Genomic DNA, 288358 nt, shown 5'->3' on the forward strand with positions numbered 1-288358 from the left:
CCCCTCCTTACCTGAAAGCTATGCCCTCTAGTATCTGACATTTCCACCATGGGAAAAAGACTATCTAACCTATCTATGCCTCTCTTAGTTTTATATACTTCTATCAGGTCAACCCTCAACATCCGATGATCCAGAGAAAACAATCCAAGTTTGTCCAACCCCTCCCTATAGGGAATACTCTCTAATCCAAGCAACATCCTGTTGAATGTCCTTTGCACCTACTCTAAAGCCTCCACATCCTTCCTGTAATGGGGCGACTCGAACTGCGCACAATACTACAAATGTGGCCCAACCAAAGTTTAACACAGCTGCAACATGACTTCTTGATTTTTATACTGAACACCCTGATCGATGAAGATAAGTATGCCATATGCCTTCTTTACCATCCTATCTATCTGTTTTGCCACTTTCAGGGAGCTATGGATTTGAACCCCAAGATCCTTCTATACATCAATACTCCCAAGGGTCTTGCCATTCACTGTATACTTTCCCTTTACAATTGATCTCCCAAAGTGGAACATTTCACACTTGTCTGGATGAAACTCCATCTGCCATTTCTCCACTCATATCTCCAACAGATCTGCATCTTGCTGTATCCTTTGACAATCTTCTTCACTATCCACAATACCACCAATCTTTGTGTTGTCTACAAATTTACTAATCCACCCATCTGCATTTTCATCCAAATCATTTATATATATCATAATCAGCAGAGGTCCCAGCACTGATCCCAGCAGAACACCATTGGTCACAGACCTCCAGTGAAAGAAATACCCCTCCACACTACCCTCTATCTTCTACGGCCAAGCCAATTTTGAATCCAATCTACCAAATCACCATGGATCCCATGTGTCTTAATCTTCCAGATTAGCCTACCATGAGAGATCTTGTCAAATGCCTTATTAAAATCCACATAGATAACAGAAACTACCCTACCCTCATCAATAATCCTTGCCACCTTCTCAGAAACTCAATCAAGTTTGTAAGGCATGACTTGCCCCTCACAAAACCATGCTGTTTATTGGAGGTATTTGTTTTAAAATAGTTTAGTACAATACTTAGTACCTTTACAAGCCTAACCCAAGATTGATTTAATGGGTGGGACCCAGACAAGAGCATGATTAGATCTGTCTCCTCTGGCTGAGTAATTTGCTGATGACCTTTATCAAAGTTTAAGAGTGAGTAATGGCCACCAAGACAACTTTCCAGAGGAGTATGTAAAACAGTGCTCGAGTAAAGAACTGGTAGCTGGCAAAACACTGGAACTTGGATTTTGCCTATTTTGGCATGCCGAAACAGTGTTCAATTCAGCACAAACTGCAAATCATGCCCACTCAAAATTGGTCAGAGGCAGTTTTGTAATTGCTTTTGGGTGTTTCACATCCAGGAAGTAGTGACCACACTCAATTCAGTGCAGCGGTCTAAGTGAGGCACATCCTCCCACAGCAGCCAGGCAACAGAACAACATATAATATGGTTCATGCGGAGGAAAGAGGGAGAGAACTCCATGGTTTTCAAGAAAATGAGAATTCCTGAACATGGAGCAGTGCAGCAAAAGCTTTCATGACCTCATAAGATGGATCAAGGTGCGCTTAACTAACACGCTGAAAATTTTGCTCTCTCATAAAGACACAGTTGTCCACACTCCTCTCTCTCTCTCACACACACACATGCACAAACTATTAATCCATTCACAACCCAACACACCTCTCCTCTTGTCACTCCATCCACACCCTAACACAACCCACCCAATCATACTCCAATCACATGCTTGCACCAATCCTCATATCATTGATATTCTGCCCCCACACAAGAGTTGAAGCCTCCAAAAGTAGATGAATAAAAAGATCCTTCACCTCTTCCACTTGGGCTGAGGCTAGGTGGAACAGGAGGGAAGCCATCTGTTTAGTGAGGTGGGGTGGGAGGGAGGGGCTCTCACATGAAGCAATTCAGCCATTTGGAGGAGACGATTTTCATCTCATGGGTAGAGGAGCAAACATACATGAGCAAGGTTGTACAAAACCTGTCTGGCATGGTTGCTAACTATGTTTCATTATGATCACTATATCATCTTTGAATTGAAGAACAGCAGACACTATCATTTGCACAGCCTCATCAACTTGAAAGAGTATTGGTGACACATCATCAATACAATTCCCTTCTCTTTTGACATTGCAGGGTATGAGGAGACACATCCTATCTTTCCCTCACTACAACAGACACCTTTGACTGCAGGTCTGGTAGCCTGGTCCACTTGTCTGGAGGTTGGAAATGTATTGTGGTCTGATGTTAGCCAATGTACTATTGCCCACCCAATATCCTGAAAGGTTGTCTGGTGTAAAGGTTCAGGATGTGGATGGCACTGAAGTCACAGTTCTCCACCCACCATGGCCTCTCAGAAAGTACTGTGGCCCATTCTGCAGAGCCAGTCATCCAGCTACTTCAGTTAGCCAGAGCCAGCAGTCTGAAACCAGCCTACCAGGGTAAGAGCATCTTCTGCGTCACGAAGAACATCTGTACAGACTCAGAGTGAAAGGGGGCCTCTTCTTAACGGCTAGATGGCAGCCCCAGAGGAGATGCTTAGCACTAGAATATCAAAACCCATCTTCAAGTTTGTCGATTTGGAAAGACACTGTGTTTAGTAATGGACAAAATCCTAAACTTTTATTTTTGGCATTATTTAATTTCACTTTATTATAAACAATTCTCAACATACTAGCACTATTCAAGTGCATTCTCATTTAGAGAACATAACATCTTTTAGTGTGCAGAGATATAACACATTGGGGTGTCAGCTGTTAGAATTGCTACAAGCCTTGCAATGCCTCATCTAGAAAGGATGCCAATGTAATGCATTTCATGCTCAAAATACTCTGGCTGCTGCTTGACAGTGACTGATACTTCCCCATTAAAAATGATGGGATCACCTTAGAACTGCTTATGATTGTGAAATAATTTGACTGATGCCTTAGCTCCCTTGTTACTCTAGCAATGAATGAGTATGACCTTCAATATGAGGTTGGTTACTAACTTGGGATTCATCTCCCTTTATTTGGTCGTACAATACTTATCCTGGCAATCTCTGAAGGAGGGCTAAAAGATATGAGCGAGGAGGTGTGGTGAAATGAAACATCCACTCTATGTTGTACAATCTCAAAGGAAGCCCTTTCATGCATGGGATTAAAAACAGCAGGAATAGCTGAAAGACTATTAGTATAAAGTGATTGCTTGTGCAGGGAAGTATTATACTACATTGATCAAATATTGTGAGCTGAGTGAAATATGATGCTGTTAACGCTGACATTTCATCACTTCTTCACCACTGTGAACCTTGATAGAGTTAATTGGTACAATGACATAAACAAACCTCATCTGAAGTTCCAAGATGGACTTCTCAAAGCTGAATGAGTGTGGACCTGGAAATTTACCCTGTCAATGCGACTCCCTATCCATTGCATGCCAATCTCACGAATATATTATGATATGTATTACCCTCAGCTGCATAGGGTACAACAGTGCAAGGTCACCCACTGCCCAATGTGTTCAAACCCTTGACCCAAAAATACACCTACAGATGCTGGTTCACCAATGAAATAGTATTTCATGCTGCAACTGGAGTTGTTTAAGTGAGATGTTATTCATCAGGAAATATCTGTTGTGGCAAAGCACTCACATAATATCATGGATTCCATTCATTGATGTGTTATGGTGTGCACAACAACATGTGAGGAATTTTTACATGTCACGTGGGGAATTCTGACTGATTATTCGTGGACTATGTTGGCGTTAATAGTTGGAGTGTGGAGAGCGCCTCTTGGTTTGATCTATGAAAAGCATCTCTCAATCGGGGGGTCCCATGTAGCCTGTGCAGACAATGTCCACCTCCACCAAGTTAGAAGATGAAGCTTTTGATGTTAAGGGTAGTCTTCATTATGCTGCTCCTCATGCTTCGGCTGCTCTTCAGGCCCTGCCTTATAGCTCTTAGACTCTGAGCGTCCTCACAATCTACCTTGTTATGATCTTGCACCTTGTTGTCTACCTGCAATGCACTTCCTCTGTAGCTGTGATACGTTACTCTATATTCTGTTATTGTTTTACCTTGTACTACCTCAATGCACTGTGTAATGAATTGATCTGTACGAATGGTATGCAAGACAGGTTTTTCACCATATCTCACAGTACTTGTGACAATAATAAACCAATTCCAATTCCTTTCTTCTTTCTCCAGCACTGGCTGCTGGCGGCAGTTGGCTAAGTTGTGCAGCAATGAGCACACTACAACTAAGTCTCCACCTGATTGGTGTGTCCTGCAAGGAGCTACCAGTCTGTGGAGACTGAGGGCACTTTCCTCTTCTATCCTGGTAGTGGTATGCATTGTAACAGTGCTCAGCTGTGAGGATTGGAGTTTGAATTAGATGAGCAACCACTGTAGTAGAGGATAGCCCTTGTATCCCAGAGCCCATCCCTGATACCACCGTAGTGGGCCGTATCTCAAATAACGATGAGTCGGAGTACAGGAAGGAGATAGAGAGCCTAGTGGAATGGTGTCATGACAATAACCTTTCCCTCAATGTCAGCAAAACAAAAGAGCTGGTCATTGACTTCAGGAAGGGGGGTGGTGCACATGCTCCTGTCTACATCAGTGGTGCTGAGGTTGAGAGGGTTGAGAGCTTCAAATTCCTAGGAGTGAGCATCACCAATAGACTCTCCTGCTCCAGCCACGTAGTCACCATGGCCAAGAAAGCTCACTAGCGCCTCTACTTTCTCAGAAGCTAAAGAAATTTGGCATGTCCCCTTTGACACTCACCAACTTTTATTGATGCACTATAAAAAGCATCCTATCTGGATGCATTACTGCTTGGTATGGCAACTGCTCTGCCCGGGACCGCAAGAAACTGCAGAGAGTTGTGGACACAGCTCAGCACATCATGGAAATCAGCCTCCCCTCCATGGGCTCTGTCTATACTTCTCGCTGCCTTGGTAAAGCAGCCAGCATAATCAAAGACCCCACCCACCCCAGACATTCTCCCTTCTGCCCTCTCCCATCGGGTAGAAGATACAAAAGCCTGAAAGCATGTACCACAAGGCTCAAGCACAGCTTCTATCCCGCCTCTTATAAGACTATTGAACGGTTCCCTTATACGATGAGATGGATTCCTGACCTCACAATCTACCTCGTTATGACCTTGCACCTTATTGTCTACCTGCATTGCACTTTCTCTGTAGCTGTGACACTTTATTCTGTGTTCTGTATTACCTCAATGCACAGTGTAATGAATTGATCTGTATGAATGATACACAAGACAAGTTTTCACTGTACCCCAGTACATGTGACAATAATAAACCAATTCTAATTCTCCCTCAGGATGGAGGAATTATGGGTGTGGCCAGGAAACATGGCAATGACATAAGTAAATTCTTCTCATGATTGACAACCAGCTGCACATTTAGGGTATGGAAACTCTTTCTGTTGATGAAATGGTCCTGGTTGTTAATCAGAGTCCTTATGGCACATAAGTACAGTCAAAGACTGCCTATAATCATGGGAAGTCTGACAGATCACCGTGCCTGAGATGCCAATCTCTCCTTAATGAAATCAAAAATGATGAATATATTCCTTTGTGAGCTCAGAAACTGGATGACTTTTCTTATGCTATGTCAAGCAGTACATTGAGAAATATGGCATCGATCTATCTGGAACGATCCAGTGGCCAGAGGTATCTCTATAATAAGATGCTTTGAAAACCTAATGTGAATACATTGGTCATCAGACTGGTCCAACTGGGACATGATGTCTCTGAAGGCAGTTTGGGGGTATGGTCTTTGCAGGTGGACAAGTCTTTGCTTCCTGCCCTCAAATCACTAACTCTTTCTAAAAGGTCTGCCATACCTAGCCTAAAGCCTCCCATATTAGAGTGCTGCCAGTGGTAGCTCAGGAGTTGTGTACTGAAAAAAATAACACTCCTTGTTGGTTGTAACATACTCTATGAATTTTGGAAGGAGCCTGGGAAATCTGCACTCAGAACTACTCAATCAGGTCTCCCATGTTAGCAATGTATCCCTTTAAGTTGCGAATAAAACAAGTATGTTGTTCACTGTCCTCCTAACTGGAGTGAGCCTGTTCCACAATGATCACTGGATCATTGAGCTCCAACCTACCTAGTGAGGGTAGAAATGTGTCGTCCATGACAAGTGATGTTATTATGTGTACACCTGATGCCAGAAAACTTATGGGCTACCACTGGGGGCTACCAATAAATGGTGAAAGATTGCAGCATGCTGTTGTGCAGAGAGACTTGAGAGTGTTTATGCATGAATCACAAAAGGTTGGTTTGCAGGTACAACAGGTTATAAATTTTAAATTTTTAAAATTTTTATTTACAGCATGGTAACAGGCCCTTCCGGCCCAATGAGTCCGCGCCGCCCATTTTAAACCCAAATTAACCTACCTGTACGTCTTTGCAATGTGGGAGGAAACCGGAGCACCCGGAGGAAACCCACGCAGACACAGGAGAACGTACAAACTCCTTACAGACAGCGACGGGAATCAAACCCCAATCGCTGGCGCTGTAATAGCCTCGCGCTAACCGCTACGCTACCGTGCCGGCCCATTCAGGAAGGCAAATGGAATGTTGGCCTTCATTGCTAGAGGGATTGAATTTAAGAGCAGGGAGATTATTTGCAACTGTACAGGGTACTAGTGAGGCTGCACCTGGAGTACTGCATGCACTTCTGGTCTCCTTACTTGAGGAGGTGCAGAGGAGGTTCACCAGGTTGATTCTGGAGATGAAGGGGTTAGCCTATGAGGAGAGATTGAGTCACTTGGGACTATATTCACTGGAATTCAGAAAAATGAGAGGGAATCTTATAGAAACATGGGCAGGCACGGTAGTGTAGTGGTTTGTGCAACACTATTACAGCGCCAGCAACCCGGGTTCAATTTCGGCCACTGTCTGTAAGGACTTTGTACGTTCTCCCCATACCTGTGCGGGTTTCCTCCGGGTGCTCCGGTTTCCTCCCACATTCCAAAGACGTACGGGTAAGGAAGTTGTGGGCATGCTATGTTGGTGCCGGAAGCGTGCGACACTTGCGGGCTGCCCTCAGAACACTCTACGCAAAAGATGCACTTCACTGTGTGTTTTGATGTACATGTGACTAATAAATATCTTATCTAATTATGAAAGGGATAGATAAGATAGAGGCAGGAAGTTACTTCCATTGGTAGGTGAGACTAGAACTAGGGGACATAGCCTCAGGATTCGGGGGAATAGATTTAGGACGGAGATGAGGAGAAACTGCTTTTCCTAGAGAGGAATCTGTGGAATTCTCTGCCCGGGGAAGCAGTAGAGACTACCTCATTAAATATATTTAAGACACAGTTAGGTAGATTTTGCACAGTAGGGTAATTAAGAGTTATGGGGAAGAAGCAGGTAGGTGGATCTGAGTCCATGGCCAGATCAGTCAAGACCTTATTGAATGGTGCAGCAGGCTCGACGGGCTAGATGGCCTACTCCTGCTCCTATTTCTTATGTTCTTATGCTTATTTATAGAAAGCAAAGTGATAATAAAGAGCCACTGATTTAGCCAAATTTGACTGATGGCATCAAACTGACTGCTGCATGGTCCAAGCTCCTGCCTGCCACAGATCTGTCCTTCAAAGGGATGACAAAACAAATCATTAGCCTAGACCTTTACAAAGATCCAACCCACATTTTCCCTCCCTGTCAATCAAAACCAACTCACTGTGATGCCAATCCCTTAAGATGTTTGAAGCTCACTGGGATGGTTTCATTCATTGATTTGTGTTATACAGTATGAATGATATGTAGATCCTTAGCGTCCTCAGCAACTAAAAGAGACAATCTGATCGTTATCACATGGCTTTGTGTGGGAGCTTGCTCTGTCCAAATTGGCAACTGCATTTCCCTACATCAGTGACAACACTTCAAAAGAGCACTTTATTGACTATGGGTTTGAGGTATGGAATTTAAATGCAAATTTTCTTTTATTTAACAAGAACTAGTGTCCCAAGATTGCCTGTATATTCAAGTAAGTCAGTGGCAAGTGACAAGGGCTTTCTGTTCAGCCTCAGGGTTTGCTACATTTTCATCGATATTAAGCAGGTAAAGGCACTCAATGCTTCATAGGGAATCTGAGAATAATGAAAACAGTGATTGCTGATGCTAAATCCAAAGCAAAAGTATCCTGTATAAAAGTGCTAAATGGCTCATATACATTTTGGTTAAGAACGGTTAATATGCATTTCATTCTAGGTACCTGAAAAAACAGAAAATTATAACACTCAGTTTTGATAGTTCAGTTCAAAACCGAGTAATATATTTGAAAAATCAGATTAATATCATTAATTACTGAATTCACATACCTGGAACAGTCTTTTAAGAACTCTCTATAATGGTTAAATCTAACCATAAAATTATTAATCGAGAAACACATTAGCCATAGACTGATGCTCACTCATGCCAAAATTACATATAATATCTGCATAGAACACTTATAGATTACTATAAAACTAATCAGTACATTGCATGACTGTCAGTACCTTTGTAAATCCAATACCAACTGTTCAGTTTTCTAATAATCTGCTGAAGTATTTTTTTAATAAATTTGGAAATATACCACAAGATGAAAAACATTACATAATTTTGAATGAAATATAATCATTTTCACTGCTTTGGTTAATACTGACTGTATAAATATTACAAATTAATATATCAAACACATCAATAACATTTTTCCTGAGGATCTGAAATGAACTGAAATGAAATAGTACAAAAGGAGTAATGAATGAAGACTATAAATGTCATTGATATGACACATAACATTTTCAATTGTACATTTGCAATCACAACGCGCTCCCTATTCAATTTTATTTTCATCCAAACGTTACTCACTTTTTTGCCAAATTTGTTGTTTTAGTCACCAGTCTGGACAATATGCATGGACTGAGAGCACAATAGGTATGATACTAGAGTTGTGAATACTTGAACCTGTGTGGGAATTGATAGATGGTTCTGTAAACTACAATAATGAAGAAAGATCATGTTGGGTAATAACATTTTAGTTCTCCTGAGTAATTTAAAATCAGGTAGGTTTCCAAACTGTGGGTTGTAACAGGATATTGTTGGACATTTGTGTGAAATTTACTGATAATGAATCTGTATTAATTTATAAACTCCACCGAGCTTTTGCAGAAAAGTTTTATCTTCAAATGTGATTAAAAAGTATTGCAGAAGATATGGTCTTTCAGTAGTGCTGTTTAAACGCTGTATAATCAAAGGCAGATTAACATTTTGGCTTATACTTTCATTGCATAGCAAACAATCTACAATCATTACATAGCATACATGGGAAGTAGAAGCAAAGGTTCGTCCACCTACTGTTGATGTCATTGCCTTGAAAGTTTAATTTATTAATAATCTGGTCTTTGAATTTTTCCCCAATATTCCACCTTTCTAAGGAGATCCACAAAGGTTCTTGACCAAGAATGATCAAAATCATTAACTCATAATGGCTAGCCATCCCAACTTTAAAGTGCATTGTCAAAACTTGTAGCTACCAAATATTTGAGAGAGCTGAGTTTTAATTAAATAGAATTTAATAGGATAACGAAGAAAAATCTGAGCAGGATGGCTCCTATGAGTTCTTGCTTCTCTGATAAACTGGCTCTTCTGCTCAGTCTGCTCCCACTGATAGATTGGCTGAAATCATAACTTCATTCTGTGGGGGGATGCTGGTAAACATTTTTACAATTAATGCTGAAATGCACATTGGAGTGATGCGTTGACATGAAATCTTCTCTGCATTTCACTTTGCCCTTTCTGATGGTTAAATGGAAATTTGTTTTTGTTCCAAATTCATATACATTGCGGTTTGAAGTTAGTTCAAACATGCTGATGCAATGCTGTGGAATTTCACACCTTCTAAAGACCACCTAAATAGTCTGCACTGCAGAACCCTGCTGGCACATTTGCTTTAGTGTGAAGATGGAAACTGTCCCAGTAACTATAATTACATCAAAATATCGAGATGTGTACAGCCATTTTTCTACTTTCCAAAGCTGTGCTGTCCCACCTACTCCCACCCCTTACAGCTTGGACCAGTGGACTGATATCAGAAAGAGATATTCACCCATCTGTGTTTCATTTTGCAACTTGAAGTCTTGCAGTTTCTCACAATAGATCAGATTGGGATAATCAACAACATTCTGGTGGTTCATCTAAATGTTAGGCAAAGGCTCTGTTCATTTGCAGATGTTTTATTCTACTGTTAAACTTTCTGGATTGGAAATGGCCTGTTCGAGGTGTTGGCTGTTGTGAACACTGATGAGTTGTAAGACTTGGCTGAATGGTGTTATTCTCACCTGAGTCAAAAGATTGTGCATTTAAGCCCTGCCACAAGATATCCAGTCTTTTCCAAATTCTTACAAGGATAAGGTTTACCATTTCCAGCATCGACCCTTGCAACGACCTAATCTCAACCTCACTGGCATTGGAACACGACTCACAAAACGTGCTATGAGTGTATGCTGATGTTATTTTGTTACAGATACAAAATTATTTTTGTCATAAGATGTTTTTAATATGCTTGATACTGAGTGGTTCTTGGAGACCAACTGGCAACTTACAATCTAGAAAGTTTACCAGTTCTTCTGTTTTGTATCCATAACAAAATAACATCAGCACACACATATATAGCAAGTTTTATAACATAGCTCATAGAAGACAGAGGGTGGTGGTAGATGGAGCATATTCTTCCTGGAGGTCGGTGACCAGTGGTGTTCTGCAGGGATCTGTTCTAGGACCCCTGCTCTTTGTGATTTTTGTAAATGACTTGGATGGGGATGTGGAAGGGTGGGTTAGTAAGTTTGCTGATGATACAAAGGTTGGTGGTGTTGTGGATAGAAGGTTGCTGTAGGTTACAGCAGGATATTGATAGAATGCAGACTTGGGCTGAGAAGCAGCAGATGGAATTCAACCCGGAAAAGTGTGAAGTGATACACCTTGGGAGATCGAATTTGAAGGCAGAATACAAGGTTAATGGCAGGACTCTTAGCAGTGTGGAGGAACAGAGGGATCTTGGGGTCCATGTCCATAGATCCCTCAAGGTTGCTGTGCAGGTCGATAGGGTTGTTAAGAAGGCGTATGGTGTGTTGGCCTTCATTAATCGGGGTATTGAGTTCAAGAGCCACGAGGTAACGTTGCAGCTCTATAGAACTCTGGTTTGACCACATTTGGAGTATTGTGTTCAGTTCTAGTCACCTCATTATAGGAAGGATGTGGAAGCTTTAGAGAGGGTGCAGAGGAGATTTACCAGGATGCTGCCTGCATTGGAGAGCATGTCTTATGAGGATAGGTTGAGTGAGCTGGGGCTTTTCTCTTTGGAGAGAAGGAGGATGAGAGGTGACTTGATAGAAGTGTACAAGATGATAAGCGGCATAGATTGAGTGGACAGTCAGAGACTTTTTCCCAGGGTGAAAATGGCAAACACGGGGGGACATAATTTTAAGGTGATTGGAGGAAGATATAAGGGGGGATGTCAGAGGTAAATTTTTTACACAGAGAGTGGTGGGTGCGTGGAACGTACTGCTGGCAGAGGTTGTGGGGGCAGATACATTAGGGACATTTAAGAAACTCTTAGATAGACACAGGAATGACAGAGAAATGGGGGCTGTGTGGGAGGGAAGGGTTAGATAGATCTTAGAGCAGGATAAAATGTCGGCACAACATCGTGGGCCGAAGGGCCTGCACTGTGCTGTAATGTTCTATGTTCTATAAGTAGTGAGCCAATGCCAGTGATTAGATCATTGCAAGGGTGGATGCTGAAAATGGTAAATGTTTTCCTTGAAAGAATTTGGAAAAAACTGGATACTTTGTGGCAGGGCTTAAATGCACAATCTTCTGACTCAGGTGAGAGTGACACCATTCAGCCAAGTCTGACAACAATCATCAACACCTCCATGCCTGACTGGCTTTAATGTGAATCCACCACTCCCTGCTAGGCAGGATTCTGCTGGTGCACATAAAAAGCTTTAGTCAACTTTTATCAAGCATTGAGCAACAGCAAATGCCACAAGAAATCTCCAAAATCCCCAGTCTTTCTAGCACCTGCAGAGCACTCAGGAGCATGATGAAATATGTGCCACTTGCCTGGACAAGTGCAGCTCCACTGGCACTCAAGAAGCTGGACATGATCCAGCTCATCCAAGACATTAAGCACTTACTTACTTTGCCAATGCACTGTGGCTTCAGTGAGCACTGTCTGCACTACAACTTGCCAAGGCTTCAGTAGCATCTGCAACCTTTATCATCTAAAAGGTAGAAGAAGCAGGAACGTGGGAACATCACCAAATCCAAACTCTCTGTGAAATAATATATACCAACCTAACCTTACTGCTTCTTCATCATCACTGGGTTAAAGTCTTGGACCACAGTATAGTGCCTAAAAGCGAATTGGAAATACCTTCAGTGGTTCAAGGCAACAGCTCACTTTCACTATTTTAAGGGCAATTAGGTTTTAGCGATAAAAGACATTCTTGCCAGTGATGACTAAATAGTTAAACGAATAAAAAACATTGTGAGATGTGTATTGAAATAGCAAAGCATTTCTCATCATTTCTCGAGGATCTAGTCAATTAGGATTTAATGTAATGAATACTTTGCATGTGTCTCAAACAGATTATAGAGTCATAGAGCAATACTGCGTGGATACAGGCCCTTCAGCCCAACCACTCCATGCTGACCACAGTGCCCAGCCAACTAGTCCCAATTTGCTGCGTTCAGCCCATATCCCTCCAAGCCCCGCCCCTTCATGTACCTATCCAAGTTCTTCTTACATGATTTCATGCACTCACCACCCTCTGAGTGAAAAAGTTGCCCCTCAGGTCCCTCTTAAATCTTTCCTCTCTCACCCTAAACCAATGCCTCTCAGTTTTAGACTCATCTTTCCTGCAGAAAAGACTGTTACCATCCACGTTATCTATGCCTTTCATAATTTTGAACACTTTGATAAGGTCGCCCCTCATTCTCCTATCTTCCAAGGAATGAAGACCTAGCCTGGCCAAACTCTCCCTATAACTCAGGCCTTCTAGTCCTGGCAACGTCCTCGTAAATTTTCTCTGCACTCTTTATATGGACTATTATCAGGTTGTAGATAGTGGATATCTCATGGCATTTGCTGTTGTTAAATGCTTGATAAAAGTTGACTAAAGCCTTTCATGTGCACCAGCAGAATCCTGTCGATTGAGAGTGGTGAATTCACATTACAGCCAGTCAAGCATGGAGGTGTTGATGGTTGCTGTGAACATTGATGAGTTGTCAGACTTGACTAAAAGGTGCCTCTCTCACCTGACTGTACATTTTGGCCTTGCTCTAGATTTTTAACTGTAAAGTTGAGGTTCATATTTCTCTGCGGTAGAGAGTAGTGCTCTGTTAGAGTTGGCATGTTCCAAGGAGGCATTAAAACTGGGCCCTAACTATACTCTTAGTTAGGTATAAAAGATTCTACCAAGACCACCAGATGAGATTCCCCAAGAGTCCTATGGAAAACTTTCCTCACCCACCAATTAAAGAAGAAAATCTGCACATTTACTTCATTGCTGTTGGGGCACTCTGATGCATACAGTTTGGCTTCTTTTCCTATGGTATAAGTAACTACACATTTAAAAGTATTTATTTGGCTGTAGAGATCTCCTGAGGTTGTGTAAGGTACAATATAAATGTAGGTTATTTCTTTCAAGAGAAGTCAATTTTAGTTTTAATTAAGCCCTTGACTTCTTTGGGCCAATAAGTACGATTATAGACCAGAGAGGAAGAAAAACAAACAAAAAATGCCCAGCCCTGTGGCAACAGTGACTAAGAACATTTATTTTCAATTTCAACATATGCTGCCCATTCATTGCAACTGAAGTGAGGTGCCAAAGGCTGCAAATCTCCCAGGTTCTTCTAATAGCTCCTGAAAGATTAATCTTCTGTTCCTGGAAACTCCAGGATACTCTTGGAAGGTTGGGAACCCACATTCCCTCACAATATTGTTGATCTTCAACACCCACTGAAGCGACCTGCCAGGCTACACAGCTGTAAAAATGAAGAGAACTGAAGGTTCAGCTTCGCCTTCTGGGAAACAAATGGGCAACATTACAGTTGTATTTACAGTGCCCACATTCAGTTAAAAAAAATAAAGAAAATGTGCAAGTTCCAGGTTTCTGATTGGTTAAATATATTTTAGTTATGCAATGAATTTTATGAAGGAAAATGATAAGGGAAATTGGTAAGAGGTAAATTATAATGGTTGGAAGGAGGATGTTATTTATTGATTGTAATATTGTGGTACTTGACTGCTGGGAAAGATCTGGGTAGAATGGAGGTTTTGAACTCTGAAAATATTGGGGATAGGTAGGAATCAGAGTTGTGGGATATAAAGATGGAATGTGGAGGTGGTTGAGGGTGGATGGCTGGGATATTTATGTATCTGGATGACGCTGGCATCCACAGGTGCTCTGGAAATACTAGTTCTGATTGTGGAATGGAGTTTAGGAATGTAGTGGAAACTCCATAAGCAAGAGAGTGGTTATCTGTGGAAAAAGGAGTTGTTGATAAGCACTGCTGCACAAAATGGGAAGCTAAAGAAAGTTGTAAGGGATTAGAGTGGGGTGTAAATACCAGCACAGGCCAATTTAGGTGAATGGCCTGTTTCTATGCTGTAAAGATTACTTAACATCATGTTAACTGTGTTTAAATTATAATTTTGTTTTTGAAACTGAATTATCACACCAAATGATTTTTTATGGCTAATGCATTTATCAAGCTTTCAGTTTATTGTATCTTTGCTAGATATCTCAATAACATGTGGTTGTGAATTCCACATCTTAACTTCTTTCTGGATGAAAAAGTTTATCCTGAATTCTTTTGTGACTACCTTATACTTATGGCCTCTAGTTCTCTCCTCCAAGTGCAAGTATCTTCTCCAAATCTTCCCTACCAAAGGTCTTTCATAATTCTCCCAACAGGATTATTATTTAGGAGTTTTGAAGTAATTCTAATTCATAAACTGGCTCTTTATCTCATTCCTATGTGAAACTTTGTCTTTCACAAACTTATTGCTCCTTTTGCCTCTGTATAAACAGTGACCAAACTTAGAGTAGAGATACATTTAGGTGATGAAATGTAAATCTTTCTTTCAAACATATTTGGAATGTGAGCTAGGATAACACAGATTTAAACATTACCTTCAAATTCTATCAAGTACATAAAACAGGGACAGCATCTCTGAGACGTTGTGATGGAGTCAAATCATTAGAGTCCAAAATTATAGGCCTCCTATCTGTTATTATAAAACACATTTATCATATGAAAATGATATAAAATATATTCTCTTCCAAGTAATAATAAAACTTGGCTAACTTATTTAGCAAACTTGCAAAAAAAATCTGAATTGTTCTCATATAGTGCCTGTAAATAAGAAGGCACCATGTTTGCTATCATGGAAACTAGTTTGAGAAACAAGTGTTAAACACACTTCATGCTGAAATAAATTACATTTCTGGTGTTCAGTACAATTCCATGCTACACTCTGTTAAGTAAGGGAGAGTCCAAAAGTTGGATGCTTATGAGGTTTTCATTGACACTGTGAAATGTTTTAACACTGCATTAGTAGTCCATTATTGGATGCCTCTAGTATTTTAAATAAACAGTAAATTTTATTACACTTATAATGTGTACTTAAACGAAAATCGTTATTCTATTTTTCTTTTCACTTCCACGACACAGATTCAATATCAGATCCTGAAAACAGAATTTTCATTTTCTTTTATTTCTGTGTAGTGATCCCATAAAAACACTTGGTTATTTTTTGAATGCTATACTTTATGTTTACAACACCAATTGTAATTTGAATTAAAAACAGAAAATGCTGAAACACTCAGCAGGTCAGGCAGCATCTGTGGAAAGAGAAACAGTTAATGTTTTGGGTCCGGAATCCTTCCTTGCCAGCACTTTCTGCACTTATTTTAGATTACCAGTATCTGTTGTTTGATTTTCTTCCACCAATGGTAATTGTAGCCTTATCCAGTGAGTGTTTGTTCCCAATTTTATTAAGTCCCAAACTGCTTCAAAACATCTTACTGTGTCATTACTGCTATTACTTCTTGTTTATGCACTTTTACTTGAAATAAATAAAATAACAAAGTCAGTATTATATGCTAAACCTGCAGTTCAGGTTTCACATTCTGGGTCACATTCTGAGCAGTGAAAGGGTTAATATTGCAGTTTCTGGTATGCCACAATTAAACAGAACCATTTTGTCTCCTTCCAAGGATGTTTACAAACTGAGAGCTTGTAATGAATTCCTGCTTTCACTCAGGAATGAAACTGAACTAAACGTGGATGCAAGTCAAAATATAATTCAGAAAGTGTTTAATTTATTCAGTCTATAAATACAGTACCTGTAATTAGTACTGTATTTACATTAGTGCAGTATGGGAGAGTACATTGATCTGGGACTTAATTCAGAAATTTTAGGTCAGTGGAAAGTACTAAATTCAATCCCTATCAAAAAGGAAAAGAATCCCTGCTTAGCAATTAGTTCATTTAAAACCACAGTTTCCTCCTCTGCTCTTTAAATTATTTCAGAAACACTGAACAGTTTACCGATTATATGACTAGGTGCAAAGACTTGTATAGAAAATGTAGAGGAACCAAACACAACAAAAGCTGTCAATGTTCAGGTCTAATGGCTTATTTCTAGAATTCATTAACCTTCATAATAATTTTTTTGTTCTGCTAAGTATGAAGTGTAAATGTCTCTTTGTAAAGAACTGATCATTACAGATTGAATTTGAAAAATTGCCTACATTTAGCATTCCACTTAATTATTTACAAATATTTAGTTTTAAAGCTAATATGAAATAAAAAATCAGTAAGCAAGTATTTTCTAGTTACAACAGGCAGTAAGTGAACTCAAGGATCACCAAACACAAAATCAGAGCTGTTACCAAGCATCTGAAGTCAAGCCAAAGGGCAAATCTAAAAGTGAAAAATTGAAAACACATATTAAGAAGAGCTTCTTCACACAAAGAGTGATGTGTTTGGTATAATCTGCTGGGCAGAGTGTAATGGAAAAAGCACTGAGGGCATTCAAACTGCAGCTGGTTCCTATAATGGTTAAGTTGAACTTCAATGGGCCAAAAGTGCTTTTCTCACCCTAACTTATGAACCACAGAGAGATTATGTTAACTTTTAATTTCTGTTATTCAATGCATTGAGATTCATGCAATGTTACCATATGCAGTTAGTGTGCTCTGATTGGTATGATGAATACCTGCATAGTAGAACACCCCATCTGCTGATAGCCATCTTGAAGGGTGAATGATGTTTGTATTGCACTTTGTTCATTAAGTAACTACCGGTCATTGTTTCCAGCAAACAAATCCAATGAATATGGAAACAAAAAAAAACTAATGTTGTTTCAAATCTGTTCACTGAATTAAAACTTACAAACATTCTAATCAGTTCATTCTTCTGTCTTCTGGCTTCATCTTTTCTCGAGCTCTGTCATTGGACTCCATTTGGAGTTCAACAGTGGAGCCCAGCCTTGCTAGGTTTCCTCAGCCGAGCTGGCATAGATCCGGGACCATGTTCATTTCATTGGGGATCCTCGGACTGTGCAAGAGGGAAGGCAAGTTTCTTCATCATTATTTTACGTCAATATAATTTTTTAATGACTTCAAAGTACTTTAATTTGCTTTCAATTAACATTTTTAAACTTTTCAATAATTTAAAAACTTTAGGCATTTACATTAATTTTAATAGTTTTTAAATGTTCCTGAATGCCAGATATATTAAGAACTATTTAAAAAAGCTTCTGTTGCCAGGAGCCAGAGCTCCGGTTCCAGCTTTAGCTTCTGTCGAAGACTATAAGACATTCTGAGAATGGGTCCTGGAGGCCTACTTGCCACCCTGTCCTTGCTGTCCAAGTTGAGGATTCAGAGGGCTGACGTATTTGGCTCTCCACATACAGACCAACTGAATTTGGGTGGATGAGGAAAATGGGTGAGGAGGCTAGGACAAGGGAAATCCATTGGGTTGTTTCCCCATTCACTTTTAAACATCAAATTTATAATTACCTAAAATATTTGAGCAATCATAACTTGGCTCAAGGCTAATGGCAGCTTGCGCCTGACTGAAATCTCATTATTCTTCCCAGCTCCTAAATCACACAAGCATTCATTGTGGTTCTATGACCAAATAACACTTTTGACTCACCTATTCTTCTGACATTTTCTCTTCATTTTGCTGCCTTACACTGGCTCCCCTGCCTGTTCTCCCTCAGATTCTCACTCTCTGCCACAACTCTCCAGCTCCACCTCAATTTCCTCACTGAGACAATCTACCTTCCTCTCTCCCCAATATCTGCATAAAGCATTTGTTCATTCCTAGTGATTTTAATCTTTGTTTCAATTCACCATTACCTTTCTCAGAATAGTTTGTAACAAGTTGCCCATCACATGAATGAATGAGAGGAAAATAGAGGGATATGGGCATTCTGTAGGTAGGAGGGATTAGCTATGTCAGCACAACACTGTGGGCCGAAGGGCCTGTTCTGTGTTGTACTGTTCTATGTTCTCCTCTTATTTTACTGCTTCCCTCATATGTTTTTCACACAAGATCTCTTACCTACATTCACATCCAGCCCCCTTACCATACAACATTACTTGGCTTCTCCACTCACTGAGATTTGATCACATATATAAAAAAAGTTGACCATTTCCTTGTATCCCTTGACATAAATCCTTCTATTCCCTTCCAGCACCACTTCCAATTCATCACTGGAAACCTTCCAACCACTCAGTTTCAAATTACAACCTGCCTAGTTTTTGACTCTCATTTGCCGCAATACTTTGGTTATCAATCTGCACAATCATACTTAATCACACCAGTGAAACGTCTGAAGTCTTCTGTTTGATTTTTCTTTTACAACCTGCTCCTGACTGGGCCACAGTGAGTAGTGTAGGTTCACACTCCACTGTCAAAGCTGAAGACCAAACAGAGTTATCAAGCAGAACAGAGGTAAATCTCTCCCTCTCTCCACTTCCAACTATGTCCTTGAACCCATCTCTCTTGCACCTTCGATTGCTAAATCTAACAACACATCAGGAGCTTGTGTACTTTGCCACTCACATTGGTTCAATCCATTAGCTACTTCTGCTTTCCCTTAGCCACCAAGTGAAATGTTGATCTCAGGATACCTGTACCATGACCCTTATTTTACATACCTTCTTAAATTCACACTTGTCTCCACTCATGTTCACTCAGGGCTCAAGTTGCATTTGACTGAACTTCTGCTTCTTTGACTCTCAAGATCACCAAATGCACCTTCTTGGCTCCTGTCCCAGCTGGCTTTGTAATGGCTTATTTTTTTATTTACTACTCTCATTCCCTTCAGAACAGACATTATAAGCTGTCACCTGAAAACCCACATTGAACAACTGTCCTTGAAAACAACTATACCTTCATAAACCTGTTCCAATTTCAAAATCCTTGAACATTTCGTTAATACAAGAGGCTTAGATTGGGCAGGGTTACTTCAGTGCATCCAAAAGGCACTCTTGAAACAGTATGTGGAGAGCCCACCTCGAGGAGAAAACATACTGGACCTGATTTTGGGAAATGAGCCAGGCCTAGTAGAGGGTGAACATTTTAGGAATAGTGACCACCACTCATCATGTTTTAAGTTAGTTATGAGCAAGGATAAAATCAGATCTTGTGGGAAGGTACTAAATTGGGGGAGGGAAAATTATGACAGGATAGGATAGGAGCTAAAAGGTGTTGGTTGGGAGCAGCTGCTGTCAGACAAGTCCACGTCTGACATGTGGGAGTTGTTTAAAGACCAGCTGATCAGAGATCCATATCAGTATGTTCTGGTAAGGAGTAAGAACAAGGATGGTAAGGTAAGGGAACCTTGGATGACCCGAGAGGTCCTAAATTTAGTCAGGAAGAAAAAGGAAGCATATGTAAGGCTTAGGAAGCTAAAATCAGACTGTAGAATATAAAGATAGCAGGCAGTGTTAAAGTAGGCAATTAGGAAGGCCAAAAGGGGTTGTGAAATGTTCTTAGTGAACAATATCAAGGAGTATTTTATACTCATATTAAGAAAAAGGGGATTACTAAGGAGAGAGTAGGTCCTCTCAAGGATAAAGGAGGGAATCTGTGCTTGGAGTCAGAGCAAGTGGCTGACGTACTAAATGAGTACTTTGTGTTGGTATTTACCGAGAAGGAGTTGGAGGATAGTGAAAGCAGAGTGGGGCATGCTAATGTGCTGGGACACTTTGAGATTAAGGAGGAGGTAGTACTGGGTCTTCTGAAAAGCATTAACATGGATAAGTCCACAGGGCCTGATGGCATATATCCCAGAATGGCATCTGAGGACATGGGGACCAGCTCCTGCAGTTTTACTGATGCCTGAAATCCCACCCTTCCACCACCAGATATGTTGCCACTTGTCCTGATGAACAGTTCCAGATCTGAAGCATTTACCTTTTCCTCTTTCCAGAGATGCTGCCTACCCTACTGAGTATTTCCAGAATTTTCTTTTTTTTGTTTTAGATTTCCAGGATCTTCAGTTTTTTAAAATTTTCTTTTACAACCTGTATTGTCAGATCATTTATGAGAAATGCCATTTCCTCCAGTCAAATGCCAGGAGGAGCAAAATCACCATCTTTTATATCCTTGCCCCAACTTCCAACCTCTCTTGAATCTCAGACTGAACCAACTGCTTGAGCTGTCAGTGTCAGGGAGTCATACAACACAGCAACAGGTCTTTCAGCCCATTACATCAATGCCAATCATCAAGTACCCACCTGTACTAACCCTATGATCCTATCAACCTGGTGTCCTATGAGCCCAAGAACTTCCAACCCTCCACCATCAATGACTGACCACTGCCCAACATAGCCAGCATCCACCCATTGAGAATTTCCATAAATAAATCCATCACTTTTAGACTTAACTACACCACTCCAAACCTCCAATTCTGTGAACTTAAAGCTTTCAAAAATATCTTCTATTTTTGACACCAAACTTACTCTCTAATCTCCTTGATAATCCATGCTTGCTCCCCACTCCAATTTAAGATTCTTTTTCTCCATATTTATATTGTCTTATCTCTCTATCCAGCCTCAGATCCTCTATTTGCCCCACCAGAACTCCCTATTTCTTTTCTCCTCAGTTCTTGTACATCTGCCCTTCTTTTTATCAACTTTGCCTTGTTCCAGACATCCACTCCCCTACACCCTTCCAGCCTGACCCTCACTTTTAAACAGTTCCTTAAAATCCAAGACGTGGCTATGCCCTTTGGTCGTCCAGCTAACCTTGGCGTCCTGCTTCTGTGCACTGTCTCCGTGAGTGCCTTTTTAAAGATCTGAAATAATGTGATGTAAAGATGTGGGGAAAAGAAATCTCAACCAGACCTTCACCAGGTTACACTTTGTTTTCTCTCACTTAACCTGAGTTTAACAACGAAATTTGACTGGTATTCCACGTTTTTTCTTACAGAAAACCCTCATGCAGCCCGATCGGCCTGCAACACATCGCTTCCAACTCATCAAAGTAGTTTTGCTCGTGATGGGTTCTGTCTTTCACTATTGTCCGGCCTCGGGCAAGCGGTGAGAAAATAGGGGGGCGGGGGTATTTGATTCTGAAAGCTTTTTGGAGGCAAAATATCAAAGTTTCCCAGGAGTCAGGATGCTGAGCAAAGGCTGACCTGGTTTAATACGAAAATTTCCGGCCTGAACTGGACACACTTTTGTGTTTGCCTTTTAAGACTCAACATTAGCTCACAACGGAACCATCACTAACACTAGCCGAGAAGGAAGATTTAACCTAACATCAGGAAACAGCCTGACAAGAACTATATAACGAAATAGAAAGAACGCCTGTCGCCCGCACCCACCCCACCCTCTTCCTGAGACAGGCTCCAGCGCTGCTCCGACTACCTAACCTTATTTCCGAACGCCGGCACCCAACCCATGCCCTTCGCCCATTGGCTCTTTCCACCCTCCACGCCTGCCACCTCGCACGACAGACAGGGAAAGCCGGCGGATGATTGGTCCGTCGAATCGTCCATCAATCAACTCAGGCTGCCAGGCAGCAAGTTGGGTTGCCTTGGCCCTTCGTGACGTCAATTGCAGGTGGGGAGAATTTAGTAGTGATCCGGAAATGTTTTTGGTCTAAACTGGACAAAAGCAGCAGCATAAGTTCAACAAAGCCCAAAGTATGAAGTAAGCAATTGATTATTTCCCTCTTCAACAAAATGCTGCTGGGATACACAGCAACCCGGCGCCACACTTGGTGAAAATACCAACCCCCGTGGCGCACACTCCCATTAGCTGTTTGCCTTTGACGTCTGAGCAGAGTGAAGGGTGCTGCGTGCCTCTGCGCGGTGCTTCGCCTGGGAGAAAAAAAAATAGATCCCGTGTTTCAAACACCGGCGAAGTCGTCCACGGGCTCCGAGGGTCGGTTGTTGGATGAGAGGTGCAACGATGGGGCTAGGGCGTTAAAACCCTAATGAAAGCTGGAGCCAGCATCTTGGTTGTAGGCATTTCCCGTGGTGGCGGAAGGATGCGAAGCGCTGCTGTTGTAAGAGAAGGGGCAGGTCTGTATGTGGGAGACTAAAAATAGCAACATTGTATCTTTTTTATACAATTATTCATTTCGCGGCTGATACAGTATCCTCTGACTGGTGAGTAAAAATAGCAACATTTCTGCTTCCCCCAGCCACCCAAATGTATCTGCCTGGCAGGGAAATCGGAGCATGTTTGGAGTGGATATTTGCCTTTCCTGCCCCAGAGTAATGACAGGCACCGCAGCATCAGAGCTTCGGGGGGCTGACTCTCTATAGAACAGCGGGAATAATTCCTCACAGTGCTTACCTACTGTATTTTTTTCTGTTTAATTTTTTTAAAAAAATATATAGGCAGGGGAATATCGTCCCACGTCCCCGCCCCTCTCCTTAGGCTCATTCTCTTGGTGATGTTACAGTGGGAATGAGTTCTGTTCTGTATTAACCCGGAAATATTCTGGCATGTTTGTCTAATTCCACCCCCCCCCCCCCCCCCCAACTCTTGAAGGATTTTTCTGACAGTTGAGGAGAAAGTGAATGGTGTGCGGCGAACACTCCAAGGTTTAAAAGTTTGGAACAGGATTGTCAGGGCCGCCGTCAAAGAGGCAGGAATCAGTAAGTTCAACCAAACTACTTTTTATTTACTGATTAAATATATTATTTTGGGGGGGGGAGGGGTGGGGGGAAAGAATGTTTACTCTGTATTTTCTTTAAAGCTGCACGCTTGATTTTTGGTGGACTGTTTCAGGATTGTGTGAATGTGCTCTTTCACATCCTCTATCTACGTGATCAGTAAATGGGCAGAATCGCTCTGTTGGCTGTCATGTATTCTTTAGGGAGACGCGAAAATTGCCCTGTTATGAAGTAATCCATCTAGTTTCCAAAACATTCAGTTACGCGTGCGAGTCGGACGTTCTCATTGAAGACATTAATTCAGTTAGTATTCAAAACGCAGCCTCTTAAATTCCCACATTACTTAATTGTAATTGGGCAGCGAGATGAATGTCCTCTACAACTTAATAGCTTGACGGTTCAGCTGAATGGTCATAGAGAATTTAATTTTATTGCGAAGTTCTCTTAACCAGACGTGAATAAGTTTATTTTGCCAATGATTTTTTTATGGAGCTACATTGTTGGTGTTCAGTTATGTTTAATTCCATAATGACTCCAGTATATTTGAACCTATATAATGCGTTAAAATCCATAAAAGGTTCATTTTTGTGCGCTATTAGCCGTATGCTAATTCTTCTGCGATCTCCTTGGTGTTCACGATTGTTGAAACAAGTTTCTTTTCATCTCTCAATGTAGCTTTATAAATAAAGCATTAATTGATATTTAAAAAAAATAGGCAGACTGATTGTTTTGGATTCTTGTTGGATGGTCTCGTGGTATTGCTTGTTAAAGGTCACGTTTGTTACATGATGTTTCACAGATTTGTTTTGTCATTTGTAATACAATATAATATTGTAAACTTAGTGATCAAAGTTAGTAAGATAGCTCCTTGACAGGCAATAATCTTAAGGCTTTATTTAAGAAATGGTTATTCAGTGATTGGGCTGAGTGTGGTATTAAATTACAGTGGAAATATCTGCTGCTCAAATAATATTTTTAGTGTGTACTTGGCTGGATACTATGTTAACAGTTTTAAAGCATTATACTATATAAACTAAATTTTTGCATTTTCTGACCCATTGTAAAATGCATTGCAATAAATGACTCTATTGTATTACATTAGTTATTTAAACATATAGCATGGAAAATTCACATTTATATGTTAGTGCTTGTACTTTCAGATTGTGGTGCCAAATTCTTTGAATTAAATGTTCCTGAAAACATTAAAAATGTGGTTTGTTTATTATCCATAAGAGTAATTTTTGCACTCATTTAAAATAAATCCAGAATATTGTTTCTCAAAGAGAAACAGCTAGTGATTTCTGCTCATGTACAGATCAATGAAAGGATTCTGTAAACATAAGGGTTTGATCAATGTAACTTGGTACAATAATATCCACATGCATCCTGTCCTGTAGGAAGTAATTGGCTTGGATTTCATAAGGAAGAATAGCAATTTGAAATGTGAAATACCACAGATAAAATTATTTTTTTTGTGTGATTTTTTTTTTCCGAAGTCACAAATATATGAAGAAGTTGTTGATGTGTGTTATCAGAACAGCAGATTATGCCAGTGGCCCATGACTGAAAGTTTGACATGGAATCGATCTACTAAACAAAAATTAAAATTGGGACCAATTGCAGCAGTATAAATGATTATAATTGTAGTTTTAAAGATACCAACCTTTGACAATCTTTTTTACTGTTTAATTTTCTTTTGTAGATCCAAGTAATTTTTTTTTCTTGATTGGTTTGGAATTGCTGTGACAACAGTAGGACATTTTCTTGGTGATTTTGAATCTCAATAGTGTAGTAACCGTTAACTGAATGCATTTTTGTATAAGTATTTAAACTTGGAAGTATTTTCTAAATAAAACATTTTATTCTAACTGGAAATATTCAGTAAATTGAAGTTGGGTTATGAATTTATCATTTTAGGAGATGGTACAATTTTGCTGAGTTGATGTTTGCTTCATCTGGAAGATTCAATTATTTTAAGTAGCATAATGACATTTAAGATCATATCAAGGAAGTTCAGCAGAATGTAAATCAGTATATATTATACTTTTCAAGCCAGCTCAAAATGTGGCTTCTATATTAAGTATATGGTCATAATGGCCAATGGCACCACCATAGGCATGGGGAAGTTCATATACTTGTAACACAGCATGCGTCTTTTATTGCACATCTTGGCAGTAGATTTAACTTTCTGCACCTGCATCTGGGGTTTCCGAATTATACATTGTGGTAAGATTTGTAGCTGCCAATTCCTGTCAGAATTCAGGCTCTTATCTACAACGAATTGATACTGACTTAAAACTGAGCTTTATTTTGGTCCCTGTACTGCATTAAGAGTTGCTGCAAAATAAAACGGCTGAAAAACACTGAGATTATTTCAAGTACATATCTACTTTTGTTGTTCATGGGACTTTCACATGGTTACAGCCTGAATACAAAGGTTTCACAATACATTACATTTCTTGAGAGGAAATACATCATGTTTGTTTTGATGGTTGTATATAATAGCACTTGTACCTTCTTTAATATCTTAAGTAATATGGCAAAATGAGGCTTCAAACAGCTTCTTAATTGGTTTTGTTGAGCTGCAAGGTTGACAGATTAAATCTTTTGAGATTTCTGTGAAATGTGATCACCGATTAAAATATAATATGGTGAGGAAGACTTTTTATTACTAAATAACAGACTTGTCTGTTCTGGTCAGAGTCTGATCCAAGCCAGGACCTCTACCACCCAGTGTTGTGGCATGATAGCTGTGAGACAGGCGGAAAGAGAGATCAGGGATTAAGAGTTTAATTGAAACAAGAAGTAAAGAATACTTTTTTGTTTGTTTTAAGAGGAAAACCAAGCTTGCTCTACAGCCAAAATGAAGTGTTGGGAGGAAACAGGAAAAGGAAGGACTAATTAAGGAACAGCTAACAAAAGTTAACCCAAGGATAAAGAAGGGTTGCGTCAGACAATGAGAGGAGGACTTTCCTGTTTGTTTTATTTAAGTGTATGTAAATTATAGTAAGGAGTTTTGTCCATTAATGGTATTGGAGAAATTTATGGATGAGGTAATGATGAGGTAATGATGGTTCAATCCTTTTCTGTTTTCAGTTTTAAGTGTAAATGGATTCTCACTGGCTGCCCAACATAAAATTATTGTAGAATTTGGAATGAAAGTTTATGGATTGTTATGGGATTATCACCTGCGTCATTTTCCTTAATCATACCAAAATACACGGGAGTGGGGAGAGATTTTCATCAGAATGTTTTAGAGTATGTTGACTACATTGTAACTTGTGGTGCTTTTAAATTCATAATCTCACATTGTTGCACCACTACTAGTGTCAGACTGTAAATGAGTAATGTTAAGTAATTTATAACAATCTCTTCAGTCCCAGCCCAAGAATGGAAAAACAAAATCTGTGATTATTATTGCTAGGCATGTTTTTATAGCTCAAGTGGACAAATTAAGAAACTTGGCAATTTTACCTTCACACTGTACTGAAAGCCTAGTGACAGACAACGTTGTACTGCTGTACTAAACAGCCATGTATTCTCATCTAGGCCTCTCTCTGGAACATACTTGACCAGTTAAACTAAATAAATTACTAATCTGTGGAAGTTGGGGTTCAAAAATGGCATTTTAAGTTGCATAATAGCATTAATGTAATAGCAGATTTCTCTGAAGACCATAAAAAGATCAGACTTAAAATTTTTAAATACAAGGCACATTTAGAGGAATCTGGTGGCTAAATTAAAAGTCTTGAACATATCACCCCACCCACAGCTATTTATTTCCTGTCCATTAACAGATAAACACTGTACAGCTACGCAGACCTTTTCTCATATGTTGCCCACTGTGGATCTTTGGTGTCTTGGCCTAAATTGTTTCTCAGTCACCACAACTTTTTAAAAAAAAAGTCTATTGGCTCATTTTCTGTTTATGGGAGATTGCTGTGTTCAATTGTCTGCTGCTTTTGCTTAAGTAACTATGGCAATTCATTAGTTGTGAGGCATGCTGAGATCTTCTCACAATGTGAATTCTTTGTTTCTGTTCTTGCTCACACCTCATTTCTCTGTAGATGACTATGGCTTAGTGTCAGAACAGCAAAGTGACGATTTTATCTTTAAGCTGGCAGTCAGTCCAGTACAGTTCTGGGGTTGGTTAGGAAGTCCTTGGCTTTGTGCTAAGGGACATGATGTAGGAGTTTCCATCAAGGGTTCTGTTGGAGGTGCTTGAGATTTGTTGGAGGTGGGATTGAGGTTGCAATTGAAAGGTGGGGGTCTAAATGGCCAGTGGGATGGGATCTGGAGTTGGGATTGCAAAAATGCCACATTTTAGTAATGGATGAAGTCCTTGCATCAGCTGGCAAGGAGAGGATTTTATTGAAAAATGTTATTACGTTGTGTGGACGCTTTTGTAAGTTCTTGTGTTGAAATCCCATTGATTAGTATTGATTTGAAGGTGCAGGAGAGTTCAGGATGCCATATTTCTGCATTGTTTTAGATGTGACTGGAATGTGGCCAAGTTCTACCACTACTGTCATTTCAATAAATTACCTTTCTAACAGGTAGGGTTATTGTAAATTATGGTAACTTTCTACATATAACCCAGTAATATTTTTGAAACAGATGCATGTTTTTGGAAAACCAATATACTGCAGAAAATATTGTATAATAAATTAGATTGTCAGTACTTTCTGATTGGGTATCATCGAGAGAAAACTTGAATGGTTACTTTAAGCATATTGACAATAACAATAAAATTACAATAGAATTCTTCAAAAGAGAGTGTGTGATCAGTGCATGTAATTACTGTTATTAAACAGAGTTGGAGGGAAGGATTCTGTTTGTCATTGTAGTCCAAAGATTTTACTTTTATCTAGATGTACCAAAATTCACAAACTTTCAGTTAAGTATATTTTCTTGAAGAATACAGTCTCAACCTCCTCTCAATGGCAGCACAGTGCACAGCTAGTAAGTTCAATCCTGACCTTTTTGCACGTTCTCTCTCTCTGACCATGTGGATTTCCTCTGGATGCTCCGGTTTCCTCCCATGTTTCAAAGGTTGGTAGGTTGATTGGCCACTGTAAATTATTTCCAGCCTGTATCTAAGTGGTAGAGTCTGGGGAGGTCAAGAAAATAGATTACAGGATAAATTAGTGGTTGGATGGGATTGCTCTGTGAGTTGGCATAGACTCTATGGGGTGCCCTGCCTCCTACATCTCGTGGAAATATGTACATTATGTTTACTGCAGGCCAGATTGTGCTTGACTATGCCCATGCTTCACGTTTATACCCCCTCTTCCGCTCCCACCCACTGGTCTATTCCCATGGTTGCAATTACCCTTTTGTGGCTGCACGACTGGAGGAGCAGTCTGCAAGCAGTGACTAGGCCATTGGTGGTGAATTCAGTGACTCCACCTCTTGGCCCCTTGGCTGCTCAAACTATCAAAGGCCTTTTCAACTGTTTTTGAATGTCTCATATAATCAGATACATTTAAAACTGATTGTAAACGTTTTGACATCTTTAAATATAGTTCAATTAGTTTCAACATCTTTAGATATAGTTCAATTATTATTTAAAAATAAATTACAAACACTTGCCTGTTTTTAAAAAAAAATTACATGAGTTTTAGCAGGGAGCTCTGGAGAGAAATGGCTGTAATGTAAATATCAGTGCATCTAGGTCTCTGCACCTATGTTACTGCATAGTGGAAATAGGAGTGCATGTCCAATTTCCCAGTCAGACCCTGGAGTTCAGGAACCATTGCATATCTTACTGATCTGATAGGTGTGAAGTAAACTGTTACTGCCCCCCGCTCCCTTAGCTTTACACCAGGTATATCTGGCATAGAGTGTGGGCCACCGACTTTATTAAAAGGATGTGTGTTTTTTAATTAATATTTTAAATTTACACAAGTTGAAAATGTTTCCGGTGTATCTATTTATTTTTAAATTAATTTTTAATTTGATTTTAGTAGCACGTTTTTGAACTGTTTAGAAACATGGAAAGGCCTCATGACAACTCGTGTCATCAGAAGGCCATCTGGGCTGTCTGGGGGAAGGGTCTTGGATTCCTCTGCCTGCATACTAGTCACGGCTTGCAGATTGCTCCGCCTCATGGAACAGCTGAGGCAGCAAGGCCAGTAGGACATTGGGAGCTGCAAAAGGAAAGTGTGACGCTGGGGATCCTGCAAGAGGCAGACACAAAGTACGGACTGGGTCCAATGCAATCTGGCCTTTTAATGTTAAAGTAAGCAAGCAAACCATTTACTTTTTGCAATTCAAATAAATGGGGACAAGTTATGCCCCAGATGTGACTACCATAAAGGTGAGGGGTCACGTACAAAGTGTATCTGGTCTCTCATCTCAGGATGATCTGGAAGTTCAGGGACAGCGAGGGAGGTCAAGTGTGCTGGCATTCAACCTCCACTGTGTTCTGTACTTCAGTGCCAAGGTGTGCAGACTCAGAATTCTTGAACAAAGTGACCCGTCTACTGGTGGGTTTCTGTCGGCAACCATAGTTACCTTTTATACTGTTGTTATCGGTGTAGCCACAGGAACTGGTGAGGATACTTCAGTCCGTTATTTCTTATCCAGTGTCTGGTGGTTAGCTTTACATAGTCTTCCACCAGTAGTAGAAAATATAGATGCACTTTAACCCACAGGAATCGGACAGTCCCCTCACTATAATTAGAACAAATGTTGTTGGTAGATTGCTAAAGTATTTAAGATATCTTTCAGGAGGTATACTTGATGTTCATCAATTTCAGGCACATGGGATTAACTGACTATCCCATCCTCACCTTGCAATGACACTGAATTTTCAAGATTCACCACAGCCTTTCATGTTTCTGTGGAAATGCAGAAGATTGTTGTTTACCTTTTATGTTGTTATCACATATATCTGTACTGAAATTACCATCTATGCCTGCGCTATTTGTGATTAATTATTACCTCAGAAACCCTCCCTCACTGTTCCTTGGAGCAGATGTAATAAGTTTCTTAGAGCTTAACATGCTCTGAATAGAGGTGACTTGCATCTTTCGATTGCCTTTGATAAAAGCAACAAAAGCTGGCACCTTTCAGTCTGTAGTATATTTGTTCATAAATTGAATGCTCAAAATCTTTGAATTTGTTTTCTGTGCATTTGATATGATTTGTAGTATATTTTTAATGATTCTAATAACTTTTTTTTGCCAAAGTTACGAGACCTAGCCCAGCAGCTTTTTGAATTCAATCTATTTGGCATTTGGACCTAGTTGACTTTTGCTTGGGGAATATCTTTTATTGTTCTTCCTTTGCTAGTTGAACATTGGGCTTTATGATAGAGGATATCTATTTTACAAATGTATGATCTTAGTTTCCTTTATACTGTAGTTATCAGCGTAGCCTATTCTGGAATATTTTAAGAATGTTTCAAATTTGCTTCTAATACCTCTCCATTTTTTTTGTGTAATTTCTTACTGCAAGTTATTCTCAAGGTGCCTGTATTCACATAAATGGGGATTTTTTTTGGATACTACAACTGTAATAGATACAAAAGGAGCAAGTGCTTATGTGGAATTTTTCTAATTAAGATTGACATTGAGGTTATTTTCATCCTTTTAACCAACATTCAAGATTAATTTTTCCTTTTGAATTAATTTTTCAATTATCTGAAATATTATGTTTATGGAATTCTTTGCTAATCTAAATGCTTTGTGAAACTGCATCTTGGTGGATAATGTCAGTGGGGCTTCTGCCACTTGTTAAAACCTGACTGCTTGAAGTCTTGAGAACCTTTCACTCAGCTGTGCTGAGAATTGTAATAGTCGCATGTGGAAGTAAAAGACAGCTATAAGGCTTAAGCCATTTTATATGACAATTGTGATGCTATTGTCAAGTAATGCTTTATATTAATTGAAAACAATGAATGGTTTCAGGACTGTGATGGAAAGGGGCAGTGGACATTGAAATTTAAATGGACAAGTAACAATATTCTGAGTATAAGAGCAGTTTAGAGGATGGTTATTTTGCAGCAAATGATTCATCATTTTACTCTGCAGAACCAATGTACTGTCCTCCAGAACAAGTCAGGGTGATGAAATACTCTTCACTTGCCTGGACGAGTGCAACTACAAAGATGCTTAAGCTTATCCAGGACGAGACTTGTGACCAATACACCATTGCAAACCTCTGCGTTCTCCACTGTGATGTGCTGTAGTCACTGTGTGTACCATCTAAAAGATGAGCTACAACAACTTGCCAAGGCTTCTCAAGCAGCACATCCTAAATCCATGACATCTACCATCTAGAAAAGCAAGTATGTTAGAAGCGTAGGACCCTGATAACTGCAAGTTTCCCTCGAAGTTGCACAACCTCGTGACTTAAAAATCTATTTCTGTTACTTCATTAGGTCAAAATAATGGCACCTCCTGCATAACATTTCATTGCAAGGACTTGCAGTCGTTCAAGAAAAGGTGGCTCTTCACCATGTTCTCAAATTGGGGATGGTCATTGAATCCTTTCTTCGCCAGCAGCTCTTCCTGCTAATTAGTTGAAGTAAACATTAGGTGACTAATAGATTACAAAAGGAATAAAACCTAAAATTATTCAGTGGTCACCAGATAAATATGTAATCTCTTGGGTATAATTGCCCATTCTTGTTCACTCTTGGCTAAACGGGCTCTTGTACTGTGACCCCATCCTCCACAAACATACTGAGTAAGGTTTTATTTTTCTGCATTTATTTCAGCACTAAGGCAGATGACAACCCCATTTTGGAGCAGAAGTTGCAGATGCTGGAAATCCAAAACAAAAACAGAAAATGACAGAACTGCATGGCTGTTCAGGCAGCACTCATGGATAGTGAAATGGCTGTTTTAACATAGAACACTACAGCACAACATTTATCCTGCTCTAAGATCTATCTAACCCTTCGCTTCCACATAGACAAATGAATGGTAGAAAAATAGGGGGCTATCTAAGAGTCTCTTAAATGTCCCTAATGTATCTGCCCCCACAACCTCCGCCGGCAGTGCGTTCCACGTACCCGCCACTCTCTGTGGTTTTTAAACAAAAACTTACCCCTGACATCCCCCTTATACCTTCCTCCAATCACCTTAAAATTATGTCCCCTCGTGTTAGCCTTTGTCACACTGGGAAAAAGTCTCTGACTGTCCACTCGATCTACACCCTGATGAAGAGTCTTTGATCTGAGATATTGATTTTGTTTTTCTCTCCCCAGATTCTGACTGACATGCTAAGTGCTTCCTGTATTTTCTGTTTTCATTTCTAACCCCTTTTTGTTTTTATTGAACAGTTTACAATAGCTTCATTTCCTATTCACCGCTTCAGTGACTACATTCCCTATTTGATAACGTTGTAGCCTATTGTGGTTTAAAAGGGCTATTTGAAATTGCAATTGGTGCTAATGTCAGGCCTGTGCTTGCCAGTGTAAGAACCACAAACAGGAGGAGCCCATTTCATTTCTTGTGTCTGCTCTGGTACTCTATAAGCTCACGGCTGATTTTTTTTTTACCTCGACATAATTTTCCTGCACTAATCCCATGTCACTTGATTCCTTTAATTTCTAAAAAATCTCTTGCCCTCTGTCTTGCATGTACTCAGCATGCGAGTCTTCGCAGCCCTCTTGGGTAGAGAATCTAAAGATTTACTAACCTTTGAAGAATTTTTCTTTTTTTTTTAAAAAAATTAAAAAAAAATTTATTTACAGCGTGGTAACAGGCCCTTCTGGCCCAAGGAGTCCGTGCCGCCCATTTTAAACCCCAAATTAACCTACCCGTACGTCTTTAGAATGTGGGAGGCACCCGGAGGAAACCCACACAGACAGGGGAGAACGTACAAACTCCTTACAGACAGCGATGGGAATCGAACCCCGATCGCTGGCGCTGTAATAGCGTCGCACTAACAGCTACGCTACCGTGCCGCCCATATTCTGTACTGAATGGGCAAAAAGGTCAGTGTGGATGTAGTGGGCTGAAGGGCCTGTTTTTGTGATGTACAACTCTGACTTTATGAATGGCTGTCCTCTTATTTTGTTGTCTATGACCCTGGTTCTAGACACCCCAGCCAAGGGAAACATCATCTGGGGATCAAGTAGACAGTAGGAGCAACTTGTAGCCACGACCTCCACAGTGCAGTTTTAACAGCATGGTACTGCCATTGATTACTCCTTTTAAAGGAGTTGGGCTGACCTCGGGATTGCTGATGCAGCCTGTACAGCCACTGTTAATTGCACAGGAAAATTGTTATCCTGGACCATGCTGCAACACTTCTCTTGGGTAGAAACTCACGTGGCCATAGGTTTTCTCAGAGGAACCTGAGACGGGGGTCCTGAGACTCAGTTCCTGTGGAGCCCATGCATTAATTTCTGACCAGCTTGTCTAGGATGAGTTTCAAAAGCTCCTTGTGTGATTTTCCACATCATTGTAAAATATTCTATTTGCAAAATGTATGACCTTATAATGTACTTTAAACATATGGTAGGAACTTCTGGTACAGAATTTTTTTTTGTTATTCAGGAATTGAACAATTGTTAATGAGCTGTGTTGAAAATGGTTGTGGCAGAGAAATTTTAAGCCTCAGCTGGCAGTCATGCCTTCTTTGTCTTTAGTGAAGTATTAAGTGCGCCGAATGCTTAGAGATACTTTATTAGGATTTATTTGGAAATTAATAATTAATTGGTACATCTACTTGGCATTAGCATTTGAACTGATAAGAAGAAACTTGTCTAACCTTTAATTCTAAATGAAGTTCATTTTTTTTTACAAGATTCCACTAATGTCTGGTGGGTAAGGGATTAGTAAAATCATGTTTCAGGTCTCATTCCATGTTTAGAGAACATTCAGACTTGGTATCGAACTGTTGAATGGAGAACTGGCTAATCCCTCTATGGAGTTTCATTTCCACTCCTCTACATCTTGGCACCATCACCACTTGTCACATGTAGGCCACATAGACACCATGACCAAGAAAGCTCACCAGTGCCTCAGGAGGCTAAAGAAATTTGGCATGTCCCCTTTGACACTCACCAATTTTTATTGATACGCTATAGAAAGCATTCTATCTGGATGCATCACAACTTGGTACAGCAGCTGGTCTGCTCATGACCACAAGAAACTGCAGAGAGTTGTGGAGACCGCTCGGCACATTACGGAAACCAGCCTCCAGTCCATGGACTCTGTCTATACTTCTCACTGCTTTAGTAAAGCAGCCAGCATAATCAAAGACCCCACCCACCCCAGACATTCTCTCTTCTCCCCTCTCTCATCAGGCAGAAGATACAAAAGCCTGAAGGTATGTACCACCAGGCTCAAGGGCAGCTTCTATCCCACTGTTATAAGACTATTGAATGGTCCCCTAGTCTGATCAGATGGACTCTTGACCTCACAATCTATCTTGTTATGACCTTCCACTTTATTGTCTACCTGCACTGCACTTTCTCTGTAGCTATGACACTTTATTCTGCATTCTCTATTTTACCTTGTACTACCTCAATGCACTGTGTAATGAATTGATCTGTATGAACTGTATGCAAGACAAGTTTTTCCACTGTACCTCAGTACAAGTGACAATAATAAACCAATTCCACTTCAATGACCCTCAATTGTTCCCTCTTTTTCAAAACAGTCAATATACAATTCTTGTCATGAGTAAAGATTTTCTCCTTTATGATATTTGTATTAAAATCATAATGTTGTTTAAATTAACGTGATTTCTTTAAACAACAAAGATAGGAGAAATCTTCACTTAAGGAATGCATATTGATGTTTATCTTTGTTGCATTTGCAAATGTGATCAAGTCAATCATAGCAAATGTTTTATTTAATAATTGCTTCCTTTGTGTTTAGATTGCAAATTCTGTATTTTTTTTCTTGTTGTGTGCTGTTACGATAATAATATTCTACAATCACAGTTTTGCATAAATTCTGAAGCATTTTTATGGGTCTTTATTTTGAATGTTAAATCATTGCTCATTAAATTTAGAGATTGTACTTGGACTCATCCTTTCAATATACAATCATCAACCTAGTTCTTATGGGTGGTAATGACTCCTACTGTCAAGGAGAGCAATCTAATTCATGCTTCTATTCAAGAGCTTGCTGATGAGGCTTAATGATGCTCATTGATTAGTTCTCTGCTCAATAAACCCAAGTGATGTCATACACACTTTTGGGCTGTACAAAGAGCTTGAGGAACCTTACTGAACTTTTACTATTAAAAGATGTGACAGTATTATTGCAAATAGTAATCTTGTTAATCTTCCGATGAGAGTTATCAATTAAATTGCTCTACCCTGAAAATCATTAATTTCGCATGCTGATTGAGATAACATAATTTAATGTTAATGTATCATTTGATAAATAGTGAGGGATGCAGCTGTCTCGGTCTGGTGCCTTTGGAAAAAGTTATTACCGTTTGTGGGTTTGGGAGAATCATTCTTATTATGCACTAAATCATAAATTCATGCAATTATGTAATGAATATACAACTCTCTTTTGCCTAAATTTCAACAAACCAGTTTAAGAGTTTACTCTTGCATTTGTTTCTTGGCTCAGTGCCTTAGAACCCATTGAAACATAAATCCTAGTATTAAAGTCATTCTGCTGTTGGGAAAGCTGGTTTGGCTTGCTGTCATTGAATTGTGTATTCTTTTTCTATGGAGTGTGAGTAAGGTGGTTTAGAGCTCTGGTTTTCTTTTGTGAGTTTGAATTTTTAGACCACCTGACAGCTATCACTGAAAATTCTAAAGTCTGACTTGGAGAGCATTAAAATGAGCAGAGAAAAATGTTGCCCTGTGAGTGAAGGGTTTGCCTGAAAGGCCCCACTGTGTGGACTTTTACAAGCTGTGACTTTGCTGATGCAGGTGAAATAGAAGAAGACAGCAATGGTTTCTCAGCTGTTCAACCACTAGTGAGCCATCAATATCTCTTCCTTCAGCTGTCACCATTTTTCAAACAGGAGTAAGGTGTCCACTGGGCCAGAGGCATTTGGTGATTTAGTCAGCCTCGTGATAGACCACAAACAGTTGGTTTGAGAGAGTCCATCATAGAACAGTTGTTTTCCAAGCCCTCGTGACTAGGAGGGTCGAGAGCTTCGGTGTATTTCGGATTTGCTTCTGATTATGTTCATGTAGGTAAAATAGTGTTTCTTTCAGGATTGTGTATGTTGATTAAAATACTAAAAAAAAATCTGGTGAGTGGCTTGTATAGTGATTCTTTTTTCAAAGAACATAATGCTAATGTAGGAAAATATACCACTGTACAGAATTCATTCTTTAACTACTAGTTTGTGTTAGTCATAGAAATGTGTTTTTCTTTGAGGTTTTATGACTGCTTTTATTTCCACTATGCATTTTCCTTGGCTGTACGTGACTTTGTTCCAGTGGGAAGAGTGAAGCTTTGAACAAGGTTCTGGAACTGCTACTGGGTCTTAACATTGGAATAAGATTTAAAAGAAATGATACATTTCGTGAATTTCGATGTCTTGAGAATAAGAGAGAGTGTTACTAATGCATCATCTGGTTTTCTCTTTCCAGCTGTTTTTCATTGCAAGTTATCAATAGCATCACAATTTACAAAAGAATGATGTAAATATAAGGCAAAAAAACAAACTGCTGGAGGAACTCAGTGGGTCACGCAGCATCTGTGGGGGAGGGGGAGAGGGGTGGGGGAGAAAATGTAAATATTTTTTCGGGTTAAGACCCTGTGTCAAGATTATAAAGATAAATGTTACTGGACATCTAAAACAGAATAGAAACCTTTTTATTCTTGGTGTGTTTTGACAACTGGTCATGAAATAATGGTATTATCTCTCTTTATTAGTTTTTCATGGCGGCGTTAAAACCTTTTATTTACTTGTACTGTGAGGCAGTTATCAGAGAGAGTTGAACATTATGCTTATTAAATTTACAAAATATATCTGAAGTTCAGGATGTGGAAGGAATAAAGAGAGAGAGGGGGAAGGATGTAGGAAAGGAATTTTTAATGAATTCCTATTTGGATTGCTTAAAATATTAGTCTCATTTTATTGTTGAAGCCAGATTATGAATTAAGAAAGAGCATTCACTCAGTTTTGTACGTTTGCTTTTCATTTCTTGCATTTCTTAAATGGAATTTTAATGTTGGTGGCTCGTTATTTCAAATCAGTTTAGCATTTGGCAGATTATATACTGCTTTTTAAAAAAATAAATACAGTGCAGCTTTTCATTTTTGTGGTTCATTTAGAGATACTTTTAACTTTTTTATTGCATTGTTTTGCAAGATAGCAATATTATTGTTCATGGCTCCAATTACAAGAAAGAATTTGTATTCTTATAACATCCTTTTAACATGGTAAATCGTTACAAAAGTGTTATCAAACAAGATCTGACACTGGGTCACATAAAGAGATATTGGAATAGATGACCAAGAGCCCAGCTGTTTTTGCAATTACAGTTTGGTAAAATGTTCTAACTTCTACCTTTTAAAAAGAAATACGAATTTAAATAATAATGCATTATAATAATTAGAAGAGGAACCTGGATAGATTGTACTTGACTGACATTTTAAAACTAATGTCATCATAACCACTTCATAAAGTGATAAAGTCAAAATATGTATTAACTTTTTTCAGAAAGCCGTGTTTAATTAAAGGACATGTTGTCTTTGGGATTTAATTGTAGATTAATTTGTGGTGTAGGTTTCGAAACATAGCACATTACATATTTTCTTTTAAATGTTGATATTCAAGGCAATGCTTTCTTCAATTTTTATGGAGGATTATTACATTGGAGTGAGTACTGAACTATCGGAAATGCATGATGTCCAAATGTTCCAAATAAAATTGTGCCTGGCCAAGCATTAAACATACTGCACAATCCAGATAAAACCTGGATAAAGATCAAACCAGCCAGCAGCGCAATGATAAATGAGTGAGTACTATCCTTGAGACACATGTAAAGTCACAGATATTCTGTAAATGAATACTGAGGCCCTCTGAAAGATTCATTTTGCAATCAAGGAATGCGGGAGAAAATGGTTTTAATCTCTTTCTATCTCATTCAAAATATTTTTCTTCTAATTGTTAGGCTGTTTCAATAGCTGTGAACTGAAGAAGAAACAGGTTATGCTGAACATATAATAAAGGTGTGACCTGTGAAAATGCAATTTCTTACACTGATATAGGGCACCATCGTCAATACTGTGAACTTTTCAAATCCTGTTTTGCCCAAGGCATTTTAATTAGTTCTGTTGGGTGAGGATGAGAGTTTGAAGGCAATTTGCTTTTGTTAACTAAGCCAGTATCTGGTTAATAGAGTGGGTCTGGAAATTCAAGTGTGCCCCCATTCCTCCTCCCCTCTAGTGAACTTTGGTTGCACATTTTTGGTATCACAAGTGTTGCTCGTCAGGTCCTGGGCTGGGTTTTGGTGAGCCTGTTTGGGGTGCATGTTGTATTCATGGCTGGGGTAGGTTGAAGGCATCAGTGCCCTATGGTATCCAGGGAGCCTTGTGCAGTGATTGGAGGAAGGAATCAGAACTTTGTTCAGTACTCATTTGGGGTGGAGCAGGGGAGGGGAAATAGTGAAATTTTAGAGTCTTTTGCTGGGTGGAGGTTTGGGGGAGAAGAGGACTTGAGTGACTGTGTCTTGAGTCGGATCAAGGTCTACTAAAACTAATGGCTGGAAAGTGGATGGTGGGTGGGAAGAAGGATCAGGGGCTTGTATCTTGAGAGGGAGAGAAGGGTTGGGTAGAATTAGCTGAGTACTGGAGCCAGGATTCTGGGCAGGGGTGATTGAAGTGGCAAAGGGAGAAATTTTTCTTTCGGAGATTTAGGTGAATAGCAAATAGGGGAATGGTGGATTACAAGATTGAGGTCTTGGGCCTGGATCTTGGGTGGTTGAGAGCTTCAGAGTGACATCAGTGAGTGCTACAGGGAGAGTGCAGAATGAATAAAGCAAGGGAATTGGCCAATCCATCAGTACTGGGAGGACCCAGTTGTCCAATGCACGTCCAGTGACGTTCACTCCCAGGACAATGCGGTCCTTCTTCTGCAATGCTCATAAAGGATTGTTGAACAGAAAATGCTCCAATCCTTTCAATTTCTGTATCTGGCTGCAATGGTGACTCATGTCTGGATGCCTGGTTACATTTCCAGTGATGCTCAAGGAGTTGGTTGCTACTCCATTTCACTTTGGTGGAGAGAGGGAGGGATTGATTTAATTTGTGTGACACTGAATGAAACAGTGCTGTGCAATTTAATTTCTAGGTGCTGTTTTAGAGTATTTCATTAATGATTTCTATTCAGCAGTCAGTGCATACTATTTTTAAAAATAGGAATGTAATTGGAATTAAAACTCTCTGGATTTCTTGCCAAACTGATGAATATTTTTTTTCCCCTATTTTAGTGCTCTTTTAGAAGACTAACATCTAAAGGACAGTCTTCTGTTAGTATTTTACTCCTTGAGATTCAACTTGTTTCCACAGTATTTACTGGTTCATTGACTTCTGAAGTGATTGAGCCTATTTATTTGTACAGTGGGCATCATGTATGGCACATTGTTTCAGCCTTTTTAAGATGATGTTATCATCACCCTGAATGGACTGAAGGCCACCGGATAGCATTGGGGAGATGGTTTGAATGCGACTACAGGGACACTTGTTAGTTCTTGTTCTTGTCTTTCATGCACTTCCTAAGTCTCAGTGCCTTTGTCCACTGCCCTCCGTGGCTGTGGTGGGGTTCAAACCACTGTCCATCTCCTTCTGGAATGTGTGTTTGCCATAAGGTCTGGAAAGAGATGAAATTAACTTTGCTGAAGTCCACTTATATCACACAAAAATGTGCTCCACTCAGAGGTGAAATTGGGCTGCTACAGTGTACTGGTAAGAGCCTGACCAAGCTATATTTATGGGTAAGCTGTTAGAAAGGATTCTAAGGGATAGGATCTATGAACACCTGGAGAATCATGGACTGATTAGGGACAGCCAGCATGGCTTTGTGAAGGGAAGATCTTGCCTCACAAGCCTGATAGAGTTCTTTGAGGAGGTGACGAGGAAGATTGATGAGGGTAGTGCGGTGGATATGGTCTATATGGATTTTAGTAAGGCGTTTGATAAGGTTCCTCATGGTAGGCTTCTTCAGAAGGTCAGAGGCCAAGGGATCCAGGGAAGCTTGGCTGTGTGGATTAGGAATTGGCTTGCTTGTAGAAAGCAGAGGGTTGTGGTGGAAGGAGTGCCCTCAGATTGGAGGGCAGTGACTAGTGGTGTCCCGCAGGGATCGGTTCTGGGACCTCTACTTTTTGTGATATTTATAGATGACTTAGATGAAGGGGTGGAAGGCTGGGTTAGTAAGTTTGCGGACGACACTAAGATCGGTGGTGTTGTGGATAGTGTGGAGGGCTGTCGGAACTTACAGAGGGATATTGATAGGATGCAGAGCTGGGCTGACAAGTGGCAGATGGAGTTCAATCCGGAGAAGTGTGAAGTGGTACTCTTTGGAAGGACAAACTCCAGGGCAGAGTACAAGGTAAATGGCAAGGTACTTGGCAGTGTAGAGGAGCAGAGGGATCTGGGGGTTCATATTCACAGTTCATTGAAAGTTGCCTCACAGGTGGATAGAGCAGTTAAGAAAGCCTATAGGACGTTAGCTTTCATAAATCGCGGGATTGAGTTTAAGAGCCGCGAAGTGATGATGCAGCTTTACAAAACTCTAGTTAGACCACACTTAGAGTACTGTGTTCAGTTTTGGTCGCCGCATTATAGGAAGGATGTGGAGGCGTTGGAGAGGGTGCAGAGGAGATTTACCAGGATGCTGCATGGATTAGAGTGTATGGAATATGAGCACAGGCTTAAGGTGCTAGGGCTTTATTCACTGGAAAGGAGGAGGATGAGAGGAGACATGATAGAGGTATATAAAGTATTGAGAGGAATAGATAGAGTAGACAGCCAGCGCCTCCTTCCCAGGGCACCAATGCTCAGGACGAGGGGGCATGGCTTTAAGGTTATGGGTGGGAGGTTCAGGGGAGATGTCAGGGGGAGGTTTTTCACCCAGAGAGTGGTTGGTGCATGGAATGCACTGCCTGGGGTGGTGGTGGAGGCAGATACATTGGACAGGTTCAAGAGTTTGTTGGATAGGCACATGGAGGGATGTGAGATAGAGGGATATGCGGGAGGAAAGGGTTAGATAGTGTGAGGGTGGTTTGATGGACGGCACAACATGGTGGGCCGAAGGGCCTGTTTTGTGTTGGATGGTTCTAAAACCATGATGGTAAGAAATTTACATGACTGTCCTGATTTTTTAAAATTAAGTTGCCCTCATACCAGCTTCACAGGCTTTTCCCAGGGATGCAAGCTGAAATGGACATCAGCTGCTGTTGGAAGATTATCAACTCAATGAAAGATGCCCTCTGATCTGCCCAAATCCTGCTGGTCTTCTGTTGGTTCTGTCCAGGACTGATTGTTGCAGACTGGCATATTTCAAGGCCTAGATATACATGCTGAAACATGCACTGAAGTTGGGTAGAACCACCGTATGGGACCATAAAGGAAGGTTACAGTTTAAACTCCTCCTGCCATTGCTCACTGGGAACTGGAACCTGTGTAAAAATTCCTTGAATATTAGGTCATGGAAATTATGTAAAAGGAAAATTTGATAACCTGCCATGAAGATTTGATTCTTGCATGTCAGTGGAATGCTCTATCTTGTCATGTTCAATAGTGCCATGTGAATGTATATTTGCAAATTTTATGAATAAGGTGAGAAGAAAAAAGTTTTATAATTGCAAAGGCTCTCAAATATGAGGCACAGTAACCCTAGTCAATTTGACAATGAGTAAGAAATGCCCAGTTACAGTTAAATCTTAGCCAACTGACTCTTGGGTCACAGGTGATAGTGATTGATGCTTATGCTGAGCATTTGGAAGGGTGGGCTATATTGGATATTCCTACAGCTTGGTGGGAGCACCTTCACCAGAAGGAGTGCAGTAATCCAAGAAGATGGCTCACCAAAACCTTCTCAAGGTCAATTAGGATTCAACAATAAATGCTTGCCTTGCCAGCAGGAGCTAACTTGTGGAATATTTTCCAATGCCTGGGAGCTTATTATTGTGGAGTATGTCTAGTGAGTTTGTTCTGAAGTTTGTGCAGAAGAACTATAGGGGGACAATGTTACTGGGACCCAAGAGAATACAATATGCTTGACAATAGGTATATAGAAGCATGCAATTGCAGTTTATTAGGCAGTTTATCTGGCATAGTATTCTACAACTGAATAATGCAATAGAAGGTAGGTATAGCATGAATGCATTGTCACTTCAAATGGAGCTGCAAATTTGGCAGGTAGGTTATCCTTGATTTGATTTTCTGGAGATGTAAGTTAAATGAGCCCATTAGGTGTTTATTTTTTTAGGCAGCACAGAGCAAAATTTTACCTTAAAATATGTGGCACTTCAAAAATGCCCAAGTGTTGCTTTTTGACAAATACTACTCAATTAGAGTCCATAACTTTGCTAAACAAACTTTAAAAGCAGTCCTTGCATTAAGTGCTAAGCAAATTTGAATAGTGGTAAATTTTTCAGTGCTTTTCTTTGGTATCTGTTGTGTGCTTGCTCATTCCTGACCTTTTGCTTATACTTTTGTGTTTTTCTCACAACCTTCTGTATTAGGTTTTCCTTAGCAATGTAATTGCATAGATTTTATTAATCTAGTGATATTCATTGATTTTTCCCTTTTTATTAAAATAATGGTGTTTTGGTGGGCAGAGTTTAGCACAATTGAGATTAAAACTGTTTTTCCGACCAGGTTCCTGTGTAATCTGCACTGTTAGGATTTTGTTTTGCAGTGAACAGAGTACAGTCTCTTTTACATTGAAGCAAAGTTTACTTAATTTTGGATTTAGGTTTTGTCCAAAGTTACCTTCCTGGTTCCTTGGTGAGTGATGAGGCAAGACCTGGGGTGTTAATCTATGTTAAATTTGTTGTTAATGTTGTCTTACTCCTCCTTCTGGCTAAGTTCCAAGTTACAAGCCAGCTTTTCTACTGATTTTCTTATCCATTGATTTCTTACCTTGTGTTGTAATGCTCTGCTCTCTGACCTCTCCCCTGGTCACAGCCTGCCCTCTTTAAGTTCCCTGAATCCTTTTTATAGTTCCTCTCTGCTCACTCTTCTTAGGTGGCCATCATACTCCTGTCTTGTAGAACTCTCATCCAATATCAACTTGATAGTCACCTTCAGATCTGCTCCATAATTTTGCTCTAACTCTGAAAACCATTATCTATTAACCTTCATTTGAAACATTTTGGAGGGAGTGTTTCTAATATGAGGAGTAGCGTGTGTATGTATATGTATATATATATATATATATATATATATATATTATATATATGTGTGTATATATTAAAAAAAAATATATATAATTGTTTTTCAGTGTATGTTGTTAGCCATTTTGTTCTGTGCTTTATGGTGTCATTTTTGAAAACAAAAAGTAGACTTTTTTGTCAGGAATACTTGATGTTTGTTTTGAACCTTGCATTGAAATGAAAACCAGTCATTCCTGCAGAATTCCACAAGATCACATTTTTTGGTCTGAATGGAATGGGAAAAGTGGATTAACCAAGGCAAGTACAAGGCAAGGCAAATAGAAATAAGGGAGTAATGGGCCTTAAAAATGTTAAATGGCAGTGGAAACTTAACTAATTGGCAATGACAGGAATACTGGAAAGCAATGATTCAATAACTCAAATTTTTTTTTGTACATGAATCATGGTATTTCTGCTTGCGTTTTGTATATTGTCTGTGAATTAGTGTTTCTACATGTGTTTTGGAGATTGTTTGCCCTGGTTTTTGTCTCCTTCATTGAAAGCAATAATCTTGGTGATGTGTGTAAAGGAGAAAAATATGTTGAAGTTTAGGCTTAAGTAGTTTTTCTGTCCTAAAATGAGACACTGAAGAGAGACAAGATTTCATTGGCATTATTTTCAGTTTTAGAGAGAAAAATAGTGGAAGATTGTGAAGAAAGGAATACATGTGCTTTTTAGTTGCATGAATTTTTGTCATCACATGGCAGTATCTCTTGTACATTCCTTGGAGAAAACTAAGTGTGCTGAGTGATAAGATATTTATTAGTCACATGTCCATTGAAACGCACAGTGAAATGCATCATCTTGCATTGCTGAGAATGTGCTGGGGGCAGCCTGCAAGTGTTGCCACTCTTCCAGCGCTGACGTAGCATGCCCATAGCTCCTAAACTGTACTACTTAGGAATGTGGGAAGAAACCCACACAGACATGGGGAGAATGTACAAACTCCTTACAGGCAGCGGCAGAATTGAACCTGGGTTGCTGGCGCAGTAATAGCATTATGCTAAACGCTACATGGGCATGGTTATGGGAGAGGAAGCAAGAAAGGGGAGGGAAGAGCTGAGCGTGCACTGGTGCAGAGCAGATTGTGCAAGAAATAGGGGTAACGAGGAGTTGTGTAGCAAGGGTTGTGCTAGATCATTAGTGAGAACATACACAGGAGATGGCAGATTTATAATGTTTGTTCATTCTTTGGAGTTGGATGTTTGAAGTAATGCCCAATTATTTAACAGCATCATGAACAAAATTAGAATTTTTTTAAAAAACAAAATTAAAAGTTATATTAATGGTTTAATTGTTTGGTTTGGGGGGAAGAATTGCTAGTGATAATTGGCACAGTGAAACTCTTTATGCTAATGGAATTGAAATGTACCTTTTTTTTACTGTTCAATAAGAGTATGGCAAGAATAGAAGTTCAAGTCAACAATTGATTAAGCAAAAAAAAGTAGAAATACGTGAAACCTAGAGAGATTAGTTACATCTTGCTGATTCCCTTTGGGATGCTGTCTTATTGTAACACTGGGGATAAAGCAATTGGGTTCTTCTAAACTACTTTGGAACTTTTGAGCTTGTATTAAAGTACATCCAAGACTTCCCTAGTACATCTTTGTTTTTGGCAGGATTTCCACCTCTTGGACTGCTTTGTTTTGCATTGCTTTGCCTTTTAAATACTTCTCCTGTCTAAGTCTTGAATGGATTTGACAGTCTTGGATTGTGAATTGCATTATAGACTGGCTGAGGTGACCCATAATTTAATTTTATTAGAAAAAGTAGAAAAAGGTACATTGATTTACATGGGATGCCTTGCACCCAGCATTTCTGATTATGCATTTTGACAGAAATTTAGTTTAATATTTGTCTGTCTTACAGTGCCTTACCCATATATGGGAGGCTGTTTACACATTCTCTGTTATTTCTATATGGAGATTAGCAGACCAGGGTGGTGACCCCTGAACCAATGACTAGGGCACCATCATTAGGTCAGTTATATTTTTTATTATTTGACTATGAAATAATTTGGAATTAAATAGCTATTTTAAAGTTGAAATATTTTTGTCGTCTTACAAAGAGAAATGGAAAAAGAGTGCATTTGCTTGAAGGTGTTTTTTTTAATGTATATCATCTTAGCAAATGTATTTAAGTTGCTAACCACTTCTAGCTTTACAAAAATTAAGCCTTTTTAATGGATTATAATGTTCTTGAGCACAATAATGCCATTTTCATGTTAGTTGTTTGCCACCTTTAACATTCTGCTTTCGTTTTCAGTAAGAGTATTTTTAACTGTCAATCTGTAAAGAATTCTTGTGCTTGAAATTCTGCTTCACTAGGATTGTCAACAAGTGTATCTTGTGACTTAAGATTTGTATTTGTGGTATAAGGTCATGCATCAAGTTATTTCCTACAGCTTGTCATAAGTTGTGGCTATGTGTTGATTTTTGCTTAATGGTTTTGCAGTATCCATTGCCAGCAATGGGTGCTGGGGAAGGTCTAAAACTGAGCACCTAGAATAACTTATTGAAGAAAATGTTGACGAGCATGACTTGCATTAATTGAAGGTCAACGTGAAATATTTAATGCTTGTTTTTTTACTATTGTCTCTACTGTATGGAAAATAGCAAATGGTCAGTTTAATGGACAGAATATTTGGGTGTGTGACAAAGTAGCAATGTGATTTACTAAACAAATGATGAAAACCAATGGGAAAATATTGGGAGGAAAACATCTAAGCAGATTGGTCTTATCGATGTACTGGGTGAATATGTAAACTTCATCAGCTATCATAATGTATTGTACATTGATGCTTTAGAGTCAGTCTGCCAATACTAATGATTTGCATTAACACCAGTGATCCTCTTGCCATAGAGTTGATTGGCTTTCTGCATTGTCAAATGAACATTAATGTTGTCTGATGTTAACTTCTCATGCTTGGTTGAGTCTTATCCAGTGACAGGGAAATAAATTATACAGCTATCTATTTTACCTTAATAATACAAGTACAAAGTGAAGAGGATTTCACTTACTATTAGACTACAAAAAGTGAATTATGACTCTAAGTATTCAGATTTGCATTAAAGCACAAGAAATTTGCATTGTGGAATATGATGAGTTCATTTTTGCATTGACAGAAACCAAGTTAAATCTTGCCCAGAATCTTGTATGTTTACCATATTCATTTCCTTTACTCCTTTCTATTTCTTTCAAAATAAAACCACAGCATTTAAAAACTGACAGTTCCTTTGTAGGAAAAATCAATCAATCCTGCAGACCAATAATATTCTCAATGGATTGTTGGAAGCTATTTATCCATGTAGTTTGCTAAGTATCAAGGAATTGAATGTGGACTGTCCTTGAATTGTTCATCTGTTAATGGATGGAAAACCATAAGCAATGCACCTGTGATTTCTTGATTATTTATGGCTGGCAGATGAGGCTCCCTGTTGTGATAGTGAGTTTGAAAAATTGGCTCTAGTTCTCTGTGTGCTTAGTACATGAAACTGCTCCAAGTTGAAGATTCTTAGTTCAATGAATATTTTCCAAAACAAATTTTTGATCTAAGCTGTGTGCCTAATTTCGTACATCATCTTGTGAAAGAGGTAATGCCTTTTCTTCCAGATAATCCGTTGCAACATTGTGGGCACCCTGCAGTGTCAGAAGTGCAGATAGAACGTTAAATCAAAGCTTTGTTTGCCCTTTCAGACAGACATGCAAGATCCTCTGTCATTTTACATATGAATTTTGCAAAACAAATGCATTTGCATGGGAAGATATCATGTCTATTCCATTTAAATGTGAAAGCTAATGATTTTATCTGTTGGTGTTTGTATGTTTGAACTGAATATTGTTCAGGCAGTGACCAAGATTTAAAGTGACAGCTAGTTTCTAATTAGACTTGTTTCTGAAACTCAACATTTGTTAATCGGGTTATCAAAATAATTAGGGAATGTGTATTTTTTTAAAAAAAATGTCAAAACTGATCCTAATTCACAAGCTCATCAAAAACCTTGCTGCCTCCATTCTAACTTGAACTTCAATGCATTTATATTCTTCTGTGGCCTTTTCCTGTCTCAGTAATTTCCTTCAGGACCACAAGGTTTGAAGACCTTTGCTGTTGTAAATTCTTGCCCATTAATTATTCTCAATTTTCACTGGTCTACCTTCTGCCAGCCAAGCTCTGGAATACTGGTCTCCGCTACTTCTCTCATTTTTAAGGCACTTTAAAACTTATCTTTCTAACCAAACTTTTGATTAGCTGCTTTAATATGCATTTAAGCAGCTCAAGGTTGTCAGTGTACCTGTGAAATATTGTGTGGGTGGGGGGGTTTGGGGTAGGGGTGTCTATCATTTTATGGTGCTGTAAAGATATGTGGTGTTATAAGCAGAATGTGATTGTGACTAAGCATGATCGATGTGCATGATGGTGCAGGAAGTAATAAATTGCTTAATGAGTTTGCAGCCAGAATATTACACAGAATGGTACAAAAATGTTGTTGAAACTGAATCAGTGAAATATGATCAGGTCAGTGATAACATTATTTACTGCCTTTTCACGTGCATGGTGTACAGGTCCTCCCTGTTTACGAACACCTGACCTATGTACAGCTCTTACATATGAGCAAGTGTTTGGGAGACCAGCGAGGTGGATTTGCTGGCAGCTTCTGCTGGGTGGGAACTCTGTGGCTGCCTTTCCAACTTGCAAACTGTTCAGGTTATGAACAGTTCGCAGGAACAGAACCTCGCTGTAACATGGGGAGGACCTGTACTTGGGATTAAACTCCCCACGTAGAGGCTGTGATTCTGTATTCACTTGATTTGAATGGTTGTAAAGTTCAAGTCCTATTCTACTACAGAGCAGAAAATCGAGGCTAACAGTTCAGTTCAGTACTGAGGGAATGCTATGTTGCTGGCAGTGGGAACCTCAAGAAGGAAAAGCAGATTGGCCAGTTATATTTGTAAGATCTGCTGTTTTCAAATTGGCATCTATCTTTGCCTGATTACTTGTTTTTTTTTCTTCAAATTTAATTCTGTTGTTAACTTAAGTGCTTTGAGGATGACCTAAGTACACAGTGCATCCATAAGTACACATTAAGTTCTGCTTTTAACTACTAACCCAGAAGTTACGTCACTTGATGCTGTTTATTTTGGTTCTTGGTGAATGACAATTTACATTATCGTGGGGTGAAGCACAATAATGACTGTTTTTTGTCATCCCAGAAATTTGACCAAGCAAGTCCCCTAGTAAGTTGCACTTGTATAGGATATCCATTGAATTTTGCCATTTCCCCCTGTATGCTCCTTTTCGAGTGTTTGGAAGGGGTTGCAGAGGAATTAGACTGGATTGTCCCAGAAGTAACCTCTATTGGGCATTGTCTTGTTCTCCACAAGACGAGATTAGAACTGCATCAAAATTTGATTAAGTGTTGGATTTGACCAGAACTGCACCTGCGTAAATTGTTAGCTGCTTTGGGAACACAAGAAAATAGGAGCAGAAGTAGGCCATTGTCTTTCCAGCCTTCTCCACCACTTAATATGATCATGGTTGATCTAGGCTGGCCTTTTCTGTGCCATTTCTCCATGCCCCTCTATTCCTCGATCCATCAAATATTTATCCACCTCCGCCTTGAGTACACCTAAAGATCCAGCTTCCACCACCTGCTGGGGGAGAGAATTCCAGAGATTTGTCATCCTTTGAGTAGAAAGTTCTACATACATGTGTTTTAAATGACTAGCCCCTTATCTTATAGTTATCTCTGCGTGTTTGAGACTCTCCCAATAGTGGTAACATCTTAACCTCTCCACTGTCAAGCTCCCTTAAGATCTTGTATGCTTAAATAAGGTCACCTCTCATTTCTTTAAACTCCAAAGAATACAGGCCTGAATTGGTCTCTCTTGATATGACAACTTGGTGTGAAAACTTCATTCTCCCTTTACTGTACTATTTGCTATTTATAGTCATCTCTTTAAAAAATACAAGGCAACATTGGTCATGGAGGCCTCTTTAAGATGGGAATAAAATTTACATCTTTGTTCTTCATTGCATTGATTTCATAATTTCCCAACCTGGATAAATCCTAAAACTATGTTCAGGCATTCTGTATTTTAAGGATTTTATTTAAATCAGGAAAGAATCTGAATGGGACCTCCATGAACAATTGGAAATTTTATTTACTAAGATGAATTGGGGAACCTACATCTATTCATTACTCCCTTCAACAATGATAAATTTGAACTTCTTGAAAGTTCAATGCAGGAAATGCAGGAACTTAAAACTCCGTGGATGGCAAACTTGGGCAGCAGGCCAGATGTTTACACCATCAACAAATCTGGCCTATTTTTGCATCTTCAGTGAGACAGCTGTTGTCCTGCCATGCTCAATTTGTTAACTGAATGAAAGACTTGATAATATTGAAGTGATTGTATTTTTTAACCTGAAGGCAAAGTAAGACATTGAAAATTAAGTTAAAATACTGTGATTTTTAAATTCATTCAGAATGAATATTTCAATGTTATAGAAGGGATGAAATATTTTAAAGCAAATGTAAGAAAAACTTATGAGAAAGTATGAGAAATACTTGAGAAAAAAAAATGAGAAAATATTTGTGGTTTCTTTTCAGTCGCCTTTGATAAAGTCTGATCCACAAACCTTTCTTCCCCAGAGTGCAAGGACATTGACCACTTCAGGCAAATCTGTTTTGAATATCAAAAAAAAATTAATAACTTTCATGTCAGTAAATGGTGTAAATGAGGAATAGGGGGACTTCTGTGGAAACATGACATTTAATTTACCCTCTTGCCCTGTTGCATTACATGCTGTTTAATTGGTGAGCATATGACTTGGTATTGAGCTGTTGGAATTGGTTTATTAGCAGAACATGTACCAAGGTACAGTGGAAAAACTTGTCTTGCATACAGTTCCTACAGATCAATTCATTCACAGTGCATTGAGGTAGTACAAGGTAAAACAATAACACAATGCAGAGTAAAGTGCGGTGCAGGTAGACAATAAGATGCAAGGTCATATTGAGGTAGATTGAGGTCAAGAGTCCATTTTATTGTAAGAAAACTATTCAGTAGTCTTAAAACAGTGGCATAGAAGCTGTTCTTGAATCTGGTGGTACATGCTTTCAGGCTTTTGTATCTTCTGCCCGATGTGAGAGAAGAGAAGAGAGAATGTCTGGGGTGGGTGGGGTCTTTGATTTTGCTGGCTGCTTTACTGAGGCAGCGAAGTATAGACAGTCTGTGGAGGGGAGGCTGGTTTCCGTGATGTGCTGAACTGTATCCACAACTCTCTGCATTTTCTTGTGGTCACAGGCAGAGCAGTTGCCAAACCAAGCCATGATGCATCCAGATGGTGTGCTTTCTGTGGTGCATGGATTAAAAATTGGTAAGGGTTGATGGGGACGTGCCGAACTTCTTTAGCCTCCTGAGGAAGTAGAGACGCTGGTGAGCTTTCTTGGCCATGGCGTTTGTGTGGTTGGACCATGACAGGTTATTGGTGATGTTCACTCCAAGGAACTTGAAGCTCTCAACCTCAGCACCACTGATGTAGACAGGAACATGTGCACCACCCCCCTTCCTGAAGCCAATGACCAGCTCTTTTGTTTTGCTGACATTGAGGGAAAGGTTGTTTTCATGACACCATGTCATTAAGCTCTCCATCTCCTTCCTGTATTCTGACTCATCATTATTTGAGATACGGCCCCCAACAGTGGTATCATCTACAAACTTTTAGATGGAGTTGGAGCAGAATCTAGCCATGCATTCATGAGTGTATAGGGAGTAGAGTAGGGAGCTGAGGATGTAGCCTTCTGGGGCACTAGTGTTGAGAATAATCATGGCAAAGATGTTGCTTTTTATCCTTACTGATTGCAGTCTGTTGGTCAGGAAGTCAACGATCCAGTTGCAAAGGGAGGTGTTGAGTCCCAGGTCTTGAAGTTTTGTGATGAGTTTGCTTGGAATTATAGTATTGAAGGCGGAGCTGTAGTCAATAAACAATAGTCTAACGTAGGTGCCAATCTTCTGCCAAACTTTTCTCTCTCCTCCACAAATGCCTAATTTCCATAATGAATCAGTGCTGTCTGCCTTTTGTGTGGCTTCTTGAGCCTCTTGGTATTTCTCTTTGGTAACGTACCAGAGACTGTAAGCAGAATGGTATGTGTTGTTGCATTCAAAGCAATATCTTGTTTTCCTTGTGTTGCTACAGTGAGAGGCTCAAATGTAGAGGTGGTGTATAAGAACATTCTTGGATAACTGCATTCCTTTACACTCCTCCTTTCTGTATCTTTTCTCTCCTCCCTTCCCTTAGGGAAATTAACTGATCCATAATAATTATTTTAAAAATTTAAATAGGGCCCATTAGATTTAATGATGTGCATTGTACAATGGTTGCACTCTAAATGTTACATAGCAGTTCCCAGGGATGTAAAGAAATTGACCTAATTCCACTTGGTCCACAAATCACACAATAATTCCACAAATCAAGGGAATGGTCAATGTGAGCAACTTAAATCGGTGAATAAGGTATTAAATCATAATAATTATATAATCAAATGGATTGTAAGAAGTTGCATCTTGTTGTAAAATAAATATGATACCCCACCTCTAAATATTCTCGTATCAAGGTTTGATCTTGATGTGCCTGGTTCTCTTTTCTTTAATGTGTTCAGCTTCATAGCAAAACACCACCTTGCATTGGTTTGCTACTGATGGATTTCCTTAGTGCTTTGCTAGTCCTGGCAGAAGTGTGGAACAAGTTAAGGTGGGTATGAATATATAGAGAAGGATCTGAACAAAGCTACACCTGTTAATTGAGCTTGTGACATGATGGCTGAGCTGGGGAGGGACAGATGGCTCAAGCTGCGCTGGTGATGTAATACAGTGGAATATTGAGTGTGTTCAAAGGTTTGAGCTGTGTAAGTGCAGCAATAAATGCTTACATATTTGCCCCATTAAAAATTATAACACTGAAGCTTTCTAATGCCTCCAACATAGACATACATCATCATTCTTTCAAGGCTGCAGAGTTTAAAAAAAATCTTTGAATTATTTTTTTCAAATAACAACATTCTAGGAATGTTTTCTCCACATGAACTGTTGTAGTTCACTACCATTATTTCAAGGTAAACTCAGGATGGACAATACATACCAGCCTTGCTAGGGATATTCCAGCATTGAATGGCAGATTCAAGTTTGTTTCCTATTTGGAATAATGGAATTTACTCTCTGCTGCATTTTCAATACTGTACTCCCCAGTAATATCAGAAATTCAAAGCTGCTGCTCCCCAAAATATATGTTGGGGAAATCAATTTCAGCCTTCTCTAGTTAAATATATTATCCATTCATGAGTAAAACATTATAATGACCCTTCTCCATATCACTTTGCATCACTTAAAAGATCTATCTAGACATTTCCTGTTGTAATTCACCTTTTGTAGCCCAGATATGAATATTGCTTGCAATCTGGTCAACAATGTGGTTCTGGATCCTTGTCATCCCCCTCTCTCCCCTCCCCTTACATTAAAAGTAAACAACCCAAGACTCTTGCCCCATCCGTCCTGCCCTAGCCTTGTGATTTATTTTATCCCCCCAACTGCTGATAATCTCTAGGCCTCCTGATTTTTTTTTTAATAGAATTACTCCCACTTATCCAACTTTTGGTATTTGATTGTTTGCCATCCCACACTTCCGTGTTCAAACCCCCCCCCCCCCCCCCCCCATGCATAGAACAAAAGTTGCCATGGAATGTTGCCCTACCATCAGCCCCCACTCTCCTTGTGCAATACCCACCCACCCTCACCAAATATTGGCTCCAACCCACCTACCCTTTTCACAGTTCCAATTGGGCCCATGTTCAACCTCCCAAGCCCAGATTTGAGTGAAGATGGCTGGCTGTTACATTTTCAGCTGTGAAAATGTGCAAAGCCTTAATCAGAACTGAAATTAGGTGCAATAGGTCGCCATAAGAACAATTGTTGCCCCAGCTCATCTGTGTCATTTCCAGAGCATGTTTTAAGGAGCATTATGATTTCTGGACTGTATTGTTCTTAAAGGAAAATGGAACTAATCATCCTAGCAAAAATATGTCTTCTGAAATATTAATTTTCTAGATGAATGATGGGGAAGTTGAGAAAACGGGCAACTTGCATTTCATAGCAAATGCTGTTAGGTTGGAAGTTCTGAGAATTTCATTCTTCAACCATGAAAGATTGTTGCATGGGAATACATTATTTATAATTATTCATGGGGTTAGTATGAAATTAGTTTGCATTTATGCATACTCAAACTTCTCAACATTGTGTTCTTTCGTTTTACATCACCTGTCAGTGTAGCTTAAGCCATTATTGATACTTCCAGCTAAGCCATCAAGCCACAATCTCAATTAGCAGGTGTAGAAAAGAATATTTCTCTCCAAACTGTTAATGCTCTCCACACCTGTCAACACGAGCAAAACACTAATGAAATCGGTCAGTAGCAAACCACTGATGGAAGGTGCTTCATTATGAAGCTGCAGTGCTGATTTGGCTACAGCAGATTCTGAAGTGTTAGCCCTTGGAAGTGAGGGAATTATTATTTGTTGTTTCTTTGTAGTAGTTGTACAATTTATAAATCACTTGCACACCAGAGTTCTCTACTTTGCACTTGACATTAACCAAATGAAGACTTATGAATATTATTTTCTTAAAGTTGTTTTTGTTTAGAAGTATTAATTCTGTGGCATATTCAGTCAAATACTGTACTCTCGATCCTCACTTATTTTGAAGGTCATAGAAATCTAGAAGGAATGATCATTTTAACTTATTGACTAGAGTTAAATTTTGCTCAGTTCACAAAATATACACAAATCCTGGTGTGTTATTTCAGCATCTTGTATGTCTATGTAGTTAAGTCACTGTATTTAGAAGTGTGCCCTGAAAGCTATTAATCTATCAAAAACAAATTCTGATATTTATTTTTGATTACTGTCTATTCAAATCAATGATTTTTCTGGATTATATGAGTAATTACAATCATCTTTGAGGATTAAGCAATAGGGAAATAGGTGAACAATGAACTTCACTAAGAAATTCAGTTCTATGATAGGCTAACCCCCCCATGCATGTAATTAAGTAAAACATGATCACCATTGTTTCCAGATTAATTTGGGCACTTCGGCTTTTCGGCCAGAAACTTCTGGGCATTAGTCACCTTTTGCAATCTGATTTTTCACATCTGGGGTATGCTGGGTGTTTCTCCATGCAATGCTCTTTTTGGAAGATTACAGAGGGACTTGAATCACATTGTCCTTGGGTGTGCTATTTTGTGGCCACTCCAGAGACTACTTGGCCTTCCCAGCATAGTGCCAAAAGTTTTCAAGAATGAGGGGAGGCCTTATTCTAATGTATAATATCCTATGGGGCTCTACAGGGCAGATGTTGAGATGTCTTCACAAGCGGAAGAGTCACGAACAAGCAGACAAGATAAGGGGCCAGTTATATAAAGCTGAAGTGCATAGAAATTTCTTTTCTCTGAGGCAGTGAATCCCTAGAATTCTCTGCCTCTGAGGGTGGTAGAGGGCAAATCGTTAGAAATATTTAAGGTGGAGATGGACAAATATTTGAAAGATGAAAGAATTGAGGGCCACAGGGAACTGGCACAGATGAAGAGGTTTGTATGGATCAGCCATGATCATATTGAATAGTGGGGCAGGCTTGAGTGGCTCTTATCTTCTTGTGTTCAGGTTGGATACTACCCATTTAACTCAATAACTTAAACTGACAGGCTGATCCTTGAATTCCCCCAGCCTCAAACAGACCATAGATGGTGCGACTGCCAGCCATCCTAAAACATACCTCTGAATGTAATATTAGGGTGCATGAGAATTTCTTGGCACTAGTCTTTGGTAATGAAATCCTTTTAAACTATATTTGCATAAATGCAAAGAGTGTTTGATTAAATAATCTGTTGCACCATGTTCTTTCTTTGCTAAAGTGATATGCCATTGGAGTTGCAATTTATATCCTGATTACATATAACTATGAAGAATCCCCTTTGGAAACCTGGCAGACCATTTAAAGCTTATTGAGGTCTGTGTGAGCAACAAAAGCATATCTGCTTTTCTTTCATTTTAAATCATTAACTGAAAATTTCCCTGGATGTGCCATCTAATCCCATATCTTATTTTGGTTATTACACACTTTTTCAAGCAGCTCTCTTTTTAAAAAAAAACAGGTTTAAAGAGGACACCAGTAGAAAAAGCACTCAATTTTCAGGAGTATTAGAACACCAAGATGCAGTGAAATTTTTTTGAAAATGTAACCATAAGTCCTAGTCTGTGGAATTCCCAAATTCTGGATTGCTGGCTTGAAGGCAACTCATTAATTTATCCCAGGCACCTCCTTCCAGAAAGGACCAAACATTTGCAAAGGGATGTGCTCTGCTGCACCCAAATGATGGTGATGTTCGAATTGATAGCGGGTACGAGGCAGTCATAACCTTTCCCCTCAATAAGAAGCTCCCATATAACTGTGGAGGAACCTGGAAGAGAAAAAATTTGTGGGGAAATTTTCTTTGTTGCAGTTTAAATTCCTATTCCAACTTTTTCTGAAGTAGATGTTTCTGTGTCAAAATACTAATTAATGGTGGATAACCTTCGAGGATTTTGAGCCTCCCTGACACTTGCTCTGTTGGTGGAACAGATGCTATTTTTATATAACATCCTCTAGTAATGCATTATGCTGCAGATGATTAACTGTACTGAAAATGTTGCTTGTAAAAGGCTTATGTTGTGGTTATTTGGACTTGGTTTATCGGTGGTAGATAAGTGGATTATTAACGAATGAAGACGAAGCCAAGTGAAATAAAATGAAATGAGGGAAGCTACAATGAAGAAATATAACAAAGAACAAAGGGCAGAGGTATTTTGGCAGTTGCATATTATTTCACAACAATGGAAAAATAACAACACCAGTCCAACCATACAGTCCAAATCCAGCCGTGCTAAAGAGGACTACCAGTGGAATCTGCCTCCTCTTTGCACTTGGCACTGAATTGGTTTTAAGCTTGGTGCTGTACCATATTGAGCCAGGTCCTTTAAAATTGTTTCTTTTCTGAAGAGTATTTTGGATATGTTCATATTTTGTACCCCAGGAGTCGAGGTGAAGAGCACATTCACTTTTTCCCGTCAGTGTGTCATGCGGCTTACGGCTAGCAAGGAGTGGAGCTGCAATACTCCAGCTGTAGCATTGGGCCAACAATCCAGAGTGTGAGGGTACAAATCCCACCATGTTAAGATGGGAATCTGAATTCAATTAATCTGGTAAATTGTAGACTCGTCTTACATAAAAATAATGTTCTCCAAGGAGGGATCTGTTGGCCTATCTGCTTTAGCCCACATGTGACTCAGTTGCTACGACACGACTTGTGAGAGGTAAAGATTCCCTTGCACATCAATGAGTAAGTGAAAGCACCAATGTCAGACGAATAGTGGAAGTGATGAAATTAAAGTTTAGAATAAATGAATAATTCAAATTAATATGGATAACTTTAATAATTGGGTCACTTTCTTGAATTGTATACCTGTTGATATTTTATGATGACTTAACAATTTGCACTATAGCAGTACTCTGTCAGAAGTTAAGCCTAGTTCATGACATGTGAACAAGTGTTTGGGAGACCAGTGGGATGGATGTGGATGGATTTGCTGGCTGCTGTAGGGCTGCAGGCATCTGCTAGGTGGGAACAGAGCATTTCCATATGTCTTCTCTCCCCACCCTCCCCTATCCGACGCCACAACAGTCGGGCTGGGTCAAGTCGAGCAGAGCTAGGAATGCTGAGCAGACTTGCTCACTGAGTCAGTGAGGCCGGCTGGTGGCCACTCTTCCCGCGTGTGCTCGCTCTCCTATTACAGCTGTTTCTGTGATCCCTTCCCACACACTGTTTTTGTTCATTTCTGACTTACGAATAGTTTGGGTTACAAATGGTTCTTGGGAGCAGAACTTTGTTGTAGCCTGTATGCAAAAAATGTAGTGGATCAAACAAACGGGATGATTTTTAATAGCGCATAACTATGCTAGCTTAGCCCAAACCATACTATTTTTAATTATTCTTTGTTAGTGGCAATTTTTGACAATGCCTGGAGTTCAAGCATCAGTCATACAACTGGGTGCTGAATCCCAAATAGGTGGGACGTGAATCTCTCAGTTGTTGACTTTGCTTTCAATCGGGTGAAATTTAGCAGTGGAAAGAGGAGTTGATATTTCCAGGAAGTTCAACTAACTGGAAGAAATCCATTGTTCTTTGAATGCCGTGGGGGCAGCGTGATCTACCTATGGCACACAAGCCTCAAAGAAAATTATTTCGATCATTCTCTTTGCAGTATGGGAAAGCATCCAGTGCGTGCTTATTTTAAATAGATCTTCTACTGTTGTTATCACTTGCCTTGAGTATGTTTCTGTATCAACTGGGGGATAAAATGAAAAGCACCAGTTGACTTCCTTTCCATGTGCTACTGACGGGTGGAAAGTGTTTGCTTCTACTTGTTTCCTCCTCAAACTCTTGGGGTCTGGGTGGGGAAGAAAACTGCTTATAATAGAGAAAAGTCGAAGTGTGCAGTGATCAGTCGGAACAGTGAGATTAGATTAGATAGCTCACATGGAAAAACAGACTACCTAATGAGCTGAATGGCAGATACTGTGTTAGAATGACCTGCGATAGGATAAATAGCTTTGCTATGATTAAATGATAAAGGTTCAGGCATCTGAAAGAAATCTTGTCAAATGATTCTGGCTGATATTTGTGAATTACATTATTCTGCACCACTTTCCGAGATCGTGTTTTTTTTCCCTCAGTAATTTTTGCATTCACATTCTCTATTTTTTTTCAAAAATGTGGGTTATGTTATGTAATCCTGTTAAAATCATTGCCGATAATCATCAACGCACCCAGTAAATGTAATTTTATTTTTCCTGCATAGAAAGGTCAGTTTATTAAAGTGTTGCTGAGACGATTCAATCCCTCTTTCTGTTGTGAATTATTGGCAAGCCTTCCAGATTACACGTGGATGACAATCCTAGTCTTTTGACTCTTTATGAAAGAAGTCTTATGATTTTAAATACTGAACTCTGAAGGGAAGATTAAGGATAATTGTGTGTTTGACCAGTAATTGTTGATTATTACCTTCAAAGATGATCGCCAAGTGGTATATGTGAAGAGTTGGCCAAGAACATTCTATTCATAGTGATGTTGTGGAAGTCTGATCCAGTCATGGTCAACTTTGGTTTCTGATTCTTTTGAAATCACCAGGGAAAATGTATATTTATTGGTGCAGGTGAATTAACATTTCTAATTTAAAATGTGTGACTATTTGTTCAGGCATCAGACCTGTGGTGAATTAAAAAAGGTAACTCTGAATATGTATTCCCATAAGCGCACCTCTTACTTACCATGAATTTGTGTGCCTTGACCAATACCAGATTATGGTAAATTCCACGTCTGTGTGTGTGTGTCACTGTGATCCCCTGGTCTTCAAGAAAATAATATTTATTCTACCAGATGTTAAATCAGATAATTAAACCATCTGATGATTTATTTCAGCAAAGAGCTAAGCACCAGTGCGGCAGGAAAAGAGTATACTTACAATAATGATGAACCTCATTACAGTCAGGGGAAAAAAAAATCACTCTTAGAATATGGTTACTGTTCACTTAGCCACGTTACCAGTTGCAGGTGCATTTTTCACCTCTGCTACCAATGTACAAAACTGTCTATGCTACAGCTTTAGGTTCCTTTTGAAGAAATACCGAAACATTGGGAACCTAAAGGTCGCTTTTCCAAAAATCGTGTTTGTTCACAAAAATACAACCATCTGCAGGGGGATATTTTTGATTAATGCAGTCCTTGCGTAGTTTTGCATTTTGGAAGCACTGATTTAATGCCGCCTCGTGGAATCCGATTTGGGTTTTTTCTTCAAACAAGACCACGTGTGAGATATTTTCCACTTGAGAGTTTGGTGATTAACTATAAAAAAACACTTGTCAAAAGTAAACTATTATATGACTATTTGATCATTTTTCAATCAGCAAGCAGTTCACTTTTAGTCAGTGATTCTAATAATATCAATGATGGTAAATCTGGATAGATTTCATCACAAATTAAAATTCGATATGTCAAGCTGGCACCTTGAATCACTGTAGTTGTTCTAGTGAAGATACTTCCACAGTACTGTGGATAGGAAACTTCCTAGATGAAGTGATGACAGCGAATTTGCCAAGTGTGAATTTGGAGGGGAATGTGTGGTTGGTGGTGTTCCTGTATGTGAATAAGATTTCCCATCTGGAAACCTTGCTATCACATTCATTTAGAGCTGGTGGCTGTAGGCTTTGTCGTAGCATTTTTTTTCCAAAAGTTGACTTGCACCTAACATGTGGTTGGGTCTTGTGGGCTTGGGTCAAGTGGTTAGGCTGTAGTTAACTGTTCAATAGGAGTGGTGCACCTGTAATGTTAATTGCTGTAAGTAAAAGATCTTAACCTAAAGTCTGTGAATTCCCGGAAAATAGACACTGAAAATTGAACTTATTTATATAAAACATAACATCTGACAAGAGACTGAATTGTAACATTCATTTATATGGTATGACATTGGATTGACTATTTTGAGTAATTTTTCTATCTTAAACACTTTCTTTGAAATAAAATGCAGTTTTTAATATAATGCAAGTGTTGGCAAAAAGACATGTTGGTTCATATGTACATTTATATAAAAGTTATCATAATCTGGTATTCTTAATATTTGCCAAATCAATGCATTGATATAATGCCATTGTATAGGATGATTTCACTTCAAATATTGTTAATTTCTGAATAGTTAAATTCTTTGTATTGACATACTTTAAATTTTCAATTTGTGTGTGTATATGAAGAACAATACAAAAGTAGATATATTTGGTGTGTTACTACATCAAGTCTGTAGAGTAGACATACGATCTCGCATTTGTGCCATGGAAAAATACTGATATCCAGCAGTAATATTCTTGGCACTGTAAGTGTTATTGGCTGTTGTAATTACTCTTGACATTTAGTTGATCCTGCTGGAAAGACTGCCTTGTCTTCTTTTGACTATTGTCTCCGTGGTTACTAACACATGGTAATTAGCATGATCTTTGGGCAGGGGCAAAGGTTAGTCATGCAAGTTTGTGCTTAGCAGAGTACAAGGAGTGAAACTGAGACAATAGCAATGGAATTTACAAGTTTAAGTTTTGTTTCCCTAGCTTTGTTTAGTAATAAAACAATAGTTGCCTTGCTTTATTGTGTACTGTTAATTGTGAAATGGAAATGATGCAGGTTAAAATTGTGCTTGTAATTTGGAGAATGAAAGATGTTGCAATTGAACTGAAATGTTTGCTGATTGGATTTCAGTGTTCAGTAATTGTATTGTTAGTTTTTAACCACAATATTCCCCTGAACACTTTGTCAAAACAAATTTGAATGCCAGAAAGTCAAGTACAGAACAGGCGATGGAAGTTGGTCTTGGTGAAACTGTAGTGACCCCACAGATGGCAGGCACCCATTATTTTAGCTTTTATTTTAGGTGGCACCATAGAACATAGAGAAAAACCTACAGCACAATTCAGGCCCTTTGGCCCACAAAGCTGTGCCGAACATTTCCCTATCATGAAAAATAAAATCAAGGCGGTCTTTCCTGCTTCTCTATTTTAGCATTTTATTTGTGCCAATTATTTCATTAGCATTTGGAGGTGGGTAACAAGTGAGTTTTTTGTGGGTTTTTTTTTGAGCAAGATGTTTGCTTGTCTCCACTAGTATGATATAAATGAGTAGTGTAACTGTGGTTTTCTGTTTGCAGAGGTTCACAAATACCATAGGGACTATGTATGTGCGTGCTGGGGTAGAGTTTCCATTTTGGCCATATTCAGCAATTCCAGTCACCCCATTGCATATTGCCGAGGCTGAAGTCTACCTTTTTTTTCTAATGAAGAGAATCCTTGATAGATTTAAGAGAAGCAACATACTGCTGTTTGATTCGTACAATTAAAATGTGCTGATCACAAATAACCGCAATTTCCCTTTGCCATGGGTAACCTGATTTTTAGTTAATGAAAACTTCTTTTTCAAAAATAGTGCAATTGTTTTTTTTGGTTAGATTGAGATAGTGTCCAAGTTAATGTTTTTAACTTGTTTTAACCTGTCGGTGCTCTTGTGACTACATACTTGTGCAAGGGCCTGCAATAAACCAATCTTCACAAAAACTGCCAACGGGGATTAACTCACGGTGGGGACAGGGTCTGTTTAATGATGGAACTTCTTCCTAGTCCAACATTTTTAAAACTAACACAATATTGCGGAAAATTGTGTCAGATTAAAATTCACCCTGACACAATGCTCTTTTCCCTTAACATCTATCTCCTCTAAACTCATTTTTGTATTATTTTCTATCTTTAGCATTTCTCCAACATTTGGTACATTCCTTATCATTGAAGAGGTAATTAAACTTTGTGACTGATTTAGCTTCAATTGATGCTTGGAAAATGCTTCCTTTCCTGATAATCCTTCAGGTGAAATGAACGAATTCTGTCATTTCTCCCTTTTTTGCCTCTGGTGCTGCTATATTTTAAAGTATTTTCAGACATGCTTACTTGTAAATTAAATACATTAAATTATACATTTGCAGTAAAAAGTAGTAAAAAGTGTTCAGTAGACTGGCATTAATTGATGGTAATTAAATATCCAAGGTTTCTGATTCATATTTAATTTGTAGTTGAACATAATCCTTTTTCTGTTCTTGGGGTAAGCACTGGTAACTTGAACTTGTGCTGTTTTGGGGTGTGGTTTCATCCACATAGCACTTGTGATCTGCTTGCAAACTAATTCTGCAGCTGGAAAGATGCACCTTTTTGGGTTTAAGTAAACTTCTTGCATTGTAGCATGCCTAATTCTCCTCCATCTATTCTCTCCCTCCAAGTTCTTTGTTGGAATTGCTCTTCTGCACCAGACTCTGAAATGAATGTATCCTCAACCTGCAAAATTCTTAACAGTGTAATCAGATTTTCAGGTGCAAGGGGAAAACCATTTTCCTACTTATTGCAAATTTTTGAATGTTGAAGAAAAAATCCTCACTGTGATCTGGTCAGCACCTTCTGTACATGTTCAAATGTGTAAATCACAAATAGTTGAAAAGCTTCTTGAACATTATGTACTGGGTTATGGGCCAAATGCTGGCAAATGGGAATAGCTTGGATGGGGCATTTTAGTTGGCATGGAGCAGTTGGGTCGAAAGGCCTGTTGCTGTGCTGTAAGACTCTGACTCTCTGACTACTCAATTTGAGCAGTTGAATGACCTTAAATGCAAACTTTGTTTCAAAGACAAAATATAACTGTATGCAGGTTGTCCCCAAGTTACTCAGGGTTTTGTTCCAGTGAATTGTTTGCAAATGATGCCTGTGGCCCTGCTGCAGCTGGCAAATCCATCCCACCAGTCTCCTAAAAGCTCGATCATATACATGGGCTGTACATAGGTGTTCGTAAGCTGAGGAGGACATGTACATTGATTTACATGGGATGCATCATGCAAAAAGAGACCATTCGATCCAGCCAGCCCATGCTGTCATTTGTCTTGCTAGGGCCACATTTCCTTACTAAACACATCAGGATAACCCTCTATTCGCTTCCACTTTCTGCCCAACCTCCGCTTAAGTACATCTATGCTCTTCACTTCAACTACTCCATGTGGTGGTGAGTTCTACATTCTTTCCACTATTGGTAAAGAAGTTTATTCTGAATACCCTGTTGGATTTCTTGGTGACTGTTTTACCTTCAAGGCCTCTAGATATGCTATTCCCCACCAATGGAAACATTCCCTTGGTTTTCTCTGTATGATAGCTTTAAAGATTGCTGTAGAGACACATCGCAACCTTTTTTGAAGAGTAGAGACTGATCTGATTTGTGTCCACTTCCACTTGTTTTAAATTCATATGCACCCAAATCAATCTATTTGGAATGTGACATGCCAAAATGAGGATAGCCTTGGGTAGATTGTCAGGTCCAACCTGATGTGATGCCCAAAGGAGAAAGCTTCTGGCCCAGCATTGGCGTTGTGGTACCTCAATTGGTGTTTCAATGTGGGTGACTTGCTGAAGTTCTTGAAAATTGATTTTCAAAGTGCTAATTGACACCAACATTACTTCAAAATGAGAGTTTCCAACATTTGACTACTTTTAAGTTCCAGGAAGTTTCTGGTTTGGTAGGTTGGCTAGTTCTTAAGTCTACATTGCTAATGTTATATGAATATAATTCCTTACACTTCCAGTATTACATTGAAGGATCATAAGTATAATATAAACTTTCATTGTTATTTTATCAGTATCTGCTCCAGCATCAAGGGTGGCTGCTCTAGAGCTGCTGCAGTGATCTGGGTTCAATTCTGACCTCTGGTGCTACCTGTGTGGAGTTCGCATGTTCTCCCTGTGACAGTATAGGTTTCCTCTGGATGCTCTGGTTTCCTCCCACACCCCAAAGATGTGCAGTTGGTAGGTTAATTGGTCACAGTAAGTTGCCCCTGGTGTGTAGGTGAATAGTAGCACCTGGAAGGAAATGTTGGAAGAATAAAATGGATTAAGGTAGGATTGGTGTGGAAGTGGGTTATTGACACAGTGGGCCAAAGGGCCTGTTTCCATGCTGTACCTCTGCCTGACTCCATATGCTGATCTGATTTAAACCGCCAGCATTCTGTTACTACCTTGCTTTAAGCTTTTGGAGATTCTGTTTTGGTAGGTCCAGGTATCTGGGCACTGTAGCTGGTAATTGGACATCCAGATGGCTTCTGCTGTGTACAGTCTTAGGCATGATGGTACCAACTCTTCCTTGGGGATTCAGATATAGAAGCATGACTGTCCACTTCCAGTAGCTCCTGTTACCCCTAGTTGTGTGCAAATCACATTGAACACTATATGGGTAACACCCACTGGAAGTATGTGGATTAAGTGGATCATGATATCATTTGGCACATAACACTGATATGACACAGCTGCCATTTAGGAGCTCAATATTTCAGTTGAAACCTTGTCTTAAGCATGCACAGATGAACACATGTCCACAGCAGGAAGGAACTCGCACCAGCAGTATTTAAAGGAATCCTCCCTTTTTTTTAAATAAAAGAGGTTACTTCAAATGCCAATTGCAATGTTTGTGTTTTATAGTTGTTTCAAGATGCAAAATTCTACTGGGAGTGACTGGTGCTGTTTTCTGGGTATTCAGGAAGTACTTTTTTTTCCCCTTGGCAAGGAAGAATGTGAGAAATGCAAGTGATTCTATTGGGGCAACTTCACTGAAACTGGTCCCCTGCTGTAGTCCCAGAACAGGGAAAAGCCATGACGGCAGTGTGAGCTTTCATTGTAGCACCGTTCTGCTTGGCCAGGACTTTACCCCTTTTCCATTTCAGCTACTGAAGAACAAAGTAAAGCTGAGATATGGGGGTGTGGGGGATGAGACGTTCTCGGGTATTCTGTCTGGTGCTTCCATATTGGAACTGCATATGAGGGGCCGTGATATGGAAAATAAGGATTACCTGTGGAGAAAATAAGGCAGAAAATGTTGAATACTTAACTGGTCAGGCAGCATTAGTGGATAGAGCTGACTAACCTGCTGAGCAGTTCCAGCATTTTCTGTTTTATTTCAGATTTCAATCATCGTCGTTATTTTGCTTTTTAACAATGAGGATACTGTCACCTTTGGAAATTTTTACCCCTGCTGTTGGTCACCACCTAGGCAATAGAAAGACCATCCCCTTCCTAGGAACACAGAGACATAGAAACATAGTACAGTGCAGGAACAGGCCCTTCAACCCACCAAGTCTGCACTAATCATGATGCTAAATTAAACTAATCCCATCTGCTTGATCCATAATCCCTCTCTTTCCTGCCTGTTCATATCTGACCATTTCATGTCCACTTCCATTTAGTTCCTGTCACATCCATTTGTTGGATACTGTGAGGGAAGTGTGTCAGTAACTTAAGTGCAATGTGCTTAAGTGTTGTGGCTCTCAGTCTTGTAGCTGACTGTATGTAGAATCTGAGAGATGTGGGTGTGAAGCTTGCCGTAGTGGAGCATATGACTGTTGGGACAGAGATTATCGGTGAAATGATGTGGGTTTGTTGAAATGAGCAGTGCCTAAATCATTTGGTAGCATAAGGCTTTTGAGGAAGCAAGTTCTGATCTTGCCAACTTATTTGAGGTCACTGAACCTTTTTGAGGCAGGTTCCTAGCACTGATCTCTAGATCTGACTGCATGTACAGCTTTTGGAGAAAATGCCTTCTGGCCCCCTATGGATAGGACATTTCTGATCTCCTGTACTGCCTCCACCGAGGCTGGTAGTATGGCATCTGAAAACCTTGAACCATGAAGGCTGTTCCCTTGTCTGTTACACTGGTTTCATGGTCGGCTTCTTTAATGAGATATTTGCCAGCACTTGCGGTAGTCAAAGTACACCTCCCTTTTATTGACAGGTGCCACTCTGAATTTTGCAATTCTCCAATACATCCAGACAATCCTATATCAGCATCGGATGCAGAAATCATTACAATCTGTATTTGTACTTAATATATCCTCACGATACAGAAAGCTATGCCAGCTCACAGAACAATCCTATTCCTTTGCTTATTTTCCCCGGAACCTATTCTCCCTACATTCCCATTGATTTCCCCTGAAGTTCTGCCACTCGCATAAACACAAGGAACAATATGCAGTGACCAATTAACCGACCAACTCTCGTATCTTAGCGATATTGGAGAAAACTGGAGCACCCATGGAAACTCTTGTGGGAGAATATGCAAACTCTACAGAGACGGCACTGGAAGACAGGATTGATCTCTGTTCTCTGGAGCTGTGAGGCAGCAGCTCTACTAGATGTACCCACTGTCACCCTGTAGGCAATGAAACTGGGCAGGAGTTACCCCTTCTACTCCACCAGCCTCCACATTCATTGTATAATCTTCCGTCATTTCTGTCACCATCACCAAGCATAGTTTTCTTCATCTACCCTGTTCAGCAATTCAAAATAACGGTTTTCTCTGAGATACCTGATCCACTTCTTAATTAATTCTTCCAGTGCCACCTTCCCATTGCAAGTGTATGAGGAATAATACGTGACATTATCTTGTCCCTTCTCATTGTCCAGAGAATTCTTTTTGGGTGAAATAGAGATTCTAAAATACTTTGAGATGTGAAAGGCATGGTATAAATGCACCATTAACTTGACAAATGACACCATTCCTGGCCCAACCAAATGGGGAAATTTTCTTGTGGGGTGAGATTCCTTATTTTGATTTATTTAGTTGTTTTTAAGGTAATATCTAAGTGGTGCTTATCACTGGGTCACAGCATCTTATTTTTACACACAATCATTTGTGATCCTGCAGATACAAAATTTGGTATACTTCAAATGGTGTATTTTTGAATATATGAGAAACAGGAGGAGAATTTTTTTTTAATGTATATTTGTAAGGAGCTTAGGAGTCGGTCATGTGCCTCAAACTGGTAGCATGCAACTTGGTACATCTTGCCAGGTTGACAGATTGAGTTTTGATGGATTTGACAGTGACAGATTGAGGGGTTCAAATAACATTGATAAACCACAAGAGGAAACCTCAAAAAGCTTATCAATATTATCTAAACCTGGAGTTGTGTTACTACCTGAAAACACATTCCTGTGTGTTGTATATGATGTACTCAGATGCACTGAAAAATTCTAAAAAACCTGTAGCAATATCAAACTATAACCTTAGGAATAATAGTGTTGTTCCTCAGCCTCTGTTTTGGTAATGGAGAAGGTTTTTTAGTTGGCTGAACTATTAGCAACATAAGAATAGAATAAATGTAGAACAATAGAAAATAGTTCCTCAAAACCATCCCAGTATCATGTCAGATGTATATCATTAACCATTGTTCAGAATCACTTGGCACCCTTAACAAAATTTTATTGATCTGCATTGTAAACATTTCAGATGACAAAGTGTAGTCTTTGATGGGGAGTCTTGGGTTTTGCTATGTGACTGACAACTAGGCATACATAAGCAAAGCATGTAAGCTAGATGTGTATTTGGGAGCCTGGACTGTTGTTCTGGAGTCACTGGTTCAAATCCCACCATAGCAACTGGGGAATTTAAATTTAAGAAATTAACTCTGTAATAAAAATAAAGTATCAATAATTGGGGCCATGAAATTACTGGATTGCCACAAAACTCCAATCTTTCAAGGAATGAAACCTGCCATTCTGGTCTGATGTGCAGTATTCCTGATCCACCTCTATGGTCAACTCTTAACTGTCCTCTGAAATGAATGAGCAAGCCACTTAATTCATGGAGGAATTATGAATGAACAATAAAAGGTGGCTTTGCCCAAGCATCCATGTTGTGTGCAAACATGAACATTTAAAAAGAATTTTTCTGTACCTTTTTGAAGTTTTAGGAAAATGTATAAACTTTTTGTTTCTGTAATAAATTGCAATTAAGTTGATAATGATAATTAAAGTCATCCATTGCTACCCACGTATTTACTATTCTGAGTTACCAGTGATGTCACACATTTGTATATTCTATTTTGTGGCCATAAATGGTATTGGTCAGCAGTCTGCAGCGTCCACATTGTAAAAGCTGCGTTCTTAAAGCCAAAATGGGAAAGAGAATTGAAGTACACGTTTTCATAAATGATTTTTCCTGCATAATGTTTGAGTTGTAGTAATTCTTGCAGTTATGCATTTTGAGAAGAACCTAATTTTTCAATGAGATTTGTGTTCCTCACAGAGATTATTTTTGAAAAGTGTAGATTAGCAAATTTAATTTTTTTTGCTGCAGCACGTCCAGGAATTTGCGTACAAATGATCACGTGCTTCCTAAATTGTTTTTGTTTGTCACATTACAAGGATATGCAATATTATAACTACTGTCAACTTGTTAGAAGATTTTTCCCTTCATTTTTAATACTGTTAATAATCACAATTTATAGTGCTAATTTGTACAATTTGTATTCTATTGTACTTGAATTTGTACGCTTAAACTCTGGGATTTATGCACCACTTGATCATGCATTCCATTTAATATATTTCACAGTAAATATAATTGCATTTTGGATAGTGATTCTCAGAAATGAAACTATTACTTCCCTTTGCCCTGTCTCTCAAACTGCTGCTTTGAACTGTAAATTGGCCTTTCATACAAGTGTAGGAATCCTGTTGTTAAACCATTTAATTTTCAGTTTACGTATCTTGGTATTTCTTGGATAAAGTAACTTATCAAGGCTTTCTTTAAAAAAAAAATAAGTGTGTGGATAGCAGACACACACTTCTTGTGGGTTAGGATGTGGAACTATTTGAAAGAAAATAGTGTGCAAGTTTTGTGATATCATTTTTGTGTTACAAAGGGGAAATACAGCACACTTTTATGGTATCCTGCAAGTTTTGGAAGGGATAAATGATTCTTTGAGAAAACAATGAGATATTTGCTCTGGGGAAGGGAGCCCTGGGTCTGTTATGGATTCAGTCCAGATCTGTCCATCTATTTGAACAAAGATTTGAACTTGCGTACTTGATTTGATATTCTCTCTCTTGTGCATCTAGGACGCTGTTGGGCACTTGAATATTCAAGATGGAGATTGACAGACCTTTAAACTGAAAGGGAATCGAGGGCTGTGGTCGGGGGGGGGGGGTGTAGAAAAGAGAAGGAAGTGATCGAGGCCTAACTTGGTTCAGCCATGACCTTATTGAGTGGCGGAGCAGCTGATTGGCCTGCTCCTGTTTCTTAAGTTATTATTCTAAAGAATCGTAGGTTGTGACCTTTCTGATCCATTTTCCGTTGTTAAGTGAGAAATATGCCTTGAGCACGTTGATGATATCTCGTGTGTGAATGGCAACGGGGAAATGACATTGTGCTGAGGTGAATTACCATCATTAAGGGAAGTGCCCAGTCTAGTTTCCCCAGTGAAAATAAAAAAAAATTCACCCATCTTCAGATGAAGATGGGATGATGAGGGCACATTAAAATCCCTTACTCTAGTTAGTTATTAAAATCAAAACTGATAATCAGGCACAGTTGGGACCTTTGTAGAGCCAGACTAACACATTTTCTGGACTACTGGATATTACTCCTATTAATACCCAAACTTTTATTTCACTTGTTTTACATGTTACGCAGTAGTATCTTACATTTTCCAGTGAACTCGGTGAGTGTGAAGGGAACAGGAAATATAAAAGCACACTGGGGCCCCTGCTCCAACCATAAACATACCCATATTCTTGATCTCACTAATGTTCTGGATCTCAACCCCCGGCTCTGGCTGCAGATCCCATTCACATCCTGGATTAATGAGTAAATCAGATGCTAAGCCGTCAGGATTTCCGAACAGGAAATCCAGGATGCTGGACTATCAGGGTTGTACTGTAGTTTGTACTCAGTTTTATTAAGAGTCAGAATTGATGTTTTACCTTGTATTGAATGGAACATTTCAGAGTATTTAAGTATTGAAGTCACTTTAATGATTATTTAATATACATTTTGATGTGCAGGATTTTAAATGTACCTTTGTCATCCCGTATTCATTTTAATAGAAATGTGGAACAAAAAATAAAACACAAGACAACCCTCTACCTGAATGTAATAAAATCTAATATTCTGATTTTTCTAGTGGGAACTAGTTCTGGCCTTTGCCTTCAGGTCAAAGAAAGAATGGTTATCATGGTAGTTCAATTGCTCAAGGTCTTTCTAATTACCTTCATCACTTGTTTTCTTTTAAAAAAAAGGAAATGTCCTTTGTTTTACTATCTAAAAAAAATAAAACCACAATTGCTTCATTTTACTTAATCCCAATCCAAATGGTATAATTATTTTTGACCTGAGGTGCACTAACAGCGAATGTGCAGTTAAGGACTATAGTTTCAAAAGGAAATAAGTTTTATGAAATGGAACATATATATTAAGGATGAATGACTAATTCAGCAAATAATTCCATGTGAATTAGCAGTATAGCCTTAGAGCAATTATGTTGTAAATAGATTATGGTGGGCAAATAGGTGCGTATCGGTTGTCAGCATGTCAGTTGTATTCTGTTTTATATAATGCCCATAATTTGCATATAATCAAATATGCTAAGAAATAGCAAATGAGTTTGCAAATAGCATACTTTGGATCGAAGTGTAAGGTACTGCTTATTAGAGCAGGAAATTGAACTTTTTCACATGATGGAATACAAAGTAACAAAAATAATGTGAATATAATTGTTGTTTGTTCATGATGTGCACAATCTGCACATCAAAATTTTATGTATATTAAATAATCATTAAAATGGCTCGGTCCAGGACTGCAAGAAACTGCAGAGAGTCGTGGACACAGCCCAGCGCATCACAGACACCAGCGTCCCCTCCTTGGACTCTGTCTTTACCTCTTGCTGTCTTGCTGAAGCAGCCAGCATAATCAAAAACCCGACCCACCTGGGTCATTCTCTCTTCTCTCCCATCGGGTAGAAGATACAGGAGCCTGAGGGCACATACCACCAGGGTCAAGGACAGCTTCTACCCCACTGTGATAAGACTATTGGACGGTTCCCTTATACGATGAGATGGACTATGACCTCACGATCTACCTTGTTGTGACCTTGCACCTTATTGCACTGCACTTTCTCTGTAGCTGTGACACTTTACTCTGTACTGTTATTGTTTTTACCTGTACTACATCAATACACTCTGTACTAACCCAATGTAACTGCACTGTGTAATGAATTGACCTGTACGATTGGTATGCAAGACAAGTTTTTCACTGTACCTCAGTACAAGTGACAATAATATACTAATACTTAAATAATCTGAATTATTCCATTCAATACAAGATAAAACATCAATTCTGACTCTTAATAAAGTTTGTTCATTGTTCCAGGCAGTGTGAACCTATAACAGCAGGAAATCATCTCCAGCATATTTGATTATAAATCAGCATTTTTTAATGTTTTCTAGATCGCTTGAGGAATGAGGGGAGAGATTTGAAAAGGAGACTCAAGGCGTTCAGGATTAATGTAATCTCAGTAGGAGAAAGGTTAGGACTGCCTAATCTAGAGCCTCTTGGATGATTGGATAAGGCCAAAAAAGGGAAGCTTATTTCAGACACTGAGAGTTTAACAGAGCAGAAAGCCTAAAAGAGTACAGAAAGCATGAGAGTGAAATTAAAAGGGAAACTAGGAAAACAATGAGAGGGTATGGGGGGGATAAAAACATTGGCAAGTAAAATCACCAAAATTCCAAAGTATCCTACAAATGTGACAAGGATAACTAGAGAAAGAATAGGGTCTTTTAGGAATCAAAATGATAACCTGCACATTTGAGGAGGATGACATGGGTAACGTTCTTAACTAATGTTTGCGATGGCTTTCGCAAATGAGGGTGGGGTGATGTTCATAATGTTGCTAAGGCAAGTGTGAAATATTGGACAGGATAAACATAGTAAAAGAGGAAGTATTAATGGGTTTATTATCTTTGGAAACAGAGCTGGGTGAAATATATCTGAGGCTTTAAAATAGCATGGGTGGAAACTGTGGAAGCTCTGACTACAATTTTTCAATCCTCTCTGGCATACATTGTACTAAGGGAAGGGGGGTTTAACCATGAAGTTACAGTTTACTTGTATAATGGATAGATTGTTGGAATTCATTGCGTACATCATTTATTTAAAAAGGCACAGATTAATCAGGGGCAGCCAGCATGGATTTGTTAAGTGAATATCATATCTGACTAACCTGATTACATTTTTTTGAGGAGGTAATAAGGAGGGTCAATGAAGGAAGTGAGTTTCATGTGGCCTATGCAGACTTTAACAACAGTTTTTATGAGCAGATGGGTCAAAAGTGTAAAGGTCCATATGATGCAGTGGATAGTAGCAAATTGGATCCAAAGTTAGGTAAGTGGCTGAAAGCAAAGGGTAATAGTTGAAGGGTGCTCTTGTGACGGGAAAACTGTTACTGATGGGGTTTGTCTGGGCTCAATTCTCAGTAATAGTATTAATAACTTAAACCTAAATGTAGGGGTTGTAACAAAGATGTTTGGAGGTAATAATACAAAAATTGGCAATGTGGTTGATAATGGGGGGGGGGGGGGGGGGGGGGCGGGGCAGAAAAAGACCTCGACTGCAGGGGATGTATATTTCGATGGTCAGGGCAGAAAATCCGCAAATTGAATTTAACCCAGAAATGCAATTGGGAAGGTGCGACAAGGCAAGGGAATATCCAAGATATTGAGTAGTAGGGTGGAACAGAAATGCATGTCCAAAGATCCTCAAAGGTAGCAGGACAGGTCAGTGTGGTGGCTTAAAAAAGAAATTATGGGTAGCTATCCTTTATTAGCTGAGGCATAGAATATATTAGCAGGGAGATAATATATTGTAATGTATACAACATTAGTAAGACCACGGCTTGAATACTGTGTGCAATTCTCTTTGTATTTCAGAAAATATATGACTGCAATGGAAAGTTAAAACGTTCTTGCAGATACGGGAAAATTTTTAATTTCGATGAAAGATTAGTTAAGCTACGATTGTTTTTGTAAGCAAAGGTGCTGAGGTGTATAAAATGACGAGGAGCCTCGATGGAGTAGATAAGAAGGAGCTCTTCCCTTTTGCAGATTTGAAGTAATTGGTAGAAGGATTAGAGAGATGAGGAAAAGCCTTTTCATTCCAAATATAATAATGGGCTGAAGCTCACTACCTGAAACAAAACTCTAAACGTATTTAAACAATGCTTTAGTTTCTACTTGAAGAACAGTGGCTCACAGGGCTACTGGCCAGATGCTGAAAGATGGGACCATACTGGAGAGCTCTTTCTTCGATAGTCATGGACTAAGTAACCTTATCTGTCATAAAAGTTCTATGATTGGAACTTTTGAATATTCGTGCATTGGCACGGGTTCAGAGAAGAGCAATATAAATTATTTTGGAATGCAGTAAAGCAAAGAGATTGACAGAGCTGCACTTCCACTGAAGAAGAGACTGAGAGAAGCCAAGATGAGGCAGCAGTAAACAGATTTGATTTCACTGAACACAGTTCTTTTTAAAAAAAAAACTAAAATGCGGAGTTAACTATCTCAATGGCTGGGTACTAAATGAACCTAAAAGCAGTTAGTGATGTGTCGGCAGACAGTAGGGCATGAGCGCGTGGAAGGGTGGAGTGTTGGTGGGAAAGGACTCAATGTGTATTTAGTTCAGAATGTGATTAAAGGTGGCATTACTGGATGCAATAGCATGATTACTGTTCAGGGGATGAATGATTTTTGAGGTGCATGGACAGGGCTGCCGGCTGAGTTGGAATGATAGAAGTGGGTTGGTGGGGGTGGAAAGGACAGGGCTGCACAACAATATTAAAGGTTGCTTTATTACCTTTGGGAATGAGTGTACTCAGTAAAATGTTCCATTGGGAGATTAAAATAAGTGGGATAGACTCTGTGACTTTGTCAGGGTGAAGTGTTTTGATTACGCATCAGAGTGAAAGTTACAATCTAATTTGGGAGTCCAGTTACAGTTTGACTTGTGGACATAGTAATGCTGAGAAGCATGTTGCTGCTTCACAAGATGTAATTCCAATCTGACAAGAGGCTGAATTTAAAATGTGCTTGGGTGATCGATTTTGATCTTCTCTCCAAATTCTAAGCTTGGTACTGAGCCTTTTGAATGCAGGTGCTGAAGTCCGTTCCCTTACAAGTAGCATTGTTTTGAGCAAGGGCAGAATTTTAGTAGCAGTGTCCCATGTTATAATTGAGCCTTGCTGGTTGCACTTCCTCAAATCTGTCGCTATTGCTCTTGGATTGCTAACACAACATGACAACAGCTGTGATCAGGTAGATTTTCATGCCTCATGACGGGGGAAAAAAATCAATAGCTGAAGGAAATTTTTTGTGTTTTATGTTTTCTCATGAACCAATGCCACATTTCAGATGATCTGGGCATCATCTTGAAAATACCATTAGTGTTTTTAAGTATAAACTCACAAGTATGTCTTGTGCCAAATTATGAATTTATTGAGAACTAATTTGCTGATGACTTCTATTAAGTTATAGATATTGGCGTAAATGAAATATAGCACTCATTTTTCTGCAGCACCTAAAGAAAAACAGTTGCCATTATACATCCAACGAAGGAAATATTATTTTCAGAGTACTGTTGGTTTCTTGAATTTATGTTAAAATTGTGGAACCTGACAAGAAAAACATCCTCCAATTCGTGTAACTGAAACCAGAGACTAGTTGGTTCTTGGAAATCCATTGAAGGTAGAATAAAATGTGAAAGAGAATTTTTGTGTGAACACCCTGGCAGGGTCACTTAATTGTAATGCTTTTGGACTTTGTAAAACCAGATGGTGTGTTAGTCCTGAATTTCAAATAGGATAACTTCAGCTTTACTGAAGAGGAGGTAGGGAAAGCAGAAATAGTGGTGTGCATAGTTTACCCTGGAGATCAGTGTAATTTTTAGCTGCCAAATATTCTATCTCCTTGAATAGCAATATTTACATTGATTTTGCAATATTGCTGGATTTTAACAAGTGATTTTTTTTTGGGAATAAGAAATTTAAATATAAAGCTTGCCCATGAATAAATCATCATAGTCAAGGTTGAAATGATTTGCTGAATTATGTATAACCATCAAAATCCCATAAGTCCAGCTGGAATCCAGGGTTTATTCATAAGTGGAATTCAAATTGTCGTGAAATAAAATAATGAATGTAATTGGGTTATCAGAGTACATCATTACTGAGGATGAATACTATTGATGAGATGTATTAAACTAGAGGGAATGTGTGGTAAGGCAATACTTTTTCCTTTTAAAAGCAGGAAGGTGGACAGTGGGGAAATTGGGATAGAATGGATTACTGGTGTGATACAACCAGACCGCTGCTTAAGCAAGAATGAAATGAAATAACATTTTGTTTCTAGCTATCAAGATTGAGGACAAATAGTAATCGACCAGATAAAGTTCTCTCTGATGGTTTGAAATAATGGTTATGCAAGTTCAGGATGGTTAAAGTGCTCCTGCTTGCTTTCTGAAAGAATAGAGAACAAAAAATGAATCTGAGCTAATGAACTGGTAATATCACCACAGGATAACAGTGACAGGTTGTCACAGTTGGGTATTAAATAACTATATTAATGGATAGCAGATCTGCATAAGAACTGGATTGAAGAAGCAAATAAGTAGCATGGAGCACAGCATGTCAACTGATGATCACTATTTTATGCCTTCATGGAAATCACGTATATGTGCTTCAGAGGTTTGGTAGAGACAGGAGTCACTGGAAGGGGTGGAACAGGGAATATGTGACAACTTGTAATATTGATTGCAATCTCTATGAAAGAAATTTGACTCTTCTGCATTATGTAATATAGATTGGAATATTTTCTTGGAAGGTCCTTTTGCCAATAGAACATTTTTGTGGGTCAACTAATGCTTTAATATCTGTCCCAAGATAATCAGACATCTAACTTAAACACATTGTAAAAGAAATTTAACCATTTATTGTTAAGTGACTGTGTCGGAATGAGAGTTGAGTTGCTTTACTTCCTGTGGATGACATCAGCATGTCATTCCATATAGTCCTCCAGTTTTCACAGGGATGCATAACCTGTTGCTTTGCTTCTGTTGTGGTACTTGCATTGAAATGAAGGTAGCTTGCTGGCCTAATTAGCAGAATCGGTAAGAAGGTCATGAGTGTGTTTGTACAGTTGCTGAGGTTGTTGGTTTAAGCCTTTCAGCAGATAATAATCTTCCTACTGGATGTCAAAAATAAAATCTGTTCAATTTGAATTAGTTTGATCCATGTACAAAACAAAACAGGGAAAAAAAATCAACATAAAACAAGGAAATATCCATGTGCTTACTTTTTAAAACCTATTCTTTTACATTAGTGTCACACTCCTATTGTAATTTAGCTACGACTGTAGTGGAAGCTTTTATTGATACTCCTATAAGTAGACGAAATGATCTGTGTAATCCCAGTGATCCATGGGTACATTTTGCTTAATCCCTTTTTTATTTTATTCCCTTCCTTGAATATTGTTGTGCCATGCTTGCTGAATTAACACTGGTAAAGCTTCGGCAAATTGAGAGAATGTCTAGGGGGAAAGGAAGATTTGCCTTTTCTCCTCCTCTTACAATGTTATGCCATATTTAAGCACTCACCACTGCAAGGTGCTGTGAGAGGACAGTGTAATTCCGCTTAGTCCTGATCACTTCATGTTGGGGAGGGTGCTGCTGCTCTCCAGGGAGTACAGAGAGAAGCACTCAAGTTTATTTCAAGTACTTCAAATCCTAATTATGAGAAAAAGTTTAAGAAAATTTGATTTGATCATCTTGGAAAGAAGAGATTGAGGTAACTAAACTGAACTTTTTTTTTAGAGATTTAAAGAGAATTAATTGATGCAAGCAACGTGTTTGGATCACAAATTGGAAAAACTGAGGAAATTCCAACAGAATACTTTTATTCAGATGGAAGTAAATTTATTAGAATAAACTGCCTTTTGAAGGCTATTGCATTAAATAACAATTTTAAACTTGCAGGGGCTGCAACACCATTGTTGATGAGAGAAGATTCTGATAGATGTGGTAACAGGAAGATTTGGATCATTCAAACAGAAATTGGCTCTTGGAGTCTAATGGCATTTATTTAGTTCCTATCAGTTATAATATAGCAATAAGTGATCTAAAGAAGGAAATTTAAATACAGAAACTGGTACTGTTTGATCATGTACTTGAATATTTGTTTTCAGAAAAACTTAAATTTTGAATAATATCTTTTAAAAGAAGTGTGGATGGAGAAGTCATGGCATTTCCCAAAAAATTGGGATTGTATATGATGGCAATTTGTCAAGCAGGATTGTTAAGTGATTAATCAGCTTATTGTTATGGCAGATTAAAAGAGAATAGGATGAAGAAAGATGTCCCGGTTTCTGGATGTGACTGAAGGTCAGCCTATTTCCCAGGGCCAGACAGCAAGTGAGCCAGTTTCAAGGACTTGTGAGCAGGGAGAGATGGAGCAAAAGAAATCTGGACTAAAGAATCCAGAGTTGATGCCTTTGAGTGAGGCAGTGATTATATCTGAAAATTGTATGAAAATCACAATCTTTTAAAGAGCTGGGGAAGTGAGGTGTAAATATTGGTATTGCTTTATTATTGTCACTTGTACTGAGGTACAGTGAAAAACGTGTTGCATATCGATCGTACAGGTCAATTCATTACACAGTGCAGTTATATTGAGTTAGTACAGAGTGCATTGTGGTAGTACAGGTAAAAACAGTAACAATACAGAATAAAGTGTCACAGCTACAGAGAAAGTGCAGTGCAATAAGGTGCAAGGTCAACTTGCATATTATACTTTTCATATTAAGAGTCTGCAGTTTCAAACTGAATGAAATATGCTTTAGAAATTCCATGTTTTCTGTGATTGAGTTCTGCGGTTTTTAAAAAAATTTTCAGCAAAACTCTCAAGATCCATTCTATTATGGGCAGAACAGCACACCACAGTTAGAACTTTTGTTGCATAGTTCCATTACCCTGGGTTTGATCCTGATCTCAGGTGCTGTCTGTGTGGAGTTTGCATGTTCTCTCCAAGCCTGGATATTCCCCAGGTGCTTATGTTTCCTCCACATCCTAAAGATGTGCTGGCAGGCACGGTAGTGTAGTGGTTAGTGTAGTGCTATTACAGTACATAGGTTCAATTCCCACTGCTGTCTGTAAGGAGTTTGTACGTTCTCCCCATGTCTGTGTGGGTTTCCTCCAGGTGCTCCGGTTTTCTCCCACATTTCAAAGACATATGGGTTAGGAAGTTTGGGCATGCTATGTTGGCGCCAGAAACGTGGTGACGCTTGTGGGCTGCCCCCAGAACACACTACGCAAAAGGTGCATTTCACTGTGTGTTTCGATGTACATGTGACTAAAAAAGATGCCTTACCTTAGGTTAATTGGCCACTGTAAAATGCTTGTGGTATAGGTAGGATCAGGAGAACAGGGAATTGATGGACGTGAGGGATAATGAGTTACAGGGAAATAAGTGGGAGAATGGGATTGATGAGAACTGTTTTTTTAAGCACTAGGGAGGGGAGGGGGAAAAGTACAATTAATGCACTGCACCTTTCTCATAAACCGTCCAGAATTTCAAATGTTTTGCTTTTCTCTCGTTATGTAGCAATTACACTTTATATACTGATGCTTTATTATTATTACTGCGAATGGCTGTACTGAGGTTTGCCTTAGAATCTTTCAAAATGACTGTCAGTGCTGATGACTCTCTAATTCCAGAGACTACATCTATTTGGGTAAATAATTAACAAGATGCTTTCACAAGAAGCAGTCAAGAATATTGTGGTATGCAGAGCTCTTAAATTCAAATAGCTGGCTGCTATAATCACTCTGGAGATGGCCCAAAACTTTAGCTCTTCTGGAGCCTGGTTCCAGGCTGTCTTCAGTAAAGATTAGAAAATTACCTTTCTCATGCTGTGAAGAGTTCTGAAGTTCTGATCTTGGCCACGTGCCACCAACAACTAAATTAAGGCCTGGAATTTCTCTAGAAGTTGTACTTAAGAAGTAGTACTTATTTGCATACCCATTCTGTCAGCTTTCCTTGGATTCTGACTAGAACATACTCAGATCTACAATAGGTAGAAAGTATTGAAATTATAGAGAACACACTGAACTGGCTCCAGATATTTCTTTAAGGAGCTACAATAGGGAAAGGTTTTGAATTCAGAAGGTGCTTTTACAGTTGCCATGAAAGACAGGACAAATATCTGTAAGGATAAAGGGGGGGGGGGGGGGGTGGAAATTAATGCTCAAAAATAATAATAAAAGACCAGAAAACTAATTTTTGTTTTCTGCTGCATTTCTACATCTGGTGTTAATTTGAACAGAACCTGAGTAAGCATGGCAACAGGAAATAAGAAGAAAGGTTCTGCACCTTGGAAATAGGGACATTATCACCAGTGGAGATGCATTTTGTGAAGGGATTGATAGACCACAGTAAAAGATTGAGATGGCGTAGTCTACTATACTATGTGATTTATGCCGAAAATTGGGATCATTTAGGTTGTACATTTGATTTATGACCCAATTACACATTTTTGTATGCATAAATACTCGAATTCCAGGGACACGTAAAAGTAAGTGATTGCATTCACTGAAAAGTAAGCTGCTATCAGAAAGTGATCCAATAAAATACATTTCCCAAGTGATGTTCAGTTGAGAGAAATAAAAGAACATGACATAAAATGTCATAAAGTGCTATTTGTTCCTATCAGTAAAAACATAATTGCTTAAATTAGCTATATCATTCAAATGTGGTTCTGAACTTTGTATCCATGAAATTATCAACCAAATTGTTACTGCCAACTTCTTTGCACAGTTTTTTTTTCAATACGGATTTTAGACTAAGCATTCAGCCTACCTGACCCTATTTTGCTGAGTTTCGGTCAGAAGGAGGATCTTCCCACAGTGCTTTTCCACCTTTTAGGCTGAAGATAAAAGTCATCAAATTGCTTTTAAAATGTGTTTACAGTTTCACAAAATGTAGGCAGGGACAGTTGGCTCAGAAATAGAAGCTGGTGTAAGTAACAAGTTGCTCTGTTTTATGGTGGAGCAGAATGGGGGAGAAATGCTGCACAGAACAGCTGGTCATATTCTTGAAGTACCACCAGCGGATTCATTTGAAGAGGTGTGCCATTCTAGGGAGAATTACTGCCCGTGGTATGCAGGCATTGGAATTGCTTTTGTCAGCAGCTGGTACCATACAAATGGTGTGGAGGGAAGGTCCCTCAGCACTCCCTACTTTTGTCAGCAAGTGCATTCATGCAGACTTGCTCTCCAAAATACTGGATGTTAAAGTGCTGACAGCAAGGAGAAATTGCGTTGGCAAAATGAAACAATACAAAAAGAGTTGGTTCATTTTTTTAAAAATATAAATTCAACTATTCCATGAAAAAAGTAGCCAAAAGGATACTGTTTTGTTACTTTTAGAAAGCCTTGCATTTATGTTGCTCCATTTACACTCTTTGCAGGTTCCAAAATGCTTAACTGTTAATGAAGCACTTTAAAATACGGTCACTGTTGTAATGTTGTAAACAGAAACCATCTTGTGCATGGCAAACTTCCAAAAAGAGTAATGCAATTTTTTTTTACTGGCATTGAATGAGGAATTAACATCTAGTTTCATTCTGAAATATAGATTTTACTGTGGGCATTTTCTCATGTATTTAAAGTACTCAGCTAAAGCACCAGCCACTATAAAAGATAGTGGACTTCTTTGACCACTGCACTTCTCTCTTTCTCTATTCCCCTCCTTTTTTTTCCATGATTTTCTACCAACTTGGTAGCAGCATCTCAAAACTTAGTTTCCTTGGATAAGCTGTTGGTGCCTATTTCTGCCTCACCATCACCTCTCCTGACCCCTAATTTGCCACTCGTTACAAAAATTTCCATCAATCAAATATTGGAAAGACCATAGCTATTATGTTTATTTTCCAACCCCTGCCCCTCCAATAAAGCTCCTTCCTCTGTTCATTGACTCCTTTCCAATCCAGAGTAATCGTTGAGAGGCTGAATCCAGTAGCTTGCACCCTTAGTGTCAAATTGAGCCTTGAAGCTCAGACCTCAGATTGATTACTACTAATAACACAGTGCTTCATGGAATCCCAGTTTTGAGCTACCAGCTCTATGTTGAATCCATTGGTAGGGTGATCTCAGTGGTGAAAGCAGGACTTAATTTCAACCAAGCTTGGGGGTGATCTCCATTTCTGGTACCATCTTGGACTGGTGTATCTGTGATAGGTTGCTTGATTATTGACAAGGTCAGTCCTCCAGGAATCAGCCAACTTGTTCGGGGGTGATGCTACCGTGCCACTGGGGTGATTAAATATTGAAGTTCCCTACCCACAATTTATTCCCTTCCCTTGTCAACCTTTGTGCCTCTTGGAGACAGTATTCAATTTGGTGAAGTATTGGTTCATTGGTATTGGTTTATTATTGTCACTTGTACTGAGGTACAGTGAAAAACTTGACTTGCATACCAATTGTACAGGTTGGTTCATTACACAGTGCAGTTACATTGAGTTGGTACAGAGTGCATTGATGTAGTACAGATAAAAAGAATAACAGTACAGAGTAAAGTGTCACAGCTGAGGGAATGTGATAAATGGTCATCAGGTGGCAGTGCCTGTGATTAATCTTTCTATACCTCTCGGCCTCTCCACATCTTGCTGTTCCAAGGTGCCCTTTAAGTTCTACTTTTCCCAAGGGTTTGACCATCTAAATTAATATCTTGTTGTGTGAGCCACTGTTGAATTTTGCTGACGTTGTTGTGAAACATCTTTTGGCAGGGGTGGGGGCGTTGTCTTCCGGTGTGCTAAAGGGACTATATAAATGCAGATTATTTTTGGTATTCTTGGCCATGTGTATTGGTTAAAATAAAAAGTGTACTATTATCACTTGATGAAGCCCACTTTTGTTCAGCTGGGAGTGAGTCTATTATTTATTAGTTAGATGCTCCTTTGGTTGAACTCGTGTAAAACATTAATATAGTCATAGGAAAAAAAAACAATTCAAGATAAATCATTAATATCGTGCCGCAGAATCTCAACTTGATGTCCCAAACATTTATATGCACATAAAATGCACTCATGCTTCCACCTAAAAGGTTTTGTTTCACAGATATTGCTCTTATGATGAATAATGGGGTTCCAGAGCAATATTCATGGTCAATAATATCTTAATTTATCAGGGAATAAAGACTTTGAATATAGCAGTAAACTAGCATTATTATTTGGCTGAATTAACAATAAAGAAACAAATTAACCAGGATCGGGGGAGAGAGGGAATATCAATTAGCATTACTCTTTTTCTTCAGCATTCCTCCAGGATTGAGGATGACTTGCTTCCGCTCTGGTTTTGTGGGTTCATAGGTGGCTAATGAGGACAATATGGGAACGGCAGGCTCTTCCACAGGGTGGGCAGATGGGTGCACTACTTCTGCCACTTATGCAGGGGTCCTCGTGTGTGGCCTATAGGTTCTCAATATCATGCCAAATGCTCCCTCTTTTCTTAGTGGTCCCAGGAGTCAGTGGTGGTGATGCATTTTTTCAAGGAAACTTTAAGCATATATTCAAATCTTTTCTTGATAACATCCTCCTATGACAAAACTTAGAATAATGTGTTTGTTTCAGGGATGTGGTGTTTAAAAAAAAAATTGATGCCCAGCCTTGTAAGAAGACTTTTTAGAGCCGATAGTTCAGCTTGGCTAAAGATAGAAATTTTAAGGAATATCTGGACAAAGGAGAGCTGGGAATTCATTCTGGGCCTTGAGGGAAGGAATTCTAGCTCTTGATGGCTGATGGCTGTCAGTGGTGGAGTGATTAAATTTCAGAATGATCAATTGAAGGAATGCAGAAATCAATGTTATTGGGCTGTAACATTTGCTTTGAAGTAGGGATCTCATTTATGATTCTACTCAGTGTAATTTTTTTTCATCTTTTAGGTGATGATTGATTTCTAGGCCTGTTGTTTCCAGATCTAAATGTTATAATTCTCAGCTTATTTTTTAAAAATCTATTTGGTTAATGTGGAAGCCACAACTGACTAAATTATTTAAAAACAAATGTATATATTTTTACTCATTAACTGATACCACACTTGTCTTTAATGCCTGCTAACATTGCCGTAGTTTCAATGGGTATTCTATAACTAAATACTGTTTGCTGCAAGTCAGTGGTAATGGACAGTTTTAATCAGTGCCACAACTGGTGATGCATTGAACTAGCAGGTGTTCCCAGGGGTCACTTTTTAATTGAGATGAAAGGCTGTAAAGTTACTGGATGCTTGCTGCCAAGATATTCTGTTCCATTAGATGCGATGAACAGTTGCTGTTGGCATAAATCTTGTGTATCTTCATAATATAGTGCTGTCTTCATTTATATTTCTTGAACATTTTTTCTTCTTTGTCACTGTATTGTTTAAACCAAATTTTGGATTTGTAAGAGTTGCTGCCACACAAATATGGATCAGTTGGGAAGGAAGATGATTGATGTTATGCCAGGTTGTATTTCTTTCTCGTGATATATTTGATCAACAACTCTGACATGTTGTAAGGTCTTAAGTTGTTTATTTGCACATAACTTGCTCTAAATTGCTTAGTTAACTGAACTAATTTATTCTTGTGTGTGTGTATGATCAGCTCTCAGTTGCCTTTGTGAAGAATTTACATTATAATTGAATGCAACACTAGAACAAATAAAAATTATTTATTAATTTACTTCTTGGGGGGGGGGGGGGGAGGAATGCCCAAACAATCAAATAATGTGTTTCTAACTCCGTGTCTATATATTTGATTGTGCCAAAATCAATATCCAGTTTAGAAAAAATCCTTTCCTTGTATTTTGTGTTCCCCTTCCAGCAATTTTGTCACTTGTATTTTATCCCCACACATACATTTTCTTTTAAAATGAGTGAGTGTAAAAATTGAACAGAGTATGCCCTATTTTTATTTCAAAACCTATTATTGTATGGTTTAAAATAAATTAATTTGAATTGAAAATCAACAAAATCACGAAGTAGAGAATAGGTGATAGCTAGGAATAATTATAAAGTCTTTAAATCTTTTGGACTGTTCTTGTACTAGTATGTGGAGAAGTATTATGTGGACCAAATCAAAACTATGTTTGTATTTTGTCCCTTGAGCTGATTAGAGTCACAATTGTATTTCTGTTTCAAGGCATTTAACTTTGAGCACCTTTTACATTGTGATTGGGTACTGGGGTATGTGTCAAGACTGCCAGTCTTCCAAATCTGGATTTGGGTCACATTGCCAGCCCCCCTGTGAGTGAGTGGCTAAAGGGAATTGCATTCCCAGGTTAGCCTTTTACATCTTGATGTGGACATGTGCATAAAATTATCTTGTCTGGTAAGATGATGATTGTTCATGATCCCATTATGCTATAGTTTATCAACATCACACAAATATGTTGCTGCAACCGCCCCATTGAGATCAGCAGCAGTAAAGTAGACCAAGTGAAAGTCAGTTCTTCATTGTTGCTGGTTATTAATAAATGTCTGTTCAACTTGCTTTGACTGAAGAAGCTGGTGAACAGTGAACAATAAGAGTACCCACTGATTTCTCTTCAGTGTTGTTTTTCAGCTCTTTGTTGCAAGTCTAATTAGCTATCCTTTCATATATGCACTTCTTATATGCATGTAGTGCATATTGAGAACGTCTAAAACACCGGGTGGAAATTTCAACTTTGGCAGGGTTGCACCAAATTGTCAGGAATCGAGAGGAAAATCAGACAAGGTTACAAGGGTTGGAAGATCCTGCACTGCTTGTGGTTACACTATGAGTTAGTATTTGATTGCAGTGTATTAATAATCAGTTTCACAGTTGCCATTCAGAAGCCTACTGATTTTTGTTTCAAATGATCATTAAGGTTCCAAAAAGTTCATGGATCAAGGTGAAGGCCAAACTGAACTCTGAATGGAATCTGCGGGGGCGTGAGGGTAGAACGTACACTGTTGTGTCAACAGTTCATGGTTTCGCCTCTCAGTTTAAACATTTGAGCTAAAACTCAAGTTACTGTCTTTTCAAAGCGGCATTAAGTTGAGGCTCAGTTTGTGCTGGCAGGCAGATATAATAGATTACATGTGACTACTTTGAAGAGCAGCAGAGTAGCAGTGGTGTCATCACCAATGTTTATCCCGTAATTAACATCTAGTTATTTCCAGCATCTGCACTTTTCTGCTTTTCATTTTCTGACTTGGACTTCTCCTTTTCCATTGCCGAGAAAAAACCCTGATGCTCAGCAGCTGTGATGTCATGAAGCATACTGAGCAGGTGCATTAAGTAATCTTCACATACAGCACACCAGGAAGGAAAGGGCACAAATCGAAATGCTCTAAATATTTTACAGGGTGCAAAGAAGGATTTGGACTGGACATACATGAATAAAGGAGAAGCTGAAATATCATAAAATTTGTTTTATTTAACCTAAAATTTATATCTGAGGGAATTATAAGCCACGTAAAGAAAATTACTTTTCTTTTGGAGCCAAGTTTGCTAAGCAGTAATTCTGACCTAGACCTTAAGGCACAAAACATATAATAGTTTTAGTTATTTTGTAATGAATCTGTTCCTTCAGTACTTTAAGTTCACATTAATTCACTTAATTTCCCTTGATTTTGGAAGGAGCATCCCCTACCCAACCAAAAGTCATTCTATTTTGTTAAAAATGTGCATGCATTTAATGTATCTCTTCAAAATAGTTAAAGTGTAAACAGCTGCAAAGCAGCATAGGCTGCAGAGATGGGGTGAATCACTAACCACAACTTCAGGAACTCTTCCTTAAAATATACAACCACAAAAATCCAGAAGTTGTCAGCTTAATGAAGTAATGATATTGAATGTTAATAGTTTTGCCATCATTACAATCACATTTACGTTGGTGTACATTGGCTCTTAGTCTACACTGATCCATTTTTTAAACTATCACCGTTACTTCAAATCCTCTTGTGCCTTTTTCCATGTTGCTTCCTCCAAAACTACCTTCAAATACTAACCTTTCGCATCCTCTGTTTTAATCATTCTACAATTGGTGATCATTCTTTCAGCAATCAAGGCGCCTGTCTACTTCTCTGTTCTTTATCCTCTTTCATCCTATTCCCTGAAACTTTTCACATTGTTCAATTTTTGTTTGATAATGCCTCGGTGAGATGTACCACATTGAAAGTGTTTCATAAATGAAAATTCTTATTCGTTTTTAGTGTGTGTAACTTGTTTATTGAAAGGCCACTGGCAACCAGGCATTTATAGATTAGGAAATGGATGTTGGAGAGAAAAGTGGTGAGGACCCTAAAACCAAATAAAAAAAAAATGTTATAAGGAGGATTAATTTCATTTGCTCCTTGTTTTTTTAAAAAAAATGACAATCTTCATTCAGCTGTTTGGCTTAAGATCGCGTGATGTATGCTGATGGAAACAAATGTTTGGAATATTGGTTAAAGAGTCTTGATGAAAGGTTGTTTCTCCTTGTAACTATCAATAATTTCAATATTCCACAGTCCTTCTTATTGATGGAATGTTGTCAACATTCACAGAAAACATTTGTATAAATAAATATCATGCAAAAATCGCCCATTAAAATGCACTTTTCATAAAAGGCAACAAAATTTTTTCCAATATATTTTCAATCAACTTTCTAACATTTAACTACCTTGTATCTTGATTCTATTTTTGCTTTACTGCCTCTGGTTGCATTTCATAGCCTCATTTTTTTTTCAAAAATGAAACTTCTCAAGCTTTCTCTCCTCTATCTTACATTTAATCTAAGCTCTGAATCCCCTTGATCGGGTCCTTCCAACCTCCAGCGAGAGTCTGTTTCTAGTTACTTTGTAACTACGGGTCCTTCCCAGGTTATGACAGGGTTCTGTTCCTGTGAACTGTCTGTAACCTGAACAGTACGTAAGTCAGAAATTGCGGTCATGAACTGAGTCCCCGCACGGCAGAAGGTGCCTGCAGCAGCCAGCAAATCCATCCTGCTGGTCTCCCAAATGGCCATTTGTGTATAAGGGCTGTACATAAGTCAGGCACTTGTAAACTGGGGAGGACCTGGATCTTTCATGATTTAAATATCCCTATCAAATTACCCTTGAATTTTCTCTGCTGTAATCTAACACCCCCAGTTATTTTCTAGTGTTTTTTTTTGATTGATAAAGGATTGATTTGAGGGAATACCAATCAATGTTACCCCAATACCTGTGTTATAGCCTTTTTATATGCTCTGCCTTTGGGATACTTCAATTTAGATTTGACTTGTTCTGTTGTTTATACGATTAAAAAGAGTCATGTAAGTTTCTTTAAGAAATCAGCATTATTTTTTTCAAATTTATACATCATCATTGTCTTTTTTTTATTCACACTAGGATTTGAAAGAGGAAATAAGCTGAGCAAATCCACAAGAAGGTAAAGAGAGAAGTCTGTACCATGAACTAGGACATTAAATACTGACAAAGCTACGATTCCACGCTGATATATATTGGAAAAAGGAAGTTGAAGATGGGGCGAAAAAAGATTCAGATTACAAGGATCATGGATGAGCGTAACAGACAGGTAAGAAAATCGGTTTTGGAAATGTGCGTAATAGGTTTCAGTATACCTTCAGACCTCGTCATCCACATTCATTTCCACATCGCACAACATCCTGACTTGAAAATGTATTGTTGCTATTACATCCTGGAACTCTGAAACTAATGCAAAACCCCTAAGGGTTGCAGGGGTTTATGAAGGTGTCTCACCAACACCATTTTGAGAGCATTTAAGGATGAGCAATAAGTGCTGGCCTTGTTAGCGTAGCTCCCATGCCATGAATGAATTAAAAAAAATGGAAACCCAATACTGCATTGGTGTATGTGGCTGTTAAATCATCAGAGGGTTCATGTTCATGTTTATGATGCCACCACACCTAGCAACCAGAGGAAATCTTTCCACTGATCCTTTAATAGTTGAAATTCAATATGTTGTGTGCCACTAATGGTGACTGGTGTTATGCCTTATTACTGTTGGTACTTGGAGTTACAGTCAAGCTGGCTGAATTCTGTTCCCATGTTCACAATCTTAATTCTGGTTTCTGAATTGGCCTCAAATTAGTTTTTAAAAAAAATCAAATTAATTGTTCAGATGTTTATCTGATTTATTGGCTAAATTCACTCATTTACCACTTCGCAAGTCAGTTTTTTTGCCATCTATTTTTTAACTGTATCCGTGAAATTATAACAAAAGTTTGTAGCTGATACCCATGTGCAAGGCTTTATGTTTTATAATAGAAAGCTGCCCATGGGAGGTGTACACCAATAGCCTGCAGTATAAACTCTAACTCCACTCATTGTGCCAGTGTACATTTTTGTACAAAAGCTAGGAACACATTCTTAAATATGGTGTGCAACAGTACATCAATACTCTTATTTCTCTATTGGAAAAAGAGTACAAATAACATGGAATTTTTATACCATTTTTTTTCTTTCCCTTGCCAGCATTCTATTATCAAGTTCTATGTGTTGGACCTTTAAGATTCAGAAATGAAAATCTAATACAAGTGTTGAAACAAAGAACCCAAAATGTGTCAGATTTTACTAAGTTTTAACCTTTCTGATGGTCACACTTTACACACTGCACCAAATTTGCACTCATTGAAATCAGTGCAGTCAGGTAGCAGATTAAACATGTCCTCTATTCATATGTGTCCCTTTTTCCTTTTTCTCTGATGACTTGCTGGTTGAAATTATATTCTTTGGTTCTTCCTCATTAGACCTTAGGTACTTCACATGCAATTCTACTCCTTCAGCTGAAAAAAAACTTTCTAAGCCTGGTAACATTAGTAGCTCTCTGCAGCCACTGAATCTGGCATTTCATGGATTTAAGTTTCATTGTTCTGTGTCGCTTTATTGCAGTATTGCAGGTGTACTACATTGTCTGAGATACAAACATTTAGGTGAAATGCTCTTTAAATCAGTTTGACAGTGCACTTGGGATGTTGTCCTTCTGCTATCAAAGCTGAGTGCAATCAATTTCAGAAGGATGCTAAATTACAAAAGGAAATTGGTAATTTGTTATGAGGGATTAAATTTAATTCACGAATGTGGGATTCTATTCAGGAGCTCAGAATTCTGAAGCTGGAGTCAAGTCTCTTTTTGAAATAAAGATGCGCTGAAATACATATGTTTCTATTTGCAGTTGATAGAATCAATTAGGATAACAGTCACAATGTTAATGATGTTCGATGTGATCTTGTGTTCTAATGCTAATCAGAAAATGAATACCAAATGCTGACTCTTCATTTGTAGTATGACCAGCTGTAAATAACTGTCACAAAGAAACAACTAAAACCTACAGAAAATGTTTGCCATTCTGAGCAAGCAGTGACTTTTGTGTATTGCACTGGCTTTTAAAGAGTGAAATTTTACTGCACACTTAGACTTTCCGCCAGAGAAACGTTCCTTATCTGTGTAGTGTTTTCATTGGGGGGGAGGGGGGGGAAGGTGTAAAAAGCATGCAAGTATGTTTTGAACATCGAACAGTACGGTACAAGAACAGGCCCTTCAGCCCACGATGTTGTGTCGAACTAGTGAAACTAATGATTCCTAATTACACCAAGCCATATTTCCCCATTCTCTGCATATTCATGCGCCTATCTGATTAGTCTCTTAAATGCCTCTGTCATATCTACCACCACCCCTGGCAGTGCATTTCAGGCACCTACCACTCTCTCTGTTTTTTTTTTAAAAATAACTTGCCTGCACATCTCCTTTGAACTTGCCCCCCTCACCTTAAATGCGTGCCCTCTAGTATTAGATATTATAACTCTAGGGAAAAAGATACCAGCTGTCTATCTGTGCCTTTCATAAACTTCTATCAGATACTTTAGTCTCTGAGCTCCAGAGAAAACAACCCTAGTTTTGCAGTCTCCTTGTAGCACCTGCCCTTTAATCCAGCAGAATCCTGATAAACCTTTACTGCACCCTCTCCGAAGCCTCTGCATTCTTCTATAATGAAGTGATCAGAATTGAATGCAATACTCCAGATCCAGCCTAACTAGTGTTTTATAAAGCTGCAGCATAAATGTTTTGGGTTGTTTTAGCAAAGATAATATGACAGGCTAAAATGGCACTTTCCTATTCTGTAAATTTATGCAGTTCTCTTCTGCCATGATTTTGTTTGAGATTTCCACACAGCTAAGGGTAACTAATCATATTGGGTGATTCTAGCTACTGACCCATTTGCACATAGTCATTAGAACAACTTTTTCTGCCATATAATCATTTTGAACCATATTTAAGCCTTAATTTTTCTTTTGATTTGACATGATAATAACCCTTGAATCTAAATCTGTGTCCACTCATGCTATGTAAAAGAGATCCCTAGCTGAAGTAAATGGTGCATTAGTTATCACATGCTGTTCACTTCTTGAAAGGGTTGGAATGTTTCTGACAGTAGTTTGATGTCACTGTACCACTGGCTTCAGTGAGATGCAAGGAAACTTTTGAGATTTAACTCTGTGTTCTAACCTGAATCTCCCCTCCTTCCCCGCCCCTCCTCCTCCTCCTCCTCCTCCCCCAAGAATGACTTGCTTTCACTCTGGCCAGTGGGGAGAGCAGGTGGATAATTTGTAAGGTGGTTCACACCATCTGCCTACCATGCAGAGTTTATGCTGCTTATATCATCCAAGTGCTCCTTTATCACTTTGAGCAGTCATGGGCCAGAGATTCCCAGAAGTCGGGAATGTTGCATTTCTTCAAGGAGGCTTGGAACACATCCTTGAATCTTTTCCTCTGTCCATTTTATAAGCTCTTGCCATTGGGATTCTGATGTCATGCTATTGCACTGTAAGACACTGATGTTGGTTTGTTTATTCTTCCAGTAAATTTGGAGGAATTTGCAGAGACAGTGTTGTGATTTTTTTTTCCCCTACTGCGTTGAGATGCCTGCTTATAGGTAGTCCAGGTCTCAGAGCACAGAGGAAGGGTGGGGATTGCAGCTGCCCCTTAGGCAATGAGATCTATGCCAATTCTGAAGTCTTGATCTTCATATTGGCCTCAATGTGGAAGCCACAACAGGTGCAAGGTGGAAGTAGGTTTAAAGGTATGAAGGACAAATTTAAAGGAATAAAACTAAAAAGACAAGCGGTTACATGTTTAAATAAGAATTCTGACAATAGTTTGAAGTTGATTAATGTTTTAAATAAGTATTTCAGTTTCTTCAAAGGCTGTTTAAGTGAAAAAAAATTAGTGCCTGGTTGACCCCAATAGTTGGTTTGGTAAACGTCATGGTGATACAGCGGCATAACTTTAAATAGGCAGTGGTATGGAAAGAAAGATACAAGGAGCAGATGATACAACTCTATACTTGGTGTTTGTTGACCTAAAGAAAACGTCAGCAGTTCCACATACTGATTGCTAGCCAAGTCTAGCTCTGTTCGCTAATGTGGGTGGGAAGGGACTGACAGTCTGCCTGGCATGTCTCCATTATTTTTCCTCTTTCTTAAAATAAGCAACTATAGGGGAATTCCCATTGGGAAATCCATTGACCTAATATTATGGCCATTCTAATAGGAAATCCAAATAATTGCTACAAATTAAGAAATAAAAAGGAAACAGTTAGAAATAGGTTCAGAACTGGGTGAGGTGCTGAATGAGCAGAAATTGGACTAATTCATAAATTGGTCAATAAATGGAGTAGAATGACCTGAAATTATACGTATTTCTCCTCTCTGAGAGAAAACAAATGTCTTCCAGACTAATATAATTTACCAATCAGTTTTGGCAAAAAAGATTGTGATAGTTGAACAGAGGAAGAGGAAGCCTTCACTTATGGCTTTTTTTGTTTTTTGAATATTATTACAAGAGGAAGAGATTTAGGGAAAAAATGAATGAATGAAATTTAAAAGAATATACTTTAAAGAGTTATTTAAAAATATACATTTTGGGTTACAGAATGACAGTGCTATCATGAAGTGCCATAACTAGTTGACACCACATCTTGACAATAACTGGATAAACTAGGATTAGGTTGGATCTTAAATTCAAATTCAAAGATTAGTATTATCAGACATGCAATGGTTTCCTGTGGGCTTCCACAGCAGCATACTTAAAACTCTTCATGCATACTCATTGGGTTGTGGGTGATTTGCCTACCAGTCTGGATAAACCATGTGATGTCTGTACAAATATAATTGTATCCATTACATTTTGTTATTCTTAGCATATTTTGAAGTTTTATTTATTGACTGGATTAATTGGCTTAATTCAGAAAGGATGTAGTCATGTAATTTTCCTGCAAACAATTTCTGGCCATCTGGCTCTGCAGACATGAAGGCAGAACTTTGTGCTGATCTGTCAAATTTTTTAAAAACTTTACTGTGAGGTTGCAGTTTGCACAGTTTTATGTCTATTTTAATCTGCAATTGTATAATGGTGGTAGAAAACTGCTTATTACAAAACCTTGGACCATCCCAATTCCAAATGGAGTTTGATGCCAGGCTTTGGGTGAATTGTAGAATTTGGTTAATCCCTGTATGTAAGTGAGTGGGGGGGGGGGGGATGAGAGGGGATATGGGGGTGGGGGGGGGGGAGAGATGGAAAATCATGTCAGATGCTTCGAGGTACATCTTGACCAGAAGTGCCTGGTTGAATTTCCAGAATTGTTTGATTAGACCTAGAAACAGTCATAATGATATTTCACTCTGGAGACTGTTTTCTGCATTTCTTGGCAACTTGTTTTCATTTTTTTTTTCAAAGCTCTTGTTGCTGTTTAAGTAAATGAGCCGTATTCTTATTCAAAAAAAAATCAACATGACCTAATGGAACATTTCAAAGTTTTGATAGAACTGGATAAACGTGATCAAGAAAAAATGTTTCTCAAAAGCTTGGAGCTTAACTTAATATTAGGAAATTAACAACTAATTAGATTGTGACAGATGGAACATTTCATACAAAATTTAATAGGCACATTAAATACTATAGATAAGGCTGTCCAATCAAAAAAATTGTCTGGTTCAGCTTGAATGAGAACTGTATATTTCTGTGGAAAGAGGTGACAATAGATATGTAATGGAAAAGGTTGAAATCTTTCATTACAGGAATGTTGGTTTGGAGTAATTACATTTGCTGCAGAATTTCTTGAGCTTTTCATATTTGTTTTAGATCATTTGTATATTTACGAATAATATATTTTTCCACTGATGTTATCCAAAACTGAATGGTAATACAATTTTAAATCAATTATTTTCATCTATAGGAATTCATATTGCTTTTAGAAGGCAGTACTTGAATTCTTAAGATTTCAAAATCAAACATAACTTCCTGTTTTCTATTTTTTCCTAATGCAGGTCACATTCACAAAGAGAAAATTTGGATTAATGAAGAAAGCCTATGAACTGAGTGTACTGTGTGACTGTGAGATAGCTTTGATAATATTCAACAGTTCAAACAAATTGTTTCAGTATGCTAGCACTGACATGGACAAAGTTCTACTCAAGTACACGGAGTATAATGAACCCCATGAAAGCAGAACCAATTCAGATATCGTTGAGGTAAGTATCATCTAGCTTTAATTCAAGTTTTGTGCAAGGCATTGATGATCTGTTTGAAAGATGTTTACATGTATCTGATGGTTTAAAAAAGGTTTATCATTATAGATAATTAATAAACTGTTCAACCATTATAAATATTATAGAATTGAAATTCAGATGCTCATTGGTCTTTTAGATATAATGTTACAGCCAGCTGAAGCTCCAGCTTCAGCAATAGTTTTGTAAACAATATGGCACAGTTAACACTGGAGCCAATATAAGTATTACTCTTCAAGGCTAAGCCCATTTTTCTTCTAATTGTAGCAAGTGGCGAAGTTTAGTTTGTTCACCTAGGCTTCCAATGGTGTTATATACTTGCTGGCCCATATACACTTCCCCTAAACATCATGAAGTTATGGCAACCGTTAAACAAAAGCATAAACTGTGACTTTGAAATGACTGGAGTGCTGTAATATTTGAATTCCAGAGTGTTGAGAACCTCGGGCAATGTTACAGAAGTTCTTCTTGAATGAATATAAACAGAGCACATGATGAGAAAATGCCTTATCGAGATGTGAAAAATGTAGGACTACAAGCCACTTAAGCTTACCAAGCAGTAAGATTGCAGCTGATCTGTGACCTGACTCCAGATACCCATCTTCGTGCTGTATATATACTAATACCTTTGGTCAACAATATCAATGTCTGATTCAAAATTAACACGTTGTTATTTATAAAAGAGAGTTCTGCATGCAAAGGTGCTAGAGGAAGCTTTAATATTTTGCCTTGGCTGAATCAATGGATATGAGTATCAGCTCTGCTTACCATCTTGGAAACCTCAATCAGACCACTTCTTTTTCTCCCAAATTCTAGAGAATACATTCTTTCTTGTGTAATCTCTCCCCGGAGTCCAGGTGTCATTCTGATAAATCTACACTACACTCTGTTCATTGCCAACATCCTTCCTAGGTTCAGGTGCCTAGAATAGTTGCAGTACTCCAATTGTGCTCAAATCAGGACTCTGCAGCATAACATCTACGAACTCGTAAGACTTCCGTCTCTTAGAACAGCAGGTCAGAATCCTGTTGGCCTTTTCAATTATTTTCTTCAACAATCTGTTACATTTTAATTATCTATGTACATGGACCTCCAAATCACTTGGATTTCACCAATCCTTGCTTCACGCCATTTATAAACTATAGTGTTCTCTCCTGCTTAGGTCCAAAGTGGATGACCTCTCATTTATCTCCATTCAATTTGCTAAAAGGAAAAGAAGGACTCCATTTGAATACTGCTTTTCATGGCCTCTAGTCATATGAAAGCACTTCATAGCCAATAAAGGACTATTGAAGTATTGTTGCTGTTTCACTGTCAGAAATGCAGCAACTGATTCATGCATACAGTTTACACAAGTATCAATGTAATAGAGAACAACTAATCCTCCCTTGAAAATAATGGGTTGCTTTACTCTCCTCAAAGGTATAGAGAGCACCTCAGTTTATCTTCTTTTGCACTGATGCATCAGTCCTGACTTTTAGTGCTCAAATAATTTTTGTAATTCAATGCTGCCATCAACACTTGGAACAATTCTGCCTCCATGCCATTAGCAGACTTTGGCTTTAAGTCTATAAATATGGTGAATGGTTGCAGCTCCAACACAGATCCTTGTAGAGCACCACAGATCACATCCTGTTCAAATAAGCAGATGTCTATTAAACCTTTATTTTGCTGCTCAGGCAATTTCTTTACCAGGTTAATAATTTGCCTTCAATTCCTTGAGCTTTAACTTTATAGATAAAAGTGGGAGAAATTTATCTTTGGCTGCTTGCACTAAATACATGAAAGAGTATTGACTACTGATTGTATTCATTGTAGTCATTGAATACATGGACATACGTATAAGCGTTCACTGATAACTCGCACACGTAAAGCACTAGGGAACACCTTTTTGCTGTCTCTTGTCTTCTGAAAATCTCTATATAACATCAATAAACATTTCCTTATTAATTTCTTGAGGTACCCCTTCAAACAATTAATTTAGGGTTGTCAGCCAAGGCCTGCCTTTCATGAATCTACACAAGCTCTCACCAATCTGTTGAAAATTTTCATGACACTCAATCACTGACTGATATAATATCTCACTAATTCCTGACTTGTTTCTCCTGGTTTCCATTGAGCTGCTGCTTTCACAGCACAAGAGACCCGGATTTAATCTTGACCTTGGGTGCTGTCTGTGTGGAGTTTGCGTGTTCTCCTTGTGACTGTGTGGGTTTCCTCAGGTTTACTTCCACATCCCAAAGACATGCAGGTCGTTAGATTAATTGGCCACTGTAAATTGCCCCCAGTTTGTAAGTGAGTGCTAGAATCTTGAGCATTGGGTGGGGGGTTGTAGAGGTGAGGTTGAAGATATTGTGGGGAGAATTTAAAAAAAAGATTAATGTAGGATTAGAATGAAATGGGTAGTTGGTCAGCGCAGACACAATGGGCTGAGGGGCCTGTTTCTATGTTGCATCTCTATGACTCTATAACATAAAAATAGAAAATAAATAATCTCACTTGTGTGTATCATTTTGTCTGCGTCTTTGCTCCTTGGGATAACCTCATGAAAAAGACCTGAAACCCTTCTGGAATGCTTTGAAAATTGATTTCCATTCTTGCTGTTGGTATTCTAAGTTTGATCATATCAATTTGCATCTCTAAGAGGAAACTTCAACAGTAAATAGAGTTATTGCGTCAAAGACAAATGTTTTGACTCTATGCAAGAAAGAATGTCGTTTTGAAATTCTAGGAGGAATGTATGACATTTTTATCTAGCATGTAATACATACAAAGAACAACTTGGTGCTATCACAATGTGAACTATGTAATTGGTTATCTGTTTAGAAGCAGAACTTGAAGGTTGAAAAATAACTTCCAGTGGTGCAGCTATTGTGTTTAAAATCAGGCCACCAAACCTGATTTGCTTGCATCAGTGTTATCTGCCGCCACCAGTTTCTAAAAATACATGGAAAACAAACAAACTGAGGACGCCAGTTCAGTAGTAAGCATCCACCAAAATTATTGGAAATGATGCACAGAAGGTTTATTCCTCAGTAGTCATTACTCTCATCCCCCTAGTTATTTAGTTGAATCAAAATAAGTATTTGGTGTAGAACATTGCAATTAAAAGAACAGTATGCCTTATTTTTCAATTATCTGGACTGTAATTCTACTGCATCCTCTTCCGTCCTGAGGATATTGGTTTTTATTTTTTTAATGTTTGTGTTTTTCTCCATTTTAAGTGTGTTTTTCCCACTTTATCAATGTACAATGGACTTTGCTCTAGTGAGATGGAAACCATTTTGCCCAGTTCCATCCAGTTTACTACATTAGTTTAGAAACAAGAAGTGAAAAACGGTAAGTTGTAGCAAATTCCTCATACTTGTTTGTCAATCCCTTTTGTGTTCTACCCAGCTCTTGGGTACTGGCTCCTAACCTTATAGCTAAAAATGTGAACATGACACGAGGTTTTTTTCCTACCCTAGCATAAATTGCATAATTTATCAAGCCCCTACTGTGTACACTTCTTTAAAAAAAAATGATTTGCAAGTAAATTTCCATATTCACAAAGTCCACTTCTTTCCATCTCTATAGCTGTAGATAGAGTGACAAATGTATTCTATTGGTACCAACTTAAAGCAGGTGCTTTTAAAATGAATATGAAAAAGATAAGACTTTGGAATTTTCCACTCTTGGCATTTTTATATAAGGAGGACTAAAGACATTTTATACCAGTGACTTGATAAACATTTTGGGCACACTCAAGAAACTATGTCAATCAATTTAGCCATCAAAGCCAACTAGATTGTAATGTCTGTTTAAAATTTTCGCATATTTAAAATGGATACATGAGTGCACTTATTCGGAATATCTCCTTTGTGGAAAAATATTTAGAGAAGTTGAGTCAAAAGTACTGACCATTGATTTTTTTCTTTTCAGTTGTTCTGTCTGTGTGCTTCATTAGTTTTAATTCTTTTGACAAATGTTCATGATTCCCATGGAAAAGTTGTTCTTAGGATCTTATATTAAAGATCATTATTGAAAAGAAAGAAAACTTGAGATTTGGAGATATTTCTGGAGACCAACGCTTGAAGATGTTCTTCAAAGATGCTTTTTTAAAATTCAAAACAAAACTGCAGATGCTGGAAATTTGAAATACAAACAGAAAATGCTGGAAACACTCAACAGATCAGGCAACATTCATAGATTGAGAAACACAGCCAATGTTTCAGGTTGAAGGTCCTTTATTAGAAATGGAAAAGAAAGAAAACAAGTTAATTTTAAGTTGCAGAGAAGGTAGGGGAGGGATGGATAGGACAAAGGGAATATCTCTGATAGGGTGAAGCCAGGATTGCTATGGTGATGAGCTCCTGATAAAGCCATCTGGTTGATGGATTAATAAGGGAAATGAGAGAAAACCAAGGGAAGTGTGAAAACCATGAAATGCAGGTCAAAGCTGTAAGAAATGCCCAGCAGCTAAGGCAGTGCTATGCTTCTCTGTACAGTTTTTTTTGTTGTAAGTGATTCTATAAATTTTTAAGTTTCTAGGGAGATCCTTTTTCAATGGAAAGAAATTGCAGTTACAACTAGAGCAGAATCACTTAGCAGCATGTATTGAACCTATGCAGAACTCTGCATTCTTTGTAGACACCGGTTCAACTTCCACATGTTTGCTGATCTGTGCCCAGCTTTCATCTCCTGGACTTTTCTTGATTGTCTGTCTGTGATAATGAGCCTAAATTTCCTGCAATTGAAATTGGGAACATTCAAAGCCATTATTTTCAATTCCTCTCAGGATCTGTGATCCCTTGTCACACAATCCATCTCCTTGGCTTATTGTTTAGGTTTGGACAAATTCTGCAACTTCATCGTCCTGTTTGAATCTTTGAACCTCTTATCAAATCTGTTACCATGACTGTTTATTTTCACTTTACTTCTCACTGCTCCAACTTAACTTCCTGAAAAACTATTATTGATATCTTTGTTGCTTCCTGAACATTTCCTTTGGGACTTTCTGATCTCTACTTTATGTAATTTCCTTATTAATGAGAATTATTTGAGCACATTTATCTAGTCCAGAGACACATCACCTTCACCTCAGTGATCCTAATGACTTCTTGTTCTTCAATGTATTGATTGTAAGATTCTTTGCTTTACACTGCCTTGCCTGCTCTGCAAGCAATTCCAGGGTAATATTTCCCTTATTCCTTCTTTAATATTAAACTTGTTATTATCTCCCCCACTGCTTTCATCTGTTTGGGACTACTGTGTGGAGCTTTCTCTCTTAAGCTTTATATTGCTCAAAAACCTTGTGTTTGTAATGAAATCTTCTGTCCCATTTTCAACCCACTCACATTTTTTTGTCAATTAGCAGTTGCAATATAAATACAAGTCGAAGTCTCAGTATTGCCAGAGAAATTTTCAAACGTTCACTTAGTGCTAGAGTAGCATCCAAAATCCAAGTGTAGCAAGACAGACAGCTCCACTACTGATGGTGGTTGTTGCTTCCCTGGTATTCATTGCACAGTAATTTTTTTGTACAACATGTAGTAGAATGGCAGAATCAAATGGCCTACTCCTGCTCCTAGTTCTTATGTTCTGATGCTGAATAGCCAACTATTATTTTGATAATTCATCACATTACAACTTCCAAGAATCTCAAAAAACAGGTTTTCTTAGCAACATGCCCTTTGACCCTTCCCTTCTCCTGCCCACTGCCAAATCAGAAAAATGAGACTCATAATATCATATTTAAAAAAAAAACAGAAAATTTTGGAAATACTGAACTGGGTAGGTAGCATCTGTGGAAAGACAAATTGACTTAATGTTTTAAGTCAAATACCCTTCATCATTTCAGGTTTCCAGTATCTGCTGTTTTTTTGACATTTTGAGGATAAAAATACCTGGTTTGCACTAATTTTCAATATGTCCTTTAACGTTTGTTCAAATACTCCTGGCTGTTGTGACTTGCCATATGTAAATCTGGATCTGCTCTCATCAAACCTCTAATGATATTTTTGTGCAGCATCCTTGCTGAGTTGCAAAATATACCAGTGAATATCATGGGCATGGTCATAACTGCTTCACAATTGATCTCTGGCAAAGAACCTCCTAACCACCTTTTGAAATCCAGACATTGGTTCAGATCTTCCACTTCAAAGCTGAAAGATTCACCAGGTGGCCTGAAACACCACCTTCCACTCCAGTTGAGTATTGGCTTTGGGAACACTCTTGCTGCCATGGGGTGACGCAAACCACCTCAGATTTTCCATCTTTTTGGCTGAGATAACTGTCACTGAATCTTTGCCAGGTTTGGTGCTCATTTGGTACTTGGAGAGGCCCTGCACAATATGGGTCTTGCTAATCAACAGGGAGCCAGCCAGGTGGAGAAAGATTGGGGGTCTGCATTCTGCTTGTTGGCAAGCAGATGATCCAGTCATTATTTAGCAGCATACCACTCATGTTCCTTTGTTGTAATGAGCCTACCCAGAGTTCATACTGATGTACAGTAAAGTGATTCTCATCCATATTTTCAGGAACGACTCTAGTTCAAGGTATTCTTTTTTTTAAATCATACTATGAAAGTTGCAAAATGATTTTAATAATGAATTTCCAATATTGGTGATATTATGGAAATTGGTTTGTTTTACTTGGAATAGGATAGCAAATGTCAATTAGCAATTGAAAACTTGCCCTAAATACATTATCATTACTGACAGTGTCTGACCAAAATTCACTTGATGAGATTCATCATTGTACTTAGGTTGCTTTATTTTTCTGGAATCTATCATCTGAGCACTTGGACAGCTGACAGGGAGAATTTGCATGGATTTGTGAAGAGCATATCATTTGTGACTCATCCAATTGAGAAAGGCAAATTGAATATTTTTGTAATATGAGAGATTAGGAACAAGAGGAGTTCATGTATACACATGACTAAAAGCTTGTGACATCCACAGCCCACAGGAATAATAGAAAACCTAATTAATATTGGCCTTCATCTCAAGGCAATTAGAATTCAGAAGTGAAGTTATGATCCTTTAGTTGTACAAGTCCTAGTCATTTGGTATACCACTATTAGTTTTGGGCACAAAGTCTCAAAAGAGAAATAGTGGCCTTGGGAGTGGTATAGTTCAGATGTACCAGAATAGCAGCTGAAATCAGAAGATGAGAATCATAAATCTATGAATTTAAAAGTCTAAGGATTAGGTTGTTTAAAGTGACAAAGGGAATTGGTAGGATATTTATAGGGACACTTTGTCCTCTGTTGGACGAATACAGAACAAGGTGGCATAATCTTAAAATTAGAATTTGGTTATTTAGGAGCAAAATCTGATAACACTTTGATTACACAAATGTAGTGGAAATCTGAAACTTGTGTTTCCAAAAACCATGGATTTTGGGTCAAGTGGGTTGGAATTTCAGGATTTGGAGTTGATAGATATTTAGTAAGATTATTGGAGGATTTCAGTCAATGGCTGGTATTGAAGCATAGAGGAACCGTGATATAAATGAATAGATTTTCAGGTTTAAAGAGCTATAGGCCATCCCTTTTGTGTATCTACATCAGTTTTGTTAGAGGTCAGAAAAAAATGAGATGGAGAGCTAGACATTTTCTTTTTGATATCAGAGCAGGCAAAATGAGGGGGAAGGGACTCTGCCAGAATTTTGCTTTTTATTTCTAAAAACAATGAAATGATTTTTTACTTTTTATTTAATTTCATATTTAGTCATCTAAGTCAACACAAACAACTTAAAGAACATTGAAGTGATTGTCCAGTGGTTGGAGAAAGGAAAGGGAAAGTGTGTGTTAAGAGGAGGCTAAACCTGTTTTTATTGTTAATTCAGATAAAGACCTTCCCTGTTTTCCTCCTTATTCCTTGGTTTCCCTGGGCCATAGAGCAGGTGTGACTTTTTGAAAGGGTGAGAAAACAATGTACTTCTAGGCATCAGTCTTTCAGCTAGTATCCACATTGTTTGGATAATTGTTCTCTTGTTGATCTTTATCTCCTGTGAGGAAGCACCTGACCTCTGCTTTGTATTTTCCATATAGCACAATGAGAAATCAGAAAATCATCAGGATGGGGGATCTCGAATGTGAAAGCCACATCCTGCCACTCTGTGGTATTATATGTAGGTGTTTCACAGTGCTGCATCATCTACTTCGCAAATTATATACATTTTTAATTACATTTAAGGTGTATTATATCCACATGCCTCCAAGGAGTAGTTGTACCACCTGCTCTACCCAGCTGTTTGCAGCTGTCTCCACCTCAGCTGGAGATGTGATAATGAGGCCAAAACATCTGTCCCAATGGCAAACAGAGATGCAAGACAGGTTTTAAATGGATGAGATTGTACAGCTGCAGCCTGATCTGCTCGTGTTTAAAATGGCAGCTCAGACCAGGGAGACTTCTGAAGTTTCCTTTTTCACTGGCTGGTTGATAATATTTTAAGATTCTTCTGCCACCTGTAGTGAAGGATTTGTTTTTTTCCTCACGAGTGCCCATATTGCAAGGTTGGTAGCTGTGTTGCCAAAAGGAGCTGCAGAACAAAGACCAGACGCTTCCTTGCATATGGGGAAAGCAAAGGCAGGGTCCCCCTCAGCCACTCATGTGGACTTTGTCGTGGATGACTTGCCTTCTAAACCAGGCTATTGTAAGTGGCACTTAAAATTCTAGAACACAGTACTTACAAAAGACACAACCTTTCAAAGAATTTAAGATGTCATCTTTCCTGAATTATGGAGAAAACAATTCAGTTGAAAGTGTGTGTAGTACAGATCTTGACTGGATACATATATGGTAGAATAAGTAACTCCTAACAATGTAGCTATAATGCATTAAGTTGTTAATTTTAAAACAGACTTTTATTGGAGTCTACATGCAAACTGTCTTTTGACAAACAGTGTTTTCCATGATAGCTGAGCACTGATGAGATATTATTCTGGGATTTATCTCCTTCCGTTCTCCTCTTCCAAAAATAGCAAGTGACAATAACGCAACACCCACATTTCTTCAGCAGATGAGTTGGAACATATTGTATACTGTGGGATGTCACTTACAATAGTTGTCAAAAGCTAGTCTTTGATAAAAGCTGTTTAGTTATTTGTTTAATTTATATGGAGATTTGACAAGCTTTTACTGGATGTTAAATGAACAAAATATTAAGATTTTGGTCTGGGGGGAAAAAGATAAATTATTACTTAAATTTAAGTAAAAGAGATAAATGTATTGTCCCTGGGCAAGATGCATGGGAGAAGTTGTGACTGTATGATGGTTTAGAATAGACAAAAGCAGATTGAGAGTCCATTATACATAATTCTTTCAATTCTTGGTTTCATTGAGGATGAAAGAAGTAAGGGAGGTGATCTGCAGACTCTTAGTGTTAAAGTTAACCCCCGTGGAGTCTACACATGAAAATCACAAACTAGGAAAAGTTCATCATACCTACCTTTGCCTGTCTAATCTATCATAGTACCTTGTGCAGAGCAGGGCTGTAATGAACAGTGCAGTTTTTCTGCACTGTGGATAAAGAGCAAAAATATGTGCATCTTACCTTGATATTTTATTGCTGATAATCAGCATTATGTCATCCGAAGGTACTTGAGGCAAATTTGGTTTAGTGGTTCTTTTGGTTTGTGACCAGTAATCTTTCTTAAAGACTTGATAAATATTTCTCTTTATAATATTTTAGTATGTTTATAAATGTGAAAGGCAGTTTGCAAAAATAGATCTGTTCATGTGTTAGGTTTGTTTAATTTTTTTTAAATTTTACTTCTTGACAATGATGAAGCAGATCAGAACTTTTCAATTCATTATTTCTTTTTTTTAAAAAATGTCTTTACTGGAATTAAACCTGATGCATGGTCTTGGATAAATATGCTCACTTAAAATTTAGTTTACACAATCAGTATACTGGATGTTGCTGATGAACTTCTGTTGAGGAGGTAACTAAGATAGCTTAAAAACCATGATTGAAGATTAAGTGGAGCCATTTTCCCTTGTTCTGAACATCCTAAAAAAAAATCAACCTGTAACTTTTCATCCAACCATTTTTTTCCCCCTGCTTTTGTAAATCTCTTACCTGTAGTATGTTTAATGTTAACCCTAGCTCCCAATCTCCATAGTTATTGCCTGACCTCCTGAGTGTTTCCAGTACTTTTTGTTTTAATGAATGGGGACAGCTCTTTGAGGAAGTGAACAAAATGTCTATGTTCATTTTTTGTAAGAAAGGGCAAGCAACAAGTTTACATAGAGCAAGCAGCAGGAGCTGTCACCTGCTAATATGCTTGTACAAGTCTAGTATTGCTTCATGCTGAAAGCCTTTTAAAATTATAGATCTATTATCACCAACAGAACTGCTTAAATGTAAGTGCCAGCAAGATTTTTTAAAGTTTGGGTAACGTTTTCCAAAGTCCAATTTGTCATTTGTTCAAATTACAGATAAAGTTGCTGAACTTTCAAATATCAAATACTGTGGCACATACAGTGCGATTTCAAGATATGAACAGACCTCTGTGGTCTCTTATTCTATAAATGTGAATGCACAAAATGGTGGCTAATGCAATTCTCAGAACTTTTAAGTTACCAGTTATTTTCTGTGTGTAGTTTTAAAATTTTTTTTATACACAAGTCACTTTAAAATGGTTTTTTTAAGTGTCCTTAATTTTGATGCTGGAAAGTTAAAACTACTTTATTACAGTGTCTGTGTAACCAATGCCTAATTGAATTTTCAGTTTCAGAATCTGTGAATCTTCTCTTCTGAGTAAATGAGGGTTTCTGTTACACATCTGTATTTCCCTGCTGCATGAGCATTTCATAATGCCTCAGTCAGTAAACTTGCAACTTTTAAATGACTTCTGCCATTTCCTTTGGCAATCCTGCAACTTTTCTGCCCTGGTTATGTTGCACCATGTGATCTTGTCTCTGGAGTCTTTTTGTGACTCCTGCATGTGGGTAGCCATGTTATACTGCCTGCTCACAAAGCTCTTGAACTGAATAGAGCTTCATGCATTCAAGCTTGAATACTGGAACATAGCTCAGTGCACTGTTTTCCAATGGCCATTGTCTTTTCTGTCATACAGAAGGAACTCTGAAGAAATTTCAAAGCAGCTTCATGATCTGTATGAATTCTATTTGAGTCTTATCATCAAGGATTACAAAGTTGATAGGTCTGCACAATTACTAAGACATAGAAAATGTTAGGCCATTGGGCATTGAGTAGGGCAGTTGTCCACCAATAATAATCTGAGATGTGAATAGCAAATTAGAACGATGTTTACATTTTGTTAAATTTTGTAATTGGAGGCACTGTGGGAGAGTATGTTGGCATGCAATGTTGTTATGTACAAACATATATACTGGCAATGATTCCTGTTTCAAAGTTGCAGAATATACTTTTGTCCCAGGACCATAGCATGGCCAGGCATGGTGAAGAGTCACTGAGACTGAAGCAATTCTATTACATCCTGTCAGTATTCTCTACTTTTGTCAAATGCTTCTCCCAGGTGTATTATACTGAAACAGATTGATATTTCACTCTGGGAGTACAAAGTAGACCACAAGGCAAATATCAACCTACGATTAATTACTCACTGCTGTCTTTTCACAGAAATTTACAAGTACTGTATCTATATTCATTATTTAGCACAACCCAAGTGCTGCTGATCCTGGCTCGAGTCCAAAGTACTTGGAGCTTCTTAACATTTAACCATTATTAAACTTCAAAGTGCTACGCTACGTCAAGAAAAATCAACATTTTACACATTTGATTGAGGGGTCTGTTGAGTAAAACAGTGTGCAGATTTTTTGAAATTGCTACGTAAGAAATTAGAGGGATCTATTTATTCTATTGTAGTTATATGTTTAAACCTAATTGAATTGATGATAATTAATATTCTGACACACTGACTTTTCAAACAAAAATATGGAGAAAGTCTGTGATTGACCACTCCTGTTCTACAATAAGAAAATTCCATGTTATCATTTTGAACACATGACTTGGAAAGTTACTATTCTCTAAACACGATTTAAGGAATTACTTATGATGGAAGAAATAAAGGCATGGCTTGAGTTCCGGTGTGAACAGCTTTACCCTTTAGCACAGGATACTGAGTTTTGCTTGTTGGTATCATCTATACACCAACACTGAGGCAGCAGCAGGAAGTAACAGATGCAAACTTTAAAGACAGATGGATTCAGCTTGCCACGGGAGGTTTGTTCTAACACTGCAGGTCAAACTGGTTTTAGAACATCTTTGACATTCTTTCAAGTATACACTAGCAGACTTAAAGAAGGTAGTCTTCATCCAAGGCCCTCCCAACACTGTTGAGCATTAAGTTTAGCATGTATTCTGTGATGGGCACACAGAGGAGGTTAGCATCGGTGATGTTTTTCAGCATTGCACATACCACTTTCAGATGACATTGGATGATGTGGAGCCATCTGTTAACCTTATTCCCATGCCTTGCAAAAGGCCCTAGGCGCATAGAACATAAGTTTGTTTATCTGTAGCCTTGGATGGTGTTCTGTGCTTCTAACCATTGGCATCATAACATATTAGAAGAAAACAGAATCATCAAAACTCAGTCAGAAAAGAAGCTAATAAAATGTTAATGCCATATGTAGCTGACTTCTACCTACTTTGTCACTGTATGTTGCTTGGACCTGGCTATTCAGTTTAGCCGATCAGGCTTCAGAACCCAATACTAATAGAAACCAATTGATAGAGATGTGGGAAGTCAAGAAACAAATTCTTGACTGGCAAATTATTCTTTTGCAGTTGGAATATCTTCTGCCAACCATTGGATCTTTGGCTGTCAGACATGGTTTAAACCTGCAGTATTTTTCAATGGGTTCCCTATCCATCATCTTGCAAGTTTACTGATCCAGTTGGTCTGATTGCTTGCTTGAGAAGCATCAATTACTAGCAGAAGATTTTATAGCCAGTGCCATGATTCCTACAAGCCTTTCCGGTAATAGAATAATTCATATTAGTTGGAAGAAATTAGCATAGTTGGTTTGTTTCCCTACTCATGGTATAGTTCCTTTCCATGAGTAAACCAATATCTGTTTGAATGGAGTGTTTCATTCAGTACCATTTTATGTGCATCATGAGTCAATTGTATTTCATGGTCTGCTGTGTTTTGTAGAATACCATTCCTTGCTATTCCAAACTGTGGAAGCATTCTGAAAATTAAATTACACTGGAATAGATATTAATCCCTGGACGATGGTGGCAAACATGCAATTTATTAGTGGCAATGTGTTATATTCTGCCTCTCAAATTCCATTCCCCTGACTCCAGTTTTGAACTGCTACAAAAAAGGGTGTTTACTACCACTGATGAATTTCTAGGCAAACGTGCCACTGTATATCGAAGATCTCATTTTGATCCTGTCCAGAATAATGTCATGTCTCAGAACTAAATGCTTATATTTTTGATAGAAAGATGAATTTTCTGTGGATAGGATGTCAGCTCACAAAATTTAATCTAATCAGTGTAATAATCATCTTCAAGTGGGTGTTAATATAGCACCCTTGAAGGATTTGTCCAACTCGGTTAAAAGTTGGAACAATTAGCATTCACATGTAGAGGGAGCTAGTGGTCATTTCTTGGTGAAATTACACCTTCACCTAAATTGAACTCAGAATGTTTGTGCACTGTTCAAGGTAGTGAGGCTGATGTTTACCTGGTGTCAGACACTCATCTATTAGAAACACTACTTGTGCACCACCCATTTCCTCCCTTACATAGGTTATACCCAACAGCTCCAGTTATGTCTTCTCCAACTTTTAGTTGCTGACATATTCATTCTGTTTGCCATTAGCATTTTCTCCAGGTGAGATCTGGTAGGATCTGCAGCTACGCCAGTAGCTGCCATACCAGTGTCATTTATCTCCATGGATCAAAGGATATGATTTGTCCTAAATAAAGCTGCATTTGAAAAGTGCTAATGTGTTCAAAAACATAAAAGTAAAGAAATCAAATTCTACAGAAGTCAAAAATCATAATATTTAGGTCTAAACATTAACATTTTAGTGCCTTTCCTATTTCACCGACTTGTATGTGTGTTTTGATGTTTCATTGTCTACTTTTTGGCTAGAGTCTGGCTATTAGAAGGCTGTTCCCTTGCACTTGGAGTCTGCACAAACTGGCCTTGGTGACCACAAGATATTAATGATGAAGGCTGTATCTTTGGGCATGATAAAGAAGTTTGCAGATGATGTAGAAAGTGGCTGTGTGGTTGACAGTGTTGGAGGAAAGCTTTAGACTGCAGGAAGAGAGAGATGATCTAGTCAGTTGGGCAGAAAAGTGGTAAAAAAATTTAATCCTGAGTACTGTGAAGTAATGCACTAGAGGGGGTGCACAAAGCAAATAAGGAATAAATAGGAAGATATTGCATGGTGTGGAGAACTGAAGGACCCTGGGAGTGTATGTTCATACAGGGTAAATGGTGGCAGGGCAGATAAGTAAAATAGCTGAAGAGGTATAGTGGTTGTTTTGTTTTGTTAATAGCTGAGGCATATAAAGTAAGAGCAGGGAGGCTATGCTAGAACTATATGTCAGCCTATTGGAGTTTTTTGAGGAAATCTCAGGTAGGGTGGATAAGGGAGAGGCTGTAGATGTTGTGTATTTAGACTTTCAAAAGGCCTTCAACAAGGTGCTGCACAAGAGGCTGATTAATAAGATGATGGAATCATGGAATTACAGGTAGGATATTGGAATTGGTGGAGCATTGGCTGGTAGGCAGAAAGCAAATGGTGGGAATAAAAGGATCTTGTTCTGGATGGCTACCGGTTACTAATGGTGTTCCTCAGGGGTCGTTGTTGGGGCCACTTCTTTTTACTTTGTACATTAATGATTTGGATGATGGAATAAATGGTTTTGTGGCTAAGTTTGCAGATGACACCAAGATAGGTGGAGGAGTAGGGAGTATTGAAGAAACAGGAAGGTTGCAGAGAGACCTAGAAAGTTTAGGAGAATGGGCAAATAAATGGCAGATGAGATTCAATGTTGAGAAATATGCTGCTGTACACTTTGGAAAAAGAAATAAACGGGCAGATTATTATCTAGAAGGGGAGAAAATTCAAAGTACTTAAGGGACTTGGGGGTACTCGTGCAGGATACCCTAAAGGTTAACCACCAGGTCGGATCGGCAGTAAGGTAAGCGAATGCTATGTTGGCATTCATTTCGAGAGGTATAGCGTATAAAAGTAGGGACGTGTTGATGAGGCTCTACGGGGCACTGATGAGGCCTCATTTGGAATACTGTGCAGTTTTGGGCCCCATATCTTAGGAAGGATGTATTGATGTTGGAGAGGGTTCAGAGGAGATTTATGAGGATGATTCCCGGAATGAAAGGGCTTACATATGATGAGCGTTTGTCGGCTCTTGGACTGTATGCACTGGAGTACAGGAGAATGAGAGGGGACCTCATAGAAACATTTAGAATGTTGAAGGGATTGGACAGTAGATGTAGCTATGCTGTTTCCCTTGGTGGGTGAGTCCAGGACCAGAGGGCACAATCTTAGAATTAGAGGGTACAGGTTTAAAACAGAGATGAGGAGAAATTTCTTTAGCCAGAGGGTAGTGAAATTATGGAATTCTTTGTCACATACAGCTGTGGAGGCCTGATCATTGGAGGCATTTAAGGAGGAGATAGGTCTCTAATTAGTCAAGGTATCAAGGGATATGGGGATAAGGCCAGAAATTGGGGCTAGATAGGAATAGTTTTTTTTCATGGAGCAGATTTGATGGGCTGAATGGCCTACTTATGCTCCCTTGTCTTGTGATCTTGTGAACACCAGGCCACAGCTTGAATACTCTGTACAGTTCTGGTCACACATTGCAAGAAAAAATGTTATTGCACTGAAGACCATGCAAAGAAGAACTCAGAAGATGTTGGCATGACTGGAAAATTGTAGCTTTTGGAAAAGATTGGATTAAAAAATGGATTGTTTTCTTTGGAACAGAGAGGCTGACTAGAGACTTGCAGCATCCAAAAACACAAGAGGCTTAGATAGATTAATCTTCAGCAGAGGGGTAACATAACCTCTGAACAGAGATTTAAAGTAATTGTTAGAAGGTTTAGAGGGGAGTTGCAGAAACATGTTTTACCCAAAGGGTGGTCATGGTCTGGAAATGCTCATCACATTTAAAGAGTAATTGGAATATGTACTTGCGGGGATACAGGCTTGGTGCTGGATGGTGGAATTAGGTTGGGTAGCTCTTCTTTGACTGGTAGTATATGAATGCTGGTAGTGTTCACTTGTAATCCAGAATTTATCAAATGCCTTTGCCCTTCAATCATTTGTCACACGCAGGACCGATACCAATGAATATTCTAGTTCAAAGCAGAAGTTGCAAATATGTAGTGCAGTTATTTCTCTAGAAGTAAATGCAGTGATTGCAAAGACACTTAAACCTATGCTTCATCTTTGACATCCCTACAGTAAAAACTTATTAACAGTGCAACTGCAATGTGTGAATAAGTCTCCTACCTTGATTAAAGCTTTAGAACTGAACCTGAGTGAATGTGAATGATATGATCACAGATTAATGTGTCTTGGTGATTGGGGAACCTGCCACTCCTCCAATCTACAAGAGAACATTTTAACATATTTAGAACACTTTGGCTGACATGACGCTTTTTCAATTTCATGTTGTGAAAATACTATAGATTAAAGATCTGTGAGGTTTGATTTTGGAGCACCATCTACCTTGATGCATAATTTTTATACATTGAACATTTCAAAAATGTTAGCACTTGCCATAATACTGGGATAAATTTCCTTCACGTTAAGGACGATCAGAATTAATCTAGAAACATTCCTAACAATATGAATTTCATTAAAGAAGGAATTGTTTTGCAACTCATGTCTACAAAAGAAGTGTCATTGGCAACAACAAATGTACTTTTGGACACCTGATTAAATTCAAAACAGTGAAACGATTTTAATCACCCAGATCTTCCAGCAAGTGGCCCAAACTCACTTGATGCATGCTCCCATAGCCAGCTCCTAGCTGGATTGGGTGTTAGCGTACAGCCTTCTACCTGACTCCCAGCTGATTGTACCTGGCCCAGTTGTATGAAGAGCCTTTCCAACCATGAGGGGCAAACCCCAACCTCAAATAGCTTTGAGCTGGTTAAGCCCTGCCCCAGGTTTATAGGCTGCAAGAGTTATCAAACTCAGTGAATGTTTGAGGTCTCTGAAATTTGCATTCTAAAATGCATAAAAATGACTAAGCCTTAAAGGCTAAAATTTTTTAATGTCAATAATAAGTTTTGGAATGTTAAAATACTTTTTAAAAACTCAAGAAAACAAAAGCATTTAAATCAATTTGATCAAGTCAAAAACTTAGGAAATTCACCCTTCAGCCTGCAGCCATTTCTTCTGCTAAAATTTCTTGCCAAGACCATTGGGCCATGGGTTAATTTGGACTAGGTGCAGAAGATGGTTTTCCCAGCTTAAGTGTGAAGAAATCTGGAGAAGTTGGCTGTCCCTTCATGGAATCCATTGACAGTGTGCACTTATCCTGAGGTTGGTGATCAGTTGTGCAAATATTCTGGACTACTTTGCTCTGGTGTCCAGAATTTCCACCTTGTCACATGGATAAAAAGCTGGTAGAATCAATGCCTTTTAGTGTAAAGAGTCTTGTTCCTCAGTTGTAGTACTGGCATATGATAGAGATTGACAGTATCAAAAGAATGCATGTGTGGATGCAAAACAGTGGTTTTTAAGAGTTGGTGTTCATAAAAGCATTGTGGAAGTAAATTTGCAAATGCATGGACACCAAGATATTTTTCTTTTGGCATCTATGCCATTCCAACTAACAAACTATTGAAGCATTTTTTCAATATCCACTTTAAAAGAATGGATTTGGAAAGTCAAAAAACATGTGGCTCTAATGGATATAACAGAAGTTTGTCAAGTAACAATTTTTCAATGCTGCTGTTCCAAATGTTTTGTCCTGAGAAAGCACAAGTATTTTGTTGTTTTTGAAGAATAATTGGACATCTTTCCAGAAAGATACAACTTCAGGAAACAATGGCTTATTATTCCTACTTGGTGATTCGAAGAGAAAATCTGGTGCTGCTTTCGTCAAATTATCCATGTACCAGCACCAGAATTTTTTTATTTGTGAGTTGTAAATGTCAGCAATCAATCCAAAATGCTTCAGCTAACCACATCAATGAGTATGCATAATGCCTTTGACTGTATTAACTTTAACATGGTTTTACTGATGCAGATGAGTGCAATTCATATCAGGAATGATAAAGAAATAATAAAAGCATTGATTTATGAACATACAAATTCAGGGAAGAGAAGGCCACTCAGCTCCTCAAGAATGCTCCTCCATTTAATAACATCACAGTTGGTCTCATTGTTACCTCAACTTCACATTACTGACTACACTCAGTAACCTTTCACTCCCTTGCTTGTGAAAAATTCATCTACCTCTGCCCTTAAATCTATTTAAAGAGTCTGCTTCCACCCTTTGTGGAAAAGAGTTCCAAAGACTTGGGGTCATCTGAGAGAAAAGAAATTGCCTGGTCTCTATTTTAAATGGAAAACCCTTTATTTTTAAACAATGGTCCTTATTTCTAGATTCTCCAGCCAGAGGAGCATCTTCTCCACATCCTCTCTGTCACAAACTCTCAGGATCTTGTGTTTCATGTTTTAATTGCCTCTCGCTCTTCTAAACTCCAGCAGATACAAGCCTAACTTGTTCAATCTTTCTTCATAACACAGCTTGCCCACTCCATGTATTAGTCTAGTAAACCTTCCCTGAATTGTTTCCTGTGCTTTCATATCCTTAAACAAGAAGACCATTACAGTACACAACAATGGTCCTGCCAATATCCTCTTGCAATGAACAGTAATGTTATACTAGCTTTTTATAAATTGTACACCAGGCACTTGGATCCCTCTGCATCTCAGAACTCTGAATGATATGCTTTATTTCTCCTGCTAAAATGGAGATTTTTCCACATTGTACTTCACTTACAAGATTCTTGCCGACTTAGTTATCTACATCCCTTTGTCATCTCCTTGTGTGCCCTTCACAACTTATTTTCTTGCTGATTTTGAAATTGACTTACAAAAGGAAAGAACGTAAATATCAAAATGTGCTAATACCCCAAGTGTACTACTCCACTGCTAGATAGATCTTGTATTAAATTGTCCACTGACTTCATAATAGATATTGGAATTAGATAATGTAAAATGTGTATGGCTTAAAAATAATACATTCTTCTACTTCTGTGTGGGGAAAACCGTTAAATAAATACACTTAAAGTGCCAAATCCATTCAGAAAATCTAACCAATCTCTCAAAACTCTCACACCTTCAATGTATACAAATATGTTATGAGAACGCAATAAAATAGGAGTAGGAGTAAGCCACCTGGCCTTTCCAGTCTGCTCCGCCATTCAATGTGATCGTGACTGATCTAACCCAGGCTTCAACTGCTCTCTGTGCCAGTTCCGCATAATCCTCTATTTCCCCAATCTTTCAACAAATTGTCCACTCCCCTTTAAATACCTTCAGTGATGTAGCCTCCACATCTCCCTGGGGTAAGCAATTCTAAGCATTAACCACCATTTGCAAGAAGAAATACCTGCATAGAGAAACAAAGGATTGTAGATGCTGGAATCTAGATGAGAAACACTGTGATGCTGGAGGAACTCAGCAGGCCAGGCACCATCCGTGGAGAAAAGCAGGTGGTCAAAGTTTTGGGTCAGGACCCTTCTTCAGGACTGAAGATAGAAAAAGGGGAAGCCCAATGTGTGAGGGAAAAGCAGAGCAGTGATAGGTGGACAAAAGAGGGGAGGCGGGGTGGGCACAAGGTGGTGCTGGGTAGATGCAGATAAGAAATGGTGATTGGCAGGTGTGGGGGGAGTGGAGAGAGCAGATCCACTGGGCTATGGGTCAAAGGTAAGGAGAGAAAAAAAGAGAGGCTAGGAAAGGGAAGAAAAGAAGAGGCATGGTTGGTTTGGGGAGGTGGGGATTATTTAAAGTGGGAGAATTCAACGCTCATGCCATTAGGCTGCAAGGTTCCAAGATGGAAAATTGAGGGGCTGTTCCTCAGTTTTTAATGGCTACCTCCTAATCTTGTAATTTTGTCCTCTTGAGTCTCTCCCATTAGTGGAAACATCTCAACATCTACCCTGTCATACCTTATAAGATCCTATTTGTTTAAATAAGATCACCCTTCATTCTTCTAAACTACAGATCTAACTATTTTTAGCTGTATGTGTATGACAACCAGGAATTAACCTAGTGAATCTCTTCTGGACACCTCCAGTGCCAGTATATCCATTTTAAAATAAGTGGCCCCAAACTGTACACAGTACTCCAGGTGCAGCCTCTCCAATACCCTGTACAATTGTAGCAATATTTCTCTATTGCCAGGGGTTTGGATTTCAAAATAAAAGACGATATGCCATTTATCTTCCTAATTACTTGCTGCACCTGCATGCTAGTTTTTGTGTATCATGCACAAGAACACCTGGATCCCTCTGCAGTTCACTCATTTGCAGTCTCCTTAGATAATTGTCTGCCTTTTAATTCCTCCTACTGAAGTGCATGAAATTAAACTGCATGTGACATCTTCATGCAACTTCATTTTAAAAACAGCGGAAAAATGATATCTTAAGGATCTTGCAATGTAATTGACTGCCATTTATATTTACAAAATATCTGTATTTTTTTCAAGAACTGATGTGCATTTGTGGGTCATAAATGCATAAATATTTTGAAGGTAAGTCATTACAATAGAATAGCCACGATAATTAAAACTGAGAATGTACTCAAATGCTGAGCTTTCTGTAAACCTGCAGTTACAATTCACATGATTCTTCAGAGCTTAATTTAATGTACCTGGATGATTCGGTACTTGTATAAATCCTGTGACAAGCTACGTAATTCCTTGTGAATAATTTTCAGCCAATGGATCCTCACTGCTCATCTCAAAGATAAATCCCGAATTATTCGAACTTTTATTACTACAAGAATTAAAGCTGAATAATAATCACTTCTGATTTTCATTAAAAGGACAATTAACTTGTGATCCTAATTCTTTTGCAATGTTTTGAATTCTTATGATTTGCACAATATCAATTATTATGCTTTTATTGCTAAAAAATATCTTGGTAATACACAGCAGGCCAGGCAGCATCATTGGAGAGAGAAACCTTTTCAGTTTTTATTTATGATTTCCAGCATCTGCAGTTTATTTTTTGCTTTTTGAAATATATTACTTATTGAAATGTAAAGATAATCACACAAATATGTAATCTTTGACTAGAGAACAGTTACTGTTAATTATCGCAGTTAAGTAACATCTAAATCAAAGCTTAAAATATGAATACATTTTATTTTTATTGTATTATTACACCTCATTAGTCCCTAGGTGTGTTGGATACATTATCTCTGTATCTTGAATTTCTAGGCCAATGAAATGTTTCCAAATATGAATAAGCATGTCACTGACCACTAATGGTACAGCAAAAACTGATACAGCAATAAAGAAGTTAGTTTATTGCCAGCTGGGTAATGCCACCATGCATTAGTACATAGGAGATAAATGCTTGATGCAATTGGAAATGAACCTGAGAATGTAGTATTTACGAATGTCATTAAAGCTGCCATTTCATATTTTGGTAATGAATGCAAATGGGACGCAGCTGCAATTACAAGCAAACCACATAAAACTTGATTGATGAATTATAGTCCTGAATGTGAAATGAATAAAGATTAGATTTGGGCAACTAATTGCTGAGCTCAGCAAAGGAATTTTAACTGAATATCTATTTTCCAAAAAATGCCCAATGAATATTTGGTAAAATTGCACATTGTGAAAGGCTTCAGCAAATAGTTGCAATAATATGATGTATTAGATTTGCAACATACAATACTACAGGTGCTTCTGGATTTATACTCGTAGCTGGTCATACTGATAGGCTGCTGTGAAGAGGCTGAGTAATGCCTCTGGATATTTGGGGAAAGTATGGCAAGGAGAGAGAGTTCCACTGGCCTTTTGGTCATTTTTGTGCAACCTTAGCTAGTCTGCCCTTTTGATAGTATATTGAATTTTCTCCCCCTTCTTAAGTCAACAACAATCTCCAATAGTTCACAAGATCACAAGACAGGACAAGAATAGTTGCACCAGTCTTGGTAATTTTCAAGACTTCAATGATTATTTCCTTATACATTGCCTCTAAAATGAAATAGTAATCAAAATTTTTTCATCTGATATGTGGCTCCTTTTTCTGATCTATTTAAATATATCTGCTCTGTTGGGTATGTCCAAGACTAAAATATTGCTGTCTTATCTGGAGAAGCTCGACCAATTCAAGGTTAGGATTCTAGGAACAAAATGCCTTTTGTCTATTGGACGTTTTCTCTTCCATCTCTGGATTTGCTGTTCCTTAAATTGATTTTGTTTTATTGCAAAGTGCTTATTCATCTAATCTCTTGGGGCCAGTGCTCTTCTGATTTCTTCACTTTATTCTAAAATTTAACTCTGCTATCAAATCTCTTCATAATAATATTCTCACTTTGTTTAAATTCAGATTCCTTGTATTGTTTCTTACTGTAATTAATTCTTTCCTATGAAAATGGGACAACTCTTTATCTCATTAAAATAACAATGACTTGCCTCTCCAAGTTGGTTTCAAAACCAATACTTTGGCTTCTCTTCCTAATCTGGTTCTATTGTTCTTTGTCTGGAGTGGTGGTGACTGGAACGGAGAGAAGATAGAGATGTGACAATAGAATTTCCATAAAACAGGTAAGAAGCAATAGGTTTAAGTTTGGGATTTGGGATTTGACAGTGCTGACCAGATGTGCTTTTGTACTTTTTTAAAGAAATAATTTATTGATCTGCAGTTTTAAAAATCCAAGCCACTGGTAACCCAGAGACAGATGCTTTGTTTTTCAGTGCTGTTGGTTATATCAAATTCCTTTCTGGGTTGGATGAGTTTGTCTTGGCTAGATTACTGTATGTGGTCTTATGAAGAGAAGAATGCTGACATCAAATCATTTCTCTTGCCTGAAAGTACTATTGACAATGAGTGAGGGGGAGGAAAAAAATACTTGTTTATTCCACCCTCCTCCCACTAAATTGCTTATTGGTAGATGAGATACCCTTGAAAGAGCAGTAGGCCTTTAAAAAAAAATATTTTTAAAAGGTGAAAATCACTCCTGTTATGGTATTGTAAATTTACTGTCTATCTTAAAAAGCAGTCTGAAAATCTGCATGTTTTTATTTGGCCACTTAATGACATTCATTGACTTGTTTGACACTGATTTATTTTAGTTCCCAAAATTAGCAGGTCAATGACATATATTTGCGTTCCTTATTGAATAGACTATTTTGAAACCCGAGATTCCACAGCTGACAATCATATAGAATTCGCAGTCAGTATTGAAGCAACCTTTGGTATGTGTTGCTGCTCTCAAAGAAATCTAGTGATCTTAGTTGTTTAGACTTCCCTGCTGCTGATGCCAGTTTCTGTTGAGTATTGGACCAAGAGGATCTCAGCTATTCAGATTAAAGAATTCTTACAGACAGCAAAACAGGAAGGAGAAGGGACTTAGGGACTTGAAGGGATTTAGGAGAGCTAGAAGGGGACATTTGAAGACCTTGGTGAGCAGAATTAAGGAAAGGCATTCTACATGTATGTGAAGAACAGGAGGGTGACTAGAGTGAGGGTAGGATCGCTTGGGGATAAAGGGGGAAAATGTGCCTGGAGGTGGGGGAGGTTGGGGAGGTCCTTAATGAATACTTTGCTTCAGTGTTCACTAGGGATAGGGACTTCGATGAATGTGACATCACTGTAGAACAGGCTAACGTGCTGGAGCATGTTGAGGTTAAGAAAGCTAGTGTTGGAGCTTCTGAAAAACATTAGGATACATAAGTCCCCGGGGCTGGACGTGATGTACCTCAGGTTACTACAGGAAGTGGAAGAGATTGCTGGGGCATTGATGATGATATTTACATTCTCCCTGGCTATGGGAGTGGTGCCAGAGGATTGGAGGATGGCAAATGTTGTTCCATGGTTCAAGAAAGGAAATGGGGATAATCCTGGGAATTATAGACCAGTGGGTCTTACGTCAGTGGTAGGCAAGCTATTGAAGAGGATTCTTAGGGACAGGATTTACGAGCATTTGGAGAAGCATAGTCTTATTAGGGACAGTCAGCATGGCTTTGTGAGGGGCAATTCATGCCTCATGAGCCTAATTTGAATTTTTTTGAGGAGCTGACATAACAAATTGAAGGTAGAGGGGTGGATGTCGTGTATATGGATTTTAGTAAGGTGTTTGACAAGGTTCCCCATGCTAGGAACCTTGGATTAGAGAACATGTCTTATGAGGAAAGGTTGAGCAAGCTAGGGCTTTTCTCTTTGGGGAGATGCAGGATGAGAGGCGACTTGATAGAGGTGTATAAAATTGAGGGGCATAGAGTGGACAGCCAGCACCTTTTCTGCAGGGTGGCAATAGTCAATACTAGAGGACATCAGTTTAAGATGACTAGAGGAAAGTTTAGGGGAGATGTCAGGTAGGTTTTTACACAGAGTGGTGGGTGCCTGGAATGCACTGCTGGAGGTGGTGGTAGAAGCTGATACAATAGGGACATTTAAGAGACTTAGGCAGATGGATGTAAGAAAAATGGAGGGTTATGAGCTGTGTGGGAGGAAAGGGTGAGATTGATCAGGGACTATTTTTATATAGGGTGGTACAACATCGTGGGCTGAAGGGCCTACACTGTACTATTCTATGTTCTCTGTTCTAAAAACACAATTCTAAAAAGTTTAAACTTAGTACTTGCCATCAAATACTGAAACACAGCACATCCACATGCATAAAAATAATATGTTTTAAATCAGTGAGCTCGTGCTGGTATTTACTTGGCAATTAGAACTCACTTAGACCTAATAACAAAGCCTAAATTTTTCCAGAATATTTCACAGTAAGTCTAGCTTACAAAATACTTACATATTCACATCAATTCAGTTGTGGTGTATGCCACAAACCAGTGAAGCCTGTGGAAAAGCACTGAATTACTGACAGCAAGTTTGGACTTCCGAATAAAAGCACAGAAAAACAATGCTATATCGTATGGTTCACGTGTATCTGAATATTATTTTGTATCCTTTATGATGGGTGAATAGTGTCTGGATTTTGGAGCCAGAGTGCTCTTGGAGCTTTCACAGTGTGTGCCCATATTTGTGTGGCAAAGATATTGCATGCATGTAGTAAATGGCTGGCACATTACTACACAATGTACAGTTCACAGGCCATGCATACACACTGGGTGTTTCCATTGGGACTGCCTCTGAGTGAAGAATGCCTATATTTATCACTCCCCTACAAGTTTACTTGCAGGCTGGGTACTTTATTAGGCATGCCCTTCAGAGTGTAACAGACCACGAAGATGAGCGGAGGATCTAAGAGTAGAACAACGTTCTGGAAGATCCTAAAGAAGGAGGGGTAGAAGCATTCTTTATAGAAGGTTGTATTTGACTAGGGGAACAATTCAACTCTCTACTTCTCAGGGGGGAACTGTGTTTGAGGCATATCCTCTCAAATGAGAACAATCTCAGAATTTGTCCAGCTGTAGCCTCTGAGCAGGAAGAGTACTGCCTTGCCAGTGGATATCGTGGTTAGTTTAGAAAAGAACCTTTATTTTACTCCTTTGTGTTTGGAGATGGAAATGCACGTAATACAGTGCAGTTTTCTGTCCACTATTTGTGAAGCATGGTCACTAATGGGCTGTATTAAAAGAGAGATGCACAGATTTCATGCTCTCTTGCCAGCGTCCAGCAGACAGTCAGGACACCTGGCTTTGATAGGATTACAGACTTTCTAATGTGGCAGAGTGGCTTTGACTGCTTGCACATTGCTTTGTAAACACTGCACATCAACTCTGTCTAATAGTAGAAGTTGAAAGGAATTTCAATCAATTGCTCCTTGTGTGAAGTGCTAGTGGATTAGGCTGATCACTGCTGGCATCTTGACATTGGTCTTAATGTCTTCATTCTATGGCGGTCTTCCACCACAGCTGCTTGTGACTCACCATGGCAATCCAAAAAGTGCTTGCTTGGCCACAAAGCTATCTCTGGGTGATGTGACTGATGGACTTGGGTGCAAAATCCGTGCACAGCATAAATACAAAGAAAATAGTGTGATGTACAAACTTGAATAGATTTCCTGAAACAAAGCTTCTGGTGACTGGAATGCCTGCAGGAGGTCTCTGCTATTAGGTGAAGTAGATGCCAAGAGATATAGTGACCTGCTGCTTGATGCACCTCGCCATCCTTGAAGCTGACACTATTGCACGTTGTGATATCTATCAATGTTTCCCAGGTCAGATTCACATATAAAGTGACTCTCAGCTTCTGCTCCAGGATAATTTGGGTGCATGCTAGATTTTAACAAAGTTGGTCATTTATGGTATTAGATCCTGATTTGATGTGGAGCCAATCAACAACAGATTTAGCCTAAACTAGCCATTGAATTTATTATAATAGGTAGGTAGCATTAACTTGGTATGCTACCTGCTATAGAGTCAACAGGCATAGATTGTTATTCTGGCATTGTTTTTAGGGCTGACTAGTCTTGGTTACACTGAGCAAATATAAATGTCATCTTTGTAAGTGTAATTAGTGGTATTATATTTTATAATATTTCTTTGTCCTATGCTTGCTTTGAGAAAATGGTGATTTATTCTTTGTTGACCTGATAATGAAATTTCTTTATGGGTAAAGGGGTGGTGAAAGGTTTCACTCAAACTTGTGTTTCTGTTGTATGGACTGACAGCCAGTTTAAAACAAATCCAACTGAGTCACAAATATTGGAATTTCACCCCTGCCCATCTGCCGCAGCCATCTTTTGAGACCTCTGGACATCACCATTCCAATGCTCTTCTGGCCATCCTCCTATCCTACAAAGAATACTGAGCTCTATATTCTAGTGCCAGTGTTGTAACCCTCAACAAACCATGCTCATTCATCATACACTTATTGATCTATGTCACATCTGAGTGCACCAGAGTCTCACTTAACGTTCAGGACCTCGTGGTCAAATGCCTCCATGGCATCAGCTCTCCCTTACTCTGCAACTTCTTCCAGTTCTTATGGTCACCAAGATGGTGGTACGTTTTGGAAAATTATTCCATTTTGCCATAGTATCAGTTCTGTAGTTTCTTCTCATTAGAATTGGACAGTTTTATTTTAATGCTTTGCATTGCTGCCTATGCCAACACCTTTCCTGGTGGGATTTTTAAAAATAGTACTGATATACCACACTGAAGTGTGAGATCCCCAGGAACATTCAGTTCATAAACAGATTCTTGCCAAGGCACACACTTCAGTAAAATGTGCAATTTAGCCAACTTAAAAATAGATGATTAAAATCAGTGTGTATTGCAGTTGGTGAAGCAGAGACCAGACATTTTTTTTGTACTGTAAAGTTAACTGCTCTTCATTGAACTTGATTTCATACATGGTCTTAAGATCTAAAATACAACTATTATTTAATTCAGTGGAGTTTCCTGTAGCTCATAAAGCACAGTTACTGATGTTTGAGGCATCAGGGTGCAGCAACTTCCAATCTTTGAAGTTCCGAAAATCATTGAATTAGTTGGCTTTTGCTGTTATTTTTGATTCAGTTATGTATCTAAGTCTCTGGGGTAGGAGAGTGTCCTGAGCTGGAATTGTTCTGCATTTGACATCCATTCAAAGATCAAAAATGGTGCAAATCAATTTAAGTGTGCAAGGTATAATTTGTAGTTAAATATAATTTAAACTCTCTTTCCTTGCTGACTTTTGATGGAACCTTTCCTTGATTTAATAAACAAGGAATTTTGGATTGTAAAATTAAACATGGAGATTTCCTAACCATGCCAAACAAGTCAGTAGTTGCCAGTTACAAGCTTGATGTGCTGGTAATTGTTATTATTCTTTGTATTTTTTTTAATTATTTCATTAGAAAGTTCATGTGGTTCACTAAACCAATTAGCTGAACAGTCATGGAAAGTCAATTAAGAAATAATCAGAATGGTTAATTCAATTGAAGAGTAGAAATTGTATCATAATTGAGAACTTTGAGCTGATTTATTTTCCCTTCATTTTTGTTTCGCTCTGTCCCAGTGGATTGACTTCTTCCATGTAATCCCTGGAATAGCTATTATTCTTCAGAGTCTTGGCAATGTGTCAGTGGATCATTAAAACAGGATCTGGGATCTTCCTGATTTGTGTGGATCAGCTGCTAAAGTATTCAGAAGGCTAAATTTTCTGTAGTTTTAAGACATAATGTAGAAAGTAAGTGATTTTCTTTTGTAAATAAATTACAGGAAACTCTTCTGGAACTATCAACACATTGGATGAGTCAATTCATGTTTACAAAAGGTGAAATTCTGTGAAGGATGGTGATCAGTAATTACTGTGAACATTTCTTCCTGTCTGGACAAATATACTGGAAGCTAGCCTTGCAATTGCAAGGCCAGAAATGTCAGCACAAGTAGCAAATGAAGCAGGCAGTTGAATTCAATTTGCCAATATGTTTGTGTTCATGTATTTTAGCTAAAATGCCAGAAGTAAAGCCTCTTGAAGAGAATCCTGTTCTTTCATTGAATCATGTTAATGAAGTACAAACATTTACCAATACAGTTGTTATTAACAAGTCTTGCAAATTACAATGAGAAGAAGTCAGTAGCTGATTTCTCGCTACATTTTGCACTGATTGTTAAAATAATGAGGGCTTCTGTGACAGCACCCTCTTTAAAAAAAACATGGCTGCCTAGCAGAGCCAGGGCAATGGCACTCCCTGCAAGTTCCATCCAGGTCGCTCTCTCTCTCGAGAAATCTTAAATGTCATCATTATTTTACTCTTACTGGGTGAAGATCCTGGAACTTCCCACCAAACAGTGTTGTGGGAGCATTTCACCACATGGACTGCTGCAGTTCAAGAAGGCAGCTCAGTTCTCAATGACACTTTTGCAAGGACATTAGGGCATTAATGGTCACCTTGCCTTGTGCTGCACGCTATAGACATGAGCCTTGATGTGTTTGGCATTGTGAATGACTATACTGTTTGATTTCTACCTTCTCTATCCCCCGTGACTGTTTTGGGGACACTACATGGCATTTCTTTGGTGACGGTACTATAAAGTGCCAACATGGTACTACACCTTTAGTTGTATTCCTTGTACTTCAGCCTCTGCATAAGCTACTAATGAATTTAAATGTCTGTAAAGCTTGTATGCTTTGTGGCCTTTTACCTTTCAAGTGTAATTGTCTCTTGTCTCTTTAAAAATTTCCTGAGCCAAGATTTTCCAGATACTTATTGTATTTTGCATTAAAATTCTGTAGGATGTGATAATGATCTAGTTCCATCTGATCGGTATGAAATGAGTTTTGCCAGGACCTGAAAATATACCTGGCATATCACGTCACCTGTTCTTGAGGAGTAACTTTTTTATTTTCACTATTTTATCTGTTTTTCCTGTTTATATATCTGTGTGACTTTAATTCTATTATAGAATTATGCATTATTAAAAATGAGACCAGTACTTATTTTGGCATATTTTCTGACCAGGAGATAAAAACTAATTAGAATAAATTAGGAAATTATTGACTTGGAGAGAAGTAAAACTAAAATTTTTTTTTTCGCGCCAGCAAATGTCAATAATGATAATGAAAGTAATCCAATTTATCTTGACATTAGAAATTGGGTCAGAATGTGCTGCATTTAAAACTTGAAACTTTTCCAAAGTCTTTTGTAAGTGGAAAGCAAGCAAAATTAAAATTGGAAATGCAGTCACAGCAGAACTTATAATGATTCCATGGATGCTGTAAGTTAGTTTCTAAGATAAAAATATGAAAGAAACAATTCTCTGATTTTTTTTTCTCTCTGGGGAATGACAACTGGCACTTGTGTTTCTCCAACAAGCTCTTCCTATCTGTACTATGTGACACATGACCAAATATTACAGATTACATGGAAAAACTCTGAATAGGGATTTTAATTGGAGATTGTGGAGAGAAAAATTAAGCATCTTGGCTCTTTCAAAATTTCTGTGCTAATTTACACTGCAGCAGGTAAGGACCCATCAGTAACCTCCCTTAGGCATGCATACTGTCTGTTGGGAATTATTCATTAGAAGAAAGAATAACTTGGTTGGTTTGCTTCAAAAGGGAATAGGGCATTGAAAAGGAAAGTTTGCAGGGCCCTTGGGAAAAGAGCAATGGAATTACACCATTTGGAAAGTTCACAGGCATATTAGACTGAATGGTTTCTGACTCTGCTGCAAGATTTTGTGTTTCATTTATGATTTGGAACTTCATCTATACTTATATAAAATACAAAGATTAATTGTGTCTTAAAATGCTCTCATCATAGCATTGTAAATTTGGAACATCAATTTTATACTAATAGGCATGTTCCGTAAGCATCTGTGTTTTGGCAGGAAGAAAACATTTTGAATACCAAACACACAGTGGATTGTTGCAGGCAAGGTTCCTCTATTTCTTCCTCTAACTTATTCAGTAAATGGTCATCAAGAGGAAGTCAGCTTTTAGGAAAATACATTTGGAAAAGGAAAATGAAATATACAAGCATGTTGCACCTTGGATACGACACTCCCAAGTTTCTCTGTCCAGCATAGGGAAAGACATAAAGCTTCTAATTAACAAGAAAAAGATGGTAATTAAAAGGGACGTTAAAATGTTCCTCTCAGCTGCACATCAGCACTGGAAATAGCTTACAGGCTGTAACAACATCACCTACAACGCTTTCTGTTTATGTAGTGTTTTTAACAAAGCACATTAGGATTGTTTATTGCTTCACTGGAGCATTATTCAAGAAAAAGATAATGCTGCTCCGTGTTAGGAGATGGCCTACTGGATAATCAACAACTTTGTCAAAGCTGCCAGCTTAAGAATGAGAGATTTTGGGAGATTTCATGCCAGATTTGCAGTAGTATGAATATCTTGGATGGTGAAAGGGTTGGAAAGATGGGGAAAGGACGCACCCATGAAGCAATTTAAAAAATAATGGCAAGAAGTTTAAAGGAACTCAAAGCCAGTTTTGGTTGGTGAACAGAAGGGTGATGAGGGGTCGAACTTGGCACGTGGCAAGATTAAAAGTAACAGAGGTTCAGGTAATTTCAAGTGTACAGAGAGTAAAGTGAGTGACGCCAATCAAGAGCTTGTGGGAAACAGGGAAGCAAGAAAGTGGATGAGGTTTTCAGCAGCAGACGGACTGAGGTAGGGTGGAGTCGGGTGCTGTTACAGGCATGGAAATAGGCAGTCATGGTGATTGGCATGGATATGAACTCCCATGTTTACCTCTGGATCAGATATGACACCAGGATTGCAAACAATCTAGTTCAGTTTTTGATGTTTGCCTGTGAGAGGGATGGAGTTGGTGGCTAGGGAACAGAGTTTGTGACATGGGTCAAAGATGTCTTATGTAATCAATATCCAATATTTATCCGAAGAAAATTTCTGCTTAACTAGTACACTAGTGAGCCTGTCCTTACAAACAAGCCTGAGTAGAAAATGCCTTGAGTAATCTACCAGAGCATATTTTCAGAACAAATTTGAACTCAAGATCTTCAGTATTAAGTGTTTATATATTATTAAGATGCATCTTGTAGGCATGGAATAGGATTAGAAAGGAAATGGTGTTTTGGAATTTAACAGCAATCTAAATTTGCTTGTGGTAGCTAGATTTTGAAGGTTCCTGCCTGATGCCATGTATGTTACTGTTGCTTTTAGTAGATTTCTCAGTTTTGGCTTCATACTATGCTTGTAGTTTTACAATGTTTTATTGGTTTGATTTTAAATAGTTCATTAGTTATTGAACAGCAAAACCTGTAGCTACTGGAAATCTGAACCAAAGTAAGTGCTCAGCAGGTCAGGCAACACCTGGGGAGAGAGAAATGGAGAATGTTTCAGGCCAATGACCATTTATTAGAATCCTTTATTAATAAGTCCTAACTTTGACCAGAAAAGCATGATCAGGTCATCCCTTCTGTTTTATAATGCGTGCATGGTCACTGAATGGTAAATTTTTAGAGACCATTCTTTGACAGTCCTGTGACACTGGTAAAGATAGAATTTGGAAAGGTTAGTTTAGATAATGTGACCCTTGTTGGGAGGGTGCGCTGTGAGGACTTTGTTTTGGGATCAATGCCCTCTAGTGGATAAATACAGAAAATAAAAATGGCTTCTTACACAAAGCACCACGTGTCTAAACTGCTGAATTGTGTGACTATGTTGAACAATTCCATTATGATACTTAAAAGTATAGAATGGTTTGTAATTCTAGAAATCCCTTTGGAATGATGTGAAGAACAAAGACTCGCTTTGTTAATTAGCATTGGATTGGTAGAGTAGACAAGTTGAATGCAGGCTGACTAGACACTGTGGTAAATGAGCTACTAGAAATGGAGTAAATAAAAGATTACACGAGCATCTGAGCATGTATTGTTCATTTCAAGTACATCATAAGGAAAGGGAGATTGCTAACTGCCCATACTGGTGGCACAGCTTGAAATTAATGTCATACGTTGTAGAACAATTTTGTTTTTCAAAAGAGGAGTTATTATTCTTGGCCTTCCTCTCCCTTTCCCACCCAAGTTCTCTCCCTCTCTCTCTAACCTCTTTTAAAAAGAACACTAGGCCTGATCAATAAGATTGTTAAAGGAATGTTGGAAGGTGGGTAAATGTTAGAATTACACATGCATACCAGAGGAATTGGTTGGAAACTAGGCTGATTAATGGATACAATATAGGTTCAGGTATAATTTATTGCTTATCAGTAGTTGCATATATTGTACCAAATTTTCATTATATTTGCCCCATGTTAGATTGTTGAATTGGCTGACTGAAGCAGTCTTTTAGCCCCCTGCAGCTGCACAAGGTAGTGTTATAAATATGCCACCTGTAGTGACCAAAATATTTACATGTAATTCTGAGCTCTTCACTCTGATGCAGTAAATCTTCTCAGGAAGTGTTAACGACACATAACTTTTCCTAGTTTATTTTTTTGATATTCAGTGAACCAGATAGATTTTGATCACTAGCTTATAAAATTTCCAATCTATTTTAATTAACTGAACTTAAATTTATCTGCTATGGAAAGATTTGAACTTCTGTTTCCAGATCATCGGTTTGGTACTCTGTATTACTAGTCCAGTAACATAACCATTATTCTCTGTACCAGGTGTTCAGTCAAAATAATGGCTCTTGTTTGTGATGGATGTTGTTGTGATCTCTTGATTCAGTCACTTCTTAATATCCTCTTTCGATGTGTTGCTGATTAAAATTGTAACCTAAATGGTTTAGACCAGCAGTTTGTTCAAACCAGCAATTCATTGCTGAGAATTTGTGCATGAATAGAGTAAATCTGTGGAATTTATTGTGAAAATATAGTAATTAACAGATACTGGGGGACTGGCTATGGTTGCAGATGAAGAGGTAGAAAGTATAGCTCAGTCGAAAACAAGGATTCCTAATCAACAAGATTGCACATGTAGGGAATTTACTCAGGAAAGCAAAAACATTACCTAATAATATGCAAAACATTACCTAATAATAATCTGGTCAATTTTCTGCATGGAACATTAGAATTGTACAGCACAGGAACAGGCCCCTCGGCCCATGACTTCTGTGCCAAGCATGATGCCAAATAAAACTAATTCCTTCTGCCTGCACATATAGAACATAAACGGCAGTATAGCATAGGAATAGGCCCTAAGCCTAAGTAGTGCAGAATAAAAAACTATTGAAGGGGATAACAGTGGATGCAGTGGTGGTAAAATTTCTAGGGATCAATGGTATTCATAAAAATAATGAAAGGACCTCAAGTCAAGTATGTGAAAGTTTCCTTAAAACTTGAAAATCTTTGGTGTTTGTCCATTATTTGTGACAGGCAGTAAATGTATTCAGGAAATGGTACAGATTAGTAAGGGATGCAATCTAGCTGAGATGCAGTCAAAAATATCAAGAGGACAAATATTTGCTTGGTCAGATAAACTGTAGTATGAAGGGTTGTATGGAGCAAAAAAATAGGGAATACAGGTACAGTATGTTTCGTGGTAAAGAAAAAAAATTAAGAACCCTAAGAGTTGTAGAAAAACTTATCCAACTAATGCTGAGTATCAGTCAACAAATGCAATAATGTTCTGACTTATACAGCCATTACACAAACTAAAGGGCATGGTGAATTTTTGTAGTACTCTGATAGATCTCATTTTTATCTGATTGAGTCCGTAGTTTGGTGATCTGATCACTGCAATGAGAGTGATCTTTGGGAGAGAGTGCTCACTTTGTCAGTAGAAGCTATCCTTTTCAAATTCATTTCCTTTCTATAGATTGCAGATCTATTTGGAGTATCAGTGGGTGATTTTCTCCCTCTGATACTCCATTGTGATTGAACTCCCAAGATGATCAAAATGGGGTCAATGGTACAACACACACATTAGCTTGAGTTTAGTGCAAATTTCCATCTTGGCAAAGGATTTGATGCTTACTTTCTTGAACCTGCTGATTGTCTGCCAGAGGAGGATATGAGGCCAACCAAAGGACCAGCAGCCGCATCAAGAGAGAAGAACAAGAGGTTCAAGCTGTCTGTGGATGTACACCTCCTCTTGACCTCCTCCACCAGGCCCTCCACTGCAAACCAAGAACCTCATGTGCCTTCTTTCCTAGGCTCTGAGCCACTAAAATATGCTGCTAAGTGTCTACCAGCCCACTCCACTGTTTTGGTAGAAATGGGTGCATGGAATGTACATATACAGTCTCTTGAAAATTTTGTCTAATCAGCACTAAACCTGCAGTGTTAGCACCTCTGCAAAATTTTAAATTAAGACCATAAGACATAGGAGCAGAATTAGGCCATTTGGCCTTTTGAGTCTGCTCTGACATCATGGCTGATTTATTTTTCCCTCTAAACCCCATTCTCCTGCCTTCTCCCCATAATCTTTGACACCCTTACTAATCAAGAACCTATCAACCTCTGCTTTAAATATACCCAATGACTTGGCCTCCACAGCTGTCTGTGGCGATGAATTCCACAGATTCACCACCCTCTGGCTAAAGAACCTCATCTCTGTTCTAAAGGGACATCCTTCTATTCGGAGGCTGTGCACTCTGGTCCTAGACTCTCCCACTACTGGAAACATCCTCTCCACGTCCAGTCTATCCAGGCCTTTCAATATTTGGTAGTTTTCAATGAGATCCTGCCCTCCCCCCCCCACCCCCCCCCCCCCAATCCTTCTAAACTCCAGCAAGTAAGAGGTCTAGAACCATCAAACACTCCTCATACATTAACCATTTCATTCCTGGGTTCATTCTTCTAAACCCCTTCCGGACCTTTTCCAAGGCCAGCACGTCCTACCTTAGATATGGGGCCCAAAACTGCTCACAATACTCCAAAGGTGGTCTGACCAATGCTTTATAAAGCCTCAGCATTACATCCTTGCTTTTATATTCTAGTCCTCTTGAAATGAATGCTAACATTGCATTTGCCTTCCTTCCTACTGACTCAACCTGCAAGTTAACCTTGAGGGAATCCTGCACTAGGAATGCCAAGTCCCTTTTGCACCTCTGATTTCTGAATTTGCTCCCTGTTTAGAAAATAGTTTACACGTTTGATCCTTCTACCAAAGTGCATGACCATACACTTCCCTACACTATTCCATCTGTCACTTCTTTGCCTATTCTCCCAACCCACCCAAATCCTCCAGCAGACTCCCTACTTCCTCAACACTACGTGCCCCTCCAACTGGCCTATAATTGCCTGTCTTTTGCCTCCCTCCCTTCTTAAAGAGTGGAGTGAAATTTGTGATTTTCCTTTTATATTATTGGCAAGCTTACCTTCATATTACATCTTTTCTCCCCTTATTGCTTTTTAGTTGCCTTCTGTTGATTTTTTAAAAGCTTCCCAATCCTCTAGTTTCCCACTACTTTTTGCAATATTGTATGCACTCTCTTTTGCTTTTATGCCGTCTTTGATTCCCCTTGTCAACCGTGGTTGTCTCGTCCTCCCTTTAGAATGCTGCTGCTTCTTTGGGATGAACTGATCCTGCATCTTCTGCACTACTCCCAGAAACTCCTGCCATTGCTGCTCTACCGTCATCCCTGCTAGGGTCCCCTTCCAATTAACTTTGGCCAGCTCCTCTCTCATGCCTCTGCAGTTACCTTTACTCAACTGTAATACCGATTTCATCCGATTTTAGCTTCTCCCTCTCAAACTGCAGTTCTATCATGTAATGATCACTGATATTATTGCCAAATTATGGTGATGTGCTTGAATCAACACACTGTGCTAAAATCAGATTTTCAAAAGGGTGTCTGTTACTGATTTACACCATTACACTGAAATAGCATCACATTTCGTTCCCAGCCACTACCCCTCCACTCCACGATGTTGTAATTAGTGGTGCTCTGCTCAATATGATTTGCCAAAAATCTCTTGAAGAATCATGAATACACTTACAGTATGTTTGACTAGTTTATCTAGTTTAAGGGTAGCAAAATGTATAGGCTAAAAAGAATGCAGTTTGTGATGGAGATGAGGAATTTCTTCAGAAATCTGGTTTTAAATACTTTAACCCAGAGAGGCAGCAGATCAAATGCACAAAAATATCTTTTTTGGGCATATCACAAACAGCATTTTTACTATTGATATGAAATTGGGAAGTATTTCAAGTTATGAATAAGAATGCAGGAGGACAGCTTAAAACAATAGCTTAGTGGTAGTTTAGAAGATCAAAGGGAAAATATTATTTTTTGGAATAACAAGTATAGCCAATATGGTTAGACCCTTAAAGTGAAAGGAGGCAAGTTCTGGGCCTAATACAGATGATGATAAATGTAATGGAAAAAGAAAATGGAATTCAGTGTTTTGTATATCGGAGCATTAGCATGAAGGGATGGTCTACAATTTGCACAATTCACTGGTCAGGTCAGTATTTAGGAAGTGGTACTATTCTCATCAGAGCTGAGCTTGCAAGCGTAGTGAAAGTTATATCCAGCAAATTGTATCCTCGGCTCTGATCCACAATCTGTGACTGCACCTTCCCTGCTGAGAAACCAGATTGTATTATAAACCAGGGATCATATTTCAGAGAGGGTATTAAAGTCATGGAAAGGAAGAATGGCGTGAAGAAATGAGTCTCTGTTCCACTGTAATAAAGATGGTTGTTTTTAAAAATTCTGAAAAATGTCAAGAGAGTAAATAGTAAGCTTTGCACTTGTCTGAGAATATGGCTATATGGGGTGGGAAGGAAGAGAACCTGTGGTAGGCTTCTGTAGAAAGATGCATCATTTTGGACGATAACATTTTGCTGCCTAAATTGGTGAATGGGAATTAGAAATGGGGAGATACATACCCTGAACATTTTTTAAAATGGATATCAGTAGATAGCTATAGATAGAGAAGTTGGAAGATGTACCCAAGTTTTTTGTTATTTTGCCTTGTCCATCTATATACTGGAGTACTGTGCACTTTGGGGAATTGTTAGCTCTACTAATGAACAATAATGGATTATATCTATGTCATTTCCTTAATTATATCCATACATTAATTAGATGAGGAAAAAAAGATAAAAGAAAGCATACACAGCAAAAAGTGGAATCATCTGGATGATTCTTTTAGAACACTGCTGGATAGAAAATGTTTGCAACGTAAATTGATTTACCCATTTCTACAGAAATGCACACAATCCATTTTGAATTTCTATATTAATCAAAAACCTGATTGGCTATCATTGACTATTAGCTTCCCTCTGAAACTCAATAAGAACCGACACAGATTGGTGTTTCCTCTGGCATGGATGCAAACTGAGGCCCAGACAAACCCCTTAAACATATTTGCTTGTGAGCAAAACCACTTTGTAGAACTAAACTTGGCTTTCAATTTTTTTCCCTGAAGGTTCACAGTAAATGGTGCTAAAAGCTTAAATTTATTATGCAGAGAATTGGAATAGCTTCACATGAAGAAAAATGTACTCTGAATACTTGCTTAAGCTTGCAGGAAAATGATAAAGGATTTTATTAAAGTTACAAAAGCTCATAAAGACCTTGAGGTGAATCAATGAATTAGACATTTTAAATCATTCCAAATTACCATCTGATCAGCTAAAAATGCCTTAATATTATAATCTGACTCCTTGCCGCTGAGTTTAGAAAATGAATAATGATTACTGAGTGCAAGTTTTGTTGAGAAACAAATCTGAACATCTCAATTGAGGCTGCTTTGCTTGACATTAGGAAAAATTGATGATACAATGCAATCTTTATAAAAACATGAAAGCAGTTCAATTTAGATCTATAAAGTGAAAGACAATTGGAATGATACCTGAAAGTTCTGTGCTGGGGTTGAAATGTGTGTGGAGTAAATGTACGTTTATCTGATTAGAACTTGATTTATTTACTTAGCTACTACAAATGATGTATTTAAAAAATCTATCATTTTAGAGTTACATAATCTCTCCTCTAATGTAAATGGCTATAATAAAAATGAAATATTGCAACTGTAGTAGCTAATGTCAGGAGAAACCAAGTTTATTTGAATTTTACTGTTTTTATTTGTTGATGGATTATCATTAAAATGTCATCATGGCGGCTTAATCAAAATTAACACCAATTAAGTGACTTACAAATCCTCAACAAGAAGCAAAACTGAGTAGTGGATGTTATTTAAATCTGACATTTAATATTTCAATCTATCCTTGATGGATAGAAGACTTTTGAATCAGTGATACATTCAGAATAGGTGGAATAAACATTCACTGAAAATAATTGTTCATAAAAGGAAAATACATTGAAAGCAGCTGTGACTCATAAACAACATGTTATCATGAATTAAAAAAAGGGTTGTATTACATTGTAACTTTCAAAACCCCAGGATATCCCTGAGTACTCTGGAGCCAATGAGTATAGCAGATATGGTAATATAAATTGCTAGTTTATTACCATGTATTCCATCATGTTAAAATCATATTTTGCTTTAAAGGTAGTCTTCCTTAAGGCATTTTCAGCTTTGTTCTTTAATTGTATCTGATTAAATGATCTGAAAAGATGTTAGGAAGCTGCACTAATTGTTGTTCAAATTATAATCATGTCAGTTTGCCTCCATTGAAAGTACCACTTCCTCATGAATGTGCATTTGAGCATGTCTTCAATTGTACAATGGATAGGTAAACTGACTGTGATTTTTCTAGCTGCAGTTGCTAGGAGTACTTACTTGCAACTTGATTTTCCATCTACCAGTAGCTTTCCTTTCCCAGAACAATCAAGTATTTACAATATATTCATTTTAGGGAGTAGTTTCCATAGCTGATTGTAATGCAGTTAGTTTCATAGCCCACGTGCTACCCATTTTTCCCCTCTCGGATTGTTCAACACTGCCTTTATCTCAGCAGGCAGTGAGAATGTGCTGCCTTGTGCACTCTGGTCTTATCATGCCTGAGGTTTTACCTTCAACAAGAGGAGTGTTTATGGTACTTGGGAGAAAAAAAAATTGAGCAATTTTAGTCTTTTTAATCATTTTTTTAAAAACTCCAATTAGTTACTGCCTTCTTGAAACACATTAGCTATAAAACAAAGACTTCTGCCCTAATATGTCTCTTATTATAAGTGTACAATTTAGATGAACTTTTTCAGCATGTGTAATTCTAAATTTTCCTTCCTCCTCCTCCTTTGGGAATAAAGTATGAAGGAAGAATATGACTCCTCTTCCCCAGTTGTGCATTCAGTTAAATCATTGAGCCTAAGTGGGATTCTTAATATTTTTTCTATTATTTTCTCACTTATCTCAATATCTTATGGTAGGTAAATCAAGTACTGATGATTTTTTAACAATAGTTCCATATGTGTAGGATTTCCCATAGTTTACAGGATTTCTGATTAAAATAGAGATAAGGACAAGGAATTCCTGAAATTGTCTGGCCTGCAGGATTTCCTGTGGAAAATAAAAGCAATAAAACTTTTATTCAGGCCACTGAGGATTGAAATTCACTCTCTAAGTCACAAAGGGGCTTCAGTGGTGTTGAGCATCTTGCCAGATGCACATGAAGACATTTGTCTTTTGGGCTAGGTAGATACTCTATTGTGTGAAAGGAGCTGTGAGAGATAGGGGTGCAATGACGACATAAAAATGGGTTAATTGGTAAATTGGTTTATTATTGTCACATGTACCGAGATACAGTGGAAACCTTTGTTTTTCATACCATCCATACAGATTATTTCATTACCACAATGCATTGAGGTAGTACAAGGGAAAACAATAACAGAATGAAGAATTAAATGTTACAGATTAGAGAAAATGCAGTGCAGGCAGACAATGAAGTGCAAGGTCATACCAAGGTAGACTGTGAGTTGTTTGCCAGATTACCTAGAATACTCAAAAGTAATGGAGTAATCTGGACTTCAGGGGAAAGTGTAAAATGAATGTCATTCAGCTGCCAGTTATATTTCTCTTCTGATTTTCTCTGTTTCTTTAATGCTAGAATTCTACATTTATCAGCTGGATTTAGACATAACATTCCAATGGCAGAAAGGCAGGGTCAGCAAAGCATGGTGCTTTAAATTATTGGCCCATTATGCAAAGGCCTGGACTATTGATCTGGAGGTATGTGTTCAGTTCAACTGCGGCAATTGAGGAATTTAATTTCAAGTAATTAAGCAAATTGGAAATAATAAAATAGTAAAACTGATAGAATATAAAAATAAAAAATAATAGAAAAAATAAAATAATAGTAAAAATAATAAAATAGTATCTCCAATGCTGCCTTTGAAACTGCCAAATTGTTGCCTAAACAAAACATTTCATTCACTATTGCAGTGAGTTTGGGGGTTGCAGGCTTGTTGACTCTTAACTGTCTTACAAAATAGTCCAACAAGCCACTTAATTAGGGATGGGAATAAATGCAGAGCTCTTCATTGTAGTCCAGGTCCCATAAATGAATAAATAAAAGACTGAAGCCCCTGGTACATCCTGAAGTACAGAAAAGAAGCTTGTTTTCCAAACTTAATGAGGTATTGATCCTCAGACAGTTGGGTATATTCCATTTTTTAGACCACTGGCTGACTCACATATGATAGTTATTTTATAATTTCAGATCCTTAGCTGTTGTAAATGAATTATTATTAAATAATTAATACCATTGAGGTACTTAGACTGAAGCAGTAGAGGTGACCTCAGGAACTGGACAATTAGAGTGTGATGATATATTTCAATGTGTTCAGAATTTTTTAATTTCTAAATTAAAACACTGTATTGGTGTTTATGTAAGTAGTAGTCAAAAATTATTTTTACTATTCTTCTTACAGTCTTATTATTTGTATTAGGATGTCCAATAGCTCATGTTTATTTATAATTCAGGGCATACATTTGACAAACAAAACTGGCTGCATGCAATACTCTCAGTTGTGGTAAGCTGGTTTGCTATTTTGCGAGGTACTATTTTCTTGATGTGTGGGGGATAAAACAATAGAATAATATAAGATTTCATTTAATAGAGGCATAATCAGAAAATCTACAATAGAATGTTGTGGGCATCTTGTAATGTGAATAATCCTAGAAAATCAATAAGGAAGCATACTTGTAGCACCACATTTATAACAAGGTGTTTATATCCGCTTTGCTTCAGATCAACTAGTCTTAATTAAAATAAAATATTGTATATGCCGTGTAGTAATCAGAAGAAATGTTTTATCTGTTACTACTTATCCTTTGGGGAAAACTATTTACAGATGCAGTATTTCCTGTCAAAGGGCATGCACCTTCATCTCTTTCTCCATTGTGCTTTGGCATGTCTCCTTGGGATAATTCCTCTTGCACTTTCCACCAGGTGCCCAGCCTGAACACCTCTGGCACCACTTAGACATCAGATTTTACAGTTGTCCTCTGTAGTTCCTGATTTGAGATTCTCCTGAGCCAGAAAATTCCCATGTTTTGCTTGGGCGTTAGGTTTGTGAGGACTGCTTGTGAGTTATTCTAATAACTTTCCAGCACCCTGAGGCACACAGTGACATACTGAATTATTGTAAAACACAGAAAGAAGAGTGAATATCCAAGCTTAACTTGAACACAGGAAATAGATTACAAAAATATTCAAGCTCTGTCAACTAATGGAGAGGATATCCAGAGAATATGCAAAAAAACAAGGAAGTGAAAACAGGACGTGGAATGATGAGTGACACTTTGATAAAGGATTTGAAACAGAAGCAGAGGAAGTAGTGGGTAAACAGAACATGAAGATCCTGTATATAATCACCAAATACTTGAGGTCAACTTGAAGCAAAACAGGCTAGCCTTTGAAGGGCAAGATGGCATACTAGTACCTAATGTGTGATGCAAGCTATGCAGAGTGCTTCTAGAACAGCTTAAACAAACCAGAGACAACAAAGAAACCTAATATTCAAAACACTGAAAATAACCTTGATGTCAACTTAGACTGCATGTGCATGAAACCAAAGTCAGGGAATCCATCAGAGCACTAGTTTGGAAAAGCACCTGGCAATAATGGTACAGTACCTGCTGGATGATGGTGAAAGCTGAATTGGAAGAAACACCCAATATCTATCACAAGACCTTCCAAATATATGGGATTTGGAAGACACTCAAAACAAATGGAAAGCTGGTAGCATTTTCAGAACATGTGAAGAGAACCATATACTGTATTTTTTTTTCTTTTGCATCTTCCTCAACAAGACCCAATTAAAGATAAATTTCTGCATTAATTCATAATTCTTATCTTGGCAAATAACTCCTTTACAATAGATACTTGCATCCATTTTAGAAGATGAGCAAGACTCAGAGTGGTGGAAGTTTGACCCCAATCATGTGTGCTAGGTTTAGTGATACATGCACAATCTAAAATGTGGTTCTGGTCAGATCCCCTAATGTTAAATTGCTAAAAGTGAAACCCCTATCATTTATAACCAATGAAATAAATATAGATAATACACATTGACTCAGACTGATTGGGCTGGATGGTGTTTTTCTTCTTTAAATTCTCTGGGGTATGAACTCTGGGGAAAACTCACCCCACAGTTTAGAAGGTTGTACCAAAGAAAAAATTACACTGTTAATGGACTTCACCTTAGTTGAGTAATGTTTTTTGTTTCAACAAGATAATTGCAAGGTGTGTTGTGCAAAGGTGAGTGCACTTGTTTTATCTAACTCTAACTCCTCATGAGTAATTGGAGATTAGGTTTACTTTGTTGATTATAAGATCATTTATTTTCTTCACATCTATCGTAATGATGCTGATACAATATAAGTAAGACACAACATAATGAGCCAGTTCTCTGCTTGTTGGCACTTTGTCCCGATGCACCGCTTTTATGCAAACTGGTAAGTGTGGACTTCCTTGAACAGTGGACCCAGTTGCTGCCACTGATCACGAGGTGCTGGGGCCACCCACAATCCCAGGGTTACCATAAGCTACACTTCACCTCCTAGGGAGGTCTTCCCTGGATGACCCATGTGCCACCAGCCCCTGCCAGTCCCCTGACCAACGGTGCTGTGCAAAATGCTGACTAAATTCCCAAGGATCAGTTCACCATCCCTTGATTTTAAGAGACCTGCTGGTACCTAGTAGTAGTAGTAGTAGTATTAATGAAAATTTAAAAGGATGCATTTTAACATAAAAACTTTTCTAAGGATGGCTTTAATTTACACATGGTTCACTAATTCCAGTGAGATGTACTCCTTTTTTTTATTGTGGGTATTCATTTCTTATTTCAACTGATGGCAAATAAATCTCTATCCACCTTGTAAAATTGATATTACAAATGACTCAAGCTAAAATATTAACCCTACACTGTCATCTGAGGAATATTATCGAAAAGTTTCAAACTTGTTTTGCTTAGTATGATGAAGGTTGTGAGTTGAAATCTCCTGATCCAATTTCCGTTGTTAAGTAATTAAAGTGAGCTACACACACTGATGTCACCATGTGTCCACAACAGGACTGGGAAGTGAAATCTGCATGAGAATGAATTGTGATAGGAAATGCCCTGCCCAATTTCCAGATGGGCAGAACTTCATGAGGAACCAGGCATAAGGACTTCAAAACAAGCACGGAATGCTTTTTATCTGTGATTTACGCATAGAGAAACACGCAGGTGTTTTCAGTTACCATGCACAAGTTCAATTTCAGTGCATGGAAACTAATGGGGTTTTACTACAAGAGCTTTTGTCTGAATGTGGAACAAAACAGTATGCTGTGTGGAGGCAAACAAGTTGCCAATTACATTTTAAATCGTATGCATTTGAAAAGTTTAATTGATTAGTTCTATTCCTGAACCGAGGAGGAGTGGACTATTTGCTACGATTAAGACTCTGGCATTGTATCATGAGGCTCCACCCTCAAATATCCTGACTGCCACTGATAGTTTGCAAATGCTTCTGAAATTCATTTAAAAATCACTCAAGTAGCTTTAATAATTCAAAGAACTGTAACAATGAATAAAAACATTAAATTCATAAAATAAGTAAAGCACTTCATATTTTACACATGGTTGGCAACTTTATTCAAAAGAACGGGCTGACTGTTCTTGCACCAGTTACCCTTGGCAAAGGGCTGAGTCCCAGACGTGAAATGCATCTGCTCTTGCAGAGTGCCGAATGGCAAGTCCGGTAGTGTAGTGGCGCATCAAGTGTGCAGTAGGAATAATTCCCAGCATTTTGTTAGTATGATTCAGCATTTTGTAGTGGATGTAATGATCAAAAAGAAATGAATGAAGGCAAAGGTTAAGAAGAACATGATCGCTGCAGGCAAGAAGCAGCTGTAAAGGCCACACTAGGAGTTAGGGGTCTCTAAATGAGTAGTAATTGCCCTGTAGATTAACTCAGATGCTTCCCTTGTTTTTCCTACCTTCATCAAGCTATTTGGGAAGATTGAATCAGGGAACTGACATGGGAGCCAAACCTAAAGAGGAAAATGTTCAGGATCAGATTTATTATCACTGACTGAGATGACATGAAATTTGTTGTTTTGCGGCAGCAGTATAGTGCAAAGACATAAAATGACTATAAATCACAAAAGTAGATAGTGCAAAAATAAAAGGAATAACAAGGTAGTGTTCATGGACCATTCAGAAGTTTGATGGTGGAGGGGAAGAGACTTTTCTGAATCGTTGAGTGTGGCTCTTGTACCATCTCCCCGATGGTAGTAATGTGAACAGGGCATGTCCCGGATGGTGAGGATCCTTAATGATGGATGCCACCTTCTTGAGGCACCGCCTCTTGAAGATGTCCTCGATAGTGTGGAGGGTTGTGCCCATGATGGATCTGGCTGAGTCTCCAACCCTCTGTAGCCTCTTGCGATCCTGCGCATTGTAGTATCCATAACAGGCTGTGATCCAAACCAGTCAGAATGTCCTCCACCATGCATCTATAGAAATTCTTCATTTAAAAACAGCAAATTATAAGCATTTTTGCCTTAACTTGGAAAACATCTTCAAATCGTCGAAAGGCATTAGTCTAGCAAGAGTTCAACATACTGATTTTTGTTTTTGATTAATTTTTTATTGGCCTAGTATGATATAAAGATATTACTGAAAAAAATATTGGGAGGCATCAGTGACCTCAAGGTAAATTTTATCAAAAGGCAGTCGACAGCATACACCAGATAGTGAAATTCAAAATAGACGTTTAAACAAAAGGTGCAGCGAAACTTTGCATAGAGCTTGGGATTTGGCAAGTATTTTGGTCAAGGATCTCTACTTAGCTAATTCATTCCATCTGGTGAGGGTACTTCTGCTGTTGGAAAGAATGTTCTAGGATAAATATTTAAGGGCAAATACTTTGCACTTGTAAGCATTATATTTTGAATATTAATGCTGGGTCTTCATTTCTTATTTCAACTGATGGCGAATAAATCTGTATTCACCTTGTCAAATGTATATTATGAATGGCTGAAACTAAAATATTAACTCTACACTGTCAACAGAGGAGGAATATTATTGAAGAATTTGCAAACTTGTGTTGATTAGCATAATGAATTAGGCTATAAAACTATTGTTAAAATAGTTTTGTTAGGTGATTGAATACTTGCAATGCAAGGCCTTTCATCATCTGGTGGATTTATGTTTTGGGTGATGTTTCAGTTTAACCGCTGGCCTTTTTATTGTGTACGATGTATAGTGATTGCTTGCTGGTCTGTTCTGTGTTGGTAGAGATTTGAAACTAATTCACCAATGAGGGTGATAAACACAGCCCAAAAGCCCTGTATAACAGTGCATTCCTTTAATACATTGTGTTTTCTGATCATGTAAAACTAGATTTGCATAATGCATTTAAAAATCAGATTTTCATAATGGATTTTAAAAACCGTAAGTATAGTTTAGAGGAAAATTTGATCTCTGCTGCATTTTAACTGAATGGAATATTCACGAGAGCTTTGGCATCAGGGGATGCCGAGTTGGATGTTCATTATTTCTTAGCATGCTGTGTACAGGGCATTGTAATTGTCATCAATTACATCTTTTGAAGCAAAATAGGCCTGTTGTTTATCTTTTGTAAGGAAGTATACAGATACAGTCTGACTAAAGATTGACATGTTGAAGTGTTAGTCTTGGCTCTGCTCTCCCTTACGTGGCAGTGACCCATTTTCCTCTGCACTGCCTTCACCAGACTTCCCATTAACCCATTTCTATCAAAATGGATGCACATAATCTCTCAATCCCATCCTTGTAATGGATGTATGAAATTCAGGTTGGAACTGGAGTGCTGGGCTGATCTTGTATTCCTGGCAACGGAGCAGTTGTATTTCATCACTTTGAAATATAGCAGGGTATAATAGTTGGGGCTAAAAAATGTAACAGTTTCTGATTTGTGATATTCCTATGAGTACACCGTCACAATTTATGAAGCCATCAACAGTTTGAGCTACTCTTTATAATTTTCTGCAGTGCAATCTATTATATTTATTCACTGTATTCATTCTATTTTATTTCTTTCCATTTAATATTTCTGGTCTTGAGCAGTTTGGTCTTGAAATGGGGTGCCAAGGATGTGGGTTGAGTGTGAAGCTGGAAGATGAGTGTAAGAAGCTTTGAAAGATTTTTATCTTCCTATTGCTTATGTCATTATCACTCAGTACCCCATGGTAATACAAGCCGTGACACATTATATTAATTTATTCACTGTTCTAAATCACTGCTGATTTTGGACTGCATAATATGCTTGCATATTCTTCTACATCAGAAGCCACAAAGCAAAAATGGTAACTTAAAAAAAAGTAGTACATAAGCCCTGGATCATTCTGAGTGTTGTACATACTGTTTGATTCGTTTTCATGGTGAAATTTGTATTTCAGTGTGATAATCCACAGGGAAAATAAACTGGGTTGACATTTTTTCATAAGCTGGCTGTTTTCCAAGTTAGGCTCATAGGCTGTGGTTTTTGCAAGACAGCAGCTGGCAGAAGGCACTGGGATAATCTTGCAAGTTATAGATCATACTAAAGTCTCAAATTGATGAGGAACCATATTCAGTGGGAGTATTATATAACAGAATTAATGATCATTGTGGATGTCCTGAAAGCTTTCATTTCATTCTCCTTAATTGTGCATTTTAATTTTCTAATACAAATTTTATGAGAAGGCTAGCAAGATAGTGTTGTATTCCAGTCTAGTATCATTCCAAATAGTATCAGCTGGGTAGAATGCTTTAATACTGTTGGGATTATGATGTAGTTCAGTTTTGCAAAACCACTAATTTAGCTTCAGTTTGTGACATGATATGAAATAAGACACACTTGATGGAATCATATGCCAGATTTTCAGTCCATCTTGCCCATACTGTTTCTTTGAGAACATTATTAAATTCGTCTCGCTACCCTATGCTTTCCCAATGGTCCTGCAAACAATTCCTTTTTAAATATTTATTCAATTTCTTTTTGTGAAAGTTGCTTCTGCTTCCACCATTTTCAGAAGGAGCATTCAAGATCAGAATAGCATGCGACATAGGAAAAAAAAAACCCTCATCTGATTCATTTGCTAATTGCCTAAAATTTATCCGCACTTGACTGCCAGTGGAAACAGATTCTCTTTTTTTTACTCTCAACATTTAAAAAAAATTTAAACACTTTATAAATTCCCTTATAACATTATCTGCTGTAAGGAGAACAAATAACTCAGAATTACCTAGTCTCATTAGTCTCCTGCTTGGTATCATTCTAATAAATTTCCTGTGCACCCTCTCCAGGGCCTTGTCATCCTCATGAAGTGTAGTGCCAAGAATTAGACAGAATATTGCAACTGAAGGATAACTGGTATTACAACGGTTAAGCCAAAACCTTGCACCTACATTCCGGACTCTTTACAATTGCACTGCAATTAAGTACATAGTTTAATATAGACATCAAAATGTTTACTATCTATTATTTGTTAAAGGTTATCAAATTCATAAGTGATGTTATTACCTTACTAAAGCTGGGGGATGGTGGGGGGTGGTAGATGTGGTGTGTATTAAGTTGCAATACATTGTCATTGTATTCATAAACTGACTCCATTTGCTGTCTTTTGAGATCCCATGCAGTATATCACAGGATTTGTCTGTGGAACTGGTGACCTAATACTTTCAGCATTATTATTAGATTAAAATAGATGTCTAGGGCTGATGGTTTATTCAAATTAAGTTCTTAGTTTTTGTAAATGAAAGAAGAACAGATTGATCATTGGAAAACATTAACTGACCTTCTTTGTTTCCTGGATGCAATATATATATATATTTAAAAAAAAACATAATTATAAGTAATTTAAAACTTCACCTTCAAGTAGCTAGGGTGCAAAGAACATGCTAGCTGGATCCTCTCATTGGCCACAACAATTTGGCTGCTATAATGCATGAAAAATGACTGTTTAAACATAAAATCTAGTACAAAGTTCAACTTCCATTTCAAATCAGCATTAGAAATAGATTAAGTTTGGTCGCTCTTTGGAGATGATGCACTTAAATGATTAGATTAGATTAGTTTCTTGTCATATACCCCAGGGTGCAATGAAATTTCTTGTTTGCAAAAAGCTCACAGAGTAAACAGTATGCATGATAATAAATACAACAATAAGTGTAACAATGAAGGTAAAACAACAGAATGGGGCAAAGATTATAGTGCAATCTGAAGTAGTGCAAAAAGAATACTAGTATGACGATAGCAGAATAATCGAGAAAGGTAGAGTTAAGAGTCCAAGAACGCGGCAGCACCACTGGGAAGAGGATGTGAAAGAGGTGATTGGTTCAGGAGTCTGATAGCAGTGGGGAAGAAGATGTTCCTAAGTCTGGACATCGAGGCTTTCAAGCTCCTGTATCTTCTCTCAGAAGGTAGAATAGAGTAAAGGGAATGGCCAGGGTGGAAGGTGTCCTTGATAATACTACCAGCCTTACTAAAGCAATGCACTATGAAGATGGTCTGGATGGAAGAAAGTGATGAGCCCATGATGGTCTAGGCTGTGTTTACTATTATCTGCAAGTTTGTTCAGTCAAGAGCAGAGCAGTTGCCATTTCCAGGCTGAGGTGCAACCCGTCAGAATGCTTTCTGTAGCGCTATTGCAGAAATCCTCATGGACGTGCCGAATCTTCTCAAACACCTGAATACGTTGATGCGCGTTCTTGATCACACCATCAGTGTGAGGGAACTAGGTGAGGTTACTGGTGATATGGGTGCCAAGGAACTTGAGGTCCTGACTGTGTGCAGTATTTATTTGACTGCTGCTGATAAAATCTGGGAAAATGTGACTTCGTCTGGCTCAAATGATGTTATGCACTGCCTGGTGAGTGCCTGCTCAATAGAGAGTGAAGATGGCCCACGTTTGTTCTTGGCTAATGGCAAGTTATCTGACCTGGGCACGGATGGATGTAGCACTTGGCTGCAGTTGCCCCTACACTGGGAGGAGGCAAACAGCCAGTATTTCCTTTGCTGAATTCTTTTGTTATTAACTTATGGGCCGTGGGTGTCTTTGGCAAGGCCACCATATATTGCATATTTTTGCCTAAGAGTGTGATGCTGAGCAAATTATTTGACAACTGAGTAGCTTGCTCGGCCATTTCAGGGACAGTTAAATGTCACCCACCCTTGCTAGGGTTCTTGAGAGAGAGAGAGAGAGAGATATATATATATATATATATATATATATATCATTACTTGACCAGATAGGAAGGTGGCAAGTCATTTTTTTTTCCAAATAACACACTACTTTAATGGCCACCATTACTCATGCCAATATTTTTCCCCAGAATTATTTCATTAATTGAATCAGGCCCAGTAGTGGGACCTAATCTCATTTCTACAGATCGTTACATCAGTGAATACTAGCAACGTAGCCATTATGATTCAAAAGTCCTCCTTCGTAATCCTTTTGGGTGGAGGATTTTGTTTGAGCATATGTGTAAGTAGGTCTTTGTTACATATGTCAACATGGTAAGGTTTCTAACTGCACTTCTGTGAAGCATGTTGGGATTTTGAAAGATGCAACATAAACATAAGTTGTTGTTGCTAATCCTGATGTCCCTTAGCACCTGAGGGTATGACATTGATCATGTTCTTCTGAAGTAACTCAGTTATGCATGATATAAAGGAATGAAATAATAAATAAAAATAGTACCAGCATAGAATATTTTGAGAAAGTAATTAGACTGATGATGCATCACTGACGTTAAAGTTTACTCCAGTAAGTTTACAAATACCCATGATCTTGACCAATGTTCTGGCTCACAAACCTTTCCCACATAAACTTGGAATGCAGTGAATTCCCCAAGATGTTGAAGCAGCTCTTTCCTATTTGTGCAAATTCAATTAATTACAGACATCCTTTAGTCTACGAAAAAATTTCTGCTTTTCAAAACCATTAGAATTATTATTTTATAGTAAATTCAGATTTACTGCAATGAGAAGGAAGCCACAGAGGATTTATTCTTTGTTAGTTTAATAACTTTAACCAAACAAGCTTGTGGAATTTAACCACTTTAAATAAGCTGCAAATTCAACGAGCAGCAGTCACGTCCTCTGTTTCCAAGCAAGCACAGCTCTTATCAAAGTGAAAATGCAGCCTCTGAGAAAATGGAGGTTGGTATCTCTCCCATACCCTCACTGGGCCTTGTTAACAGATTACAGCATTCCAGATGTACTCTTGTGTATAGAACAAGGCTTGTGCTATTGTGCTACTGACTAATGATAAAAAAGAACAGAATATTTCATGGCTTTGGGGCTGAAAGCCGAAGCTGAAATGAAGTGATAAGGTGACAGGACTTGCATATCAGAAAAGCGTCATGGCGTGTTATCTTTTAATGGAGTGCTGTTGCTTCAAGCTCCCTTGTGATGACAACAGCCCCTCTAGAGTCCAATCGAGCAACGGCTTCCAGAAACGGTAGCAGAAGCCTGTGTGCTGAGCGTTTTTCCCAGTGGAGGATGAATATTTGCTTTACTCATATCAATGCTGGGAACTGTCTGAGTTGGCAGCAGGAACAAGCTGGGCTCACACTTCATGACCTTCAGGGTACCAAATAACAGAACCATGTATGGCTATGGTGTGCAGAGTATCCTGCTGATTGGCTGGGAGGGAAGATCAAGGCCTTGAACGGCTGACAGGTGTTAGAAATGACAGCACCTGTTTACCATGTGCTAATTTAGTGATCCTGTACATTAGTGGATGTTTAGGCAGAGTTGGCATATAAAAGGCACAACGTATGCCAAGTTCTTTCAAAAACTGCAAACTTTCTGCTTTAGATTAAAAGCATTTCAAATCTCTCGACTATAATTCTGTCTGATCAAACAGTACATGATGATGACCACAATTGAATCAGCAGATGGCTTTTTAACTTATTGTATTGAAACGCATTTACTCTGGCTGCTTTGAACTTGACATGTCTGCTAGAAATAGGAGTCTTTAGTGAACCAAACAGATGGTGTGTGGAGCAATTTTGGTGATCTGCAAAAAGAAAAGATGGAAGTTGGGGGAAAAGCTTTGCAAAAAAATGTTCGGGCTGATTATGACCCTGAATCATGCAGTGAGATTCCACTAGCGTGGTTCCCTATAGCACTTGCCACGCCATTGCAGAGAGGAACAATTAAATGATGGTTGGCTTCTTACAGGTTAGCTATGTAGTTACCATATGAAAGTCTAGGTGAGAGTGAATGTTGGGGCAGAGGTTATTGTAGGGGTGGGTATTTGTCATCTGGTTGCCCACTCCAACCCTTCCATGATCATCTACGTACAAGACAAGATATCTTTATTAGTCACACGTACATCAAAACTCATAGTGAAATGCATCTTTTGCGTAGTGTTCTGGGGGCAGCCCGCAAGTGTTGCCATGCTTCCAGCGCCAACATAGCATGCCCACAACTTCCTAACCTGTACGTCTTTGGAATGTGGGAGGAAACCGGAGCACCCAGAGGAAACCCACGCAGACACGGGGAGAAGGTACAAATTCCTTACAGACAGCAGCTGGAATTGAACCCGCATCTCTGGCGCTGTAATAACGTTACGCTAACCACTACACTACTGTGCCTGCCCAGACGGGGCCACGGTGGGTTTAAAGGGAGCGGGAAACAGGGTCCCAGTGGGTTTGAAGAGAGTGCAGGCAAGGCTATCCTCAAGTGTCTACCCTCGCCCTACTGGTTACTGCCATTACCATAAGTGGCACCACTCAACCACAAGACGCAAGCTCGTCAGTTTCACAAAGACTGTTTAATGTGCAGTTTGTGTCTAAAAAGAAAAGAGCCATATCCTCCAATTTCTCAAATCTACAGAGAGAAGGTGGAGGTGATACTGTATGTGACTAAACTATCTTGGCATGGAGAAAATTGCAGGGTAAATCCCCACAATTTCTTGTCCACTAAAAAGTAAGGATGCAAAATCACCAAAGCATGCCTGAGGTTCTCCAATCAGGTTCTGCAGAGCAATGAGCTTTCCACTAATACTGTATATCCATAATATCACTCCCTGCATTCAAATACCAGAGTGAAATGGTATTCCTTTATTCCAACCATCCAAAGACCCCTTCCTCTTTCTTTGACCTCCTTTAAGTTTTATGTTTGATAGGGCAATTACATTTACCTGGCTCGCTGCCATCTGCCAATGGTAAATTCGCAATAAAGGCCTCATCAGCACTACATTAGTTGATCTTGGTTGCAATGCTATGGAAAACAACTTCCCAGTTCTTAGATTTATATGAGATATAGGCCATTATTTTCAACGTCCAATAGTCATTATTCATTTTCGGGTGTGGGTGCTGTCCATCACCTCCTCATGGCCATGTAGGGATGGACAGCACCCTTAGATGGCCCTACAATTTTCTTGAATCACTGCAGCCTGTGTATTGCAGAAACTCTAATAGTGCTACAGTATAGGGAGTTACTGGATTTTGACCCAGAAATAATAAAGGAATAATGATGGATGTTCCAAGTTTGATTGTTGTGCATCTTGAAAGGGAACCTGCAAGTGATGGTATTCCCACGTTGGTTGCTCTTGTCATTTTCTTGGTAGAGTTCCCATCTTTGGGAAGCATTGCTGAAGAAGCCTTAGTAAATTTTATAATTGTACACCCTGATGTCCCCAGTGGAGGAGGGAAAGGATGTTTAGGGTACATGTGGATAATTTTGGTATGGGTGGTGTTGAGTTTCTTGGGTATCTTTGGGGTCATTGCTAAACATTGACCACTCTGACTGGATTTGTGTCAAATGAAGATGAGATTTGTCTATGTTGTAATGGTGGCAATGATCAAAAGAAAAGCCAGCAATACTTTCTCTGCAGACTCACATGTGTGAAATGACTGCTTCAATGTGATATTTTTTTCCCAGTGAAAAATCACACATTAGTATGAATCACCTCCTGTAAAAAGAGTGAAAAATGATCAGAGAGGGAATGGAAAACTGAAATAAAAGTAAACAGATTTAATCTGATTAAACCAATATGAGTTGCTGAAAATGTGTGAATAGATACAGAATTAAGCTGGTGGAAAATGGTAATAATCCAGAAGGGGCTTTGTTTAGATTCAGTTTTGTGGCAGATTTATATAATTGGTGGAATGATGGGCTTGATTTCTGCTCCACTATCTTGCTTCACATCAGGAAGATAACAAGAAAGATAGGGGAAAAACAGAAATTGCCCCCCTACTACATCCCCATCCCTAATTCCATTTTTCTCTTTGTTCCTTCATGTGTGGGCATTGAGGAGCCTGATAATATGCCCATCTCCCTGTCCCTACCAATACTATGGTGGACCCAGGGAATGACAACTGTATTGCTGAGCAGCATGGGGGGGGAGGGGTGGAGTAGACATGGGGGAGAGGGAGGGAACATTGTCTGAGGGGTTCCTTAGGCAGGAATTTCCTCTCGTTTAAAGTGCCTCACCATTTCAGTGAGGTCTCACAGCTCTAATGGAGCTTTTTTTGGAAAATGGATATAAAATTATTAAAGCCTTTCTGCCCCCTTCCCCAAATTTTAAATGCTCTTCCTTTTCCTTTGTTTAGCACCACTTGAATTTTAGTGGTGGCTACCTTTTATGAAAATTCTGCCAGAATTTTTCCCTGTATAAATACCCAGCTTGCAACCAGGGCCAATGGGTCTACTTGGCAACAGCATCTGGGGAGTAATTGGAACCTCTTCCTTTTGAGAGGAGGGGGAATATCTTGGCCACAATCTGAAATTTCTGAACCTTGTGTTCCATTTGCTGAGCTGTTGATATAGACCAGGCTGGAGTTTATTACACGAGTCCACTCAGGATACTATGTGAAATCTTAAAACTTGTATCGAGCAGAAAAGAGCCTGAACTATTTTATAGTGACCGAAATATTTTAATATCCCATTAACTGTTCAAGGAATTTTATACCCTGCAATTCTTGATTATGGCCATAACAATAGATTGCTTTGATAATTAAAGGCAACCTTAATATCAAAGGAAATCTGAAAGCCCTGGAAAGACTGAGGACCTCCTAAATATAACAATTGTGAGTCGTATATAGGTCAGGCCAAGAAAGGATGATGGATTTTCCTCTACAAAGTACATTAGTGAATCAGGTGCATTTTTGCAAAAATCTGGAAGTTTCATGGTTACCATTAAGGATCTAGCTTTAATTAACTGAAATTAAATTTCTCATCTGCCAGGACAGGATTTGGCTGTGTCTTCATTTCAAAAGTCCAAGCCTATGGATACCAATTCGTTAACTTAACTACAATGCTAACATACTCAATTGGGAATTTGAGCAGGAGGTCACATCAAGTTTGCTTAGTTGACTGGAGGGAGGGAGGGAGTGGGTGGTGGTGTGGTAGAACACTCTTGCTTATCGTGACCCAAAGTTGTGCTGGAAGTGCACTTAGCTGCAGGATCCACCAATTCCTAGGCTTCCTGAACTCTAGGAAAGCCAGTCCATTGCTGTCAAATAGAAATCAATTTAACATCATTGAGCCATTTCTTCACAGTTGGTTACTCAACTTGGATAAACCAGAAGTTGGGATGTTTGTGATGTTTTTGTGACCATATTTCACACTTTTTCCTAGCTTAGCTCCCCTGTTAACCCTTATCTGCATGTCCTATTAGAGGGTGAGGGAGAGACTGATATTTAAAGAAAACACTCTGCCTGTGTGTTAGCAGTACTTCAATGACAATATTATTGTCTTCTGGCATTAAACTTTGTTGAAATTATGCCAGATGTAATGTTTTTGATACCTCTAGTCACATACTATAAGTGCATGAACACATTAAAGACAATCCTAGTCTAATGCCATTTCATTTTCAGTTGCATTATACCTTAAGAATAAAAGGTCCATGATAAATGAGTCTAAAACAGTTCAAGAATCAGTAAACAGGAAATTAGTTGGAAAGGAGGTCAGATAGATTCAAAACCACAAATAAAGTGCACTTCGTGTGCTGATATAAATAACAGTAATATGGACTGTACCTGGTAAAATAAAATTCAGAAAAGTCTGATACTATCTATTTTAAATGATAGCGCATGTTATCAGTAATAGTTGTGAGAAACTAAAATTCCAAGCTGAGCACTTTACTGCTAAGAATATTGGTTGCACTAACCTGCAATGGAACGCTCATTAGGAACAACAGGTTAGATATTTTTCAGCACACTATGCAGTTTAGAAGATCAGTATAAAATGAGTCACGAAAATGCAAAGAAACATTGCTTCTGCTATGTTTTAGTGTTAATTATGCTTCCTCTAAGGGTGAGTTCACACTCTGCAAATTTATTGTCTGTACAAAGCTTCACACCAGTGCTAATCTTGGAGTGTAAATTGGGTGCTGTGGTCCAAGCTGACTCTTAAGCAAAATAGATGAGCAACCTCCTCCAGGGAGTCTTACTGAGTTTCCTTCTGGTGTCAAATCAGCTCCTGATGCAAGAATCCAGAACATTTACACTCTAACTGTACTGTTGGTGTGAAGTCAAAGCACTTTGCACTAATTCTGCAGTTTGATTGTGACTGCAGCTTCTCATTGTAGAGTTAATTATGTAAGGTATGACTTTTTAAAAAAAAATTCCAAGCCACTTTGTTGCTTATCAAAATATGCTTTATATTATTGGATTAATACTACGGCAATGGGAAGTAAGAGTATTTAAGGCTAGAATAGCTATTGCTATAAGAGATATGTAAGAAATGTTAATAGCATTATCTAGCTAGAACATTGCAATGCTTTTTCTCTATTTGTGGTAGTTAGACTCTGAAATTCAAGAAACAATGAAAATTCCAGAAGCAGAATGAGAAGTCTTCAATACCATGTTACCATTCAGAATGTGAAAACAGCTAATCTTTTGCATGGCTTTCAGACAATAGATAAAATGAACCAAAAGAAACAAGTCTTCCAATACCTTCTGGCAATACAAGAGTAATGATTTTGTGGTATTAGATGGAAGTATTTTAGAGAAGTATGCATGTACCTTTCAGTTTTATCAGTATTTGAGGAGAAAGTATATATAAAAAAAGAGAATTTGCTATTCTAATGTTGCTTTCTTCCATATACTTCAGTTAATGATATGAAAGAAGTAAATACTGAGTCCTCTGAGTAAATCCTGAGTTTGCCTGTTCTGCTCCAAAGCTTGTTACTGAAGAGAATGTAACGTGGCCTGTGGTGAATCTTTCTTTAAGCTATTCTGCAGGAACCTGAACAGTCAGAGGGAAGGTACTCAAGTGCTTGATTCCAACTTCTGGTGTTTCCCCTTGGAGCCCATTGTGGCAGCTAGCCAAGAGTCAGTTAGTACAATGCTTCCAGCCAGTTGTTTTAGGCATGCTGGCAGAATATGAAGTGGTAATCATGGAGCTACTTTGTCATTGGAAGCTTGGTTGATATTTGCAGGCTCAAACACTGGCCCAATATTTATCAATATTAACCCATGAATGCCAGTTTCCATCTCAGACATGTATCTATAGCAAAATCTTGATTGAAGATCTGCCAAAATGTTGATTGAGGAAACTGCTGTTGGAATATAAATTAGCAGACCTTCTGTATCGGCAGTCTTGCCCAGCCATCTGCGCTACCAGATTAATTATGACTATCTTTGTCTTGATTGACAATAACACAAACTCTGGCCCTTAATGCTAACTTTTACTGTGTCACTTTGTCCTCTTCTCTGCCCGTTCAATCACAGTGGCTGTGATGTAGGACATGAGAGAAATCAAGTATTTAGATCTGGGAAATGTCTTGGAACTCACCAGAGGATATCAGAGCATCCAAATGAGGTTGGACATTTCATTACTGAGGCACACTTTGCTCGCTGGTTCAGAAGAGAACTGCTGGCATTCAGCCAATCCAGTAGAAGTTAATCCTGGACTAAGGTGAATCCACTAAATTGGATTTGCTAATTCACAGATGGTGCTGCATTTGTCCCTCCTCTCCATTCCGTGTGGAGTCAAGTGCTGGGATTTCCTTGCATTACATTGTGGAATCGTTAACCAATCTCCTCTGGTAGGCCGGCCCCAGGTATGATGTACAGCAGCAATAATAGGTATGGGGAAAATTGCTATTAATAATTTTGTTATTGTTAACAGTTTTGAATTATTTCTTGAAGTTATCATTTTTAAACAAGTTAGAGGCATTTAAAAAATTTTAAAATCAATTTCAGCTTTGACATAAGCCAATGTTTCACCCCAATTTAGCCAGTCAGGGGCATTGCAGAGGTGGGACCTCAGTAGTTTTCTGCTGGAGCTCCTGCCTCTATGACCATGCTGCATATCTCCAGGGTGAGGTGGGTCAGTGATATCAGTTTTCCTTATCTGGTCTGGATGAGTGTGGGTGCTTGGATGATGACTCTAGTCATTGGGCTGGATCCAGCATGAACCAACCCAACATTGGTAAATCTAGCTCCCGTATCGCAATCATAAGTCACACAAATCAAAGGCAAGATGCGCTGGTGGCAATATGCTCATCAAGAAAAATGTGGAGTGGATTTTCCATTTGGCACGTTAGATGAACTGGAACAATACACTGCAGGCTTTGCGCACGCTCGAGTGATGTGCAAGCTAGTTTTCCATTTCCTGCTTCATTACATAGTCATAATCAAATCCTTATTTGGAATTTGTCAGTCACATCAAGAACACTGTTCCGGCAGTGTGGTGCTTACTTAAATGGGTGCAATAATGTTTATAGTGAAAGAAGAAAAATAATGATTAGTTGAGCATCTTTATGGTAATATTGTGGTAGGCTCTAGACGCCATGATCAGATTAATCATGCCTTACAAAATATGGAAAGGTGAGTGTTTATGTGTATTATGGACAATAAAAAAAATAACTTTTCTGAAATTAAAGTAAGATTTGATGGATGATAAAATTTAACTAGCAACTGTAAGAATAAATATGGAATTGCATGTCATTTTCTGCTAAAAGACTTAAGCAGCCAGACATATTCCATTATTATTTTACAGTTATTTGGGTAAAAGATGAATAGTGAAGAGGGATTTTATATATATTTTAGAGGTCAAAAGTTTATAATAAATCACTGGTCCAAATGTTGATTTCCATAGGTTATTTGATTTCTAGTTGGCTTTCTATTAGATCTTTCACTATTTTTGAAGTTTCCATTGAACAACCTCATCCTTATTTTTCTCTATATTGTCTTCAACTCTTGACTTTATTTCCAATGAACTCATAGGCCAAATTGTACTCAATTTGGCCCACTGTCTGAACTTTTACCCAAGGCTCTCCCCATGTCTATAGAGTGTTACAGATGTGTAAGTCTAAACATTCTCTGTCTCCCTGCCCTGGAGTGGCTGGTGAGGCTTGGCAGTGTCTTAGCAGCAATTAGGCCTTAGTCAGTGTAGTTTGGTTATGATTTGCATTCCTAAATTAAATGTACTCTTGGTACCCAAGGCCTCTGGTAGTTCCTTATATGCAGTAACATCAATCACCTGTGTTATAGTACATCTGATATTTAGTTCCATTGATCACAATGTACCTGATTTAACTGATGGATGATGAATGAAGTTGTTCTCTTTGCCACCTGCCATAAATTCCGTTCTTTAACTTTTATCTCCATCCCTAACCCTGGGAACCATCTGATACTCTCCAAGACTATTTACAACCTCATTTGACTCCAAGATAAGCTTCTATCCATAAATCCACGCCAGAAATAAGGACATCTATTTTTTTTCTTTCTAAAATTAGTCCAGCGTGTCTGTTGTTGAAACCCTTATCCCTCCCTTTTCCTATTTCCTGATTTGACTATCCCAAAACATTGCTCTAAAGCCATTCACATTCTATGCTCCATAAGTTTGAGATCATTGAAAACTCCTTCTACCAATGTCCTATTTGTTCAACATCCCTGTCTTTGCTTGACCTACATAAGCTCAAACTTTAAAATTCTTATGCTTCTTTTCAAATTCCTCCATGGCCTTCCTCTCCCCATCACATCATTTCTTCTTGCCCTATAATTCTCCAAGAAATTACGCTCTTCAATTTGGCTCTTCTGAGCATCTTTGGTTTTAATCACTGTTCCCTCAGCTTTGGTTGTTCCCTCAGCTGTCGTGACCCTAATCTCTATTTCTTTTCCTAAATCTCTTCATATCTGTACTTCTCTTATCTCGTTGAGGTCCTCCTTACAATCTATCCTTATGACCAAGCTTTTGGTTGCTAGCCCTAATATTACTTTCGTTGCTTGGTGTCAAATTCTGTTTGCTAGCATCCCTGTGAAGATCTCAGGAAGGTATACATTCTTTATAAATATAAGTAGTTTAAATTGCTTATATTTCTCTACGACTAAAGGCAAACTTTTGCCATTTAAAAAAAAATTAAAGCAACTTCCATGATGTTTGTATAGTAGGATTATTATTTTCCTATAGTTCATAAACACTTAATACTCTAAATTACATTTATGTATCGTTACTTTTTTTGATGCAAACAATTGGCGTGTAACCACATTGTAATAGCCTGCATTATTTATGTAAGGTGTTTGTTTTGCTGTTGTCATGCTTATTTAGTCTAAAGAATGCTACTTTTGGGCTTCATTTCAGATTTGTGAAGATGTTCATTAAACCTCTGATGTATGACTAACCCATGCCCAATGATTGTAATACAGGCCATGCACCCATTTTGTGCTGCCTCCGCGTTGCAGCAATTCATTTGTACAACTGGCAGTTGCTGCATCTGTTAGCAGAAGGTCCAAAATTGCACCTTCCTTGCATCATCTAAAGCTTGGTTGCCTTAAAACTAGTTTACAGAAACTAGTTCACAGATTGATTTCGATGAGGACACCTTTTATTGAAGGGTGCACATTGATTCTCATTGAGTTTCATGTGAGAGAATTACTCCCAAAATAACCTGTGTAGATGGTGGCCTCCTGATGTCAATCCTTTCTCTCGCGCACTCTGTCTCTTTTTTTTCTCCTTTTCTCTCTTTTTCCCTTTCTCTCTTTCTTTCTCTATGTGTCTGTCTCTCTCTCTTCCATCCCCCACCACCACCACCAATTTAGGATTCAAACTGCATTGGAATATTTGTTCTGCTTCATGTACAAATATGTACAAAACATTTAGCAGTTAATCGTTTCCTCCATCTTCTCTTGGTCATGTTGTATTCTAGCAGGAATGCCTAGTAAAGTACCTCATATCTGAGAATAACTGGTTATGCAGAAGTTTTAAAGTCAGCAAAATAATCTTCAGCACCTGTCCTAGCACTTCCTGTAGGCTTTACAAACTTGCACGAACTATAACGTACTTACCATCTGTAGAATCATAGCAACAGCCAGAAGAAATCAACTAGCAACCAACTTGAAAGTGGTTGAGGATCCACTTAAATAGTATTGCCAGTGTTTCCCTCCTGATGCTTAATACCTGCTCAGTTAATTGAGAGTGTTAGCTGGAGCTCTAGAAGGGCATTGTTGGTATCACATCAGTCTTGCACATTGATTAATGTCATGATGTGCTTGCCCTTCAAACTTCTGATGGATGTACAAACTCACATGGAGTATGGGCTTTTATGTGGTACAAGTATGTGTCCACAATATGTACCAGTTTGGAGCCCTGCTGACTTGAGTGACACCCAAAATGTGGAAGCCATCAAGCATAATTTTGCACCCCAGTAAGCTTTGTGGTGGTGGGTGAGGGCATCATTACTTATTTATCTATCAGTAAACAGTTATTATCACAGCAGGTTTGTAGTTTTGTGTGAATTTTCCAATTGTATTTCAGACCTTAAGAAAGAAAGGACATAATGACTGTGATAGCCCAGACCCAGATGATTCTTTTGAGCACAGTCCGCTCATGGAGGACAAATACAGAAAGATTAATGAAGATAATGATGTAATGTTCAAGCGATATGGTGTAAGTACCTTCATCTGGTATTCTTTGTGTTGATTCTTTAAATCTGCTAGGCGCTTAACAAGAAAGAACACAGAGGCTGTGACAGTCCGGAGCCTGACTCCTCATACGTGCTCACCCCACACACAGAGGAAAAATATAAAAAAATAAATGAAGAGTTTGATAACATGATGAGGAATCACAAGCTCGCAGTAAGTAGATTTTGGCACGTGGTGCTCTTGCTTGAGAAGACTTTGATTTCCTTGCTACATGATTGCCTGCTCTATGACCGAAGAAGACTGCATGAAGACAACTGAACATAGTGAAGGAACACAAAGAATGACACCTAATTTACAAAACATGTACCTAATCTCATGGGCTGATTTAGAACTAACTTATTTAAGCCACCAAGAATCACCTTGTCATAGCTTGAAACTTCAGTTATTGCATGCCTTGAGCGTTATTATGACTTTCATCTAACAACTCATTATCACCCTGACATATAATAATGTGTGGTGTGTGAGTGAATTAATGGACAAAATAATTCGCATCAACATTTGCTCTTCGGACATGTGTGCACTAAGCTTGTTCCAAAGTTTTGTTAAGGTGTCGATATTGTACTTGACAGTGTGTGTGTTACGTTTTCACATTGGACTGACCATTTATAAAGTTCTGATGTTGAAATTGGAAAATTCTTACTGCCATTGATTAATTAGCTAACAAATAATTGTTTTAAGCAAATAATGAAAATGATTTGGCTTATTCAGCTGACTTACTCTGCAGAAATCATATTATTTAGTTTGAACCTATTTACTGGAAAGGAAATGTGAAACAAATACTAAATTTGACTTTTAGTGGACTTGGGAAAGTCAGAATTGTGGGCCTGTCAGAATTGTGGGCCTGTCCTTTGAATGTTTTGTACATGAAGCAGGACAAATATTCTAATGCAGTTTGATAAAGTTTGAATCCTAAATTGTAGGGGTGATATATTTTGGAGCCATTGTGTGTCATTGTTGTGCAGAGGTTGGGTAAGTTATATGGGAAAAATATATAATCACATGATTGAATAATTGATCTTTCTTTTGAGAATCTTGAGTGTAGTTTTATATATGCAGGATTTTTTTTCTATTTGACTTTTCTGTGTCAAATTTGGGTTACACCTAACTAGTCTCATAGAATCATTGAAGAATTATAACACAGGAGGAGGCCATTTTGCCCATTGAGTCTGTGCCAGTTGAAAAAATGAACTACCCATTCTGATCCCACCATCCAGCACCAGCGCTCAGCCTTTCAGGTCATGACTCTTTAAACAAACATTCAAGAACTGTTTAAATGTGTTAAGGTTTTCTGCCTCGACTCTCCTTACTTGCAGTGAGTTCTTGATGAACCGATGATAGGAAAATCCTTGCCTCTTCTCTAGTCCTTCTATCAATTCCTTTAAATCTGTGCCCCCAGGTTTTTGACCCCCTCTGCTAATGGAAAAAAGTATTTTCTATTTTCCTCTTTATACTCCTTAGTTAAGCTTCCCTCACCCTCATGTCCCAAACTAAAGAAAACAATGCTAGCTTATCCAATTTTTTCTGGCAACATCCATCTCAACCTCCAATACACACACTCTGCAGTCACATATTTCCTGTCATGTGGTGACCAGAACTCCACACAGCAGTCAGGTTGTGATCTAACTAGTGGAGTTACATAGTTTGAATAATCTACCTGCTCTTGTATTCTCTGCCTCAAAAAATAATGGAAAGTGTCCTGTATGCCTTTTTAACCACATTACTGATGTCCTACTGCCATTAAGGTTCTGTGAATGTGTTCTTCCACACCACTCTGTGTTCTCCCATATCTTTACTCATTCCCTTGCCCTGCTGCTCCTCCCCAGAAGCATTACCTCCTAGTGTTCTGGATTATTCTTTGCCCAATTGACAAGACCATCCATACCTTCCTACAGTCTAACCTCTCCTTCCCACTGTGAACCACACAGCCAATGCTTGCACCAATGCAGTGAACAATAAAGGAGCTTTTTTTTTAAGGATTTGTGAGTATAATTTCAAACTAAATCAGACCTAACATGACAATATGGTATCAGTTCCTTCTACATTTCCATATTTCCTAATGACGTAGAAGAAGGCTATTCAGCCCATCAAGTCTCATAAAGCAATCCCCTTCCCCAGTAATTTTTCCTGTAACCTATTCTCCTCATGAACCACAGTGGATCAGAGAGTAGACCCACTTACTTTGCAGCACAGGGGAGGAAACTAGGAATGCCCCAAATTTGCTCCTCAGCCTTTGCTGAGTTATGAATCCTTAGACACAGGTTATGGATTTAACATCATTCTCAGCATGTGTGGAAAAATTACTGTAAGGTTCTTAAATCCACTAACCATTCTTGGCTTGTGAATGAGGATGTGATTGGGTGCAGCTGTGAGAGCTGTTAGCACACCCTGCCTGGGTAGCATGTAAGGAATAAACAATTAGACCCAGGTGTTTGCCTGCAAAATTGTACCCCAGCATGACTCACTTTCTCAAGAGAAAGTGAGGGGAGATTTGTCATTGGTCACTAGCCTTAAACACATGGGGGAGCGTTGCCCACCGTACTCGCCTCCACACTTCAGTTTCATTGACAACCCATGGGCGGATGTGAGTAGAACCAGCAGGTGATGATCTTGAATGCATCCCCAAAGACTTCTCTCCTCCAGTATCTGAGGGCTGTGAGTGGAAATTACACCAATGACCTGCAGATGCTGAGCTACACTGATTTATAATGTCAAATTTCCGGATACATGTGGGTGGGTGTTTTCTGACTAGTAAATCTGTAATAAATTTTATTTTATATCAATCAACATGAAAAAGTACAACAAGAATGTCATCACAAAACATAATTTATAGCTCTAATTACATGAAGTTTAAACATGTTTTCTGGGTCAGTTTTTAAATGTTAGCTTCATGTTTCTGTTCATTTAAATGATCTGCAAGTGATTGCAGAATGAAAGCTAAAAACGTTACAAACTTAGTCCAATTCAAAACTTGAAAATTTTCACATCTGATAATTCACTTCTTTGCCTTTTGAATCTTTATTTGTATGTGTATTCTTAAAATCTACTGGGTTATTTTATAGTAGAATGGTCCAACACATGAATTTTGGAATTAGGAACTTGGAATCAGAATTGTAACTGCTTATAGGTTACTTCTAAACTGGAATTTAATATCCAATTCATATTTTTATGTCAAATTCTGTTAAGATCAAAGAAACTTACTGCATTTGATTTCTACCATAAAACAAATCAGGTCAAATAAAATTAAATGTGCAATGGGTCTTCATGCTTTTCCTTTGTAATGTCCATTATTCTGCTGCATTTGATGATTTGTAAATTTAATTTTTCCATGGATCCCTCCAAATTTTGCATTTAGAAACATCAATTTTGAATATGTGATATATGTCACTTATTAATAATCTTGCCACAGCACAATATGGATCTGGTTCTATTATTCCAGAATTCTTGTTTTATTATCTGACCTAGAATTTTAAAACAATGTTTACTATTTTTACTTTATCATTGTGTTGCTTGGGAAGTATGCTTAGCTGTAGTGTAAAGTTGCAATAATGTACTAGCATAAAAGCTAACCAATTCTTATGTGTTCTATTCATTTATGCTGATGCATAGTTTCATGATTCTGCCGGCTCTCAGAAGTTTAATTCAACTTTAGAGCATTACCTTTTTTGCACTGAACTGAGTTTACATAATCTGTTATCTTTGTGCTGATTGTACTTGGCAATAGATAACACCAAAACTGGAAAAAAAAATCGCTTCTAGCTCCTGAATCACATACACACCAAAAGGAAAATTAGAATTCTATATTTAACAAGCTTTGCAATTTTCTCAAAGATGTTTTAGGCATGAGTTATACAGAGTTCCTGATAAATAGATAGTACAGTATCTGTGATCTTTAATTTCTCCAGTATAAATTGTTACTCTTATCTCCACTACTTGGCTACCAGTGTTACATTAAATTATTCAATTACTTGAATTTGTAGGTTCCTTCCTCTTTGGATCAGTACTAAACAATTATTATTCAGTTTACATATTCTTATATTGTAAAATTGTCCAAAATAATTTTAAAGGAAGAAGTATCAGTAATTACAACTCTTCAATCCAATGCAGAAGATTACTTGTAGACTTCCAGCATTTTCATTGATGGTCCAGCTATTCATTAACCAGAGAAAATGGCAAACTCATGGGTTTGTTCCTACATTTGTTACACTTTGACATAAGAGCTCAGAAAATTGCCCTCTGTGTGAATGGATAGTCAATGTTAGTACCAGAATAGTGTCCTTTAACACCAAATTAAAGAGGTATGGAATAGCAACAATGTCCATTTATTAGCATATTTAAAGTAGCAAAGCACACTAGACACTGCAGAAATTGAACAAAACTAAAACTAAACTTCAGCTATCACAATTATTTTGGGGTACATTAAGGGTAATGGTCTTTGAAAGTCTGGACTACTGAATAGAATAACTTGCTCTTGTGTTCAAGGCTGTGCATTAATGCTTGACAAATGGTAGATTAGTACTGGCTGTACCATTTTAGGAAATGTGGATATATGGCTCTAAGAATTTAACACACATTACGTTGAATACTTCTATTCATGAAATTATTTCTGCAGATAACTAAAGTCAATTAATTGCAGTACTTTGAATTTATTTTATTGAAAATGTTTAACTGTGGAGTAATACAAATTTCTTTAATTTCTTTTTAGCCTGGTTTGCAACCTCAAAACTTTGCAATGCCAGTTGCAGTTCCTGTGAGCAACCCAAATACGTTAACTTACAGTCACCCAGGAAGCTCTCTTGTAACTCATTCATTGGTAACCACATCTATAACAGATACCAACATGCTTTCGCCACCCCAGGCTACACTGCCCAGAAATGTTATGTCACCAGGCGCCCCACAGAGACCTCCAAGCACTGGTAATGCAGGTACTTGTCTTTCCATTGTAATGATGCTGTGATGACTTAAGCAGAAAGGTTCTCGGTTAGCAAGATACTGTACGTTGGCGTGGACTTTTGTTGTGGGAGCTGTCAATTATATAAATGAGAAAGCCACCACAAATTGGAGTAACTTACTGACATTGAAATAACATTTAAATAATCTAAATGCCCCAGAGTAGTTTACATTTTTCCAAATAAAGCTATAGGGAAATTTTCCACTTGTGCACTTTCAGTTTGGGAGCCTTTTTGCTTTGGCAGCGCTTAGTAGAAGATTAGTAGTACACCACATGCAAATTTCCATCCATTGTGGTTGGTACGCCCCCGAATCTCAGATCTGGCATTTTAATCTTTCATCTTTTGCTGTTTAAGCTGAAGTTTTCAATTGATAAATTTGAAGACTCATAATAGCTGAAGTATAGGAAAAAAAAACACTTTGTTGTAAAAGCATCAGCAGGTATTGTAGGAATTTGAGGAAGTAATTCCCCTATTTTGTTCTTCAAATGAAAAAATTGAATTGAGGCAATATATGGAGCAGAAAAGACTGAACAAATTTATCAAAATAATTTGTTTGCAAAAACAGTTTGAATTCACACTGCAGTATTGGAGTATGCACATTTTTTATCAAATAACTTGACCTTGAATTTTATCAAAAGTCCGTTTGATTGGTTGCTGACTATGTTAAGAATTTGTACAGGGGAATTTGTCATTATTGCACGAGTTTTGGTCTCACTTGTATTTGGTACAATGCCTAATGCTGTTGCTCTTTCACTGAGGTTAGTTGGTAGCTCTGTCATTTCGGGATCAGAAGATTGTGGACTTGAGCCCCATTGCAGGTCTAAATGTAGAACTAAGGCAGTTGCTACATTTTCAGAGATGGGGTCTTTCAGATGTAGCATTAAACTTAAGAATGTGGACCCTGTCTAAAAGATCTGCTGGATGGGAAAGATCACGTGTAATCTAATGAACAACAGGTATTTCTCCATCAATCAGAACAGCAGATTTTTGGTCATTATTGGACTCTGTGCAGAAATCAGCTGGTATATCTGCTTCCTTCACTCCAATGCCTGGTGATCAAAAGCAATCCATTGACTGTTCAGCACCCTGAGAACCTTAAGTTTCTTTATAATTAAGCTTTGAGATTTAAAAATTGTAACTCCAGCTGTTTATGGCAGCTTAATATTAGTTTTAAATTGTTGAGTGATAAACGTTAATCAAATTCTTTGCAACATATGATGTTACATAATGCAGTTTGAAAAGTAAAAGATTACTTACTGACTATAACATGCACACTTGAATAGATAATCACCATGATATTTTGTGGAATAAGTTTCCTTCCCAAAGTGCAATTGAGTTAATTAATGGTGGTTACGTAAAAAATGTGAACAAGATATCAGCTATATGTTACAGTAACTAATGTATACCCATCTTGATGTACTGTATATCTGTAGTTTTCAAGTTAATAATGTGTAAATTTTATTCCAATGAATCATTTTATCCAGTTTTTAAATATTAGTCCATTCAAATGGTGTCTATTTAATAGGTAAACTTAAAGAAAACTAATCTAATTTTCAGAGAGAATTGATTTATGGTGAAAAAGCCATGCTCCTTGCTTTAAAGAAGTATATTATTTTGATGCTCCACCCAGAAGTACATTTCTAATCTATTTTATTGCTTCTAACTGCTGCCTTTGTTTTAAAATTGTAACTCTCTTCTGTTTTACTTTAGGTGGAATGATGGGTGATCTTGCAATGCCAAATGGTGCAGGCACCAGCCCTGTGGGTAAGCAAAAAAAATCTGTTCTTGACTTAATACTTAAGGCTTAGTTAAGCCTACAGCCACTGGAATCAGTAAGTTATTGTTATGGTGATCTCAGTGGTACAATAGTGTAAAATGGATGAGAGCAGATATAAAACTAGCTGCTGTCATCTTCTTTTCACTTCTGCGTAAAATTACTGTGGAATCTTCCTCATTCTTTTAACTCTACTTAGAAATCTGAGACTGGTAGCATCCTGCAGTGAATTAGTCACTGAGAAATTCTGCTTTTAATAAATTTATGACAATTTTGTCCGATGTATTTTGACCTACTTTTATGTTGTGGGGTTATGTTTTGGGGAGGGGTATAACCTACGAAATCGTACTGTAAGGGTTCCCATTGACAGAGGGGACACTTATTAATTTATCAGTGTCTTTTCAAACAAAAAATGGTAGGCCTATTTCAATATCACATATGTTGTACTTTATAATGAATCATTCCACTTTAGGTCTTGCATGGTAACTTCGTATGCAATATTTAATTTTGAATATCAGCCTACTGCAGTCACACATACAATAGCAATCCACTTCACCTACAACTACAAAATACACAAAACAACATATTTAAGTGGAAATTATAGAACTGGAAGGTAAAGCTTGTCAATGATGAAAACAAATGGCTTTAGCTTTGCCTAATTACATTTGTATTACAGCTTGGATCTTTTATTAAATTGATGTTATTCATTGATTCAGGAAGAGTTGTGCACAGAACTTGAATTGTTTCCAGAAGCTATACTTTTCAGCAACTTCTGTGTGAAATTCCATAACCTGGAAATTAACAGTTGCCCTACTTACAATAATCTCTTAACTGAATTCAATTTAATTTTGTGCTGTATTATCCCAAGCATTCACCAGTACTAGACATTAAATGCATAAAAGATTTAAAAGCCCAATTTTCAAGCTCCTTTACCCCTCCAAATTCCTTGTACATTTTGTCATGGGGAACAAAAAGGGCCGACATGTTGGTAGGACCTCAATGTTTAATTCTCTACAATAAATTCTCAAGTGTTGTGAAAGCCTGTTTCTGCATGTTGACAAGAATTGCAGGCCAGCATTTATTGCCCAACATTAATGGTGTTTTGAGAAGGTGGTGGTGAGCTGCTGCCATAAACTACCACCTTCCTGGTGCACCTACCCCCAAAGTGCTCTTGGACAGGGTATTCTAGGAATTAAACCCAGCAGTGATGAAGGACCGAGGATATATTTCCAACTCAGGATTTCTTATTTAAGTCAATAGCTGACCCCTTATCCTGGGAGAATGCCACCAGTCCAGGCAGAGGGAACAGCTTCATGGCATCTAACATTCAATCTCTCTCAGAATCTGGTACACCTGAATGAGGCCACCACTGGGGATGGTATATATATCCTCTCCAGGCAGTATGTCCATCTACAGAAGAGGATTTGACATATTCTATTTGGCATTGTGTGATCATTAAAGAAATAACAGCCATATTGTAAGGAACTATTCATGAAGGTTGGCACCTTTTGAGATGTGCGACAGATGGTGCAAGTTCTAAAATTAGACCATCTACAAAGCGACATTTAGCAGATCAGCAATGTTTAAGGATTGGCATTTGGAATGTAACATGTATATTTTGATTGCTTAGTGATTATTCTGTAATATCTGAGCAACATTCAATCTATTCTGCAGTGTTGACCCTGTTCTGCACTTTGCAAATGCCAAATAGTGAAAATCTTTAAGTTTTGCAATGCTAAATTTAACAAGTTTGAGTATTAAGTCTCAAATCTACAGTGGGCTTATTTTAAATGTTAGTTCAAGCCAACTTTGCAAAATGTAAATTAACCCACTTTGAAGTGTGAGTTTAGGTGGGAGGTAATGAGGATGAGGTCTGAGGGCACTGAAACAAAGGCAAGTGTATAGAATTTCCTTGCACTTATACCTAAGCATGACCAGATGGTCAAAAGTCTGAACCCAGCAACAAAACAGGGTATAATCAGAATTCGGAATGTGTTAAGCAGCTGCTTAAGACTGATGGTACGCTAACAAAAGTGGCACTGTCCATTGTGGCTTAGGTTGGAAGTTGTCAGGCTGTATCTTATTTCAGAAACTTAAACAAGTAAACTAGACCAATGCAGTACAGCGCTGTCGACGTTTTTTTAGGATCAGGATGTGTTCTTTGAGGGAATTGATAAACCAAGGTCCCCCCTGCTCTGTCAGGTGGAAGTACAAGATCCTGTGGGACCATTTTGAAAAAGAGCAAGAGACATCTCCCTGACCAATAATTATATTTTAATCAAATTTCAAAAACATATCTTCACTTTGCGGTTTATGAGATCCTGCTATGTACAAAGTGGCTGCCATGTTTCCTACAACTTCTTTATCAACTGTAAAGTACTTTGCGATGTCCTATAGTAAATCAACCATGCTAGCAATTTTTATGCCCTAATAACACCAGAATTAAATTTACAATGTAAAGAGGGTACGAGTCATTCTTGATTGGGTTTACCATTATTTCAAATAATTCTCTGCATACATTTATTATTACAAGGCAATATTGCTACTGGATAAATGTATCACGGTAAGTAATCAGAAGTACTTTCCTAAAGCTCTCAGCAACATTTGCTTTACTCAAATGTCAGTTTCAAATGTGTGTTGGATAAGATGGAGCCTTGTATTGATTGCAAGGCCAGTAATGTGTATACTGAGCAGAACTTCGAAACATCCAACAGGCATTTGCGCTATGTCATAGCATTCGGCTCCTGGTACACAATAACCTGCCAGCTAACTGTGCCTGTTGTATGCTGTGTGAAATAGAACAGCAGGTGCATATTAAGGATGAATCCTGGAACTGAGACCCCAGTGAGGCCCTGATGGATCATCAGCTGTTGTTTTTACCTTTCTCGTGAATGGGGAGGCAGATTTTGAAAAAGCTCAGTATGCCAGCAGGGATGTGAGTTTCACATTTCTGGCATGCTTCTGCTTGTTGCCAGTGCTGTTGGGAAATAGAACCTGTCTCAAGTTCTCATGGTTTAAAGGGAAAGCTTGTTGAGTAATATTTGGGTATCTTCATACATTGAAAAACCTGTAATTTCTGCAAAGTAGAACTCCTCTTCCTTAAAGCTAATGAACAATACATGTCCTTGAGCTCTTTATACACCTGAAATATGCATAAACCTCAATTCATTGCTATTTTGCATAATTTATGGATATATAATATTTAATATGGCAGGTGGTGTGAATATGTATGTTCAAGGCTGACACCCATATTGATAAAGGCTGCAGTAGCAGGGCTCCAGGATCCCTGCCTGAAGAGGACATAGTTCCTTTACACATGTATCATTAAGAACCTTAATAGTGCTCAAGGTCCCCCTTTCTGATGTAAACACAGCCAGTACTGGGATGGTTAACCAGGTCCATGTGAGCTTGAAAAACCACCCCCCTGAAGTTACCACCAAGAAAGCTGCATTTATTTTAATAAAGATTCTCCTTGCTGTTTTCAAGAGAGAGTAATACTGTTGCATCATTGCCTGGATTCCAATTACAGCTGTTCATATCGGCATGCTTGAAAGCATGCTGAAAGACTAAATGTCTGGAGGGGGATCTACAACAGAAACCCGAGAAGGGAACTGTTGGTCCTGATTGAAGAGAGCATGTCACTGGATCAACTTATCTAGTTGCCGCCTTGGAGAATAGTATATTTTTAGTAACGTACATAATGAAAGTATCAAACATTTCCCCTCTGCAACCATTGCTCCTCCATCTTACTGTACCCAAGTACACCTGTAGTTTGGCAGACTACTACTTTCCTGACTGGATCCAGCCACTGGAAGGTACAAACTCATTCAGCATATTTTCATGATTGAAATTTTGACTAAACTCATTGCTGATCTTATGCTGAATGAAGTCCCACAATAATCCCCTAACTAAGGCATCTTTGGTTGTGTCTTCCTGTAGAGAAGAATACATACGCCAGGATCCTCTTCATCGACGTCAGCTCAGCAATTAACACGATCGTTCCACAACAGCTGGTGGAAAAGCTGAGGCTGTTAGAGGTGGATACTGGCATTTGCAATTGGGTCCTCAATTTCCTGATGCAGCGGCAGCAGATAGTTAGAGTTGGCAGTCATACATCAGGAACCATCTCAGGGAGCACAGGCTCACCTCAAGGCTGCGTCCTGAGCCCTTTACTGTTTAGCCTGCTCACACACGACTGCATTGCTAGATTCAGCACCAACTACATCATTAAGTTCACTGATGACACAACAGTGGTGGGTCTCGTCAGTGACAATGATGAGTCTTCATATAGGATGGAGGTGGAGCAGCTAACAGTGTGGTGCAGATTCCACAATCTCGCCCTCAGTGTGGACAAAACAAAGGAGATGGTGATTGATTTCAGGAGGGCTGGCAAGCATGATCATACACTGCTGACTATTGATGGTGCTGCTGTGGAGAGGGTCAGCAACATTAAGTTCCTGGGGGTTCACCTAGTGTATGATCTGACCTCCACTATTAACACTGCAGCCATCATTAAAAAAGCCCAGCAGCGGCTTTACCCCCTCCGGAGACTCAGAAAGGCAGGCCTCCCTATTCCACACCTCGTCACTTTTTACAGGGGCACCACTGAAAGTATCCTGACCTACTGCCTCACCTCCTGGTTTGGTAGCTGCAAGGCCTACGAACAACAGCAGCTCAATAGGTTGGTGAAGACAGCTAGCAGGATCATTGGTGCCCCTCTCCCCTTTTTTGATGGAGATCTATCAGCAACGCTGCGCTCGCAGAGCTACGGCCATCATTAAAGACTTTCATCACCCTTCTCATGACCTATTTTCCCTCCTGCCCTTGGGGAAGAGATATAGGAGCATTTGCTCTAGATCTAGTAGGATGCTGAACAGTTTTTTCCCACAAGCAGTCAGGATCATAAATGGACTGTGTCCCCTTCCACTTCCGCCAACAGGCTCTCCCTCCTCACACACACGTACATACTCACATCAATACAGAAACAGTTTGATAGTTAGTTACCTGATACGTTGAACTTCATCTCGAGCTGAATAAGCACTTATTAATATATAAACGCACTTTTAACAGATATGAACATGTGGTGTTGATATGTTTTTAGTTTTGTTTTAGAGATGTTTTTATAGACTATTTTAGATATTTATCACTGTTCTTTTTGTTGCACTGATGAGCTGGTGAGAAACAGTATTTCGTTTTTTTTGTGTATGTAAATACTCAGAGAAATGACAATAAAGTAAATCTTGAATCTTGAGGTATGCTACTGCTTGTTGGCTAAATTTCCCTATGGCAGCTCTCAGATTGACCTATTGAAGGGGCTCCAATATTTTACTGTGTGTGAGAGATGTACACAGTAGGATTTATGGGCATTTGGAGTAGACAGGAGACAGGATTTATGGGCATTTGGAGAAGCATAGGCTGATTAGGGACAGTCAGTATGGCTTTGTGAGGGGCAGGTCGTGCCTTACGAGCCTGATTTGAATTCTTTGAGGATGTGACAAAGCACATTGATGAAGGTAGAGCAGTGGACGTGGTGTACATGGATTTTAGTAAGGCGTTTGATAAGGTTCCTCAGGGAAGGCTTATTCAGAAAGTCAGGAGGCATGGGATCCAGGGAAACTTGACTGTGTGGAATCCGAAATGGCTCGCTTATAGAAGACAGAGGGTGGTGGTAGATGGAGGGTTTTCTGCCTGAAGGTCGGTGACCAGTGGTGTTCCGCAGGGATCTGTTATGGAACCCCTGCTCTTTGAGATTTTTATAAATGACTTGGATGAGGATGTGGAAGGGTGGGTTAGTAAGTTTGCTGATGATACAAAGGTTGGTGGTGTTGTGGATAGTGTAAAAGGTTGCTGTAGATTACAACAGGATATTGATAGAATGCAGACCTGGGCTGAGAAGTGGCAGATGAAGTTCAACCTGGAAAAGTGTGAAGTGATACACTTCGGGAGATTGAATTTGAAGGCAGAATACAAAGTTAATGGCAGGACTCTTAGCAGTGTGGAGGAACAGAGGGATCTTGGGGTCCACATCCATAGATCTTTCAAGGTTGCATGCAGGTTGATAGGGTTGTTAAGAAGGCGTATGGTGTGTTGGTCTTCATTAGTCGGGGTATTGAGTTCAAGAGCCACGAGGTAATGTTGCAGCTCTATAGAACTCTGGTTAGACCACACTTGGAGTATTGTGTTCAGTTCTGGTCACCTCATTATAGGAAGGATGTGGAAGCTTTAGAGAGGGTGCAGAGGAGATTTACCAGGATGCTGCCTGCATTGGAGAGCATGCCTTATGAGGGTAGGTTGAGTGAGCTAGGGGTTTTCTCTTTGGAGAGAAGGACGATGAGAGGTGACTTGATAGAGGTGTACAAGATGATAAGAGGCATAGACTGAGTGGAGAGTCAGAAACTTTTTCCCAGTGCAACAGTGGCAAACACAAGGGGACATAATTTTAAGGTGATTGGAAGGAGGTATAGGGGGGATGTCAGAGGTAAATTTTTTACACACAGAGTGGTGTGTGCGTGGAACACACTGCCTGCAGAGGTTGTGGGGGCAGATACATTGGGGACATTTAGGAGACTCTTAGGCAGACACATGAATGATAGAGAAATGGGGCGCTATGTGGGAGGGAAGGGTTAGATAGATCTTAGAGCAGGATAAAATGTCGGCACAACATTGTGGGCCGAATGGCCTGCACTGTGCTCTAATGTTCTATGACAGGCCTTCCCTCTGATCTCCCACCATTGTAGAGATCACAGAGGAAATCAGTGAAGGAAGTGATGGTGTGAAGTGGATATGTGCTGGGAGGAAGAAGGGGCAGTTGGTGGGGTGATAGGTCAGATTGGGTCAATAAGTAATGGTGGGGGACAGAGAGAGGTGAGACATCATGGAGATGATGGTCAGGCATTGGAGGTTTAAGGGTTAGGTCAGTCAGATGGTGAGAAGCTTACAGACTCTCTGACAAGAAGCCCTGGTAGGATGAAGCCCTTTACCCCTATGTCTACAACCTGCTTCTCTGTTCTCACAGGTCTCATCTGTGTTGTAGAACTTTGTGCAAGTGACATCAAACTGTATTAATGCCCTTAATATCACTGCCCGGATAACATATCACACACACAGAAGAATCAGCAAAAATATGTGGCCATTGTTTCCATCTCTGCCCTCTAAATGGTCCTCTGAACTCAAATGTTTGGGCATTCCTGCTGTTAAACATTATTTCAGGTTAATTTAATGGCTGGATCAATAACCCTCTATGCAATGGTTTGCAAATAAGATTATCATCTGTCCAATTACTTCTTGCAACACTATGAGCATTTGGGAAAAAAATGTTGCTTGGCAGATTGCACCCATCTCTGACTTTTTTGTTTAATGGTTTTATAGCAATTTCTTTTAAATTTACAAGGCTGTTGAAAACTGCAAAGGAATCAATTTATACTGGAAACATGAATATTGTTAGTATGAAAAGATGTACACAATTTATATTGTCTATAAATAAAGGACTTATATAATACAATGAAATAGACAGAGCTACAACCATTGTTTAGATCACCTGGCTTAAATCATCGTTTCTGCAGCTTATTTAGAGGGACTGACAGAGATCAAGGAACATTTGCAAGCCAGATGGTTCTCCTGGTTGGAACTGAATCTAAGGCAAATGGCTTGCAAAAGAAGCCAGAATTAATTACACAAATGTAGAATTGTTGCAGGACATTTATAGTTGAAAGGATTTGCTGAAGCTTGATTTTTTTTTCAAATTGATAAGTATTCCTTTGACCCAAGGAACATTTACAATATGGGGATAATTATTTGAAATGCTGAATTTTGAAAAATTAAGCACCCTCCCTGTATAGACATTCTCTGAGATCGGCTGTGTTTTCAAACATGTATCTTGGGGGATGTGCTTTGCTGGCCAAAAGATCCAGCTGTTACAAACAGTGGATAGGATTTTGTTTTCATTCTGATTACAGAATATATGTTATCACTGTTTTCCGACCAGGTTAGTTCCAAAGGGAAGTCTTAAAGGCGTATATTCCCTCGTTTGAGTGAGTTTTTATCAAGTAGATATTATCACCTTTTTCCTCATGCTTCATTTCTGAATTTCCTAGCCTTAACCATACAGAAGAATTTGCATGTCTGGATTTTTGTAATTTCACAATTTATGCAAATTCACAAGATTCCAGGTGAATTATAGGTCCACTTGTTTGCACTATCACTCGTAAAATTGTACATAATGTGAGCAAAACACTTGAAAATACTATGTTCTAATCAGATACTATGTTCTATCATCATACTCTGATGGAAACAAGTCACATTTAAGAGGGAAGGTCACTGAAAATATTCCTGAGGTGTCTGGGTTTAAACATTTAATCTCCATGGCAGTAAACTCTCTAAAATCTAGGGGATGAATAATAAATAATAAAACTAACCAGCCATAGAAAATATCCTCCTGTCACTCTGATCAGCTACAAAAAGATCTCTTAGTATTCTTCTAATTGGATTGATGTTCCTTATTGCTCTTTCATTTATAATATATTGAAAACTGTTCATTTTGTTTGACAGGCCAGCAACTTAATTTATGAGAAGTTGACAAGGTGCTGGAGGAACTCAGTGGGAAGGTAACCAGTACAAAATGGTGAAGGGGAAGGGTGGAGGAAGAGTTAGCAAGTTCCACTCCTTCCCTTCATTTTTTTTATACTGGCCACCTCCCCTCTGTCTTTCAGTCCATTTGAAGGGTCTCAACCCGAAATGTTGATTGTCCATTTCCCTCCACAGAGCTGCCTGACCTGGTGAGTTCCTCCAGCATCTGGTTTGTTGCTCCAGATTTCATCACCTGCAGTCTCTTGTGTCTCCAACTTAATTTATGAATCTTGAAAAGGCAAAATCTTTTTTTTTCTCTTTATCTCTGTTGACTTCTGTGCCCTGTTTGAATGAAAACTATTGCCTACAGAACATCATCTACCATTCACAAAAGCAGCCAGCTGCTTGTTTGCTAAGATTCGTGTGATTCTCAGGTATCCATTGCCACTGTCCTGCTCCAAACCATTCCTGAAATCTAATGTTGTGACTTGAACTATCTGCAAACTGGTGGTCAACTCTTGGCATAGTCCTCACCCACTTCCTAACTCCTAGTCTTGGATTGCCTTTGGCTTCTACTTCATTTTCCATCTGAAGCCCCATCTCAGTTCCTACTTACTGGCCACGCCTTCCATACATGTCTCATCCTCTGTCCCAGTCCTAGTGCGTAGCATTAGTCTCCACCTAGATTCAGCTGTCTTCCAGTCAGCAAGCCTTTTCAACTCTCCTTTTATTCTAATTTTGTTCCAGCCCTCACTCAAAATTAAATCGGTGTAAAATCAAGTGTTGGTGATGTTAGTAATGCCTGCCCAAGACTTTCCAGTGTAGTGTGGCTCAGACCAGGACTCTGAGAACATGTTCATATAAAAACCATACTTGCCTTCAAAATCATTGATGATCCATACAGGCTCATCTGTGTTTATTTTTGATCCTGTTGAATGAATAATTCATGAGATAATTACCTGCTCTAGTTGCAGCTCATTCTCAGAATCTCATCATAATTACAACTTCAGCTCCCCTCTTTAGCAGCTGAGTTTTGTTTTCTCTGCACTGGAAGGTGATTATATGATTTGAAGGTCACAACCTGCACCTGGGTTGGCAGCTCACTGTCAGGTCACCACTGGTCAACTTTGGAGATGTATCTGAAAATATCTAGCTAAGTTCAACTAATTACTTGAGCTCTTGATAACATGTACAACTTTGAGAGCACTTTTTGTGTATCATTTCTTGATAATGGAGACAGATGAATCACTTATTTAAACTTCCTGTGACTGCAGAACTCAAGTACAGAATTTTCAAGTGAGGCTAGAGATGAAAAGAAATGGATCTTTTTTATTATTAAATACCACATTTGTGAAATAGTAAAAGCTGGGACAGTGGTGGAGGCAGGTACATTGGTCAAATTCAAGAGATTACTAGATAAGCATATGGAGGAATTTAACATAGAGGGATATGTGGGAGGAAGGGGTTAGATAGTCTTAGGCGAGGTTTAAAGGTCGGCACAACATTGTGGGCCAAAGGGCCTGTATTGTGCTGTACTGTTCTATGTTCAGTTAGCGTTAAAGCAGTTAATTTCTAATGAATAACTAAATTTAATCCAAGGAAGACAAAAGAGACTGCATATGCTGGAATCTGGAACAAAAACAGAATGCTGGAAGGACTCGGCAGGTTAAATGGCATCTGTGGAGGCAGAAGGTGTAACTCCATGCTTCAGGTTGAGAACCTGCATTAGGACTGAGAGGGAAGAGGAAACATTCCCAGTGTATAGGACAATGAGGGAGATTTCAGGGGGTGGGGGGTGCGAAGAGGCTGGTAAATGATGGGTGGAGCCAGATGGGGAGGGTTGATGGACTAATGGAGCCAGGTGGGGGAGAGGGTGGGTGGGACAGTGGCTGGGAGACGATGGGTGGAACCAGATGGAGACCAGTTGATGGGCAAATAGAACCAGGTAAGGGAGGGTGCAGGGCAGAAGTTAGCAGGTGATCGGTGAGACCGTGTAGGGAGGGGATGATTGGCAGATGGAAGAACCAAGTGGGGGGAAGGGTTGGATAGGAGAGGTGAACAAAGGGAACCAGGTGGGGGAGAGGGAGGGGTAGATAGGAGAGATTGACAAAGGGAGAAGAAAACTTGGTGGAACATTGGTGGTGTGGGTTACCTGAAATAAGATTAATCCTATTCTTATAAAGGGCAGGACTGACAGATATGATGGTTGATACATTTAAGGAAGAAACACTTTTTCTTCCTTAAATGCAACAACCATCATTGCCTAGAAGGTATGTTTGAAGTATAGTCACGGTTACAGGAAATGCAGCACCAAATTTATGCACTGCAATCATCTGCTAACTATGGTATAATAATGATTAGATCTGTTTGATTTTTGACTGTGGGATAAATGTTGGCCAAGTCAATGGGGAAGATTCCACGGATATCTTCAAAATGGGATCTTTTGTACTCGCATGGAGGGAAAAATGGAGTCCAAGTTTAAACCTTTATCATAGGTCATCTGCTATTAATTGGAGAACACACTGGTTATGTAGAATAACATCAGTGTCCAAATATTTTAATACAAACATTGTAATCATAAAGATCCAAAGACTGTAGGCAGGATGCTTCAATGGTTTGGAGGAGGTAGAAGTTTGTTTGGTGATGTGTAGATTGAGTAAGTGCTTAAATTACACAATTTAATTGGGTTCTCACACTTTGGGGGGGTGCTTCTTCACCTGCTTCATTGTTTAGATTCATGGAATCCTCCATGATTTGTTAAATATGACTAAAGGTAAACAAAGTTCACATGAAATAAGCAGTGATATCCTGGATTTTTAAAGATGAATGTATTTGTATAGCTTTATGTTCGGCCAATAGATTCCTGGAGATAGTTCTTAAGCATTTGTTTGAATTAGCAACATTTTTTTGGATTTATGTAGCATCTGTAATGTAGTAAAACAGGGCACGCAGTTTCACAGAGGTTGGAAAAGGTGGAGATGGGTTGGACGGCAGTGCAAGGAAAGCATGGTCAAGCGGATGTATTTTTAAGGATGAAAGGTTGATGGAGAAGATTTCAGAATGTGGGACATAACTGGATGAATGTACAGCACCAGTGAGGAATAATGATAAAAGTGATTCAGCAGAGTAAGTGGAATGCAGAGCTTGTTTCAAAAGAGAGGTTCGCAGGGCTGGAGGGAGATGGCAGGAGTGAGGGCCATGAACTAAAGCCCACCATTAACAACATGGATATTGCTCCAGCTTTGTGGACCAGATTGTGTTGGACTAAAAGCTAGGAGTTACTGCTCCATTTCAGATTGGGGCTATTTAAATCCCTTGGGAGATTTTAAAAAGCAATTGGAAAAATTGCCTGGTATAAGAAATTGCAGGCTGGATACTCAAAGGATCTGGCTTAACCTGTAGAATGATCTCTCCCTGGTTTCATGCCTAGTTGCTTCTTACAATGAATTAAAATTATAATTGGAGAAATTAAGAGTATTTTGTAAGAACTTTCTTTTCATTAAATTTTAAATATAGTAAGGCAGAAAGTAATTATTAAATCTAATTTTGTAGTGGTGTTACTCTTCATTGCAGCAGCTCAAGAATTTAATTTTAAAACTGGTCATTACACAAACAGAAATGTTGTCCCCTCTAACCAAAAGGTGAAATTTAACTTTCTTTATTTAAGTTAGTCCTGTATTTCCCGAGAAAGACAAATGAAATAGACTCAGTGGTTTTGCATAATACCTTACCAAAAAGCAGTTCTTTCTCTTTATCCTTGACACAGTAACCAAAATTGCTGACTGTGTCTTGGAGCTGGTGATGTTTACCAGGCAAAGAGGATTATGGTATCTTTTCTCCAATGATATTTTATTCCAATACCCACAAAACTAGGTTGTAAGTTGAACGAAAGGAAAAGAAAACATTATGTTCAATATCAATTTATTTAATTGGTTGACACTTAAGGAATTAGTTCAGAGACACAAGAGATTCTGCAGATGCTGGAATCTGCAGCAACACACACAAAATGCTGGAGGAACTCAGCAGGTCAGGCAACATTTATGGAGAGAAATATTTCTCTCCATAGATGCTGCTTGACCTGCTGAGTTCCTCCAGCACTTTGTGTGTTGCTGAGGAATTAGTTCCTCCTTTGGTGTAGCACACAACACCATCAGCAGATGGCACTAGAGTGCACTATACCCATTCGAAATGACTGCAGAACAAAGCAATGCAACTCGACATGACCGCTCGTTCATAACATTTGTGAAGTGAAACTCTGGATAATTTATTACTTAAAAATGTCTACTCATCTTAGATAAAACACCTTTGACTGTTGCATTAACCATGAAAATATTATGCAGTGTTTTAAAACTAAAGTGTTATAAGTGTGGTGACTCACCGTCTAGTCGGGCGAACCGGCTCGGCAGTCGGGTCGCGCGGCGTCGGAGTGACGAGGCCCAAGATGGCGGCGGGCCTCGTCTTTCCGAGCGACGGGGAGAACCCGCGCGCGGGGAAGTCCTGATGACGTAGGACTTACATCATTGCCGGTTGTTTTGGGCGGGAACATTCTCCCTTAAAGGGCCCGCGCAAGGCGGGAAAATAGACCAGTTCTGTTTGGCAATCCTCCAAGTAGAGTCTTGTTTTATTCCGCGGTAGCAACCGCTACATAAGGTACAATTATTACAATATCATTGATCAATAATCTGCAAAAGTAAAGCTTTTCTTTCTGACTGCAGCTAAGTTTATTGTGCCTATACATATAAAACAATGCCATTTTGATAAACTATTTTGTTACATTAATTATGGTGAATAACTTCTCAGGGCATAAAGGTCTTTTAATCAGCTAGTATGGAATCATATTTATTTCCTCTTTAGTGCACATTTTTTGTTTAGACCTAAAAGATCAGCATGTGTTGGAGGTTTTAGATTTCATGCTGTACTGTGTTATGCAGATATGGCTTACTATTAACAAGACCTGTATTTATCTTTTCAATCATCATATTCTTCACTTGGACACAACAGGATGCACAAGAACAGCAGATGCAAAATAATAGCTGTATAATGCTGATGTTTCCAGCTGATTTAATTCAAGAATTCACTTGTATAAACCAGTCTTGGTTGTGCTCTGATGTTATTCCCTACTCCTTTATTATTTTCATGTTAGTTACCACAGGTGCCAAGATCATAACACACAGTCACCAAAAACTGCCTGTGGTCACTTGCATTATTTCCACAAAAATTTACCCAAGTATGGAAAATGAAATTATTGTGTATTGATTTTGAACTAAAATGGCACAGGGTAAAAATTTGTACAGCAATAATCAATTACCTTTCCTCCTTCCAGATGCTGTTAACTTGAAGTGTGTAGTATGTTGGTATATAAGATTATAGATTATAGAAACTTTTCTCCATGGTAAGTGCCTGAGACCAGAAGACCTAGGTTTAAGGTGAGGAGTAAAAGGTTTAGAGGGGATCCAAGGAAGAATTTTTTCATCCAAGTGGTGGTTGAAGTCTAGAGTGCACAGTCTGAGAAAGTGGTGGACACAGGTATTCTCAACATTTAGGAAGCACCTGGACAAGTATTTGAATTTGCCAAGGCATAGTAGGCTTTGGACCAAGTGCTGGTAAATGGGATTTGAATAGATAGGTACTTAATGGTACATGTAGACATGGTGGGCCAAAGGGCCTGTTTCTGTGCTGTAAGGCTCTATGCTGAGAGTTGTGTCTACTCTTAAGCTGAAGCAGTAATCAACTGTTCAACACACAGAGCCATGATGTGGCAATCTGATCTGCCTGTTGCCTAAAGCAGACTGTCCGTTTTCTTCTGGGTCTTAGGACATGGCTCAGTCTGTTTAGACTGTTAATTAGTTGGTACATCAAACATGGATAAATTGGAATTAGAAGGTACATGGCCTGTTATTTAATGGGACAGTTAGGATAACAGAAATCTATTATGGTGAAAGAATTCCAGATTGCAGGATATTTACAGCGGGGGAAGACTATTTGGCCCATCTTAACTTTCAAATTCTCGCCTACAACAGTCCATCTGAATGTTTGCAGGAGGGTCTCTAAGTAGAAGAGATTTCTGGATCAGTTCTAAAATTACCTTTCACTAGTTCAAGTCATTGTCTTAGCTGATATCTGTAGCTGGATTTAAAATAGAATTTTGGATTAGTTCTTTTTGAATTCCCTGTTCACTTCTACCACGCCATGAGTCAATTTAAATAAAAAAAAGCCCAGTTCTCTTTGAATCTTCCTCGTAACTCGGAGCTCTGACACTGGGATGCGTCTTGTGATTCTTCTCTGTGTTACCTCCAAGCATTTGAACATGTGCTTTTTTCTCTGTAGCAGAGTTTGCTACAATGTTCAAGGTGTGGTCTAACCATCTGTCATCTTAGGCAGTCTTTTGGGATTGAGGATGACTTACATTCACTGCAGTTTCATAGGTACTGAGGCAGCTGAAGCCAGTGTGGGAGTTACAGACTGTTCTACTGATGGGGCAGGAGATGGAAGGTGGGCCAGGAAGATGGGTAGTTTGTGAGGTGGTCCAATCCTTCTGCCGCTTGTGCGCAGCCTCTGTGTGCTCCCAATACATGTCTTCAAGGTTGTCAATACCTCCAGAATGCTGCTTCTGCCTTAATTCTAAACACAAAAATGCAGTGCTTTGAGTGACATGGTAATTCTTCTCATCTCAATTCTGGCATTGAGTAGCGTATGCAATAGTTGATCCCAAACCAACATGATAAACATAACAAAGAGATCCTTGCTGCTCCATTAAGAATGAAAAGGGTTATATCAAATGACTAAACTGAGTCACAAATGTTATGAAAACACATTCAGGAATGCATTTTTTAAAAATATTTTTCTAAAATTGATTTCAGGAAATGGTTTTGTTAACCCTCGAGCTTCTCCTGGGCTACTGTGCTCCACTGGCGGGAATGGGTTGGGCAAAGTAATGCCCACAAAGTCTCCTCCCCCTCCAGGTGGAAATATTGGAATGAACAATCGCAAGCCAGACCTTCGTGTAGTAATCCCACCGACCAGCAAGGGCATGATGCCGCCTCTGGTGAGTCCTTTATATAACACTGCAATGTGCTTAGGTCAATGCAAGCATCGGTATGTATTATAACTGCTTTATTCGACAATCTTAGAACCTGTTAAAAGCGAACCTTGCCGAAAAGAATAGATGCACTGAATTTTGCTTATGTGTTCAGGGGAATGATTATGGTAAGCTAAAAGTACCCTGTTTAAAAATTACTAAGATATTAACAAAATCAAAGCTGCTACATACACTGATATAGTAAGAGTACCAGCCTACAAATATATAGCACCTTTCATACTGCAAAATGTCTTGATGCAAATCTTTGGGAGAGTGGCAATACTAAACTGAAAGGGTCAGAAATATTTTCGAGGATAATAAAAAGTAAAGAGATATTGGATGTGAAGGAAAGGGAGGTGGGCAGGGAGTGATTCTTCTGCTGACTCTGGTAAAATGGGCTGTAGCATAAATGCACAACAGTGTACAGTTTGTATGAGCAGGTCTATAATGTTGCACTGGTCTGACATAAACTTGACAGATAGTGAGATCCAGAATTCTGAAGCTATTTTAGTACAAAACCAGTGTAGAGCAGCAAAAGAAAAAATGACTGCTGTATAAAGTTTCCTCAAGGCTAAGGACACACAGTGGTACAGGAAATAGTATTGCTGCCTCAAATTCCAGTGACATGAATTCAGTCCTGACCTCTGGCATTATCAGTGTAGAGTCTGCACATTCTCCCTGTGCCTGCATGGGTTTCCCCAGGTACTCCTGTTTTCTCCACATGTCTCTAGGATGTGGGGTTAGTAGGTTAATTAGCCATGGTAAATCACCCTGAATTTGTAGGTGAGTGGTAGAATCTGGGGGTAGTTGTTGGGAATGTGGAGAGAATTAAATAGGAATGATGTAGGTTTAGTGTAATTGATGGTCAGCGTGAATCCATTGGCCAAGGGGCCTGTCTCCATTGCTGCATGACTCTGACATATCCAATACATCAGTGGCCTTATTTTCCTGAAGTTAGTGTAAGGTGTCACTGAGGACAGCTGTGACGAATACTAGTAGCACTGAGGGTAAGCTAAGGGCATGGACAGACTGATGTTCCAGGAGTGGTATCTTTGGCACTGTGTAGGTTGAAGAGAACAGAAATTGGACATTAAGATTCTCTGGAGGGTTGTTGAATCATTTTCTGAGGCTGAAAGTGTGAACCAGATTACATCCTTCCATCACGGTGAGGTTGATTCCCTGTGAGATTTGGTGTCAGCCAGTTAGCACAGTGACCATTCTGTGATCACGTAAGAGATGCAAGGTAGAGTTGGTGTCACAGATGGCCTTGTGTAAGCTGAACCCTTGTTTGAGAGTATCACTGAGAGGTGGCCAGTGCAAGTGGAATGAGTGGGGCTGAAGGTGAAACATGACAGAGGGAGAAGCTGTTGTAGGAAACTAATGAAATAGAAAAAGAAAGAAATGAAGAACTGACAGTAGTATTTTAGGTTGTACACTGAGAACCTAAAATATCTACCCAACCTCAATCCCATCGTTTCCTTTCAATATAACCACTGATCACTTCAAAATGGAAGCATAGAATTAACAAGAAATTATATATGTATAAGTGATTACCAGTTATGAGTAGTTCAGGATCATTTTCACCTAGTAACAGAGTATGTTTATTTTGTGTCTGGTTTCTGCAGTCAGAGGAGGATGAGTTGGATATGGTAAGTCTGAATTCAGCTTGGAATATTGTGTGTGCTTAAAAAAGGTCTCAACAGAAGCTTGAACTAATACTTATTTTCAGAAGATAATGGAGTTTTGTCAATTGCAGTACTGCATGCTTTTTTGCATTTGAAGAGGGAAGTAATTTTCTCGAAGGAGTTGGACTGTCCTTGTATTTTAGTTATTTCAAAAAAAATTCCATACCATTTTTTTTTGAAGCTACTGCTAATTTAAAAGCATGAAATCTTAGATTTGCACTCTTCGGTCCACTCTCCGGCTGCCAGGCTCTCTAGGCACTTGAGAGCTCGTGCAGTAGTGATCAACAACTGCTGTCACATTCCCCTCTCCCACTCAACTCCCAATCTCAGTAACTTTCATTTACTTAGCAGAACCACAAAGGTTTGATTACTTTCCAGATAATATGTTGCATCCTGCTTTGATGTGATGCATTGAAGTCTTTCTAATACCCAGTACCAATATCACTAAATTGTATCTCTTGAGAGTCCCAGCAGTTTAGTTGGAATCAGGAATTTAATTAATGTCAACTAAACATTAGTTTTAGAGTCGATTAAAAGTATTTCATTTCATTCAAATATTTTCAACCACTAATAGCCCAATACTCACTATGTAGTGGTATGCCATTGATCAGAACAGAGTTGTATATAATTTATAACTCTAAGGGCATGGAGGGCATAAAACTCAATGTTTTATTTTCCTTTGATATAAGAGTTATTGGTAAGCGTACGAGTATACCTTGCGTTAAAATGGTTCGTACTGTAATTTCTCTGCATGCTTTTGTGATGTTTCTTTAAATATAAAGATATTTGGTTTAAAGTCAATTGAGCTAATGCATGTTACAGAGAAGCATGTGTTTAATAACCAACAAATTGTTGTAGGTATTTTACTTAAATGTATATTTCTTCCTTAACCAATACATGCAATAGCTCTTTTCTATCATTTATTATTGTTTTAAAGCCATAATATTATAATCTTTTTAGATTATCTTCCTTTCTCTCCCCTCTATCCCCACTTTACCCTTTACTCCCCTCTGTTTTGGTACTTTATCTGTTTAGTAATTATTCACATAAACCTTGATGATAGGGGTTGCTCAGCCCCAACATTGGTACAGAAACCTGGGGTTAGAAATTTGTTCACACTATCCAAAAAAAAATGTAGTCCTCTTGAAAATCAGTTTAACCCAGAATAGAGCAATACTATGTGCAACTATGAGTGTCTTGGTGTCCATTGGGAGATGGGTCTCTTCATATTTTTTGGCCTTGCATTTTTTTTTCTTACTTGGTCTCAAAACAGCCAGCTTTTACTAATCCTGAAACTGTCATTTAAAGGGCCAGCACTAGAAATATATTCTTTGTCCTCATGGAGACACAAGACTGCAGATACTGGAATCTGGAGCAACACACAAAAAGCTGGAGGAACTCAGCGGGTCAGGCAGGATCTATGGAGGGAAATAGACAGTCAACTTCTTGGGTCGGGACCCTTCATCTGGACTCGAAGGGTCCAGATGAAGGGTTTCGACCTGAAATGTTGACTGTCCATATTCTTTGTCTTTGCTGAAATCTGGTTGGAACTTCCTGCGATCTTGTGTGCCTTGACTGATTTGCCTGTGGGGTTTCAAGGTCTGTCCAGTCTGATGTTGTCAATCTCTGCCACATCTTATAGTTTGCTGTACACTGTCACCATAACAGTGCAGATGAGGATAAATTCCTTTGGCTCACAGAAACAGGCAGAGTAGGAAGGGCATTTGTTGCATTGCAGACTTCCCAAATTGCAAGGAATTGGTGGCTGCACTCATGTCCCTATTGAGTCCTCTCTGGCAACTTCCTACCAGATAGCAGCCCTGAAGGATCTCCTGTAGCTTTGGGCACAAAGAACATACCTCCCTGCAAGCATTCTTCTGGTTCTTCTTACCCTCCTGGGAGCACTCTTCCAACCACCTGTCATCACTGCATCATCTATTCATTCAACAACCCTTCCCTGTCGCTCGAGGGGCATAGTGTTATGCTAATTTAAGAGCTTTCTGCAAAGATCTGTGCGTGTTGTGGCAACTGCTAGAACTGCAGCACATCAAAATGGAATGTTCATTGAAACCAATAGTAACACGTTCAGCAGGCGTTACACAGGGAAACCTGACAATACTGTCCTGTGACCTTGCAATTGAAGTTCATGCTCTATAAAGACTTTCACTAACGGTGTTTGAGTGACCCACAAAGCTGTTCTAGTGTGAAAGAAAACAAAAGGAGCAACTTCCAGTCCTTGCTGAACACAAACACTGGAGGTAATGATAACATCATGTTACCATCCAGCTCAAGGCCAGTTCACTTAGTATGAACTGGCAATCACATGTGGACCACTTAGTTTCATCAATTAGAGTGGGTGAGTGCACATTCATTAAAGTGCGAGCACAGGTTTTTCTCAATGCCTACAAAACTGAATTGGATGATGCATTTCCGTGTTGTTTCAAATGTTTGAGCTTGCTTCTATTTTATCTCACAGAAGCCTGCCAGAATAAAAATGTGTGCAAACCTATCTATGTGGAGTTGATTGAAAATTACAGTTGGCTTATTGATGAGGGTTCCAGAAAAGAGGGGCATAGTGTTTCATCATATGTCTTGTTATTAAAGCAATCCAAAACTATTCTTTCATTCCTGCTGTGTCCTTGTGATCCTGTATCATCCTGTTTCAAATATTTATCCACTATTAGGGTTGCTGCATGTTAGAACTGAAAATAAATTTAGCAATGAACTGAAGGGTGATGCATCAAAGATGTCCGACAGTTGGCTTCCATCTGAATGACGAAAGGTTTCCTCTTTTTATACTTCTCCATGTCACTCCATCTGGTGGCCTGTTTAGAGAACTGGCAAAATCAATGTGAGTGGGGCACGTGAGCCTGATTATCCAGTGAACTCTGGCAGCTTTCCCTTTTGAGCTCTAAGTGCTCAGCCTGTTTTAGCTCCTGTTAGATTGCATTGCATACCTCAGCAGAAGTGAAGGATTTCTAGTTTAATTTTTCCACAAATGGAGGAAACAAAACGTTAAAATATTAAGGCAACGCACACAAAATGCTGGAGGAACTCAACAGGTCAGGCAGCATCTATGCAGAGAAATAAACAGTCAACGTTTCGGGTTGAGACCCTTCATCAGGACTGGCCCCAGTTTTACCTCTTCCATGCACTTTTCAATTTGACAGCAGAAGCCTCCAGTACACATCATTTTAGGTAATGAATAACTTCGAATATTCTAAGTCTGGGCTGTTATTGGTTATAAAAATAGCTGCATTGTGCAAAATGTTAAATTTGGCTCTCACATTTGTGATTAATCTAGTTATCCCTGTGAATTAAGTGTATCAAAGGCATTTGGATCTCACTTTTTAAAAATGTACAGAATGGAAATAAATTATCTTTAATAATTCCACAACATCACACATTGAAAGATTCAGCTTCTGTAAAAGTGTTTATGTCGTGATTTTGTATGTGCTAGTGCTAATTAGCTTCATCTTTTATTTGTAGAATGTACAGAGGATAAGCAGTTCACAATCAACACAGGCTCTTGCAACTCCTGTCGTGTCTGTTACTACTCCAAGTCTACCATCACATGGGCTGTTGTATTCGACATACAACAATGGTAATCAAATTACATTAGCATTCATTATTATCTGTGCTGAAGCATGGCCATTAAAAATGTGTCCTTTGCTTACCCAATTTGTGAGAGTTAACATAAAGCAACATTTCTGAGTATGCAGCCCAGCTGTGGGAATGGAAGATTTTTGATTATGCTGCCTATTGACCTCATGTAGAGGGCAGCATGTAATGTGGTTCTGAGTCACATGACCAGTGAAATTTATTGTTTCATCTGGAGCTAGTGATGATGTTAGTGCAATGTAAATCAGGTGACCAAAAATAACTCAATTTGAAAAACAACAGAATAGCTTCAAGAGTAAATGAAAATCAAAACAAACTGCAGACACCAGAAATCTGAAATAAAAATAACTGAAACTAGTTGAAAAACTCAGCATGTCAGGCAGCATCTGTGGAAGAGAAACAACATTTCAGGCCTGAAACCCTTCAGAGCTGAGAGAAGTCGAGCATTATGACCAACTACTTCTGAAAAAATATATAATACGTAATGGAATAAAATATGATTGTATATTTCTTCTGGGGTAATGGGCTTAATGGATAAATCCAATTATTTGTAGCTATAGATCAATTACAGAGCCAATTAATAGTCATTTGTAATTTCTGACCCTAATTGATTTTATCAACAATAATCCTGTTTTTCAAAAAGGAATAGTATTTCCCAATTTAGTTTTGGATTTTCACTCCTAATCCCTTCCCTTAAAGTCTGATTCACTTCCCAATGATCAGAGCAGCAGCAATGGGACCTTCTTCATGCAGCTCTGGTTGGGAAATGCAATGGTCCTACTTTAGCTCCTGATTCTGGAAGTAAATCATCCTAATGCTGTTTTAACAATTCATGGTGAACATCATGATTTTATTTTTGCAGAGGACTCTACTGGGGCAATAGCACTCTACATTACCTATTTAATGCATGTAAAGAAAGATGAAATTCAATTCCTGAGCATAATGACTGAACAACAATGGATGAATTTGCATGTGGTTGAAGATGATATATTAACATGTCAATGTGGTTACTTTTGCTGAAAGATACAAAATTGTCATCATGCTAATAAGATTGTTTGTAAGTTTGGTTTAGCACTTGGCTTTCTTCCTGGTTACTACTGACCATAATTTGTACGCACCCAGAGGTGCTAAAACAGCCACTTCCTGGTGTCACACTAAATTGTTGATTAGATGCAATATGTGTGAAGCATATACCCACATCCACTAATGTTGAGGAGCTTGATGGCAGCTACATCAGCAGGTTTCAGGCTGCCTTAAGGACATAAGATCACAAAAATTATGAGTTGAATTAGGTCATTCAGCCCTTTAAAACTGCTCTGCCATTTATCAAGATCATCTAACTCAGCTTCATTTTCCTGCACTATCCCAATATCCCTTGATTCCCTCAATATCCTCTGGTCCCAACGGAGAAGGATTCAAAGTGGAAAGATGCTTTGATGCCCACTGATGGGGGGAGAAAGAGGAGAAAGGAAATCCTTCTGACCCTGCTCTGCCTGTCCCCACAAGATGCTCATCAACAAGTAGTCCCTTTGTGCTGGTGACTCCCATGGATGGCACAGCATTCACTATTTTAGGTAACGTCCTTGAAGAATTTCCAGAATAATGGTGGATAATGTGTTAATAGTCTAAACACTGTCTCCCAGAAAGTCTCCTGAAGTGCTTCAAAATTCCTCTTCCAACCTTCTGCAGCAAGTGAGCAAATAAAACTAGTACTACTTCTCAGTGCTCAAACTCCTTTTCAGTGACAGGTTGCTGTTAACCGACAATGCTAAATCAAATTACAACCACCAAAATGCTATGCTGCCTCTTCAGTTAGAGCAGGCAGGCAATTTAACATAGGAAAAATGTGAAGTGTTCTACATACAGTAGAACATTACAGCACAGTACAGGCCCTACAGCCAACGATGTTGTGCTGACCTTTTAGCCTACTCTAAGATCAATCTAACCATTCCTTCCCACATACCCATACCCTTCCATTTTTCTATCATCCATGTGCCTATCTGAGAGCTTCTTAAATGTCCCTAATGTATCTGCCTATACTAGCACTCCTGGCAGCACGTTCCATGCACCCACCACCTCTGATATTCCACCCCCCCCCCCCCCCCCCCCCCCGTACTTTCCTCCAATCACTTTAAAATTATGGCCCCTCGTGTTAGCCATTTCTGCCCTGGGAAAAAGCCTCTGGCTGTCCACTCGATCTATGTCTCTTATCATCTCATCCTCCTTTGCTCCAAAGAGAAAAGCCATAGCTCACTCAACCTATCCTCATAAGACATGCTCTCCAATACAGGTAGCATCCTGGTAAATCTCCTCTGTACCCTTTCTAAAGCTTCCATGTCCTTCCTATTAGTGAGGTGACCAGAACTGAACACAATACTCCAAGTGTGGTCTAACCAGGGTTTTGTAGAGCTGCAACATTACCTCGCGGCTCTTGAACTCAATCCCCCGATTAATGAAGGCCAACACATTATACACTGCCTTAACAACCCTATCAACTTGCACGGCAACTTTGAGGGGTCTCTGGACTTGGACCCCAAGATCCCTCTGTTCCTCTATACTGCTAAGAATCCTGCCATTAATCCTGTATTCTGCCTTCAAATTGACCTTCCAAAGTGAATCACTTCACATTTTTCCGGGTTGAACTCCATCTGCTACTTCTCAGCCCAGATTTGCATCCTATCAATGTCCCATTGTAACCCTTAACAACCTTCTGCACTACCCACAACACCACCAACCTTGGTGTCATCTGCAAACTTACTAACCCACCCTTCCACCTCCTCATCCAAGTCATTTATAAAAATCATGAAGAACAGGGGTCCCAGAACAGTCTGCTCCTATCCCTCTCCAAGGCAAAGGTAAAGGTCAGGGAGTTGTGGTCACTGTCTCCGAAATGCTCACCCACCAAGAGATCTGACACCTGACCAGATTCATTGCCTAGCTAGCACCAGATCCAGAATGTCCTCTCCTCTAGTCAGCCTGTCTACATATTGTGTCAGGAATGCTTCCCAGACACACCTAACAAATTCTGCCCCATCCAAACCTTTTGCACTAAGGAGGTGCCAATCAGTATTAGGGAAGTTGAAATCACCCATGACAACGACCCTGTTATTTTTTCAGCTTTCCAAAATCTGCCTCCTGATCTGTTCCTCAGTGTCTCTGTTGCTATTGGAAGGGTCTTTAGAATACTCCCAAGAGAATGATTTCTCCCTTCCTGTTTCTGACCTCTACCCACACTGACTCAATAGACAATTCCTCCAGGATGTCTTCCCTTTCTGCAGCTGTGATACTATCCCTGATTAGCAATACCACTCCCCTACCTCCTTTACCTCCCTCCCTGCCCTTTTGAAACATCTAAACCCCGGAATATCCAGCAGCTATTCCTGCCCCTGTGACAGCCAGGTCTCTGTAATGGCCACAACGTCGTAGTTCCATGTACTGACCCATGCTCTAAGTTCATCACCCTTGTTCCTAATACATCTTGCATTAAAATAAACACACTTCAACCCATCCAACTGACTGCAATTTTGCCCTGCCAACTGCCCATCCTTCCTCACAATCTCTCTACATGCTTCATCAAACTTTACACCAACTGCCCTATCCTTTAACCTATCAATTGGGTTCCCATCCCCCTGCCTAACTAGTTTAAACCCTCCGCAACAGCTCTAGCAAATATGCTGCAAGGGTATTGGTCCCCCTCCAGTTCAGGTGTAACCCGTCCCTTTTGTACAGGTCGTACCTTCCCTAGAAGAGATCCCAATGATCCACAAATCTGAAACCATGCCCCCTGCACCAATTTCTCAGCCACACATTCATCCGCCAAATCAACCTATTCTTACCATCAGTGGTGAGTGGCACTGGCAGCAATCCAGAGATTACTATCCTTGAGGTTCTGCTTTTCAGCTTCCTATCTAGTTCCCCATATTCACTTTGCAGGATCTCATCCTTTTTACTAACTACGTCGTTGGTACCAATGTGTTTCATGACTTCTGGCTGCTTACCGTCCGCCTTTAGAATGCTGTGGACCCGATCTGAGACGTCCCTGACCTTGGCACCTGGGAGGCAACATACCATCTGGGAGTCTCTTTCACATCCACAGAATCTCCTGTCTGCTCCCCTAACTATAGAGTCCCCTATCACTATTGCTCTCCTCTTCTCCCCCCTTCCCTCCTGAGCCACAGAGCCAGACTTAGTGCCAGTGACCTGACTGCTGGGGCTTTCCCCGGTACGGTCGTTCACCCCAGCAGTATCCAAAGTGGTATACCTGTTATTGAGGGGAATGGCCACAGGGGTACTCTGCACTATCTGTCTATTCCCTTCTCCTCTCCTGACAGTCACCCAGCTATCTGCATCCTGCAACTTAGATGTGGTTACCTCCTTCTAGCTTATAACTATCACCTCCTCATTCTCCCGTAGGAGCCGAGGGTCATCCAGCTGCAGCTCCAGTTCCCTAACATGGTCTGTAAGGAGCTGCCGCTCGATGCACCTCCCGCAGATGTAGCTATCAGGGAGACTTGATTTCCCACATCTGGCAGGAAGAACATGCCACTGACCGTGGATCCATTGTCACTACTTTAGCTAGATACTAGAGACCAAGAGTCACGCTTCTTGCTCCAAGTCATGTCCCTCACTACCTGAAAGTCGGTCCCTCAAAGATCCCACCAACTCAATTGCCTTTGCCAAGATAATATCTTGCTCAATATTTAGACTAAACTGGCATTTTCGCACGAAACCCATCTTGACCGAGCATATTTGAAGAAATCAACAAGAAACGAACCCTATCAGGATACTCACTGTGTGCTCATCATTTAGGGAAAGTACCTTGTGTGTCTTTAAGGTGATAATGTTGTTGGAGGCATGACAAATACTTCCAGCAGAAAACGTGTTGTACCTGAAGCATGCTTTCCCAAGTCAGTGCTCAGAACATTGTGATTACATTGTATCTTCATTGTATTTGACAAAGTTTGGTCCTATACAATTCCATGACTGAACATATGTTTTAAAAAAAATTCTGCCTGAATCAATCCTGATCCAAGCTTAGAGCTTTTAAATTTGTTACTGAGCCCAGCGGTTATCTTTAGGCCCAAAAGCATCGAAGTCCTGGAAAAATGGGAGAATTATTTGTAGCTTTTCAACCTCCCAAAGATACCTAGTGAAGAACAATGTCATTACTGTAATTGTGTCTACCTGAAATAGAATAGGTGTTGTGCAGGCACTTCAATTCAATAACAATTGGTACAGGCAAAGTGCAGAATAATTCTTCATAGGCCATAAGAAATGAAATTAAGCTTCTTTAGTGCTCAGTGAGTTGATGCAGGGTCATGTAAATCGAAATGGAAATAAATTTCTTTTTCCCCCATTTAATCTTACAGATTATTCACTAACCAGCGCTGATTTATCTGCACTACCAGGATTCAACTCACCAGGGACGTTGTCATTAGGGCCAATGTCTGCTTGGCAACAACACCACCTTGGACAAGCAGCCCTCAGCTCACTAATGTAAGTTGGCCATCAGTAATGTAAGCTATTGAGAAATTTAGCCATTAGTAAATTAAAATTTTAAAAATACCAGTAAATATTATTTTAATGTTTTTGATCTTTAGGAAAGTTGTGTGCTACTGATCCAGATGGTCGCAGGTTGGTTCCTGGTGTGTGATAAGTTAGCTGGTCTTAACCAACCAAAGGTGGGAGGATTCTGTGCATTGGGCCAGCAGATATGGGGGAAAAAGTAGCTGGTGTTCCAGCATTTTGCTTCATTCAGGACGTTTTGGCTTGAATATGAAGAGCAGACAGTGGTGGGAGCAGGACTGAGCCCATGACTGATACCTGCAAGAAGACTGTTGGCTCCAGGCAATATCCTCCCCTTAAGTAAAGGCAGTTACAATGGTATGATGGTAGACTTGCCCACAGTGGCCCGAGGAAATAGGCTAATGGATTGGTCATTGGATGATAAACAACTAGTTTATAGGACTCAGCAGAAATTTATCCCAATTCGAAAGAGAGATTGAGGGAGAAACATGAACTATCCATGCTTAACAAAGAAGGTCAAAGACAAGAGCATACAAAGGAGCAAGGGCTAGTGGTAGATCAGAGGACTGGGAATATTACAAGAATCTGTAACAACAGACTAAAATGAGTGAAAACTGGCAAATAATATCAAGCTGAACAGCAAGGGCCTTAGTAGATATATGAAAAGAAAGGGTAGCTCAAGTAAACATGGAACTTTTAGAGAGCCAGACTGTGAAATTAATAACAGAAAATAAGGAAATGTCAACTAAATTAAATCAATACTTTGCATTTGTCGTCACGATGGAGGACACTGCAAGTATCCCAAAGATATCTGATGGGCTAGTTTCAAACGGTATGGAAAAACTTGTAACAATCATAAGGAACATGAAAATTACAAAAATTAAAGGCAGATAGTTAGCCAGGTCCCAATGACCTCTTCTGAGCATTTAAAAGTGTTAATGACCTGGAGTTGGGGACAAAGTGTAAGGTTTCCAAGTTTGCTGATGGCTCTGAAATAGTTGGAAGGACATGTTGCAATGAGGGTATTTGGATTCTGCAACAGAATATAGATAGGTTGATTGAATGGGCAATAACTTGGCAAATAGAGTTTAATGTGGGAAAGTATGAGGTCATCCAGTTAAGTAAGAGGAATTTAAAAGTAGACTACCAAACGAAAATGAGTGAAATTTGATCAATAGTCTGTGGAGCTTAGCAGAATTAGGGGTGATCTTATTTAAACACACAAGTCCAGAGGGGGCACGATAAGGTAGATATCAACATGTTTCTACTAGTGGGAGAATCTCAAACAGGAGAACATAGTTATAAGATTAGGGACTGGTCATTTAAAACTAAGTTGCATAGGAATTTTTTATTATGGAATTCTCTATTCAGGTTGCTGTGAATGCTAGATCATTGGTAGTATGTAGAGAGGTAGTTGATAATTTTTTTAAAAGATCAGAGAACTGAGGGCTATGGGGAATTGGACAGAAGAGCTGTTGGGCCCTGCGGTAGATTGGCCATGAACGATAGTGCAGGCTTGATGGCCTACTCCTGCACTTGTTTTATGTTCTTATGTATTGAATGTTTATTTGCTTGGGCTGAGCTTGCAGACAGCTTTCTAGTATATTCTCTTTTGCAATTAAATCAGGATGTTTAAATGTTCTACTTTGCAGAGACCTGTGATGCCAATGGCCTCAGCTTCTCAGAGTCTGAGAACTTTGAATTCGCTGATGGGACAGTGCTGTTAACTGTTCTTATAAATCCACAGTTCTGCTGATGTTGCAGAGGAGAAAAAGTCATCATCATTTGAAAGGACCACAGCAAACCAGATACTGAGGCATTTGCTTTGGTTCATTCATGCAAAGATAACGAAGCCCACAGCAGATGTACTTAAGAAATGGAAGGTGGAGTATCCATCTCCCTGTGTCTAGTTTGCCATTCAATGAGGCCTTTACAGGAGTACCATTTTCCAGCACTAACCCCATAATCTCTTGATTCCCTTAATATCCAAATATCTATCAGTGTCTCTCAAATGTATTCAGTGACTGAGTTTCCACAGCCTCTTTCTTCAGTGGCCAATCCCTTTTGAGCCCTGATTCTAGGTGTCCCAGACAGGGAAATTACCAATTCTCCATCAATCCTGTAAAGCCCCATAAGAATTTTGTACTTTTCATTGTGATTATCTCATTCTTCTAAACTCTAGCAAATTTAATCCAGTCTACTAAATCTATTATAATACAAAAGTCCTGTTATCCTCAGCAATGGATCTCATGAAGCTTTGCCACATTTCCTCTATTACAAATATATTCTTTCAGAATCAGATTTATTATCACTGATTTATATGATGTGAAATTTGTTTTTCGGCAGTAGTACAGTGCAAAGACATAAAATTACTATAAATTACATAAATAATGCAAAAAAAATAATGAGGTAGTGTTCATGGGCTCGTGGACCGTACAGAAATCTGATGGCAGAGGGGAAGAAGCTGTTCCTGAATCATTGAGTATGGGTCTTTAATCTCCTGTACCACCTGCCTGATGGTAGTAATGAGAAGAGGGCATGTCCCAGATGGTGATGGTCCTTAGTGATGGATGCCGCCAGCTTGAGGCACTGCATCTTGAGGATGTTCTCGATGGTGGGGAGGGCTATGTCTGTGATGGAGCTGGCTGAGTCTATAACCCTCTATGACCTCTTGTGATCCTGTGCATTGGAGGCTCCGTACCAGGCTGTGATGCAACCACTCAGAATGCCATCCATTGTACATCTATAGAAATCTGTAAGAGTCTTTGGTGACATACCGAGTCTCCTCAAACTCAAAGTAGAGCCACTGGCATGTCTTCTTCATGATTGCATCAATGTGTTGGGCCCAGAATAGATCCTCTGAGATGTTAGCACCCAGGAACTTGAAGCTGCTCACCCTTTCCATCGCTGACCCCCCCCCCCCCCCCCCCCCCCCCAATGAGGACTGGTGTGTGTTCTCCTGACTTCCCCTTCCTGAAGTCCACAATCAATAAATAGGGAGATCAATAATCTTATAAAAGAGCATGTTACCAGTAAAAGCTACACATTAGGATGTCAGTCAAATGTGAACTCTCAGTCCTACGTAAGTAGAAATTTTCTCAATAATTTGGATTGTTTTCTAAATGTAATGGAGTAAAGTTTTTAGTAGTATTGTAAGCACAGTATGGATGTAGTTGGCCAAAACTCTCAAAAAGATTTGAAAAAGTGACATCAGGTGTAAATTGAGTTTCTGCAGTCCTTAACACTAGCTTAAAATCAGTTTGATCAAAGTTGCTCCACAAAACTGGCCGTGGCCACAAATGGAAATAAAGAAGCTGATGAGTTTCTGCTGTTGGTGGCTGTCCAAGAACACTTTTCAGATTACGTGATTTTATTAGGCACCCTGGCACAAGGAGATGTTTTTATGTCTTAAAACTCACTAATTTTTACCACTGAAGGTGAAACATTCAGCACAACTTTATTCAGTATTTTTTAAATTTTAAAATCAGATTACGCATAGCTGGAGGATTACACATATTAGAAGTACTTTTTTTATGATAAATCCTGTCTGTATTAATAATACCATTGGTGAGTTAAAATTCTTGAGTACATCAGTGTCTATTTTTTAATGCAAAAACATTACCTTTTAATATGCTGCCCGATTGTGCAAACTCGTGAAAGATTTCAATTTGTGATTACGCCAATGAGTTTATGTGACAAAATAATTTATAACTTCGTTTCAGAAAGCAAAGCAATTTCAAACACTGGTGCAGTCAGATTCCCAGTTGTGCCTGAAGTGAAAAGCCTATCTCAGCACCTATCTGAAGCTGAAGACAGCTGATTGTTTTCAGATAGTTAAATTCTTTGCATTCTAAATGCTTGCATTAAAGTAATACTGCTTATTTAATTAAAAAAACATTTTTATAAGTATCATTTGAAGTTAAATGCAGCAAAAATGAATACTTTGAAATTTTGAAATGTTTACATCAGGCATTTACTGAAGCAGGTTCTCTACCCATTGAAATCACAGTGACTGATTTTTAGAATCATTTTCAATGTGTTTTTTTTCAGGAGCAGTTTTGAATTATTTTGTTACTGAATATTTTAAAGTTCTGGTTTGGGGAAAAAACACTTAATGACTATTTGCAATTCATTTACTTAAGCAGAGTTGAAGGCAAATGTCTGAAAGTGCTTATCGAGAAGTCAGAAGGTTTATTGAATTGCATTGCAGTCTCATTTAAACTAATTTGTTTCTTGGCATTTATGGGTTTCTGGGAGTGATTTTTCATTGTGTGTTCAGTGAAGTGAAGTTGTTATTTCCTCTGCTGGAGCATTGTGTTCCGTCAGACCTATTTTCAAGTCTGTCGAGAAAATCTTTATCTGCATTTACAGCATCATCAGACTTGGTGGCAGGAGCCATTTTACTAATCTAGAGATGAAAGTTCCAGGTCATTGCCGCCAGCTTTCTTCAATTTCCTTCAATTTGACCTTTTACAGTGAAACATTACTGAAATCCAATCCACTCCATTGGATTCAAGGCTAAAACTTTAGTCCTAGTGCCCAAACTACTTGTGGCAGCCACTTGCATGCTGCACCATGGATGGATGACTGTTGCATAGAGTTAAGTCTTTTTGTGTGTATCCAGCATCCTCATCTCCATGAGTGATCAGTCATAAAAGACACACAGTCAGTGACGAGACGTCACTTATCATCTTAACTGCTGGCTAAAGAAATGTGTTAGGAGTGCTTGAGCTATCAACATGCAAATATTCCAGCATACAAATTCCTTCCTCATACAATTAAGATGGTTATGTAGAGAACCTAAGCACAGGAAATACAGCTCCAATGCAGCTATAATTATTTTGAGAGCAGTACATTACACTGTAGATTGATTGCCTGGAACACTAGTCTTGGTACTTCTGAGGCTCAAGAATCTTTATGGATACTGCTTCAGAGAGTGGTTGTGCAAATCACAGTGATTGTGATTGGAAATTGTGTGACTTGATATATAAAGTTAAAGGAACAATATTCCTGAAATTTTTCCTCCACGATGTCTCCCACTGGTTTATGGCAATTTCATATTTGCTGGAGAAGTGAAATGACCTCTTCCTATAGTTTTTAATCTCCCATCTTTCCCAGGACCATGCTATTACCTATGAGTGAAAGGAAAGCAAGTTGGTCACGTGCTTAAGGTCCATGTTAAAACTGGATCTGTTCTGTGCTAAGTATATAAAAGGTTATAAGTCTTTCCTCTTTAGCCTGATGGCTTTTTCATTCAATGCCCGTTGATGCTGTAGACTGCAGGGTGTGACATCCCCAGATTCAGTCAGGTTTTATTGCAGTTTGTTAGTGCACACCACCACTGATATTTTCTTTTCCCTATTGGCTATAGCAGCCTGAGGGAAATCATTCAACATTCAGCTCCAGTTCTCTGAGACCTACGGTGATCTTTCTGCTCTGTGCCTCGAGGTTTTCCTGACTATAGATTACTGAATGAAGGAGTGCTAGTTCCTTTCAGTTTGAGATCTGGCACGGCAAAGGACTCCTGTTAGGCAATAGTCATTTCAAATTCCATACTGTCAATTGATGGCAATTATAAAAGTGTAACTGTTAGTCCTAGAGATCCTTCTTCCTAGTGGTTAAGTGCCTAGACACATGGTCAGTTCTCACAGTGGCATGCCTGATATCTACAGGAAGATTATAGGAGTAGACTTCTGGAGTTCTACTTGATGTTGATGTTGCAGCATTCCTAAGGATAGACATTAAGCATGATTTTGGTTGGCATTTTGACTCCAGTATATAAGCAACACTTATCAAATACAATCTCTGCTCTATGCATGGTCACGGTCATCTTATTTGTTTTCATTTTCTGCAGAGTTAACAGTCAGTCACTTCAGGGTTCAAACCTTTCAATCAACACCAACCAGAATGTCAACATCAAATCGGAGCCGATCTCTCCTCCCCGAGATAGAATGACGCCTTCGGGTTTCCCGCAACAGTCGCGGCACGACACAGGACGCTCGCCGGTTGACAGCCTGAGCAGCTCCAGTAGCTCTTACGATGGGAGTGATCGCGAAGAACCACGGGGTGACTTCCATTCACCCATTGGACTCCCGAGGCCCTCCACGGATGATCGAGAAAGCCCATCCGTGAAGCGCATGCGGATGGACACATGGGTGACATAAAGCCCTCTTTTTGCTGCAGTTTTGTAGTAATCTCTTTTGTTACAAGAGAACTGTCCTTACATATCTAAGACAAGGACGTGGAAAATGTATAAGTTAATCAGGTACTCTACAGTGCAAATTAAATGTATATTTGCAGGTGTCCCACATTTAAATTGTAGTCACTGTCCCAGTCTGGCACTTATTTGTATTAGCTGTTATCTTATACTGGTTTGCAAAAAAAATAAATTTATATTCAACCCTACCATGCTTGCAGAAACAAGAGAGTTGGTTGTCAATTCTGACAGTGTCCTGTATGTGTGTATAAAAATGGTGTGGCTAGTTAAATTTTCTGCTTAGTATCATTGAAGCTGTAGAAAGAAACAAAAGAGAGCAATACTGTACATAAAATAAATCTATGATATTGAACCTGGCATGGGTCTCCGTCTCTTGAAGGAGTGTTTTAAACTTCACGGTATAGGGCTGAGGTGAGCAGTTCTTTCTGCATGTGCAAAAACGGGTTGTAGAAGTGGCAAAACAGTTTATTGGAAACATGCATTAAGTACCCGCATGAGAAATGAGGAGACTGCAGGTGAAATATAGCATTAAGAGAAACTTAATATATTAAGTTATAATTGGAATTTGGTTAAAGTTCTTTTATGTTGATGTCTGAAATCCAAATTTGATTCCAGATCACTTATATATATTTTTATTAAAAGAAAACATAATACCCTGACTTATTATTGATTATATAGAACTGTATAATTTTAAACACATTCAGCTATGAAATTATTTATATATGCCAAAGTTGCATGTTGATGCTCTCTAGATATGGTTTATCTTGTTACCTTGGCTTAGATTTGCTTTTTTAAATGCAGGCTAAACCTTAAAAGCCGTGAACACTTGCTAACCTATATGTAAAGAGAATTTGAGCCAAATGTCTGTGTATATAGCATCCTATATATATCACCTTTGGTGTCAGTGTACAATGTATTGTACGTTCACCAGAACAAAGTATATTTTTGTGGATTATCGCCAATTTGACAGGGCAAGATCCTTATGCGTAGATCATCCACTGGCAATTACTATTTTGTTTAATATGCTGTACTTCCTTGGGTTTTAATTATATATGGCATTTGCAGAAAGTAGTAAAAGTTTTATTTTCCTCTATGGCAGTGAATGTGTACAATAATTGTTATTTGTGCTGTATGGTAATGCTTTACTATACATATAAACAAGCAGATCCTCAATCCCGATGTTATATTTGTCATGCACAAACTTGAAAACAAGTTCCTTATATTGTAGACTGTTGTGGATGGAATTTCACTGCTTTATTCAATTACACTTTTCTGATATAAGCTGCCTTTTGTGATAATTCACTGACAGTAGACACTTGTGGTTCATAAAAATACCTGCAAGAGAGTAGTGCGGGTGAGTACCTTTTGAGAGTAATAAATGCAAAAGGTGTCTTTTATATATTTAAAGGATTGTTCAGTGGTGAGTGCAATAGGAGATTTGACAATCAAAGGGGGAGGCCTGAGTGCACACTTGTAGAAATAGAGCAATAGAGTAAGGTTTGTACCCCTTGAACGGACTGACCTGATGACTCCCAAGTGAGCCAAGGTTGATTGCACCAAAGGGAACCAAATCCGTTCATGTTCATGTCTAGTACATACATTTAAGTAATTTAGTGATTATAAGTATGTAATGGGAACTAAATTGACATGTAATTTGCCAATTGTTTCCAATGACATTACTGTAGAAACTGGCCCCTTCATTAATCATCTGCTTTCCATCTCCAAAAGTGATGAAATCTTTTCAATGGACATAACTGTTCTGCTAATGAATAAACAGTCATTAGTATGTAATAAGCAGTTGATTTTCACAACCTTTATAGCTCAGTATCCACAACCATAAAATAATGGCAAAAAATTTGCAATTGAATAAACCTTTTTTGGTTTATAGTGGATTCCATTCCTTGTTTAGAGTGAAGCACAATGTGTGTGACCTGACCGGCTCTCGAGGTTTATGCCATTAGTACCCGTTCTGCTTAAGCTGGAGTTACAAGCATTGTTCTGTATGACTTGTGTTCTTACAACATGTACTCATGATATGATCATTACTGCTGTTTGGTTCTTTTATTAACAATAAATATGGGCAGAATATTCCTCCTTTGATTTTTTTTAGGAGTGTAGAAATCTGACCTTTTTCTGTTTAGATAATTGTAGAATATAAAACCTCCAGATGTATTCAAAATATTGTTTCATTGCTTTGTCTAATGTATATATTAAACTGATTTTAACCAAGTGTTTGTACTATGCATGCACCTCTTATAGAATTAACATTTAACACACTCAAATCAGTATGTTTTTCCACATTCACATGTTCCCTTTGTTTTCATATTAATTTGTTGAAAATGTATTCAGATTGACAAAATAAGGCTAATGCTACTGAAATGATGGTAAGAATTATAATTTGCTCACTCACTGCTGAACAGACCACTTTTAAGCTGCAGTAAAGCAGCTGAGTTGTGTAATCTGCAGAATGGAAAAATATTGCTTTATTGAATTATGCATGTAAATGAAACTTTTCTGTACATTTGGTAAGAAGTTTGCTTCATATTTACTGTGTCTCCTTGTGTGCAAATTGCCTTATGGTGGCATCATTTACCTTTTGTTCTCAAGCAAGTGTCCAACATTGCGGGCATTAACTCTGTCAGTACAAACACGGTTTAACATAGGAACAGTGTTGCTAATTGTTGATAATTTTATGTCTACGTTAAGAAAACCCCACTAGTTCAAGTTATTTATAATTTAAGAAAAAAAATGTTTTCAGATGCATCCTTTTCCTTCACTGTAACCATGTACCACGTAACTTTTTGCACGGAGATTACCAAGCCTCAACTAGGGATGTGAAGAGATTGGAATGAGGCCTCCTTTGTAATGTAGTGATTAATGGATTGCCTAATGGCAGTGGGTCAGCTGAATGAAAGAAAATCCTGTACTTTTACTTGATGGTCAATATTTTTGATAGAAAGTGTGTAGAATTGAAATGCGCTAGGTACTGCCACCATTCCACATGGCACCACAGAATACTTCAAGGTATCATCGTAGCAAACTACAGCTCCCTGTTTTAGTGGAGCTAAGATGCAGCATGTGAAATAATTCAGCATCTAATTTTTGAGAGGGAAGAATAAAATTTTGAGGGTTGCAATCTAAGAACAGGGAGTTTTGCATTAAATTCAGGGTGTGTATAGCTGGATTTCCTACCCATTATTCTTAATCCTTGAGTTTTCTGGATTCAATTTTACTTTGTCTAAGTGCTAAATGATTGTAATTTGGGAGATTGGATGCACAGTACTTTAAAGCACAGACACAAACACATCAATTAGAGCTGTAATCACAATGGAAATTTCACAATTTTTCCTTACTTTTGGGTTATTGGAGACTTTTTAACTAAAGGCAAAGAATAGTATGACAGATTTCCTCAAGGAAAAAGACATCTTTGTGCTATTAGTTGAATTTCTGAGGTGGATTCTACTTGAGGAGCAATAGGAGCTAAAAGCATGTTGGCATTTAGTATTTAAAGCAATTTGTTCCCAATTTCCAAAAAAAGAAAAAAAAGTATAACTGCAAAGAATTTCCTACCAGCAATATGAGTAATGAGTACAAAAATCCAGTACCTCTCAAATGTAGCATGCATCAGTAGTCTGTGAAAGTGAGGGAGTGAATACCTCAAATTCACATCAGCTATTTTGCATATTTAGTGAATGCACAGCTTCTGACAGGAAAAGGAATTTCAGCAACACCAGGAGTTGATGCCAACCATGACATTATGGTTTAGATGTCACATTTTTATTCAATTATGTAAAGTATCAATATTGTGAGCAGTAAAAGTACTATTCACTCTCAGGGTAAATTCTAAATAACATTTATTTACCATCTCAAATGTTTCACTGGTAACATGATCTCATGCGCCTGAGTTAATAGGAATTTAAAGTATATGGTAAAATCAGCTACATAATATAAAGGTGTTGGTAAGTGGAGTACCTTTGCATTAATCGTGAATTAATTCTGAATTGGAATCAGATTTGGTATCACTGAGTTGTGTGATGTGGAAATTTGTTGTTTTGTGGCATACGATTCAGTGATAATTCAGATTCTGATTTAATTCATGACTAATGCAAAGGTACTTCATTTACCAACACCTTTACATTAGGTAGCTGGGTTTACCATATACTTTCTAAATTCCCTAATTGAATATTAATATCCAGGTCCTATTTCTCTTCAAAGTTTTTACCAATATTAAATGCAAAAATCATAAGATACCTTGCATAGTAACATGTAGGATGAGGCTAACCCAATGCAATCACTTTATGCAATGCTTAGCTGTGGAAACCAGGGATATATGAAGGTGATGTCCATCTGCACACAAGAGACAGTAAACTAGAATTCAAACTTCCTGTCTCTGGACACTGTTTATGAAAAACTAAACAAAGTATGCAAAGAGAAAGGGAATACAAATGATGTTCTTTTTGCACAGACTTTCTACCCTATGCTGTGCAAGACACTGCTTTGCAAAATATTTAAAATGGCTTTTTTTAAAACTGATGTATTTGGTAATTGTTTGTTACTTGTAGAAATCACCGGAGCTGTTCACGGTTTAAATTTTAAGCCTGTTGGCAGCACAAGCTGGACTTTGTTGCCATCATTGAAACAAATGTTGATGAGACTTTAAGTTAACCTGCAATTTCCCTGAATGTGTTGTTTTACTTCAATATACAAAGATAAGTGAACTTTTTATCAGATGATTACAATTATGCTAGAGATTGTTGTAAAAATTTGTACCCTGCACTCACTTAAGTAAAGATATTGGCTTTTACTGTGTAATGAGAGTCCATGTCAATTATTCAGTGTAAATTTAAAAACATTAGAATTAATAATGAATTTAAATTTACATACAGTTGCACTATTTCTCTCAAGTGTATTCAATTAAGGAACAAAATTGCAAAAAGGATATATCTGGGATACAAATCTCAATTGCCATGGGTTGAATTGTGGTCAGTCTTGCAATGATTTTAGCTGGTCACGCTGGATTGTTTTTATAGCACACTTAGTCACAATCATGTGTTTTTTTTATTGTTATTTCCCTGAAAAGACCAACATAATTTATAATTTTTGAACCATTTTACAAAGGCAAGAACATAAATGAGGAAAAAATTAAAAACAAAAATAATTTCCACAATGAAACTTTACGTCAAAGCCACATATGATAAACACAAACACTTCTTTGAAACACTTGCAGTAAAAAGTCAAACAGCATTAATATTTTGAATTTTCTCCTTAAAGGTCAGTGGTGTACTTTAGTAATGCACCAATTCTAAAGTTCTCTTTGTTGTTTTCAAATCCTCCCATGGCCTTGCTGCTCCCTAGCTCCGTAATCTTGACAGCCCCAAAATTTGAAATATCTGCACATTTCCAATTCTGCCTTGTTGAGATTAATTTTAATTACTTCACTATTGACAAGTCTGCAAAGCTGTAATGTCTGAAATTCCCTCCCTAAATCTCCCTCTGCTTCTTCTCTCTTCTAAACTGCACTTTGGAACAATTCTCCTTTTAATTAAGCTTTCAGTCATTCCCTAATATCTTATGTGCCAAATTTGGTTTGACTGTGCACCTGAGAAATACCCGGGATGTTCGATTACATTAAATCCACCATATATTGAGGAGAATGGTTTATGCTTAAATTGAAAGGATTGTAAAACAAGCTAAAGGAGTTATTAAAAGACATTTCAGAAATCTGAGCATAAGTGACTGGTGTTCTACTGTAGTGCCAGTGTAAGGGAGTTCAGATAGTGAGCTGAGATGACAAACTGTATGCTTTCTTCCTCCAAAGGCAGCAGAAGATTGCTGAACCATTAGTCAAGTCTCTTCAGCATCTTGCATGTGCCTGAACATTAAGAGATTAACTTAGCTTTCCCTGGAATAAAAGATTAGCTACATAAGAAAGAGCTTGTTATTGTCGATTTTGAAATTTAAAATGTGTCTTCTGATTTTAACTCACTCACTTGACAGAAACTGCAAAGGGACAGTTAAATCAGAGAAAGTCACTTCTGGTCTTTGCCGCCTTCCCCTCATATTCATGTGTTGTCTTTTTTTAAAGCAAGGATGTTGGATAATATGGGAAGGCAGCAAATTCTTTTAGAGGTGCCATTAGGGACTGGCTTTTATTGTTAGGAATGGTAGCAAGGCCAGATTCAGGCTAAGCGGTGCAGCGAATGGTTACAATGTTATCTTAGCGCTCCTTGTGGGCTGAGGGAGAAGGACTTCTACTCCAGGCCCCACTTGGAAGTCTTGGGCCTCTCTTGAGCTTTCTTTCAACAAGAGCCCCACCACCCATCTCAATGTTCGTGTTTGACGCGTTGCTGTAGTGGATCCTGTTGATGGGGCACACTGTGATCACATTGCTTAGATGGAGAATGGAATGCTAATCGAAGGTCTGCTTTGTCCTTGATCCAACAAGATCATTGAGTCTCATTAGCACTTCAACTATCACGGCAAACAGAGAGTTCCACCTGTGTCCTGTCGGTGGTGGAAGTGCTGTGGGGAATTGAGGGATGAGTCGCATTAGAATATTCAATCTCTGGGCCATTAGTTACTCTTGTAGCTGCAGTTTTAGTCTTTAAATTTCTGCTAAAGAAGTTGATGGCAGCTGATTCAATGATGGTTGGACTCATGAAAGTGGTTATTGGTGGAGTGTGTATGTCAAAAATGTTTCCTGCTGCCACTATCCCAAGTTTGTACATGGTCCAGTAATGTTTGTATGCAGCCATATCAGTTCAATTGCAGATAGAACTGAACACTGCAATCATAAGTGAAAATCACTCTCAGACCTGGCCTTATTGTGGAGGGAGGGCACAAAACTCATTATGCCATCAAAACTTTTAGATATTGATAATGTCAGACAAGTTTTCAGTATAGTATATGCAGCCAAGAAATGCAATGACTTCGCACAGGTTTATGAGGCACAAAATGAACACCTCGGTATCCAATCCAATATGGTGAATTGGGTGCCGATATTAATCATTGATGACTAATCCCCTGGAGTAGAATGTGTCAGTGAACATTGTGGAGTGAAGATGTACCAACTGCAAGACTGGACAGGGTTCTTCCCTGCATGAGTGAAGTTACCCGGTCTTTTCCTAATGGCAGACTCATGTCTAACAATGCCATCATTTGTGTGAATGCCAATTTCACCTACACTGACATAGTCTGGGGCTTTGAGCTCCAGTTTATGACAGTTGTGGATCAGTCTCAGTGCAACCAGGAGAGCTCATCATACCAATTTATTGCTTTTCTCACTTGAAAGGGGCATCTTTAGCCTGTCACCTGCCATATCGTAAAATGCAGCAAGAGAAATGTCCTGACTCCACATCTTAAATAAATACTGGGGATTTTTGAAATCAGACTATGCTTAAGGGACCTGGAGCATTTTGGAAAATGTGGTCCACTTGTGGCTAACTCTGGAAGTCCTTAAAGAAACTAATGGATGCCGCAACCAAAAAACTAATTAAAAATATAAAGTACTTCATCCTTATTCACTATTGACAATGAAATAACAGTCTGTCGTAGTAAACACATTTTGATGTAAAAGTAGTGGACTGAATAGCTGTGGTTAATAGCTCCTCTTCATCACATCAATTCCAAGTGATGAATGTACCCAGGTCAAACAGACCAAAGGACCTAGTCCATTGCAGACCAAATGTTTTTTCATCTGAAAGTACTGAACGGGGTACTTTGGCAATTGTTTTAATGGATTCTGCAGCCCATACTAAACACCAGTAACGAATGTTATACATATAGAATCAGGAATTTATCTCCTTAAAAGAAAGCTGCAGCCTCTGCTCCATTTCAATTGAGGTATTTTCCTGATGGCAGCAAGATATTGGGAAGGAGTTAACTTGTTGTTCAATGCAAGAACATAGTGCAATTTTATCTGTGAATGTGCAAATCAATGGCATCCGAAGTTGGAGCTATTCATTTCCTCAATCATCTATCAAACAGATTATTGGTTACTTCACTGAATGGTGATGTGGCACAAAGGAAAGCACAAGGGACTGGTAATATTTTGCGTTATTTCTGAAGCCATGTCACTTTCATAATTCACTGTAATACCCCTGTCAGAATTATAACCTTTTCTGCCATTCTTACTTCCTCTGTGCCACAAGGCATTTTATTATCTTATTGAATTACTGCACAAAATCATCCAATTGCTAAGACCATCACCAAACTGTGAATTACCATTGGAAACTATGGATTTTTCAAATCTCCCTGGGTCTTCTGCACATTTGTTTCTCCATAGGATTTTCTTAGTAATGAGTATATTTTAAGGTCACTGTCAGTTTATATGAATATATATAAAATGAAAAGATTTAAACCTAATGTGATGAAAAATCACAATTTAATATAAAACCTGTTGCCAGCTGGTTAGGGGAAGTGGAGTGCCTTAGCAGATAGAAAGAGAGAGTTTGCACTTCTAAATAAAGGGAATTTGTCTAAGTCACTTGAACAGAACATACCTTCAGGTTTGTCAAAGTCACAGGACCATTGCAGGTAACACCCTGAACCATTAGATTGGTTGGCAATGTTTTATTGAATTGGGCAGGACTCTGAAGGAGATTTGCTCTCTGAAATCGCTACATTTTCAGATTGCAGTTACACGTTCTCATTTGCAATGAGAAGGTCCTTTAATATGCACCTTACTCTGGATCGTGAGATTTTCCCTACAGTGAATACCGTGTTTCCAGGAAGCACACATGACTCCTTTATCCTCAGGAAGCCCACACTGGCATTTTCATTGGTCAACACAGCCCAGAGGAATGAATCCTCAGGGACGAGAGTTAACCTGTACTTTGGTGGCTCTCCCACCACAGCTGATGAGTTCAGATATGAGAGCCACACAATTACAAAAGAGTGGTAGTAAACAATATTGGTCTCCTCAAAATGAGATTTTATTACCTGTATCTGTTCAGAAGTGTGCCCATCAGTAAATGCAAGACCTCATCATGTGCTGCATATCGTGTAAACTAAAGGCAGCAGCTGGTGCCAGTACAAGAGCAGGGGAGACCCAGAACCTAAGAAATAGGAGCAGGAGGAGGCCATCTGCTCTGTCGAACCTACTTTGCCATTCAATAAGGTCATGGCTGATCTGGCCGTAGACTCAGATCCACCTACTTGCCTGTTCCCCATAACCCTTAATTCCCCTACTATGCAAAAATCTATCTAACTGTGTCTTAAGTACATTTAATGAGGTAGCCTCTACTGCTTCCCTGGGTAGATAATTCCATAGATTCACTACTCTGGGAAAAGCAAACAGTGGCATGACATTCGCTGTCTTCTAATCCGTCAGGACCTGTCCAGAGTCCAGAGAATTTTGGTGAATTATCACAAATGCCTCTACTGTATCTTCTGTCATTTCTTTCAGTACACAGGAATGTATCCCATCAGGACCAGGGGACTTGTCTACCTTTAGGCCCACTAGTTTGCTCATCACTACCTCTTTAGTGACAGTGATTGTATCGAGGTCCTCACCTCTTATCGGATCCATAACATCTCTCTTTGGCATGTTAGACATGTCCTCCACCATGAACACCGAGACAAAATAGTTGTTCAAGGCGTCGGCCATTTCCAAATTACTCAATATTAATTCCCCCTTCTCATCTTCCAAGGGACTTACATTCACTTTAGCTACCCTTTTCCACTTTATATAATTATAAAAACTTTTACTATCTGTTTTTATGTTTTGTGCTAGTTTATTTCATAATCTATCTTCCCTTTCCTTATTGCTTGCTCAGTTGTTCTTGGTTGCTTTTTAAAGTTTTCCCAATCTTCCAGTTTCCCACTACTCTTGGTGACTTTGTACGCATGAGCTTTTAGCTTGATGCTTTCTTTTATTTCCTTGGTTATCCAAGGCTGGCTCCCCCCACCCTTACTGTCCTTGCTTTTAACTGGAATATACTTTTGCTGAACACTGTGAAAAATCTCTTCGAAAGTCCTCCACTCTTCCTCAACTGCCCCACCATATAGCCTGTGTTTCCAGTCTATGCTAGCCAACTCCTCTCTCATCCTATTGTAGTCTCCCTTGTTTAGGCATAATACACTGGTTTTAGATCAAACTATTGCACCCTCCATTTGTTTGAAAAATTCAGTCATACTATGATCACTCTTTCCAAGAGGATCCCTAACCACAAGATCATTAATTTTACCTGTCTCATTGCACAGGACCAGATTTAATATAGCATTTTCCCTTGTAGGTTCACCAACATGCTGTTCAAGAAAGCTATCACCAATGTGTTATGACGTCCTCCTCAAGACTGCCTCGACCAACTTAATTTGCCCAATCTACGTGGGAGTTGAAGTCCCCCGTGACAACTGCTGTTCCATTCTTACATGCATCAGATATTTCTTGGTTTATTGCCTGTGCCACTGTAATGTTATTATTCAGTGGCTTATAGACATCTCCCACCAGTGATTTTTTTTTCCCTTTACTATTCCTAATCTCTACCCAGTTGGACTAAACATTCTGCTCCTTAGATCTTGTATTGTGTCTCACTATCTCACTATCGCCCTGACCTCACTCTTAATTAAGAGCACTACCCCACCTCCCTTACCTTCCTGCCCGTCCTTCCCTAGAGGCAGAGCTTGCAGCGCAGCAAGAGAAAGAGGCAACCTACTACATGGATGTCTCTTCCCGGCTGCCAAAGGATATACGGGCTCTGATGCTTCTCTCACTAATCCAAAGTCCCCAGTGTAAGCCATGAGACTCTCCACGCGCCTTAAAGAATTCAGACCTGTGACGATCTGCATTTTGCAGGTGTAAACCATGGTGTACTGACCACCGTGAAACATCTAATGAGGAAATAATACTTTGCTCTGTTGCGTGGGGTTGTTGCTCCCAGAGAAGACTTACAGTGGCCACCCCCCACCAGTCTCTTCTAATGGTGGACCAAGGGGGTCTCCTGCACCCACTACACCCAAACCCCATACCACATTAGTCACAAAAGACCTCATTCTTGGTATCTTGTTGACCAGGACTAGCAGGTCTCAGCACAAGTGTCAGTGCGGCTGGTGAAATTAATGGCAGTGTCCTACCTGGTTGCTCCACAGTAAAGTGTCAGGAGATGGGTGAAGTTGGGTGGGGTCCCATCCAAATACACACAGCCCCTGTTTTGGTGTTTCATCCTTGGTGCAAACTCACCCCAAAGACTATTTCAACTGTCTTTTAAAACCAATTTTTGAATTTTTTTTTTTGCAGGGAACCTGATTCTGTGTTAGACATTGTCATCTTTTAGTGCACCAGAAATTGGGGATATCCAGCTTCCAGGCATTTGAGTAGCTGTGAGTATTCTGAATGAAAAGCTGTAAGGCTTGATGTTATAATTTATACGTTGATAATATACGTAAACTACAAATTGTGACAAAAACCTTCTGGTCCTAAAACTCTGTGTGTTTACTTCCTTGAAAGGAATATTTTATATCACTACATCAGCTCTTTTATATGCTTGGTTAGCTAATGGAACTCAGTGCAGTAAATCTGAGTCTCCACAGCCTCCTCTACTGCCACTTTGAGGCCAGACACAGGTTGGAGGAGCAACACCTCGTTTTTCATCTTGGTAGTCTTCAACCTGACAGCATCAACATCGATTTACCGAACTTCCGGTAACCCCTCCCCTCTGTTTCCCTCACCCCCCCCCTTTGTTTTCCCTCATCCCTGTGGCTCCGTCACCCCTTCACTTTCTCCTCCCCTACCCTCACGACCTGCCCATCACCTCCCTCTGGTTCCCCACCACCTTCCCTTTATTCCTTGGTCTACTGTCCTCTCCTATTGGATTCCTTCTTCTTCAGCCCTTTGCCTCTTCCACCTATCACCTCCCAGCTTCTCACATCACTCCTTTCATCCTACCTTCCCCCTCTCACCTGGACTCACCTATCACCTGCCAGCCTGTGCTCCTCCCCTTACCCCTACCTTTTTATTCTGGCTTCTGCCCTCTTCCTTTCCAGTCCTGATGAAGGGTCATGACCCGAAACGTCGACTGTTTATTTCCCTCCATAGATGCTGCCTGACCTGCTGAGTTCCTCCAGCATTTTGTGTGTTGCTCCAGATTCCAGCATCTGCAGAATCTCTTGTTTGCAGCAATAAGCAAACTTTGAAACATAGTACCTGAACAGTAACAATGCTAGGGAAGACCTAGGCTGCTATCATAACAGGTGATGGAAATTCAAACTTAAAAATAAAAGTATTGTCATTATCATCCAGAAGATGCTTCATGAAGTTAATTGTTTTTAAGCTCAGTCAATAATTTCTTCTTAATTCCAGTGTGACAACATTTCCATCTATTTTCCTCCAAGTCCCATTGGGATGTGCCAAGGTGAAGGGGCACAGGGGAGAGAGCCCAGTGAAAGTGCACAGCTTACAGTTCATTAGTGAGAAAAAACAACTAGCTAACCAAGGTGCTTCTGCATCGTACGACGCTGTAGGTTTCCCACTGCATGGGATTTTTATTAATTTTTGGGATTGTGTTTGATTTCAGTTCTGTTGGATAATAGAACTGTTTATTTACGTATGTTCTATCTTTTTCCTTTGGGAATTTTCCTGTTCCTTAGTATTGAATGTGCAGTTTCTGGTGAGGTGTCAGCACAATTGGTGAAATTAATGGGAGATGCTGCAACACTTCATTGAGCAAGTTAAATCAGTGGTCAATGCGGTAAACAGAAGTGGTGATTAACTTTGAACTTCCTCTTCCTCTTTTGGAGACTGCATTACTGAGGCAATGTTTCATTTTCTCTGAGATAATGAAAGCTCTTTAGGTAAGAAACAACTAATTAGCAACACTTTATTGAATGGGGGAACCGATGATTATACCTTTGACTCCTCTCTAACTGCTTCGGAGGTTTATGGGATAACAGATATTTCAGTTGTTGGATAGGTTCGAAATTGAAGATGTTATTGTATTTTATATGTCATACCATGAACTCCTTGTATGCTGGCAAGATAAAAGCAGCAAGAATAGTTTATTGTGTCAAAAGTGATAAAGTGATAACTTTAACAATTGATCTCGACAACTGTTCCACAAAGTGTTTCTTTCTAGTCTGGTATAATAATAATTTACACTTAGCAATCCCAAAGCTAAAATGAGGTACCTAATTCATAAGCAGAATCTATGTAGGAGGTACAGTGAATATTTGGTTACATCTACACACACCTGTAAGGATTTATTTATCTGTTGGCATCTCCTAAACTTTTCTTAATGTTGAATGTGATTAGGAAAAGTAGATTGGCTTTTAGTCATTGCCCTGTGCCCTTCCATTCCCTCACACACCCTTTCTGTGACCCCTTGTGTCTCTTCCAGTATATCTACCACTTATTACAAAGAAAATATAATGTTATTGACATAGATAGCTGAATCAGCCAAAAGATCTTGTGAACCATTGACTGTACATCTTTGCTAATTATGCTTATCATAATGTATAAAATCAGTGTTTTAAAGACATTTTTAAAGTCCTTTTTCATTCACTGGCTTGGAATGGAAAATTCCTGGGATTAAAATCATTTCCATTATTCTTTTTATATACGTTCTTCAGCCAATGGCAGAACTATCTGAGGCTCTGAGGATACAGAACAGAAATTACTATTGTTTTCATATGGTTTATAAAATACTCATGACTATATACACACTGTCAAATGGCTTGATGCTAATACAAAGATTGGTGTTATATCAGTTTAGCCATTGGATCCTCCACAAAATTTGGTCCATCTAATCTTTAAGGTGCTCTTGCTTACATGTTCAAGATTCAAGATTCAAGATTCAAGATTTGCTTTATTGTCATTTCTCTGAGTATTTACATACACAAAAAAAACAAAATACTGTTTCTCACCAGCTCATCAGTGCAACAAAAAGAACAGTGATAATTATCTAAAATAGTCTATAAAAACATCTCTAAAACAAAACTAAAAACATATCAACACCACATGTTCATATCTGTTAAAAGTGCGTTTATATATTAATAAGTGCTTATTCAGCTCGAGATGAAGTTCAACGTATCAGGTAACTAACTATCAAACTGTTTCTGTATTGATGTGAGTATGTACGTGTGTGTGAGGAGGGAGAGCCTGTTGGCGGAAGTGGAAGGGGACACAGTCCATTTATGATCCTGACTGATTGTGAGAAAAAGCTGTTCAGCATCCTACTAGATCTAGAGCAGATGCTCCTATATCTCTTCCCCAAGGGCAGGAGGGAAAACAGGTCGTGAGAAGGGTGATGAAAGTCCTTAATGATGGCCGTAGCTCTGCGAGCGCAGCGTTGCTGATAGATCTCCATCAAAAAGGAAAGAGGGGCACTAATGATCCTGCTAGCTGTCTGCACCAACCTATTGAGCTGCTGTTGTTCGTAGGCCTTGCAACTACCAAACCAGGAGGTGAGGCAGTAGGTCAGGATACTTTCAGTGGTGCCCCTGTAAAAAGTGACGAGGTGTGGAATAGGGAGGCCTGCCTTTCTGAGTCTCCGGAGGGGGTAAAGCCGCTGCTGGGCTTTTTTAACGATGGCTGCAGTGTTAATAGTGGAGGTCAGATCATACACTAGGTGAACCCCCAGGAACTTAATGTTGCTGACCCTCTCCACAGCAGCACCATCAATAGTCAGCGGTGTATGATCATGCTTGCCAGCCCTCCTGAAATCAATCACCATCTCCTTTGTTTTGTCCACATTGAGGGCGAGATTGTGGAATCTGCACCATGCTGTTAGCTGCTCCACCTCCATCCTATATGCATCCTATATGTTGGTGGACTCAAATGAAGTGGATACATCTCTTGGTTCACATCTCCATCAGGTCTTTTCTACAATTTACCTTTCCTTGGCTGTTCATAACCAAAGGTTGACGAGAATAATCCCTCCACAGTCATGATTTCATTGCTCCACAGTTGTTTAACTTTTACAGCACAGTCTTATATGAGTTTAAATAAGTCTTAGACATAGGTATTATGTAGGATATCAGTAATTAATTGTGTATTATGTAGCTGCTTTGTGTTTCAATGATTTGCTCTCTGAAATCTCTAAATTTTCAGACTTGCAATTTTCAGTTGCAGATTGGATTTGTCCCTTTTGGAAATACTTACCTGCCAAATATTCCCATTCCGATGCTTAGGTAACTTGTCAGTGCAAGGTCTAAAGTAGATGAGGAGATGAAATCCAGAAGATCTGGTTTGGCCAACCATTATCTAAATCAGTAATGTATAACACTTACAGTCCATTGGTCCCACTGGCTGAGCAATCAGAATGGAAAACCTGTCCGAGTTCCTTGGATTAGACATCATTTCAATTATTCTACTGATAAAGGTTCCACAACCAGTGGGCAGAACTTTCCAAGGCTTGCTAGTAAGTTGCAAGTCAGATTTTTATTATCTTCATGTGTTTATAAAATATTTTAAATCTCCAAGTTAATTCTATAAGAAACATTTGAGATATGATTGTGATAATTAATATATTTATGTTCCTCTTTTAGAGTAAAATGCAACTTGCCAGAAAAAATGTGATGATTGTAATTACATAAAATACTAAATATTATGTTATTTGAAAAATCAGAAAATGCTTTTTTTTTTCAGGTAGGTCATCTGCCTGGCCTTCTTGATTGGGAAGCAGTTCAGTCTGATGATTGCAATATCATGTGTGCTATAAATTGATGCAGCTTGCTATTTTACACAGAATGATATGTGAACCTCTGGAGACTGGCTAAAACAAAGGCAAATGGAGTATTTGAACCATTATTATCCTAAACCTATAAAGAGGAGAATGTTCACTCACAATGTTGACTATTGTATCAGATGTCCCACTGGCTTCATGGAAGGTATGTTTGATCTTTACTCCACTTGGCTTGTTGTTCATTAAAAAATCAAGTTGCGTGCAGAACCTTTCAGTAAAGAAACTGGAAAAGATCTCATTGAACTAAGAACCAGCTGTTTGCAATGTCCTTGGGGTGAAGGTAATGGATATTTCTCCAATTGAAATTGGTATCTTGTGGATATTGGATTAAAATGAAGAAATCGGTATTGAAGTATAAAACGGGCTTACGTCAAGCATATTACCAAATACGCCTATATTTATATACTATATTTTGAAACCTAGAGGCAATGAAAATAAAGTTAAGTCAGATCTTCCGATATTATAAGCTGATGTTTCTGTAAGCAACATTCCATTTAACATAGGTGACAGAAAGGTCCTTAAAAACTCAAAAGTTGTGAAAAGATTACATGTTAAATTTCTCCTATTTAACAATTAAACCCACACCCTGAATGCAAGCACTGGATTAAATGTATAAGCTAGGTTAGTCTAAGAAATAAGATTTTATAAAAATATTTGATTCAGCTCAGCAGTATACATGATTTAATGGGATGCTTATGTGTAGGTTCTTTTAGAAGACCACTGGTCTCTGTAATTGAGAAGTAATGGACCTTGAATTATCTCAAGAAATTCAACTCTTGATGAAGAATTTGATACAGTAGGAAATTTAATTCAGAGAACATATTCAAAGATATCTGTTCTAATATTCTTGTGAGAATCTTTTCCTAACACCTCATTTTGTAACCCATGGCCATATCATAGGAGTCTTGGATGGTAAGTGTGGGGAAAACATCTACAAATGACTAAGCTTACAAGCAAACCGTGAAACAAAATTTGAGAATGTGTATAACATCTGTGGGTTTCTTTTTGAGTGGCTTGTGGCTCCGAGCAGCCAAGGAATTGTCAGTAAACTGGAGGGGGGACCCTCGAGTGTTATCGTCCACATTTCCCAGCAGTGTATTTGCTATCACTCTGCCAGGAAACATCCCAAAATGGCTATTAGCTTCCTTCCTTCTCAGTGAATGAAAAAAAATCACCATAAGTCCAATTTTTTTACTCCTCCATCTTACATGCAATGTTGCATTAACAGACTGAAGGAACACAGAAAAAAATAACAATAATTGTACTCTGTGTTTAGGGTTGTGGAGATTTATTTTTGGTGGGTTACAGCAGAAGTATTCATTTATAAAATGAACCTAATTTTAAGAGGCTAGGTCCCACTTTCCTCTGGGTTTCAGTTGCAAATATATCATGATTTTAACCTACAGTAAACTTATTAATAATGAAATTGTATTGTGTATCAACAATAATTTCCCGTGATCTGGTGCACTACAATAGCTGAGAATACCTACTTAGCAAACATAGCCTGTTAATTGAAATATGGCATCAATTTTTACCTTCTGATATATTTTAAATTGTATCAGCCGCATTTCTTCAATTGGGGAAGGGCGAACTACGAGGCTATAAGGAGAGAACTTGGGAGTGTAAATTGGGATGTTCTTTTTGAAGGAAGATGTACCATGGAGATGTGGTCGATGTTCAGGGATCTTATGCAGGATGTTAGGGATAAATATGTCCCGGTGAGGCAGAGAAGGAATGGCAGGGTGAAGGAACCGTGGGTGACGAGAGAGGTGGAATGACTTGTTAGGGAGAAGAAGGTAGCATACGTGAGGTATAAGCAGCAAGGTTCAGACAGGGCCCGTGAGGAATATAGGGTAGCGAGGAAGGAACTTAAGAAAGGGCTGAGGAGAGCTAGAAGGGGAAGTGAAAAGGCTTTGGCTAGTAGGGTTTAGGAAAATCCCAAGGCCTTTTTCAAGTACGTGAAGGGTAGGAGGATGGCTAGGGTAAAGGTAGGTCCGATTAAGGACAAAGGTGGGAGAATTTGCCTGGAGGCGGCGGAAGTGGGAGAAGTTCTCAATGAGTACTTCTCTTCGGTATTCACCAGGGAGAGGGGTCTTGATGATGTGGAAGGGAATGCTGGTAGGGGTAATGTTCTCGAGGTTGTAGATATCAAGAGAGAGGATGTGTTGAAGTTGTTAAATAATATTAAGACAGGTAAGTCTCCGGGGCCTGACGGGATTTTCCCCAGGCTGCTTCGAGAGGCTAGGGAGGAGATTGTTGAACCGCTGGTAAGGATCTTTGAGTCCTCGTTGTCCACGGGGATGGTGCCAGAGGATTGGAGGGTTGCGAGTGTTGTCCCCTTGTTCAAAAAAGGCAATAGGGATAGGCCAGGGAATTATAGACCGGTGAGTCTCACGTCTGTGGTGGGTAAGCTGTTAGAAAGGATTCTAAGGGATAGGATTTATGAACACCTTGAGAATCATGGACTGATTAGGGACAACCAGCATGGCTTTGTGAAGGGAAGATCTTGCCTCACAAGCCTGATAGAGTTCTTTGAGGAGGTGACCAGGAAGATTGATGAGGGCAGTGCGGTGGATGTGGTTCACATGGATTTTAGTAAGGCGTTTGATAAGGTTCCTCATGGTAAGCTTCTTCAGAAGGTCAGAGGCCAAGGGATCCAGGGAAGCTTAGCTGTGTGGATTAGGAATTGGCTTGCTTGTAGAAAGCAGAGGGTTGTGGTGGAAGGAGTGCCCTCAGATTGGAAGGCAGTGATTAGTGGTGTCCCGCAGGGATCGGTTCTGGGACCTCTACTTTTTGTGATATTTATAGATGACTTAGATGAGGGGGTGGAGGGCTGGGTTAGTAAGTTTGCGGACGACGCTAAGATCGGCGGTGTTGTGGATAGTGTGGAGGGCTGTCGGAGCTTACAGAGGGATATTGATAGCATGCAGAGCTGGGCTGAGAAGTGTCAGATGGAGTTCAATCCGGAGAAGTGTGAGGTGGTACACTTTGGAAGGACAAACTCCAGGGCAGAGTACTGGGTGAATGGCAAGGTACTTGGCAGTGTGGAGGAGCAGAGGGATCTGGGGGTTCATATTCACAGTTCATTGAAAGTTACCTCACAGGTGGAAAGAGCAGTTAAGAAGGCCAATGGGATGTTGGCTTTCATAAGTCGCGGGATTGAGTTTAAGAGCCGCGAGGTGATGATGCAGCTTTACAAAACTCTAGTTAGGCCACACTTAGAGTACTATGTTCAGTTTTGGTCGCCGCATTATAGGAAGGATGTGGAGGCGTTGGAGAAGGTGCAGAGGAGATTTACCAGGATGCTGCCTGGATTAGAGAGTATTGAATATGAGGAGAGGCTTAAGGTGCTAGGGCTTTATTCACTGGAAAGGAGGAGGATGAGAGGAGACATGATAGAGGTATATAAAATACTGAGAGGAATAGATAGAGTAGACAGTCAGCGCCTCCTTCCCAGGGCACCAATGCTCAAGACGAGAGGTCATGACTTTAAGGTTATGGGTGGGAGGTTCAGGGGAGATGTCAGGGGGAGGTTTTTCACCCAGAGAGTGGTTGGTGTATGGAATGCACTGCCTGGGGTGGTGGTGGAGGCAGATACATTGAACAGGTTCAAGAGCTTGTTGGATAGGCATATGGAGGAATGTGGGATGGGGGGATATGCGGGAGGAAGGGTTTAGGTAGTGTGAGGGTGGTTTGATGGACGGCACAACATGGTGGGCCGAAGGGCCTGTTTTGTGCTGTATGGTTCTATGGTTCTTTCATAAATGTTAAAAACTTAAAAAACATCTAGTAAATAAAATGTAAACCTTCTGAATTAAGATTGGAACTGTGAAACAAGTTGCATTTAGTGACATACTTATTGTTGCAAAGCATCATTTCAGAAACTGGTTGATTTTTGGACCTTAAGCAAATCAAGGAATGTGAGGATAGTAAAGTGATACTGATGTAAAAAAAAAAACAGCCATCATCTTCCTGAATGGTGAAGGAGCACAATGGGCTGAATGGCCTACTCCCATCTAGCTTCTAAATTTCAAGGAATGCAAGCTTTACATGTATAATCTCTCCTTGTAATCTAATCTCTGAAGTCCAGCTATCCTTCTGGTGAATCTATCATCTCCTCAACTGCCACCGGGATATTGAAGAACAGATATGCAAGAGATTAGGAAAAGGTGCAAAATCAACAAGGTTGTTGTAGTGGATGAGTACAACTTCCCTAATATAGACTGACACCTCCTTAGTGTAAGAGGGTTAGACGGGGTAGAATTTGTTAGGTGCATCCAAAAGAGTTTCTTAAAACAGTATGTGGATAGTCCAACTGGAGGAGGAGCCATACTGGACCTTGTGTTGGGAAATGAGCCTGGCCAGGTGACTGACCTTACAGTGGGGGAACATTTAGGAAACAGTGATCACAACTCCTTAAGTTTTAAGATAGCTATGAATAAGGTTAAGTATGGACCTTGCAGGAAAGTATTAAATTGGGGGAAGGCAAATTAAGAGAGTATTAGGCAGGAGCTAGGGAGAGTTAATCGAGAGCAGCTGTTTATGGGCAAGTCCACATCAGGTGAAGGACGTAGAGGTAGTGAGATCTGTGTGGAGCGTGCTAAATATGCTAGGGCGGTTTGAGATAAAGGAAGAGGTAGTGCTGGGTCTCTTGAAGAATGTTAAATTGGATAAGTCCCCAAGGCATGATGGGATATACTCCAGATAATTTAGAGAGGCAAGTGATGAGATTAAAAGGGGCCTCGACCAAGATCTTAGTGTCCTGTCTAGCTACAGGCGAGGTCCTGGAGGACTGGCGGGCAGCTAATGTTATTCCTTTGTGCAAGAAGGGAAAATGGGGATAATCCTAAAAATTATAGACCAATGAGTCTCACGTCAGTGGTAGGGAAGCTATTGGAGGGGGTTCTTAGGGATAGGATTTATAAGCATTTGGAAAACCATGGCCCAATTAGGGCCAGTCAGTATGGCTTTGTGTGGGGCAGGTCATATCTGACGACCTTGAGTGAGTTTTTCGAGGACGTGATGAAGTTGATCGATGAAGGTAGAGCAGAGGATGTTGTCTATGTGGATCTTCATAAGGTATTTGATTAGTCCTTCATGGTAGGCTTATCTAGAAGATTAAAGTGCATGGGATCCATAGCAACTTGGCCATTTGGGTTGAGAACTGGCTTGCCCACAGATGACAGAGGGTAGTGGTCAATGGGTTTTATTCTGGCTGTAAGTCTGTGACTAGTGGTGTTCTGCAGAAATATGTACTGGGACCTGTGCTGTTTGTGATATATATAAATGACTTGGATGAAAAGGTGGATGGGTGCAGATGACAAAAAAATTGTGGATAGTGTAGGAAATTGCCAAAAGATGCAGCGGGGTATAGATCACTTGCAGATATGGGTGGAGAAATGACGGACAGAGTATAATCTGGACAAGTATGAGGTGTTGCACTTTGGGAGATCAAATGTAAAGGGAAAGTGCAAAGTTAATGGCAGGACCCTTAACAGCGCTGATGTACAGAGGGATCTTTGGGTCCAAGTCCATAGCTCCCTGAAAGTGGTCGCACAAGTTGATAGGGTGGTAACAAAAGGTGTATGGCATGCTTGCCATTATTAGTCGAGGCACTGAGTTCAAGAGTCAGGAAGCTATGTTGCAGATTTATAAAACTTGAGTTAGGCCGCATCTGAAGTACTGCATTCAATTTTGCTCGCTCCATTACAGGAAGGATGAGGAGGTTTTGGAGAGGGTGCAGTAGAGCTTTACTAGGATGCTGCCTGGATTAGAGGGCATGTGCTATAAGGAGAGGTTGGACAAACTTGGGTTGTTTTCTCTGGAGCAGTGGAAGTTGAGAGGAGACCTGATAGAAGTTTATCATATGAGAGGTATAGATAGCTGGTATCTTTTTCTTTGGGTCAAAATGTCTAATACTAAAGGGCATGATTTCAAGGTGAGAGAGGGTAAATTCAAAGGAGATGTGCTGGGCAAGTTTTTTTACACAGAGAGTGGTGGGTGCCTAGAATGTGCTGCCAGGGGTGATGGTGGGGGCAAATACAACAGAGGTATTTAAGAGGTTCTTAGTTAGGCACAGGAGTATGGAGAGAATGGAGGGATATGGACCATGTGCAGGCAGAAGGCATTAGTTTAATTAGGTGTCATTAGCATAATTAGTTTGGCACAGCATCGTGGGCTGAAGGGCCTGTTCCTGTTCTATGTTTTGTGTACTCACTTCAACAGTAATATATCCTTTCTAAAATAAGATACTTGGAATTACTCACAGAACTCTAGAAACAGTCTAACCAGGGCTTTATGAAGCTGTTATTTCTAACCCCTTGTATTCAAGCCCTCCAGATAGAAAGATCAGCATTCAATTAGTCTTGTTAGTCCTGAATTGCCAGGTGGCAGTTCAGCAGTATACTTCTTCCTGACCTCTTAAAATGTTCCTCACAATTTCAGTGGTGAGATCATTCTCTTTTTTCAAGATATCTTTATTAGTCACATGTACCTCGACACACACAGTGAAATACATCTTTTGCGTAGAGTGTTCTGGGGGCAGCCCGCAAGTGTCGCCACGCTTCTGGCACCAACATAGCATGCCCACAACTTCCTAACCTGTACGTCTTTGGAATGTGGGAGGAAACCGGAGCATCCGGAGGAAACCCATGCAGACACGGGGAGAACGTACAAACTCCTTCCAGACAGTGGCGGGAATTGAACCCGGGTTGCTGGCGCTGTAATAGCGTTACACTAACCTCTACACTACCGTGCCTGCCCATTTCCTTCTGGTGTCAGGCATCAGTTTGCATCAACTGTGATGTTATTAAGCTAGCTAAATAGCCAATCATATTAAAACATTCTCAGACAAGAAACAGGGAATATATTTTTAACATGTTTAAAATGACATGTGTTAATTAAGGAGTAGAACAAAGACAAATGATTAAACGGGGCAAAATATAACATTTTATGAAAAAAACTTTAAAAATTATATTTTTAAATATTCATGTTGGGAAATTACAATGCACGTACATATAATTAATCTTTTAAAGACAAATAGCATTAATTATGCCCAGTAAGCAATTATAAAATTACTTAGACCTCCTGGAAGATATTTAGCAGAGTACTGAAATTGCTTAAATTCATGAGTTGCCAGAGAAGGTGGTTGAGGCAGCGACAGTAACATAATTCAAAAAACTTTTGGATAAGTACATGGATAGGAGGGGTTTAGAGGGATAAGGGCCAAACACGGACAAATGGGGCTAGCTTGGAGGGCACCGTGGTTGGCATGGACGAGTTGGGCCGAAGGGCCTGTTTCCATGCTGTATTACTCTACAACTTGATATCAGTTCAGTATGATTGGAGTGTAGAAGGTTGCAAATAGTAGGCAGTGAAAATATCATTGAATCACTGATAGATATTTTATAGATACACAAATCTGGAAGTTGCCATTAATTTTATGGAGTAATCACAGCAAATGCCAATGGCTGCCAAGTTTGGGCCTCTGATTGCCTTTTGCATCCACCAGTGAGGTTTAGTGATTAATGTACATGGAGCCTATGTGGAACTTAGTTTGCTTACAGATTTTCTTCATTCACAAAAACAGTTCCCAACAGGTAAATGTGAATGACCTTCCATCTGCCGCCACTGAAATCCATTTGACACAGATTTGCCCATTCATAATATATTAATATCTATTTGTAATTTAATGCACCCAACTACGTTGTTTATAATGTCACCTGCCTTATGTGATCGACAGTTGCATCTTGCCAATTTGTATACCTGCTCATTATCCCCTTATTTTCTGTCTCCTACTAATGAACTAATTTGCTAACAGGTCAGTATCACAACCTTCAATGCCACAAACTTTAAATTTAGCTGATGGTCACCTATAAGGGAACCTTTCAAATGGCTTTTGGAAATCTACATAAATAGCAATTACAAATATTGAATTTGTAGCGACTCACTGTCCGGGCGAGCGAACCGGCTCGGCAGTCAGGTCGCACGGTGTCGGAGCGGCGAGGCCCAAGATGGCGGCGGGCCTTTGTCTTCCCCGAGCGACGGGGAGAACCCGCGTGCAGGAAAGACTTGATGATGTAGCATATACGTCATTGCCTGTGGCATTGGGCAGGAACAGTCTCCCTTAAAAGGCCCTTGCAAGGAGGGAAAATAAACCAGTTCTTGTTTGGCAATCCTTCGACTAGCATCTTGTTTTATTTCGTGGTAGCAACCGCTACATTGGTGACCCCGACGGTCCAAACGGATTTTGGACCTGCACAATGGACGGCAACGCAGCATCCAACGCAGTGGCACTCAAGCTGCCCACCTTTTGGACACTTCATCCTAGTGTCTGGTTTCACCAGGCCGAAGTGCAATTCCACCTTTGGCAGATCACCTCCGACTCCACAAAGTACTACCATGTGGTCAGCTCTCTGAACCAGGAGACAGCCGCCCAGGTCAGTGATTTCATCTAGTCCCCTCCAGAGGAACATAAGTACCCGGCTTTCAAAGACCTTCTGATTCGGACCTTCGGCCTCTCCCGTCGTGAGCGCGCCACCCGCCTGCTTCATCTTGATGGCCTGGGGGACAGATCCCCATCCGCCCTAATGAATGAGATGCTGGCATTGGCCGAGGGGCACAAGCCCTGCCTAATGTTCGAACAGGCCTTCCTCGAACGACTACCCGATGACATTCACCTGCTGTTGGCCGATGCTGATTTCAGCGACCCGCATGAGGTGGCTGCCCAGGCAGACGTCCTGTGGAAGGTCAAACGCAAGCGCGGTTCATCCGTCGGCCAAATCGCCAGGCCGCGAGCCCAACGCCCGCCTGAACCAGTCCCAGCAACCGGGCGACCACACCCCAGAAACACAGACGATGACACTGCCAACCAACTGTGTTTCTATCATCAGAGGTGGGTCGCGGAGGCCCGTCGATGCCGCCCACCCTGCAAGTCAGGGAAACGCCAGTGCCAGCTGCCACCGACAAAGCTACGGGGGCTGGCCACCGACAAAGCCTCCTATTCGTTCGGAACAAGCAGTCCGGGCAGCGTTTCCTCATTGATACTGGAGCAGAGGTCAGTATTTTGCCCCCAACCGGCCACGACACTCGTAACAGGCAACAAGGTCCGGTACTCAATTCCGCAAAGGCACAACAATATGGACTTTTGGTACCCGTACACTTCAGTTACAATTCGGCGGCAGCCGTTTCACCTGGACCTTCACCCTTGCCACCGTCGCCCGACCACTCCTGGGAGCCGATTTCCTTCAGGCCCACAACCTGTTAGTCGACCTGCGAGGGAAATGGCTAGTCCACTCCACAACCTTCCAGACCTACCCCTTGGAGAAACCAGCCTACCAGCCCCGCGCTTGGACTCCATTTTCCTGTCTGGCAACGAGTTCACCAAGCTCCTAGCCGAATTCCCGTCAGTTTTGGCACCTCAGTTTACGAATTCTATGTCCAAACACGGGGTCCAACATCACATCATCACCACAGGGCCACCACTTCATGCCCGAGCTCGACAACTACCTCCGGACAAGCTCCGCCTGGCAAAGGAAGAGTTCCGTCGCATGGAGGAGCTGGGGATTGTTCGCAGGTCAGACAGCCCCTGGGCCTCCCCGCTGCACATGGTCCCCAAAGCCACCGGCGGGTGGAGGCCCTGCAGAGACTACCGCAGGCTGACTGACGCCACCACCCCGGACCGCTATCCCATCCCTCACATCCAGGACTTCGCAGCGAACCTACATGGGGCCCGCATCTTTTCCAAGGTGGACCTCGTTCGAGGATACCACCAAATCCCGGTCCATCTGGATGACGTCCCCAAAACTGCAATTATCACCCCATTCAGCCTTAAGAACGCCGGCCGCGCAGACCTTCCAGCGGTAGGCTGAGATCTGGACTTCGTGTTCATTTACTTAGATGACATACTAATCGCCAGCCGTGACCGCCAAGAACACCTTTCCCACCTCCGCCAGCTGTATTCCCGTCTCCGTGATTTCGGCCTCACAATCAACCTGGCCAAGTGCCAATTCGGGCTTGACTCTATCGATTTCCTCGGCCACAGAATCACCAGCGACAGAGCAACACCCCTACCTGCCAAGGTGGACGCTATCTGCCATTTTGCCTGCCCCAGCACGGTCAAAGGCCTGAAGGAATTCCTGGGGATGGTCAACTTACCATCGGTTCATCCCTGCAGCAGCCCGTATCCTGCGCCCTTTGTTCGCGCTGATGGCTGGTAAGGGCAAGGACATTGCCTGGAATGACGAGGCTGCGGCTGCCTTTGTTAAGGCCAAGGACACCCTAGCAAACACTACGATGCTTGTACACCCTAGGACAGACGTCCCAACCGCCCTCACGGTGGACGCATCCAACACCGCGGTTGGTGGGATACTGGAACAACTAATCGAAGGCCGTTGGCAACCCTTGGCATTTTTCAGCAGGCACCTTAGACCACCTGAACTGAAATACAGCGCTTTTGATCGGGAACTTCTAGCGCTGTACCTGGCGGTCCGGCATTTCCGGTACTTTTTGGAAGGCAGGCCTTTCGCTGCCTTCACTGACCATAAGCCTTTGTCCTTCGCCTTCTCCAAAGCGTCTGATCCCTGGTCAGCTCGTCAGCAGAGACATTTGTCCTATGTTTCCGAATTCACAACGGATGTCCAACATGTCTCCGGAAAGGTCAATGTTGTTGCTGATGCACTTTCCAGACCAACCATCCACAGCTTGTCCCTGGGTATCGACTACAAGGCCCTGGCTGCCGCTCAGCAAGCCGACGACGAACTGCCCAGCTACAAAACCGCAATCTCGGGCCTGCAGCTCCAAGATTTCTTGGTTGGTCCTGGTCAGCAGACCCTCCTTTGCGACATCGCAACATGTCAACCCCGCCCTATAGTTCCTGCAGCCTGGTGGAAACACGTTTTCGATTCGATACATAGGTTGGCGCACCCGTCCATCAGATCCACTGTCCGGCTGGTCGCCAGCAAGTTCATCTGGCATGGCCTGCTCAAACAGGTCAGAGAGTGGGCCAGGAATTGTCAGCACTGCCAGACGTCGAAAATCCAATGACACACCAAGGTTCCGCCACAGCAATTCAAGCCTACCCGTAGAAGGTTCGACCACATCCACGTTGACCTCGTAGGCCCTCTGCTGGTTTTAAGAGGGGCTTGGTACCTCCTTACCATCGTGGACCGGTTCACGAGGTGGCCAGAGGCAACCCCTCTATCTGACATCACGACTGATTCCTGTGCCCGGGCGCTGCTCACAACTTGGATCTCACGTTTTGGTGTTCCAGCCCACATCACTTCAGACAGAGGCAAACAATTTACCTCCAGCCTCTGGTCTACATTAGCGAACATGCTGGGGACGCAGCTGCACACCACCACGGCCTACCACCCTCAATCAAATGGGTTAGTGGAATGTTTTCACCGCCATCTGAAATTAGCCTTGATGGCCCTCCTGAAGGGTCCTAACTGGGTTGATGTACTGCCTTGGGTCCTGCTCGACATACGCACTGCCCCCAAAGAAGACCTCCGCGCTTCGTCAGCTGAGCTTGTGTCCCAGGGGATTTCAAACCTGCCCTTCGAGACCAAGGGGAACAACCCCCAGCAGTCCAACAAAGACTGCGCGAGAAGCTCGGCAACTTGGCCCCGATCCCCACCTCGCGGCACGGTCAAGCCCCATCCTGTCAGCCCAAAGAACTACAAGACTGTAAGTTTGTTTTCGTTCGCAGGGGCACACCTCGGGTGCCGTTGTGACAACCATATGAGGGACCGTTCCAAGTTATCAGGAATAATGGATCCACCTTTACTTTGGACGTTGGGGGCAGGGAACAGGTTTTCATGACGGACCGCCTCAAACCGGCCCATTTAGATCTGCAACAACCGGTTGAGGTTTCAACGCTGCGACGCAGAGGCCGACCCCCTAAGCGGCGGCTGGCACAGCCCGCGAACCTTGGGGACTGTATCGCCGGTTCTGGGGGGGGTTGTGTAGCGACTCACCGTCCGGGCGAGCAAACCGGCTCGGCAGTCGGGTCGCACAGCATCGGAGCGGCGAGGCCCAAGATGGCGGCGGGCCTTCGTCTTCCCCGAGCGACGGGGAGAACCCGTGCTCAGGAAAGACTTGATGACGTAGGACTTACGTCATTGCTGGTGGCATTGGGCAGGAACAGTTTCCCTTAAAAGGCCCGTGCAAGGTGGGAAAATAAACCAGTTCTTGTTTGGCAATCCTTCAACTAGCGTCTTGTTTTATTTTGCGGTAGCAACCGCTACAAATTCTATTTATCTTAAAAATCCCATGCCCTCAGTTAGGAGGTATCAACATTCAAAAGCTGTTTCCCCCAAATAAACAAATAACTGCAAACTGAAATTCAAAAAGTAATTCATCAGCTGAGAGGTATTTTGAAATGTGCTTAGAAATGTGATGGAATTATTGAAATGCATATTTCTTTTATTTTAGTATAAAAATACACAACAGTCTCCTGGGGAGATCTCTTACAAATGTCTTTACACCTCCTGAAGCACATCATGATATTTTAATGAGGGTGATCTGGAAAGTATCATTTGATCAATGCCCAGTGTAAGTGCAAATCAAGTTCCCTGTCCTTGTGAATTAATTCATACACCAAAAACACACAATTACACATGAAAAGAAAATAAAATTTGTAGCTATTTGTAGAAATGATATACATTTTGCAAAATTGTAGAATTTACGGTGATGAAACTGCTGTTAAACATTATTAGGTAGGTTTCTGGTTCATTATGCTGTAATATATTGTCCTAACAGCAATACATTTGCATAACTCAGTCTAGATATATTCACTTTTCTCTACAAAGCACAATAGCAAAAACAGAAATGGATTGAGCAATTTAGGTAAAAGCAATGGAAACAATTTTATTGTCATAAATCTTTATACTCCATAAAATAAAGGTAAAGCAGCCAAAATTTTTTTTATATATATTTTACTTGAGAACAACAAATTATTATGTAAGGTAGGGAAGAAATAACAGCTTCAAACTGTAAATGTAAAAATAGTCAAAATGTATTGGGTGTATGATGTAAGTAAATAAGGTACTGGAGTAGATTAGAGCAGTAAATCCATTAGCTAACTACACAATCAGGATGTTGACATAAAATGTTGTGGTAAGTCATAGCAAATATAGAATTAAACATTCAGCCATGTCATCTACTCAACACATAAACCATGCTCAAACATGTCATTGCTTCACTGAGACTAAATTAAACTGCAACCTGAAATATCTTTCAAAACATTGGAAAAACTTTCCAGTGGCAAGATTTTTACCTCATAATTGGTTTGTTTTCTGTGATCCATGGAGTCCATTACTTTCTAGGTTTTGTCTGGCTATATAATAAGTGTTATTTTTAAAGGTTATTGGTGCTGAGCAAGTGAGCTTTGCTGGCATTTATTGTCAATTGCTTGTTGTTGGGTTATCAGATCCTTCTCCATAGATATGAGCACATTAAACATTTAAGAGAATTAAAAACTGGGTTAAGTTCTGCTCATTTGTAGTCAATTCTAGGACAGGAAATTGTAAATAGCATGGTGCCAAGATTCTGGTCTTCTCACCTGATGGAAGATTCGGAAAGCGAGTCATAAATCTGTCTCACTGGATTTTGACGTGTGCAAGATCCCAGTAAGGGCACTTCATAGCAACAGGTCCAATAAGTTAGCCATTATTACACGGTTGACATCAAGTTCATTTTAACAGAAAAGGAAAAGTTCTATTTTAGCTTAATGCAAAAGGAAGCACAGAAAATTTCAGCTTCTTGTGGAAGTATGTCTGAATCCACTTTGTTGCTTTTGAAATATCCAGTTCCCCTAATAAAGCAGAAATGAACTACATTAGACTCCATACTCTGCATATTTGGATCAAGTGCTCAGAGCATGGGTGTAATTCTGCAAGTTTCCACTCTTAGCAGAGATTCGGCTACTGCGAATGTATATTGGGAATTTGGTGTTTGCTTCAGATTTGCTAGGGACCTTGTACATGGGATTCAGGTTGCCATTGCAAATCTCTCCAAATGGCAGGCATTACTTTGCATCATACAGAACTTCTGACAATTTGCTGATTCAGAATAGGATTGTGAAATACTTTGTGCAGATCTACCAAAACTGTGCTCCATGGATGCATGATCTACACTTCTTGTGAAGTACAACTGTTGAGGGAAGAGGGCTAATTATCATCACTGCAATGTCTTTGTGGCATGAAAACACCACAAACTCTTTGTTGTTAAGAAAAAGAAATGCATACAAATGACACCTACTCTTGATAGCAGCAAACATCATCCTCAATTGGTACCAGGTGCCACTGATGTCTGACTGTATTTTCTTAGTCATTTTGCAAGCTGCTCTTCTGTTGCTAGGAAGGTCATATTCTTTTGCTGCCCTTGTTTATGATTTTTGAAATATTTAAGCCTATTTAAACTATTTAATTTGGAATGAATTTCCCCATTAAAAAGAGAACATTCCTGAAGTTGTTTATGTTTATTAATTGCATAGTTAGATACTTGGCCAATTTTAAAATCAATAAGTAAATACAAATTTGAGGAAAGGTTACTTTCTGCTAGTATTGAAGATGATTTTTGTTAAAAGCTGTTTATTATAATTCATTCTTCCATAGAAATTTGACTTGAAAACAGATGCCTGTTGGCAAAAAAATTAAGTGGATATTTTGCTAGCAGCAACTAGAGAAGCTGGATCATATCTGACGCAAGGCCAAAAGCGAGGAAAGCATGTCTGGAAAACTGCGAGGTATTTCCTGCTTGCAAAGTGAAAGAGGTGTTCTTTGCAAACTTTTTGATGGAATTGAAATGATTAGTGAGGGACTGTTAAATGTTGACAGTGTGTTTATTAGCTTTGGCTAATTGCAAACAACTTAATTCTCTAGCATCAAAACCTTTTATTTTCGAAGGATACGGTTTAACAGTTTGGATTTTGCTAGTTATACTGACTGGTGTTACTGAAGTGCTGCTAAATACTTGAAAACTATTACAGAGCAATAATCCAATAACGAACTTGGTGCCATGAATTAAGTGTTGCCAACTCTAGTTACATGTATCCCTGGAGATTTTTCATTACCTAGCCTTCTGCCTTCCCAGTCAAGCAGCCTTCTCCCCTATCTGCAAGATTTTAAAAATGAGTAAAACATATTCCAAGAAACCAAGGAAAGAAAATAGCCCTTTCATTTATCTTCTGGGCTAGGTGATTAAATTTTAATTCCCAGAGGCACCAGAATAATCCCAGGAGCCTTGCACATAGATTATTACTATGCCAGTATTTTCATCTAAAATTGCTATTGCATCCCTTTGATATTGTTGACTGGCCACCAGGCTGCTCTGTGTAGCAGGTTTCTGAAATTTGTCTCCCACAGCTGAGTGGTACTTTTGTGTTTGTATTGTCAGCACTTTTTAAGCTACATTCAGGTTAATGGCTCTGTAAAGGCAGAATTTATATTAAAGTTATCTAGAAAGGAGATTCAAGAGAAATCAGTTGAAGTACACTCTAACTCCATATTAATAATCTACATTTATTGTGTTAATTTGGTTTCTGGATATACACAGAAGCCTGGGTCTGTTGATGCTTCAACAGACACATCTCACATATAACACTCAGCAGGCTGAAAACTAACATTAAGTGTCTTTATCTAGGTAAGGATTGTAATTCCTTGTTTTATTTTTGAGCTCTTACAGGCTCAATAAACCAGTAACTAATGGGACCACAGGAGAACAGTCTTCAATCTGGCCTCCTGCCGACCAACCTGCAGGCTAGTACTTTGTCATTGCTTTGTACCTCTCCACTGTGGTTAATAGTAGTCCAAAAATAGCACTCTCTCTCACTGGTGCCAGAAAGCTGCCACATATACCACTGCCCCACTCCCTTACTTCCCCAACAAAGGCTTAAGAAACTGATCTTCAAAATTGCCTACACATCTTAAGTAGTAGCTTTACAAGCAACGTCACTTTGATATTCAATAATTTGAATGCAAAAACAAATCACAGCTGACCCGAGGTTTCAGGGACTTTATCAGAGTGGCCCAGCTTTTTTCCATTGTATAGGATTTCAAAACTGCATGTCATAAATAGACGAGCCACAAATCAATCCAAAAACAAAATTCAGAACCATCTTTATTCATAGGTGCAAGTATGTGAGATTGCCACAATACAGTTGAATAACAAATTCTTCTATAGGAAAGCTAGATAACTGGAGGAAGAAATAGGATATGTGCAGAAGTAATGTAAGACTGGGATTGTGTGACCTTGCCAACTGACTAGTTCATTTCTAAACCATAAGATTGTTATTTTATGGATTTATTCAACCTGATTTCTCCCAACTATATGGCTATACATGTTTGGAATGATAGCTAGTAGCATCTAGAGAGAAATGATTAAGTGCTTACAAGTTTGCTAATGGTGGCTGCTGGGAGTACTTTAATGTAGTAATGGAAACTAGATTTCCCAGTCTGTCATCCATGGCGAGTGAAATAGTTTAACAAGTAATCAGTTATAGTAAGGGCTGGGGAGTCATTTAGGGTAAGGGCAGGAGACGACAGCCTGAAACTACTGGATGTGACAAACCTTTGCTTGGAGTTATGCAATGCTTGTTCATGTCACTTAAGCAAAATTCTACCACGCACAGGGCCTGAAGGTTCACTGAAATTCTTAAATAGAGGAATGTCGCCAGCTTCAGTACGGTAAGGAGCCTTATCGGAACTGGGCCACCGCCAGGGTCTGCGCCATCTGTGCTCTTCCAGGTCAGTGTTGTGTTTTAACTTTCTTTTTATCACACTGGCTGCTGCAGTTTCCAATTAGAAATCTGGTTGGATATATCCATAAAATAACAATTTTAAGGCTTAGAAACAAACTATTCAGTTGGCAAGGTCTGGGGCTCACACAATCCCCATCCTACCTTACTTCTGCACATATCCTATTTCCCAGCCCCCTCCCCAGTCCACCTGAGGGTCACTCACCAACCTGTGCAGTGGCACATAGGCAGTTCATTCAGGGGGTGATGAGGTCAAGTTTGGCCTGGAAGCCATCTTTTGGGCATCTCGTGGAAACCTTAACTCATGCTGAGTTATAAGAAAGGTATATTGCAAAACGACATGGGAAAAATGAGCTTTCAAGTTAAATAGTGATGGTTGAGACAGCATAGGTAAAAATGGGGGTGGGTTGGGGGGGGGGGTGAAGGGGTAAATTCTAGAGTAAATTAGTAGGTTATATGGAGTAGGAAAGATTGCCCATATTGTTTCAATTAAAGGGATTTCAGAATCATGCTTATTATCACTGACCTATGTTGTGAAATTTGCTGTTTAGGTTTTGCACTGTACTGCTGCCACAAAACGGCAAATTTCACAACATATGCCAGTGATAATAAACCTGATTCTGAAATCCCTTTAATTGAAACAATATGGTCAATGTGAACAAAACAGCAATCTCCTTAGATTTTCAGGACAGTTAAGAACGTTCCCTCAATCTCTAATTGAGAGTTGTTTTTAGTGTTTGTCATAAAATCAAACTACATAATTGTGTTAGGTATATTGGATGCAGAAGGATACACTAATAAATGTCAATCTATTAGGCTAGAGCAGACCCAGTCTTCTCATTGAGGAGAGATCTCAGTGGAGGAGAGCTTTGGCCACTGAATCAGATAATATGAGCCAGAGGAAAAAAATTAAGAGTAACCTGTTCAATCATCACCTTGGAGTACACCATAAAACTCTCATGGAGGAACCCAATAAAAGGGGCTAACTGGTTTACCGACACTGTGTTCACATTGTGAATTTAAAAATAATTCTTGAAAAGCCAAAAGTGCTCAGTAAAAAATACCTCAACACCAAATATCTTCACAACTTGTTTTTTTTTACTTCTTGTGAAGACTGGGTCTATAAAAGAAATTGATTGACATGATGACTGTTGTACCTTGCCTCAATGAGGTGCGCAGAAGCCTAACTGTGTAGGTAACAAAAGTTCTTTTAGATTAAACAGACCAAATTTGTGGCCAACATTATAAATAACTATCAGTTAGACCTTGTGGGTAGGTTGTTCACCATCCTCACATGCAGATGAGATTGCTTGAATTTCAACATGTAAGCAGCAGATGGAGCTAGAACCATTCATTACAAACACTGCAGACATCAGCCTTAAAAACTTTGGCCTTTACTCATTCAACCTGCAACATTCTAGAGCCATTTTCAAAATAGTCAAAAACTTACATATTTTATTATTTAAAGCAAGCTATCCAATAGGAACTTAAAATAGCCAGTGTATTGCTAAAAGTGCACTGTAAAATTCACAAGTTGAAATTATTTAAAAACTGAATGAGCAGTAAAAACTTCTCCTCAGAGCAAAATTTTTGCCATTAAACAGAGGAATTTCACTTTCTTGAGGAGTTAGTTCATTGCAGAAATCATCAACTTACATAAATAGTGAAAGAGGTATAACTAATGGGTGTCCAATGGTACATTTATTTTTAAGATTTTAATCACAAACATGAGAAAAATACAAAAATATGAAAAGTGTATTTGAGTAACATGGAAACATTTAACTAGAGCTCAAAGATCAGATTCCTTTGCATTTGGATCCAAACAGGGGTTATGTCCTACAATCAAGCATGGCACTTTATCAAGCTGGATGCTGTTAATTACTGCAGCTGAATCCTCTGCTGAGTATTTCACACAATACTCTGTGGTGCCATGCAGAATTTGACTGGTAATGCTCCACCTGATCAATGGTTTTGCCTTATGACTACATGCTCCAAATAACAGTCCAGCAATAAGCTGGGGCTTTGCTTTATTTCTAAGGGTGCTGGCTTGATAACAGTGAGAGGTAGATTCCTGGAGTGTAAGCAAAAAAATGAATACACCAAGCAAGTTCACAGGTTTACTGTTATCACATCAAAACAGAAGTTTTAGGGGAATCCCTTTTTGGCAAAGCAGGAAGCGATACAAAAGTTCTTGCAGCTTCCGGTGATCCTAAACACAAAGGAAATGCTCTCTTTGCAGCTCTCAGCTTTGCAGTTGAGCTGCCAGACAGAATGTGGTCAGGAGAAGTGTTTTCAACATTGCATTTCAAAAGATCAATTTACATAAAGGTTTAAACTGTCCAAATCAGGAGTAGACTTTGGAGGAGATATTTAAGACTTCCCTGGCAATGTGATTACTGACCTTTTCCACAGGCCAGAAGTGTCCAAATCCTCCACACTTTCCCAAGCAAGTAAAATGCAACAAAATTGATCATTTTTGGCTCCATTTACTCCTCCCTCTCCCACCCCCCAGCTCCAGGGCCCAGGTTTGATCCTGAGCTGAGGTGCTGTGTGTGTGGAGTTTGCGTTCTCCCACATCACAAGGATGTGCTGCTAGGTGGCAAAAGAACCAAAAGGGAGTTGATGGGCATGTGAAAGAGAACAAGTTGCCGTACTGCTGGGGAAAAGGAATATTCTGCTGAGAGCAGTTATGAACCTGAATGGCCTTCTTCTGTGCCACAAGTTGCACGTACAGATTCTCTTTGACTGGAATTCTTACAGTATTTTTAACATGCAATCATGGAGCCCAAAACTACACAAAGCTGGGAACCTTTAATCCTTTGACTAATTCTTGTAATTTTTTAGTACATTCCTTTGCAGTGGTGAAGCAAAATTTATAAAGAACATTTGATTTTTTTTTTACTCTGGGCATGATTGAGGAATTTAAAGCACCATCTCACCCCAAGTATTTCCTGCTTCCTTGTGGAAACATGTTTGGATTTTCTTACTCCTCTCCCACCTCTTTATAATGTTAACTGTAGATCACAGTAAGGGAATCATGAAGGAGGATCTTAACTGAAATCTTTCCATTTAAAATAATTCGATAGGGAATTCCAGTTATTCTTACAGTCCCTTTGTAATGTGAGCTGAATAAAGTAAGGATCTGTAGTAATATTCAATTGCAGTGCTGCACCATGTACTACTGTTCTTGCAAGTATAACAGTTTAAACTGATTTAAAGGCTAAAATTTTAAAAACTGAACATTTACAGACAAGTGTTAACAGTTTCTCTTTCCACAGCTGCTACCTGCCCTGAGTGTTTCCAGCGATTTGTTTTTATTTTAGATTACATTTCTGCAGTTTTTTGATTTCCATTTACAAATCTTTTCAAACATGGGGTGAATTACATCATATAAATAAGCATGTGATTTTTGTAGAAGGCAAGATAGGAGAACCATGCCAAACAGTTCCAAAGCACAAGTTAGTTTTGTGAATTTTTGCAACAGCTATGATTAAGTTAAAGCAAAGCTCAAAATGCATTAGGAAACACTGATTTCCAGTTAGTCATAATGGGTCACTAAATGTAGAGGAAAAATACAACTGCACCAAAAGGAGCCAATTTGAATTGATTAAAGATTCATTATAAAATGCAAGGACTTTTCTGACATACAGTACCAATGATATTGCAATTTCCCATATCAAATGGAATTCTGAAGACATAATTTGTTGTAATGCACTTCATGAAAATTAAATTGCTCCAAATGTACTTAAAAGCACGAGTAAGCTTAAAGCTCCATATGGGTGCAGAGCCCAAGGTGTGATGAAAACAAATGTCTCTGCAAATTTTAGGGTCAGTGTCACTTTAAAAATCTGAGTGTTCCTACCAGTCTGAGAAATGTTCCTTTACTTCACTCTCTCTCATTCACCCATATCTTAATTAAGAGTTAAATCATATCATGTCTACTGCAATTTTTGCATTTCCTTACCAATTTCCATGAAAATTCATTGGGGATGAAGTTCCACTTGCAAATCCACATTGACCTGTTCAGGATAGTCCATACCTTTTCATTATTGATAATTTCTCAAGGGCTTTTTGGCACAAAATCAGTATCCAAAGTTTACAAAATATGAGCAGTGCAAAGGCTAGCCTCTCTCAGAAGTCAACTAAACAGATTGTGGGAAATGCACTTGCCCACCATATCAATAGCAAGGTTAAAAAATTACTTGTATTATGTCCTGCAAAACCCAAGTACTGTTTACACAGATCTAAAAAAAAATGTCATATGTTGAACAACACACAAAATGCTGGAGGAACTCAGCAGGTCAGGCAGCATTTATGGTGGGAAATAAACAAAGTATTGGGTCAAGATCCTTCATCAGGACTTCAGTCTCAACCTGAAACATCGACTGTTTATTTCCCTCCATAGATGCGTGTGCGCGCGCATGCGCGTTGCTCCAGATTCCAGCCTCAGCTGAATCTCTTATGACATACATTGAGCCTGCATTCATTTGGACTTCTATCATTTCTCTGCTTAATTAAAATTCTGTGAATGATGGATAATTAAATACAAAAACTTTGTACAGATTAAATATTCCTGGTAGTTTAATACTGAAAAGTACCATCCAGGGAGAACATGATACTGTTCAAAACTTTTCTAGAAGATAGCAGCAAAATGTAAAAACTTGCAAAATGTAATTTAAAATGTGGTGTTCAACAGCCATAATAACTCAGATTAAGATCCTGTTCCAAGCAAGTTAGATTTAAACCAAAACCAATATTTGTAATTTTCTTTTGCAGTAAACAAGTTTTTAATAAAGCAGGAGAAATCCAAGAATTAAAAGAAATGGAATGCACAGATGCAAAATTAGTTTATCAGAAGGTAGAATATTTATGAATGACATTTTTTAATGTTTTGATTTTTTCTGTTAATGTTCTAAGAAATCCCTCTTACTTGTAGCTTGCACTTATTGAGAAATATTTAGATTACTTTTGTTCTCACAGCAGAATACTTCAACATTACTTCAGTTTGGATTTCTGCTATTTATAGCCACAAATTTAAATTTTATCAATGGGAAAGATACAATTCCAGACAAAATAACAAAGCTTATACAACAAAGGCTTAATGAGGACAGTTAGACATCACAAGAACTTTTCTGCAAGTGACTTGAACCCAAGTTCATGAAGTGGAAGGGCTGCAGGTTAGTTAGCTAGCAATAACTTACAAAAACTGTTGTAATCTAGCTCTTGTTGTGAAATATTTCAAGATTCGTAAGTTAAAAACAGTAGGGACAAAATTAGAGGAGTATCATTATTTGGCAATGGGATACAACGTCTAAATTTTTTGATATTGACTTAATTCTGTTTATTAAAATAATTTTAACAAATCTTAATAGTAGCATGGCACAGCTATCAGCACCAGTTGCACGTTGCTTGATTACTTCTTGCTGTACAAGAACTGGGCTCATCAGTTGTCACAATCACTTCTAGGAAAAAGGTAATAATTTTTAAACTCCTGATAGAATGGTCATAAGCTCTAGAAGAAGGTAATTCCAATACATTTTCCTTAAATTACCCTGCACTGGTACAACAAAAAGTGGAAACGACATGGAACTCCACCTTCAAGTCAGGACTTGAACTGGACCGATAACTACTGATCTATCACAGTGAAGGTCGAACAAAAGTATATATATCCCTGCAGTGGCACAAGTATATCTTCACTGATCCCAAAGTCAGATGTTCCAGCTAGTTATTGTGTACAGTTGATCAACAAATACAAAATTAATGTATATTTTTTTCCTTGCATCCCATTCATCCATTTGCAACTGCTGCTGTATTTCATTGCACTGTAGTTGAGATGGTGCCATTAGAACCTCCCACAGCATTAGTCAACATTGTTGGGTCCAATGGATTTTCAGTTTCTTGAATTTTGAAGTAAACTATGTAAAAAATGGGAATAATAATACCGACTAAAAGCATGATTACCACAGCATTCCACCATCGAATACCCCAGTCTGCTCCGTGATGTGAATCTTTTGGAGGTGATATCCCCGAATTAAATCCATTGGACCTTTGACAATAAATCACTTCTTCCAAGCGATCTTTACACTGATCAGTGGACTGGATAATCTTCTCAATATCCTTGTCAATGTCTTCAAAATATCCACTTAGATTGTTCTGCTCTATTCCTTGGCTCTCTGCAGCAGAGATTTCTGGACACTGATAGGTTCTATTTACAGGAATAGGCTGTCGTCGCTTTGCCTCTTCCTGTGCTTCTGTCAACAAACCATGCCTTTTTACAGGAATTTTTATTGTCTTTAAGGCGAAGAAGTCTTGATCTTTGATGAGATTGTTCACTCGTTTGAGGTCTGCAACCTAACAAAAGCAAAAGTTTAATTCATTGTAGTACACTTGGATCTTATCAATGTAAGATTTGTTTAAAGAGCTTTGGGCCATTGACGGCTTTGGTTAGCAATTCCTTAGATAGCTACTTATTGGAAGACTAAGTCCGTAACATGGGAGGATTGTTACTTTCACTTTAGAGTATTTTTTAAAAATAAAAATGGAACTAAGCAGAATGAGTTAGCCAATGTAGGCATAAGCTGCTTATGTACTCTTATGATTCTATGATCTTGAATTTTCTGGAAAGCTTTGACGTTGAACACTGCAGCTCCACTTCCCCACAGATCCCCAACCCTGCTTTCAGGAAATTTGATCTAACTGACTTACGCTAGTTCTATGATAAAGCTCAATGTTCCTGATTGCATGCACCACTCCCAAGATTCATGTGACCATTTGGGTGCTCTTTTACATAAAGCTCCTGTGTAAGAGACCATCTTGTATAGGTTTTTTGGATTTGTCAATAATATGTAGGTAAAGATTGATTCTTAAAGCTTTATGCATAGCACGATGTAAAATGTGAGCCAATATCAGTCATTTTGCTGACCCACAGGGGTTTGCTATCACTGTGTTAATACATCCCAAGATAAATTGCTTACAGGTAGCAAACAGTATATTTAACTGACAGCCATTAAATTTACACACAATGTATCTGCTCATTTATACAATAACAGAAAATAGCAGCATATTATTTCTCCACATGGCCAAATGCAGCATTCTGCCAGGATGAACACATTTGAGCTACTCCAAAAGGACTGATTTCCTAGTCAGATCTTCTCAGCATATCAAAGTCAACTGTAATATAGATGCATCTTTAATCAACAGTTTAAATGAATATCACATTTATACCATGTTTACCAAATAGTGAAATCTTAAAGATACAAGGTGGAATATTTTAAACCAAATGCTAAATACATCCCTACTTGTAGTAAGGCACTAATTTATTTCTTTTCCCTGCTATGTTTGGCCTCATTTCATCAGGGAGGTGGTACAGGAGCCCAAGGAACCATACTCAATGATCCAGGAACAGCTTCTTCCCCTCTGCTATCAGATTCCTGAACAGTCTATGTCCACCATGTCGTTACCTTTTTTTTTGCATTATATTTGTTTTTGTAATTTATAGTAATTTTGTGTCCTACACTGTACTGCTACCATAAAACAAATTGCACATCATAAGTCAGTGATAATAAATCTGACTCTGGAGGAGTTGTGGAGAATTGGGCTAAGACTGTTCAAGGCATATCTGCCAATGTGGGAAGTGGAAGAGGGAGGAGCACATAACCATAGCCAAAGAAATGAAGAACAAGGATGGAAGAAGTCAGATATGGGAAAAAGCCAAGTCTTGAGACAAGGCCATCAATGGATTTAAACAGGAGGATGATCATTTTAGATCTGAAGCATTGAGACAAGCAACAACAGGCTAATGAATGATTGGAATGCCACAGGTTAGATGTTGCAGAGTTATGTATAGTGTTTTATGGAGGGTGGAATATAGGAGATTGTTGGTGAAACATTACAAATATCTGAGTTGACATGTGCAAAGTTGAGGATTTGGCCAAATATTGTGGGCATTAATGACATTTGAAACATCACATACATTATCCATTAAATAAGGGTCAAAACTAATTTAGCCTCCATGGTTGACACCCAGACAAAATTTTTAAAAAAATTCTTGGCAGGGCCAGTTGCCTTTGAAGTGATGAAAATTTTCTAGAACCATAAGGTATTTTTATACATGGGGACAATGAAGAAATGACAATATTTAATCTAGTTTTGGATGACGCAGGGGAACTTGCGTGTAGCACATTTCCCTTGTGCCTTCTGTGCTTTTCTTCTGAATAAAAGAGTTCCAGTTGAGGAGCTAACGTCAATGAAGCCTTGGCAGGGTGTGGCATTTCGTTAACACTAGACACTGAAGGCACAGTGCGCTATGGCCCTCCACCCAGAGAGTATTCTGTACCCCTGCTTTCTTCAATGCTTCTATCAACTGTTGTTTAACATGGAGCAGCAATCATTCATCAGCTCAGGAACTGTAATAGGCAGTAATTAGCAGGTTGCCTAGCCATTGCTTGGTCTGATGTCATCAGTATTCATTGGACATAAATTGGTAAACTGGTTTATTATTGTTACATGTACCGAGGTAGTGAAAAACTGTTTTGCCATCCATACAGATAATTTTATTACATCAGTGCATTGAGGTAGAACAAGGGAAAACAATAACAATGCAGAATAAAGTGTTACTGTTACAGAGAAAGCACAGTGCAGACAGACAATAAGGTGCAAGGCCATAACGAGTTAGACTGAGGTCAAGAGTCCATCTTATCATACTAGGGAGCCGTTCAATAGCCTTATAACAGCAGGACAGAAGCTGTCCTTGAGTCTTGTGGTACATGCTTTTAGGTTTTTGCATCTTCTGCCCAATGAGAGGGGGGAGAAGGGAGAATGCCTGGGGTGGGCGGGGTCTTTGATTATATCGGTTGCTTTATCAAGGCAGTGAGAAGTATAGATAGAATCCATGGAGGGGAGGCTGGTTTCCATGATGTGCTGAGCTGTGTCCACAATTCTCTGCAGCTTCTTGCAGTCACAGGCAGAGCAGTTGCCGTATCAAGCAGTGATGCATCCAGATAGGATGATTTCTCTGGTGCATCAATAAAAATTGGTGAGGGTCAAAGGGGATATGCCAAATTTCTTTAGCCTCCTGAGGAAGTAGAGGCACTGGTGAGCTTTATTGGCTGAGGCATCTGCATGGTTGGACCAGGATATATATAGACTTACAACACACTAGCATTTATTTGCAAATGAGGTAAAAAAACAAAGCTGTAAAAGCAGAGATGTAAACTCCAAAAGGCAGTTCCTCCAGAGGCTCATATTATATGCAAAAGCTGCAGCTACACTCCAAGCTACCTGCAAGTCTACAACAAAATTACATTTTCAGTGAAGTATTATTTGATTCTATAATTACTACCTCAAATATTGTTATTAGCAGTCAGCAAATTCAGTCCAACTGAATGACACAGTATGTGACCTCAGGAGATTAAAAAAAATCCTGACATTGCATTATTCCACAAGTGTGTCAGCCACCTCATGATGCCAGCAGACTTGAAGCTCACAAGGACAGCATCAGCACAACAAGCCTACCCTCTCCCACCCAAACAGGGCTTTATATGGAGCACTGTCTCAGCACTCTGTATACTGTACATTAACTATACAAGGAAAGGTCTTTATACTGTGCCCAAAACACTTTAAAACCCAACTTAGCAAATTGTGGTCACTATTATAAATGAAGAAAACTAATAGTTCTCAGAGAGCTATTACATACATCATCTGCATTTACAGTCAATTTGCAAGAACTAAGAAGGGCGAGATTTTCCTTGAACTAGCTTTTTGATATGCACCTGTCCCATAAGATTCTCAGAACCCTGAACCGTTTTCCTGGATCAGAGTCTATTAGACATCCACTGAAGCATCTTGCTAATTCCTGCTACCTTGAGGAAGCAAACCAGTTACATCATGGAGGTTTAAAAGGGCAGAAGGCACAGAAAGCCAACAAAATCTTTGCATATAGGTAAGTTATAGATAATTAGCTAGAAAAGAAACACCTCTGCTGCCGGGGTTAAAAGGCAAAATGTCATTTGACCAGAGGATGAAACACTTTCTTTGAGGTCAACCAATTAAAAGATTAAATCTGGTTATATGCAGTCAAGTTAATGATAATGGCTGGTTTAAAAACTTACCGTACAGCCATACTGCAGAGCAAAAGTATTGAGGTTGTCACCATCAACAACCTCTCGAACAAGAAATACTGTACTGTTGGACTTCTCCACAGAAATACTGGGCCACTGACACTCTTGCCCTCTCGGCCGCAGTTCAATACTATTCTTGTCTTCGTCCGACGATTCATCAGATGATGCTACATCACTTCCAAATACATAAAGCTGACCATCTTGTGAAGCATGAATATCTACAGGACCTTGGAAGGATCTTGTGTGCCCATCTCTCAGCCTCATCATACTATTGACACCTGGAACAGAAAATTAAATCTTGAATTTATCCAAGCAAAAAAAATCTTTGGGTGCAAGAAAATTTATTCCAGTGTAATGACAGAATGCAGCAATAATACTTGAGAAAGAAATGCTCTCCAGCTTTAACAACAGCAACATGGTTCAAGACTTGAGGGATAAATCTAAGGTTGACATGCTTTTCCATATTTAACTCCTTACACTGCAGGCAAAACAAAGAGAGTTTAGTCATTTCAAAACAAATCCATTCCATTGAAATAAGGTCAAATGTTGCCTCAATTTACCATCCCTATGCTATTGAATGTCTATTATGAATCACTGTCCTTTGAATTAAAGCAAGCTTTGGTAAAAATCGAACTGTGTTGGGGGAGATTTAAAGCGCATGCCGATTAAAATGACTGTCATTGCAAAACAAGGATGTAGGTTGCAAATGTCTCACCTCAAATTATATTACAGTAAGGGCATGCTGACAGTACAACAAATGTTGATGTTCTGACTTGAAAACTTTTATATGGCACCACTAGAAAGTATTGATGCAGGAAACTGCTGAAATAGAGGACACTGGAGTGACGCGAACAGGAGTGCAGTAAAATGGACATTTGCACATAGCACCCAATTAACTCTCAAAGATAACATGCTGCTGTAAAATAATTTGTGAAAGCACCCTGGGTATAGTTAAACTAGGGAAGAAACTGTCCATTAACAGAACTGAGAACACTTAAAACACATCAGTGACAAACCAGAAGTCAACTATGAAGAAAGAAGTCTAAATCTAGATGGACATCAGTACAGTTGATATAGTTAATTTGCATGCATGTTACTAGATTAATAAAGTAGCCAAACATAATGTGAATAGAAGAGTAGGCCATTCAACCCTTGTGCCTCTCCCATGATTCAATACAATCATAGCAGATCCTCTACCTCAGTGTCACTTTCCAGCGCTATCCCCACATCCCTTAATGTCTAAAAATCTATCCATCTGTTTTGAATGTACTGCACCTCCACAACCCTCATGCAGAGAATTCCAAAGATTCACTAAACTCGAGTGAACAAAATTCTTCTCATCTCAGTCTTGAAATGTCTTAACTCTCTGGTTGTGGACAGTCCAGCTGGAGGAAACAACTTGCTTAATAACCAATTCCAGCATTGTCCCTGCTATTTATGTCAGGCTAACTGTCCAGTTCTCGGTTTTCTCTGTCCATCCTTAAATATTGCTCATTACTTTATATACCCCATTTCTGCATCACCTACTGTGGGGTCCTCTCCACATACAGAGCAACATCTACAATGATTTTAATCACACTTGTAAGCTGTTACAATAAACACTTGGAAGGTCAAATTGTAAGATTTTTATTATTGCAAGTGAAGTTAAAAAAGTTACAAATGCTATCTGCTCTCTGAATTGCTTTTTTAAGTTAATTCGATTACCTTGAACAATAATGGTTATGTGGACAAATTTGTCAGCAATATTGCACAGAAGATAATACTTCAGAAGTTAGAAATGTGGAAATCAGTGGGTAGAAAATGACGTGGAACTTTGTTCTGGCATATCCAGTGTGATTGTTTATTCATAGATTCTGTTTTTAAAACAAGTGAAGACAGCACCGTAAAGTATGGCAACAATTAGGATTTGATGGAAAAAAACACAATGCATAAAACATTAACTAACATTGCTTTTTGACAAGCAAATAGTCAATATAGGCAGCAAATGAAGTGACAGGTGAACAAAAATAAAAGAATGTCCATGTTAAAAATCCGAAATGAACACAGAAAATGCCTGAAATGTTTAGCAGGTTAGGCAACATCTGTGGAAAGAGAAACAGAGTTAAGGTTCAAGGTCTAACACCCTTAGTCATTCAACCCAAAACACTAGCTTTGTCTCTCCACAGACAATGCGTAACCTGCCGAGTGCTCCCAGCATTTCTGTTTTGTATCAGTGATAGGTGAAATGTCTGCACTGAGAGACGTGCATGGGATAATACTGAAATCTTCACATAATGGTATAAAGTTAGCTCAAAGTTCATTTTTTTTGGTGTAGACATTTGGGGCAGTCAAGGCTGATGATATTAAAGGAAAGTACTTCCACTGTGAAATGTTGTTCACATTGTTTATCAATGCTTTTATATATTAGTATTTATATTGCGACGGGATTCCATGTTTCCAAGAATTTGAAATTTGAGTCTAAATAATGAGACTTTGCCAACCACAAGATGTATACATAGCCCTCAACAGCACCCAATGAAACATGCTGAAGAGGAGTCATGATTGCTATTGGTGACTAGCAAGAAACATCAACTGTCAGCAGCAGCAAGTTCCACTTAAATTGTGCCTTTAACATAGCCAGGTCCTAAACTGCTTAAGATTTAAAAATAATTGACACTAATCCACAAAGTGAAGTAGCAAGGCTTGATGACAAAACACTTGGTTGAAGAGGAGCATCTTAAAAGAGACAAGAGTTAGAAAGTTTTTTTTTAAAAAAAGGAATTTGAGAATGTTGGTCCATGACAATTAAAAAGAGTCAAGTGTTTAAATTCAAAGTGATTTGGATGAAAACGTGGATAGGCGAGTTAGTAAGTTTGAAGAGAGTTGTGGAGAGTGTAGAAGATTGCCAAAGGATACAGTGCGATAGAAATCAATTGCAGATATGGGCGGAGAAATAGCAGATGGAGATGGGCAAGTATGAGGTGTTGCACTTTGGGAGATCAAATGTAATAGGACAGTACACAGTTAATGGCAGGACCCTTAACAGTGTTGATGTACAGAGGGATCTTGGGGTCCAAGTCCATAGTTCCCTGAAAGTAGCTGCACAAGTTGGTAGCAGTTGGACTGCACAAGTTAGTGGTAAACAAGGCTTACGGCATTCTTGTCTTGATTAATCAAGACATTGAGTTCAACAGTCACAAAGTTATGTTGCAGCTTTATAAAACTCTGGTTAGGCCACATCTGGAGTATTGTATTCAATTTGGTTGCCTCAATACAGGAAGAATGTGGAGGCTTTGGAGAGGGTGCAGAACAGATTTACCAGGATGCTGCCAGGATTAGAGGGCAAAACCTACAAGGAGTGGTTGGACAAACATGGATTGTTTTTCTTCTGGAGCAGATGCTGAGAGGAGACCTGATAGAAGTTTGAGTGCATAGACAAGAGTAGACAGCCAGAGATAGCGGTGAGTGACTGAAATGCACTACCAGGGTGGTGGCAGAGGCAGATAAAATAGGTGTTTACGAGGCTCTTAGTAATGTACGTGAATGTACAGAGAACAATGGATATTATGTTGGCAGAAGGGATTAGTTTAGTTAGGCATTTCATTACTAGTTTAATTTGTTTGGCAATAACATAGTGTGCCGAAGGGCCTGTTCCTGTGCTGTACCATTTTATGTTCTCTCTCGTTAGCCTAGTTGACCTAACCTATTTGAAAAACTGGCAACAGGAGTTAAAATGGTACTTTCCACTTGCTAACCTTCCCTCCCTTCTATGGTACAATTTCAATTGCTTTGATCCCCCATGAATTGGCAGATAACAGATATGCCAATTTCAGCTTGATGCACAATCCAAGCTTTTTGCAAGTATTCTAGTGGCATCAATAGATAACACAACTCAACTTGACCAGAGATGGCAATTAGTTTTCTGCATTCAGAGATCATCTTTGTACTGGTTGCTTTTATGCAGGCTTTGCATTCAGCTCCAAGTACTTATACTGTTAAATTCATTTTCTACGTCTTAGCAGCAGCCTGAAGTTCTGTTTTAGCTACTGATAAGACAGGCCTGAATACAAGGAATGTATTTTCAGTGCATTGCTAAATTAAATAAAAGATGCATTGAAGAGTTTCTCTGATCTATCCAGCAGATAATTCCAAACGGTCCAAAATATTAAGATCTCATTTAAAACTGAACTCACGACAGAAAGCAAGCACGAGCAAAGCTCTTGGACCCTGGACAACAGAATTGATATTCCACACATAGATACCAACGTCAAGCCTGCAGCTGCAATCTAAATATATGCATGAATTTCAAGGTTTGCAAGTGTATAGAGAGATCACAATCTGATCCATAACAAACATAATGCAAATGTGGTAGTGAGATTCTGGCATTTAAAATTGACATGCCTCCCATTTCCTGATTCATAATAACCTTTAGAAACTGACACCAATTCAGTTAACCTAGATTATGACATGCAAAACCAAAGCAAAAAATGACTGGAACTATAAACTTGCTTATGACACAAAAACAAATGGCAGGACATGTTGTAATGGGGATATTTGGACTTTGCAACAGGATATAGATAGGTTGAATGAGTGGGAGAAAACTTGGCAAATGGAGTTTAATATGGGGAAAGTGAAAGATCATCCACCTCAGTGGAAGAAATCTAAAAATAGATCTATTGGTATTGGTTTATTATTGTCAATTGTACCGAGGTACAGTGAAAAACTTGTCTTGCATACCGTTCGTACAGATCAATCCATAACACAGTACAGGGTGCATTGAGGTAGTGCAGGGTAAAAACAATAACAATAAAACAGAGTAAAGTGTAAATTTAAAAGTGTAGAACAATTATAGTTAAAGTAATGAGTAGATCCACACAAAGCAGCTTGCAATGAGTCGCCACGCTTCGGCACCATCTTGCATCTATCTAAACGGAGGAAGACTGGTTGAATGAAGTTCCGGGGAATCTAGGTGCACTTGTGCATGAATTACAAAAAGATAGCAGGCAGGTGAAGTGGTTCAGAAAGCAAATGGCATCTTGACCTTTATTGCAAGAGAATTGCAGTTGAGAAACAGGGAAGAGGCCACACTTGGGAGTACTGTACACAGTTTTGGTCCCCTTATTTAAGGAAGGATAGACTAGCAATGAAGGCAGTCCAAAAGAAATTAGATCTATATTCTTTGGAGTTTCAAAAAAATGAGTGGTAATCTTATTGATATATAATTTCCTTTGGGGCAAGCCAGGGTTTCCACAAGTGGGCAAAACTCGAAAGAGAATAGAGCTACAAGATAAGGGAAGATCATTTAATATTTTCTAGCAGGGGTGGTGAATCTCTGAACCCCTGTAGGGTTCTGGAGGATACATCATTAGTGATATTTAAAGAGGCAGTTGCTAAATTTGAAAGATTGGGTAATTCAGGGCTTTGGGGAAAAAAAAAAATCGCACAGAAGAGAATTGGCCTGGGGCAGATCAGCTATGACATTGAATGACAGGGGTGGCTTGAGGGGCCAAATGGCCTACACTTGTTTCTGTTAACATACATTCCTATAATATGCACTGCAGTACATGGCACAATATGGGTTCCATTCTCGTGTACCAGAAAAAATAAGGATTCAAACTATATCCAGAACCTGCCAAGTAGTGCACACCTTTTTTTTCCTGACAGCATTATGAAGAAAAGACTGATCAGATGACATGTACTTTCTCTTTAAAAGGGAGAGGAAAAGCAAGAAATAATTAAACTCTAGATAAGCATAAATAATCCTAGCACATTTTGGGATAATTCTCAATGAATAGATGACTGTCAGACCCTCTCCCAGGAACAAATCACCCAATGAGTTTTGGGGAAAACAAGAGGAGAAAAAACCTTGCAAAATAAACAAAACTGCATTTTGTGGGAGTGCTTCTGCAGTGAAGTTTGTTGCTTAACAGCAGTACGAGTGAAATGTTCAGCTCATTGAGAAATAATGAAGAACACGGAACTGAAAGTCAAACATTTGATGAAGCTTGTAGGTTAGCATAACAGCCACTGGATTGTCCTTAAAGCACAACACACCTACTCTCTTTCAAGGAAGGAAACCTAAACATGGCTCAAGTTCATTCATTAATGTAATCACCAAGCAAAGGCAAATAAAACCAAAGAAAAACATAGAAAAAATGTTATGAAGAGAGTAGAAGAAATAAACTGTGGGGGCAAATTCAACTTTGGTAGCCAAGACAGTCATGGCTACAGTGTAGTCAAGCCTGGAACTAAATATACTAGGGTACAAGGTCTACAGAAACAGGTAGGGCAAAGACCAGGGGTAAAGGATTAGCCCCAAATATTGGAAAATTAATTAGTGATTAAGAATAACAAAAGGAACCCTAAGAAGAGGTAAGCATGCAGGGAGACTGCAGATAGAATTAGACCAGAAGGCTTCCCTGGTAACAGCTGTGAAGTGGTAGAATGCATAAATGCAGAGATTAGATAAGAATGTGTGCAAAGGGAGAGTGACTTTATCTTTCTACCTCCTGGGATAACAAACTAGCATAGATCTGAAAGTTATGAATTCAAGGGTGTTCACAACAATATATCCTGGAACAAGCAAGTGAAAAGCAATATTGGATTTAGCAGTGAGACCTAGTTAGCCAAGGCCTAGTGGTGTGTGAACAGCCAATAGTAACCATAATATATGTAAAAGAAAATGTAATGAACCATCTTGGTTGTTAAGAAGGCATATGGTGTGTTAGCCTTCATTCGTTGGGGGTACTGAGTTCAAGAGCCGCGAGATAATGTTGCAGTTCTATAGAACTCTGGTTAGACCACACTTGGAGTATTGTGTTCAGCTCTGGTTGCTTCATTATAGGAAGGCTGTGGAAGCTTTAGAGAGGGTGCAGACATGATTTACCAGGATTGGAGAGCATGTCTTATGAGGAGAGGTTGAGTGAGCTAGGGCTTTTCTCTTTGGAAAGGAGGAGGATGAGAGGTGACTTGATAGAGGTGTACAAGATGAAGAAAGGCATAGATCGAGTAGACAGTCAGAGACTTTTTCCAAGGGTGAAAATGGCCAACACGAGGGGGCATAATTTCAAGGTGATTGGAGGAAGGTATAAGGGGGATGTCAAAGGTAAGTTTTTTTTTTACACACACATGCGCACACACACAGAGTGGTGGATGCGTGGCACACACTGCCGACAGAGGTTGCAGGGGCATATACATTGAGGGCGTTTAAGAGACTCTTAGATAACCACATGGGTTATGTAGGAGGGAAGGGTTAGATAGATATTAGAGCAGGATAAAATGTCAGCACAGCATCGTGGGCCAAAGGGCTTGTACTGTAATGTTCTATCTGGTACAGGCCCACACTGCTTTCAAGGCTCCTGGACTCAAAAACTAACTTAATTTCAAGAGGCTTATGCTATCAAAAACAGAACCACAGAAAAACTTTCTGATTTCCTGTACTTTAATTAAGGAAAAGTCATTGGCTGCTTCTTGTTTAGTACCAAGATGAACAGAAACTAGGTTAGCAAATTCTAGCATTTATGACAACTATAAGTACTCTCACCTTGGAGTTGGAAGATTCTGGCTTTGAGTTCACTCTGAAAACTTGCACACAAAGATTTATGCTGGCATCTCTGTGTAGTACTGCTGGAGATGCAGTGCAGTTAATGTGTGCTTAATGGAAATAGTGCTGACATTGGATTGTCAGTCTTTTCTTCTCAAAAATAGCCCAGTGGTACAGAAGGATTATTGTTGGAATTGCAGATATTGACAATACACAGAATAACTTAAATGCCGGAAAAAATACTGAAGGACTCCAAAGCTATGAAAAAAAGTAGCACTGTAGGAACAGTTCTTCCATTTATATGGCAACTTTTGAATCACTTTCAGATTATTACAGAGCTCCAAACCCAATAATTTACTTTTAAGTATATCTACTGTTTGCAGGAAAAGTCAAAGCTAACTTAATGTTAGTGAAACCTTGCTATGATAATGCCTAAATAATCCGTATTTTAGTAATAATAGATGCTAAAAACGGAAAATAGGAAGTGTTTAAAACAGTGATAATATTTCAGGTCAACTGAGTTGTGGTAATGTTAAGTCATGGACCATTATTGACCAGAGTACTGGGGTAACTTACCTGTTCTTTTGAAATTGTTTCATTAGTTTTTTTTTTAAAATGTTCACCTGAGACAGCAGATAGGATCTCAGTTTATCATCTTAACTGAGATACATCTCCAGCAGTACTACACAGAGATGCCAGCATAAATTTGTGTGTGCAAGTTTTCAGAGTGAACTCAAAGCCAGAATCTTCCAGCTCCAAGGTGAGAGTACTGACACTGTAATTTAATGTTTTTAATCATAAAAATTACATTACAAAGAGATAGTCGTAGTTCAAGGGAATATGTAGAACTGAGAAAAGGTAATTTCAATGGGAATGTAAAGTTTGGATCTAAAAAGCATAACAATACTTTCTGAATGGTGGAGAAGTTTGAAGCAGCAGGCCTAAAATGCAATGGACTATATAAAAAAAATTCAAAATAGATTGATGGCCTTATACAGGAACTGGAGAACAAGGGAAAGCAAATAAATAAATAAAGGCCTAGTTATTCACACACAAGTACTGAAAACTGTTCTGACTACCTGAATGTAGCTTTAGTAGAATAGAACCTGGACTACAAAAACTTGAATTACAAGTTTAGGTTGAGAAACCAGTTGATCAACAGGATGATTCCAGTGACATTTTCAAGCTATAAAGGAGAACTGATGGGTAAGACAGGAGAAGCAAGTCAGCCATTTGGATGAGCAGGCCTAAGATATAGCCTAAAAATTAGAGACAGAAGTGAAGTGAAGAAATAGAGAGGATGAATTCTCATTCACAAATGACAATTGATGCTGGGTCAATTGTCTTGCAATTCACCTTTCATCAGAACAACCTTTGACTTGAAACATTAACTGTTCCTCTCTTCACAAATGCTGTCTGACCTGCTATGCATTTCTAACATTTTCTGCTTTTATTTCAAATTTCCAGCATGGGCAGTGCTTTGCTCTTAAATCATGACATATCCTTGTGATACTTATGCAAACACTCATTGATCTACAACCTCTAAGCTTAAGTGAAACAACAACCAAGACTTATTTGTTGTATACCAGTGGTTCCTTTTAGAACTGTTACCATTCACCTATCCAAATGGAAGCAATTCAAGACTTCACTTATACTTTCAAACCTTGAAAACACAAAATTACTGGTACCTTTGGAACTATTAGACCATTACTTTGTTCCACTGCAAGAAACCACAAGGAGACCATGGGTAGAAGGCTGGTATCAATAAAGTGAAGTCCACTGTGTTGATATCTTTACACATTCAGAGAAGGGTATCAAGAAACATAGATCGAAGGTTGGGAACTACAATTAAGGCCATGATCTATTTGAATGGCAGGCCATGTTTAAAAGACTGAATAACCTATTTCCATGTCCCCAAATACACAAGCTTTGTGACAGTTTAAAGGGAGTGTTTCAGTTATCAAACCTCACGTAGCGTTTTGAACTTTACACATTTCTCACAATTCAATGACTCTTAGTAGTAATCTAACTGGAGTTATCCAAAACTTCAACCAGCACAAATAACATGGCAAAGGACATACAGATATTTAATTTGAATCAATTCTACAATTTAAGAATTGATTATATTGGTCCTATTATTGTGCAACATTAATCTGTTGCCGGAGATAAAACAGACTGCAGATGCTGGAATCCAGAGCAAAAAGCAAACTGCTGGAGGTACTCAATGGGTCAAGCAGCAACTGTCAAGGGAAATCCGACAATTGATGTTTTGAGTCGAGGCTCTTCAGTTCGGATGAAGGGTCCATTGCTCCTTGTGCGATTTCAACTTATGGGACCGTACATCAGAAGTCATGGAAATGATAAAAATAACTTCCTACTTTTCCACCATTTTGTTCTCCTGATGATAGGTCTTATGTCGTGAGTGAACTGACAGCTAAACATTTTCAAATGTTTATGGGGAGCCTGTTTTTGTAGCTACAAAAAGATTAAAAGGCCAATGATTCCAGTGAGGTTTTATGCTAATTTCATACCTGAACATTTCACATTCAAAGGGTACAGCTGCAAACTATTTCCAAACTGATTACCTTGTAACACAATATTGTGTAATTACGGCAGATTTTGCACCAAATTAACTAGTTCCTAAAAATTCTAAATGAGTATTATCAAAAAAATTAGCCAAATGCAAGGTGCAAGTTAAAAATCTGCATCTACATGGTTATAAACTGGAACATTACGACAGCTAAAACTTCAAAAGTACCCGTTTTATTCACTGAAAGCTTTTGAATACAATCCTAATAAACAGTTACAAACCAATCTTAAGTCAGTTGTAAAACAGTATTCCTTGAAGAGTTAGTACAATAAATAATACATGGATTTTAAAATCAAATCAAACAAAACTTCTGAAAATACTGACTAGATCAAATTGCTCTCATTTTAGTTTACTTTGTGTCTGCAACAACAAAACTTTTAAGTACAGTTGCATGGAATGAAAGGCTATCCCACTGAATTTAAACACTCCATAATCATTAAACCATATTTAAATTCATTTATCAGTAGACCTGGCAGACACTAATCTGTCTGACACGTGCAACTATGAGGGAAAAATTGCAGAAACAAGCACACCGTGTACATTTTAGTTCTGTGGACAAATAGAATTTTGTTTGCAAAGCAACAGAATTAGCCAAATCAATTAGAATGAACTACCTGATATTCAGTACCTCGTTATTGTTTCAAGTTACAGTGGAACCCAGTAACGGTTGTCAGTGAATAGCACTGTTTTTGAGTTAATAGCTCCAGAACTGAACTTACCCATGTTTTTCTATTCAAGCAGTATTTATCTGTTGGATAGCTCCACTTTAAATACAAACCTACACATTCCTGTTTCACACTGCCCCCTTGTTGGTTCCCATTAATATTTCTAATATCATATTCCTAAATTGTACTAAATTAATAAAATCAAAATTTTTGTTCCTTTTACAAATTCAACTGTAGCAATCAGAAGTCAACAATGAAATGGTGGTGCCATGGGATCCAGTGGTGAAACCTAGTCACCAAAGTTGTCAAGGCCCTGCAGAGCAGGCTGGTCCTAAAGGTTAGAAACACATGGGATCCAGAGTAAGCTGGCCAATTGGATACATAATTTCCTTGGTGGTAGGAGGCATAGGGTGGTGGTGGTGGAGGAGGAGAGTTGTTTTTCAGATTGGAGGCCTGTGATGTGCCACAGGAATCAGCACTGGGCCCCTTGTTTGTCATATACATTGATGATTTTGATGAGAATCTCTGTAGCCGTGACACTTTATTCTGCATTCCATTATTGTTTTACCTTGTACTACCTCAATACATTGTGTAATGAGTTGATCTGTATGAAAGGCATGCAAGACAAGTTTTCCACTGTAGTTTGGTATGTGTGACAGTAATAAACCAATTCCAATACAGAATGGACAGTGAAGAAGGTCATCCAAGTTTACAACAGGATATTGATCAACTGGGAAAGTGGGAAAAGGAATGGCAGATGGTATTTAAGTTAAGTGATGCATTTTGGGACATTAATCCAGGCCAGGACATATACAGTGAATGACTGTGGCAACACAGATAGGTAGGGTGGTGAAGAAGGCAATGCTATTGTCTTCATCAGCAATAGACTGAGGACAGGAGTTGGGAGTTCACATTACAGTTGTACAAAATGTTGGTTAGACCTCATTTGGAGTATTGTGTGCAGTTCTGGTTGTCAAACTATAGAAAGTATGTGATTAAGTTAGAGAGGGTGCAGAAAAGATTCCCAAGGATATTGCCCGGGTGAGAGGGCTTGAGTTCCAAGGAGAGATTGGATAGGCTGGAACTGTTTTCCCTGGAGCAAAGGAGGCTGAGGGGTGACTTTATAAGAAGTTTATAAAATTGTGATGGGGATAGATAGGGTAGATAATTACAGTCTTTTTCCCAGGACAGGGGAGTCTAAAACTAGAGGACATAGGTTTAAGGTTGAAGGGGAAAATATTTAAAGGAGTCTTAGGGTCAGGTTTTTCCACACAGATGGCGGTGGGTATATGGAACAAGCTGTCAGAGGTAGTGAGGAGGCAGGTACAATTACAACATTTAAAAGAAAAATACATTTGGACAGGTATGTGGATAGAAAAGGTTTGGAGGGATGTGGTCCAAATGCAGGTAAATGGGATTAGCTTAGAAAGGCATCTTGGTCGGCCTGAACAAGTCAGGCTGAAGGGCCCGTTTCCATGCTGTAAAACTCCATGGATCTATGAGATTATCAGGAAGGGTGCAGTTTACAAATGCTGGACAAAATTGTTCCCTGTTAACTTTTTAAGATGATTTTGCCAAGAGGGGAGAAAATGGTCAGTCAATGCAACCCCATCAAGGGAGATTTACGAGGATTTATATAAGGATTAAATAGACAACAAATTCTTATGTATACACTTCAATTTGGGGAAAAAATCCTGAAGTGTTAAGGAGCTTCGACAAGCTCACAATCATTACAAAACTTGAGAATTGTTCCACTTTAATTGTAAAACTGAGCTAAAGATTCTTTTCACTGAAACTGTACTCATTCATACACAGTACATATTCTAATTGTTATTGACATTCAAGACAATTTTCCATGAATTAACTGAAGGAATCTACTGAGATAAATTGCACTCAGCCACTAGTGAACAAGACTCGTACCCACATATTGCAACTGGCAATTATACCAAGAGCTTAATGTATAATTACTTGGATTTCTTGAAAGTGGTTGGAGCAAGGCTGGAAATTGCCCAAATGCTGTTCTAATGGAAAGTTATTTAACTGTTTCAAAACTTGTTCAAATTACAGTACAGAAAGAGGCCATTCAGCCCACCAAATCTGCGCTATCGACCACGATTAGTGTAGGGTTACTTACACTCATCCTACTTTAAACCCATTTTTTAAAAAATTCTCCCCTTTCCTCATCAACTTACTCCAGGTCCCACCATTTACCTACACAATTTACAGTGATCAGCGGTCAACTGTTCAGGATAGAGATGAGAAGAAATGTATTCACTCAGGGGGTGCTGAATCTTTGGAATTAACTTCCCAAGAGGGCTGAAATAGCTCAGTCACTGAGTACATTCAGACAAGAATGGATAGATTTTTAGATATCAAAGAAATCAAGGAATATGGGGTTAGTGCAAGAAAGTAGGACCGAGACAAAAGATCAGTCATGATCTTACCTAATAGCAGAATAGGCACGAAGGTTGAAATGGCCTATTCCTTTGTTTTTTTTGTGCACTTTCCAAAACTCTCAAAAACACTTATGCAAAAGTGACCAAAATCAAGTTAGTACTTCAAAATATTGGTGCTATATAAGAAATTTATACATGTATAAGATTGAAAAATTTGTTTCTGAAACAACAATGAAAGCTGATAAGCTTTTCTAAGGTGTTATGTTTAAGCATGCCTAGGAACAACAACATTTTACAGTAACCCACAACCACAGATGTCAGCTCTTGCTTTTGTGGTAATGTCTTTTTTCAAGACAGACCATGGATTTAAGGCCAACTTTAGAGACAGATTATTGCAATACTGAGAGAATTGCAATGTCAAGGCTGCCACCTTTCAGATAAGAAACAACATACCACAAGGGTATAAAACATCTCATTTATACTTTCAGAAGGATAGCTTACCTAACGTCTTGGCAAAGTGTTTATTTTTCAACCAACAGAACTGATCTGACTATTTAATTATCTGGCATATTAGAATAATACTTCAAGACTACTTCATTAGCTATTAGGAATCTCAGTAGACAGAGCTTGTGACAGGTACCATAAACTACAAGCTTTCTTTCTCGCTAATATTACAGCATTAATGAAAAGCAAATAAAACTGATACTATTCAACAGGCCCTCAGACTAGAAGTATAACTTTATATCACATAAAGGCTAGAAACATTCTGTTCTCCCAACAGGTGATGCCTGACCTGGTGCACGTTTTCATCAGCTTGATTTTGATACTGTACTTATTACAGGTCTCAAATGATGTTGAAGGAGTCACTTAAAGCAACATCATTGTCAGACAAAGCACATATGTTGGTTATTTCCTCATATTGTGTTTGTTGGCTGAAAAATAACTTAGTCACACTTTCCAGGTCTCGATCTATAGTTTTGTAGGTCACGCCACTGTAAGTGTGCACAGGTACTTATAAATACATTTCTGCTTTAACCATTCTTTTAAGCAGCTAGTCAGCACACATAGGCTTCCTAATTTTATATGCCTCGAATAAACCTGCCTCCAGGCTTCCCTGTCTTAAAGACAATTCCAGTCATATCCTTTCCTCGCAATAAATTTCCATCTGGAATACATACACAAACCTTCCCAAACATTGTCTATCAACACAATTGTTTTGTTGCCTTTATCCTTTCTGCCGAGTGGGCAAAGTAACCATCAGCCAGCCCCTGGAAGAACAATGGACCACCGGACTCATTGTGTTGGTCACAAACACAGTAGTTTACTTGCAGGGTGGACAAAAAGAATTAAAGGAAATTTTAACCCAGCTTGCCAGAAGTTTGATTAAAGGTGCCAGCTTTAAGAAGAAAGTGGCACAGTAGCATTCCAGAGGTTAGACGTGAACTGCAGGGTGGGGAGAAAATTAATAGGTTTATGCCAGAGATATTACCTGAAGTAACATGACTGTGATCAGGAACTGTTTGTGCAAGGCCATCCTACTGATAAACACCCTACACAACATGGGTTGCTTAGGTTCAGCTGAATGTGGCCGCTATCAGCTCTCAAATCCAGCTTATTGTCAATGTGCACAAGTACATCGAGGTACAGGTACAATGCAAAACTTGCAGCATCGCAGGCATGTCGATTCAGACAACAACACACATAAGGTATACATACCTTATTTAATATTATATAACAATACATAAGGTATACAAGCCAGTGAAGAAAAAGACTGTGCAAAATATGACATTAGTGCAAAACAAACTGACCGTGTGCCGCCCACAGGCCAGAAAGCTGCCGGTGTTTGAGTAGCCTTCCCCCAACGACTCAAGGCATAGGTTGCTCGGGCGACTCACCAAACTCAAAGCCTCCATCCAGGCGGGCAGCCCGGTGCTCGGGCGGACGGGCCACCGCTCGATCCGACGGAGGGAGCGCTCCTTCACACCTCGGCCCCGAACCGTTTACCAGGGAGGCGAGCCCTCGGAGGTGAGCCTAATCACCGGGCCCCACCCGTCCTCTCTCCGGGCCTCTCGCTCACTCCAACGGCCGCACACCGGACCCGCCGCTCATTGTGTTGTTCGCCGCCGCTGCCCTCACCCATCCCCGCTGAACCCCGGCACCTGAGCGACAACGGCACTGGCCAATCAGCGGCAGGGAAAATGTAAGGGGGCGAGGCCACGGTGGGGAGAAGCAGCCAATGGCTGGTGGGGTTAGGCTGTGTGGGTGGTGCGCGGCTCCCCAGTCGCTGTCTACGTGTCAGCGGCTGTGCATCACTGCATGTTGGAAACACTGGGTTGTATGGGCATGCAGGCTGGATGTAACCGTGTAAATTAATTCCAAGGAGCTGGTGTGTGTCTTCTGTAATCCAACAGGAAGTAAATAAGAAGTGATTATTAAACCGTGTTTGAGGTAATAGTGTTTACTTTAAAAGGTTTCTCTATGCATGCTGCTTCCCAATGGCTTCCTTTGCCTTGGGCAAGAAGATGCGTAATTGGAACCTGGAGAGTTAAGAGAATGCAGATTGTTGGAATCTGGAATGAAAAATAAACTGCTGGAAGAACTCAAACTGCATCTGTGGAGGCAAAAGGGATGGTCAATGAGTTGGGTCAAGACCCTGCATCGGGACTGAGAGTGTAGAGGGAAGATAGCCAGTAGATAGAAGTGAGGAGTGGGACAGGCTGGTAGGTGATAAGTAGAACCAGATGAAGGGGGGTTGGGATGATGGGCAGATGAAGCCAGGTGGGTGGGGAGGGTAGAGATAGAGACTGGTAGGTGATGGATGGCACATAAGGGAGGGATGATGGGCAGCTGGAACTAGGTGGAGGAGGACCATGAGTCTAGGTAATGGGGGGGGGGAGGAAGTGAGAGGGAATTGAGGGATGGAAAAGATAAACAAAGGGAGAGAGATTCTGGATGGACTGGTGGGAGTGAGAAAGGAACATGGGGGGAATGGATTACCTGAACTTGGGCTATAGGCTACCCAAGCAGACTAAGATGTGCTGTTCTCATAGCATTTGGCCTCGTTGTGGCAGTGGAGAAGGCTGAGGGCAGACAGGTCAGTGTGGGAATGTGGATGGTGGTCGAAATAACATGCAACCAGAAGCTCAAGATGGCTGTTGAGTTTGACCTATCAAACGTGGGTGCTCTGACAAATAGTTGTCCAGTTTACTCTTGGTTTGTCAATGTAGAGGAGGCCACATCATGAGCACCAAATGGAATAAGGTTGGAGGTGGTGCATGTGAATCTCTGCCTCACCTAGTAGGGCTGTTTAAGTCCCTGGATGGCGATGAGGGTGGAGGTGTAGGGATAAGTGTTGCACCTTCTATGGTTTCAGGGGTTGGTGTTGGGGATGGGAGAGGTGGGAGGGGATGAATGGACCAGGGAGTCATGGAGAGGGTGTTTCCAGTGGAAAGTAGAAAGTGGGATGGGGGAGAGGGGAAGATGTGGTTTGTGGTGGGATCTGTTAAAACTGGTGGAAATGATGAAGAATGATATGCTGGATGTGGAGGCTGGTGGGGTGAAAGGTAGGTAGGAAACAGGGAAATTCTATATTTGCTCTTTCTGGGGTGGGGGGTGAAAACAGACATGGGAGAAATCAAGGAAACGTGTCTGAGGGCTCCATCGACTGCATCAGAGGGGAAGCCACTTTTCCTGAAGAAGGAGGACATTTCAGAATTCTTAGAGGGAGAGAAGAAATGTATACTCCTGCACCTGCTGTCCAAACTTGATTGAAAGGCTAGGATACCTAGAGTAGTAGAAAAATTCTGTTGGGCCTATGTAACAAGAGGACATTGAACAGAATGAAACAAAGCACAGTCAAATAAAGGGGTCTGAAGATCGTTTGAAGAGAGGAAGGTATGAAGGAGATAAAGGCTAAACAGAGTTATGAATTGAACATAATGGTTAAAGCAGCAGCCATGGTAATTAGGCCTACAGATGTAATGTCTGTGGTTGGATAACTTACTAGTGCAATGAACACTTGATAGAGTGGAGCTTCAGACCTTTATTGGAACGGCCACAATTATGTTTCAAGTGAGTCTAATGAGTTGCTTAAAGAACATTATTAATGCACTCTCACTCGTGGCATGGCAATTACAACTCTTTCAGTGTCATCTGGAATTTGATTAAAATGATTAAGAATTTATGATTTTAACACCATAAGGATACCCCACAATAACATCATAACCAAAAGTCAATAAAGGAATCAAAGGTATTCTGCTAAAATATCGTGTAATTCACAAACTTCATCTTTGTCAGCATTACTGGATCAAGGATGACTTGTATACAGTTAGTTAGCTGAAGAGGTCAGTGCATGAATGCTCTTGATATAAAATAGCCACTGCAACCAGCTACCAAACAGCCTTCACAGTTGAGGTTTGGGTCCAATGGAAGGAAATCCAAGATGATTGCAGCAGAGACTTAGCATGCATGTGTACATAGACACATATGTGCACCCTGCACAGACGCACTTTGACCACATACAGGTGAAAACTGCAGTGACATTTTAAGTGACTGAAAATGCTTGCACATCACACAAAATTTTATAAACCATATGGTGCATGTCACTACATATAAACCTGGTGATAACAAACTAATATCACAGGTGAAATCATCGCTAAATCTTTTAAGAGGAACTCTAATGTCAGTGGTTGGGAAGTTATTGGAAAAAAATTCTGAGGGACAGGATTAATCTACACTTGGAAAGGCAGGGAATGATCTGGGATGGTCAACACAGCTTTGTTGGTGAGAGATACTGTCTGATTGAATTTTTCGAAGGAATAAAATAGATTGATGAGAGCAGTGTAGTTGATGTAGTGTACATGGACTTCAGTAAGGCTTTTGATAGGGTCCCACATGAAAATCTGATCCAAAAGTTTGGAACCCACAGGATCTGAGGCAAGTTGGCAAATTGGATCCAAAGTTGACTTTGTAATAGGAGACAGAAGGTGATGGTGGAGGGTTATTTTTGTGATTGGAAGCCTGTGACCAGTGATGTAACCACAGGAGACTGATGCTGGGACCTTGCTAATTTTCATATACATTAATGATTTGGATATGAAAATGGGGGCTTGATCAGTAAGTTTGAAGATGACACAAAAATCGTTGAAGTTGTTGATAATCTTGGATTAGAGAACAATATTAGTTGGCTGGTAAATTGGGCTGAGCAATGACAGATGGAACTTAATCTCGATGGGTGGGAGGTAATGCATTTTGAGAGGTCCAATAAAGGTAGAATAGAATACATACTTCAGAGTACTGAGGAACAGAGGGACCTTGGTGCGCAAGTCCATTGATACTTAAAGGTGGCAGCACAGGTAGACAAGGTGATGAAGAAGGCATATGAAATACTTGCTTTTATTAGCAGGGGCATGGAATACAAGAGTACCGAGGTTATGGTACAAATTAATAAAATGTTGGTTAGGCCACAGCTGGAGTACAGTGTGTAGTTCTGGTCACCACATTATAAGAAGGACATGGTTGTCCTGAAGAGGGTGCAGAGGAGATTTACCAGGATATTGGATAGGCTGGGTTTGATATCCTTGGAGCAAAGGAGGCTGGGGGAACCAAATGATGTATACAAAATTATGAGGGTCATAGATAAGGTGGCTAGTGAGAAATGTCTCCCCATAAGAGAAATCTAAAATGAGAGGGCATTAGATTAAGTGACGAGTAAAATGGTTAGAAGGGATCTGAAGAAAAATCTTTTCACCCAGAAGGTGGTTGCAATCTGCCTGAGAAAATGGTGGAGGCATGTACTCTCAAATATTTAAAAACTATCTGGATGAGCACTAGAATCGGCAAGGCACAGAAGACTATGAACCAACTATTAGTAAATAGAATTAGTATAGATGGGTACTTTATGGTCAGCTTCATGGTGGACCAAAGAGCCTCTTTCTGTGCTTTATGATTGTATGACTTTAAGTTTGGCATTGGTAATACAAGTCTAAATCGGGGAAGTTACAGTGATATTGATAAACAGGTTTAATTGTTTCTCTCCAGCTCCACAACATACTCCTGATGTATAAAAAGGAATTAGGAAGTAGGGGCAGGAGTCAGCCACTTGGACCCTTGAGCCTGCTTGCCATACAATAAGATCATTGCTGAGTGTAACTTTAACTCTGAATTACCACCTACCCATGACAGTCAAATGCTCTAATATTCCCTATTCCACCTTTTTTTAAAAGAATGGTAAAGTAGCATTTCTTTTAGGTTGTGTTGTTAATTTGAAGGTTTTGGGTGAGTCTAGTGGTATACTGGCAGTTCTATATTATTCAGTGCTGCCAAAGCTCAGAACTCTGAATCCCCTCTGTAAATCTTTCTATCTCCTCTTTTGAGACACTCCAAAAACCTTGATCAAGCTTTGATCATCTTTCCAAATGGCCCCTTAATTTTGTTAATGTTCTTGGAAGTATCTTGAGACAGCTTAATATATCAAAGGTGCTCCATAAGTACAAATTATTGCTGGTGTGGCAAAGAGTGCTATCAGAAAGCAGAAGGAGTCATCTCAATCACCTGGCAAAAACATTTTAACAGATGGAACTTGAGATTTTCCAGCCAATGTCATTGTCTACATTTAACAGAGTGTATGTGTGTGCATGTGTACTGGATGCTACTGATTTGGACTGGAAAAGCTCATTCGCTCAGGACAGGTGGTTCAAGTTTAGCAGTTTAAACTGCTAAATTAATTTGCTCCAGGAATAACTGGACTAAGTTTCTGTTAGAATTTTTGACATGCTTTATCTCAATGAAGATTATTGAAAGAGGTTTGTTTTTATAAGACCCCTTCATATTACAGTATGGCATATTTTTATGTTATTTTGCAAAATCTGAACAAGTTTGGAAAAAATGGTGGCATGTACATGCTGTAGTATAACATCTCCAATTTTTAAAAAAATGAAAAGTAGTCCTGATTCTATGTTAGCCTGTTGAAACAATAGTTAATTAGAAAATAAATGGAACATAGGCATGTCATAACAAATTAGCATTAAGGTTTTTAAAAACATTTCTTTTGCAGGTTATGTTATCTGAATAATTCAAATGTCATAATGTGAATATGAAATAAAATTTGAACATATTAAATAGCACACAATCATTCTTCCCTGATTTGACTTTACACTTTGGTGTTTATTCAGTAGAGGTCCACCTATTTTGTTTTTGGGAGTAGTGACATTTCATAGCTTATGATCATCTTACCATTGCAATGAATAATGTTAGGGTCAGCCAGGGGTAGGAATGATACATTACCTGTCCAGATATCTTCTTTACAATGTTATTTTTCACGCTCTGTGCTGTCAGTACAGAATTACCTTCTGGGTTTTACACAGTCATTAGTATTTGGACCTATTGTCCAAAGTTACACTCTAAAGATCAGTGCAGATCCAGATCTAAAAGTCTGGTTCCCCTATTTATGCATTTGTAGTTCAGTCACGTTGCCCACCGAAGCTCAGTTTTAAAGTACGTGCACATTGTTCCTTGAGAAACTCCTATACCTGGTGATGGCAAACCTTAAAAGTTTTCAGATTGCACTAACTAGATAAAATTACTTGCATTATGCAAAATTAGGAATATCTTTGATTAAATTTCTGAGTTAGCCTTTTAGTCTATGAGTTAGCTGACCCCGGCTGCAGCAGAAAGAGAGAGAGGGGTAGTGAAGAGGTTGGATAGGGTTGGCCAAAGTTCTCTCTTGGATATAACATACAAAGACTCTTGTTGGTTGTGAATGTGAGGGTAGGTGAGGACAGTGTGGGCTTTTCTGCTAGTCTCCAGCAGTTGAACAGGTTTTCAGCATTCTTGGTAACACTCAGTATTTACAACGATAACCCTATTAATTGTTAAAACGTACAAAGTGAAACATATATTAAAATACAAATTAAAATATATTTTAAATTTCCAAATACATTTTCAAAAGGATTGCTTCCTGAAAATCTGGGTGGTGCAATGTTTAACATGGTATAACTTTTGGATATAGGTCCCAAATTTGAATCCAGGTCAGACTAATGGGATAAAAGTTTTTGATTGCTGTTTGTGGAGATCTCAGTCTGAAGTGAACTTGTAATTCAAGTTCCAGATCCAGGAACAAGGATGTGGAAGCGTTGGAAAGGGTGCAGAGGAGATTTACCAGGATGCTGCCTGGTTTGGAGAGTATGGATTATGAGGAGAGACTAAAGGAGCTGGGGCTTTACTCCTTGGAGAGAAGGAGGATGAAGGGAGACATGATAGAGGTATACAAAATATTAAGAGGAATAGATAGAGTAGACAGCCAGCGCCTCTTTCCCAGGGCACCAATGCTCAATACAAGAGGGCATGGCTTTAACGTAATGGGTGGGAAGTTCAAGGGAGATATCAGAGGGAGGTTTTTCACCCAGAGAGTGGCTGGTGCATGGAATGCGCTGCCTGGGGTAATGGTGGAGGCAGGTATGTTGGTTGAGGGTTGAGTTCAAGAGATTGTTAGATAAGCATATGGAGGAATTTAAAATAGGGGGATATGTGAGAGGAGGGGGTTAGGTAGTCTTAGGTGTGGTTTAAAGGTCGGCACAACATGGTGGGCTGTAGGGCCTGTATTGTGCTGTATTGTTCTATGGTTCCATGGAAAGCATCATGACGTAAACTCTCAATGGTTCTGAAATTAAATTTGTAAAGCAAATTTAAACTTTTTCAAAATGCAATTAATTTACATAACTATATCTACTAAAGATACAAAACTATTTTTGAAAATGGACAGAATTTCATAACTTCTGTACTCTGAGGAGTTTAGAATGTTTGAAACAGTATTTTTTTCTGCACTGTTATTCGGGGTTCCATTTCCACACATAGATCTTTTGATATTTGTCTAAAGTTTTCAGTCAAGTTACACACTGTATTGGCTTTAAAAATGTACAAGGTAATATCGTGATCATAGGGCTAGAAAGGTAGAGAGAAAATGAGCCTAAACACACGAGGAAAGGTATTTTTTTTAAATTTATACACTAGATGAATGCATCACTGCTAAGAATGCCATTTATTGGAGACAGAAGAAACTGCAGATGCTGGAATCTGGAGCAACAAACGATCTGCTGGAGGAACTCGGCGGGTCAAACAGCCATTTATTGTCTTCTTTTAGTTGACTTTGAGAAGTTGAAGTGATGAAGCTACTCCCGCATTGTTGGTAGATAGAGTTCCAGAAATTTATCCGAGTGATGAGGAAAGAATAGTAATATGTTCTCGAAGCGGGATATAATGTTATCGGAGGGGCACTTGCCACTTCCCCAAGTGCCTGCTGTCCTTGTCTTTCCAGGCAATAGAAGTTGCCTTTGGGAGGAGCTACATTGCATTTTGCAGTTATGTTCATGGTACGCTGGCAGTAGGGATACTGAATGAAAATTGTGAAGCTGAATCAGCAGTCTGATTTTTTTTCCCTCTAGATGGTGTCAAGCTTCTTGAGTGTCATTGGAGCAGTAGTCACCCAAACACAAAAACAGTATTCCATCGCACTCTTAATTTGTGCTTTATAGACGGTGCCAAGGCTTTGGTGAATCAGGAAATGAGTCACTTGCACAGTCCTTGACCCTTTCTTGTCACCATAATGTTTATGTGGCTGATCTGGATCTATTTCTGGTCACTTGTGACCCTGTGCATGTTGTTTGTGAGGGATCGGTGTTAAAAGTCAAGCAGAGATGTTTGAACTCTCTTTAGTAGGAGATGGTCATTGCTTGGCCCTTAAGTGGCACAGTTGTTTCTTGCCACGTAGCAGACCACTAAAGTGTGTTTCCAGGTTTTGACATATCTGGACAGAGACTGCTTGAGGAGGTGCAAGTAACATACACAGCTTAATAAACACAGATACTGGAAATATTCACTGGGTCAGGTAGGATCTATGGGGAGAAAAGCATTTTAGGTTACCAAACTTTCTTCAGAGCTATTAGAAAATAGGCATGTTTTAAGTTGCAGAGATGGAGAGAACAAAGGGAATGTGTTTTTGGTTTGCAAACATTAACAGTTTGATGCTGCAGACAAGTGACTGGGACTGATAAATAAAATGATCAGTGAAAAATTAAAAGTTCATTTAGAAGTGAATTTTTACCAAAAGCAAAGGATGGAAGTGAACAGGCTCATGTTTGTCTGCACTCCAGGCCAGTGAATGCATCTCCACTGAGTTGTGGGAATCAGAATTGTACACAATTAACATCTCATTAGCATGGACTATACTTGTGAGGCCCGACAACCATCTGACTAAGGAGCTTGCTCTGCTCTGACTGCACTTGCTCTTTATCACATCACCAGGCAACAAAGCTCTGGATATTAACTACTAACTAAATATGCTAAATTCTCCTGTTTCCTCCAGTCTTGAGCTGCTGAGAAATCTTAATTGTGCAGTAGTGTCATTGGGTCTCCAATGGAACGCTACTCATTCTCCAGCAATAACATGGTCACCCCGAGGAAAACAAAATTCATTTGAATATATTTAAGACTACACAGCATTTATTGGAACAGATCTTTTACTGGAACAGAAGGGAGTTGTTTTTTTTCCTCTTTGACCACCAGCACCCACACCCCCTTGCTTCTGACAGGCACCATGTACCATAATAGATGTTTTGTACCATTGAATGCGTCTCCACAGAGTTGTGGGAATCCGAGCCGTACACAATTAACATTTCATTTGCGTGTAGCAGTTTTATGAGGCCAATCAACTGTCTGATTATGGAGCCCACTCCACTGTGACTGCACTTGCTCTTTAACATGTCATCAGGCAACAGAGCTCTGGATATTAACGACTAACTGCACAACCAACACTCTCCTTTAGAACTTTTCTCTATGTTCTAATGAACAGTCATCAATCTGAAACTTTAACTTTGCTTCACCATCCAGTAATGTTAACTGATCTAGTAAGCATTTCCAGCACTTGTTTATTCTTTCTAAAAAAAAACATCCTGAAGCCCATAAGGATTATTGCTGGAGATATGTTGATTGATCACACCCACAGAATAAATACAGTTAAATAATACTCTAACAATCAATGATGTATTTTGTACTTGTGGTAGCACTGGGTTCCTTCACCTTTGCTTATAAGCTTAAGGATCACCTGATCATGTGCTATAATTTGACAGGAACCTTGCCAACAGCATTAGATGCTTTTTGCCTCGTTTTAACCAGGAAACCTGATTGTCAATTAGATGTTGGCATGTGATCATGTCATGTGTGTTCATCTTACCTTAGTGAACCTAAATTACTTCCCTCAATGATTATTGGCACATAACATCATTGGATAATTAGGGTTTTGGTGATGTAATGATTAACCCCAATTAAAAGTTCTTTCATTATAATGAGAATCAATCATAACAGATGAGGTCTCAGAGGACTGGAGAATGGATGATGGTGTTCCTTTGTTTAAGTAGGGTGATAGAGATAAATCTGGAAATTATAGGCTGGTGAGCCTTGCATCTGTGGTAAAGAAATTATGGAAAAGTATAGACTTATTAGGGATAACCAGCAAGGCTTTGTGTGGGGTAGGTCATGTCTTACAAACTTGATTGAGTATTTTGAGGAGGTGATGAAGATGATTGATGAGGGTCTGGCAGTGGATGTTGTATATATGGACTTTAAGTAAAACTTTCAACAAGGTCCCCAATAGTAAGCTGATCCAGAAGATTAAGGCACATGAGATCCATGGAGACTTGGTAGATTGGATTCAAAACTGGCCTGGCCATTGAAGGCAGGGGGTAGTGGTGGAGTGGTGTTATTCCGTCTGGAGGTCTGTCAGCAGTGGTGTACCACAAGGATCAGTGCAGGGACCTCCGTTGTATTAATGAATTGGGTAAAAATGTAGGTGGGCTGATTAGTAAGTTTGCAGATGACTCAAAGGTTAGTAGAGTTGTGGATGGTGAGGAAGGTTGCCAAAGGATTCAGTTGGAAATGGGCAGAGAAGTGGCAGATGGAGTTTAATCTGGGCAACTGTGAAGTGTTGCACTTCAGGAGGTCAAATGCAAGAGGAAAGTATACAGTAAATGGCAGGTCACTATGGAGCATTGATGTACAGAGGGATCTTGGGGTGTAAGTCTGTAGCTCCCTGAAAGTGACAACATAAGTAGATAGGGTGATAAAGAAAGTGTAAGGCATACTTGCCTTCATCGTTTGATGTCTTGAGTATAATTGTCAGGAAGTCATATTGCACCCGTATAAAACTTTGGTTAGGTCACATTTGGAGTATTGTGCACAGTTCTGGTTGTTGTATTACAGGAAGAATGTGGAGGCTTTGGAGAGGTTGGAAAAACTTGGTTTGTTTTCTCTGGAACATCAGAGGCTGAGGGGCGACCTGACGAAGTGTATGAAATTATGAGAGGCCTAGAAAGGGTAGATAGTCAGAATCTGTTTCCCAGGGTGGAAATATTAAGTGCTAGAGGGCGTGGCTTTGAGGTGAGTGGGGGAAAGTTTAAAGCTGATTTACAAGGCGAGCTTTTTTTTAACACAGAGTGGTAGATGCCTGGAATGTGCTGCCAGGGAAGCTGGTGAAAATGGGTGTAATAGTAACATTTAAGAGTCACCTAGATAAGCACATGAACAGGCAGTGAAAGGAGAGAGATAGACCATGTGCAGGCAGAAGGGATTAGTTTGGACTGGCGTCAGGATTGGCACAGACCATGGATTGAAGGGCTTGTTCCTGTGCTGTGTTCTGTGTTTTAGAATCAGAATCAGGTTTATTATCACTGACATATGTGGTAAAATTTGTTGTTTTGTGGCAGCAGTACAGTGCAAGACATAAAAATTACAATGAGTTACAGTAATAAATAGTGCAAAAGAGGAATAACGAGGTAGACATGGGTTTATTTTCAAATTGTGCAAGATATTTATTGCATTTCACAAAACTGGTCATCAGAAACATTTACATGAACGAAAATAATGCCATATAACAAAATAGATTGTAGGATTTTCTTTCGGTACTAAATAAAGTGAGAAAGAATGATACATTCCAAACTTGCAACTTACTTAAATTAATGTATATTTGCTTCTTATTATCCATGTGAGATCACAAGCTGGATTTAACCCAGGAACTATGCTGGAATAGTCTACTTGTTGGTCAATGGATAGTTGACAGTAACTAAACAATAACTAGGACACTTCCTGCTGCGCTGGTATGTTCCACGTTGCTGTATGATGATTTACTACAGCCAGTAAATTAATTGTTGCAATAAAATCACATTCTATTCCTCTGCATTGAGAAATAGAAGCCATATTATTGATCAATACTTGATCTTTGTCACCCAAGAAAACAAAATGAGAATTTTAATGCTTGGGACATAGACTATTGAGTAGGTCCTGTACTATAACAAAAATATTCCCTTGTAGCGGCTGCTACCGCAATGTGAAAGCAAGACACTAGTTGATGGGCTGCAGAGCAAGAACTGATTTATTTTCCTGCCTTGCGCGGGCCTTTGAAGAGGAGCGGTTCCTGTCCACTGAAAACAGAAAATGACGTATGCGCTACATCATCAAACTTACCCCGCGCGTGGGTTTTCCCTGTTGCTCGGGGAAGACGAAGGCCCAGCGCCATCTTGGACCTCGCCACTCCGACGACGCGCGACCTGACCGCCGAGCCGGTTCGCTTGCTCGGATGGTGATTCGCTACACAACACCGCCCCCCCCCCCCCCAAGAACCGGCGATACGGTCCCCAACGTTCGGGGGCTGTGCTAGCCGTTGCTTAGGAGGTTGGCCTCTGCGTCGCAGTGTTGGGACCTTGACCGGTTGTTGTAGATCTAAATGGGCCGGTTTGAGGCGGTCTGTTGTGAAGACCTCTTCCTTGCCCCCATGTCCAAAATAAAGGTGGACCCATTATTCCTGATAACCTGGAATGGCCCCTCGTATGGTCGTTACAACGGTGCCCGGGGTGTGCCCCTGCGAAAGAAAACGAATTTACAGTCTCGTAGTTCCTTGGGCTCACAGGATGGGGCTTGACCATGCCTCGAAGTGGGAATCAGTGCCAAGCTGCTGAGCCTCTCGCGCAGTCTTTCCAGGACTGCTGTGGGTTGTTCCTCCTGGCCCCGAAGGGCGGGTATGAAATCCCCTGTTACGACCAGGGGTGCACCGTACACGAGTTCAGCTGACGAAGCGTGGAGATCTTCTTTGGGGGCAGTGCGTATGCCGAGCAGGACCCAAGGCAGTTCGTCGACCCAGTTAGGACTTTCCAGGTGGGCCATCAGGGCTGATTTCAGATGGCGGTGGAAATGGTCCACCAACCCGTTTGATTGAGGGTGGTAGGCCATGGTGGTGTGCAGCTGCGTCCCTAGCATGTTCGCTAATGCAGACCAGAGGCTGGAGATAAACTGGGTGCCCCTGTCTGAAGTGATGTGGGCCGGAACACCAAAACGCGAGATCCAAGTTGTGAGCAGCACCTGGGCACAGGAATCAGTCGTGATGTCGGATAGAGGGGTTGCCTCTGGCCACCTCGTGAACCGGTCCACAATGGTAAGGAGGTACTGGGCTCCTCTTGAAACTGGCAGAGGACCAACGAGGTCGACGTGGATGTGGTCAAGCCTTCTACGGGTAGGCTTGAACTGCTGTGGCGGGACCTTGGTGTGTCGTTGGATTTTTGATGTCTGGCAGTGCGGCCAAGTCCTGGCCCACTCACTGACCTGTTTGCGCAGGCCATGCCAGACGAACTTGCTGGCGACTAGTCGGGCAGTTGATCTGATGGACGGGTGTGCCAACCCGTGTATTGAGTTGAAAACGCGTTTCCACCAGGCTGCAGGAACTATAGGGCGGGGTTGACCTGTTGCGATGTCGCAAAGGAGGGTCTGCTGACCTGGACCGACTAAGAAATCTTGGAGCTGCAGGCCCGAGACTGCGGTTCTGTAGCTGGGCAGCTCGTCGCTGGCTTGCTGTGCTTCAGCCAGGGCCGTGTAGTCAAAACCCAGGGACAGGCTGTGGATGGTCGGTCTGGAAAGCGCGTCAGCAACGACATTGACCTTTCCGGAGACATGTTGGATATCCGTTGTGAATTCAGAAATGTAGGACAAATGTCTCTGCTGACGAGCTGACCAGGGATTGGAGACGTTGGAGAAGGCGAAGGACAAAGGCTTATGGTCAGTGAAAGCGGTGAAAGGCCTGCCTTCTAAAAAGTACCGGAAGTGCCGGACCACCAGGTACAGCGCTAGAAGTTCCCGATCAAAAGCGCTGTATTTCAGTTCGGGTGGTCTAAGGTGCCTGCTGAAAAATGCCAAGGGTGCAAATGGCCTTTGATTAGTTGTTCCAGTACTCCACCAACTGCGGTGTTGGATGCGTCCACCGTGAGGGCAGTTGGGACGTATGTCCTAGGGTGTACCAGCATCATGGCGTCTGCCAGGGCGTCCTTGGCCTTAATGAAGGCAGCCACAGCCTCGTCATTCCAGGCGATGTCCTTGCCCTTGCCAGACATCAGCGCGAACAAAGGGCGCATGATACGGGCTGCTGCAGGAATGAACCGATGGTAAAAGTTGACCATCCCCAGGAATTCCTGCAGGCCTTTGACCGTGTTGGGATGGGCAAAATGGTGGATAGCGTCTACCTTGGCAGGTAGGGGTGTTGCTCCGTCACTGGTGATTCTGTGACTGAGGAAATCGATAGAGTCAAGTCCGAATTGGCTCTTGGCCGGGTTGATCGTGAGGCCAAAATCACGGAGACGGGAATACAGTTGGCAGAGGTGGGAAAGGTGTTCTTGGTGGTCACGGCTGGCGATTAGTATGTCATCTAAGTAAGTGAACACGAAGTCCAGGTCTCAGCCTACCGCATCCATCAGCCGCTGGAAAGTCTGCACGGCGATCTTAAGGCCGAATGGCATTCGAAGGAACTTGAAGAGGCCGAATGGGGTGATAATCGCAGTTTTGGGGACGTCATCCAGGTGGACCGGGATTTGGTGGTATCCCCGAACGAGGTCCACCTTGGAGAAGATGCGGGCCCCATGTAGGCTCGCTGTGAAGTCCTGGATGTGAGGGATGGGGTAGCGGTCCGGGGTGGTGGCGTCATTCAGCCTGCGGTAGTTGCCGCAGGGCCTCCACCCGCTGGTGGCTTTGGGGACCATGTGCAGCGGGGAGGCCCAGGGGCTGTCTGACCTGCAAACGATCCTCAGCTCCTCCATGTGGCGGAACTCTTCCTTTGCCAGGCGGAGCTTGTCTGGAGGTAGTCGTCGTGCTCTGGCATGAAGGAGTGGCCCTGTGGTAATGATGTGGTTCCGCACCCCATGTTTGGACATTGAATTTGTAAATTGAGTTGCCAAAACTGATGGGAACTCAGCTAGGAGCTTGGTGAACTCGTTGCCAGACAGGGAAACGGAGTCCAGGAGCGGGGCTGGTAGGCTGGCTTCTCCCAGGGGGTAGGTTTGGAAAGTTCTGGAGTGCGGGCCCAAAATCCGTTTGGACCATTGGGGTTACCAATGTAGCGGCTGCTTCCGCGATGTGAAAGCAAGATACTAGTCGATGGGCTGCAGAACAAGAACTGATTTATTTTCCCGCCTTGCGCGGGCCTTTTAAGAGGAGTGGTTCCCGTCCACCGAAAACAGAAAATGACTTATGCGCTACGTCATCAAACTTTTCCCGCGTTAGGGTTCTCCCCGTCGCTCAGGCAAGACGAAGGCCCAGCGCCATCTTGGGCCTCGACGCTCCAACGATGTGCGACCCGACTGCCGAGCCAGTTCGTTTGCTCGGACGGTGAGTTGCTACACCCTAGTTGAATTCAGAATGGGCAAATGAATTCTTTGCATGTAATTGGCATCCGTAAAACATATTAATTGACCTGCCAGAACTTCTGGCACATCTTTGTCATGTAGATTACTAGTATGGATAAATTTATTGTGCATCTCTAAGAAAATGTAGAAAGATCTGATCATTAACTTCTTGATTCACAACTAAACCTTTTCTCTTGCTTGGCATTAAATCAAACATTTGTATTAAGTGTTGACTTCTACCAATGTGCAAACATGGCAGAACTAACATGTCTGTTGATTTTTGTGTGTTTTAGGTAGACAAAGTCTTTTCCATCTGGATGAGTTGCCTGTGGTATGCCTGCTTCTGAACAAAAATGCCTAATGCACAAAGCAGACATAAATTCATCCTGTTACACTAGTATGCACTGGTAATGTTACTGACTCTACTGTTGAGAAAATCAGCATTTGCTTACGCTTATTAATAATTCATTATAATTGTACTGAATAATCATTAAGATGATAGTTTTCAGAATAAATAGGTCCATGGTCTTGCTAAATATGGTTAATATGTCAGCTTCTGGCAGATGTTTGCCAAAAGAATCCAGATTAAGCAAGTAATAGATTACTCAATTTAATACTCCAGTCTCATGCTTTATTAAAATAAACTTATCTACAAATGCTGTGCTGCATCTTGGGCTTTATTATCAATATTGTATTATCAGAATTGGAGCAGTGAGTTGTTGATACCATATGATGCATTTAGCAATACCAATTTAACAGTAATCTTCCAGGGAGGAGTTAAAGAGTCATATAGCACACAATCAGGCCCTTCAGCCCTGCAAGTTTGCACTGACCATCAAGCACCCGTTTATCCTAATCCTACACTAATCCCATTTTATTCTCCTCACATTCCCAGGGCTAATATACAGCAGCTAATTAACCAACCAACCTACCATCTTTGGGATGTAGGAGAAACTGGAACACCTGGAAGAAACCCATGCAGTCACAGGGAGATTGTGAAAACTCCACACAGACAGACACCCGAGGTCAGGATTGAACCCAGTTTCTGGAGCAGTGAGACAGCGGCTCTATTAGCTGCATTTAAAGTGCCTTTCCAGAATATTCCCAAACAGACCAATGTACTTCCAGTGTCTGCTGGCTCTTCAATATGAGAGGTTCTGCAGTTAAGCTCTGGCCAGTTTGCATAGGAGCATAAATAGATGCAGGAATATCATCTAAACACCTGTGACAACTCTGCCTCCTGCTCCCCACTGCCATCTTATATATGAAAAGCCATCACTGGCACTTGCACATGAAGGTAGGAAGGTACAGATTAGGAGTAGGTGTATACCACCCATCCTCTCATGCCTGCTCTGCACAGGAGTGTAGCAGTTAGCGTAACGCTATTACAGCACCAGTGACCCGGGTTTAATTCCAGCTGCTGTCTGTAAGGACTTTGTACGTTCTCCCCGCGTCTGTGTGGGTTTCCTCCAGGTGCTCCAGTTTCCTCCCACTTTCCAAAGACGTACGGGTTAGGAAGTCGTGGGCATGCTATGTTGGCGCCGGAAGCCAGGCGACACTTGCGGGCTGCCCCCAGAACACTCGACGCAACAATACATTTCACTGTGTGTTTCAACGTACGTGTGACTAATAAAGAAATCTTATCATGGCTGATCTTTTAATTTCAGCACTACTTTCCGTCATTAACTCCATATCCCTTGATTCTTTATCACTGAATGTGCAAACAACAATATTACATATAAGTAGATAATTGAAATAACTGCAGTTGTTCAGCAGGATTGGATGAAGAAAATTGCCAAGGCATTGGAGCATGTTGTACATTTTCTTATGAGTAATTTGCTTATAAAATGGATTGTGCTCAAACTGGATTAGACCAATTATCATTTCTAGATTCATTAACAACCATCGGGAAAATGGCTCAAGCAGTCTTGGCAGAGTTCACCACGAAGTGTCTGACTTTTGCCTGACATTGATGGGTATCTAATGACATCATCTGGGTTCACACCTTCCATTTCCTAATTTGCCAACAGAAACTTCCTGGTGAAAACATGATCTACAAAACAACAAACAAACCCTGCTGGACATTGGCAAACAGACAGGAATCAAAGGGTGCCTTTTGGGACATTGACGGTTTCCTCACAGCTTCAGCCAGGCATATATTTCTGTACTTCACTTTTGCCCATATGCATTACTGACAAAGACTGCAACCTTGCCTATAGTATACACCTCAGTGCAAGGCGCACTCCAATCACTGGGTCTTTAATGGGTTTGAATCTTGCAGTGACTTGGAGCCACACACAGCACAAGAGCCCATCAAGCCTGATCATCATGTGGATGTTGTCTAGACACATGAGTCCTATATCCTCCCTGCCTGCCCTCCCTCCTTCATTTTTCTCATCTCTGTCATAGCCTTGTATGCTGCTGTACTGTGGTTGGACTGGACTGAGAAATAGAGGGGAGATAGCCAGTATAAATAACTGGAGGGAAGGGTGGAGCAGGAGCTGGCAGGTGATAGGTGGATGGGATTGGGGAGAGTGGGAATAGCATCAGAAGCTGGTAGGTGGTGAGTGAAAGTGACAAAAGGCTGAAGGTGATGGAATCTGATAGGAGAGGAAGGTGGAGCCTGGAATAGAGGTGGGGAGAGCTGTGGGGGAGGGGGACCAGTGGGAGGAGTGTGTGGGAGATGGGCAGATGGAGAGGATGGGAAAGGGGAAGGAGACATGGTGATGGGAGCCAGGTTGATCAGGAAGAGAGAGAAAAGGGACAGGGAGAGCAGTTATTGGAATTGGAGAATTCAATGTTGATTGCCGCCGGTTTGTAGGCTCCGCAGGTGGAACATGAGGAATGATTGTGGACTTCAGGAAGGGGAAGTCGGGAGAACACACATCTGTCTTAATTGAGGGGTCAGCGGTGGAAAGGGCGAGCAGCTTCAAGTTCCTGGGCGTCAACATCTCAGAGGATCTATCTTCACATTGATGCAATCATGAAGAAGGCATGCTAGTGGCTCTACTTCATTAGGAGTTTGAGGAAATTTGGTATGTCACCAAAGACTCCTGCAAATTTCTACAGATGTACAGTGGAGAGCATTCTGACTGGTTGCATCACCACCTGGTCGATCCAGCTCCATCATAGAAACAACCCTCCCTGCCACTGAGGACATCTTCAAGAGGCGGTGCCTCAAGAAGGCAGCATCCATCATTAAGGACCGTCCCCATCTGGGACATGCCCTCTTCACGTTACTACATCAGGGAGGAGGTACAGGAGCCTGAAGACCCACAGTCAATGGTTCAGGAACAGCTTCTTCCCCCCTGCCATCAGACTTCTGAATGGTCCACGAACCCATGAACACTACCTCGTTATTCCTCTTTTGCACTATTTATTTATTTTTGTAACTTACAGTAATTTTTATTTCTTTACATCCTGCCACAAAACTACAAATTTCATGACATATGTCAGTGATAATAAACCTGATTCTGATTCTGTGCTGTTCCTCTAGTTTGTTTAAAAAAATGGTTGCACATAATTCAGGAGAAAACATTTTTTTTTCTGGGTCATGCAACTGGGTGCTAGCACTGCAAAAAGTGGGTGAACGATTTCTTCAAAAATGGTATTTATTCCAGTTTCGACAAAGAAGCAGGGTCATGACTGTGTTCCAACAAGAATGGAAAACACGCTCTCCCCTTTCCCACAAACTGCAGCACATTAGAACCAACTTTGTGGAAATCAGAATAAATTAGATCTGAACAGTATACTGATTGCGACCCAGACCTGAGCAACAGAATGAGCCCAATATTAATGGAAAAACTAATCAGCCTACCCAAATAAATTAAAACTTCATTCAAAATGTGATTTAAGTGCCATCACAGTTTGCTCAGATGTTTATTGGGTCAGATTGGAACTGTTTTCTATCATTATCCGTCAGCACTTTTTGGCAAATCAGTGTCCCTTGCAGTGGCAACGTGATATAAATTATTTTTTCTCAAACCTGAAATACTATCCAAGCAGCTAGTTAGGTGTGAAATAATAGTGACACCCTCCCTTGAAACTAGTTACTAATTTCAAACTTCTTTTATTCATTTGCGGGAAGCAGACATGGCTGCGAAGGCCAGCGTTTTTACCCATTCTCTATTGCCCATGAATGATCGGTGGTAGATCTTCTAGTCCTTGGCAGATAAATACTCCCACAGTGCTGTTGTTAGTTGATTGATTCAAGGAATTTTATCAGATGGAGTAACATAAGTCCATTTTAAAATCTAAGGGGCCCATGTTAGATATTCCCATAAAATCATAAAACTGAGAAATGTTACTACCGATAATGAAAAGCAATTTGATAACTGCATCAGTTATTGCATGGCTAATTTACAATAATAAAAAATGTATTTTCCTCCATAGTATAGCTTCCTTTTTGGAGAAACCTATTGAATGGACATTCATGCCATGTGGCAGAACAACACCTCAGTCTCATGTTAAAGTGAGAAAAGTCGTTCAAGGAAATCCCAGCTTAGCATTGTCAAAGTTCGCACTGTAAAAGATATTGATCGTCCTGGCAATAACTGTGTTCAGTTGGGTCAGTTTCTGAGACACAAGGGTTCACTGCATTTCTGCTGACACAGCATTCAGCACTGTGGGATGGATGAAACTGATTGGTAGTTCACTTTGTAACAATATTACTCTTAAACTGCAGAATCCTGTACTAAGGTTGTGAATACATTTTTTATAGGCATAAAGGGCAGAGGGCACTCTTATCTTTAATTAGTGGTGGTTCAGGTAAGCATTAGGATGAAGAACTTTATTATGTTGCCAGAGGTAGGGACATCTGGAACATGTAAGCCTTAAGGCTGTCCAATTATTAACAGATTATTCATTCTCCAGCAAATTTGAGGTCATCTTGTCCACTGCCTACAATGGCTGATCTGGTTTGAAAGGCTGCAGTTTATTTTTGGACGTCCCCCAATTCTCCTGCATTTTGCAACCCTTAACTCCACAGGGCATGTTTTAGTTTCCTTTAGTGAGAATTTGATAGCTGTAATATACCCCTCCAATTTCTTCCATTTTTGTATTCCCCACCATTCCAGGACACTGATATTTTGTCCAGCCTTTTTGTTAATTCTAAATTGTACATTCTTAACCTCTTTCATTAAAACATTATATTTAGCCTTGACCAGGAAAATAGATACCTGTATTGGTAATTCTGAGTTGTTTTTTTCTGAGTTGTATTCATGGGCAAAGCCACAGTTCTAAAGTAAGTAACTGGGAATAGTGAACATTATTTTCTGTACTTACATTGTATGCTTAAATCACTTGTCTAGGTAGCTTGAGAGAGGAGACAACTACCCTCAAACCAACACAAGCGTGTGTGATTTACTCAGTTGCATTCAAATGTCCTCAACAATTATTCAAATTAAGAAAGCCCAATTAGTTATTTTAAGGAATTAATGTTGCTCAGATCAGAGCTGGTTTTGAGTTACATACGGGGCTGAATTTAGACTCTGGACAGAAATATTAACTATATATCCAGCAGAATCTTAGAGTCATACAACATAGAAACAGGCCCTTTCACCTGTACTTTAACTAATGCTAATAACTTTTGGTTACAAGCAAATGTTTATTCATAAGTATCGAACTTGAAATATGTTTTTGCCTTGAATTGTAGAAGAGGTGCTTTGTTTAAAAAGATCACAGAATGGGGTGCAGTAGGAAAAAGGTGAATTGTAACGTATATATTGAATTTCCTTTATCCACATACCTCATTTGGAACCTGCTAGTTTGTTGTTTGCAATGATGCCTTAGCTAATCAGTTTGTAATTCAGATTGTCTTTCATGAAATTGGGAGAAGTGGAAGGTAATGCATTTTGGGAGGAATAATGCTAGGATATACATAATGAATGATAGGGCCCTGAGGAGTATTGAGGAACAGAGGGATTTCAGAGTCCAAGGATTTCTGAAGGTGGCAACACAGATAGATAAGGTGGTGAAGAAGGCATTTGGAATACTTGCTTTTGTTAACAGGGGCATTGAGACAGGGGCATTGAGTAGAAGAGCAGGGTGGTTATGATGCAACTTTATGAAACGTTTATTGGGCTACAGCTGGAGAACTGTGTCCAGTTCTGGTCACCACACTATAGGAAGGACATGATTGCACTGGAGGGGGTGAGGAGAGGTTGGCAGAGGTGGAGAATTTTAGTTATGATGAGAGATTGGACAGGTTAGGTTTGATGCCTTTGAAGTTTAGGAAGCGGGGGGAACCTGAAGGAGGTATACAAACTTATGATGGGCATAGAAAGGATGGAAGCTTTCCCATAACAAACCAGAGGGCATAAGTTTAGGGTGAAGAATAAGAGGGGTAGAGGGAATCAGAGGATGGTTGCTGTTGGGAACACACTGCCTGAGAATGTGGTGGAGGCAGGGAGTAAAACGTTTCTGGATGAGCACTTGAATCACCAAGGCAAAGAAGGATAAAGACCAAGTGCTGGTAAATGGGACTAGTATTGATAGGTCCTCAGTGGTCAGCTTGGATATGGTGGGTCAAAGGACCTGTTTCTGTGCTATATGACACTAATAGACATGATGGCGGCACAATATTAAGGAGACAGCACAAAGAGCACCAGAGGTCAAGACTGAACACAGGTCACTGGAGCTGTAAGTCAGTAATGCTAACTACTGTGTCATTGTGCCAGCCAAAGATAGAATTCATGGAAAGGGGAGACAATCGAGCATCCAGTGTAACTTTGGCAGGGCTCTGACAGAAGAGTCGATAATTTGGGCCCTGTTGTACATTGGATGCTCTACTGGAGGCGAAACATTATTATGGTCCCAAACTTGATGGGAAGGGGCCAATGGTGGGATAGTAGCTAAGGATGTAGGAAATCTGGAACCATGGGCCTTGTGACTAAGTCAGGGGCTGGGTAAGATCAGGCTACCAACAGGCCTTATTCATTGCCTTGAGCCATTGAGATTGTGAAAGGAAAATGAGCACTTGTAAGGCAATCTCTCACTGATGGCTGAGCAGTACATATGTGGTAAGGAAGCCCGGAGGGGGAGAGTACTGGGGTTAAGGGCGGGATGCTTCTTACCTCTGCCTCGTGGTCCTTACAGCCACAAAGGCCTCTGTCCTTCTTATAGTGTGGTGATCAGAGCCGCACACAATACTCCAGATGTGGCCAAACCAAAGTGTCATGCAACAACGTGACTTCCCAACCTTTATATTCAGCACTCTGATGGATCAAGGCAAGCATGCTGCACGTCTTCTTTACCACCCTATCTAATTGTGTTGCCACTTTCAGGGAGGTATGGACTTGCACCCCAAGATGTCTCTGTACATCAATGCTCCCAATGGTCCTGCCATTTACACTTGTCCAGATAAAATCCTTCTGCCATTTCTCCGCCCAACTATCCAACTGATCCATATCCTGCTTTATCCTTTGACAACCTTCCTCATTGTCCACAACTCCACCAATTTTTGTGTCATCTGCAGATCAGGCCACCTACATTTTCATCCAAATCATTGCTACGTATTACAAACAACGGCGTTTCCACTGCTGATCCTTGCGGAACACCACTGGTCACAGACATCCATTCAGAAAAACACCCCTTTATCACTGCCCTTGACCAAGCCAATTTTGGATCCAATTTATTAACTCACTGTTGGTCCCATGTGACTTAATCTTCTGGACCAACCTACCAGGAGGAACCTTGTCAAAAGCTTTACTAAAGTCCGCGTAGACAGCAGCCACTGCCCCACCCTCATCAAGCACCTTTGTCAGTTCAAAAAACTCAATAAAATTTGTGAGACAGGACGTGCCCTGCACAAAGCCATGCTGGCTATCCCAGGAACAAGTGGTGATTGCATGACTGGGCCGGATCTAACGAGGAATCACTTTTCATGATCTCTTAACATTACATTCCTTCTCTGCATAACATTTATGTACGAAGTACACAGTGGGGATTTTCGCTGATAATTGCACAATGTTGAATTCCATTCACAATTACTCAGCAAATGAAGCAGCCCTTGCCAGCATGCAGAAAGACCTAGTCAGCATTCAGGCATGGGCTGATAAGCAGCAAGTAACAATTGTGCCACAAAAGTGCCTGGCAATAATCATCTCTAACATAAGAGAATCTAACCACCTATCCTTGATGTTCTGTGGTATTGTCCCACCATCATTAACTTGGGGCTCAGTATTGACCTGAAATTCATTGGATCAGCCGCATAAATACCATGACTACAAGAGCTGGTCATGGGCTAGGTATCGTGTGGCAAGTGACTCGTCTCCTGACCCTCCGAGTCCTTTGTACCATGTACAAGACACAAATCTGGAGTGCGATGAAATACTCCCCACTTGCCTGGATGAGAGCAGTGCCAACAATGCTCAAGAAATTCAGTACTATCCAGGATAAGGCAGGCCACTTGATGGGCATCTATCATCCACCCAAAAGGTTCATTCCCTCCACCAATGGAGCACAGCTGTTGCTCTGTCTACCACCTACAAAATGTACAGCTCTACTTGCCCAAGCAACTCTGGCAGCACCTTTCAACCTTGTGACCCTCTGTCACCAAGAACGACAAGGGCAGCAGGCTCATGGGGACATGACCACTTTCAGCTTCTCCCCCAAGTTATACACTCTCCCATCTTCCATACAGCACAGTGGGAGCTCCTTCACCAGAAGGACTGCAGTGGCTCAAGAAGATGGCTTACCATCACCTTCTCCGGGGCAAGTAGGAATGGACAATAAGTGCTGGGCTTGTCGTTGAGAAAGGGTCCTGACCCAAAGCATTGACCGTCTGCTTTTCTCCATGGATGCTGCCTGGCCTGCTGAGTTCCTCCAGCATCTTCTTGTTGATTTATAAAATATATTTGCTTTTAATATACGATTAAATCGAATAGAATAAGACCATAAGACATAGGAGCAGAATTAGGCCATTTGGCCCATTGAGTCTGCTCCACCATTCGATCATGGCTGATTTATTTTTCCCTCTCAACCCCATTCTCTTGCCTTCTCCCCGTAACCTTTGACCCACTTACTAATCAAGAACCTATCAACCTCCGCTTTAAATATACCAAAAGACTTGGCATCCACAGACGTCTGTGGCAATGAATTCCACGGATTCACCATCCTCTGGCTAAAGAAATTCCTCCTCATCTCTGTTCTAAAGGCATGTCCTTCTATTCTGAGGCTGTGCCCTCTGGTCCTAGACTCTCCCACTACTGGAAACATCCTCTCCACCTCCACTCTATCCAGGCCTTTCAATATTTGGTAGGTTTCAATGAGATCCCCCCTCATCCTTCTAAACTCCAGCGAGTAACAGGCCCAGAGCCATCAAATGCTCCTCATATGTTAACCCTTTCACCCCCAAGATCATTCTTGTAAACCTCCTTTGGACCCTCTCCAACGTCAGCACATCCTTCCTTAGATATGGGGCACAAAACTGCTCACGATACTCCAAATGTGATCTGACCAACACCTTATAAAGCCTCAGCATTACATCCTTGCTTTTATATTCTAGTCATCTCGAAATGAATGCATTTGCCTTTCTTACTACCAACTCAACCTGCAAGTTAAACTTCACCGAATCCTGCACTAGGACCCCCAAGTCCCTTTGCACCTCAGATTTCTGAATTCTGTCCCCATTTAGAAAAATTTATTCCTTCTACCAAAGTGCATGACCATACACTTCCAGTTGTATTCCATCTGCCACTTCTTTGCTAATTCTCCCAACCTGTCCAAGTCCTTCTGCAGACTCCCTGCTTCCTCAGCACTACCCGCCCCTACACTGATCTTTGTACCAGCTGCAAACTTAGCCACAAAGCTATCAATTCTGTCATCCAGATCATTAACATACAATGTGAAAAGTAGCAGACCCAACACCGACCCCTGTGGAACACCACTAGTCACTGGCAGCCAACCAGAAAAGGCCCCTTTTATTCCCACTCTTTGCCTTCTGCCAGTCAGCCAATCTTCTATCCATGCTAGTACCTTTTCTGTAATACTATGGGCTCCTATCTTGTTTAGCAGCCTCGTCTGCGGCACCTTGTCAAAGGCCTTTGGAAAATCCAAGTAAACAACATCACTGACTCTTCTTTGTCTATCCTGCCTGTTACTTCCTCAAAGAATTCCAACACATTTGTCAGGCAAGATCTCCCGTTAAGGAAATCATGCTGACTTCGGCCAATTTTATCATGTGCTTCCAAATACCCTGAAACCGCATCGTTAATAATGGACTCTAACATCTTACCAACCGCTGAAGTCAGGCTAACTGGCCTATAATTTCCTATCTTTTGCCTCCCTCCCTTCTTAAAGAGTGGAGTGACATTTGTGATTTTCCAGTCCTCCAGAACAATTCCTGAATCTAGTGATTCTTGAAAGATGCCTCCACAATCTCTTCAGCTATGTCTTTCAGAACCCTGTGGTTTAGTCCATCCAGTCCTGGTGACTTATCCACCGTCAGACCTTCCAGCTTCTCAAGCACCTTCTCCTTAGTAATAGTGACTACACTCACTTCTGCCCCCTGACTCTCTCGAACTTCTTGCATGTTGCTGGTGTCTTCCACAGTGAAGACTTACGCAAAATACTTAATCAGTTCATCTGCTATTTCTTTGTTCCCCGTTACTACTTCTCCAGTGCCATTTTCCAGTGGTCCAATGTCCACTCTTGCCTCTCTTTTACTCTTTATATATCTGAGAAAACTTTTGGTACTCTCTTTTATATTATTGGCTAGCATACACACATATTTCATCTTTTCTTCCCTTATTGCTTTTTTAGCTGCCTTCTGTTGGTTTTCAAAAGCTTCCTAACCCTCTAGCTTCCCCCTAATTTTTGCAATATTGTATGCCCTCTCTTTTGCTTTTATGCTGTCTTTGACTTCCCTGGTCAGCCATGGTTGCCTCATCCTCCCTTTAGAATGCTTCTTCTTCTTTGGGATGAACTGATCCTGCATCTTCCAAATTACTCCTAGAAAATCCTGTCCTTGTTGCTCCACCATCATCCCTGCTAGGGTCCCCTTCCAATCTACTTTGGCCAGCTCCTGTCTCGTTCCTTTGTAGTTAGTTACCTTTACTCAACTGCAATACCGATATATCCGATTTTAGCTTCTCCCTCTAAAACTGCAGGGTGAATTCTATCATATTATGATCACTGCCTCCTAAGGCTTCTTTTACCTTAAGCTCCCTAATCAAATCTGGTTCATTGCAGAACACCAAATCCAGAATTGCCTTTTCCCTCATGGGCTCGACCACAAGCTGTCTAAAAAGCCATCTTGTAGACTTTCTACAAATTCCTTCTCTCAGGTTCTAGTGCCAACCTGATTTTCCCAATCTACCTGCACATTGAAATCCCCCATGACCACTGTAACATTGCCTCTCTTACATGCCTTTTCTACCTCCTGTTGTAATCTGTACCCCACATCCTGGCTACAGTTCAGAGGCCTGTATATAACTCTCATCAGGGTCTTTTTTACCCTTGCAGCCTCTTACATCTACCCACAAGGATTCTACATCTTCTGATCCCATGTCGCTTCTTGCAAAGCATTTGATTTCATTTTTTACCAACAGAGCCACCCCACCCCCTCTGCCTGCCTGCCTGTCTTTTCGATAGGATGTGTATCCTTGGATGTTTAGCTCCCAGCTGTGATCTCCTTTCAGCCACGACTCTGTGACGCCCACAACATCGTAGCTGCCAATTTCTAACCGCACTTACAAGCTCGCCTACCTTATTTCATATCCTGCATGCATTCAAATATAACATCTTCAGTCTTGCATTTACTCAAATTCATCTCCTTGTTGCCTAAAGTTAAATTCTTATCCCTATCCAATCTTTCTGTCTTGTTTTTTTTTCACTCTGGAAACTTCAGTAACCTCTCCTGCACTCTACTTCCCTTTTACTTTATCCATATTTTTCCAATCTGTTGAACCCACCCCCCCCCCCACTATTTCATTTAAAGCCCTATCCACCGCCCTAGTTATGTGATTCTATATGATAGAATAGTATCAAAATAGAGGAATGGTTGAGAATAATGCATTTAGAATTACATTTCCACTGGCAAAATCTATCTCTGATGTACTTCATACCTCACATCAATGCATTCTAGCCCTCAGACCATTTTGGCAATGGATGTTGCTGTCAATGCAGTGCAGTATTACACTCAACAATGCAGTGTTGAGGTGTGCATTATTGCAGGTTTAATGTCTTAGTAAAGGAAAAGGTGCAATCCATAGAATCTACCACAGGAGGGCAGTATTGAACCATGTTTGATACAATTTCATATCGAACATTGAACATTGCAAAACTGGAAGTATGTTCTATTTAGCATTTAGAGAATCAAAATACCAACTGGTTTCTCAAGAATTAGTTTTAGCTTCATGTAAGAGTGAATGCTCAATTCCTTCTGTAACTACTCTGATTTAGGCGTTAGGTCCTAGTCATTGGTTCTTTCTCTGCTGCATGTTTTCTGTAGATAAACCAGGAAGGTGAAACAAAGGTCATTATCACAATATCAAAGTCACTCAACTGCCTGTGGATGCACTATAGGTATAGTGTTAATGCATTGCAGGCATGGATGAGTTTACTGTTTTGGGCAGAATATTTCCCTCAAAGAAAAAGAAGTAGAATTGCATTTATAAAGTTCCCTTCAGCTCATTACAGCCAATGAAATGGTTTTAGAGTGTGGTTACTGTTGTAAGAAGGACATGTGACTGTCATTGTATGCACAAACAACATTAATCTGTTTCAGTGACATTGACTGAGGAAGGAATACTATCCAGGGCATTTGACAGCAATTCATATATTTGCATCCTTTATATTCACTTGAGAGAGCAGAGAGAACCTCAGTTTAATGTCTTATCTGAAAGAAGTCACCGCCAACAGTGTGACACTCTCAGCACTGTAGGTGTTGACTTCAATCATGGGGCTCGTCCCATAGTTCCACCTTGTCACAATATCCGCTGATGTTGTTCTGAGCCTCAAAACTGACCGCAGGAGATGTTACAGACAAACTTATTTTCTTTCAGCCACCCATTTCCAACAGGGATCAACTGAAAGGCAATCAGGAGTAGAAGCCCTGGGTAATTTACCCCTTTCTCACCCAAAGCCTCAAGCTTCATCACTGTCATGGTCACCAAATCAGGGAACAGCAGAGGGAAGGGGCAAAACCTGGGTTTTCCACCAAGCTTTGTGGCACAGTAAATGAATGGATTCATCAATTAATTGAACCAGTGTAAACGTACCTTTAAAACAGTAGTCCTGAGCTTCCTATGAGCCCCATTAAATCAGCTCTTACCTCGAGCAGGTTTGCTGTCAAAAACTTCTTAATCAATCTAGCTCCAGTCCAATTAGCAAGGTCCTACATAGCACAGCTCTTGCTGATCATAAATCCTGCAGGACTGCTTCAAGAACTGGTAAATGCAAGCCTCCAGGCTGTGGTGGTTGTTACCGCTGTCAAACAGCTTAAATATTTAGGAAGGTTGGAGATGTTCACAAACATTCAAAAATTATTAAATGTGAAAACGAATGAATATGAATTGAAATCTTAAAATTAAATAAAATTTAAACAATTAAATGCGTATAAGTTAATCGATTCAAAAAGAAGTAAATTGCCTTAAATTTAACCTCTCTCCTTCACGGCCATTCCTGTCCATTGAAATGAATGGAGCCATTGAGTTTGTGCCAGGTCTAACCTGAGGCAATTTCAGTGGGCAGATTTCCCAGGCGTTCCATAGCAGGAGTCCAATAATAGAGCACAATCTCAAATCATACAGGTATCCTGAACTTCCTGAAAGTTACATCGGGGAATGCTGGTGATTTCAAGCAGAAATGCCAGAATTTCTCAAGAAAACTTGGGTCATTAGTGAGGAAAGAAAATTGGTTAAAAAATGAAGTAGCATTAATATGATTATTTTACTAATTTACTGTATATTTTAAATGTATATTTTAATAATGTAGAATTAATAGTAAAAGCTATAAACATACTTGGCAGAAGGTGAATGTTTTTTGAAACCGTACAGCAAAAATTTGGTGTAATTGATACAGGGAGTCTGTTGTTTCCCTGAAGCAGAACATTGCTTGGAGCACAGTTGCAGGACAAGTGTGCATTTGTTGGTACTCAAATATAGACAAGATGATTAGATCACAAAGAACATAAAACATAGATTCACGGGATGATGGTGGGAATAGGAAGCACTTGTTAGGGGAGACTTTGGCACAGATGACTACAGATCTCTAAGCAGGGAAGATTGAGAGTAAGCTTAAAACCACAGTTTGTTTTTAGGAAAGGAAATAGGGAAAGATGATTAGCTTTGGTTGGGGAGTTGGTAATGAAGGGTCAATAACTTTCACCTGTCACTAACAGGGAGAAGAAGGTTATAAGGATTATTGAAAGTGCTTTTGAAAGATTTTGAGTGACGCAGAGATTGCTGGATTATTGGAAAAAATGGATTTGTATTTGAATCCAAGAAAGGATGCATTTTAATGGGGAAATTTTGGGGCTGTAGGAATAGTTTAGGGTTGATCTAGTAAAGAAATGTATAAAGCCCTCCCCTTTGTTATTACCATTAACACCAGTGGTTCTGTGGTCTACTGGCAATCAGAATTATCCCCAAAGTACAAAAATAAACATGGGCCTGACTTTTAAGATTTTAGAAACATTTCTCATGATTCTGCTTTCCGATGCCCCCCTGACTCCCTCCATTTCTCTCTCTCTCTCTCTCTCTCTCTCTCTCTCTCTCTCCCCCCCCCTCTCCCTTTCAATCATGTTTCTTTTTTCTTATTTTTTGCTTTATTATATACCTGACATTGAACTGATCTTTGTTTCCCACATTTCCATTGTGACACCTAATTTGTAATGTAGCTCTATTGACCAGCTTTCCAACCAATGGGGGCCACCACTTTAATGATAAACCTGGTTGGTCATATTATAGAATAATTATTGATGTTTTTAAAAGCAGCAAAGTTATGAATGTTAAAATGAATGCTTTTAAAAACACATTAATCTGTTCTCATTTTCCACGCAAAATAAATGAAGTTTGGGGCATCATGCTAATACCAAGATTGAACAAAGGATCTGGCCTGACGGGCTACACATTTACTGTGGGATTCCATATAGTCAGGGTGCCAAGTTTCAGAAATTTGGGTGCACTTTAATCACCTCATATCAGTCTATAGAGAAGGCAGTGATTTTTGTCTGGTGTGCTTACCAACAAGTACCTGTGCCATCTCCCCACAATCATTTCAATTAAAAATACGTTCATTGATCACTTATATAGGCCATGCTGGTTCACTTGCCTAAATAATGGCAGCCTATGACACTCATTTTGCAGTAAATGTCCTGAGATGCTCCAGAGATGTGACAAGACATTAAAAAAATTGCTTTAATATTGAACAGAAATTTGCATGCAGTATCTGAGAAAGAAGTTTAAGGAAAGGAAATAAAAGAACAAAACTTGTAATTTGAGCAACTGAAGAAGCATCAGATTTTCTTATGGTATGGTTTTATTGGCCAATAATTATTGATGGCTTCATCTTTTTCTTTGTAGACATTTATTCAGTGTTATGCATCTGTTTGGGTTTATTTATTACTTGACAAATGATGATTTGTTGCTATTTTGTGAAGGTAATCATCCAAACTCTTGTGTGAAAGGCTCAACCAATGGATCTCCCAGTATGTTTGGTCATGCATGGGTCTTCCTTATTTGGAGGATAACCAGAATTCGCTGTTACATTTGTTGTTGAATTGTTTCTTGGATAGGATGGGATTTCACATTTATAAAAATGAGTCATTCAAAAAATTTTGTATTAAGGATTAATCTGAAAAAAATAATTCATAGGTGACCTTACCATTAAGGATTCCAATCTATTTCTGCTGCTGGCCTTTAACTGACAATTTCCATGTAAGACACATGCAATGTAAACAGAACTACTTGCATCTCTGGGCTTCAGTACTCTGAAGGGCTATTAGTGGCATTTGGAAGGTATTCAAACACTCTTGTGAATGAACTTACTCAAGCTCTGCATTCCACAGGGTAGAAGCAGGATTAACAATTGGGCTGCAAACTCCTCCTTCAATCAACTTCTCTGTCCCAATCCTATCTACATTTAGCTTTAAGGAGAGGTCGGACAAACTTGTTATCTCTGGCACGTCAGAGGCTAAGGAGTGGCCTGATAGAAGAATATTACATTATGTGAGGTACAGATAGCGTGGACAGTCAGAGTATTTTTCCCAGAGTGGAAATGTCAAATACTAGAGGGCATAGCTTTAAGGTGAGAGAGAGGAGGTTTAAAGGAGATGTACAAGTTTTTTTTACACAGAGTGCTAGGTGCCTGGAACGCACTGCTGGCGGAGGTGGTGAGAGCAAAGGAGGTTGTGAAGTGACCTGATAGTGATAAGAGGATTATGAAAGGCATAGATAAGGTTGAGAGTCAAAATCTTTTTCCCATGGTAGGGATTTCACAAACAAGAGGGCATAGGTTTAAGGAGAGAGGAAGAGCTTTAAGAGGATCTGAGAGGAAAGTTTTTATGCAGAGTTGTTGATATCCAGAATGTGCTGCCAGAGGGGGTGGTGGAATCAGATACAGTTACTATGTTTAAGGGGCATTTAGACAGGCATGTGAACAGGCAAGGAATGGAGGAATGTAGAGTACATGAGGACAGATGAGATTAGTTTGGATTGGCATCATGGTTGGCACAGACATTGTGGTCAAAGGGTCTGTTCCTGTTCTGTACTGTTCAATGTTCTATCAAAGTACAAGTGGCTGCCCACTGTACTGTGCATGATAGTGCTAAATTCATTGCATAGATATATTTTATACTTTTTATGAAGCCCACTCTCATGAAGCTTCTGTTTCCTCTACTATGAAGTTTTAATATATTAAAATGGGAGGACCTTTCTACTAATGAACAGCCTGCTAATGTCAAGTTAATTTCATAAATTGCATTCAATGCACTTGAGTAAAAGCAGAGGCTATTGGAAAATTGATTATCTTAATGTTATTTAAAGTGGGCTTAATTAAGTTTAAGTAACTTTTAAAAGCGAGACTATAAACCTCTCCCGGGCCAACGGGTAAAGGCATCGTGTAGTATTAGCTGCGTGCAGTTCGAAAAGTTCAAGGTTGAGTTCCTGGTCTGCCTTCAGTTAGCCTCAGCCAAATTCCATCAAAGTTGTAGCCTAACCATTTCACCCCTGATTTTTGAGCTGAAAGGTAGAATACTGTAGATGTGGGAGAGATTAGCTGGGATGTGTTTGGCCTCACTGTCAAGTACTCAAGTCTCCTTAGGCTGGTTGGGGTCATTGTGAGTCGCAGATGCATTAAACCTAAGTAAATCAGCTGCTTCCAACTTGTACTTTGTGGCAGACTCTTGTCCTTCAGTCTGGAATCGCTTGGTACATTGTGATGTGCATCATCTCCAGAACTCTTGTCACGAACCAGCAACAAAAGAAACACACTGAGCATGATTCAGTGTTAAAAACTATTTTATTAATCACTACTTATGATAATACGAAAAATAAAAGTAAAAATGTTAGTATGTTAGAATTCAAATATGTTAAATGTTACAGACTCAGTGAAAGTCCCTTTAAGATAGAGAGTGTGTGTGTATGTGTGTGTGGGGCGTGCTTACGTCAATAGAAGATAAAGGACGTAATGACGTTGTTGAAGAAGAAGAAGAAGAGAGAGAGAGAAGGGAGAGAGACACCAGCCTGCTTGTTTTTCTCTATCGATGGATGAGAAACAATAACTGTGTTTACCACTGAAATCCATGTATGGAAGTTGGAAGTAATCCGGTGGAGTTCACTTTGTTGCTGACCTGTAGAAGGAAACAGGTATTTGTGTGTGGACGACCACGGTTCGGATGCTTTTCGGGGTGAGGAAGTCACTACCGAGTAAACACTGAAGTGTCGTTTGGGTTCCATCGTGGAACATTTGGATTTCGTATGTACTCTCTCTATGTTTTTCTACATCTACATCTTATCTTCAGACAATGGTGGTTGTTGAAGAAGCCCTTGCTCATGTTTCACCTTATGGCTTGCGGAACTGAACTTTAAGAACCATTCAGGAACTGGGAGTTTTGGACTTTGTCACACACACACACGAAGAGTTTAGTTTTGGGGTTAACGTTCGAGGTTTAACATTTTTGAATTCTAACATACTAACATTTTTACTTTTATTTTACGTATTATCATAAGTAGTGATTAATAAAATAGTTTTTAACACTGAATCATGCTCAGTGTGTTTCTTTTGTTGCTGGTTTGTGACAAAATTGGGGGCTCGTCCGGGATAGTTCCCAAGGTTAACGAGTGTCGTCTGGGATTGTTCCCCAGATTGACGAGATTTGTTCGGGATTCAATCCAAATTCTTTTTAATTGGCTTGTGTGTGTGGAAACCAGCAGCAATGGATATTAAGGCATTTTTGGAGTCACCAACCCAAAAGGGATTGGAGGTGGCGAAAAAGGATGATCTGATAAAGATTGCTACAAGGCTAAACCTTACAGAAGTAAAGCAGTCTATGAGAAAGGCAGATATTCAGAGATTGATAGCTGGCCATTATGTGGAAAAGAAGGTGTTTGAGAAGGAAGTGTTAAAACAGTTTCCTGGCAGTGAAATAGCAATTTCTGAGGCACAGGTGCAGCTGGCAAAGATAGAGGCTGAACGAGAACAAAATAAATTAGAAGCTGAACGAGAACAAAAGAGATTAGAGGCCGAACAAAAGCTAACTCAGATGAAGTTAGAGGCTGAACGGGAATGGGAACTAATTCGGTTAAAGTTTGAGGCAGAGGAGAAGGAAAAACAGAGGCAGCATGAGTTACAAATGAAGCGTAGGAGTTTGGAATCTGATTCTGATGATGGTTTTTCAGCCAGCAGGGAGGTTCGATTAGTCCCTCCGTTTGAAGAAGATCAGGTGGATCAGTATTTCCAACATTTTGAAAAGGTTGCTGTGAGTTCAAACTGGCCAAGGAAAGGATGGGCTCTTATGGTACAGAGTGTGATTAAAGGTAAAGCTCAAAAAGCTTATTCTGCTTTGTCTGCTGAGGATGCAGCTGATTATACCAAGGTAAAACAAGCTATATTGAAGGCCTATGAATTGGTCCCTGAGGCTTATAGACAAAAATTCAGAGACTTGAGGAAATCTGCAGATCAGACTTATATGGAATTTGCCAATGGAAAGAGAATATGTTTTGAACGATGGTACATGGCTAAAAATGTAGATGGGGATTATGATAAATTGACAGAATTGATACTAGTGGAAGACTTTAAAAGATGTGTTCCAGCTGAATTAACAACATATTTAAATGAAAAGGCAGTGGAAACTTTACAAGAAACTGCTAGGTTGGCAGATGATTATGCTTTAACCCATAAATCCAAATGGGGACAACCTAAAACCTTTCAAAAGAGTTACAAAGACAATCCAGGTAAACCAGAGATTAAATTGGGAGGTAATCAAAAAGGAAAGGATGAAAAGAAGCCAGGGCTGGAGAAACCTGTTGAGCGTACTTGTTATTACTGTAGGAAACCTGGCCACGTGATATCTAATTGTGCCCTTTTGAAGAAAAAGAAGGAAGCTGGGCCCAATGCTTGCTTTCAGGCAATTAAAAATCAAAAAGGTTTAGGAGATGCTGTTAAAGATCAGTCCTTGCAAGAGGGAAAAGCGGAAAAGTTGGAGGAGGTGAGAAAAGAATTCCGTTCGTATGTATCAGAGGGTTTTGTTTCACTGAATGATGAGTCACCCCAGGTGCCAGTGAAAATTCTTAGAGATACTGGGGCTAGTCAATCTCTCTTGCTGGACAGTGTTTTAAATTTTGGTGAAGAAAGTGACACTGGTGAAGTAAATCTAGTACGAGGCGTTACAGGTGAGACCATGTCTGTCCCTTTTCACAGGGTGATTTTAAAGTCAAAGTTCGTAGAAGGACCAGTTGAGATAGGGATAAGACCTAGTTTGCCAGTGGAAGGAGTTTCTTTGTTATTGGGAAATGACCTTGCAGATGGAGAAAGTGATCCTGTGGTACGGTTAACAACCAAACCAAGGATTGATGAGTCTGAGAATGATCCAGATGTTTACCCATCATGTGCGGTGACTCGAGCTAGAGCTAGAGAATTAGCCAAGACAGACAGTCCGGTGCAGTCTGATGTAGTTCCTTGTGACAGTCCTAAACAGGAAGAAAATTTTGATGCCTTATCTGAGACTTTTCTGTCTTCACTGGAGGATCAACATCCTTACAGTGAGCCTGAATTTAAAGATTTGTCTTTGTCGAGGAAGGATTTTATGGTGGAACAGACAAAGGACCCTGAGTTGACAGAATTGAAAGAAAAAGCACTCTCATGTGAGGAGATTGACAAAGTGCCAACTGGATACTATGTCAAAAATGGAGTGTTAATGAGGAAATGGAGACCTCCTCATGTTTCTGTTACTGAGGAATGGGAAGTTATTCATCAGGTTGTTGTTCCAAAAGTTTATAGGGATGAGATTTTAAACCTGGCCCATAGTATGCCTTTGGGTGGTCATTTTGGTGTGAATAAAACTGTAGGGAAGATCTTGAAACAATTCTATTGGCCTGGTTTGAGAAAAGATGTGGTGATGTTTTGTCGAACCTGCCACACATGTCAGATGGTAGGTAAACCAAATCAAAAACCCCCTGTGGCTCCTTTGGAACCAATTCCTGCTTTTGGTGAACCCTTTTCGAAGGTGATTGTGGACTGTGTTGGCCCCTTACCAAAGTCTAAGACTGGAAATCAGTATTTGTTAACCATCATGTGTGCCACTTCTAGATTTCCAGAAGCAATACCCCTTAGAAATATTAAGGCCAAGACGGTGTCAAAGGCTCTTGTAAAATTTTTTACCTTGTTTGGTTTGCCAAAAGAAATCCAATCTGATCAAGGTAGTAATTTTATGTCAAAAATTTTTCAACAAATAGTCTATGAGCTGGGAGCAAAGCAGATTGTATCATCTGCATATCACCCAGAATCTCAAGGAGCTCTGGAGAGATT

General features: G+C 39.5%; 2 protein-coding genes across 15 annotated transcripts; one reads left to right on the top strand and one right to left on the bottom strand.

The window, feature by feature from the left end:
• The first annotated feature begins 22159 nt into the window (after nt 1-22159).
• Nucleotides 22160-199770, top strand: LOC127583915 (myocyte-specific enhancer factor 2A-like). 13 transcript variants are annotated; one of them, XM_052040326.1, is made up of 13 exons: nt 22661-22752; nt 23141-23247; nt 87540-87726; nt 93497-93700; nt 155377-155508; nt 155559-155696; nt 160246-160465; nt 162203-162256; nt 177692-177876; nt 179535-179558; nt 183084-183198; nt 188585-188711; nt 194596-199770. In XM_052040326.1, the coding sequence occupies exons 3-13, from the start codon at nt 87673-87675 to the stop codon at nt 194903-194905; spliced, it is 1563 nt and encodes a 520-aa protein (XP_051896286.1). In that variant the 5' UTR covers nt 22661-22752; nt 23141-23247; nt 87540-87672; the 3' UTR covers nt 194906-199770. The 13 variants fall into 13 exon arrangements, with proteins under 13 accessions (XP_051896275.1, XP_051896276.1, XP_051896277.1 ...); XM_052040315.1 differs by lacking the exons at nt 22661-22752; nt 155377-155508 and adding an exon at nt 22160-22291; XM_052040316.1 differs by lacking the exons at nt 22661-22752; nt 155377-155508 and adding an exon at nt 22178-22201.
• A 29309-nt stretch (nt 199771-229079) lies between these two features.
• On the bottom strand, nt 229080-252856 carry lysmd4 (LysM, putative peptidoglycan-binding, domain containing 4). 2 transcript variants are annotated; one of them, XM_052040617.1, is made up of 3 exons: nt 252578-252856; nt 237501-237787; nt 229080-233742 (listed from the first exon to the last, which is right to left on the bottom strand). In XM_052040617.1, the coding sequence occupies exons 2-3, from the start codon at nt 237774-237776 to the stop codon at nt 233206-233208; spliced, it is 813 nt and encodes a 270-aa protein (XP_051896577.1). In that variant the 5' UTR covers nt 237777-237787; nt 252578-252856; the 3' UTR covers nt 229080-233205. The 2 variants fall into 2 exon arrangements, with proteins under 2 accessions (XP_051896577.1, XP_051896576.1); XM_052040616.1 differs by having other exon boundaries at nt 252491-252840.
• Nucleotides 252857-288358: the final 35502 nt, after the last annotated feature.

The sequence above is a fragment of the Pristis pectinata genome, chromosome 28, assembly GCF_009764475.1.
Source record: "Pristis pectinata isolate sPriPec2 chromosome 28, sPriPec2.1.pri, whole genome shotgun sequence".
Lineage (NCBI taxonomy): Eukaryota > Metazoa > Chordata > Chondrichthyes > Rhinopristiformes > Pristidae > Pristis > Pristis pectinata.

Coding starts and splice junctions, on each gene's coding strand:
- lysmd4 (XM_052040617.1), bottom strand. CDS start 237,776: ATGATGAGGCTGAGAGATGGGCACACAAGATCCTTCCAAGGTCCTGTA. Junction 233,743..237,500: donor CTCTGCAGTATGGCTGTACG/GTAAGTTTTTAA, acceptor TGCTTTTGTTAG/GTTGCAGACCTCAAACGAGT.
- LOC127583915 (XM_052040326.1), top strand. CDS start 87,673: ATGGGGCGAAAAAAGATTCAGATTACAAGGATCATGGATGAGCGTAAC. Junction 93,701..155,376: donor CCAATTCAGATATCGTTGAG/GTAAGTATCATC, acceptor ATTGTATTTCAG/ACCTTAAGAAAGAAAGGACA. Junction 188,712..194,595: donor GCAGCCCTCAGCTCACTAAT/GTAAGTTGGCCA, acceptor CATTTTCTGCAG/AGTTAACAGTCAGTCACTTC.